This window comes from Tursiops truncatus, chromosome 8 (assembly GCF_011762595.2).
Source record: "Tursiops truncatus isolate mTurTru1 chromosome 8, mTurTru1.mat.Y, whole genome shotgun sequence".
NCBI classification, from domain to species: Eukaryota; Metazoa; Chordata; class Mammalia; order Artiodactyla; family Delphinidae; genus Tursiops; species Tursiops truncatus.
The window spans coordinates 4,071,633-4,358,676 of record NC_047041.1 but is presented as its reverse complement, the minus strand read 5'-3'; the positions used below and the strand labels follow the sequence as shown (position 1 = coordinate 4,358,676).

Below are 287,044 nucleotides of genomic sequence, written 5' to 3'. Positions count from 1 at the left end.
TGATCCCTTAGTTCACTTTTCTTCATTGTTTTTGTTTCTGCACCTCAGACTCTATGATTTTGATTGTCTTATTTTCAAGCTTGCTGATTCTTTCTTCTCTTTGCTCACATCTGCTGTTGAATCCCACCAGTGAAATTTTCATTTCAATTATTGTAATTTTCAGCTCCACAATTTCTGTTTGGTTCCTTTTTATAATTTCTGTTGATATTCTCATTTTATCTATAAATGATTTTTCCTGGTTTCCATTAGTTCCTTATCCATGTTTTCCTTTAGGTCTTTGAGCATATTTAAGTTTTATCTAGTAAGTCTGATGTCTGGGCTTCCTCAGGAATGGTTTCTGTGAATTGATTTTGTTCCTTTGAATGTTTGCCCATTTCTGTCTATGCCTTGCAATCTTCTTTTGCTTAAAATTGGATATTTAACTACTATAATATGGTAACTCTGGGGACCTCCCTGGTGGTCCAGTGGTTAAGACTCCATGCTTCCACTGCAGGGGTGCAGGTTCCGTCCCTGGATGGGGAACTAATATCCCATATGTCAGGGGCATGGCCAAATATATATATATGATGACTCTGGAAATCACATTCTTCCCCTTTCCCAGGGTTTGCTGGTTTTGTTGTTGTTATTGTTGTTGAAGGCTGTAATAGTCTGTTTGTTTTGAGTGATTTCCTAACTATTTTTGCAGAGGCTATTGCTGGTCACATGTGATCACTGAAGTCTCTGTTCCTTTAGCTCACATTCAGCTCAAAATCAGATGTTTTGATAGAAATTTTCTTGAGTGCCAGGAACTCTTCCAGTGTTTGCAGATTGGCTCTGTACTAGGGCATTCCTTCAGTACTTAGCTAGGCTAGTTCTGAGGCTAGCAATCAGTCAGGTAAAATCTTAAGGTCTTCTCAGCAATTTTCTGAGCATGCATCTTGCCTGGGTGTGCATATGGCTTCCTAAATCCCCCCATATTTTTGGCTGCTTTCAAATGTCCTAGATTCCCAGTCTTACCGCAGATTGTCCTCTGCACCTTAGAAGGTCTATTGTATGTTTCCACCTATAATTTCTTACTCCAGGAGTCTGTGGGGCTATAGTCATTTGCAAGTTTTATGAGTAGTGTCCACCACTTTTACCACCTGATTTCTGAGTTAGACATAACAGAGACAGGCTCTTGTGTCAGTCCTTCAGGTATCCACGGGACAGTTTAAATGTACACAATAATTTGCAAATAATTTCTGCTCTGCTTCTTCTAGTTTGAGGAATGATACTGGAAACCAGGTTGCCACCACTTCAAGACCAAAAGCACTACCATGCTGGGGAAGGGTGGAGTAAGGGTAACTAAAAATGCCACAGAACTTTCCTACTGTTTTGAAGATGGCTTTTTCTTTTCTTTTCTTTTTTTACATTTATTTTATCTTTGGCTGCATTGGGTCTTCGTTGCTGCGTGCGCGCTTTTTCTAGTTGCGGCGAGCAGGGGCTACTTTTTCTTGCGGTGCACGGGCTTCTCACTGTGGGGGCTTCTCTTATTGCAGAGCACGGGCTCTAGGCCCGCAGGCTTCAGTAGTTGTAGCTCCCAGGCTCTAGAGCGCAGGCTCAGTAGTTGTGGCGCATGGGCTTAGTTGCTCCGCAGCATGTGGGATCTTCCCAGACCAGGGCTTGAACCCGTGTCCCCTGCATTGGCAGGCGGATTCTTAACCACTGCGCCACCAGGGAAGCCCCAAGATGGCTTTTTCTTGATTGGGTATTTGTGTGGTGGCTCAAAACTTTGAGTGTTTTCCAGAGCTCCAGTAAGATTGGTTCAGACAGTTTCTGCCTTTTTAAAAAACATTTCTGTTGGGGAATGAAAACTTGGAGCTTCCTAGGCTGCCATTTTGCTGAAGTCTTTTCTTTAACCTAGTTTTGCCTTCACTTGGACTTTCACCAAAGAGCATCAGAGCACTTGGCATGTAACCTAAGTGAAGGTGTGTGTAGTTACTAAAAAATGGTGGAGCAAAGACGCTCTGAGCCACTGTAAGGAGGCTTGGAACAGGAACTTGCTTGGAGAGTTGAAATTTTATAGATGAGGAATCCACTAGGTTATTGGATGACAGTTGAGAACAGATAAGCTTATGAAATGAACTTCTGTCCAGGTAGTAAATTGCTCAGGGAGTTGGTGCTTGCTGACAGTGTGGGACAGCTGCAGTTACATGCTACAAATGGTTGGGTCTGATTTCTGGATGCATATTAATTCCAGCTCATGAAGGGTCTTGAGCGATGCCAAAAATGACCAAGTAGAAGAAAATGTGAAGATAATGATATGGCTGGTTCTAGTGCTGAATTAGATCCCCCCTCAGAGCTCGAGAATCTAATTCAATTCATTCCTAATGGTAGCTGTCATATCAGCTTGTCCTAACCCTGACTGTGGTTCACAGCTCTATCTCAGAAGTGACTTGGGAGGAAAGCCTTTAGTAATTGTCTTCACCTCTCCATTTCTTCACTCTTTCTCCTATCATTAGTATCCCCTGCCTCTCCTCTCGTTTTTCTTCTCTGCCTACTTATCCTCCTTTGCCTCCTACTACCTCAGTGAAAATATGTTCCAATCTGCTAAATGAATTCACATTAAAGTGCACATAGCCAAAAGACTCGAGTGTAAACCTGTCCAGGGGCTGTTTGCATTTTTAACAGAAGTCTGTATAACATTTCTAATTGTGAAGCTCTAAGTATTAGCTGTTCCATAGGAAGGAGAATTCTTAGAGGACCTGGTTCTAACTCAGAATGTTTTTAAGGTATACTCTACTCCAGATAGTATAAAGAAATTCCCAATTATAAAGGGACTTTAGAAAATCAAATTTCTCCTCGCAATATGAAAAGACACTCTGAGGCTGATTTGAATGTGACATCATTGGATAATGAGCTTTTATACCTTTCCAGCCAAAGATAGCAAGGATAAAGCCAAAACTTTGATCATATTGAGAAGTCGGGTCAGGGAGATTTTCACCTTGCTACAGGAAAAGAAAGTCTGATGAGGAGGAATAGAACAGATCTAATTTAGAATCTTAACTGTTTTAGAAGATAGTAAGCAGCCTCCATACATTAATATGGCCTTTCTTCCCAGTCATCACCAGAAAATCTTCAGGATACAATACACGAAGAGAGGAGCTGCCAGTGCTGGAAGGACGGGTCCCAGAAGGTAAGAGCAAAGAGTGGGAAGCACGTTAACACTGATTGAATTTAACCTCTACCAGCCTCTGTTTCTTCCTCTGTAATGTGGGAACAGTAATATCTATTGAAGAGAGTTAGAACTCTTTTGACTGCAAATTATAAGAAGCCATATTGAACACATGAATGTAAGTTAAAAATAAAAAAAGGAATTTGTAGGCTTTTATTCCTGGTTGTCCAAGGGCATTGGCTTTGGAGCAAGGCTGGATCCAAAGACCCAAATGATGCCTTTAAAACTTTTTGGCTCTCCATTTCTTAGCTCTGCTTGTTTTTATTTGGCTTTTTTTCAGATAGTTTTAATTTATGTGTCAGTTAAGAAGATCTAAAGAACGTATCTACCAGCTTAACAATTCCAACAGAAAATCTTTTTCAAATATCATTCCCAAGGAAGATTATATTGCCTTGCTCAGGTCAGATGTCCAAACCCTAGCCTATTACCGTGGGTTGGGATATTTGGATTGGCCAGCCTAGGTCGCATATATAACACAGTATTTGGCCAGTGTACCATAATTGACCGTCTCTCCAGGATCACATTGCATGAAGGGGGAATTCCCTAAAGGATTCAAGAGACAGAGGATGGGAAAGTATGCTGGGCATGAAAATATGGTAGCTATTATAATCTACCAAACCTACCACTATAGGTTAAAGAATCAAATGAGCAGACACAGGGAAGCTGTTTATGAACTATAATCATAATTAAAACATCATTCAAATAATGATAAATACCACATTCATTAAAATCAAGAAAACTGCATCATATAACGATGGCTTTACAAATCAGTGGGAAAAGACAGACTATTCAACACCTCTTGTGAGATAACTGGATGGAAACACTGCATGTAGGAGCCGCACCTCCCACCATACACTAGCATATCCTCTAAATGGATTAAAGATTTAAACATAAAAGTGAAACCATAAAAGTGTCAGAAGAAAACATGGTAAAACTCTTATAATCTTGGAATGGGGAAGGTCTTCCTAACCGTTACTTAATATTCTGAACTCATAAATAATATGACTGATAAATAAAACTACATCAGAATGAAACCTTTGCATGATGAAAAACATCATTTGAAAAAAAAAGGCAGAAAACAAATAGAATAAAAGGCAGTGGGGTGTTGGAGATGGCCTGCACTGGCTCACAGGAGCTGATTATTAAATTTTAGAAATTTTGCAAGCTGGTTGTCAACCACAGCCATTATTTAAAATTAAGTTATATAAACTTATAATTAAATAAAGAATGAAACAAAGGTAATATATGCTCAAAGACTCATCACTCTAATTGTTTAACTACATTTTGCTATCATCCATGCTCTTGGAGTGATTTACATCTGTTGTGTCTGTATCATGGAGATATTACATAATGGCCTGGTGTTGCACGTTTCTCCCCAAGTCCACATTTAGTGATATGTTGGTAGCTTGAAATTGGCTGTGGTGGGAATATTTACATCATGGAACTTGGCAAATGCTATAAACCAGGATTTATTTTCCCCAGAGACCATTACTAAACACTAACCAACACACCACTGGAAAAAAATTTTGAAACTCACATTACAGAGAAAGGGCTAATCTCCCTATATGTAATGTGCTTCTTATAAGCCAAGTATACAAAGACGATTAACCTAACAGAAACATAAGAAAGGTATGATGTATCCATTCATAGAAATAAAGAGGTGCTCTGTGTCATAAGAGAAATGCAAATAAAAAACATACTGAGGTATTATTTTTTACTTACTAGATTAGCAAAATTCTAAGTTTGATAAAACTCTGTTGGCAAGGTGGTGGGGAGACAGACTTTTTTTTTTTTTACATTGCTGGTGAGGACTTAAATTTACATAACCCCTTTGGAAGGCAATTTGGCAATATGTATATAAAATTACCAAGACATAAACTATTTGACCTAGCAATCCTGTCTCTGGGAATTTATACTATTATATGGTATAGAGTGCTTTTGTTTTTTAATAGCAAAAGACTGGAAACAACACAAGTGTCCATCCACATGGGCTAGTTTAATAAACTGTGGAACATTTAAACAGTAGAATTGACTGGAACTGTAAAAAAAAAAAAAAAAAAAAATTGAAGACACCAAATTGAACTTGAAGAATCTCCAACTTATATCTTTCCCTTCCATTTTATTGAGAAACAACTGACATAACATTGTATTAGTTTAAGATGTACAACATAAATATTTGATGTACATATGTATTGCAAAATGATCACTACAATAGGTTTAGTTAACATCCATCACCTCACATAGTTACAATTATTTTTTCTTGTGATGGGAACTTTTAAGATCTACTCTCTTAGCAACTTTCTGATGTACAATACAGTATTGTTAACTATAGTCACCATGCTATATGTTCTATCTCTAGAACTTACTTATCTTAGAACTAGAAGTTTGTACCTTTTGACTGCCTTCACCCCAGTTTCTCCCTCCTGCCCCCAGCCTCTAGCAACCACCAACCTCTTCTCTGCTTCTATGAGTACGATTTTTTTTTTTACATTTCCCATGTAAATGAGATCATGCAGTATTTGTCTTTCCTGTCTGACTCATTTCACTTAGCATGATGCCCTCAAAGTCCATCCATGTTATCACAAATGGCAGAATTTCCTTCTTTTTTATGGTAGAATAATATTCTGTTGTATAAATATACCAACAGAATAATATTCTGTTGGTATAAATATACCAACAGAATAATATTCTGTTGTATAAATATACCACATTCATCAACTTATATTATTGAATGAAAAAAAGCAAGGTTAATATCAGAGTAGATAGTATGTTATCTTTTGCATAATAAAATAAAAATATAGTTATATTTGATTTGCATAAACAAAGTCTGGAAGGAAAGTAATAAAAATGGTTACAGGACATGGTTGCTGGGTGGGAACCAGTCAGGCAGAGAATAGGGTAAGAACAAGGCCTTGTGTTACCTTTTTACACTAAAATGAATGTTGAACTATGTCAACATACTACCTTTTTACAAAATTAAATGACAGGAAACAAATAACTTCATTGAAGAGCGCTTGACATTCAATAAGAAGTTACTGAGTGGCTATTATGTGTCAGGCACTGTTCTAGGAGCTGCACCCAGAAGGTAGCACCATTTCATGTAAGTTGTGATGTGAAGCCAAAGACTTCGTGATTGTCCTCAGCCACATAAACCACTCTTCAGATGCCACATCTTCCCTTATGTCCGTCCAACGGTTTTCTCTTGTCCCATTAGTTTCATATCCATGACCTCAACAGGGTCAAACTATCCCCAGGCCATTCAGGTCTAGCAACAATTTAATGATTGTGTTCTTTTCCGTGTAGATTCTCTGTTTTCACGTCTTGGTCATCTTTCTTTTTTTTTTAAACTTATTTTATTGAAGTAGAGTTGATTTACAATGCTGTGGTAGTTTCTGCTGTACAGCAAATTGATGCAGTTACATACATATATTTTTTGCATGTTCTTTTCCATTATGGTTTGTTATAGGATATTGAATATAGTTCCCTGTGCTATACAGTAGGACCTTGCTGTTTATTCATCCTATATATAGGACATCTTTCTTCTTGACTGTGTTGTTTAACGTACTCAGTGGAATATGACATTTTAAAAGTTCAGGTCTTTAATTTTGTGGACAGTGAACAAAATAGACAAAAATCCCAGTGACTTTACATTCTAGTCGTGATCAGGGAAGGGCTTTCTGAGGAGGTGATGCTGAGCACAGACATGAGAGATATGAGGGAGTGTGCCTTGTCAGTATCTGGGGTTATGCTTGTCCGTTCACAATAATTACCATTATCGCTGCCCTCAAGGAGACTGCAAAACGTTACATGTGCACATGCCCACACACACACACACACACACACACACACACATGCTCATATTTACGATTATTTATGAGCACAGTAACGCTGCCAAACCACGTAATGGCTGTGTCCTGTCAATGCCATAGTATCTGGTAATGACGATGGGTTTGAATGGAGCGAACCTCTTTGTCTCTTGCTCTGGCCCCAGTAAGCAAGGACACAGTCCACATTTGCTAAGCCTCTGGCTTAGATTGAGGGGTAAACCTCTGATCGTGGGGGCTTAATTCTCTTTCCAAATGAAGCTAAATGTTCCAAAAAATTAAAGCCTTGACCTTTTAATATCATATCCTACCAACCAGAGTAAATAACACCCTCGAAAAGAAAGACATCCAAGATATGAAAACACATCAGAGAACATACAGAGAAAAACAAAACATTAAATTATTACTAGACCTTAAGGGCCATGGGGGATATTTTTACCATGCTGAGGTCATAGGTATGAGCCTGGATTGGATGAGAGACAACTGTTGGGTGGAATTTGAAGAGTGGTTCATGCATGTTTGAAGATACGAATTCTTTAGCTTTACATAACAACTTAACATAAGCTGGTGCCTGTTTCCTGTAGTACTTGTGCTCTCTTTTACCCCAGCTCCTACTGCATTTTTTCCCTTTTTTATAATTGTTTACTAGGTGGTGAGACCCTTAGAGGGGAGTACTGTGCATATTTCCTTCACATCCCCAGCACCTAGCGCAGCCAGCCCTGACATTTAGAAGCTTTTAATAGGTGTTTGTTGAAAGACTGATAGAGACATGCCCTGTGAAGCAAGACACTGGATAACATTGTAGATATGGCTTTGGCCTGGGGGATTTGGAGTCCAAAGGCCTGCTTTGTTTTCCAGTTAGGTGGGCTGATATACTGCTGGGTGTTTTGGTAGCTGTTAAGATGTCTTGCTCCCATTTAGCTTGTGCTCTGCACGCACAAGCAAGGCAGCTGGCTCAGCACCGCCATCTGTGACAGTTCTCAGGTCCCTGCCAGCCGGGTAGGCTCTCCCATCAATCTGTCCCAGAGTCTCCCACACCCTGTGATCCGACAGTAATTCAATCCTCTTCCACAGATTTCTCTGATCTCCCTCCCTGCCTTCTCCTCACCTCTTTCCCTTGCTGTCTGAGCTGCAGACTTCGGCAGCCATGTGGACTAAAGCAAAAGTGAGTTCATCCACAGAGCATGTGCCTGGGCAGCCAAGTCCCCCAGGTTTGAATAAAATGACCCAATCTATTTGGCATTCCCTGGGCAGTCACATAGGGACATGTCCATTCTGGGATGTCCCTCAGCAGGGCAGATGCTGCCTCAGCCAGACTGGCCAAGAGTCCTTGAGTGGGGTTCCTGGTGAGAGGCACAGGAGATCAGAGCCCACCTCCCTCCCACCCCCATTCTACCAACACTGATTTTGCCTTAATAATGAGTTCGCAACAGGAATTTCGGTTCCCAATTCCACCTGGATTCTTCCCAAATAGAAATCCTTCACCTGGTCTATAGCTGCAAATTTAAAAGACTCCAAATTGTGGCTTTCATGAACAACAGACTACTTTATTTCTAAGGGGTAAGGAATTGGCCGTGGCTAACGAGTTACAGGCTGATGGACAATGCCCTCTGATTGTGTATTATACATTAGCACTCTGGACTTGAAAGAGACAATTGTGTAATGTTTGCCCATTAATTGAGAATAATCATCTCAGCTGCACAGTACTGCATACCAACCCAGCGTGTCATTCTTACGTCCAACAGCTTTTAATTGTTGTGTTGCCCTTTAACGGCAACCTTTCTCAGAGTTTGGAGAACAAAAACAGAGACCTACCTAAATATCAGCTCCTTCTCACCCTGAGAGAAAAGAATCTATTTAGATGGAAAGGATTTGAGTTGTCTAATCCCCAGGGAGTGATCATGCCTTAGCAATTTCCATTATCCATCAAGTCTAAATGCTAAGGCCGTGGGATTGCTTCTTCCTAATAAAGTTAGGAAATGTATTAGACAAGAAAGGGGCTTACATGATTATACAGTAAGTTGAAGACTAAAATAGAAGAAGTGCCTTAAAACTCATTGTCAGAACCCTTTTGAATGCAAGTAACAGAAAATTTAACTCAAACTGTCTTAAGTGAAAAAAAGTTGTTGGCTCACGTAACTGAAAATTCCCAGGATGGAATTGCTTCAGCATGTCTCGATTCCAGGGCTCCAGGTTCCTTTGAGCTTTGGTCCCATGTTCCCCATATCTCAGCCTTTCTCTCCTCTGTTGCTGCGTTCTCAGGTGGGCCCTCCCTTCCTCTGGCAAGCGGGCAGCTGGCAGCTCAGCTCCAGGCTCACAGCTCTAGTGAAAAGTCCCAAGGTGGAATTTCACTGGACCAACTTGGGTCATACTCCTTATTCAGAACCAGTCATGGCGGCCAGGGGGAAAGGAGTATGCTGATTGGCCAGGCCTTGATCACACTCAGCCCTGGAGGTGAAGGGCAGGGTCAGATCCATCAACCTGAACTACATGAACTGGCACTAAAAGGTGGTGATGATTCTCTAAGAAAAAACCGTCACTGCTACCAGAAAAATGGGACTGAATGCTGAACAAACGAGAACTGAGGCACCATCCCTTCATCTCAACCTCACGGATGAATGTTTTGCAGGTTGGAAATGTAAGCCTCACATCTTCCACCAGAAGCCTGTCCATAAAAAAGATGACCATTTACCAAGTGCTGGACATTGTACAGGGTGTTTTACATGAATCCTCTCATTGAATCCTTGTGGCTACCCTACCAGGGAGGTATGACTAACCCCCTTTTCTTAAGGGCCTGGAGGCACAGGGAGATTAAGTGGCACACCCTAAGCCCACAACTATTAAAGGGTGAGTGATTATGGAGCTCTGGCCTAACTCCAAAGCCCATGCTTATTCTCCTTTTGTGTGTTTCCCAAACTTGCCCATTTACAAGACTTCTGGAGTGGTTATCAAAATGAAAATACAGGTTCCAGGCACCCACCCACATCCCACTCTGAGATTCTGATTTGGTAAGTCTGGGCTAAAGTCTGGGAGTCTCTTTTGTTAACAAGCGCGCTCAGGGACTCTTATGATCAGACTCACAGGTAAAACCTGCACGTGGCTGCTGCCACCGCCAGCCCCTCTTCCTGTCTCTCCCTTTCCCCGCAGAGGCTCCGCGCGGACCGCTTTAGCTGCTGGTCATGTTCAGTCCACATCTCCAAAGATGGGGTGCATAAGAGGTTCCACTGGTGTAGGGGAGGCAATATTTTTCCTTTTTCTTCAATTTCTATTTAACTTTTATCTAAAAAGAAAGAAATCCAGCTTTACTAAAATTTGATATCCAAATTGGCACTGACATTCTCCTTCCATCATGAGCCCTGGGCTATCCATGCTACCTGAGGGGCCTAAGAGGCGGGTGAGGGTTCCACGATGCACAGGGAGAATGGTGCCCCACATTTGTTTGCCTCCCAGCGACTGAGACCTTATTGTACCTAAGTGGAATTATAGGTTATATTACCCAGTCTCCTGTACCCCAAAGTCACCCCAAAGTCGGGCCCAGGTGGTTTTGGAGACAAGTTTTACAAAGTCATCAACAAACCTATAATCCTTATATTATACCTGTTTCAGATGATAGAAAAGGGGGACAGCTCCCCAGATCTTTTTATGAAGTTAGTATAACTTCGATACCAAAGCTGACAAGGACAAGATAATTATCTATTAACCACACTTAAGAATGTAGATGCAAGATTCCTAGGTAAAATATTAGCAAATTTAATTCAGCAACATAATAAAGATAATAAGTACCTCACATGAGTAGGATCCGTGGAATACAGTTGTGCAGTGTCCTTATTTGCCTCCCGCTCTTGTCCTTGTAAGCTGAATTGTGGACCAATTCTTCCTTGCCACTGAATAAATGAAAACTCATTCACTTTTTTGGCCACTCCAACTAAAAAGTCCTTTGATCGTGAGAAATGGTCTCAGTTTATGAATTAAGATATATAGTCCCAGGTAATAGTCAAAACTTCCAGCATCACCAAGTTGAAGCTTATCTTCATCCCCAGCCTGAGTCTGCAACAGGTGGAAAGCTTGCAACGGGAATAGACAGCACGGTATGAGTGCCATCTGTTTCCTCGACTAGGTTTTCTCCTCCTCCCCTTGCACTCCTTAGGTGGTCTCTGGCTCCTCTAGAATTGAAGCAGGGAAAGAAAGGGGAGCAAAGGGAAAGGTCCTACTGGCCCAGCCCCGTTATGAGCAGGTCAGATCACCTGGGACTGGGCGGAGGTTTAAAGCTGACTTTTTCTATCCGGAAGGTCTTCTGTGGGCGTTTTGGGGCACCTGCTGTTTCTGGGAATCTCTCGTCTCCAATGTCATTCATATGGGAGAGTGCATCTTTTCCACCGGGTTACTTAGCTTACCATCAGCTCTAGTTCTTTATAGAAGCTGGCCCTCTTACATGGGTCTAAGATGATCCCACAAAGGCAAGTCTTTCCTATGGCCCACAACTGGTTCAGGGGAAATACCTCCACACTTCACTCAGATAAATTCTGGGGATGTGGGATCTCCCTAATACCTCCCTTTGCTCCGTCATCAGAGCAGCTACCAGCCAGATTTCTCAGATGTTAGACACAGTCTACACTGTCTTTCAGGCTCCGGGAGACTCTGTGGAGGAGCAAGGGGCCAAGAACTGAGATTCCATTTCAAAAAAGAAGAGGTGGAAGTGAGAGAGAGGCATGGACATATACACACTACCAAATGTAAAATAGATAGCTAGTGGGAAGCAGCCGCATAGCACAGGGAGATCAGCTCGGTGCTTTGTGACCACCTAGAGAGGTGGGATAGGGAGGGTGGGATGGAGACACAAGAGGGAGGAGATATGGGGATGTATGTATTCGTATAGCTGATTCAGTTTGTTATACAGCAGAAACTAACACACCATTGTAAAGCAATTATACTCCATAAAGATGTTAAAAAAAAAAAAGAGAGGAGGTGGGACTTGTTCTATGAGATATGAAGGCTTATTTTAAGATAAAAGTCTTCGAAATTCGGACATAGTGGGATGGCACAAGAATTGGAAAATGAATCAATGGAACAGGATAGGAAGCCCAGAAACACACTCACACATATGTGGACCCAATATGTAATAAATGTAGAATTATAAATAAATGGGAAGACAAAGACCGTTCAATAAATGGTGCTTGGAAAATTGATTATGTGTGTGGAAAAACACAAAGTTGGATCCCTCTCTTACATCACAGGTGGGTTAAAACCCTACAAGTAAAAAAAAAAAAAAAAAAAAACTTTAAACTTTTATAAGAAAATACAGGTCTTTATGACCTTGTGTATAGAAAGATTTCTTAGGCTTTACACCAAAACCTTGAACTGTATGGGAAAAACTAAGGACAACATTTTATTACATCATATTACAAAAAACTTTCTGCAAAAACAAAAGATACCAAAAACAAAGTAAAAAGACGAATTGCAGACATTTGGGAAAAGATATTTAAAATGCAAAATCTAACAAAGAAAATAGTATCCAGAATATAGAAAGAACCCCGGCGAGCCAATAACGATGATGATGATGATGATGATGGCTGGGCACTGTCCTAAGCACTCGAGATGTATTAACTCATTTAATCTTTACTATGCCCCTACGAGACAGGTGTTTATCACCCCCACTTTACAGATGAAGAAACGAGCACAGAAAGGGCTAAATAGTGTGCCTAACATCACTGATAGTTAAGTGATAGAGCTGAGCTTGAGCCTAGGAGTCTGGCTTCAGTTCCTATGGTCTTAACTACTGTGCTCTCAAACGCAATAGAAACAACCACGCAAGGAGCTGACACACCTCACTAGCAGTCACAGAAGTGAAAATTAAGATGCCAAGGAGAAATCACTTCGCAAATTAAAAAGTCTGATAATACCAAGTTTGAGTGAGATTGTAGGAAGAAAGTGGGAACTTTTGTACACTGCTGGTGGAAGTATCAATTTGCACAACCATTCTGGAGAGCAATTAGCAGTATCTAGGAAATCTGAAGGTGCTCATACCCGAAGACTGAGCAGTTTCACATCTAGAAATATACCCTAGAGAAATTCTCATGCTATGCACAGTGAGGTGTGATGGAGAATATCCATTGCAGTATTGTTTGTAATAGCAAAATTTGAAAACCAAAGAATTCATCAACAGGAACAGAACTGTGGTATAGTTATACCAGGAAAGAAAACGCAGCAGTGAATATGACCTGGCAATATATCTACCAATATGGGTAAATATAAAAAATATAGTATAGTGTGGAAAACACTGATTGAAATAAGATACACACAGTGTAATACCATCTTATAAGATTTAAGTATCTGCAAGACAATGCCATTCAATATGTATGTATACAAAATATGTAGTAAAAGGATAAAAACTTAAATAAGAAGGATAAATAACACATTCATGGTAGTATTTACCTCCAATGGAAAAAAAAAGGGCAGTGAGATGCAAGAGATGTCCACACAGAAAGCCTCAATTATGTTTGCAAAACTTAATTAAATAAAAATCCTGACATGGGTCTCTAAATACCATTTCCCATGGTGAAATGGCTGATTCCAGGTCTGGGACAAGAAATCTACATGATGAGCCATGGACCACTTGTTTTGCAAGGAAACTCTCCCAGACTATTAGAGGTCATGTCAAAACAACACAGGAACCACTTTAAAGGGGCCCTTATTGGCCAAGATAGGGCAATTTCTGCATCAAAAAGAATAATAACTTCAATGGATTAAGACCCATCGAATACATAAAAAACATGAGTTCATAATGAAACCAAAAAAATCACAAACAACCTAATAGCCTTGCCATTGGAAGTTGCTAGGGTAATATTTTTTTATTCTGAAAATGAATAAATAATGAGAAAGTATTTTATCTTTTCTATGCCATATATTATGGGGTAACTAAATCTTTCATACAAGTAGGTCCTATAATAGGAGAATTCCAACCAATAAATGCAGAAGGAATGATAGAATTTTTTAAAATGCACTATTTTCCACCTCTAAAGAGATAATTGATCTAGGCAACTTCCATTAATGAGGCTAAAACTATTAGCTGAAATGTCAGTGGGGAGCATTATGATGGAAGGGTCAGGCTGACACCACCTACACCCTGTGATCAACCTTAGCCTCCCTAAAAGTGGGACAACACAAACATTATATGTGGTGATGCAACGGGAAGTATCTCTATAACGTTTCTTGCCTAAAAAACTGATCCTGATTTTAATCAAGTCATTAGAACTGCTGTTAATTTATAGGAGATATGGGGGATGGAAGAAATACTTAAATGACAAGGATACAATTGGCTAAATCCAAAAGGTGGGACATTCTGTGGGAGAAATGACCCAGTCTTTCCAACTAATAATGCATTATGCTGCAACAAAAATGGCATTAGAGAAAAAGGGAGGGTGAGTTATTATCAGACAAAATAGAGTCAGAAGAGATAACCAAATGCATCGTGAGGCCCTTGTTTGGATCCTGATGGAAACAAATCCATAGTAAAAAGACTGGGAAAATCAAGGAAATATGCATAGGGATTGGTAGGAGAGGACTTTAAGGAATTATTGTTATTTTTGATAAGTGTGATGAAGGCTCAGTGATTATGTTTTAAAATATGCCCTCAACGTTAGAAGAGTGTACTGGGACTCCCCCGGTCATCCAGTGGTCAAGTCCACGCTTCCAATGCAAGGGACTTGGCCAAAAAAAAAAAAAAAGAGCGTAACATGGTGAGACACCTTTCGAATGGCCTTTTACCCCAACCCTTCAAGGAAGCTTAGTGAAGTGCAGAAACCAGTCAGGTACTTCAAGGTCTGTGTGATGTGGGAGCCCAAGAAGAGAATGGAATGAAACCGGAGAGGAGCAGTTGGGCCCTCTGGGGAGGGGAGTGCTGGAGCCGAGCGCTAGAATGCCACACCAGGGTTTGTAAGGTCAGCACGGCCCACAGCCCAGACTGGGGCTCCAGTGGCGTCGCCGCAGCCAGAGGAAGGGCACGGCGTCCGGGGACTGAGCTGCCGGGAGGAAGCAGCCCACGAGGAAGGTTCTTGTTACCGCTGAGAACTGAGCCTGAAGTGACCATCACGGTTCCCACTCCAGGCTGATGTGGCTTGAGGACACGTGGCTGATGCGTGGAGCGTAGATCTGGCATCTCACATACAAGCACAACAGTCCCAGTCCAGGAAAACCCATCTTACGGCTGGGGACATAGAGGCACAGAACCGTTTAGCTTTTTATCTCTTAGAAAGGCCAGGTGAGAACTACCTTCTGATTCCAGGCTGCGGCGCTAACCCCCAACTGCCCGTAAATCTTTCTGATTTTCTGCACCCCTTTGTCTAACATGCAGAAAGACTGTCAAAGGAGGTGCAGGCCTCAGCCCAAAGGGTGTTAATAACTACTATCTTCTTTCTGAGTTTTTATCAGGAACTGCTGTTCACAAATCATACCGTGAGAACGTTTGCCAGAGATTTCTCAGGAGCAGGCTTAACTCTTCCTGCTGTAGCAGAACTAGCCTGTTTAGTGATCTTCTCACTTCTTGGAGCCTGGGGCCTCTACCAAGCCAGGTCCACCCTGTCCCTGGTAGCTGGTGCTCTGCTCTTGTGATCTGATGCCTGCTTCCCGGTGGAGCCCAGGGGGTTGGAATGCTTCTGGGGCAGTTTGCCAGCAGCAAGAAGAAAAAGCTTGTCCTGAGAGTTTCCATTCATGGGCTCTGAACCAAGTCCAGGGAACCATCTACCAAGGAGGTCCTGGTAGCGTTGTGGCCAGGAGAGACAGGAACACTTGCAGACAGTTGTTCTCCCGGCCCTGCCTGCTGATGGAGGCGTCTGTGATTGGCTGATTTCTCACATTCTGCACAGTTAGGCTGCTGCTTTTGATAAAGTTCCCTCCTCACCGTATCCATAGACTCTAATCTGGGAATTACTTTTTTTTTTGGCTGAGCTGCTTGGCTTGCGGGATCTCCGTTCCTCGACCAGGGCTTGAACTCAGGTCACGGCAGTAAAAGTGCTGAGTCCTAACCATTGGACCACCAGGGGATTCTCTGGGAATTACTTTTGATCCTGAAAAACTTTTGCCTTTTGGATGTATTTAGACCCTGTCTGCCCTGTTTATATAGAGTAGGACATCTTCTTATTATAAGTGCTCATCTGTACCCTCTATGAAGGCATGGGACTAAAAAAAGGGGTTAATGAGAAGGGAATAAAAAGAACTAGGGTATCTTTTCTGGTCTTCTTGAAGAGAATCCCATGACATACGTGCCAGAGATTAAAAAATAGAGGCTAATATTGAGCAGAATGGCCTAGAATAAAGAGCCTTGCATTGGGCAATATGATTTCCATAAGCATTTGGTCTACACTGGCCTCGGTTACTTTGTCTGTAAAATGAGGCTAATAATAATTAACCTAAGTAACGGTAAGAGGTTCAACCTGATAAGCATCTGGAGTGACTTTCCTTTTCCTTAAGTCTGGGAAATACTGACAATCCATCCCATTCATTCAATTATTTATATTGCTTTATATCCTCATTCATTCATACATTCCTTCACTCAACAAGTATTCATGGAGGACGTATTATATGAAATTAACAATGCATGGTACTATGGGAGATAAGATAAAAGTTTGTGTCCCCAGGAATTTCCATTTTAATTGGAGAGCAAAGATGTACATGGAAAACTGTAATACAGAGTATGCCAAATACAGTAAGAAAGGTGCCAAGTGCCATGAGAGTTCAGAAAAAGAGAAATTGCTTCCAGGAGGAAATTTCAGGGAAGATTCAATGAAGGATGATGTGGTTAGACTGAATCTTGAAGAATAAATAAAATTTGAATAGGCAGATATGGGGGAAAATAGTCCAGAGGCCCCACAAAGGCTTGAACAAAGATCTGGGGGTGGAAATGTGTGGGATATGTTTGCGAAACTATAAATTACCTAGAAAAAAAACTGTCGAAGATATTTGAGTGGAAGACCAATTAGAAGACAGCTGCCGCAGGTCAAGGGACAGTTAGTGAGCATTTAGCTCAAGGGGCAGGGGAGAGAAGGGGATGTGAGGACTGGCTGGGGAAAGGATTACTGTGGGGATGGAAAGGAAGGGATGGAGTGAGGGAGGCTGGAGGGAAGAATCCTCACATCTGCTTCTTTTCCTCAAGGTTGGTGGTCACCTCCCCAAACCTGACTGTTCCTCTACTTTTTTATTAGAATAGTACTGGTTTTAATACCCAATTATCCATTCAGAGCAAGTCAGAGTTTGGACAAACAGCGATACTGTTTGGCTGTGATCTTCATCTTGGAGGTGATCTGTGCTTTGCCTAGGTGTCACTTTGCTCTAAAAGTCAGTGAAGGAGTCGGCAACAGGTATTGAGGCCTCACGTCTCCTTCTCCGCCCCCTTGACTCCAGAGGCTCACTAACTGTCCCTTCAACTATGGCAGTTGTCTCCTAATTGGTTTCCCACTCACAAAGCTTCAAGTTTCCTTTTTTTTTTAGATGATTTATAGTTTCCCAACTATACAAAATATATTTGTATATACTGTCAGTAAGAGTTTATTGAATATCTCTGATGTTTAAGGTGATGTGGGGAGGGGGCGATTATGTCTCACCCACAGGAGTTTACAAACTAGTGGGGGGGAAAGCTGTGTATGTAAATAATCAGACAAAACGAGGTGCGTGAAAAGTGCCATGAGCTGAGCACCAGTTCCAAAGAGGCAGCATTCAGTCCTGGTAACCTGGGAAAGCATTAGGCCGACAAAATGAAATATGGGTCTGTCTATAAATGCCCAAGGGTGGGGAACCCGAGCGGAGTGGGAGGCTGGCGGTTGGCACTGCAAGTCCACAAAAGCAGCGGGTTTCGTCAGGGTACACTGCCGACCGGTGGTAACTCTGGGAGCCTTCAAACTCCATTTAGCCATTTCCCACACAACCAACCTTGCTGACTTCTGCAATCTGCTTTCCTCTGGGTGGAAATTGGCTTAGTCTTGGTTGTAGGGTATGCCTAAGGCATGGCGGCATGAAGTCAGCGCAAACTACGTGGGCTCCCAATGCAAGGATTTCAACAAGACTGGAGTTGGACAATGGAGCTGATGCAGATGGGACAGGTGGTGCCCCCAGGGCCCTTCATGTTGCTTTCAGAGTCCCTGTGGTTTGTTCAAAATCCCACCTACTGCTTTCTCCAAGACCAGTTTTCCACACTCTGAGAGTGGATTTCTCTTTGTGGTCTGTTATGCCACTGTGTGGTTTCCCCTACTGTATTCTCTTTTGTGGTTGCAGGGCAAACCCTTTCTTGCCTGCTGCTTCCAGGAATGTGTGGTGTGTATCTCAGCGTGCTATACCAGAGGGCTTTATTTCACCTCCCTTGAATGGAATGGTAGTCATCCAGCAGGCCTGGGTGCACATATAAATAGACGGACACGTAAGCCTGCGTTTCATATCCAGAATATAAACCAGCCACCACTGCGCGCTACACGCTCATGTTTTGATGCAAGACTGCTGACAGCACCACAGACCATGCCGTGGGGCCCAGCGAACCACCTAATCCCAACTGCTTTATCCCAGGCATCGATGGGGCAGATTTCACTGCCAGGAACAATTTCTTTCCAGCCACCAGCAGCTCTCAGTTTCTTTGGCTTTTCCTGCTTCAGCTGCCCGTTACTGGTGACCCTCAGTCAGAGAGGCCAGGGTGAACACGGAAGACTGAAATGTACAGCTAATCCCCCCATTTTTTTTTTCCAGGCAGAAAATTTAGACCCATTTGCCTGTGAAGCCCTTTGACTCTGGAACTCATGTCAAAAGGGCCCATTGAAAGCTTAGCATTTCCACATCTCCTGCCTAACTTTCTCCAGCGTACAACAGGGGAGTGTCCCGTCCTAGACTCTGCAGGATTAAGTATGAATTCCTGCCATTCAGATTCTATACAATATGGTCCCAAACTACCTTTCCCATTCTATAACCACTATGTCCTTACTTTAGCCTCTGAGTCTTGTCCGCTTTCCGTTTTCCAAGGCCACTTATATCACTATGCCATTGTAATGGTCCCCTCCCCTGGAACAGTCCCCCTTCTCGCTGCCTGTTGAAAGCATTTCTGTCCTCTAAGGCTGAGTTTCATTCCGAGACCTCCATGACCACTCCCACTGGTGTCTTTCTCTCCAGAGCGTGCATTGTTTCTACTCTTTACTCAATGAGTCATTACATTACTTATGATAGATACTTTGTAGTCTTGTACACTGATTAGAACTGACATTTTTCACATTGGAATTCTAGATTCTAGTCTCCTCTAGAGTGGAATCCCCATGAGGTCAGGGTTCGTGCATTATCTTCCCTGTAACTCCTACGGTGTTAAGTGCTGTATCTACAAGAGGAGCCAGGAAGTGCTTGTTGATTGAATGAATAATAATCCACTCTCGAAAAATCAGAGCTTTGGCAGTGTCTGTGAGTGAATCCAGTGACCTTTCGAGGACATTCTCTGGCTAAGCAGCGAAAAATTGGAATATGAGGTAATAATTCAAGTTATTCTCAGGTCCAGAAGGGAGCTCAGAGACTATCCCTCCACTGAAGTGCCCTGGAGCCATCTAGAATGTCAGCTTAACTCAGCTTCCACGCTGGGTTGCTTCCACAGTTTTGGGTTTCTTGGCATTCTAGTCTATGGATTCAGAAGACCTGATTTTTACAATTGTCATCCCTCAATAACCTTCATATATTTATTCAGTAAATACTTGATTTGAATTAAACTGGGAGCAGTTCTAACCTTTTTCTAGATATTGTGGAGAATGGGTCTGGGATGTTTGAGTAAGATGTAAGTGCTTTTTATACAACATTTGAGTTTTGAACCATGCCTTTGGAATTCCATAAGTACCTGAAGTGTCTAGTCAGTGATTGCAGCACTTGTTCTTTAAATAGTGGATTTGACTTTTGTGAACCTCTAAATATAATTTTTAGATAAATCTGATTAATAAAATGGAGACTCAAATATGGTAATATTTTAGCAAAAATAAGGAATAAAAAAAATTAGAAAAAAAACCCCCATGATTTTTACATGTGGCTTATAAAAGGGCTTTGAAGGTGATTCCAAAAGAAAACTTTCAGAAATGTATTAAATTATGGAAGCATTACTGTAATAAGAATAGCTTTCACTTACTGAGCATTTGTTGTGAGTCATTAAGTACTTGATATTCAAAATCTCATTTAATCCTAAAAGCAACCTGATGAAGAGGGATTTTATTAGCTCCATTTCAGAGGCATGGAAACTGAAGGTTAAAATAGTTAACCTGGATTTGAACGCCAAAGTCAATGTACCACTGTGACGACCATCTTGAAGGACAAACACTGATTGCATATGAAAGGTGGAGTATTTCCTGCCATATCAGTAAAGAAAGTATGTCACAGTCATCACCAATTGCAGCCACCACTGCAATGGATGTGAGCTGGAGAGCCCTGAGGGAACTCAGGAAAGAAAGAATACCTGCCATCTGGCAGCCATCAGGCTGCAGCCACTCCCCACGGTGCACCCTGAGGAGACTCGGGATGAGAAAGTGCAGGATACTGGCCCCAGAGAGCTGAGGTGCACATCAAAGGAATGATTTCAGTGAGCACAGACTCTTGCATCTTCCCATCCATAGAAAAGCGCTAAATTCCTTAACTTGGGATATCTGGTTTTCTTTCATTAAAAATAATCTTTTGGGGACTTCCCTGGTGGCGCAGTGGTTAAGACTCTGCACTCCCAATGCAGGGGGCCCAGGCTCGGTCCCTGGCCAGGGATTCACTCACAGACACTAGATCCCACATGCATGCCGTAACTAGGAGTTCGCATGCCACAGCTAAGGAGCCCGCCTGCCGCAACTAAGACCCAGCACAACCAAATAAATATTAAAAAAATAATAATCATCTTTTGATGTTCTGGCTCCCTGTCCTTTGTTGCAAAACTTCTGTTGATATATAACCTGGCTCCCACCTCGCCTCTTTGGAGCAGTTTTCTCAGGGTTACTTGAGATGTTGCCTCCCGGGCCTGAAGTCCTAAAAATTCCCGCCGAATAAAACATAACTCTCAACTTTTAGGTTGTGAATAATTTTTTAGGTCCACAGATATGTTCAACTTCTCATGTTTAAGGCCACTTAGGGCTGGTCATTGCACAACTCCGGGGTCAGCACTTGCCCCCTGCTCATAGCATATTTGGGTCGTTTTTAATGACAACTTTCTGGCAGATGGCGGTAAACTGTCTTGAGCAAGGTGGGTGGGGAGTGGTTCCTGATTCACAGTTGCTCAAAAATGGTTCTCAGTGCTCTCTGGTCACATGTAGAAGGCGGGGACCGTAACTTGGAGAAATTAAAAATCTTGAGCAGCTTCTAGATGAGCCATCTTGGAACTGACAAATGAGGGTTCTTATTACTTAGGGTCTGAAGTAATATCTCACTTGCCCGTTGTCATGGTACTGCCCTTCTTCTGTATTTGGAGTGAACTGTAATCTCCTAATCTTCTTAGTTATTAACGTAATTTAATGGAATAAGAAGTGTGTTGAGAATCTCCTATGCAGAAGAAGCTATGATAGTTCCTTTACAGGAGGAATGAGGATGGGGAATGGTGGGGCATGGAGAGACCTGGTGGAGGTGGGAATTCGAGGGGAGATGCAGGAATGAATGCGTGGCTGGATCTTACTTTATAAACTGCAGAGGAGACTGAACTATCAGGACCGTACATAAGTATTATGACGGTGGGGTTGGAGGCAGGATATAAACAAGAATCCTTTGGGAACCTAAGGGAGAGAGGAGTTTATTCGGTCTGGGAGAGCTGGAGAAGCCTTCACGGAGGATGGGCCATTTGAGCTAACTCTTGAAGGACGGGCAGGCCCCTGACAGAAGGAGAAGGAAGGAACAGGAGCAAGAAAACATGAGGTGAAAGCGGTGTAGCTGCCAGAGTGAGCTCTGCATACATGTGTTGGGTCAGGTAGGGACTGTGGCAGAAAAAGTAAAGAAACTTGAATACCCTCTTAAAGACTTCAGACTTTACCGGGCAATGGGGAGTCCCTGAAGAACTCTGAGCACCGAAGACCTTTTGATCTCTTGATTTTCCGGAGATGACTCCTTTTGCATACAGTTCTTGGCAGTGTTGGCTACATTATGCGGGCGCGAGATTTCACTTTTCTTTTTTTCTTTCCAGGGGAGCCGTCTCAAGGAAAAGGACCTTATTGTTCTTTTGTTCCCTGTCATCCAGGTCTGATACTCTGTTTGCCATTTCCTCTCCCTTCCCTTTGATACTTGTGGCAGGGGAAGTTGTATCGTTGGTTCTTCCTGCTGACATCTGGGTCAGGTACTTGACTCATATGACCTCATGACTATTCTTTTCGGAGAGTTAGATGGGATAGGGAGTAAGTTGTCGTCACTGTCCATGGGTTGAAAACTCAAGAAAGTTTAGGAATAAAAGAGTTGGAGGAAGAAACGTATAGACGATGAGATGGGACATGCATCAAAGCACAGGACAGCGCGCGCTGGGTTGAGAGAGGTCCCGAAATAGAAAGCGCTTCTCTTGGGATTCACACTGCAGGCCTTGGCAGGCGGCCCGCCCTTATCACCGTTAATTTTCAGACTTTGTAATTGGGCACCACACCCTGGTGTTAAGCTGTTAACCTCCAGAATCAAGGCCACAGCTGCCGGGAAGAATTCCTCTTTCAGGCTGTGGCCTCAGCAGAGTTCTCCGTCTGGACGCGCCACAAAGGGTGAATGCTCCTAAATTCAGTGCCGTGATTCTGGGACTCTAGATATACTCAGGCTCCCACTCCTTCCCTCCAGGATGCACACACAGAGCAGAACTGTCCTGGAGTGGACCAGGGCACTGCAGCTGCAGAGAGACAGACAGACAGACAGACCGCCCTCCTTTGTTCTACTTCCCGGAAGCGTAAAATTGGAAAAAAATGCGGATACTTTGAGGAAATAAAGGACATTTCTAGAGCCTGGATTTTCACAGCAGAAGTCTGCTCTGGGTCTAGAGACAGGTCACAGTTTTCAGATTCGGGAGATCTTGAGACTTCCCCCAGTTTTCCTTGCCGTGTGCCGTGACGTTACACGCAGGCCATCAGCAGGGGGCTCTCTCAACCTTAGCAGCTGCTGTGGATGCCTGGGAGGCCACGCCATGCAAATGAGAGAAGAAACGCAGATCTGACTGTGAGTTTAAAATCCAATGCCCCAAAGTCCTTTGGAGAGAAGAAACCCTAACCCATCCCGAAAACAGACCACTTCAGCAAGAAGGTATTTGCTAGCGTTTACATTAAATGACACTGTTTAAATTCCTGGATCGAGGTCAGCGTAATGTTTATGCTCAGAGTAACACGTAGCTAAGTTATCCTTCAGAGAACCTAAGAAGCAGAACAACTCTCTGACCAGTGGTTTAATTGTTTCTGGACTGGCGGCTCAACGATTCCTAAATATTGAATCACAGCACCATCAATCACCGTCGGTCCCAGGTCTGAACCAAAGCTTTGCAGATGCCAAATCCCTATGTGGCATTTGCCCAAAATCACGCCGGCTAAACACACAGTGCCTGACTGATAAAGCGTAATGTCCGGGTAGCTAATGGCCGCTATCTGTTAGGGCCGTTGGAGCTGGCCAACTGCTCTCAATTAAGATGGAAAAGGCCACATGGTGAAGATGGAATCAGGAAAAGGAAACCGGACACTGCCAGAACCACATCTGTCTGGAGTTAATATCTCCTGGGAGTGTTGTGATTTTCCACTCTGTAGACACAGCAGGCTGGGCTCCAGTGCAAGTATTAGTAGGAATCAGGGTGCCCTCTTCCTTGGAAGTTCCTAGACAACCTCTGTTCAGGTTTTATTACTACCTAACTCTGTTCTTCTTAGCTCTAGGCAAATAATCATGTTCCTTTATTACAACTTCAGCTGAGACGTGTTACAATGCATGTTGCCTTTGATGGTTTGATATCAGGTATGCTTCTTTGAGGAAATTACAGGAGAATGTCCCAAATTCCCCAACAACATTTGAGAGGCATCTTGGACTTTATTTGGGGGTGATGGGGACATACCTAGTCAGTGGGTGAGGTTTTGTAACGTTTTCCAATTCCAGGGAAGAGGAGGCACCATATTGTGACCAAATTCTACCTCCCACCTGTCCCCTATAAAAGTGTACCAAACAGAGGAACCAGATAGCTCCCGGGCAAACTGCACCCTGAGCGCCGAGTGGACTCGAGGGGACGTGGGCTTTGGGAGGTCAGGGTTAGTCGGCAGGATCTGGAGGCATGAGCATGAGTCCTCTTGGTGACAGAAAGGCAAACACATCTGAGTAGAAACTTTGGGGAAGCCACTCCAGGCTACTGCGGTGGGAAACTCAACGGTTTCTGTTTGTACTGGCTTCGTTCATTCACATGTTTCTCATCAGCTGCATTCAGACTGATTCCATTTGCAAAGCTCTCCTGGCAGTCTTGGTGCATGAGGCTTGGTGGCAAAATCTCCGGCAGTTCTGATCCTGCCCAGGCCCTGCTCTTCTCGTGTAGTTTCTTGGCGCTTCAGCGTCTAAGCAGAAATTGGCTAAGCAGACGCAGCAGTTGAACAAAACCAAATGTAAAACAGAACGTTGGAACACCGAATGAAGAGATATTTCTATGTGTGGGGAGCAGGAATGCAGTGAGGGGCAGTGAGGGAGGGGCTTCCTTAGAACCAGACTGAATCAGGCTCCCATCTTGTCAGCATCCTCGCTAATTACGCCAGATCAAAAGTTGTATCCCCTTTACCCTTCCGTCTCACTAACGGATGCAATAGAAAATATTTGGGTCCCTGGCCCTCACAGGAGTTGTGACCCACGACACGCTGACACCACTTAATTTTTCTCAGAATCCTTTAACTTAGCTTTGCACACTCCCATCAGCTTCCTTCTTAGCACCCACCTCCCCAGCCCCAACCGTTTCACATGTGTGGCTCATCTTTTCTTCCTCCACTAGATGCTGACTTTTCTTGTACCGTTAGGGAGGATGCTTGTCATCCCACCCTTTATATCGACACGGCAGGGAGAGGCCATCCAGTTGGAGAAACGTCCAAGCCCTCTCTTCCCACTGTTGAGACTGGGAGAAAGGCACTGCTGTCCACAGCCCTTGGCCGTTTCCCAGGGACTGACAGCATGTGTTCTGTGGCTCTTGTCCTGCGTGTTGCTGTCTGGATTTGATTTCTGCATGTGTGGGTCATGGGGTCTGAAATTAGGGTGGAGACCTAAGTATTAGGAAGGAGAGAGTCCATTGGCTTCAGGTTCAAGACATTGATCCAGTCCAGTAAAACTGGTACGCACACGCATAAACACGTATGTGCACGCACGCACTTCCACGCACACACAGGGTGGTCTCACAGTCACGCAGTTCAAAACGCAAAAGGCAAAAAGGGGCATGTATATCTTCCCGCACGCCTGTTCCCCAGCTTCTTAGTCCCCTTTGTAGATCCCACCAGGGTTTACAGTGTCTCCTGTCCCTGCAGACATGTTTTAAACATACATTAGCAAATAAATCTTACATTGCCCCACAGTTGGTAGCATACTATACATAGTGTTCAACATCCTTTTGTTTTTTTTCACCTTTTAAAATGGCTGCATAGTGTATCATTGAATGAATTTCCATAACTTATTTAACTAGTCCCATATGGACGGGCATTTGGGAGTTTCCAATCTCTTGCTATTGTAAAAATATAAAGTGTCTATTCTGATCCTCAGATCTTGTGTTTATTTCCCAAGTCTCCACACTCAGAGGGGGAGGAGGGTGGTCCACCCTCTACACGTCTGCCCAGCCTGGCGCTGGCTTTGAAGCCCCAGAGCCCTGAGTCAGACATGGCCAGCGTGGCTCTTTTGTCCCTCCAATTCTCGCCGACTTGCCATCACACAGAGAACTTACGCTACCGATTCCGGTGTTCTCTAACTTAGGTAAGTTTATGCTTTTCTTTCTCCTCCTCTGCCTACAGCCTCCTCCAACCCAGGGATTTGGTTGTAACCAAAATCCTGATCCAGCAGGTGATGCCTCCACTCTCCTAAGACTCAGGGTATTGAATCCCCTACACTTCCATAGCACGTGGTAATGTGCAAAGCACACTCATGTAGCGTTCTTTCATCTAAATCTTACACAAATTATCTGAGGTTGGTAGGACGTTTTCTCCACGAAGGCACTGTTGTTCAGAGGGACTGTGTGGCTTGCCCAAGTTCACTTAGCTGATAAATGACAGACACAAAGCTCAAAGCCAAATCATCTAACTCTCAGTCTACAGTTTTTCGAATACACATGCTCACCCTTTTGCCATGTATGTGACATCCAAGTCAGCTTTCAGCTTGGAATACAGTGGAGGCTAAGATCTAGCAAATTTATTCTCAATTTTCATTTCCATCAGTAGATAGATTGAGGCTATTCAGACAAAAGGAATTATGCACCACTTCATCTACATGGATCCGCTGGGATAGCGTACAACACGGTGAGGGCAACGCCAGCTGTCCAGGGAGCAGGAAAATATGGTGGGAGAGCTGCCAGGGCTGGAGGCACACGTGTGATGTGGAGGTCAGGGGATGGGCTTGGGAACGGGCAGCAGGGAGAGGGGAGAAGGACGTCCGTGCACGGAGCGTCCACTGTGTGCCACGCTCACCCGTTAACCGCTCACGGGACTTGGGGAACACGCGCACACAGATGCGGCAGGCCCCGCTGGTTCCCTCAGGACGTGGTAGCGGGGCGTGGTGGGCCGCCTCTGCTCTACCGGCGGGCAGCCAGGGACTGAGTGACTTCGCACACCGAGCTGACCGCGCGCACCGAGCTGGTCTCAGCCTCCTGCCCCCAGCTCACGTGCGCGGCTCTTTCCTCCCCCGGCATGTGTTTCCTCTCCTCTCCGGCAGCTCCCCACCTCCTAGGAGCACAGTTTGGGGCAGCTTTACTGCATCCGCTCACCGGGCATCCTCGGCTGCACCACCCCGGCGCAGGGATCCGGGCTGCGAAGGGGCTGCGGGCGAGGTGTGCCGCCACGGTGGAGAGAGCTGCCCCGTAGGAGGCAGGGGTGTCAGGGCAGCCAGGGCACTGAACGTGCTCCTGCAGAAGAGGAAGTTTTGCAGGGGCGCTGCCAAGAGAGGCACCGGACTGAGAGGAGGGCCGGGTCACCGCAGGCTCAGAAGCTGTGCTGAGGGCCTCAGGAATTGTCCTAGAGGCGGTGGGAATTACAGAGGAACTTGAAGGAGGTTCTCTCCCCGTGAGCATGCACCGAGGAAAGGTCGTATGTGGACACGGAGGAAGGGGACTGCCGGCCAGCCAGGAGGTGGGTTCTCACCAGGAACTGACCGTGATTGCACCCTGGTCTCGGACTTGCAGCCTCCAGAACGGGGAGAATCCGATTCCTGTTACTTAAGCCCCTAGTCTCCGGCGCTGTGTCATGGCAGCCCACCTGGCGGAGACGCACACAGCCCTGTGCGTGTTGGCTCTGGAAATCCAGGGCGAGCACAGAATCCTCGCCCCCATGGAGCTTGCAGTCTAGTGGTGGGGAGAGGGAGGCATGAAATGAACGCTCCTCGCAGACATATGTAGTTACTGTTATGGAAGAGAGTAACAGGGCCTCATTTAGACTATGGAAGACAGGGGAGGACTTCTGAGGACGCGACCTCCAACCCTCAACGTGAAGGATGAGTGGAGGGAGCCTGGCGTGAGCCGAGGAAAGGGCATCACAGGCTCGGGGAGGGTGCGTGTGAGGCCCCCGGGTGAGAAAGGGCTTGGAGAGAAACTGACAAGACACAGTGTCCCCAGAGCAGGGAGGGACATGAACTCAGACTGGGAGCTCCTGGGGGCAGGTCGCTCAGGAACTGGCAGGTCTTGCTGAGAGGGTTACATTTATGTGCTCATTAAAGGGTTTAAGTGGAGAAGTGAAATGATCCAATGTTCAGGTTTAAAAGAGAACTCTGAATAATATGAGAATCAGATGGGAGGGGTGGGACGTGCTGTCTGTTCCGTCCTGGATTGGGGGTCCCGAGCAGCTGGCGGACTAGAGAGAAGTGGTTCACGTGGAGGCCAGTGCATAGGATGGGTGGCGGGGAGGGAACAGGCACAACAGCTGGGAGAGGGTGAGTTTGAGGCCACTGAGTCTGGCGGGGAGCTGGAAGCATATGGGCCTGTGGTTCAGGAGACAGAGCCAGCCTGCGCGGAAAGAAGGGAACACAGCAGGCCCGAGGCCGCCGTCCTTAGAGACACCTGATGGCACGGCTGGCCCTCGGCTGGTGTCTGGGACCTCGGCTCTCAGGGTGCCCCCGTCACCAGTGAACCGACAAGGCTGGTTTTCCGCGCCTAGACTGTCTGTGCAGACCCTGTGGTTTATGGTGGACGCCGGCTTTCCTTCCGGGAGTCTGGCGTGTTGCTGTGTGCCAGGTGGAGGGCGTCCACATGCGCAGCCCTCGGATACAGCCCTGAGCTCTGAGTCTCTCCTGGGCGTCCCTGGGCTGAAACCTCACACGCGCGTGGCTGCATTTTCATTGCTGGGGAAGAGCGAGCTCCGTGCAGCCCCCGTGGGAGGCGGAGAGCACGGAAGCCTCACACGGATTCTCTGGACCCGCCCGTGTCTCTGTCCCTTATGATTCGGCCGGTATCCTCAGCATGTCTCCGATAAATCTCAGCCATGAGCACAAGCCACCCCGAGTCTCGGGAGTTCTAGCGAATCTCAGAATGATGGGGGGTGGTCTTGGGGACCCCGACAGTCTCAGGATTTAAATTTGGGAGCGATCAGCATGTAGGAAAAAACCGTAACCACGTGACCGTACGAGATTTCCGCCCCCCGCCCCCCACCCCAGGAAGCGTGAGTAGGACCCTGAGGATCTCCGCAAGTTAGGAGTGAGCGGGGGACAGGAACCACGAAGGAGGGGAGGACTCAGGCAGCCGGAGAGAGGAATGTCTGCAGACTTAGCAAGGTCACTGACGGCCTTGGCCAGCAGTCCTGTGGGCAGTGGTGGGGAGAGCTGGCTTGTTAGGGGGTGAGGAGGGTGGAAGGAACAGAGAGGGACGTGGGGAGGTGTAAACATATTGTTTGTAAGACAGAAAAACAACTTGATCACTTGTTTTCTCATGTATTAAGTGTCTGCTGCATGACAGGCTCTAGGCCAGACGTGAGTGATGCAGTGAGCACAGGGTGTGGTCCAGACCTCACGGAGTCTGTGGTCCAGCTGAGTGTTTGAAAAGCAAAGTGCACAAGGCCTTGCGGCTGTTGCATCTAGCCCGAGGGCTTCTTTGACTAAGTGACCTTGAATCTGGGAATTGATGAATAACTAGGAATGTGTTGAAGTCCGGGGAGTAGAAAAAGGGAAAAAGGTCACTTCAGGCAGAGGGAAGAATATATATGGGCTGAGGACCTAGAGAAGGTGGAGGGCTCTGGCTTCTAGAAGGGATTGATTCTGACCGGCGGAAATACCTCAACATGTAACAGAAAAAGGAAAAGAGGATAGGTTTTAAAAGAATAGATAGAGCTACAGGTAAGGCTTAGGACGGGCGGTAAGACACCGAGCTTTCTTGTATGATGACGTTCATTCTCTTGTGGGGCAGGGTTTTGTTTTGTTTTGTTTTGTTTTGTTGTTTTCTTCCCATCCCTGTTCTGAGATCTAGCGCATTTGGGGGCTAGAAAAATAGAAGGGATCTTTGGTAATATAACACGAGATGGAGAAGAGGGAGACATTCTTTCAGCATTGTAACACACCAGAGATGGGCGAGCATGGGGGAAAGGCTGCTGTCATTGTTGTTCTTGGTTCTGTCCCCAGGAGGGCTTTTCCACCTCCCCTTCCTCCACCCTGACATCTGAAATTCAAGCTCCCTGCAGCAGTGAAACCAGACAGAGTGGAATAACTGATCAGTCATGTCAGGGGACAAGCACAAGGAAAGGCATTACTCTGGCTGGGCGGTGGAGAACAGAGGTGTGGGCAAGGATGACGGGGTAGGGACTCCTGGAGGCCTAGGACCTGGCGTGCTGTGCCCTGGAGGACCTGGGAGACTCATTTAATAAGGTCCTGAATCTCCGCTCTCCGACGGACTTGATAGTTACTGGAATATGCCTCTTGACTCTAAAATAAGGCAGAATCAGGATGTTCCTCTAGACTCGAGTCCGTAGCCTGACCTGTCAACAGCGAGACCGTGTCCCCTCTCTCCTCGTATCATGGGAGATGCAGTGTTGGGTTCTGCTGAGTAGGTGGTGGTGAGGTCTTCCACTCACAGCAGGATCATGAGCTTGTGAGGAGAGTGGAGAAAGTGGACGATAATCTTGTAGAGAAGCAGCAACAGAGCCAACGAGGGAAGCCTGTGTGGGTGGCTGGTCAGAGCTTCCACTGGAGATGCCAACTTCACGGTGGTCCCACATGCTCGGGGGTGTGGAGCCCGGTTGCCAGAGTCACGATGGCGAGCCTCAGGCAGAGGGTGGAACGGTCTTCGTGGGCTCTGCTGTGGAGCCCCAGACAGTCAGTGGGGCAAGGAAGGTGGGAACGTTGGAAGATCGAACTTGAGGTGCTGGAACACGGACTTTAAGCACACAGGGAAAGAAGAAACAGAGGCAGAGGCAGAGAAATAAAGATGGGGACGTGTGTATGGGGGGCCGTCAAGGATCTGGACTCGCTAGAATAAGTGTAAGGGGAGCAGTGAGAGGTCGGGAAGGGTCGTAACTTGTGGTTGGGGGGCAGGATGTTTAAATCTATGACCTCAGAGGTGGAGAAGTGGTGAGGAATAAACAAGCGAGCTCAGGATGTGGTCTTCGGAGGCCCACACGGACCTTCGTCATCACCGGGTCCCTCTCTTTGATGCGACATTCACACCGCTTTTCTCTCTCCTTTTAGCCTCGGATGCACCTCTCATCTCAGCTACGCTTTTTCCACTTTCTGGTCCAGCAAGAGAAACTCACAGCATCTTTTCTTACTTCCGGAGAAATTTATTCCACATGTGTCTGATTCATTTGCGTTTACAGAAACTCGACATCTCCAGTGTCCAAAAACCCTTTCAACTATTTTTTTCTTCCCTTTCTTAGAAACAGGAAGTTGTGTTTGGCTGAGGGCAAACTCTTCCAGTGCCCCTGGGACTTACAAGTTGTTTGGAATGAGGAACGATGAGGGCTGGGGAAGACTCTTCTCTCCTTTCCTGGGGCAATTGTGTGTCTGCCAGGGGTAGGCTGGGCAGCTCGTGGGGCTGGAAGACTAGCCAGGACTTTCCTGTCTCTCGTCGCTGAGCCCCAGGCCTGAGGGAAAGTGTGTCCTAAAAGAGACAGGTGCGTTTGAAGGCTCCTGTGTTCCTCTCTTCCAGCACTAGCATCTCAGCTCAGGCTCTGCTTTTGCTCTGGGTCTCATCTTTCTCTTCCCAGTACTTGAGCAGGGTCTTGTTTTGGGGGGTGTGGGTTGGCTGACACTACTGGGAAGGTGACACTAGCCAGGAAGGCCCACTACCTCCCCAGTGGAGTATCAGAGAAGGTCCCCATGTGAAGAAGCAGGAACAGAGCTGTAACGGGGTGCACCTGTTCTGATACACCTGGCCAGGTTGTTGGGAAGAAGTGTTGACCTGAAGAGCAGACAGGTGGCTGGGAGGGGCTGACGTGGTGCCCGCGAGGCAGGGGCAGCAGGGGGGTCGCAACCCAACCGCCCTGCTCACTCAGCGCTCCAACTTCCAGTTCCCTTTGCGAGTTATTTCGTTTTGTTTAGAACTGTTTTGAATGTAAGGTCGATCTGACCACAGTACGTCTCTAGTGATTACCTAGATTGAACCAGCAAAAACAGCAGCTTAGGTTGGTGCCTTCTCTCTCTCTCATATTCCGCAGGCAGCTTTCTCGAAGCTACAAGCTCGGTGGAGGACCACGGGGAAAGGTGCCGTACTAGGAGAGACCTTTCTCAGAAAGACACGCCATCCTGCAGCCGAGGCCACCACAGGCAGTGAACCCCGGTTTGCGTGCCTCCCGGGCATGGGTGCTACTGCCTCTCTCCCGTCCTAGGACTCACGGGCAGTGCCTGCTCAGGACCCTGGGCTGGCTGAGTGTCTAATCGACGGTGGAATTAGGGGAGGAGGGCGCTGCCGGGGATACACGTCTCTCCACTCCGCACGGAGCACACCCTGGGTGGAGGAGGACAGGTGTTGAGACGGTGACTTAGCCTTTGGCCTAAAATGCTGTCGTCACAGTCTTCGTCGCGCTCACCCCGTCTCGTGTTTGACTTTGACCGTGTACTTAGTAATCTAGCTTCAACTCACCCTAGAGGCGAGAGGAAGTGACGCGACTATGGCAGGAGAAATCTGGAAATCTGGAAATCCAAGGATAGCACTAGCCTCTGGTAACTTCCATGTTTCTGGTCACTCTTATGGACAAACCATTCCTAATTCCCCAACAGCCACGGGTGCCCCGCTGCTTCCCGGAGGGGCTTGGAGATCTGAGGCATAGCGTACAGAGCCCAGATCGCTGTGGGCTCGGGAGCCTCTTTCCCCGCGACCAGGTGAGACTCGGACTCTGGGGGACTCAGGCCGCGTGTGAAGGCCTGGCGCACAGCAGAGGTACCACCTCACTTCACAGGCCTGAGAGTGAAGCTGTGACAAAGCCACTCTATCTGTCTGGACCACACAGAGATATCACAGCAAAGCAAAAGACAACATATTCTTGAGAACATTCCTCTTGTTCCTGTCCTTTTTGTTTGTTTATTTGTTTGTTTTGGTGGTGGTAGGAAGGCTTGGTAAAAATGAAGAGGGCTCCAGGGGAAAGCAAGAAGAACTAATGTTTGGATGCTAGGAAGGAGGAAAAGTCCTCAGTAAGAGGGTCCACTGGCTAAAATGCCCAAACACGAAGGATCTAAAGCTAGTGGACGTCATCAGAGAGCAAGGTGTGGAGCTGGTGGGAAGACATTCCCATCACCCCTGGGAGAGAAGGGTGGTTTACTAAAGCGGGCCGGGGAACGTGCTTCTGTAAATTCACAAAGCCCTCTGGTCCGCTACAGGAGAATAAAGGGCAGAGAATAAACCCCAGACAAGGATTCACTTGTCTCACGGACAGAGGTTGGAAATGGACTTCGATGCTAATGTACCACCTTTGAAATATTTCTGGCAGGAGCTCGGAGGATCCAGAGGAATGACCCAGTTACCTGCTGAGTCAGGGCCTTGTGGACTTGCACGAGGAGGCACCACGACCGTTTCTGCGAGGAACTCTAGCTGGAAAATGCAAGCTCTCAGCAGAGGAAATGCAACCTTCCCTTCTCTGGGCTAGAAGGGTGGTCGTGGTAGGCTGGGGGAAATGATGGCGTGGTCTCTCTCTGGTAGGCAGATCTGTTTCCTGAGTCCCTGAGCTGCAGCTGTTGAGTTTCCAGACACAAACAAGTATGTATTCTGTGAGCCTCGCTGAGGCCACACAGCAAGGAAGAGCCAAGCTGGATTCCATTCTGCTTTGCGCATCAGCAGCCCAGCTGCCAGCTGAACTCCAGGGCAAGCTCTGCGCCTGGTAACGACGCAGAGGCTCTAGGTACGGCACAGCTGGACTGGCCTGGGTGGTTAATGGGGACACACCTGGCCTTGACTATTCGGGGAAGAGTGAGAAATGGAAGGAGATGAAGGGTTGCAGGGACATACGATCCATCTCAGTAAAGCCAGTTCACAGCAAGGACAGATCTGGCTTTCCTGGTCGTCAGCAACGTGCCAGTGTGTGTGTGACTGTTTATGCCTAGGTAAGCCCGGCCTCCCACTCACTAAAAGCCGGCAGTCGGGGAAAAGTGGTCCGCGGTGTCCACGGCCACCGTGTAGAGTGTGCACCACAAGAAGACGACCAGCTGAGGACACGGTAGGGGCTGACATCCCTGCCTGTTTGCCCTGCCTGTGTCCCAACGGCCCGAGTCCTCCCAGCGGGCACCTTTTCCTCATTTACACAAGGGCTCCAGGCCACTTTTTACTTGAAGGGGTCTTGAGAGAAAGCTAAAGGGAAGGACAAGGGGGGTGGGGTCAATGGTGACAGGAAAAGGGACGATGCAAATTTAGATATTTTCCTCCTTTTCCCTAGAATGTCATTTCTTGATGTCGTCTGTTCCTTTTCGCCCACTATGACCAAGGACTGAGCTCCCTCTACGCCAGACCATATGGAAGTCGAGCTGGGGGCTTCATCTGACCAGGAAGAGATGAGGTGACATGGAGGGAAGATGGGGTTTGGGAGGCTCTCAGGCAGGTTTCAGGTGGCTAAGTGGGGAAGGTCAGGCTATGTAAAAGGGCTGATTGGGACAGTTGCAACTCGCCTGGGTCAAAAGAGTTGTGAGCTGGGAATGACATTTGGCGTGGAGAGAAGGAGCTGAGGTCATTGGGATGATGTTACTTGGAAACAGGTGCAGCATTCCTCAGATGCGAGGAGAATCTTGTATCTCTGCCTGGTCAGTGTGTACATGTGAGGACGAGGACATATGCAGAGTGGCGTGGCATGGGCTTTCTCGGGAATAACGTTGTGTTACCTCAGAGCTGGAAGTTTCCGCTAGAGCAGTGGTTCTCAAAGTGTGGTCCCCAAACTAGCAGCCTCCACGTCACCTGGGAACTTGTTAGAAATGTGGATTCTCAGGCCCCTGATCCGCTGAATCGGAAACTCTGGGGTGAGGCGCGGCCATCTGTGTTTCAAGCAGCCCTTTAGATGACCCTAATGCCCACTGAAGTTTGAGAACCACTGGTCTAGATCATGCAGATAAAGACTTGCCTGAATGACCTGGATTCAGCAGACGTGAGAACTCGGGGGAGGCCCCAGAGGTGCAGGCAAGGTGCCAGCCTCCCTGGCTGTGCTCAAGGTGAGCCGACCTAGTTTTAGCCTCTGTCCTCGGGCCCTGGGTCCCCCGTTCTTGCCGAAGAAATACCGAACTAGATCAGACCACTCCACTGGCGCAAGATCACACTTTAGTTCAGAGACACATTTGCATAAATACTTGAAATGGACCCAGCCCTGCAGGTGGGAGCCTGAGAGCACGGGCTCTCCACAATCCTGTGGCTCGCAGCCCTCCAGGCGATGGGTTTAATACTGAAGACACTCCTGGTTATTTCTGAAGAGAGTTCGGGGTGCAGCTACAGTGCTTGCTTTGACACTCACCATCCACCCCTACTCCACATCTCTCTTTGACTAATTTTTTCCCCTCTGAGGTAGATTATTTAACGAGGGAACCAAGTAGAAATAACTTTTTTCGTTTAACTTTGTTAGTCCTTTGCAAACAGGCTGACCGAGTCTTCTTTTTGGGTCCGTGAGAGCACTCTTTACCTTTTAACCTATGCCCTCTACTTGAACCCAAGCAAGGTCCAACCCACTAGATAGTAGACATTAGCATCTGTGGTCTGTCTCCTCTCCTCTCCTCCCCCCATGGATTCATGCCCAGCTGCAGCAGTGGGGGGCCTGGGTAGGCAGGCCACGCCACCCCCAGACGTGGGGTCACCGTAGCGTGACCCTGGTCTGCACCCCGGGCCCCGAGTCCATGAGCATAAGCCTGGCCCGCCCGCCGGATCACGGGGCGCACGGCTGGCTTCCGCATGGCTTGGCATCCTCAGGCTTCAGAGCCTCGTCGCAGGTGGTGGAGGCCTGGCCTCCGGGGTCACGGCACTCCACCGCCCGCCGCTGCCAGCCGGCCCCGCAGCTGCTGGAGCACTCAGACCAGTCTCCCAGGACCCACTGCGCGTTGAGCAGGGGCTGGATGACGTTGGTCGTCGCTCTCTCTTTGCTGCTCTGTATGCTGAAGTTCACGTCGTTAGGGACAAAGAAGGTATACTTGACTTTGGGGGGAAAGAGCTCCCCGGGGGCTGTCAGGAGCTGCACGGTCAGGGGCTCAGGCAGCGGCCAGAAGCTCTGCAGCCGCTCCAGGGAGGTGATGGAGCCGCTGTACTTGAGGATGGTGCCCTTCACCAGGATGTCCTGTTCCACGGCGGAGATGGCCAGGTTTCCATTGAGCAGGTACTGCCCGTCGGCGGTCTTCAAGGCCAGGTAGTTGCCGTCGTTCTGGATCCCTGGGTGGCTCCGCTGTTTCACGTCGATGTTAGTGGCGCCGGCTGGGATGGTGACGATGTCATTGTAGCCATAACTATGACAGGAAGACACCTTTAGGACCCGTGGCTCCCCAGCCCGGTACTCAGGAAGTCAGCATGCAGGGACTGGGGGTGGGCAGACAAAAGTCTGCAAGCAAATAAGGAAGTAGTCGCCCCAAAGTGCCCAGTAAATTAGCTGCGGAGGCCGACAGGAACACTTGGTACACCGGGACTTTTGCTTGGCCTGGGAGCTCTATCTCAAATGTTTGGAGTTTAGATCTCGACAATAGCACAGAGGGGAAGGCAGCCTAGAGGGGGCGAACGCTGAGCCGTTGCTGCCAAACCTGGGCTCTTGGCTGAAAAGAGATCTCAGGCACGTGCAGCTCCTTGCAGTGGTGTAAACTTTGGCCACTTTCATCCCAGAGCTCACACCCATGTGGACAAATCTGATCCACACAGCGATTCCAGAAGCTGACCAGACGGACGCCTCACGCCACCTCCTAGAGTCCATCAGGTGCTGGTATTTGGTTATCGTGGCTCTAGGGCAGGGCGCAGGGCAACCCAGCCTGCTCTGAGGAGCCTTCTGCTGGGCATGCCCAGCACCATGAGTGGGGCTGTCTGGGGTGCTGGGATGCTGTTTGGGGAAAATGTTTCAACTTTATCGTGGGTCTGGGGCTTTATGTGGGATGGAGAAACCTTAATTCTTTTTTTTTTTTTTTTTTTTTTGCGGTATGCGGGCCTCTCACTGTTGTGGCCTCTCCCGTTGCGGAGCACAGGCTCCGGACGCGCAGGCTCAGCGGCCATGGCTCACGGGCCCAGCCGCTCCGCGGCATGTGGGATCCTCTCGGACCGGGGCACGAACCCGCGTCTCCTGCATCGGCAGGCGGACTCTCAACCACTGCGCCACCGGGGAAGCCCAGCCTTAATTCTTATTCTTCTCTTTTGGGGTGGAAGTATTTGGCTTCGTAGGCTGGGAGGGGAGTGAGGAGGATTGAGGAGCACAGGCACGCTGCTCTTTGCTGTCCTTGCCTCGCGCCCACTGGGCAGCTGAGAAAGGACCCCAGGCCCCATGTCTAATGCCTGAGAGAGCTCTGGGAAGGGACTCAATGTCTGACTGTCCCACACCCCGTGCTTCTTTTTCCTATATCCTTTGAGTTTAAATTTGAAAAGACTCCTGAGTTGTCTGCCAAACAGGCGGATTCTGTTTTCTGAGGCTGATGAGAGGAGAGAGAGTGAGGGAGCCGGCTAGGGGTGCAGTGTGGCCGCAGGCCCTAGCCCTTCCTCCCCGGGAAGTGTGTGTGGGACAGGAAAAAACCGCCCGGGAATGGACAAACCTAGGCTCACCTCTGGCCGCCATGACCTACCACTGTGACCCTGGAAGAGTCATGTAATCTCTTTGTGCCTTAGTTTCCTCGTCTGTAAAAGGGGAGTAACGGTCTTGGCCCCAATAGACTTATTTTAGGAATCCATCGAGCCCACAGAAGTGAAAGCACTTGAACAGATATAGGAGCTTTATGAACGTGTGGCTTTAAGGTGTGAGAAAGCGTCTGGAGTTCTCAGGTCCGTGAAGCCCCGAGGCTGCCAAGACCCCCCCGTGGGCCCCGTTTCTGAAGATGCACCTGCAGAAAGGGCAGGGCCCGCCAGATTAGGGTGAAATGTCCTTCCCACAGCAGGCCTGGAAGAGCTGCTTTCTGGCAAGGGTCCCGGTTACTCAGTGTAGCTCTACTGCCAGTTGACTCATAGAAGATACATCCCTATCCATGTGGCCTCTGGCTGCCCTGAGAGCCGTCATCTCTGCGGGCCAGACCCCGGGCCAAGCGCTCTGCCCATCTCGTGCCTCGCCACAGCGCCTCTGAGATAGAGAGGATGCCGCGTTTTATGAAGAAACTGAAGCTCAGTGCTCCACGGGGATGGAGTAGCAGCCACAGTGCACACTTAGGCCCCTGTGACTCCAAAGCCCGGTCCGCTCGCGCAGCCAGGGACAGAACTTCTGGAGAGACCCACCTGGAGGGGTTGAGGGAACCGGACACCTTCCTGCACGAGTTGCCTTTGCCACCGCACACGCCGCATTTGTCCAGCTTCCTAGGCGAGTCCACCACGTGGTCACAGCCAGCCTTGACACACTGGCCACGGACACAGATGGCCAGAGTCTCGGGCCCGCACAGGGTGCCGTCGATCACCTGCAGTGGGGGAGGGAGGGGGCAGTCAGAGGGCCCAGTGAGCCCTGACGCCGCCCACTCCTGGGCTCAGGCCAGGGGGCCTTCCTCCCCACCTGTGCACCTGAGTTCCAGAAGGATCCTCACCTTGGCTTCGAACACTTTGAACTCACTCCGCCCCCGGGCTCGGCAGAACAGCTTGCAGCGGTCCCGGGGGGACACCCCTGCGTACTTGGGGACCCACTGCAGCAGGTTCCCATCCACGTCCGTGTAATTGTAGGCATTGTACTTCTCACACTGCTGCTCCCTGAAGCTTTTCCCTGAAATGAGGGCGAGAGGGCATGGAGCTAACAGGCTGAGCTGAAGCAGGGAGGACCCCACGGGAGAAATGCCGAGATTCCGGGCACCCTTCTTCCTCCCGGACTTGACCCAACCCGAGGACACAGGTCCAGTGTCACCTGGGCCCAACTTTCCTAGACACCGACCTAAGGCCTGACTCACGGGGCAAGGAAAGGAGCAGCCAGCCGCAGCTGGGCTTTCTGGGGAAAATATCTTCCCATTTGGGGAGAATATTAATTCTGCTTTACAGATGGATAAATTTAGGTGGGGACGGGGGAACCACGGAATGACACGTGGAGTGATGTTTTTGGGCCTCTACTGATCGTGATTTATCCTGACCTCCGTGGACATGTGGCCGAAGGCTCCCAGATCTACGTCTCTAGTTCTGACCTCGCCTCTCCACCCCACTTGCTGTAATTCTGGGTCTCTCTGGGGGAGCTCCATTTGTAGATGCTGCAATTACCTCCAGCTCAGCGAGGCCCAACTCCATATGGTTTCTCCATATGAAGAACTGGCTGGATTTTCATTTGGTGATGCTACCACGTTCCAGCCTGAGACCGGAACCCTGGTATCTTCTGAATATTTGCGCATCCACATCCACTATTTCCAACCTGTCATTAAGTCCTGCACTCTACTCAGGACGATCTGTGATCTTAAATGTCTCCTTCCCACTGTCAGCATCTCGGTCCACTGCTCGCAAGCCAAGGCCTGTGGTTTCCTGCGAGACTTGGTGCCCAGCCTCCGACACACAGCCTGCTTCCTCTCCCGTCCTGCTGCAGGCTGCCTCCAGAACAATCTGTCTGAATTAAGACCTGGGTTTTTCCCTTCCACAATCCTGAAGTTAAACCCGCTCTTACTACCGAGGTTCTCCACGCCAGCTGCACATCTGCATGGTCTGAGGAGCTTCAAATCCCAGGTGGCCGTGCACTCCTCCTGAGATTCTGAGTCAGGACACCTGAGGCGTCTGGGCCTCTGTGTTTGGAAAAGCTTCCCCGGTGACCTGATGGGACAGCCAGCACAGAGAGCCTCCTGAGGCTATCTTAGCTTTTACGCACCCTTGGCTGGCCTGGAAATGCTGGCCCACTCTGCCCAGCTGTGCCCTGGGGGGGACCCTAGCCCCCATCGCAGCGCGTCCTCCTGCACTTCATCACCGTCTCAGCCCTCCGGGCCCCGCTCAGCCCTGGCTCCCCAAGAAGCTTCCGGCCAGGCCAGGCCTCTCCTCGCTCTGGATTCCTTGTCGGTCTGGGGTCTGTGCCTCACAGACTGACCTTTAATTGCTCTGTAAAAGGGGTTTGGATCTCTAACAAGATCTGCACGTTCCCTGAGGACAGAGAACATGCTTCTTATGTCATTATAACACCTATTCCAGTTCTAGCCACACAAGAGGCACCAAAACACTCACTGACTGAGATGGCTGGTCCCGGTGCACCTGAAATCCTGGTACCGCCTAGGCTCCGTGTCTACCTCACGCCTATATTCATTCCCCTCCCCTTTCTCTCTCTCTCATTCCCCCGGGAACGCTTCACCCGTGTGCCAGGCAGACCCTCACAGTTCCAGGGCAGGGTTTCTAGAGCTTCGTGCCGTTACTGATCTTCCTCATCTTGCAAGACTGCAGAGCCTCCAGATTCCCTCATTAGACACCATTCCAATGCCAGTGCACCTCTGCGCCTGGGTGCGTCTCTCTGCTTGTCGTTTGCTGCCTGCCAATACTTCCTGGGGCTGCACGGATGGGATGGTGGGGAAAAGGCCCGCAGTGGTTTGCTCTCACACCGTCTGCTGCCCCTGTGGTAATGTGTGGGCTTTGTAGCAGGCACTGGGGAGGACGTTCCCAGGAGAGGCAGAGGTGGGGCTGCTTCCCAAGAAGGGGCCACCAGGCAGTTACCACGCTCCAAGGGGAGACGGGCAACTCTTCTCAGGGGGAATGTGCGCTAGGGTCAGATGCAGAAATCTTCCCTCCACCCTGAGCTGGATGTTGGCTGGAAAGATATTGGAGGTTTGGCTCTGACCCTAGCTTTGGAAAACGCCTCCATTCTGCATACAGACGAGGGTTCAGACGTTATCCTAGACGCCCGCCCCTCTGCAAAGCCCTCCTCCAGCTCTAATGAGTAAGTTTGGTTGGGAGTGACGCCCTCCATCTCCGCATCTTGGAAGACCAGGGCAGTGTCTCTCCTCGACTTTGCCAGGCTCTCCCCGGACAGGGAGAGCGGTCCCGGGTCGCCACGGGCTGCTCTAAACCATTTATGTCTGCACCCAGGAAAGCTCTGCGCCCGGGAGACCCCCGCAGTCCTCTGGGGATCTGCTGCAGGCAACACAGCAGCTGCTCTGGCCGGTGTGGTGATTACCATCAGGGGGGCACTCCTCCGTGTGGCACGATTGGTACTTGGCTCTCCGACCCAGGCAGTATCTCCCTCCGTTCTGAGGCTCGGGGTCCTCGCACTCGCGGTGTGAAAACTGTACTCCTCCTCCGCAGGTCCGTGAACATTCTCCCCAGGGTCCCCAGGGGGACCAGCCTCCATCCACCACGGCCTGCAACACACAAGGCTGCGCTGAGTGGGGAGCAGAGGGCAGGAGGCCTCGGCTCTTGGTGTGACCTCCTCACCTAGTTGCGCCCGTCCTGGCGCACGCAGTTCGGTAAACTGCCTGATTCACCTGTGCAGGGGCTGTGTGGCCCGTGCAGCCGCGGCTCCCCGATCGCAGTCTGTGCTGGCCTTGCTCGCGGCCGGCCCCCTGGTGTCTACAACAGTGCCTTGCCCTTTGTAAGGTGCTCAACAGGAGTTGCTGAGTGAAACACTTTTACGGGAATAAGGTTGGGTCTAACGCAGCGGCTCTCCATCGGCCGGGACACGTGGCAGTGTTCGGAGACCCTGCGGTTGTCCCAGCTGGGCAGGGCGTAGGCTGCTGGCCTCGAGCGGGCGGCAGGCAGGGTGCCGCTAAACATCCAGCCACGAGCACGAGAGCCTCCCACAGCCGGGACGCACGCAGCCCAGATGCCACCAGTGCTGAGGCGGGTTAAGTTCTGATCTAAAGGACTGAGCTCCAGGAGGTGTGGCCACGAGTCTGCCGGCTGCCAGGTCCAGGGGTAGGATGGTGCTGGAAAATAAACTAGAGTGGCTTCCAACTTTACAACTGACCCTGAGGACAAGGCATTGCCTTGGGTGGGTTCGTTAAGGTTTCGAAATGAAAATAATTTTTAAAAAGTTGCAGAAGTCATACGTGCTCGTATAAAAAATGAAAAATACAGGTGTAAAAAAGAAAGTAACGCTTACAAAATACCACTACCCAGATGAAACGATTGACGTGATTTTCATCAATATCCTTTTGTACCTTTGCTCTGACTATAGAATCATGAAGGTGCCAGGTTTTATTTTACACAGATATGATTCTGTCATATACATATATATATATATATATATATATATATACAGTATTTTATGATCTGTCTTTTCCCCTTAAAAATAGGTGATAAGCATCATCCCGTGATCGTTTTCTGGCCACCTTTCCCTGTACTGGGCTTGGCTGTGGTGCTGGGAAAGGTTGGATGGGCTCCCTCCCTGCCTCTCCCCTCAGGAACGTGTGAAGCGCACGCTATAGGACAGGGCTGGGAGAAGCTCAGTGTCGAGGTGTGGGCTGGGAGGGGGCTGAGAATGAATCCGTGGATCCCGTCCCGGCTCAGGCTTAGAAGAAGCATGTGGTTTCCCCGCCCACGCGGGCTCCCGGGCCTCAGTGCAACGGCAGCACCCCCGAGGACAGCCCTGCGGAGGGTGAGCGCACAGGCCACCCTGGTGACTCAGAGCTGGGCCGGGCCCAGGCTGCGAACCCGGTGGATGCTGTTTCACAGATGGCTCAGTGACTCGCCGAGAAATGTGATCGGCCTCCCAGTTCGGATGTATTAAGAGCAGAGGGCAGAGAAGCAAATCATTTAAAAACTCTCCCTGGCATTGCCTTTTTGCCTTTCCGTGCGAGGTTACTCTGCCAGGTTTTCTCTGCCTGGTCAGAGGTGACTCCGATTCCTCCTTCCCTCCCCCTCGAGCAAGGAGTTCCCACAATTACTCTCACTCTCCTGACCCCTAGCTATGCACTCGGCTCCGCCACGGGTAGGATGTGAATACCTTCCCCTCATTCTCGATTGGATGTCCCTCCTCTGCTGTCACGCTACCTGTTTATAACAGAATTCATAACGGCTTCTGTCTGCTGCGTGCCCACGCCTGCTCTTGCGCTGGAGCGTTCCACACCTAGCACCAAGCCTCACAGGCCTTCAAGTCGACTCCGCGGCAGCCCCACAGGCGGAGTCCCCCAAATGCCCGGAGCCCTGCTGACGTCATCCATCAGTCCTGAACAGCTCCTCTCGGCTTTGGATAAATACGCTTTGCTTTGTCCAAAGGTGAGTGATTTTCCTCATAGTTGCCCCTAGGCCCAAAGTCTCTTAGTTCATGGCTCTCAGGTGTGGTTTCCTCCTTGGAAACAGCCCTCCCCGTCCCTGTCCCGCACTCCCAGTGGCCGGCCCTCACCTTGGGCTTCTCTACTTCCTCCTCAGGCAGGCAGCTGCCATCCAAGCAGAGGCTCCCGGGCCCGCAAGGCGTCCCGTCCGCCCAGGGCAGGCTGCCGTTCTTCGTGTGGCAAAGGGGCTCGGCGCCATCCATGTGGCACCAGAGCTGGGCACAGATGTCCTGAGCAGAGGTGTTGGGGCAGTGGCGGAAGCCCAGCCCAAAGATCTGCTTGCACTGTTGGTCCAGCTCGTAGAGGGCCCTGCGGCCTGGGAGGCCTGTGGGCAGAGGCAGGGCCGAGGTAGGGGCGTCCAGGAGACAGTCTCCTGTGGAGGAAGCAGAGAAATAGGAAGGAGGGGTCACACTCGAGGCCTCCTTGACCTCCGCCTACAAACTGTCAGCACTCAGTCACCCACAGAAGCTCCTCCAAGTTTTGACTCTCAGTAGCAAGTTTTCGTTTTAAGGGTTGCGTTTCTTTTGGTATCCAGAACATCTTATACGCATTCAGTGTTTACCGAGGGAAGGCCAGCTAAGCGTAACACTAACCTAGGTCACAGTATAATTGCGGATGTAAATGGACTCTTTTTTTTTTTTTAATTTTTTTTCTGCGGTACGCGGGCCTCTCCCGTTGCAGAGCACAGGCTCCGGACGCGCAGGCCCAGCGGCCATGGCTCACGGGCCCAGCCGCTCCACGGCACGTGGGATCCTCCCGGACCGCGGCACGAACCCGTGTCCCCTGCATCGGCAGGCGGACTCCCAACCACTGCACCACCAGGGAAGCCCCTAAATGGACTCTTAAAAACCAGGCCAGGAGAAATAAAACCAAAGTATTGATGTTGGACTATCTATTATTTTTGTATCAAGAATCAAGAACCAGTTGTGTTTTCACTGCTTTACTCAACAAGTCAGGCTGTCTTCACCAAGCACCTCGCCCCACTCCTTGCCCTCACGGGGCGCTTCCTGCCTCTCTGCCATTTGCACGCTACCCCTGTGATCTATCGCTCCAGCCAGAAGCTCCCTTCTCCCCTCTGCACGACAAAAATTCTTCCGTTCCTTCGAGCTCTGTTCGAACCCACCTCCTCCAGACAGACCTTCTCAGATTCCTTCCGCCTGCTCTGTGGGTTAATCTAAAGGGACTGCTGGAAGCTGGGCCACGGAAGGGCGTGCTCTGTGGAGTGGTCAGAACACTGAGCCCGGCGGGGTGGCGGGGACACAGCTCCTGAGTCTCTCCCAGGCCGAGACGTCTGCGCTGCAGGTGCCGGCCGCTGGCCGGGGAGGAGCCTGGGGGACCTACCGTGCCCGCCGTCCAGGAGCTCCGTGAGGTACATGGCGCTGCAGGGGGACCAGGGCAGCGTCTTGTTCAGGTGGACGAAGAGGGGCGCCATCATGTGGTGCTTGCCCAGGGGCCCGAAGAGCCGAGCACAGGGCTTGGAGTCGTCGTGGGGCATGCTGAGGACGTGCCCTGGGGAGGACGAGACCCGCGGTCCACCCAGCGTCGCCACTGCCCTCAGCCGTCCGCCCAGGGGGCAGAGGGCCTCTGAAGGCCTACGCGGCGCCAGCGCCTCGAGGGACCACCACGGCGCTGCACTCATTCCTCAAAGACTCTTCCCGGCCCACCCTGCCTGCCTCTCCTCTCCCAGGAAGCTTGCTCAGAGCTCCAGGAACACCGGGGTTCCTTTATTTTCTGCCGGGGCCTGTGCGGATTCACACTTGTCTCAGTCATTCGCTAGCTGACCTTCCAGAACCCTGACTGCTTAGCCGGGATGCGGCCCCACGGCTCTACCCGAGCGCTGGCATTTCCCTGGTGACCTCCGAGGATGGCCCTGTGCTCAGGGTGGGGGTGGAGAGAGCACGAGGGCAGAGTCACCCTGCCGGAACAAGGAGGGGTGGCCCCGAGTGGCGGCAGGGTCCTGGGGGGGCCTCGCTGGCTGGACTCGGGAGGGCCGGTCCTCCCACCCGGTCCAGCAGCCCAGGCCTCTGGCGTGGCGAGCCTTACCGAGCTCGTGGGCCAGAGTGTAGGCCGCCTGCAGGCCCTCGTCCTCGATCACGGAGCAGCTCTTGCTGGGGTCACAGATGGTGCCAATGTCCGCCACGCCCAGGGTGTCACACAAGCCCTCCTTCCCGCAGAAGTTCTGCTCGCGGAGAAAGCGGGACGTGAGGACAGACAGAGGATGGAAACCCTTCCCATTCCTGCGCCTCCGGAGACGCAGGACACGTTTTAAGTCAAATCCCTATTTCTCCCCAAAGGCCGTTTCTCCTTCTGTGTCGGCGTGTCCTTGGGCTGCCAGACACTCGGAAAGCTCGTCCCGGGAGGTGGGATAGCCTGGCGGTGGTTAAGGGTGTGGACCCCACAGCGAGGTGGCCGGGGCCTGACTGCGGGCGCTGCCACGGGGTGGCAGCTCTGTGCCTCGCTTTCCCCAGCTGTAAAGTGGGGCTAAAAAATGCAGCACTCGCCTTGGGGTTGTGCGTGAGGCCTGGGGGGTGAGCAGGGTCTCCACACGTGATCACACTTGCTGGCCTTCAGGAAGCCATCTGTTTAAACCACACCAGGGAGATGGGCAGGCCTCCTGCCATTGGGGAAATCTTGAGGGGACTCCCTGGTTACCTCCACCGCCTTTAACCCCCACGGCAGCTGGACCTCCTGTCTTAGTTCCAGCTCCACATTGCTCTCCGGGCAGTTTGAGCCCGTTTCCTCTTGTTATGACCTCAGCAGACAGCTGCTCCCAAAGTTCTGGAGCAGAGCCCCCACGAATTCCTCTCCTTCCCTCGCAAATACCTCATACGTGTCCTCGTGACCTCCCCCTTCTTGTCCACGCACGAGGCTCCTGGGGTCTAGCTGGGGCCAGCAGGAGGCCGGTCCCCGTGTGTGGGCGGCCGTGGCCCCCTCGGCGCGCCCTCCCACCCCGCCCCCGGTTCCCAGGGGCCCGCGGACCTGTCTGGTGAGCAGGATGGCCGTGTCGAAGTGCTCGGGGTGCCGATCGCTGGGCTGGTTGAAGCGCCGCTGCCAGCGGCAGAAATTGCGCAGCGTCAGCCCGCCGTTGTCGGACACCTCGGGGCCCCATCTCTCATCCTCCACGATCAGCACCTTCACCACCATCAGGTTGATGGAGTTCCTGATGCTGGGGTGCTTGTAGATGTGGGCCGCCACAGACATCAGCGTCAGGATGTGGTTCTGCAGGAAGGAGGGGTGGAGAGGGAGGGGTAAATCTCCTGGCCGCCGCCCGCCCCTGCCGTCACGCCGAGTTGTGCCCCCTGTGTGCTGGGCATCGGTACACAGCACCTCGGTGAAGGCTCCCAAAACCCCCGAGGCCCTGGCATCACTTCCCTTCACTGTACATATAAGAAATTCACGGCTCAGTATGGCCCAATGTCCCAGAGCTAGTGTGTCAACCAGCGTGTGAACCCAGAGCACCTGGCTCCAAAGCTTAAGTGTTTAACATCCTGACCAGCCACATGTGGCCACGGACATCTAAATCCATTACAATTCAATAAAATTAAAATGCTAGCTCCTCTGCCACACTGGCCACATTTCACGAGCACCAACGGCCGTGAATGGCTCGTGGCTACTGCATCAGACTGAGCAGACAGGACATTTCCATCATCACAGAAAGTTCTTCTAGTGGACTGCACTGGTTATTCTACCTTAACCCTGACACCAACCGTCTCCCTGCCAGCCACGCATCCCCTCTCCGCCCTCAGCCCAGAAGCAATTATCTGAGCGCTCAAGGTTAAAATCCGTCGAGAATTTTCCTGATGTCTGCTGGGGCAACCCCTATTCTTCAGGATGGGAAAACTTTGCTCTGATGATCACTCCTAACAATAGCTCCTCTGCAGATGGTACACGTGTCACCTCATTAAATGCTCACAAAAACTCTGGGAAGTAGGGATTGTCATCCCCATTTCACGAACGAGGAAGTGGAAGTTCTCGCAAGTTAAATAACTTGTCTACAGCCGCGCAGCTCTTAACGCCGGAGTGCCAGCCAAGCGTGTCTGTCTCTGAGGTCTACACTCTTCTCAGTAAGTCTCCCAGGGCTTGGCCTCCTGGCTTCTGCCTGGACAGCCCAGAGGGTTTATTCCCCTCTGCCTGGGGTGGGAGAGAATCGGCTGGGTCGCTGAGACCCAGGCGCTCAGCCTCCCACTGCTTCCGGTCCCACCAAGGCCAGCTGAAGGAGTTGACATCGGTGCTTGGCCTCTGCCCCAACCCTGGGCTGCCAACTGCTCCCAAGGCTTTGGTGGAGGCCAGATGGGGCTCACTCTTCTGCCTCCAGGGCCTCCAGAAAGGAGTCCTCTTGGATGACTTTGCAGAACAGGAGACGAATGGCGCAGAGGCCTACAGGCCTTCAGGCCTCCAGCCAGCTCTCCTCCCTGCTCCCCAGGGCACCACCTCCTGTGGCCTCTCTTTCTTCCCTCCTGTGTTTTGGAAGGTGGGAGAAGAAGGAAGGAAAGGAGGGTGAAAGGCTGGAGACAGACATTCCACGGGCTGAGGCCATGTGTGGGAGTTCCAGACGAATCCCACTGTTTGTGAATGGGATCTGTCTGTTCACCTCGCCGGCGACCAGCCAGATATTTTGTAAGTTAAGCCCTACGAACAGGGGTTGGCAGGTTACTTAGTGTGTCAAGCACTCCAGCTATGTTTAGGCTGATGTAAACATCTTATCAGCAAAGCTGAAACTTGGCACCAGCCCCTGGAGTCGGATTCCTGAGGGAAACAAGCAATTACATCAGTATGCAACTGGGGGCGTGGGCTGAGGAGCACAGCTTTTGCTGGGGCCTACTTCCTCCAGGCCTCTCCTGCGTCCAGGGCCTCCTACCCCGGGAAGGACCAGGGGCCAACTCCGGGAACTTCTTCCGAGACAACCTGAAACTCTCCTCACAGGAGGCCTTCCTTTCAGTCCCACCGTCACAATCTCATAACTGGGGAGCTGATGTCTTACAAAGAAGGTGTGAAGATGAGAGATGCCCCGAAGGCTCAGAATAAGGAACTGGAGACCTAAGGTCTCGGAAGGGTCTGGTTCCCAAGCTGCCTGGTCAGACTAGCAGAGGCCATGTGATGGGCGCGTCCCCGATGAAAACCAGAGGTGCACACGTACAAACTGCTGCACAAAGGCCGGCACGGGTGCGCATCCCGACACCGAGGTTCTTGGAGTCTCCTTGCTTGAGTTCAGGCAGCTCACGGCATCTTCTCCCGACACCGAGTAACAACTGGGGGGCCGAGCTGGCTTGAGAGCCATTTCCCTTCCAGGAGGTGGGTTAGACGGGAGGACATTTGAAGGTCCTGGCTGCTTTCTCAGAAGATAATTCCCATCGCAAGAGGGCTGCCAGGACTGTGTGCGCCAGAGTTTCTGTTCAAGTCCCCAGTCCTGGTCTGGCTCACCTCCCCTTCTGTCTTGCCTCACTGCACTTGGGGACGGGATGCCCTGCCACCATCAGCTCCTCTGAGGAACGGTGGCCCGGCTCCCTGTGCATCTGACAGCGCCCTGGGGGAAGGGCCACTGGGCCTGGGCGGGTGGGCGGCCGTGAGTCTGTGAGCCCCCGCTTCTCGGTCCATTTCCTGGTCCAAAAGGGCAGGCCTGACTTCCAGTCCCACAGAGAATGGGCCCAGGAGCCAGTCAAGGAGAAGGTTAGCTCGCTTGCTCTACCGCGCCCTGTCGATTTATACCTCCCTGTGCACCACGTGGGTGCGGGCTGTGGGCTGCAGCGGGGCCCCCAGCAGACAGCCTCCCCACAGCCAGGTCGGGTAGGTCAGAGCCCAGGGCCAGCCGGGCCGGGGTGGTCACACAACCCGACTCTGGAATGGCCCGGGGATCTCCTGCCCTTGGGTCTCCTTAGGGAAAGGTGGGCACTTTTCAGGGGGCCTCCTTCTCCATTGGCGCCCCCAGGACCTGGAGGAGCGAAAAGACACTCCGCCAGCTAGGCTGGGACATAGCCCTCTGATTCTCTGAGACACAAACAAGGAGATTCCTTCCCCGGAGCTCCCCCCACCCCCACCCCCCGTGCAGCCAGGGCCAGCTATGGCGGGAGTCTGGCGAAGGCTGGGCCCGGGCCAAACACACTTCCAGCAACTACTTCTCTTCAGAGCGTCATCCCTGACGCTGTGGGCCCAGCGCTCTCCTCGCAGCACGCCTGGGAGAGGCAGGGAGAGGAGGGGTGGTAACGTGGAAACTCTGCGGCCTCCGCAACGGGGCCATCACTCTCCCTTCTGGCATCTCTCTGGGGCCTGAGACTGCTGGGGAGGAGGGAGAAGCAAAGGGAGAGGAAAGAAGAGATGGAGAAAAGACAAGGTCCTGCACAGACGTCCTTCCTCCGTCCTCGTCCTCCAAGCAGCGAGGGGCAAGGCCACGTCGCCGAAGCACGCAGTTTTCAGCACCACAAGGGGCCCAGTGGACACAGTCCAGGCAGAGCAGAGGCTGAGAGGCAGGTCCTGGGCTGCGTGCGACAGCACAGCTGGCACAGCGCTGGCTGGCTCTGACGGCGTGGGACTGCCCTGCCCTCCTGCCCTGACAAATGCGTCACCCGAGGCAGCTCTAGCGCCAGCCACGCTTCGCCGCGCACCTACGACGTGCCAGGCTCTGGGTCAGGTGCCGTCCGTGTTCTACCGTCTCCTCCAGACACTGCCAGGACGTTGGTATAGCTGTGCCTGTCAGGCTGGCGAGGAAATCGAGGTACCGAGGAATGGGTGGCTCGCTCAAGGCCACTCACGTCTATTTCCTATCAAAGTCTATGCTCTTCCTCACGGCACTGACTGCCACCCTCTTTGCTGCTGCAAGGTAAACTGCAGCACAGCCCGGACAAAGCATGCCAGCCAGCCAGCCAGGGTGCCCCTGATGTTGTCTCTGCCCAACTCCCCCCGCCGTCCCCCTCGGGGGGGAGGGGGAAGTGGCGTTGAATACTAGGGCCTTCTCTTTGGGAAATACTTCATAGAGTCCATCCCTCTGGCGGCAGCAGACCGAAGGGATGGAGAAGACTTGGTCTTCTGCCAGTGGGGGAACATACTTCACATGCACATTACGTGGCCTGTGGAGACTCGGGCATGTGTCTGTTTCTGTTATTATCCAAAACAGGACACTTTTCAGAGTGAAAGATGAGACTATTAATAATGATGCCAGAACGAACAGGCATAGATGGAGGCTGTGCTGGGCAAGCCGGGGTACTTGGCCACTTCGGGTATTAGGGCTGGCGGAGGAGACATTTCCCCACGGGGCAAGGGCAAGGGGAGACGAAATGGCTGTGACTTGGCCCTTCCCGGAAACCACCTGCTAGTGGCCTGAATCTTGGAACTCCTCCTCTGGGGGCCCTCCCTGCTCAGCAGCGAGTTCAGAAGCTCAGCCTGCAGCCGCTGCCCTGGAAGGACAGCTTCCCAGACCAACCCTGGGGCGCAGCACGGTCCCCACACGCCCCTCTCCTGCTCCAGTTTCATCCAGGGAACAATTAGCTGTGGCCGGATGCAGACAGAGTTAACGGTCTCTTCTGAGGTGGTCCCTCCTTTCAGGACACCCCCTTTGTCTGAGCTCCTTAACTCTGAAACCAGAGAAGAAGGTGGGAGACAGGGCCCCTCCTGTCAAGGGACTGACTGAACTCAAGTGTACAGAGTCTGGAAGACTCCCCTGTCGCTTAGCAGTGAGACCAGCCTTGCGCGCGGATGATTCTCTTGGCCTCGAAGGCGGGTCCTTCTCAGGACCGGGCCTCCCACTGCGGCTGGACGTCTTTGGGCTGCTGGGTTCAGTGACCCAGTCCCACAGCGTGGATGATGTCGGGGGAGCCAGGGCCTCACACCCTCCAGGTGCTCAGGAGGCGGCACCGCCCTCGGGTGCTGGAGAGCTGGCCTTTCTTCCTCTGCCCCTTCACAGGCACTTCCGCCCAGGTGCAGACTGAGCACACTCAGCGGGCGGCTTCTCCACGTGGTGCTGAACTTTCCAGAAGACTCACCACGAAGCAGCCTCGTCGACGTTTGGGCTAGAATCGATTACCTAGTGCAGGCGCCGCGCTTCACAAGTGAGGGGAAGGTGCTCTTCACCCTCCTCACACACCCCCGCTGCCGGGACACCCCGAAGCTTTTTCCGTCCGTATGAATGTAGTCTCCAGGAGGCCCCTCGGAGAGTTACTTGTAAAGAACTAGGCTCCATGTGGGGAGGTGGGTCTGGGCAGGCAAGGTCGTGGGGAACCGGCCCTTGACATCCGCTCCTGTCTTGGCCGAGCCAGGAAGCCCAGGCAATGGAGCTGAGAAGTTCAGGTCTGCTCTGTGGCATCTCCGTCGCCTGTGAGCGGTCGGAGCAGAGGGCCAGGGGCCAGTCACAGAGACAGCTGTGTCTCGGCCCCTGCCCCACCCCAGCGCGGCGACAGCAGGGTGCAGGCAGTGACGTGATGAGACCGAGGTGGAGGCGGCAGGGCTGGCCCCAAGGAGAGAGGGAGCCCCCCGCCCGCCCAGGGAGAGGACCTCAGTCTTCAAGGTGCCCGATGCCTATTGCGACGCGCTCTCCGGGCCCGAGGGAGCCGGCTGCTGCAGAGGTGCCAGTCTGTGTGGTCCAGAAACCTGTGTGTGTGCAGGCGGAGCAGAGGGGGCAAGCGTGCTCTGCGTCACCCAGCCAGGGGTCATACGAGGGTGGAAGTGCTCCTGGGTGGCTCTGCAAAGAGCAAGTCAACTTGTCTGGTGCAGCAGACCTGGGCAGAACCCAGCCCAGCCCCTGGCTTCCGTGGCTTGGGAGCCCTGGCGGCAGCAGTCACGTCTGCTTTCAGATGGCTCTGACCTCCGGAGCTGCCGAGTGTGTGCTGGAGGCAAACACACAGCATCTGAAGTGCCTGGGCGCTGAGCTCAGAGTGAGATGGTAGGAAAACGTCAGGGAGGACATTCTGGCTCTGAAGACAGAAAGGCAAATTTCTCTTTCTGCTGCTGCTCTGTGTTCTTGTTGGCTTTCCTACCTCCTGGTTCTCAGGCAGCCGTCAGAAAGGAGTCGTGCATGGGAGGGGCTGAGCCCCTCAGCTCTGGGTTTGCGGTGAATGTGCTTTCTGATGGAGCCCCTGGTCGCTGGAGCAGCCATCCTCACCCGAGACGGGAGAAGCCCACCGCCCTGCCGCCCTCTGGAGGACTTGCTTGCGGAAAGGAGTCAGGGAAGGCGGCTGGTACCTCCCCCTGCTCTCATGGAAGGCAGGGAAGCAGATACTCAGTCAGTGCAGACCCACAGTCCCGGGGGCGGACCGCACTGACGGCTCCAAGCCGCCTCCCCGTGCTCTGGGAGGACTGAATACCGGGACAGCGCACACGGAGCCCGCGGGGCTTTAACGGCCCGGCCCGGCAGCAGCCAGGGGAGCGGCCAGCTCTTCCCACCCTTCCATCTAGAATGCATTTCCCAGTGACTGCAGAGTGAGAAAGCTGGGGCGAGAAGCTGGAGGGCCGGCTGCACCTCGTCTAGACTATGCTGCACAGGGAACGCCGAAGCACTAGGTGCCCGCAACAGCTGGGCACAGGCCGAGCCTAGAATAGGGTCCCAGCCAAGACTGCCATCACCGAAAAGGCAGCAACTAAGCTGCAGCAGCGGCCAAGGTGCCTTTTTCAGGAAACTGTGACCGCGGGGCAGGTCAGTTCTTCTCCACCGCGCACGTCTCTGGTTCTGCGCTCCCCCAGGGAGGAGAAAGCGCAGCCTCTCCTGGAACCCTTCCACTTCACGAGGTGTTGGGGTGTAGGGTGACACACACACCTCCTGCTGTTTCTGCACCGTCCTGGAATCTAGTGGGAAATGGCCTGGCTACAGGAGCTGTCCCCTGGAATCAGCTTTCCTGTCCCAGCTCCGTAGAGAGCTGTGTCTGGGCAGAGAGCAGCTCCGGCGGACCAAGGATAGTTCTGGCTCCACCAGGAACATTCACCAGAGGAGTTCAGATCCCCACCCCCTTCTCCTTCCCTTTTCCACTAAAGCTTCAGTTTCCCGGGCTGAGCCCCCAGGCAGAAATTCTGTTCCCCTCCCTTGTTGTGCAGATGCCGGCACTGCCAAGTTCTGCCAGGGCTGAGCGCCAGGTTGGCAAGGTGTCCGTGCCCCTGATCAGAACCAGCTGGGCACACAGAAGTTGGGCAGCCCCTTTCCAGGTTCAACTCCCTGCAAACAATGTCTTTTACTTATGGCAGCCTCAGTTCTGTAGGCAAAGGGAATCTTTCCATCCCAGCTGCCTCTCCCTGGGAGCCTCCCAGGTCTGGAGACAGCAGAGGGCGGAGAGGCGGGGGTGGGGTGGAGGTTCTCCCCAGATGTTCACTTATCATGTCTGTTGGGAGGGGCAGGTGTCTGGGGCGTGGGGGGGGGGCTTTAAAACCCACTTTCAGTTCAGGATGTGAGGGAGGGGGGTGAGCAGGGAGGAGGAAGCCCAGGACCCGCCCTCTAAGTTGGAAGGGACGCATGGGAGGAGCTGGAGGTAGCCCAGGTGTCAGGGGTCAGGAAAGGAGTTACTGGGCTTTCTCAGAAAGGAAAGAACCTTGTCTGGGGTGAGGAACGGGAAGGGTTTTCTCAGCGGGACGGAAAGGGAAGAATTTGGAGACTCTGGGAGGTGACCGGCGTCTCCGGGCACAGCGAGTCCTACCTGCAGGTCGGCTCCGTAGAAAGCAGCCATGGACGCATCGGCCACCAGCAGCGTTTCCACGAAGCGAGCCTCAGACACAAACCGCTTGGTCCTACTCGTGGCCCCCAGGGTCGGCGGCGGCTCGCTGGCGCCTTCCGCCTCCTCGTCTTTGCCCTGCTCGTCGTCCTCCTGCCTCCGACCCTCTCCCTTCTCCGCCTCCCACTCGGGCGCTCCCGGCAAGGGCTGGGCTTGGGCGGCGGCTGCGCGCCCGGGCCCCCGGCGCTGCAGGCGGTGCGGCTGGTGCAAGGAGCCCCCCGCGCCCTGAGGCTGGATGGTGAACTCCTCGCCGTCCAGCAGGAAGGAGCCGCTCAGCCCGCGGCACAGGCTGACGGCCGCCAGCGACTCGGGCTCCCCGTTCACCGTGCCCGAGAAGAAGCAGCTGCGCAGCTCTTGCTCGCCCCCGGCCGCCCCGCCGGAGCCCCCGAGGCGCTCGACCTTGAACTCGGGCGCCAGGAAGCTGGCGTCGGGCGCCAGGCGCAGCTCGAAGTCGCGGCCGAAGGCGGACAGGTGGAGCGCGAGCTCGCCCGCGCCGCCCGGCAACCGCGTGGGCACCACCAGCGCCGAAGCCGGCCCCCCGCCTCCAGGCCTGGCCGGGGCGCCGCGGGCGAGCGGCGGCGGCGGCAGCAGCGGCAGCAGCAGCAGCAGCAGCAGCAGCAGGAGCGGCGGCCACCGGGGGGCGGCGCGGGGCATGGGGGCTGCGGCTGCGGCGCGGGCGATGGAGGAAGCGGGCCCGGCGCGGGCAGGTGCTGGCGGCCCGGCCGCTGTCCCTGCGGGCAGGAGCTCGGGCGGTTGGCCGGCCGCGTGGCCCGTGGGCGCCTGGCGGCGGCGGTTCCCGGGCGGCCCCTCTGGCTGGCGGCGCTGCCGCTGCTCCCGCGCCCTCCCGCCCAGCCGATCGCGAGCAACTGGCGCCCCGGCAGCGTGCGCGTCCTCCGCCCCTGCCTTCTCCCCACCCCGGGAAGCACAGAGTGGGCTGCCGAGCCCTTCGTATTTATACTTCCTTCCCGGCTTTGACATAAGAGGTTTATTTTTGATCTCTCACTATTCCCGTTTCCCCTCCCCTGGGATCAGAGAGAGAAACTGAAAAGAGGGAGCGAGAGAGGAGAGAAAAAAAATTTGGATGAAATGTAAAACCAATCAGGAGTCAGCGGGGCTCGCTCCCCCGCCCCCCCCGCCCCCCTTTAAGTGTCAACTCCAACTTTTTCCCCTTCGCTTACGCGCTCCCACATTAACTCCTCCAGTGCTGGACAGGCCCCTCAACCAGCGTCCTTGGGGAGACCCCAGTCGCTCCCTCCTCTGAGGCCAAGTGCCCGAGACATATACCCCAGGAGACCCTCACACCGGTCCCAGCGACAGTGTCACTTCGGGGATCCGACTATGCAGAAGAGAGATCTCCAGAGAAGGTTCCAGAGCTTTTCATTGTAAAGCAAAAGAGGGAGGCGAGAAAGGTCATATTAAAGTCACTCTGCACTTGGTGTTTTCACCCCAAGCTGTGGATCGGGGCAAGCAATATCACCTGGTTAAGGCAGCCAAGGACTTTGTGACTGCCTGGTCTGGGGCTGGGGGCAGAACCCAGCACGGGGGTAAATTACACCAGGGGAGGTGGCAGCAGGGTGGAATCACGCCGGGGCAGGTAAGCACTTGGCGAGGAGGGCACCTGAGCTCCAGGGGCTTCGTGTCTGGCCCTGAAAACTCAACTGGAACAGTGCTCAGCTGCCCGGGGACCTCAAGAAAGGTGGCACTCCCACCCCCCATCGCACTGCCCATGGCTGTGGGTACCAGAGTGTATGAGAGTTGATTCATTCTGTCCCACAACGTCACCTCCCTGGGATGAGAGAGGCTGAAACCTGGAGAGGGGCATGGTACGGTCCTCTCTCAAGACCACAAAAAGCAGCACTGGCTGGCACCCCAGTCCTAATGGCACAGGTCTGGGCTGGGCCAAGGATCCTGTTCTCTAAGGAGTTGTTCTCTGAATTGTCAGTGTGGGAGATTCCTGGGGCTCAGGGCCTTGGCCGGCTCACCTACCCCAGCTGCCCAGTTCTCCGCCTGGGTTGCGGTGCCGACACAGTCGGGGTCACCCCTTCTTCATTTTAGCCCATTCCGCTCCCTCACCGTCTATGCAGGATCAGCATGAATGTGAGACTCTCAGGGCTTCTTACCCCCAAACAGGAGCCCCTCACAGACACAAAAGTTCCTTAGCGACTACAGAATCCCAGGGCAAGTCCTGGCAAATTCCCTCCAAGTGTCCCCTCTCTCTGCTTTCTCAGAAACACAGAAGGCTTTGAGTTAGATGAAAGGAAGGATGAGCTTTCTATTGTATCATGCTCCCGAGAATTCTTTCCTGGATAATTTACGAGACAGGAATAACTGGAGTGTTGGGGAAACACTTCCGGAGGCAAGGGGATGGAAAGAATGGCCTCTTCAATCCTTTTCCAAAAATGAGCAAAACACTTCATCCCAGGACAATGGTATAACAGCCCTGGGGGAGTCTGACCGGGGCAGGCAATGAGTAATCCCATTTGCCTCAGGCCTTTTGTAACACTGTGATCATCGGTCTTTGCTTCCTAGAGCCTAAAGTCCCCTATTCACCATCCCTCCAACCCCTGCCGCCCGGTAGAACTCCTGATTATCAATAGTAATTGGGTCCTTACGTTTTCTTTCTTTGTCCTTCGCTGGGGAGGCAACGGTTGTGCTCAGTCCCCTTCCTCCCATGTGTACATTAATGGCTGCAGGTGGGAGATTTAACCAGACCAGGGAAAGTCTTGGACATCCTTGGGCCTCCTGCTTTCAGCTGGGAGGGCTCTGGGAGTTGTTGTTGTTTTTAGGTAGAATGAAATGCCTCCAAAGACAGCTCTTTGGAAGTTCCTTTGGAGAGAGGTCAGGTCGTGGACTTTGGGCTCCGCCCTTCTGGATCCACCCTTCCCGGGAGCTGTACGTACCTTGCTGGTAACTTCAGGGTGGTGCTTGCCACCTGCACGGCATCCTCAAGGTGTCAGGCTTACCTTAGCTATGCTTCCACCTAGTGCCCTTGCCGCTGGGACTGAGGGGGTCCCTGGCTTGTGGTGAAAGCCCTCAGAAGAATGGCAGGTGGAAACAGTACAAAACAAAATGCAACAACGGGCCAGTGAAAATCCCAGGGGGGGATCTGCCAGTTGCGGATTTCCTACGTTACCACGTTCCTTCCCAAAATGCATAATTACACCAGGGGCTGGCAAACCACGGCTCGTGGGCTAAATCCTGCGTGCTGCCTGCTTTTGTATAGTACACAAACTAAGGATGCTTGCCACTCCCATTTTTGAAATGATTGAAAAAAATGGAAACGAGCAGTAAAATTTCACAATGCTTGAAAATGTCCACACACTCCAGTGTCCATAAATAACGTTTTTCCGGAAAGCAGCTGCAGGCATTCATCTACACGTTGGCTGTTCTTGTCCTATAAGGGCGGGGTTAAGCGCCCCTAAAATATATGTACTATCTGGCCCTTTACAGAAACAGTGCGTTGACCTCTGGATTACAGTAGAGCGACCTTAATTTGGAGTCCTCTAATTTGGAATGTGGGATAATTTAGACTCAGCGTCTGTGATTCATGTGGAATAAGAATTTTAACATAATTTCTTGCTCTGAATATGAAGGGGAAATTCTATAAAAAATGAAAATCAAAATATCTGTCTTTAATTCTGTATCTAGCAATTATTGAATTAGTCCTTAAATAATTAAAGGAAGTTTATGTTTATGGTACCTTATACTACAGGTTTATTGTGAATTTCAAGTTCTTCATTAACTCCTACTATTAGTAACTGGTTATCGCTTAGCTTATCACTAGAGATTTATAGAGTATATATTATAAATTTATAATGTATCCTAAGCTCTGCTATCTCTAGAAGCTCCTTCCAATTGGAGGATCCATTAGTGGCCATCTGATCCATTTCCACTCAAATTTTGCAGAGAAAAAACAAATTCAGAGGGTAAATGACTTACCCAAAGACACATCATTAGTGTTAAAATGTTTCCTAAAATGCTATGGTACCACTGCATGAAGATAAAAAAAATGTACTGCTTTCAAATTTCATTTGCAATTCGTACCTTTCTGTTAAAAGCCAGGCAATGTTCTAAAGACTCATTTAAATGGAATTTCCATTAAATCCTCGGTAATAGCATCCATCTTTTGACTGCTAGCTGTGGGCCAGGCACTGTGCTGAACAGCTCACAAAACATGATTTCACTTTACCATCAAGACAATCCTCTGAAAAAGGCATCTTACAGATAAAGAAATAGGTTTAGAGAGGTTAGATAACTTGCTTAGGGTCACTCAGTTAGTAAGTGGTGGAAACAGCGTTCTTAACTAAGGTCGCATTCATAAACTACTCATTAAATATATTTTTCTAGTGATGATGTCCTACACTGAATTAATGTTTCTTTGTTTAGAACCAAAGATTCAATCATGGTATTACAGAGCTGGAAGAGCCTCTAGGATTTCGATTTCAAAGAAGGGAATAAACAGCTTTTCTCAAAAGCCTGTGATGACATTTAAATATAAACAGAGTTCTTTTATTCTAAACAAAATAATACCGTTTTTTGCGTCAATTCTTGTTCATTTTCTATAACTTTGGTTAATTGCTGTGACCCACACATTGCCTATAACAGAGGGAGGATTTCCTGGTCCTTCTCTGTCTCACTAGTGAGCTCAGACCCCCAGCAGTTCGGGTTTGGTTTTTGACATCACTTTTGTGCTGATGTGCCTTTGTATTCCCTTTGGTATGCAGGGTTTTGTGAGCGCCACTTGTACGTACACAAGCAGTCCTCTGTGTTTTTATTTGCTTAATCCTTTCTTAGTCCTAAATATTCTATCTTTTGGAACCTTTGGAACTTCACCCAATATATGAACTTCACCCAGTATATGGAAAATCTTTAATTCATATTCTTGGGGCCACTTTAAGTTCAATGTCCTAACTCCTGTGCAGCTCTAGCGAGTCTCTGATTATTTTTCCTACCTTCATCTGGCTTTTCTAGTGTTTACAGACAGTCTCAGTGGGCACACTCCCAATCCTGTTATTTACATCACCGAGAACCAGATCTCGCGCAAACTTTAGTCCGATATTGACGTCGACTCGCTTGCTGACCAGACGTTGATTGATTTTAGTATAACGAGCAGAAGCAAACAAGCTTTTTTTGTATATTCAACGACTGACTGCCAAGTATTGGGCTCATTGTGGGGCACTCCAAATATAAGGTCGCCCCAGATCCATGTGGGCTGCATCTGTGATGACAATCTGTGGTCACTACCGTAACTGGCCAGTCACTTGCGCATTTTGAGTCTTACGTGCGGTAACGATGGCTGCAAAGATGAATGACAAGAGGCTTGGGTCATGTTTGCTTTACCACAAAATGGCCAGCAGGTGGCACTGTTCAACTTGACATTTATCCACTGCAGAGCAACTTTTTCCAAAGTTAGAAATTTCTATCACATCATGCAAGCCTGAGGAGGCAGTCCTTCACAATTGTGCACGTAAATCTAAGTGTTCATTCTATTTCTCACACCCAGTGCCCAGAGAAGGTTGAAGGAGGTGTCGTGTGGTTGTCCTGCTTGCTATGACCTGTGCTTCTCCCCTTCCCACCATCTTTCCTTCACCTCGATTTCCGGTCTTCATCAGACCAGTGTGTCTCCACTCAAATTACCTGGCAGTCTTGGAGAGCTGACCAAGCCGCGGTGTCTCCAGGGCCCGGGACCACCTTAATCGTGAGGATGGTTTGGCTTTCGTGCATCCTTTAATCGCTAATGGAAACAATCCATTTCCTCTACATCTTCATTATTGATTCTCACCACCAGATGGGAGTCTTGTCACATTTACTTTTAATGGCCGAGGCAAGCGGATCTGAAGCCTCTCTAAACAATGGGTCTAATTAACCACTTCTGATTATACACACACAGGCACACACATACGTATAAATATATTTTATTGTACTAACGTGCAACGCTGCATTCATTTCTCCTTGTAACAGATGGAAGAAAAGAGGGTTGAAGGAAAAGAGCTGGGATTTCAGAATGGAGGGTGACTTCTCAGGGCAGATGAAGTGCTTACTCAAGGTCATCAAGGGACTTGATATAAAAACGATCCACTTTTTATAAACATGTTCCCAGTGAGTTAGGATGGGAAGTGCTAAGAAGAGTGCTTGGCCCACGGTAGGCGTATGTAAACGGTCACTGTTTTCCATCACATCGTCATCACTGTCATCATCGTTATCTACCCGCCCTGGCCTGGTAGACTAGTCGTAAAGTCTCTGGAGTTTATCATGGCCTCATTCCCCTCACCCTCAGCTTCTCTCTTCTTTAGAGTTGTCCAGGGTGCTTCCCTGACCTGCTCTCATTGACAGAAAGGAATCCAAGTCATGTACACTTTGGTTTGATAGCAAATACCCCTAGGAGTGTTTGAATTTTAAGAGACCGGAGGAAGGGGAACCAAAAGAAATAAACAACTAATGGTGGAATTTCAGATACCATGGCTGTAGCGTGAGCGAGAAATCTGGGGGCCAGGGACACACACCAGGGCTCCTAAGTGATAGATGGGGGCACCCGAAAGAGTGTTAAAAGAGGATTTTAAAAAAACTTTTTATTCTATATTGAGTATAGTTGACTAACAATGTTGTGTTAGTTTCAGGTGTACAGCAAAGTGATTTAATTATACATACACATGTGTCTATTATTTTTCAAATTAAAAGAGGATTTTTGAACTGGGGGGGGGATGATGTTATGAGAACGTGAGGGCCCCATCCATTCTATTTTCCAGGTGTTCTTGGGCAGTGGAGGAAATGAACAATCTCTTGATTCTGGATAAAAACTCTAGATATTTTTCTCTTAGACATCTGGGCCTAGTGCAAACTGTCCACCCATCCCGCTTCCTGAGGTTACAGGACTTATTTCTTTTTTCAGGACATTCTTCCCTGCAGTCCTCTCTGTCTGCATCAAGCTCACTGGATTTGAGAATTTAAAGAGGACGGTAGACACTAGATGAGGCTGGCAGGGGTCAGTTCTCCATCCTCCCGTTTTACAGATGGGGAGATTGAGACCTGCAAGGCCGTCCTTCTCCCCAAGTCACACAGCTGGTCGACAGACAGGAGATTCAGGGCCTGAATGTGCGTTCTCAGCCTGGCGTTCTCTCTGTGTCCCATCTAACGCCACCTTCTCCTGCAGAGCAGGACCTGAGCTCAGAGGGTTCCTCTGACACGACCCAAGTCCCAGTGCTGCCTGGAGACGGGCCTGGCGGCGGAGCCCCAGTCCGTGGGTACAGCGAGGCATGCTGGTGTATTTCAGCATCCTTCGTCATCCAGCACGTTATCTTCACTCAGAACTCTTCCCTGGTATGTTTGCTTTTTCTCCAGTAAAAGAACCTTCCGTTAAGGAAGAATTCAAAGTATTTAGACTTTAGCCCTATTTAGTGACTTACAGAGGAGTGTTTCACCCCGAGTGATACTATCGAAGAATGTGGAGGTATCTTCTGAATGCCTCAAAAGGTGATGGGGAAACAGGAGAGGCCTGAGGACTTAGGAAGAGAGTGGCATTTGAGCAGCCACGTGGCTGGGGAGGAAGGGGAAGAGGATACAGATGGAGGGCCTGGTGCCCTTGCATGGAAAAGCTTTTTAATTAGCATCGAAGCTTCGAAATATCGAAGGCTTTTTTTCCACGTCTTGTCGTGTGTGTGTGTGTGTGTGTGTGTGTGTGTGTGTGTGTGCGCGCGCGCGCGCGCGTGCGCACCACGCACCCGCTCATATCTATACCCCGCAGTGTGTGCGTGGGCCTGTGCGTGCGCGCGCACACACACCACACACACACGGACATTAAAGGAGCTTTTGCACTTGGGAAGGAACGGAGTTCAGTGCGTCTTTCAGGTCTGGAGCGGCGGGAGTGGCGGGCAGTGAAGCAGTCACTGGGGCAGGTGCGAGGGGTGTATTTGTTACCTGCGCACTTGAGTGCGGAAGCAGGGAAGTGACGTGACTGCATCCATCTTTTAGAAGGATGACTCCAGCAATTATGTAGGATGAGGATTGCATTAAGGGAGAGATTGGAGTAACAGGGACCTGTTATGACACGCTTTCCAGCAGCAGTGTGTGCCCGAGGGAAGGAAGGGGCAGTGGAGACGCATAGGAACGCACTGGAGTCTTTGAGTTCGTCTGGTGATGGTGCAGGGGGCTGAGGGGAGGGAGGAGGTGGGGCTGACGCACGGCGTGATGAGGTGGACAGAGGTGCCGTTGTCCCAGTTGCGGAAAACGGCACGAGGTGTATGTGTACGCGCGGGATGCTTTGGGAATGTGCGTGGGAGGGAGTGATACCTTTGGTTTCAGACCTGTTGAGCGCCCTCTGGGACGGCTGGTGGGGATGGATACACATCCACGAGGCTCAGGCAGGGGTGGGGCCGGGCGCGTGGATGTGGAGCTGGCTGCCAAGATGGGTAGTTGAAGCTATGAGTGTGCTCTGCTCTGCAAATGTGTGCGCAGTTAAGGGGCCTCTTTGTTTCCTCCTAAGTTTCTACTCATCTTCCCAGCATCTCCCCATTCCTTCACTTTCCTCTCTTTTCGCACCTCCCAGGGTGCAGGTGAGGCCAGCCTGTCTGATCCCCGTTCTGGGGTCTTTCCTGAAGAGTCAGCACCCTTGGTTCTCCTTGATGGGCTGCGGTGATTTTCACCCACCTGGGCTCTGTGGTCTGCAGGTGTCTTCCAGTTGGTCTGTTGGCTGATTCGGATGTGAGGGTGGGATGCCCTGGTGAAGGAGGAGATTCCTAGCAGGCCTGGAGAGAGCAGGGGAGAAGTCTTTACTTGGGAGTGACTCGATGTCTGGAGTCTCACCAACCACAGCTGGAAAGTACTGGAGGGGCTTCTGGGCTGATCCTGCCAGGTTGGCTGAGAAGTGACATTACTGGATCCCATCACCTCTTGACTCTTGACAGTGACCAGGGAGACCGCACAGAGGTGCTGGGAGGAGGGTACGAGCGCAGGCAGAGCGCGAGAGCCTTGACGAAGGGGACGGCATCCTGCCTCGCTACAGAGCTTTGGGGCGCCCCGGCTGGGAGCAAGCGGGGATCTGCCGGGCCCCCGGGCTCTGCTCTGGGACCCCCGCTCAGGTGGGAGGGGACCCGGGCCAGGAGAGTCAGAGCAGCTTTCCTTTTCCCGATGGACTGGTCAGGGGCTCGTTCTATTTTCTACTTTAGTTTTTTTTAAGTGAATAATTTTATTTATTTATTTGTTTTTTGGCTGCGTTGGGTGTTCGTTGCGGTGCACGGGCTTCTCATTGCAGTGGCTTCTCTTGCTGTGGAGCACGGGCTCTAGGCGCTTAGGCTTCAGTAGTTGTGGCTTGTGGGCTCTAAAGCGCAGGCTCAGTGATTGTGGCGCACGGGCTTAGTTGCTCCGCGGCATGTGGGATCTTCCTGGACCAGGGCTCGAGCCCGTGTCCCCCGCATTGGCAGGTGGATTCTTAACAACTGTGCCACCAGGGAAGCCCCGTTCTTTAGTTAAATACCACAGTTTTCTGCCGTTTAATTTCTTTCTTTCTTTCTTCTTTTTTTGGCCAGGCCACGCAGCATGTGGGATCTTAGTTCCCCGACCAGGGATCGAACCCATGCCCCCTGCAGTGGAAGCGCGGAGTCCTAACCACTGGACCACCAGGGAATTCCCTGTCCGGCCTTTAATTTCTGATGTCCTGTAAGCATGTCCGTGAATGCTGGGTCATGGAGGCTCAGGTGGGAATTGTCTCTGCTGCTCTGGCTCCTGCTCTGACCTTGGCCGTCCGTGGCACCTGTTCCCTTTGCCCCCTCGCATCTCTGCTTCCAGGGTGAAGCCGAGAGGCCTAAGTGCATGGACCCCATTAGGGACATACCGGCGGGGAGGCAGTTCACAAAGCATTTCTAAATGAGATGCCAGAGAAAAAACTCAAGGACAGTAGCTTCCTAAGTGGACACCCTCTAGTCCTGGGAGGTGCGGTAAGAACCCTTCCAGCCTGTTGGGCTCAGGGAACAGAGTGATGGGTGAGTGCAGTGTGGGAACACGAATCAGATGTGGCCCAGGTGGTTTATTTCTCGTTGTTTCTGAGACCCACGCCCCCAGAGCTGGGCTGTGACCCTGCCTGGGAATGTCTCTGTGCCACCCTCTCGCCCTCCTACCCTCTTAAAGCACCTCACTTGGTGGCCATTCTCTGAGATTCTACTGTCAGAACTTTGTTTTGGAAAAGGCTTTGATCCTTTTAAGGTGTAAATATACGTCAATGGGAAACATTTTAAAGCTGTTATCAGTTGCTTGCCCCTTAGTGCAAGTGAGGCCGGTGGCAGCAGCAGATTTTGAGAAAGCGGAGTGAGGATGCAGGAATTGGAGAGAAGACAGAAAGCCTGGCGGGGGTGGTGGTGGTGGTGGACGGGGAAGCAGAGAGTGGAGGGGACAGGGTGGGGTGCAGACGGGAAGAGCTGGCCCCCGGGGTTTCCACGGGCCACATGCCCCTCCCCCCCATTTTCCCCACAGGAGCTCGCCTCAGGTTTTCTTGGCAAACTCCTAAAGTGAGAACAGTATCATACTTTCTTTTCTTTCTTTCTTTTTTTTTTTTTTTTTGCGGTACGCGGGCCACTCACTGTTGTGGCCTCTCCCGTTGCGGAGCACAGGCTCCAGACGCGCAGGTTCAGCGGCCATGGCTCACGGGCCCATTCGCTCCGCGACATGTGGGATCTTCCCGGACCGGGACAGGAACCCGCGTCCCCTGCGTCGGCAGGCGGACTTTCAACCTCTGCGCCACCAGGGAAGCCCTGTATCATACTTTCTAATTACAAGAGTCCCAAATGATGCTCTTCACTCTGTGGGCTCCGTGGGTCCTTACTAATGGCAGTAAGAATAGTCCTCCTCTTTCGTAGATAGTTAGGGAACTCAAAGCTGCAGGAGCCGGGGCCATCTAGCTGGAACCCCCAAACCCACCGCCAGAGCTGGGGCTGGGCGCCGGCTTGCAGATCTGCCGTTTGGGGCAGTGAGCTACCCTCAGTCACATAAGGGCTGCCTTTTTTCTGCCCAGGTCCTGCTGTGGCCTATCTGACGTTCAAGTATTTTAACAACAGGTGTGAGAGGAGATTTTTCCTCTTGTTTGGGCGCAGGCAGGACTTGCTAAGCCTCCAGGAGCAGAGGGATGGGCTTCTGAGGGTCTACAAATCTCCCAAAGTTACCGGCAAAGTTTTGAGTGTGTGTCTGCGCCTGGGTGTTTCCAGGGATCAGGTTTCTCAGTGTTTAGGACATCCTCTGTGGTCCCTAAGAGGCTCAGGATCGCTACATTGGAGCAAACTGTGACCTATGCTGAGTTCCATTGGGTTGGGTTCCCTTAGTGCCCTAGCTTAGAAGGAAGGAAGTGAAAATGAATAGAACAGAAAATAATGCTCTTTGAATACAAATTAAATAATACTCCTCTGCTATGTTAGGGTGTTCCCTGTGACTTTTTGTAAAAACTCCAAACACAGTAGCTCAGTCACGTTAGGGCCATCAAGTTGTTTTTCTTACCCATAGTGGAGATGTTACTCACTCCCGTCCCACCACTCTCCCTCCCCCAGTGTTTTGTGAGGATAAAGTGAGATACTATATATCAATATGAACTCCTTTGCAGATCACATGCTATTCTGTACACGTCAAGTATTTTTATGAAGAAGGAGAATGGGTTGATGGAGAAGAACATGGCGCTTGGGAGGAATGATGAAATTATCCTGGGGCCTTTTCTGACATCCTGACGTTGAGAGGCGGTGCTTCCTCCTGACCGCGCAGGGGGCCTGGGGCTCTCGTCCAAAAGCCCGGTCTTGAAGCTACTATGGTGTATGCTGACAATGGTGGGAAAGCATATACTGGAGGAGCAGAGCAGCGAGAAGCTTGTTGGGCAGAAAGAACAAGCTGCTTTCTAAATCCCCAGGCAGGAGCTGAGGATTTGCCTCATTTCATCTCCATTCGAGGTGTTGCTCCTGCACCAGTTCCAAGGCCAGCGATCTCCCGAACGGCCAAGAGCTCCACAGTGACTTACATTGGGGGGTGTGTGTGTGTGTAAATCTATGAAATAAGTTACTAAATCGGGGATCCTGAGATATGAGTGTGGTGGCTGTTAATTAAGACTGTTGAAGGGGGGGCTCAGGGTGCAAGAAGGAGGAAGCCTGGAGCTATTATCTGGTGAGTGTCCCCAGGCCACGTCGGGACCCTTGGTTCTAACCTCCTAGCGTCCAAGAGAAGAGGTACGGGACTTAAGTACCAGAGGGACGTCTATTAAATACTGAGCCCCAGAGGAAAAACAGAGTGGGAAAAAATAGAGTTAAATATTTCCTGTGAGCAGAGAAGAATGGACCCAGGCCCAGGGCTATAATTCAAGGGGCCTTAGGTGAATCTCCAGCTGCCTCAGCTGTCTCCACATCTGGGGGAAGACCCAGAGCTCCAGCACTGGTAAGGGCCCGTGCATGATGCCTTTAACACTTCCCGAGCCTTCCAGAAAGCTTCCCTAATGCCTCTGTGCGTGTTATCTGCTTTGCCCGTCTCTATAGCACAGGTTCCATGAAAAGCAGATTAAACACACCTGGGACTTTCAGGGACCTTTGCCAGAGAATGGTAGAGACATACAGCACACACACAAAAATGGTACGTTCTTAAATCTATTTTCTGATCTAAATGTTAACATGGTAAACCAATGATTTAATAACACCTGATCTGAGGAGTTGAGAGACACCCCTCCCCACTGAAATCTTGCCTCGACCATAGGGCTTCTTCCTCCTTTCTCCCCCACTCTCTTTTCTCCTTAATTCTTATCTCCCGTTTGGGGAGATACGCCAGGATGCTCGATTTTACAGGAGGCAGAAGTCATCCTTGGTCCTGACGTTGGTGAATAAGCACAATCTGAAAGAAGTGAGTTCTACGTCTCCTAACGGAATCCTGTGGCTGTATCCTCTGGGTCAGCCAAGCCACCCACAGCCGCTCTGGGGACTGTCACGGAGACTCACGTGAAAGAAAAGGAAGCCCCGGTTTTGCTGAGTTTCCGGTCCAGTGTGGCTGTAGCCCAGTCCCAGGAAAAGGGTTTAACATTTAATTAGCGACAGGCAAGGAAGTTCAAATTGAATGTTCATTTGCTAGAAATGGAATACACCTATGCTGAAGGAACTAAGAAAAAAGGCATAATTTCTATGCTGAAGGAACTAAGAAAAAGGCATAATCAAAGCCGTGAGAGTTAAATGAAGTGGTTTCCTATAGGAGGTGAGAGTGATAGAGACGAGCAGAAGAAGGCAAACTAATTACTTTAGCTAGAGCCAGGTTTTCATGGAAAGCGTAAAGAGAAATGAGTTTATAAGATGAGCAAAGCAGCTCGCCGGCAAGGAACTTTCTCTCTCTGGACCTCAGCGGCCTCAACCATGACACGAGGGTCCTGGGATGGGTGACTAGGGTGCCGGGCTGAGGTTCCGTCCCGGAGGTGTAGGGAATTAATAATTATGGGAGCAGTTGTTAGGCGCTCCCAGTTCTCCTAGGAGATAGCCTTACCCCCATGTCGGAGCTGATGTTCCTTGTCCGCTGCGAGTGGCCGAGCTGAGATTAGAAGCGGGCAAATCCGTTCATTCACTCAGTATTTATGGAGAGCTCCCTGTTGGCCAAATGCTGGGCCAGGCCCTGGGGAGGTAACAGTGAAAGGGGCAGAGGAGGTCCCACTCTCATTCTGTAGTTGGGGGGGTTCAATAAAGAAGGAAAGACCCAAGTGAACAAAACAGGTTTAGATAGGGGTAAATGCTGTGGAGGAAAAGAAAACACGGACTCATAACCATGACTTCGGGCTTGTTAGGTTGGCCTAGGAAGGCCTCTCTGAGGGGGTGGCATTTGGGCTGAGGTCAGAAGGCCAGGAAGAGGTCAGCCTAGTAGGTGAAGGGCAGGAAGGCCAAGCTGAGGTATCAGATCTGACAGCAGGGCCAGGCCCCGATCTTTCTTTGGGGGAAGAGCTGTTTTTTATCTCCCAAAGATCTTAACATCCTGGAGGACGGGGAGAAGTAAGAGGGTGGCACTCGCAGTGTCCTAGTATGGAAGCCTCCCAAAGTGACATTGCGAGGCCCAGCAGAGCTGGGAGAAGGTGGTCCCACTAGCTTTCCTCCTTTCCCACTAGAAATACCAGAAACTTCAGAAGGTGATGACGCAATCATCTTGGAAGGTCAAGTAAAGCTTGGTAGTTCCCAAGCAGGGGGAGACCAGCGTTAAATAAGAACGCATATAAAACTCTTGGTGCAGTGCTTAGCGGTGAGTAAGGGCTCAGTGCACGCTCGTGCCTCTGAGGACGTCCACGTGGGCTGTTTCTGTGCTCAGGGGTGAGAGCAGCTGGGGTGAGACTGGGGAAGGGGAAGAGAGGCCCACAGGTGGGGAGAGGCTGCTTCTCTTGGGCCTGCCATCGTGAGTGACATGCCATGGCCCCCTACCAAACCCCATGGATCACAGTGAAAGTAACCTTGTAACTCACCATTAAAACTGCTGGGTGTAGGAAAACAATTGCTTGCCCTAAATAAGTGACTTACGATTGCCCTTGGTGGTCTGAGTTTCTCTTTACTTATAGGCCCTCTTTAAACACTCAAACACAGAAGGCCTTTGGAAGCGTGGTGAACTCTCTCTCGCTCAGCCTCCTCCACATGCACACCCTCTCTCTCTCATCTGCAGAGCATAAACACCGTCTCCTGCTCACTCACAGAATGCATCTCAGCCCCATGCATCTCGGTTGAAGAGGGGCCCCAGGAGACTCACGGGGCATCCGAGCGCCCTTCCTGTTCCAAGGCCCCAGGGGGCTCTTGCAGATGGGATCCTTTACGGGGAGAAGATAATGGGCAGAAAGCGCGCTCCGCCACGGACCAGTCCCAGCTTTCTCTTCCTTTCAACAACAGGGTTGTTTACTCGCGAGCAGCCACTTTCCTGAGAAAATTCCAAACTTCTTCTGAACACCCCCTTCTCATGCTTCCCTGTGTCACATAGTCTCCTGCCCCCTGCTCTTGCAAACTCAACCCAGAGCCCTTTGGTTCTGGGAAGATGTTCCCGGTATCAGGAGAGACTAGGAAAGGCTTCCTTCCTCTACTTGACCTCCTCCCTGGTCAGAAGAAAAGACGTGGATTTTACGGCGAGCTAGGGAGGACCTCGGGGCCCAGAGCCTGACACCGGGCCCCTCGGACTCCCCGCACAGTAAGCGGGAGCTCACGGACAGACGGACATCCCGCCCACACACCCTCAGCGTGCACTCCAGGGTCCTGCGTCTACTTGGTCAAGGATCAGATGAGAGGAAGTCAGGGAGGAAGTACTTTTTCTTGATGATTTTCCCACCGTCCGCCAGTGCCTCAGCCCCTCTGGGGCGGGAAGAGCACCTCTTACGCTGCCTCCCGCCCCTGCGCTGGGGGCTGTCCTGGAGGGTTGGTGGCTTCCGAGGCTCAAGAGCTCAGATGACTCTGCACAAATAATTAGGAAGCGATGGGGCTTGTTATTAAACATAATTTATAAGTTCACATAATTAAAATGTTAGGAATGACTGTGGAAGAGCCGACTGGCAAAGTTCTTGAACATTAACCCTCAGTATCACCCCAGCCAGCACACCACCGCCCCCGTGGCAGACTGTGGACCTGGGCGGCCCCGGCTTCCAGAAGGTCCCTCCATGTGCCCGCGAATGTGCACATGTACAGGGGGCAATTCTTGGTTCTGGGACTTTTAGGGGACACTAGGATGAGGAAACAGCAGGGATGCTGCAACGGTAGGGATGAGGGGGTCAGTGGCAGGTCTTCATGTCCAACTCCTGACCCCGACTGCCTTGAGGTAAAGGCTAAGACCCAGAGAGCGGCCGGATGGTGGGTCCGGACTGATGTGTCGGGCACTGGGACTTAGCGTGAGGGCAGGACACGAATCCAGACTCCGGCGCTGGTTTCTCTGGCCAGCCCACGCCTCCTGCCTCAGCTCAACGCCACTCCCTCCCCGCCAAGTGGCTCTCCGCTCGGGAGGCGGGACCGAGTTCTTCGGTGGCCCCAGGAGGCTGCAAGCTTTGGGAGGGAGGGGAGGGAGGGAGGGCGCTGACTGGGCAGTCCAAAGAGGAGGGGGCCTTTAATAGGCTCGCCCAGCGCCTGGTTTGCGGCGCTGCGAGCGGAGCGGCTGCGGTTCGGAGGAGCGGCCGACACCTCCCTCTAGTTCTCGGCTGCAAATCTTCGTCCTTGCACTTGACAGCGATTGTACTTAGGCTCCCAGGGCGCGCTTTGCTTGGAAAGGCACAGGTAGGAGGCGCGAACTGCCCGGTGCACGCTCGCTGCTCTGCGAGGAGTCTCCCTCCCCGGGGCTCTCCTTTCTGGGAGCTGCGGGCGGTCCCAGGCGTCGGTGGTTCCGGTGTACGGGCTGCGAGGAGACAGTGCCGGCGGCCGGGGAGCCGGCCGAGCCCTTCCCAGAGCGCTGCTGTGCGCTGCCCGGCGCCATGCTTCTGCTGGGCATCTTAACGCTGGCTCTCGCCGGGGCACCCGCTGGAGGCTCAGAGCCAGAGCGCGAGGTGGTGGTCCCCATCCGACTGGATCCGGACATCAACGGCCGCCACTACTACTGGCGGGGTCCCGAGGACTCCGGGGATCAGGGACTCATTTTTCAGATCACAGCATTTCAGGAGGACTTTTACCTACACCTGACGCCGGATGCTCAGTTCCTGGCGCCCGCCTTCGCCACTGAGCATCTGGGCGTCCCCCTCCAGGGACTCATCGGGAGCTCTCCGGACTTGCGACGTTGCTTCTACTCTGGGGACGTGAATGCCGAGCCAGACTCGTTCGCCGCCCTGAGCCTGTGCGGGGGGCTACGCGGAGCCTTTGGCTACCGAGGCGCCGAGTACGTCATTAGCCCGCTGCCCAACGCCAGGGCGCCGGCGGCGCAGCGCAACAGCCAGGGCGCACACCTCCTGCAGCGCCGGGGCACCCCCGGCGGGCCTCCCGCAGGTCCCAAGTCTCGCTGCGGGGTGGCCTCAGGCTGGAACCCCTCCATCCTGCAGGCCCTGGACCCTTACAAGCCTCAGCGGATCGGCTTAGGGGAGGGTCGCAGCCCGCGCAGGTCCGGGCGCGCCAAGCGCTTCGTGTCTATCCCGCGGTACGTGGAGACGCTGGTGGTGGCGGACGAGTCGATGGTCAAGTTCCACGGCGCGGACTTGGAGCATTATCTGCTGACGCTGCTGGCCACGGCGGCGCGACTCTACCGCCATCCCAGCATCCTCAACCCCATCAACATCGTCGTGGTCAAGGTGCTGCTTCTCGGAGACCGCGACACGGGGCCCAAGGTCACGGGCAACGCGGCCTTGACGCTGCGCAACTTCTGCGCGTGGCAGAAGAAGTTGAACAAAGTGAGTGACAAGCACCCTGAGTACTGGGACACCGCCATCCTCTTCACCCGGCAGGTGAGTTGATTTGTCACCTCTTTGGACCCAGATAGCCTCCATTTTTTTGGGGGGGAGGTCACTGCCCTTAACTCTCTAAATGCCCTCTGTGGCGCGCAGTCACCTCCATCCCCCACCCCCGAGTTGAAATCTCGTTGACCTCTTCCGACTGCCACTCGGGATCTTCCGGGGAGAGCCGGCTCCTAGGCTCGGTGGAGCCCCGGCTCTTGTGCATACGGATGCACGTGGGCGGTCAGAGGAACGCCTGCTCCTTCGGAAGGTGTAGGCCCGGCGCGGCCAATGAGCGCCTCCTGGATCCAGCGCCGAGGGGCCGGAACCCAGGAAGTTGCCGCCCCGGAGCCGCAGTTTGTCTCCAAGGCAGATAGGAGGCGCTCTGAGGATGGTGTTGGCGAGGTCCGCCCCTACTGTAAGGAGGCATCTAAGTCCTTTCGGACGTATCCTTCCGAGGCTTCTTTTTTTCTGCTTGTGGAACTGGAAGTTGAGCGCCTGGTGCCTTTCTCGTGGGTAACACACCGTTATCCTCTACCTGTCCTGGGCCTGGGAAAGCTGGATTGGGATAGAGGGGCTCGTTTGGGATTTTTCGTGGGTTGCAGTGAAAGGACGGAGACTCAGTCAAGTCCAGGCAGCATTTCCGTCTTCCTCGCTGCTTCTCTTCCATCTGTCTGTGCTGGGCCTGTCTCCTCTTGGAGGACCTTCTGGCCCATTCAGAGCAGGCAAACCGTTCGAGGCTTGGAGTGTCAAGTGGAGCTTCACTCAGAGCTGAGTTGAGAACGTCTCTTCCACTTTTCCCGTATCCCTGTTGGTGGAGTGTGACCCTGTGTCCTGATGTAGGCTCCGGGCAGAGCAGGCAGGGCTGCTCATGACCCAGACTCACCGACACTTCCTATGATGGTGCTTGACCGCAGGACTCCATCTCCTGGCCCTGGCGGTGCGGAAGTGGAGTGGGCTCGGGGCAGAGCATCTGGGGATCTCAGCTGCAGGGCTGGAAAGATACCGAGTCTTGGGATTAGAAAGACAGATCAAAAAAGCAGATCAGAAAAGCAGCTCTGCCTTTTGATACGGATCTATTGAAAATTTAGATTCATAGATGTTGCGGTGACTGGGTGCTGTGTTTTCGAATTCTTGAAATTTCTCAGGTACAGGAGACTGGGAGGAAAGCGAGTATCCATGTGACCTGCTGCGCCCTCTGATGTGGGGGGCTGTGTTTTGAATCTGTGCCAGGCTCTTGTTTTGTTGACATCATAACCGCAGGCTTCTGGGGGTGGCAAGGAATCCTCGGGTACCTATGGGGCCCTGACTCTCCACTGTATCCAGATGGACTGGCGCACACGGGGCTGGAACAGGAGCTGAAGACTTCCCCACTAACCCATTTGGCACAGCTGGTCCCTTCCTGGAGCTAAGCTTCCTCCTTTCCCAGCCTTCTCCTCCCACCACCTGGTTCCTCTAGGGAGGCCTTTGGCCCGAGTCCGTTTCCTTGCGCTCATTCTTCCAACTGAGGTCTGTGGAGCTGTCACTGCCCAGCCCCTACAAGCACTGCCTGAGTCACGGGGAAGCTGCAAAGGAGGCGGCTTCAACCTCTGCACACAGCCCAACTCGGCAGTCAGATGGCTGGGGAAAAAGCAAAGGCCAAGAACAGGATCTCTTAATGGGCAAAGCAGCTGTTGCCCCATCTGCTACCTGCGATGCCCCTGTGGAGGCCATTCACTGGTCTAAAGTAACAGACCTCCGTCTCTACTGCCTGGTGGTGAGGCTGACTTTTGGAACCAGCCGTAGGAAGAGCACTCCTGCTGGGAATAGGGGCCATGCCGTCAGAAGGATCCGCCTTTTGAAGAAGAAGCAATCAAACAGCGTGACAGCTTCTGTTTGTCAGTGGTGTGTGCTAGACCTCCCCTAGGGGGCTATGTTGACCATGCATAATGGGTACAAGATGTATGACCACTTGGGTCGGAATGTGCATGGGATGTGCGTGGTGTGACTCTTAGAAGCTGTCTTTCCCTTGGGCGTGGAGAGGGCAAAGCCAGAGAGCGGGGAGGCTGTGTCGGCAGGCCCATCATGCAGGTATGCGCTTCATGCTTCAGAGCAAATGTCCCTCCTCCTCCTGGCCGGTACAGACTTCAGGGCCTGCTGCATTCCCAGAGTCTCAGGAATGGCTCATTCCTGAGCTCCCCGGGGAAGGTACAGTATGAGATGAGAACACCAGCGCGCAGCTGCTCTTTCTAGACGGAGGCCGACGTGGTCTCCAGGAACTTGGGGCCTCCTCTCTGCTCCAACGCGAGAGGGACTTTTGTCTTACTTTGTAAGGGTGGGGAGTAATCTTTTAAATCAGATGTGTGAGCGTCTCTGCTTAAACCCTATTTATTGGAATAGTGGTGTAATCCATGCTTCTTCAAACTAAACTTTGAAAAGAATATATATAATTTGTTTGGATAAGACGTTTTTTAGGAAGGTGCTTATTTTGTAAATTACCTTTTGTTTCTAAAGGACCTTGAACTGACGGACACCGTTTTTTTTTTTTGTTGTTGTTTTTAACATTTATTTATTTATTTGGCTGCACCGGGTCTTAGTTGCAGCATGTGGAATCTTCGTTGCTGTGTCCGGGATCTTTAGTTGTGGCATGTGGACTCTTAGTTGTGGCATGCAGGATCTAGTTCCCCGACCAGGGATCGAACCCGGGCCGCCTGCATTGGGAGTGTGGAGTCTTAACCACTGGACCTCCAGGGAAGTCCCTTTAGAGTCACCTATTTCTTGGTTGCCCCAGAGAAATTGGAAGAATGGCGATTGCCTCTTTCTGATTGCACTCCGGTTGTGTTTCTCACGGGGAGGAAGCAGTTAGGAAGGGGTCGGGCTTGGCCGGACAGTACTTCCTCCCGTGAGGAAGAGGTGAGAGCAGCTCCAGGGAGCTCCCGGTGCCGGGGTGCCCAGCAGAGAGCAGGAGGAGGTCAGGCCCGGCAGGCGTGGAGTTCCCCTCTGACGTCTCAGAGCTGTAGCGGTGGAAACAAGCCCGGGCCAGGCTGTGGGGAGCCTGCTGTCCCCTTGGCAGGTGGATGGAGGGCTGTGGGGTATTGAGATCAAAACACTGGGAAGATGAGACCCAGGGAGGATCCTTTACTGCCCACAAAGGAGAAACAATGGATCCTACAGCAAAGATTTTGACAATTTGAGGAGTTTCCTTAAAGATTCGGAAAAAGTCCATTCCCGTAGGAAGAGTGCACGTTGGATTCTGCGAAGCGATCAGCCTCCAGCTCATAACAGCAGGGTGAGGTCACAGAGGACTGGAACCAGGATGTGTGGAGAATGAGAGCCAGCCGTTCCATGTGCACATTTATTTCTGAGAGGAGGAGTTTCTGTGGCTTCTGCTGTGCTGGGCAGTGGTCCAGTGGGACCGCACTTCTCCAGGCCTTCTCTCTCTTTAGGTCTAGCGCCTCTGCTGTTTGGGCAACTTCGTGGTCCACTGGCTTCCATTCATTTATCCATACATTCTCGTAACACTTCCTGAGCATCTATTATTTCTGGTACTATCCTGGGCTGTGGAGCTACAGATACTCCTAAGATGTGGCCTCTGGCCTCCAGGAATTCACTGTGTGTCAGGGACCCCGACAAGGAAACAACCCATTACAATGCTGTGTAAGTGCCCTGGCGAAGGCTCGGACCCTGTCTTCTGGAAGCCCAGAGGGGGGTCATTCTCTTTAACACTGCAGTCTGGAAGCTGAGAACAAGGGACAGACAGATGCTGGACCGAAGGAAAGGCAAGAAGGAAGGAGGTGGTGGTGATGGGACAGGAAGCTTGTTCTCTATCTTGCAGGAGGCCCTTCCTCAGGCCACCTTCTGGTTTGCTATTTGTGACATTTCCTCCATGGGACTGGCTGTTTTTTAGGATTCATAGTTTGTGGGTTTTATTCCTTCCTTTACTGGTTTTTCCTGCCGCACTGAGTACCGTGGTTGCTGCTCCCTCGTCCCCTTCTCTCCCCGATTTCTTCCGCGTTGTCTTCTTCCTCTTGTGCGGTCATCGAGGCAGGCTCTCTGTCCTCGTTCTCTTCTCTTCCTCTCCTCACTCATGCTCTCACCGTTCCTCCTCTCACGTCCCAAGGCTGGTGCTCGTCTTCCCGTTCTGGCCTTGGGTTTTGTGGGGATGTATATGTATTCTACACTGTGCAGAAAGGACCCACATTGTGGACCCTCATTTGAAACAGAGGCCAGTTCTTTCCATGATCAACTAGTTGCAGCATGGCAGTGAAATTTAGTGTTCCGACAAAAGAAATGCTAATAATAAAATAATAATATGGATTTTACACACATCTCCCAACACAATAAAAAGAATCATAATTTTGTCAGGATCTTTTAATGTTTTTTAAAAAATATTTCCGTATTTGGTGGCATTGGGTCTTAGTTGTGGCAGGCGGCATCCTTAGTTGCAGCTCGTGGGCTCCTTAGTTGTGGCATGTGAACTCTTAGTTGCAGCATACATGTGGGATCTAGTTCCCTGACCAGGGATCAAACCTGGGCCCCCTGCATTGGGAGCATGGAAGCTTAACCACTGTGCCACCAGGGAAGTCACCAGGATCTTTTAATTTTTTTTGATTTACCATGTTGTATTAGTTTCAGGTGTACAGCAAAGTGATTCATACATATATATATGTGTATATATATATATATATATATATATATATATATTCTTGTTCAGATTATTTTCCTTTATAGGTTATTACAAAATATTGAGTATCATTCCCTATGCTATATAGTAAGACCTTGTTGTTTATTTTATATATGTACATATGTGTTATAGTTTATATATATATATATATATATATATATATATATATATATAAGACATATGTAAGTGTATATATGTTAGTTCCAAACTCCTCATTTATCCCTCCCCCAACCCCTTCCCCCTTTGGTAACTGTAAGTTTGTTTCCTATGTCTGTGAGTCTATTAGGGGTTTTTTAAATAAGTTCATTTGTATCATTCTGTTACATTCCACATGTAAGTGATATCATATGATATTTGTCTTTCTCTGTCTGGTTTACTTCACTTAGTATGATAATCTCTAGATCCATTCATGTTGCTGCAAATGGTATGATTTCATTCCTTTTTATGGCTGAATAATATACCATTGTATAAATATACCACATCTTCTTTATCCATTCATCTGTCGATGGACATTTAAGTTGCTTCCAGGTCTTGGCTATTGTAAATAGTGCTGCTATAACACTGGAGCGCCTGTGTCTTTTCGAATTAGAGTTTTTGTCTTTTGTGAGAAGCTTTTTGAAGTCAGGTCTCGGAGGAAGATGTTAGCAGAGAGAGAGAGAGACAGCTGTAGATCTGTCATTTAGTAGTTTGTAAATCTTTATCACTAATTGGAAACTCAACCCCACTCCTTCTGGGAGGGAGGAGGAGAGATGATTCTCCCTGGCCTGTAGGGTGATAGCTCTTCTGCCCCGTTTCTTACAGCAAATAAGCAAGCTGGGAGTGATGGGGGAGGGTGGGGAGGAAGTTTGGAGGGAGGAATGTGTCCTGGAATCTTTTCTTTCTTTTTTTAAACTCTGGTTAGTCAGGAGGGCCAGCGAGGTCGGTCCCTCAGTAGGTCCTGCCCTTCAACGTCTCTGTAGGTGTTGGCCTCGCGTGGGGCCCTCGCGCTCACCTTGCTGTGACACCGTGCCCGGGTCGCAGGGCGCAAAGGAAAGAACACAGGCGCGGAGTTGGGCAGAGCTGAGTTGGGATCCTGGCACTTGCACTTTTAGCAGCGAATCAGCTGTTTGAACTACTCTCCCCTCACCTGTAAAACAAGGAGAATGAAGACGACCAGGGTACCGGACCGGCAGGGCTGTTGAGGGGCCGAGCTGCCGAGGGTCCCAGAATTGGTGCCCGGTTACGGCAGCCGGTACCGTCGCTGCGTGAGTGCTGCTCAGTATGTCTGCGGCTGTCCGGCCGTGACCGATGGGTCCCTGGCCAGAGCTGAGGTTTGAGACGGCCCTGCTTCAGAGCATTCTGCCCCATCCCCCTGCAGGTGTGCCCAACCCTTCCCATCTGTGTGGAAACTCCGGGCCCCACGGTCGCCATTGCCACTGACCTTCCGGGCAGGACCCCTCTACACCTTCGTAGCCCTTCCGATGGGCCCATGCATGTCGCCATTGTTCAGTGTGTTCGCAGGAGGGAGGTGCTGATGCGGTGAAAGGACCACAGCGCTCTGAGTGCTCAGGTAGTTTCACCTCCCTTCCTGGGGGCTGTTCATCCAGCTTTTGAGGCTGCAGGGCTGGGAGAGGGAGCCTCGGGTTCTTTGGCATTTCATCTTCGCTCTCTACCATCAGGCTTTGCCCAGGAGGAGCCGGCAGACGGTGCACGGCAGGGCTGGGGTCAGTGTGTCCGTGCAGGTGTGGGATGGGACCTGGCGCAGACCCCGTTCCCAGAGCACTCATGGCCTTTAATCCTGCCTTCCCCTCTCCCCGGGCCTCTCCGGCCTCTGCCCACCTGTGACCCACCAGCGCTCTGGGGGCAGAGGGTCCGGAATGGATGACCTTGCCCTCTTGAGACCCCCCAGCCCCTTCGTTCTTTGGGAGCACGTGCCCTGGAAGTAGCATGTAAGGGTGAGGAGGGCCCAGCTCTGCTGATGCACTGCCTGGGTTCAGCCCTCCCTCGGCCCCTCCCTCCTAGTGTAACCTGGGCTTGCCGTTTGACCCTGGGCTGGTTACGCATCTTCTCCGGGTCTCATCTGTAGGACACGGCCTGGTAATGGCATCTCCTTCATAAAGCTGCTGTGAGGATTCTGTAAGCGAGCAGGTAAAGCGCTCAGAATATCATCTGTGCATGAAGGCCAGCTACTGTTGGACATGGCACGCACCCTTCCTTGAAGTGACGGCTTCTGGAGAAAGTTGTTTGGTCTTCCTGCGGTGAGGTTGCTCTGCTTCCTCGGTGATGTAATTCGTGTTTGGTTTCGTCCATCTCTTGCTGGGATACCACTTTGTATATCTTGAGGTGTTTATATCCCAGTGGAATCTGCTGATAGAAGCTGCCTGGGTGAGCTAACCTCTTCTTCCAGGTGTCCTGAGTCACACCGCCCAGGCACTGAACTGCTAGATTTTTTTTCTTCTAACAAAGCCATGCCCTCCCATCCTCGGAGATTACAAACAGAAGTGGATTCTGAGTTGGATGAAGAAATCCAGTGACGCCTGAGAGATTCAGCTGGGTGACAAGCTGTGGGGCAGTGTTAGTACAAGTGCAGGGTGGTTTCACCAGCGATTAGGATACCCTAACTCGTGTGGTGCTATCCAGACCAAAGGCCACTGCTGGCCTGGTGTCAAGAGGCATGGATGCGGACCCCATTCTTTACGTCATAGCGGCATGGCCTTGGGGGAGTGATCTGAGCTCACGGAGCCTCAGTTTCCTCACCTGCAGAATGAGAGGGCAGCTCTGAGGTTCTGGGAGTAGAATTCTTGGAAGCTGTGACGCGGCCGTGAACGTGAGTGCTGGCTCGCACACGTAGGAGTTCGGTGTGAGCAGGAAGTTGGCGCCGTCGGAACAGGTATCTTCTGCCGCATTAAAAAAATGAATGTGCTTGATTTTGTGGGTCTCCCTCTCTTCCTACCGCTGAAAACACGAGCATCTCAGCAGATGGTGGGGGAGGTGAGAGGAGGTGCAAGGAAGGCCGTAAGGAAGGCAGCTGCGAGGCGTTATCCTTATTTATTGATTTGTTTCCAAAATGTGGCTCTAGTCCTAAATTATTTTTATAAAAAGAGACAATCAGAAAAGAATAATCCAGGAGGATTAAGCTGTTGGCCAAGATGATTCTTGGGTCATTTGGAAAGGCAGTTGCAGCTACAAGAAATGGCAAATCACCAGAAATAGCGAGGGGCTAGGCTGGGCGGTGCCTACGCCCTCCAGGTGGAAGGAACCAGAACCGTTTCAGTTTCTGGAGACAAGTGCCTGAGCTGAAGAGGTTAAGGCAGCTTGAGTGCATCTGAGTTCGTTCCAGAAGGGTGGAGACACACAGGGCCACAAGCGAGGCACCATGGGACCCTGCACAGCCACCTGTGGGAGTTCAAAGCGTGGAGGCCCAGGGAGGCCCCATCTGAGTCCTGACTCAGGGCGAAGGGCCAGGCAGAGGGCCGGGCGGCACCTCTGACCCCAAGCAGCTGATCTTCCCACAGCGATGGGCTGGGTACCGCGGAGCAGCTGCCGTCAGCTGCGTCCGACCCTCAGGAAGTTTGCCGGTTCTTGCCTTGCTCTTGTTTGATCCAGGGAAACTGGGATTTCTTGATGGAAAGAACAGGTTGCTCCTGGCCAGGAAGGGCCTGCAGCTGCATGTCTGCTTCAGAGAGAATCCACACTCACCGAGAGGAAGGCGGCTTTTGGCTTTAAGGACCTCCTGACCACAGAGGCAGGCGCGGCCGCCGGACTCCGGCCTGAGCTCTCACCCTGCTCTAGCCTTTTCCGCCGAGCAGGGCAGGGGATGGGCCTCTGAATCTCCATGTGAGTGACTTCACGCTTCTGTGACTCAGTTTTATCAACTACACAGTGTGGTCAGCAGACCAGATCAGCGTTAGGGTTCTTTCCATGCTACAAGCAGAGCGTTCTGGGTGCTCCTTTTATAACCCAGAGGCCAGGGGGTGGGGGTGGGGGTGGGCTGAGCACCCTGGGATCGGGAAGGAGCAGAGGCTTCAGGTGCTGGGACCGTCTGGGTTTTAGCTGGGAGCTGGCCCTTCCCCAGAGGAGGAGAACGAGGGGACAGGAGTGACTTGCCCGAAGGGACACACCTGCGGCGTGGTGGGCCAGGACCAGACTCTGGGCTTCCTGGTGCTCGTTGCCGTGCCCTCTCGTACACTAGGCCAGTGCTGGGTGCACATAGTGGCCCGGGGACAGTGTGACACGCTCGTCCTGCAGGCTCTCCCTACGGGCTGTGACCGCCAGGCTAGGACTTTCAGGGGCGACCACGTCTGTGGGCTCCTGTGCTCTCGTGCCCATCTCCCTCTGGCCCTGCACGAGCCTTCCTGCCTCCCTCCGTCCTCCGCTCCCAGGCCGCTGCACCAGCCCAGCCTGCTCCTGGGCGGCCACGCTCCCTCCACCACCGGTCAGGTGAGCCTCTCCCACGCCAGCCCTCATGCGTCCCGACAGCAGGTGTTTTCTGGGTTTCAGGACTCTGGCGGAGGGAGAACTTTCTGGGGAGTGAGCCTTTGGAGAGGGAAGGGGACTTGGAAGAGACCGGAATTCGAGGTCCCCCCGGGGGCTCCCAGAAGGGACAGAAGAGCCGCGAGCAAGAGCGGGACAGCCTTTTACCCGCCAGTGACTCGGGTGCCCTCGGGTTCAGTCTGATCACCCTGGAAGCTCTCTGGCCAGAATCACTGTGAACTCATGAGGAGGTGTGACTGTCACCTGACCGTGAGAAGCCAAGTCTGACCGCTCAGGTGGTAAACTGCTGAGCGCTTGGGATTAAATTTTGCTGATTTTCTGTATTGTGACCACATTTCCTCCTATGCTCCCTGGTCCCCCTTACACGCCCTGGCTGCCCACCTTTTCCCCACGTCAGCACACGTGCACACACACACACACACACACACACCCCACACACACGCACACATACACCCCTAGGGAGATACACAGCTGAGGACAGCTCTCTGTGCCTGTTGTGTGAGCCCCTGGGCTCGCGGGGGAAACACCTGCAGTGCGTGGACTCAGGAGGCGCTGAGTAAACAGCTGCGATGAAGCGGACAGAGGGTGACTGTCCAGTCCTCAGACCCTGACTGGGACTCGAGCTTCTCTAAGCTTCAGGGGAGTCTGAAGAGGTGTCTGTGGAGGGTGATGGTGCCGTCATTACTCTAGCGGATGCTGGAGGATTAACTGGCGCTGTGTGTGTCAGGTGCCGCCCAGTGTCAGCATTTCCTCAGTCGCCACCGTGATTAGCTGTGATATGAGTCGCGGTCTCCACCGCTGACAAATGGGTGTAATAATACCTCTGCCTCCTCAGACTGTGGTGGGGATTACACGAGATGCTGCACGTCAACTTCGTGTAAACTGTCAAATGCCAACCACGTTAAAGGCAGGGATGTGGCGTAGAAAGTACCAGTGTCACCCTTCAAAGTGTCTTCTCAGGAGGAGCAGAATGTGTACAGGTGTCTCATCCTATTTCTCCGGGCTCCGAAGGCACCTGGATGCGTTGCTGGCCCATGATGCTCCTGAGTCCTGCGAGCTGTGCCCCCAGGAGACCCTTCCACGTACGTGAAGAGTATTCCATCCGGGCTGCCAGAGGCTCTGGCCCCGCTGCAGGCTGTTTCAGTACAGAAAGAGGGACCTTCCTGCTTAGGTCACGACTCATATAATTATCTTCTTTGGAGCGGCTGTGGAGCCCGTGGTCCCCCAAGCTTCTGTGGCCAGTAGAGCTGGGTCTGCATCCGGGCTTGTCTCTGCCTCTCTCTGCCTACTCCCAGCCCGCGGAAGCCGGGCTTTGGGCAGGGCGGGCCCTTGGCCAGTGACCCGTTGGCTGAGAATCTGAGCTTAATTCATGGTGGTCCAAAGGCAGTCCCTCATCAAGGATGAGGCTCCCAGAGCCGACCCTGGCTGGCGTGGTGCCAAGCTTCCACCCCCTTCTGCCCAGTTAGCCACAACCGGAACCTCACCCGGCTGGGGAGTCGCCGTTTTCGGGGCTGGAAGGCTGTGTCTATAGAAAGTGACGGTCCTTTCAGTGTAATCCTGTACCTCCTAATTTCCTCCCAGGGCCTCCCTGGGTAGGATTTGGGTCGCATCTTCTCAGCAAGCCACCGAGCTTCCCTCCTGAGGCTTTTTCCCTGCGTGCATTCCATGAATGACAGCCCTGCAGCCCCCCTGGGCAAAGGGCCTGGCTGGAAAGTGCCAGGCCTGCTGGGACCCGGAGCGGGGGGGAGTGCCCCTCCTTCCCATCTGGTCCTTCTGTGGCGTCTCTAACTTCCGGCCGGCTTCTGCTTCTCCCCTACCTGGGCAGGACCTGTGCGGGGCCACCACCTGTGACACGCTGGGCATGGCTGACGTGGGCACCATGTGCGACCCCAAGAGAAGCTGTTCTGTGATCGAGGACGACGGGCTTCCCTCGGCCTTCACCACAGCCCACGAGCTGGGTGAGGCTGGGGGCTCCTGGGGGAGGGAGGAGAGTGCCCTTCTGGGCCTGCACTGGGTGTTCTGGGCAGGGGTGGGCGTCTATCTTTGCTCCCTGGGGCTCCTTCCTTAGGGTCAGAGTCGCCCTTGGTGATGGTTCACTTTCCCGATCGCCCCAGCCCAGGTGGCCGGTGGCACTGTGTCGGTCAGCAGTCAGAGTGTCTCATCAACTAGGGGCCAAGGGGAGAGGACGTTCCCTACCTTGCTGTCCTCACTGAGCCCACAGCCGATGGGCAGGGCAGGACCTGTGAGATCATGCTCTCTCTCTCTCTGTATTTTTAAAATAACAGCAATAAAACCCCAACATGATTTTTTAAAAAAAATATTTATTTATTTATTTGGTTGCACTGGGCCTTCGTTGTGGCAGATGGCTTCCTTAGTCGCGGCTCGTGGGCTCCTTAGTTGTAGCACGCAGGCTCCATAGGTGCGGCATGCACGTGGGATCTTAGTTCCCTGACCAGGGATTGAACCTGCACCCCCTGCATTGGGACCGTGGAGTCTTATCCACTGCGCCACCAGGGAAGTCAGTCCCCAGGAACATGATCTTGAGGACGCTTGCGAAGCAATCTACCGTTAGGCAGAAATGACCCGCTTGAAAGCCGTAGACTCAGGTCCTCTAGCTCCCGCCCCCCACCCGCCCCCCAGGCTGCTCCATGCTCGCCCGCGTGCCGCCCTCTGAGGCCTCTCGCCTCCCCCGCAGGCCACGTGTTCAACATGCCCCACGACAACGTGAAGGTGTGCGAGGAGGTGTTCGGGAAGCTCCGGGGCAACCACATGATGTCCCCGACGCTCATCCAGATCGACCGCGCCAACCCCTGGTCGGCCTGCAGCGCCGCCATCGTCACTGACTTCCTGGACAGCGGGCACGGTAAGCGGGGCCCCGGGGAGGCGGGCTCGGCCCCGCCCTGTCTGTGCCGCGTGACCCGCGGCGTCTGACGGGGCCCATTCCGTTCCCCTGGCTTCATGCCCGCTCCCGTCGAGACCCTGTGCTGGCCACGGCCACCTTTCTGGCTCGCCCCTGATGAGCGCCCTCGGCCCCCCGCAGGCGACTGTCTTCTGGACGAGCCCAGCAAGCCTGTGTCCCTGCCTGAGGACCTGCCGGGTGCCAGCTACCCCCTGAGCCAGCAGTGCGAGCTGGCCTTCGGCGTGGGCTCCAAGCCCTGCCCCTACATGCAGCGCTGCAGCAAGCTGTGGTGCACCGGCAAGGCCAAGGGCCAGACGCTGTGCCAGACCCGCCACTTCCCCTGGGCCGACGGCACCAGCTGCGGGGACGGCAGCTTCTGCCTCAAGGGGGCCTGTGTGGAGAGACGCAGCCTCGGCAAGCACAGGGTGAGTGGGCTGGGGGGCGGGGGGTGGACTCCATGGACCTGCCCTGGGGACCAGCCCTGGCACACACTGCTGTGTGGCCGTAACTATCTCACTGCTGCTCTGTGCCTCGATTGCCCTGGCTGTGGTCCTGGCCCCTTCTAGACTCCGAAACCGGAGACAAAAATGAGGCCGGTCAGAGAAACTGGTGAGGCCGTAGGCAGGTGGGGTGCTTTCCCAGGGGCAGCGGGCCCGGCCCTGAGCTGCACCCTGGGAGGAGCTCTGGAGCCCAACACCTGGAGCTCGGACTGGCTCACTGCCCGCTCCTTCCTTTCTGCCCTCAGCGGGTGTTTCATGGCCAGGGAGCCGTGGGCTCAAGATGAGCCAGGCTCAGAACCCTATTTGTTACATCCCGAACCAAGCTTCAGTTTCTGTTGTGATCGGTTGTTTTTGAAGTTGAAACATAAATGAACAAAAGTTATTTTTTCCCGATAAACAGGAATAGCAACCAAACCGGAACAAATTCAGAATCCAAATACTCTCTGAATATAATAAAAACTTTATTTTCTCCAGATCTTGGGTTGGGAGAGCAAAGGGATTTGCGCTTTTCCACCAAAAGGAATAAGAAAGAGGCCCATCTTCTCCCTTGATCCCGGCGGGAATTGTCCAGCCCGCTCCTGCCCCTGCCTTGGCCACGGGAGGGCTTGCCTTGGGGTTTCATGTACTCAGAGGCCATGGATCAATGATAAAAAAGCATTCACCAAGCACTTTATCCATTGCCCGGAGATGGGCATGGTACAGAATGATGTAGAACCTTCTGTGTTCTGGGAATATACGTTTAATTAAAGCTTCATTCATTCATTAGGCAACAACCCGCTCGCTCTATTCAGGGATCTGGGTAAAGTACTGTGGTGGTCAGAAAAATGAATGAAACATGAGCCATGTCAGAGAGGGCTCACAGTCTAGTGGGGGAGCTAGAAATGTAACTGTAATCCAAGACGCAGAGGGGTGTGTGCTGTGTGTTGAGACAGAGTGCGAGAACGTGTCGTGGAGAGCAGGGATGAGAGATTAATGATGATCAGAAGGGCCTGAAAAAGCCTTGGTGAGGAGGTGGGATTTGAAGAGAGCCTCTAGGGATGAGTAGGGTCTCAACAGGCAGAGCTGGAGCAGAGTCTGGGTGGTGGGCTGAGCTGGAGGCTAGCGTGGATGGGCACTCCATTGGGGGCATCTTTGGGAGGGTGGTTCGCTACTAGCATGTAGTTGCCTTGACCACCAGCCTGATGCATTGAGGCCGGAAGGTCCCGAGGACAGGCCGGTCACTGCCAGTTCCTTCTCTTGGGAAGATGAGTCAGAGGATAAAGAGGTTGGTTAGGGGGATACTGGATACAGGAAATGTGATGGGGGAAGCTCTCTGGACCTCTCAATCCATCAGGAGCCAAACCCACTCTATCCTCAACCTTCTTTCTGAGCGAACTGTCCCTCCTCCACCCTGGCCCTTTAGGGAGGACACTGCCTTCATTAGCTAAAGTCAAAGCACAAAACTTGTCCTATGAGTCACCCCAGAGATCTCATTTCAGGGGTCCCACTCTGTCCACTGAAGCCCGATTTTCCCAGCTCACTCCCTCCAGTTTTAGGACTCCGGCAATTCTTCAATCCCATTTGACCTACAGTCCCTTGACCTGACATCTTTCCATCGTCCCTCAGGCTTCTCAGGCCCTCACCAGCCTCTTACTGAGCTGAGACACAGTGGTCCATCATTGGAACCACTCCTTCACGTACACTCCTCTGCCCCCGTCCCCATTCCTCGTACTCACTGGGCTAAGCCACCACCCTGGTGGCATCCGACTCCCTCACCTTCTCAGTGGTGCCAGTGTAGGTGAACATGGCCGGAGAAGCACACGCAGTCCTGCTCGCTGGCCTCAGCTTGAATCAATGACCTGGACACTGCGGTGGGCCTGCCCAGGGGTCACATCACGTTTTATCTCCTGAGTTCTCAGTCTCCCAACCACCTAAGCTGTTACTTCACATCTTCACTTTTCTCTTCTATGACCAGCTCTTTCTTCCTCATTTTTCACTTTTGCCTGTGACCTTTCTTCCTCTTTCCCTAAGAAAAACGAAGCATTTAAGTTATCAGACGTGAACTCCCACCAGCTCCCAGCACCGCATCCACCGTCGGACCTGCTTCTGCACCCGTGGTGCTGCCTTTCCTCCTGCACAGTGGACGAGCTGCCCACACGCTCACCTGCGGCCAGGCTTTGTGCCTTGCACTCCGATGCTCTCCTCTGCCGTCTCTTCAAGGAAAGCACCCTGTCAATCTCCTCTCTTTCCTGCAGCATCAGATTGTCCCCTGTGTTGAGTCAGATCGTTCCTATCAGGATGCGTGCTTGCTGTAGTTTCTCTCACCTCAAACTAAACTTCTCACGATCCTTCCTGTTCTCATGTATCACAGTCTCTCTCCTTGACTCCCTTTTTTTTTTGCCGTATGCGGGCCTCTCACTGTTGTGGCCTCTCCCGTTGCGGAGCACAGGCTGCGGACGCGCAGGCTCAGGGGCCGTGGCTCACGGGCCCAGCCGCTCCGCGGCATGTGGGATCTTCCTGGACCGGGGCACGAACCCGCGTCCCCCGCATCGGCAGGCGGACTCTCAACCACTGCGCCACCAGGGAAGCCCCTACCTGACTCCCTTTTACAGCAAAGTTCCTTGAAAGAGTTGTATGAACCGGCTCTTGCCAACGCCTGTCTTGCCACTTTTCTCTGGAGCGCATTCCAAACAGGCTTTCAGTCCTCCTGTTTCTCTGAAATAACTCTTCTTAAGGTCACCAATGACCTGCACGTTGCTGCTCGGTGATTCCTGCCTGACCTGCGAGCAGCATTTGACCTGGCCATGGCTCTCTGCCCTGAGGACACAGACTCACCCGCCTTGGTTTCCCTCCTCCCCCCCAGCTGCCCCTTCCTCACACTCCTGTTTCCCAGCGTTGGGGTGGGTGCTGCAGAGCTCGGTCCTCGCCCCTGTCAAGATCCACGCCACCTTCCCAGGTGGAGCGTCTAGATCGCTGGCTGTAGACGCCCTTTACGTTTACATGTCGAACACTCCCAAGTTTGCTGCCCAGACCTCTCTCCTGGACACTGCCTGTCTCCCTGGATCTCCATCGCCCCATCTGGATAACTGATGACCGTCCTAAATACGACATCTGTAAAATGCAGGCCCTCATCACCACCCCGAACCTGCTCTGGCGTCTCCCATGCGCTCAGGCCAACGCCTCTTTGCCCCAGACGCGTGTCCAGCAATCCCTGTGGACTGTCTTCAGAATCGACGCAGAGCCTAACCATTTCTCACCACCTCCTCTGCTGTTACCCCCTCCACGCCGCCGCCCCTGGCCCCGTGGATTATCCCCCCTGCCTCCTAACTGGTCCCCCTGCTTCTGACCTTACTCCTTACAGACAGTTCCCTCCAGAGCAGACAGAGCGATCCTTTGAAATGCAAGCCAGGTCCTCTCGCTCAGACCCAGCGAGAGCCCCGTCTCTGTCTTCAGCTCTTCCTGCTGCCTCCTCGGGGTCTTTGCGCTGGATCGCTCTTTCCCTAGTATCGACATGCTTCACTCCCATACTTCCTTCGGGCCTCTGTACAAATGTCACCTCAGCGGTGAGGCCTCCATGCCCCCCTGTAACACAGGGCAGCCCCCTCTCCAGGGCCCTCCCCATCTCCCGCTCCGGACACCTGCTTTAACCCCATCTGACACCATGTGCGCAGGCTTATTTTCATGGTCTGTCTTCCCTGCTGGGATGCAGTCGCTTCAAAGGCAGGGGTTTGCTGCACATGGTGCCAGGCTTGTGGTAGGAATTCAACAGATGTTTGGCAAATGAGTGAGTGAATGGCACATGGCAGGAGTGTTTCCTGTAGGAATGGGTAGGAAGAAGTGATGCCAGGTAAAAAAAAAGCATAGCATCGTCTCAGAAGCCAAAGGAGCAAAGTTAAATATTGAAGGTTGGGGACCACGGGCCTGGGCACGGACTCTTTCATTCTTTAGGGGGGGTCACTGCTGACCTTTGAGAGGGGACACTGCTGACCTTCGAGAGAGCAGTTCCCGTGGTGCAATGGGGACAGAGCCCGTACTGCAAGGCACGGAGGAGGGAGCAGGTAGAAAGAGCAGGTGTGGCTGATTCTCTGAGGAAGGGAAGGCATGAATGAGGTGGGCTATGGCTTGAGGAGAAAGCAGGGTTAAGGGAAAGTGTCCTTCCTCAGGACGAAACTCTGAGTATCTACCTAAGTTAAGGTATCTGTCTTACCTGCAGCCAGTTCCTGACGGGCTCCGTGCAGGTTCGCGGCTTTGGGTGACCTGTGACAGCCTCTCCACCAGCCTCGTACACCTGGGCCCTGTTGCCCAACTCGTGTGTATTCAGGACTGAGAACTGGCTTTACTGTCATCCTAAGAAAAACATAATGAAGACTGTAAATTTTCTCTCCCTTCTCCACCCTCTTGAAATTAAAACAACACTGCATAATTCACCCCAAAGCCAAACAGTTTCAGGATTGCTCAATAGCCTCCTGTCTTTATCTCCTCTTAGCACAAACATTACATCTGCTTGTAGTGAAACTTTCTCAAATTTAACCCCGGATTGAGGTGAAGACCAGTCTGGTTTGGTGAAAAGTCTGAATTATGGAAACCTTACAAATAAAAATATTCAGATATCTATGGCGACACGGTTTACTGGCCATCCTTTAGACTCAGAGACTTTTGTAAGGTCACTAACGACACAGAAAGAGAAACCCTGAGCTCCCTCGCGGTGGTAAGCACGGAGCTGGGACATTTCACACACGCTGCATCATTTAAATCTTCCGTCTGACCTCACACCCGAGGTCGATGTGCTGGCCCCATTTTTGCACACGAAGCACCTGAAACTTAAGGAAGTTCCTCTGCCTGCTCAAGGCCACCCATGTGGCGAGGGCAGAGGCCCGGGTGGAACTTGCCTGCCTGACTCCACAGCCAGGAGCCCTGTCCTGCGCGCGGCCTCCTGTGTAACTGGGGGCAGTGGGCATTCGCTAATCAATGGGCTGAAGTGTCGTGTGTGCGTCCCGGGCACAGGATCATTTGCTGCTCATTTTCTCCCTCGTGGCACAAAGTGGGTTTCGTTCCGGTGGGATGGCACGGTGGAGGCTGTCCCTGAGGGGCTCCTGTGCGGGCTCAGCGTGTGGGTGCCGTGCCCCGACCCCGCAGGGACGTAACAGACCCTTCCTCACAGGTGGACGGCTCCTGGTCCAAGTGGGAGCCCTACGGGCCCTGCTCTCGCACCTGCGGCGGGGGCGTGCAGCTGGCGCGGAGGCAGTGCAGCAGCCCCGCCCCCGCCAACGGCGGCAAGTACTGCGAGGGAGTGAGGGTGAAATACCGCTCCTGCAGCCTGGAGTCCTGCCCCAGCTCAGGTGAGCGGGGGCGGCCGCGGCCGGGCTGGGGAGGTGGGCGGGAGGCCACAGAGCTCCTGCAGTCGAGATTCTTACTCCCAGGGCACAGTCCGGACGTGCAGCTGTGCAGAAACCTGGGGATCATTTCTTGGCCCAGCCACTTTGCCAGGGCTGTCTTCCTCTGATGCTGAGGCTGGGAGTCTAGATGGCCCAAGGGGACAGGATACTAGAACCCTCTTAGTTAAGAACAGACAAGCCCATCTTCATAAGCAGAAGTTTTTTTTTTTTTTTAATAGGTTAGCTTTTAATTTGTTTTCTGAGAATAATCCTTTGCAATAACAATAGCAGAATGGAAATAATATGGTTTAGAAAAAAAGGAACTGTTACATATCCCTTGTTTGACTTTCCTACAGACCACGATCAGCTGTCTGTAATTTGCTGGGATAAAAGTAAATTACATCTTTTCCACATTCTCAGTTTCTTGCTATTTTTAATGAGATTGGGATAGGTACAGCCCAGTTTCAAACTCAGACACCATTCTTACTTGTATACAAGCAGGAATTCTTTCTTTCCTTCTTTCCTTCCTTCCTTCCTCCCTTCCTCCCTCCCTCCCTTCTTTTTTTCTTTCTGGCTGCGTTGGGTCTTCATTGCTGCGTGCGGGCTTTCTCTAGTTGCATCGAGTGGGGGCTGCTCTTTCTTCCACTGTGCGGGCTTCTCACTGCAGTGGCTTCTCTTGTTGCAGACTCTAGGCGCACGGGCTTCAGTAGTTGTGGCACACGGGCTCAGTAGTCGTGGCTCGCGGGCTCTAGAGCGCAGGCTCAGTAGTTGTGGCGCACGGGCTTAGTTGCTCCGCGGCATGTGGGATCTTCCCGGACCAGGGCTCGAACCTGTTTCCCCTGCATCAGCAGGCGGACTCTCAACCACTGCGCCACCAGGGAAGCCCCCCAAGCAGGAATTCTTTATCCAAGCCTCAAGAACTTGGGTGGGAGGAAAATGACATCTCTATATTTACTAACCTTTTAATCTAAAATTTAGTATTTCCTTCAGTTAGAAATTTAGTAGTTTTTACTAACCTTTCCACCCCAAATTTAGTATTTCTCTTAATTAGGCAACAGACTACAATGCTAGTCACAGTACCTGTGGCTCTGCCGCTAGAGATCATGGGTATTTTCACGTGTTGCATATTTTCAGTTGTTGCAGATTCCTTAAAATGGCGTTTGAGCTCATCACTAGCTCATAGTTACAGCGGGTTTTAGACTCACTGTTGGATCTTGTTATTTAATGGGTTAACAAGGAAGCACATAAATCACAAATATGTTTCAAAATATATCGATAGTTGCATATAAATACAATTGGTGTTCTTTGTAATCTATGTATTTTATGCATTTAAGAACGTTCTGAACGCAGTTTCAATAGACTGCTGGGGGGTTCTGTTTAGGATTCCTGTTCGAGGGAACTTAAGGCCAGACCACTGGGGGAGGCGGCACACTGCCCGCGGGATGCGTTGCCATCTGTCTCCTGCATCCTTTGGTCCCCGCCTGCCGTGGTCCTCTGGGGTGGGGTGGTTTCAGTGATGAGGACGCCCCGGCTGAGGGTGAGGAGGAACCGTTTAGAGCCAGGGGAGGCGAAGCACCCCCGGGGGGCGTCTCTCCTTTGCCCTCTCCCCACCTGGCCCTCCCTTTAGCTTCCTGCATGTGTTCCCCCTCCCCAGCCTCTGGCAAGAGTTTCCGGGAGGAGCAGTGCGAGGCCTTCAACGGCTACAATCGCAGCACGAACCGGCTCAGCCTGGCCGTGGCCTGGGTGCCCAAGTACTCGGGCGTCTCCCCACGGGACAAGTGCAAACTCATCTGCCGAGCCAACGGCACCGGTTACTTCTACGTGCTGGCACCGAAGGTGGGTGAGCCTGGGCAGGAGGCCAGGGCAGGGGTGGCGTCTTGGGGAGCATCAGGCTGAGCTGCCCCCCTCCTCTTCTCCCCCTCCTGGGCCACTGCAGGTGGTGGACGGCACACTGTGTACCCCTGACTCCACCTCGGTCTGCGTCCAAGGCAAGTGCATCAAGGCTGGCTGCGACGGGAACCTGGGCTCCAAGAAGAAGTTCGACAAGTGTGGGGTGTGCGGGGGAGACAATAAGAGCTGTAAGAAGGTGTCTGGACTCTTCACCAAGCCCATGTGAGTTCTGAGCCCTGGGGGGTGGGGGGAGGGAAGGAGGGCAATTCCCGTGGAATTGCCCCCAGGCGTCGGAAGCTTGGGTGAGATGGAGTAAATGTCAAATCCCGGCCGGTACCCTTGCCTCAGAGGCCACTCGGGCTCGGCTACAAGTATGATGTTCATTCATTCATTCATCCGACAAAGACGAAGGCTTGACTAGGAGCCACTTAGCTGGAGACGATATTCAGGCATTTGGCAGAGTTGTTAGGGTCTGTCTAGAACTCTAGAGTGAGACTGACCTGTGTTCGAGTCCCAGTTCCCCATGTTCTGGATGAAGCTGGGCAGGTGACGCAATCTCAAGAATTCTAGATTTCCCCACGTGTAAAGTGAGCACGATGCTAGGATATTTCATGTCCCGCTACTGTGAGGATTAGGGAGTTGATTCAAGTGACATGCTTAGCATAGTACCTGCTGCGTAATAGATGCTCACTAAATGGTCACGGTGATGATAACAAAACACACCTGGGGACAGATGTGACAGCCCCCCCCTTTTCTGAGCCCGAGGCCCTGGCCTTGGGGACAGGATTAAGCTGAGAATGGCACTAAACTGCAGGGAGACAGAGGAGCGAACGGCTGGGACTGAGGGAGCCCCCTCGTGGGAGATGGGTGCCCAGATCAGCCGAAGAAATGTCTCTGCTGAGCCTGGGCTCCTGCCTTTCCGAGGTCCCTTTATTTTCACGGGGATGTGCTCCTTGCAAAGTCCGGACCCAAGCTCTGGAAGAAGCAGGGGCAAGCAGAGTCCCTGCTGTCTCAGTCGAGGGGTGTGCTTGGCTCTGAGGACTTGGGGGTCCAGGTGCTGGTGGCAGTAAGGCCTCGACGGCTGTCCAGGAGCCTCGCCCGCCCCCAGGACACAGTGCCCCCTGCCGAGCCCTGGGTGCAGCCTCTCGGGCACTCGGGTGCTGCAGGCAGATGGTGTTGCAGGCTGTCCCTCAGGGACCCGCAGGGGAGACCGGGCTGGGAATTAAAGGTAGATCCCCGGACTCTCTTCACGGGCTAAATGGCAGGTGTCCCTTTCATAGACTAGTGGAGTGGGAAGGAGCTGAGACATCTTCTAACCTGCTCATTGCGTAGATGAGGCCCCTGGAGCCCAGAGAGGCTGATTTGCTTGAAACCACCAGGGAGCTGGCGCCCAAGCCAGGGCTTGGCGTAGGTCCCTGACCCCAGGGTGTGCACCTCCCTGCATCAGCCCCAGCCCCGGCCCCTCCCGTCCTCCTCCCCCTTCCTCTCCGCTCCCTCTGGAGGCGGTAGGCGCAGCCAGCACATCCACGGGCCGGCCGATGTGCCCACAGCCTCCCCACCTCTCGGTTTGTGTGACCCATGGGCTGGGCCAGGCCCAGTACTCTGCCACCTGTGTGACCTGCCCGGGGTTTGGGAAGGGGAACCCGTCCCGGCGTCGGAGGGCAGCGAGGTCCTGCGGCAGGCATCGGTCTAACGCTTACTCTTCTGCCGCCGCAGGCACGGCTACAATTTCGTGGTCGCCATCCCGGCGGGCGCCTCCAGCATCGACATCCGCCAGCGCGGCTACAAAGGGCTGATCGGAGACGACAACTACCTGGCCCTGAAGAACAGCCAAGGCAAGTACCTGCTCAACGGGCACTTCGTGGTGTCGGCCGTGGAGCGGGACCTGGTGGTGAAGGGCAGCCTGCTGCGCTACAGCGGCACGGGGACCGCAGTGGAGAGCCTGCAGGCCTCGCGGCCCATCCTGGAGCCCCTGACCGTGGAGGTGCTCTCCGTGGGGAAGATGACGCCGCCCCGGGTCCGCTACTCCTTCTACCTGCCCAAGGAGCCCCGGGAGGACCGGGCCTCGCCGCCCACGGACCCCCGGGCCCCCTCCGTGCTCCACAACAGTGTCCTCAGCCTCTCCAATCAGGTGGAGCAGCCAGACGCCCGGGCCCCCGCACGCTGGGTGGCGGGCAGCTGGGGGCCATGCTCGGCCAGCTGCGGGGGCGGCCTGCAGCGGCGGCCCGTGGACTGTCGCGGGCCCCCCGGGCAGCGCGGGGCATCCGCCTGCGACGCCGCCCACCGGCCGGCGGACACGCGCGCCTGTGGGGATCCCTGCCCGGCCTGGGAGCTGGGCGCCTGGTCCCCCTGCTCCAAGAGCTGCGGCCGGGGCTTCAAGAGGCGTCCGCTCAAGTGCGTGGGCCACGGAGGGCGGCTGCTGGCCCGGGACCGGTGCAACCTGCGCCGGAAGCCCCAGGAGCTGGACTTCTGTGTCCTGAGGCCGTGCTGAGCGGAGCGCTCCGCCGCTTAACTCTGCAGCCCCTCGCGCTGCTGTCTCCGGGACGGCCACAGGCAGAGGGCACTGGCCGGGGCCCAAGCCGCGAGGCCACCCACATCCAGGGACAAGGACCTGGGCCGGGAAGCTAAGTCACTAAGGCACAGTCTACCTCACGCCCGGCTCCTCCGGGGCCAGCCTCGGGGTGAGGCTGCGAGGTGCTTGGAGCTGGGCAGGAGGCACCGGGCCCAGTCTCCCAGGGACCTGGAGGATGGGCGCCTCCCAGCGGAACTTCAGGGACCTTGGCCCCCGTCAGGGAGGCCGCAGGCTGCTGGAAGAGCCAAGGCCCGGCAGCCTGGCGACTTCAGGGGGCCCCAGGGCTCTGAGCCGTCTCTGAACGAGGCAGGATTTTGTGGTGCTTTCAGCCGCTTTCTTTTCTGACTGATGTGGACCGAACAGTGAAAACTGGCTGGGGGTGGGCAGAGCTGAGGGGCAGGGGGCAGGTATAGCTGGAGCCTGGGCCGCTCCATTTGGGGTGAGGTGTGTGGGGGACAGTCCCAAGTTCCTCATCTTCCTTCCACTCTCGGCCATCCCTCAAAGGGCCACCTCCTCTCCCTGTGTCGTAGTCTTCAGACTAGTGGGAGGGCTTCTGCATAGGTGTCCTCTGGGTCTTTGCAGGTGGAGGTAGGCGGTCAGTAAGGAGACTGTTGTCTTCTTCAAGAGAGATCCGACCATCAAAAAAAAAAAGATGCTGGGGTGATGGATTCTGTGCCCGAAGCAGGGAGTTTGAGGAGAGACCTAGAGGGTTCTGCTGTCACTGGGGCTGGGTCTGAGCTTTGCAGGAATGTCTCCCTAGGATGGGGAGGAGGGAGCCCCAGTTCTGATGGCTTCTTCCTCCAGGGAGCCAGATATAAGTCAGGCTGTTACCTTAACCCAGCATTGCCACAGTCCTGATCCCACTAGGGGGACGTGGGACATGCCCAGAAGGGCCAGGTGCTGAACAAACAAGTAGGCACCGTCCAGACAGCTACATGCGGTCTTGCCTGGGGTCTGTCAACGTTGCATCACAGGCTGTAGTTTCTGCAGTTGGATAACGGGGTTCACTGTTTGCTACCTCAGGCTCTGCTCTCTGGGAACCCACCCTTGTCCCTCCCTGGGGCAATGGGGACCCTGGTGCTTCCAGCAGCCCCGCTGTCCTCCCCTGTAGATGGAGCTGCCCAGACACAGAGATGAGCTTGGGCCCAGACACAGAGATGAGATGCATGCTTCGTGCTCCCCTCAGCCCGCCACCCCCCGGGCCTCCAAATGCGATGACAGGGTCTCTCTTCAGGTGCCATGGGGACAGGTTTCAGGAGACACCAGGAATCACTTAGCTGACCCAGGGGCCCTTGGCAGCCACAAGTAGGAACTGCCGGAGACTCGTCTATCTCAGAGACACGGTAGCAGAGTGGAAACCGGATGTTTCCTACAGCTCCAAGGGGGACGATGTTTTGGAGTTAGGGATTCTTTGGCCAAGCAGGGTATTTCTTGAGGGTGCAGCTGCCCCAGCACGAAGACGGGAGGTTCTGCTTCAGAGAGTAGGTAGTGAGTCCTGGACCTCGGTGAGGTGACAGCAAGCACTGCCTTCCCTGGGAAAGGCAGTCAGCCCTTTGATTTGCCTTCCCCTGATAGAATCCACAAACCAGCCGACCAGCCAGGTGAGCCTGGGATGGTGTTCTAATCCCAGTCTGACCCTGGCTGAGCCCTGAACACGTTCCCACAGGGGGCGAAGGGCAGGAGGATGTCGGAGGCTGGGCTGCAGCCACCCTTGAAGAAAGGAGCGAGGAGGAACCCCCCTCCCTGCCCGAGCGAACACTGGGGCTGCAGGGCAGAGGTGGACCCCCGCTAGCTGACGACAGCACCGCACTCTGTGCTTGGTGCAGCCCCCCTCGTCGAGGAGAGGGTGGCGCGGGGGCGTGCGGAAGGGGCGGGGACCGGGTGGGTGGGAAGGGAGGTGCCGTCCCTGGGGGCGCCTGGCCCCCAGGGGAGCGGCTTGACGGATCATTTCCAGGAGGGACAACTAACGTTGCTCCTGACGTAAGCTGGGTCTCAGCGCTCTTTTCTGTCGTGATGTTTTCCTTTTACCTTTTTTTTTTCCTTTTTAAAAGAAGTACGAGCAAGACAACTTGGGAGGTGTGTCTTGTCTGGGACCATTTCACTAATCCAACCATACTGTCCAAGGCTGAGCAGAGACGAGCCTCAAGGCACAGGTTTCTGGTGATGGAGACAAAGTTAAGGTGGTCTCTCATGTCTGTGGAAGAAGAGGAACATTCTGGGGCTGCAGCAACCTCTTCCGAGGGTTGTGGACCAGTGAGGGTCTGGGCTCAGGAGCCCCTGCCTCCTCTGCCCGTTGTGTGCACTGATTGCAGGATCTCAACCTCGTGGGCCTCGCCATGCTGGAGCGGGGGCAGGCGAGTCGAGGACGGGAGGAGGGACCCGAGTGCCCCCAGCCTGGGCACTGGCTCCCGAAGGCACTAGACACTGTCGTTTACCGAGACCCCCTTGTGTTTGGTTCTTTTGCATTCCGTGTGCGTACTGCAGAAGGATGGAAGGACCTGGGTACTGGCTGGGCTCTGTATACTGTGTATACGTGGGAGCTGGCCGCTGCGGGGACAACGGCCTGCTCCCAATAAAGTTGTATTTAAGACCCGTGTCCTGCCTCTGTGACTTCATCTCAACCACACACACCTTCCCCAGATCTACTGAGCACCCACCATCAGCCAGCCTGTGGGTCCCCGTGTCGCGCAGCGCCCAGGCTGGCAAAGACACAGATGGTGACAGGTGTGGTGAGTGTGAAGAGGGGTCGGACTGGGGCCAAGAAGGAGCACTTGGGTCTGGGGGTGTGGGGAGAGGGGCCGGGGGGCACACCCTGCTGAGTGGCGGAGGGGATCCAGCGGAGCGGGTGTGCAGGTGGCCTGAGGGGCGGCCTCTGGGGCTGGACCGAGGTCAGGGGCCCAGCATGCTCCCGGGCACCTGCCTTAGGAGGGATCCCGAGTTTTCAGAGGGAAGTTTCATTCTGTTTGGAGAATATTCCCTTCTTCCTTGTTTTGTTTTGGTCGGACCATGTTAGCATACGTATGGGCACGGCAGGGGCATGACACATTTTAAAGAACATCCAACTAAGAGTCCAGAAACTTGCCTTGGTCTCAGATCTGAGATTGTCTCTGGAATCCCATTTCCTAATCTGCAAAGTGAGGAAGGTAGATTTCCCGTTCCCTTAGGGCGTTTCCAACATTCACAGTCTGGGTTTCCAGGGACAGTTACGGTTTACACTTCGGTGGATGATGGTTTGGTTTCAATTTGGGATTCAGAGATGAGTGACGGGTCTAAAGCGGGGGCTGGGACAAAGCTTTGGCACTGGATAGAAAGTCGTCGTGGAAGGAGTGGGGAGCCAGAAGGGGTTGCATGACTCTCCGAGCTAGTTGGAGGCCTGGACGGGATGTGGAGGGGCTGAGGGTTGCTGTCTAAGCTGGCAGTCAGCAACGGTAAGATCTCTGTAAAATTACCCAAAACCTTGTCCCGTTTCTGGGGTTGTTATTTTTGGTATCCCTTCTGTTTTCCATCGTGGCAATAGCCAGCAAAAGCTTTGTGAGGGAAAGTTCCCATGGCTTGGTTTGGGGGTAAAGGAAAAACCGTTTCTCTGCCTACAACACTATTGACACCAAATGCATGTGGTTTTTTTTTTTTTTTTTTTTTTCCTTCCTCTCGCCAACCAATTTTCCAACTCTCCGGGCACCAACTGGGTGTCGTATAGTTTAATTAGTTTCTGGAATTAGCATCAGTCTTCACAGGTTAAGAGCTCAGTCCCACAAGAGTGCCTGCACTTCAGACACATCACAAGTAATGCGTCCCCAGGATCCGCACACTTCTGACCTACTTGGCTACAAAGTTGAGGGTTCCCACAGTTCCCTCTCAGGCTTGATAATTTGCTAGAACGGCTCACAGAACTCAGGGAAACATTCGCTGGTGTTTACTCGTTTATCATAAGGGACATGATCGAGGACACAGATGAAGAGTCAGACGAGGAGGTACATAGGGCGAGGTCCAGGAGGGTCCCGACGCAGGACCTTGTGTCCCTGTGGACTTGGGGTGTGTCACCCTCAGCATGTGGGTGTGTTAACCAATCCAGAAGCTTCCCAGCCACACAGTGTAGGGATTTTTCTGGAGGCTGCCTCACATTGGAAACTGCAAGGGATTGAAAAGGAGCTCTGTACCGGGAACCAGCATCAAATATCAAAACGAAAAGATACTCCTAGCATCTCTATCACTAAGGAAATTACAAGTGCTTTAGGAGTTGTGTGTCAGGAACCAGGGGGAAAGACCGATATATATTTCTTATTGTGTTGCAGCAAATAACAGAGGAAGGGGAGAAGGCTGGGTTCCACCCCGCAGTGGGTCTGGGGGCTCAGGAGCGCCCCAGGCAAGGTAATAGGGGCAGCGACTTACACTGAAACGTCGAAAGCAGACAAACCTGCCTGTGTTTTCAAGCTTTCTGGAGAAGGAAGGAGCAGTTTCCTAACCTCACTGGCCTTTAAAGAGAGGCAGGAACAATTTGCTTTGTAATTCCTCCTCGGGAGAGGAATGTCTTCTTGCCCCAGTAGAGAAAAAGCCTCTATGATTGCATAAAGGTCTCGGCTCCCTGGGCCATGCTCCCTGTGCCCGGCGGGCCCTGGCTGTTCCCCAGCAGGCTGCGCTGGCACAGCCCACGGCCGCGTGTGTAACCCCACAGTCTTTCCATGGCCCTTGGCTTGTACCCAGCCCTACCGGCTGAGTCAGGCCCGAAGCTGGCAGTCCTAGCAGCAAGTCCTAGAAGAGCCCAAAGTCTCCTTCAAGCTCCCCAGACGCCACCCTCACTTGCCAGCCCACGTGGCCCGGAGGGGATTGCGGTGGCATCCTCACTGCACCCATCGTGAGGCCCAAGTGGGAGGAGACCCCTTACCGCCTCCGTCGTAGGGCCCTGGAAGGGGAGGCTCCTCCCTGCCTGCATCACGGGGGCTCCGGCGGGAGGAGACCCCAAGCTGCGTGGGAAGCTCAGCTCCCCTTCACCTCCCACCCGGCAGCACTGCTCAGCCCCTGCATGCAGCTGGGAGGGCCTCGCATTGTTTTCTTCTGCGCTAGTGGTCAGTAATGTAAATCACATTCCAGGCACTGGCCCGGATGTTGTTTAGGGAGATAACAGTCCCTGGCTTCCAGAGGCATTCTGGAACCAAGCAGAGCTATTGGTTTCCAAAGGAGAGTGATCTTGGCAGAAAGGGCAAGATAGAGGGAGAGGATAGAGAAGGGAATCTCCTCCTGAAAAGTGGGATTTGGGAAAATGGTGAAAGTACTGTGATGGCAAGTGCTTGGAGGTTGATGAGGTTTCAGCTGCGTCCCTGAGCTGTCCCAAACAGTCCCCTTCTACCCGCCCCTCTCCCGTGTCCCCACCAGGGCCACAGTCCTAGGCAGTATATGCAGGGGTTTAGGCCACCGCTCCCTGGAACTTCTGACCCCACGGGACTGGGATTCTAGACTCATCAGAGAGGACCTGTCACCACCACAGGTCATCAAGCAGAGACTCCTGATGTGGTGCTGCTGGTGGTGAGGATTTTGAGGGAAGAGTCTTTGGGAGGCCTAAGGACATGTATCTGGGGGAGGCCATGACCCCGTCAAGGACCCTCCTGGGCCTGGGTCTGCAGAGCATGGGGATCTGGCCCAGGCCGCAGGTACACACACACGGAGAGCAGGGCCTGGGGCCGGTCAGGCACCAGGGAGCGATTCCCAGACGGAGGCTTCCCTGGGAACATGCGTCAGACCAGGAGGGGTGATGGAGCTTGTCTTCTCTGGAACTCTGAGGACCCTGCTCCGTGCAGGCAGCGTTTAACCTACAAACACGGTCCCACTTGGTCTTCACAGCCACCCTCTGTGGGTTGATCAATCCAGCCTTCTAGATGCTGAAACTGGTCTTTCAGAATATGAGGTGACTTGTACAGTTACCCTGGCAAGTGGCGGAGCCAGGATTCAAGCCCAAGTTTGCTTCCTTCCAGAACTAGGCTCTTCCCTACCCCACTGTGCTTTAGGAGGCCTCGTCAGCCTCCTGGTATGGCAGGGAGACAATGACCTTTCTTCAGTGACCAGTGTCCTGTTCTTCTGCGCTGAAAGATTTCTTGGGATGACTGAGAGCATGTTCTTGAGGCAATGTTTTGTGGTTTCTAAAGGACTTCTTAACACAACCCAAACATGCCCTGATTCCTATACAGGCAGACCTGGGAGATATTGCAGGTTCTGTTCCAGATCACCGCAATAAAGTGAATATCGCAAGGAATCGAGTTGCACAAATTTTTTGGTGTCCTGGTGCATATATAAGTTATATTTACACTATTTTGTAGTCTATTAAGGGTGCAATAGTATTATGACTAAAAAATGTACATACTTAGATTAAAAAATACTTTATTGCTAAAAAATGCAAACCATTGGGACTTCCCTGGTGGTCTAGTGGGTAAGACTCTGCGCTCCTAGTGGGGGGCAGTGGGGCCCGGGTTCGATCCCTGGTCGGGGAACTAGATCCCATGTGCCACAACTAAGGAGTCCATATGCCACAACAAAGAGTCTGCATGCTGCAACTGAAAAGACCCTGCATGCTGCAATGAAGATCCCGTGTGCCACAACTAAGACCTGGCACAGTGAAAGAAAGAGAGAGAGAGAGAGAGAGAGGAAGAAAGAAAGAAAAAAACTAAAAAAATTTACTAAAAAAAAAAAGCTAACCGTTATCTGTGCGAGTCGTAATCTTTGCAATACTAACATCAAAGATTACTGTCACAGACCACCATACCAAATATCAAAATCGTAATGAAAAAATTTGATACACTGTGAGAATTACTGAAATGTGACACAGAGACATGAAGTGAGCAAATGCTGTCGGAAAAATTGTGCTGATAGACTTGCTCGACACAGGATTACCACAAACCTTCAATTTACAAAAATGCAATACCCGCGAAGCATAATAAAGAGAGGGGCGCTGAAAGGAGGTCTGCCTGTAACCTCTCCTAACAGGAAGCCCATGCGCTTGACTGCCTGCTTGGTATGTTTCCCAGGGGAGCGTTTTCTGAGGTTTTTTAGGGCTGGCATTTGGCTCTTGGAAACATTCTGCCACCAAATGAACCTAGAGTTCAGAGAAGCCCCAGAAGTCTCAGATGGTTTGAGCTACTTTGAGTCAAAGGAGCAGAAAAGAATGATGAGATGTGAGTAAAACTGGCAACGGAGTCCAGCAACCCCCATGACTCGTTATTTTCCTTGAAAACCTGGCAGGGAAAAAAAAAAACAAACCCAGGGTGCAATAGTGAATTTTTGGAGACAGGTGAATTTTTTTTTCATTTTTTTTCCTTAAAATAATTATTAAATATTGAAGTCATACACAAGGAACAAAGAATATAAAATAAAGCCTAGGTGCTAATCACCCGGTGTAAGAAATAACACATCAGCAGCAGAGTCGAGGCCCCCCTGGGGATGCCTGCCCTTTCGTGCCCCTCCCCACCTCTGCCCAGGGTAGAGGTGGAGCCACCATTACCTTGAATTTGGTGCTTATCCTCCCCAGCCATTCCTTCATTGTCTCACTACATGTGTCTGTATCCCCGAACAATGCCTAGTTTGCTTGGCGTGCTTTTCAACCGTCCATGCCGGGTAGCATGTGCATTTACCTGCAGGGACCTGTGTTCTTCAACCTCTTACCTTCTTTGCTTGACGTTCTGCCTGTAGGCGTCATTCACGTGGGTACATGTAGTTCTAGTTCGCTTGCTTTTCTGGTATATTATTTCATTATTTAGATAGGAATGATGGACATTTAGGTAGTTTCCAGAATCCTGCTAAGGTAAACAATTCTGCTGTGAAGACTCCTGTACATGTCTTCCAGAGCATGTGTTATGTGAGAGACTTTAGGGGTGGAATTTCTGGGCCATAGTGTATTTGCATCTTCAACCTTATTATGAGCTGTTTCCAAATTGTTCTCCAATGTGATTCTACCAGGCCCAGTTTTCCCAATCTGCCTTACTATTTTTTAGGGGCTGCCTTACCCACCAACCAGGGTTGCTTCTTGACCCACTAACCTGTTGGGTAATGATTCACCTGTCTCCAATTTCTTTCTCTTTTTCTCACCCTCTTGTTCCAAGGATTCCAGCAGGAAATAGGCACACTCAACTTAGGATAATGTGAGGAGAGAGTTAAATAAAGAGCAGGTTACAAAGGTGTGGGCCAGGGTAGGGAAAACCCAAGGGCTTGTGCAGCAACCCAGGTAGTAACTGTTGGGCTTAGTTTCCACACCCCCTGAAAGGTGAGGGGAGAAAGGTGGCGAGGACCAGAGTTAGGGAGCTCTTTGTAGACACGGCAGCCAGATACGTGCTGAGACTTTTGATTGGGGGACACAGCTTCCATTGCTTTCACTATAAAAGAGGGAATAACGGTACTTACCTCTGTGTGAATCAGTGGACTGATGTGTCCAGCACAGTGCCTGGGCTGTAGCAAGCACTCAGTAAATGCCATTAGTTATTACTCTAAACCTGGAGTAAGTTACACTGCCTCCAGAATTCTCAAAGAATTTTCATAGCTGTTATTTCCCAATCTGTATTGAAATATGAGTGGGCTTAAGGTTATTCCTTTCGTAGCTGTGTCCCTGACATTTTAAAAAATAGGAAATGTGTCATCTCCACTTTCTGTACTTTGCTGGGACTCTGCCTACTGCCTTTTCTCTAGCACCTCAGGAGCCAACATGGTTCCTGCTTCCTAGATATTGCAGAACTATTTCTGGGGGATGACTCTCCAAGGTTCTGAAGAATGAGTTTCTCAATCTTTCCCCCAATTTTTATAACGAAACATATAAAACTGGAAAGACATACAAAACTGGAAAGAGTAGAGTTATCCTCTGCTTAGAATCTGTGATCATTATTTTACTGTATTTTCTTCATCTCTTTCATCGAGAGACCTTTTTTTGTCAAACCATTGGGGAGTTGCATCCTGACCCTTCACCCCTAAATACTTCAGCTGCATTTCCTGAGAATAAAGATTGTCTTCTACAGTCTACTATAAACATGATACCATCATCATACCTAAGAACAGTTCCGTGTCAGCATCTGATATCCAGTCCATATTCGCATTTCCCCAGTTGTTCCAAGAATGTCATTTATAGGATTCAGTCAAGCTTCTCACCTGGAATTTCATTCTCCGGTTGTTTCCTCACGGTGTCCTTTGACCTGTCCCACTTCCCCCTGTATTCCCCGCGTGGCTCTCATGCTGTCCCTGGCGTCCAGGGGCTCGCAGTGCCTGGTGTTCCACTGTTGGTGAAGCTGCTGGGTTACTTGGTCTCCTTGACTCTTTCTTAGGTGCCTGAGGACATTCACGCTCTCTGTCATCCGTGGAGTGGAGTTCAGCCAGCCATCTCCCCTTCAGTTCCCCTGCTCTTCACTGAAGTCCAAGGTCCCTCTCTCCTTTTTACATGTGCATTTTTTTTTTTTTTTTTGCCCCACCGAGTGGCTTGTGGCATCTTAGTTCCCCGACCAGGGATCGAAGCCGTGCCCCCTGCGGTGGAAGCGTGGAGTCCTAACCACCGGACCGCCAGGGAAGTCCCATCTCCTCGATCGTCAACACCCCAAGACGCTGTTAGGGTGAAATAATAGGCGTGCACCTACTCCAATGAAAGGCCTTTCATGTGTCCTCAGTTTTAATTAAGTGGGTCGTTTAAGTTCAGTGATTCACTCATTTACTCCACAAATATCTGTATATCTGCCAGGTATCGGGCACCAGGCACTGAGAATATCTAGAATATTCTTTTCTCTGCTTCCTTTTGCTGCTTCTGTGCTGGGTTCCTCTGCTCTGTCTGGCTGTTGCCCTCATGAGTTCGTCTTCCTCTTTTGGCCCTTAAATGCCGCTCCAGTGCAGCCCTCTGTGCAGCTCATTTCACACGCTCCCCTCCCTCCCCCCGCATCACGCGCTCTCCGGTTGCTTCAGTTAAAACCGGCACAGGGATGGCTCCTGAGTCTGCATTCTAAACCTCCCCCGGGCCGGTGCTCGCCAGACTCTCCCTGGCAGGGACCCCACATCTCATCACTCACTAGTCACATGACTTAATTCCACCTCCCAGATGTCTTTAAAGCTGTCCCCTCCATTCCCGTCCACGGCTGCTGCCTTAGTGCAGGCCAGCATCACGTCTCATCCGGGAAATGTCAGGAGGCTGTCCCCCATCCTCTGTGGTTTCAGATTCATCCCCTTTCAGTCCTTCCTCCAGGAATGACTGTCAGCCTCGATAGTAGATGGCCCACTTTGCGCTCTCCCGGCAGCTCCGTGTCCTTCTGACACTGCACTAGTGGTTTGTCTGTCTCTTCGGTTACACTCTGAGGACCTCGAGGGTGGGCCCTAATTGACCTTGCACTTGTGCTTGGCACACAGCCATAATATAACAGTAATAGCCATCCCTCAGCATTAACCATATACGAGGGTTCTGTTCGGGGCTTTGCTTGCATTATTGTATTTATTCATCATACTAACATGATGCATGATGTTAAATTACTTTGCCCGTTTGCATATGAAGAAGCTGATGGCCTAAGACGTAAAGGACCCAGAATGTGTTCTCCCAACTTCTAAGTGGCAGTCGGGTTTCCATGCTCCATATTTACTGAATGAGTTATAGAATGAAACCTCTTGTGCTGGCTCTCAGGAGGCTCCCATTTCACCGGGGGGCCAGTCGGATGACTGTGATGTAGAGTGGGAGGGGCTATACTCGAGGTATGTGTTAGGTCTATGGGATTGTAGAAGAGGAAGTTGCAGTGATAACTTTCAGAGGGTCTGGGAAGACCTCACAGAGGAAATGATGCCGGAGCTGGGTCTCGAAGAGTGAATAGAATTTGCTAGTAGCTAAGGAGGGAAGGCGTTCCTCACAGTGGGGTCAGCATGGGCAATGGCACGAGAGTGTCAGGAATGGAAGTACTTGCTATGGTTGGACTCCAGGGTGCTTGGGGTGGAGTGGTGGGAGATGAGGCTTGAAGGTTGGGCTGGGGTCTCATCATGAAGGCCCTTCATGCCACCTTAAGGAGTTTGTGCTTTGTTTGGTGGGCAGTGGAGAGCCATGGAAAGATTTAAAATCAGATATTGAACTCAGATCAGATTTTAATCAGCTCATAACTCCGGTGAACTTGAGCAAGCATGGATTAGGATAGGAAAAGGCTGTTGGCAAAACACCAAGTAAGAGGCCCCGGCAATCTTCCAGATTCAAGACCACGAAACCTAGACTAGGGCGGTGTAAGAGGATTGGAGAAGATGACATAAATTCTAGAAATGTATACGGTTAAGGGTGAGCTGGTCTTGAAAACTAACTGTGTACAGAGTATGACAAGGAAAGAAGTGTCAGAGGAAACTGCAGATTAATGTTTTCCCTGTCAGTGACTTCCGTGCTTTACAAAGGAAGTGTAAAATGAGGTCATTCTCTGACACATGGTTATGACCATGGAACAAGGGGACTGGAAAGTGGAAATTCTTGATCTCCTGTCTGGATTAAGTTTTGAAAATATAGTACTGCCAGGATTCAGAGGGATGGGATGACTGACGGTTTTCTTTTCTCCTGTTGCCCCTTACTCCCAGCCACACCTTCTTACTAACTGCCTTAGTTCCTGTAATCACATTCCCCTCCCTCTAATCTTACTATTCTGTGGTTAGCTTGGCACTGAGAAAACATACAAGGAGACATGGGAGGTTGAAAGGAAAAGGAAAGAGTAATCAGAGGAAAAGACAGTGAGATAGTTGACTATCTTTTCCTCCACATACAGTTGAAAGCAACTGTATGGTATTTCAAATGTATTTCAGCATAGGTCACATAAACAGATTTATTTTTTAATATACCCCCTGTATCTTTCCATTAACCATACACCGTGCATAATATATTTCAATACACATCTCTCAGGATGGGAATAGCGGGAACATATGTTAACAGAGTTATATTAACTCTAGGGACAATACCACTGGGTTACGAGATATTATGTCTCCATATGGTACCCATAAATGATCCTGTGGCTTTAATGTGTAACACACTCTGCTTTGGATTGGCAAATGGATTGGAGTCAGGCTGAGAAAAATGAGAATCTTCCGGATGAGAAGGTTTATACTGTTCTGGGCAAGAAAACCTTCTTAAAAGCAAACTGGGTAAATCTCCTTGCTGCCCAATCTCTATCTAAATGAAGATTCCAATGGTTAGGCCACTGCTATTTTCTCCCCACCATGCTGGGAAAGTCTGACACATACCTATTGCCTTTGAGATAATTAGATAAAGACCTAACTGCTCAATGGGAAAGTCTCTCCATCAGTCTAGGGCACTATGTCTGAGCCACTTTGCTCTTATTTCTTCAAAAGTCACCTATCTACACATGGCTCTGGTAGCCTGGACAGTCATGGCCTGAGAGTCAAGAGACCCAATCTTCTTTCTAGGCTATGCTACCACCAGGTGACTTTCTGCAGGTGACTTGTCTTTTCTCGGTGTCCATTTCCTTTTTAGATGAGGCATTCAACTTAATCAGTAATTTCATGGTCCCTTTCAAGCTTTAAGACTCATCAATTCCATAAATTGGAAATCTCAGCTCCAAGGGGATTTTCAAAAGCTTTTGTCTGTCACTTTTTCTGAAACAAAAAAGATGTATTTTTCGGCTTTATACTTTGGAAATTTCCATGCTTCCCCACTTTTTTGGTAAGTGTCCCATCCGAAGCATGCCTACCTACTCTTCCATCTGCAGGTAGCCCTTGGAAGGAGAATAAATATTTAAGAAATCTCACTGCAACATAGGTTTGCTACAGCCTCTGGGGTTTCCTTAGTCTTCTTTTTTTTTTTTTTTTTTTTTTTTGCTGTACACGGGCCTCTCACTGCTGTGGCCTCTACCATTGCGGAGCACAGGCTCCGGACGCACAGGCTCAGCGGCCACGGCTCACGGGCCCAGCTGCTCCGCGGCATGTGGGATCTTCCCGGACCAGGGCACGAACCCGTGTCCCCTGCATCGGCAGGTGGACTCTCAACCACTGCACCACCAGGGAAGCCCCTCCTTAGTCCTTCTTGGCTTCTAAAGCAGTTTTGGATGTCATGGACTAGGAACGTGATATTAAATATTTCCATTTCTTCCCTCTACTGATCAAACCCATACCTAGACACAAAAATCTGTTTTAAACTCTGCACTGCTGCCTAGTGGGTAGCTCTCATCACAGCATTCTCTTTATACTGGGCCTTGGGGAGAGAAACCTGGACACCTTTTGGAAAGTGGGATAATAATAAGGCTGCTGCCGCTAATAATGGGGGTTTTTCTACATCCCACCCAGGCACTGTTAAGTCTTTATATGTTGTGTGTGTTTATAGCTTATAATTATTTATATGTTACATGCGGTCTATCCTCACAGCAGCTTGATGGATAATAGAACAATAAAGTTAACTATTATTCCCCTTCTGCAGATTAGAAAACTGACATTGGTTAAGTGACAACTAGGTTGGTAGGATTTAGGGCTAGAAACAGTGAGAATCGTTCCTCCTGGGTCTCTGATCTCACAGAAGTTCTCAACAGCCGAGTTTCTGTCTCAACTGTTGTCTCAGGCATCGGAAGAGAAGGGGTTTATTCTTGGACAGTGCCTTCCGTTTAGTCTGATAACTGTCTATTGTAGTGTGTGCTTGGAGCTTTACAAGAAAGAAGCCCAAGAAATGGTCCTTGCCCTCAAAGGGCCTATAGTCCAGTTCAGAGAGTTCTGCATAGTCTTAGGAAATAAATAAATAGTGCAGAGTAGTCCGGAAAGTTTCCTAGAGGAGAGGAGGAGTTGGGGTGGGTGAGGACAGCCCAGCTTGAGTCTGGAGGCTGGAGAGGGATGGGAGGGGGCAGAGCGTGCATGGAGTGGAAGGTCGTCATCTCCTCGAGGCAGGCACTGCGTCCTTCCTTATTCTTTTTTCTCCTCTTTCCCCCTTCTCCGTATTTATCATTTTCTCACCAGAGTCCGGGAATGTGGAGTGTGAGACATAGACTCTGCACTCAGAGGGCCCACAGTCGAAGGGAGCGACTGTGTGATTAGCCTGAGTCAGGGCAGCAGCAGGGGTCGTGAGGCCTCTGCAGAGGCAGAGGTGCTGTGCCGGAGAGGGGCGGCGGGAGAGGGTGGATAAGAACCGGGCCTCGAGCCCTCACCCGGAAAGCTGGGGCTTTACGCTGAGCCACAGACATGGCGAGTCTGGTTTCTGAACAGGGACCAGCATTCTGAAATCACATGGCATTGACGGTTTTTAAGAAAGAGAAATGAGGAGAGGAGAGAAGAATATAGACTTCTATTCTTGAGTCTCTGTGTTAACGCGTTGAACTCTTTGAAGCCAACTACAGGGAATTCTCCAACGTGGCTATGCCGCTGCCTCTCTCCACCGGCAGCTGCCTCTCGAGGGATTTGGCAACGACAACTGAATTGACCTCTAGTGTCACATGGCTTCCTAGGTCTTCGTGTGGCCTCTGTGAGTTTAAGAAATTGCATAGGAACTCAAGGGACGAAGAGCTGGAGCTGGAGACAGAGCAGCCTCTTGACTTTGGTGAGGCTGAGGGCTTCTGTCGTCCTCCTGGAGTTAAGCCTGTGCCTGACTCTTTTTCTTTTTAGCTCCTTCTCTATGTAAAAGGTCCAAAGCAATCCGAAAAATGAAACGGGCAACATAAAAGGGGGAGCGGGAAGCCAAGTGAGTGCAGAAAAAGAACAGTAATGAATTACTTAACAAACTACATGCATGCAAAACTCAAAGCTCCCGGGCGATAGGTACTGACTTACAAAACATGCTTCTTAGTTGACATGAGAACTCTTCCTTGATGAATTTAACCTATGGAAACACTCACTCATAAACGTGTAAGAATATTCCTAGGGATATCCATTATAGCACTCTGTGTAATTGAAAAGGAAGAAAGAAAGAAAGAAAGAAAGAAAGAAAGAAAGAAAGAAAGAAAGAAAGAAAGAAAGAAAGAAAGAAAGAAAGAAAGGAAAGAAAGAAAGAAAGAAAGAAAAAGAAAGAGGGGAAGGAAGAAAGAGAGAGGGGAAGGAAGGAAGGAAGGAAGGAAGGAAGAAAGGAAGAAAACAAGGGAGGGAGGCCTTAGATTCCTACAAAAAGAGAACTATTTAAATCAATCATGGTACATTTATCAAAAAGAATTCCATGTGGCAGATGAAAAGAACTGTGGTAAAGCTGTGTATTAGTTTTCTGGGGCTACCATAGCAAGTACCACAGACTGGGTGCCTTAAGCAATTTTGTCATAGTTCCGGAGGCTGGAAGTCTAAGATCAAGGTGTCAACAGGGTTGCTTTCTTCTCAGGCTTCTCTCCTTGGCTTGCAGCTACCTTCTCCTTGTGTCCTCACAGGGTCTTCCCTCTGTACCTGTCTGTGTCCTTTACTCTTCTTATAAGGACACCAGTCATATTGGATTAGGGACCCTAATGACCTCATTTTACCTTAACTACATCTTTAAATGTCCCATCTCCAAATACAGTCATATTTTGACGTACTGGGGGTTGGGACCCCACCATATGAATTTTGGGGGAACACAATGTAGCCCATAACAAGATACACATACTCATATGGAAAGGTGTCCAGAATTGTTAAAAATAAATAAATTGAAGATCAGTATAATAAGTATGATGCCATTGTGAAAAAACTAGTATGTATGTAACAAATATGAATGTATGGGGACTTCCCTGAGAGTCCAGTGGTTAAGACTCCGTGCTTCCAATGCAGGGGGCGCGGGTTCCATCCCTGGTTAGGGAACTAAGATCCCACGTTCCACGCGAGGCGCGGCCAAAAACAATTGAAAAATATATGCATGTATGTACACCAAAAAACATTTGGAAGGATGTGTGTCAAACATTTAGCAGTGGAAATCTGTGTGAAAGAGGTGGGCATTGTGGTGAAGGGGAGATGGCTGTGTAACAATGGATTATGGGGATTTTTTTCCCATTTACTTACTGTATGAATTTCATTTTTAATATGTTTATTTTGGGGATTAGCTTAGTGATAAAGAGCACAAATCCCTAGACTGGGGTTGTTTGACTCATGATTTGAGCACAGACTCAAATCCTAGCTTTGCCTCTTTGTAACTGCTTCTCTAAACCTCTGGGGATTTCTTTGTAATGGGGAAAATAATAATAAGATTTTTATGACAGTCACATTAGATAATGAATGTGAAACATTAGGCACAGTACTTGGCACCTACTAAGACCAATGAATGTTAGCTATTTTTATTACCGTGTTAATAAAGAAAAAAAGCTCTCACTTGCAACTTGGGGTAAAGAGGTGTGTCCTTAACCCCGGAGTGTTGTTAATTGAATCTGGTTCAGTGGAACACGTAATTGAAAGTCTGCCGTGTATGCAAGGCACTGTGATAAAATCTGCAGAGGAGCAACTCAGGTCAATGCCTGCCTGTGAATAGCTAACAAAAGGCAGACACAGCTTCGTCTACAAAATAACCTTAACTCACAGGAGTCTTGTGACTGTCTGAGGGAGAAACACCTGTAAAGCACTTAGTAAGAATTCAGTATCAGACAACCGTGGCTATTGTTATTACTGTCCTCTCTTTTGTAGTAAAATCTACTTGGAAAATTAAATTTAGAAGGCAGCTCAGGAAGCACAGATCCAGGGAGATTACTTAAGGGAAGTGAAATCAAGCCATGCACATTCTGGCCTGTTCCAGCCATCTCTAGAAGCAGGTAGGAATACCTGTGATGGCTGGTCACTGTGTGTGGTCTGCTCGGGTGAGGGGGATGGCGGTGGGGTGGGGGTTGCTGACAGACTTCCTTTTTCTCTTTTTCTTTATCTCTTTTTTAACCTTTTATTTTATATTGGAGTAGAGCCAATTAACAACGTTGTGATAGTTTCAGGTGCACAGCAAAGCGACTCAGCCATGTGCATACATGTGTCCATTCTCCCCCAGACTCCCCTCCCATCCAGGCTGCCGCAGAACACTGAGCAGAGTTCCCTGTGCTGTACGGCAGGTGCTTGTCGGTTATCCTTTTTAAATACAGCAGTGTGGACATGTCAGTCCCAGACTCCCAATATTCCTCTTTGGTCACCAAGAGCGTCTTTGTATATAGCTGCAAGTTAGAGCTACTTAGACCACTGTCCCACCCTGAGAGACTGGCCCTTCCTCCACGCGAATGGACGCGTTCCTGCAGATTCTCGTTCCTCGCCCTGTGCCTTGGAGCACACTTTTTTTCGTGGCCCCCTGTTAGCCAGTCCTTGCTCAGGTGCACTGTGCTGGTCACCGCTCAGAAGTGACAGCGACGTCCCGGCACTGGGGCTCTTCCCTCTTGGGCTCATTACCAGTCCCGGGCTCGTCATCTCCGAGTGGGGCGCGTGCCCTTCCTGCCCGCTCTGCTCCCTGTGTGCCCCCTCCTCCTCCGCATCTGCGCCTTCGGACTCCTCCGTGTAACCCTACGGGGCTGGCTTATCAAGACCCACTTGACTGAAAAATAAAAAGGATATTTGGGATAGAAAAGGGGAGCTGTTCATTCCTCCTTTCCTTTGAAGGAAGTCTTGTGGAATTGGCCTTTGAGTGAAAGAGAACGTATATATGTATATATATATACGTACCCGTATGCGTAACTTTGAGTGAAAGAGAACGTATACGTACCCGTATGCGTAAACGCGTATATACGCATAGGCTTTGGGCCCGACGCCGGAAGTTGGGAGGGGTCCGGCCAACCGGCCGCAGGAAGAGGCCCAGGGAGCCGGCGGAGGGAGAGGGACGGAAGGTGGCGCATGCAGGTGGAACCCCGGTCTCCAAGGCAACAAGCGACGGGGAAGCTCAGGTGAGCGGCCGGGGGTTGCGCTCACACGCACACCTGGAGCAGGTGCGGGGCCTTGGGGAAGCCGGGCCGCGGAGCCGCCTTTCCGCTCAGGCTCCAGAGCCAAGCGTCAGGTTCAAGGCGGGTCTGCTACGAACATGTGTGACCTTGGCTCCTTATCTGTACCTGGAGGTGATAGCGGTACCTGCCTGGCAGGTTAGCCGAGTGGACTAGGTGAGATAACCTGTGAGAAGCACTCGGAATACTGAGTGCCTGGCGCTCTTCGTGTCGCCCGGTGCGCGCGGAGCGTGAGTGACGCAGGGCGCAGATGGCGGCGCGCGGCCGGCGGGGAGGGGAGGCGGCGACGGGTCACCCCCGCGGCTCCCGAGCCCTGCCGTGGCTTCCGGCCTCTCACAGCGGGAGTGACTCAGGCAGAGTCTTAGGGGAAACGTCCCCCTCCCCACAAGGTCACTTTTCCAAGCCCCCAGGGTCGAGAGGGGCACCTCCTGAGCTTCAGGCATCAAGGGCCCTCTTTCTTTGTTGGATCCTGGGGGCCCGGCCGGCAGAGAAAAGTCCCTCGGCTGCTGGTGTCGCCGGATCAGAGCAGACCCCACCTCGCCAGACAGGCGTTTCCCGAGAGGAGAAGGGGCCACGGCTGGGTCCCCGGGGCCTGCGTGGTGGAAATATGAAGTGAGACTTCCCTTGCACCAGGGGAGCCTGAGCCAACCCCGGCCCGGCTTATCTCTTTGCTCAGCAGTGTTTGTTTTAAGAAAATCAAAGCACGTTCCTCTTCTGCATTCTTCGAAGGGAGCGAGCTGGCTGCTGCCTGGGGAGGAGGGCTGCCGGGTGCCGAGGGGTCAGCTCACAGCTTCCCTCTTCTCGGTCCCCCTCGGGTCGTCCCCGTGCCCCTTCCTTGCGCAGCTAAGCGGTGTGGCGTCATATTGCGTCAGAGGCCCCAGACTTACGGCTATGCGTCCTGCAGTCTCTCTGAATTTGGCCCTGGGAGGCGAGGCTGCCTGGAATTCACCCACCTCTGAGGACCTCCTGGCTCCGCGGTCGCAGCCCTTCCCCTCCGCGCAGCTGTAGCCCCTAGCCCCTCCTCCGCTCCAGGCTCTGCAACCCCAGGCTCCTCCTTGCTGGACCATCCCCCGTGACTCTAGCCTCTAGCTTCTAACTCACGAGTCTGCAGGCAGAGAGGCCTTGGCTGGACAGGAAAGTTATCCCTGCCGCCCTCCGATTTCTGCTGCTTCTCCTTTCTCCCGTCCCAGACCCACTAGTGGTGGAGCGAAGGCCATGTTCTCCCTCCCCCGCTCCTGGGAGGGTCAGAGCCCCTGGTTTACCCACCCCCCCCACACCCAGCCACCTCCACTGAGGGTCAGAGTTTCTTATTGGCAGCCGTTGAAGGGGCTGAGACCAGCTCTCCAAGGCCCACCACTGGATTGGGAACAAACAGCTCATTGTTTGAGGTGCTTTTAGGACCACTCAGAGTCCACTGGGTCACCGGGTGCCCTGGGCCAGGACTCAGACGATGCCTGCGTGTGAACTCTGGAAGGCCACTTGGGGCTTCGGGGAGCCAAGTCACAGCAGCAGCAGTGAATAGTGGGTAACCCGGGGAGTGCTTTACAGGGTTCAGATCGCTTTTCATGGCCAGAATCTTGCAGTATAAATTGCAGTGTGCCTAGGTTTAAACTTTTTTTTTTCGTTTTAAATATGGGTATTTTCAAACACACAAAAGCAGAGAGAATAGGACAGTGAAAGCCCAGGTACCTGGTCACCCAGATTCAGAAAGCCCTGACTTTCTGCTGCTGCTGTTTCCTCAGCGCTGCCACCCCCATGCCCAGTTCTCGCCTCTCTCTTTGCAGCACTCTCTTCTTTAACTTGCAAACAATTGATGACTTTTAAGATGAATTTGTCACATGGCCTTCTGCCACAGTAATTATGGTTTATTATCGTGGGTTTTCTTCTCTCCTCAGGAGACGTGATCTGTTTTAATAGAGAGCTGAATCCAATGGCAATTTATTGTCAGAAAGAGCAGCCCAGACTCATGCCAAATGGAAAATAGTAGTTTGAGGCAGGCATTTTCCGACACCCAGTCAGACAGCATTAAATAATTATGTGACTGGCCGATTTCGCAGCTGCGTGGGGCTGGTGGGTCGGCCGGGGGCTGGCTCATACTGGAGCCCTTTCTGATCCTCCCCCAGAAGCAGGGCCTCCCTGGGTTAGAGGCCTGTCCGCAGCCTTGCTGGTTTGGGGAGGGGACAGCTGAGGATGCTGCCCACAATGTTATTCATCAGCCTTTTAAAAGGACGGACACCCTAATTCCTGCAAAAGGCAGCTCCTAGAAAGGGTTTATCTTTCCCAATGTCGGTATGATCTTTTTTTCTGACAGTGAGAGCTCAGAACGTTATCACATTTTGCTTTTTGCCTTGGCTACCAGGAAGCTTAGCACTCAATTTAGAGCCCACATGTTTCTGACAATGAGAGCTCAGAACGTTATCACATTTTGCTTTTTGCCTTGGCTACCAGGAAGCTTAGCACTCAATTTAGAGCCCACATGCAGTGACTGTTGCACCTATGGTTCTAGTTAACTTATCTCCCCCAATTCTTCTCTCCATTTCCGATTTCTCAATTTTATCTTTATGTGCCTGGGGCTTAGGGGTTTTATTGTACCCAACCTTCAGTTTCACTCCTTTGAAATTAGGAGTGGTAGAAATTAAAAACAAAAGCAAACAATGCAACCTCACCTTCCCTGTGATCCTTGCCCACAGAGCCTTGTTTGTGAGAAGCCAAAGAAGTTAAAGTACTAGGCCCAGTTCACGTAGCAGGTGGTGCACACACACACACACACACACACACACACACACACACACACACACATATATAAAATGCCTTTATACACACACACACATACATATACACATATACATGTATATACAATGCCTTTACACTTCGTAATTTATGGTTTATACTTTTTTTTTTTTTTTTTTTTTTGCGGTACGCGGGCCTCTCACCGCTGTGGCCTCTCCCGTTGCGGAGCACAGGCTCCGGACGCGCAGGCTCAGCGGCCATGGCTCACAGGCCCAGCCGCTCCGCGGCATTTGGGATCCTCCCAGACCGGGGCACGAACCCATGTCCCCTGCATCGGCAGGCGGACTCTCAACCACTGCGCCACCAGGGAAGCCCTATGGTTTATACTTTTAAAAGGGCTTCCTCATCGGGAGCAAATTGTCTCAGTTTGTCCTTGATTTATTCTTTCAACAAAGAACTCACTGCCCACTTTATCTGTGTCCTACTAGGCAGTATGGGGGACAAATAAATGTAAAACAAACACGTGTCCTCAGGGAATTTACACTTTAATAGGGAATATCAGACATGTTCATCTAATTATAACACAAGATAAGAAGTGTGGGAGTGTTTTAAATAAAGTTTTTAGGGGTTGAGAGGAGGGAGAAGTTATTTGAAGATGAACGAGGGCAGACTGTGTAGATGGTTGGCATTTAAGTTGTTTTTTTTTTTGATGTGGACCATTTTTAGAGTCTTTATGGAATTTGTTACAATATTGCTTCTGTTTTATGTTTTGGTTTTTTGGCCCCGGGGCAAGTGGGATCTTACTTAGTTCCCTGACCAGGGATCGAACCCACACCCCCTGCACTGGAAGGTGAAGCCTTAATCACTGGACCACCCCAGAAGTCCCTAAGTTGATTTTTGAAGGCGAGGGAAGGCATAGATATAGACCCTCCTATCTTGCTATGCCCTGCATGTTACAGAGGATGAAATCAGTGCAGAGAGGAAGGAAGTTTTCCCACATCACCCAGTTAGAAGTTATTACTGTTGTAACCACCCCATCTGCCTCTCCGTGTTGAAGCTGGTCCTGTGGCTTTAGGGCGACTGTAGGCTGGATTGAATTTGTTCGTAGGTGAGAGTTATTTAATTCATGATATTTAAATTGTCAGAGCCCAAGCCTTGGTTTTTGGGGCAGTGCGTTTTTTATTTGCAAGGGCAAAACATTATCTTGAGCTAACTTAGGGTAAAAAGTGGGAATGCATGGAGGCCACCAAAGTGTCTCAGATCATTTAAGGAAGTGTTGAAGAACCAACTGGGGCTCAGGGACAGCGGGGACCGGGCAGGACATGTCACAAGGAGCCACTCTTTGTATCTGTGGTTCTATCAGACTGTCAGCCTACCTCCCCCCAGCCTTCCTGCCCTCCCCAGCCTGTGCCCAACCTTCAGGGCTGAGCTTGAATTAGGAACTTGGGACATGGATGTCTTTTTCCCACGGATGTCTGCCCTTGCTCTGGTCTGATATAGAACTTATTCTTTGTCTGGCTCCTTTGAAAGCAATTGTATGTACCCCCTTCCTTCTGCCTGACCTCCAATACCCCTCACAGTCCTGAAGGAGAACTGGCTTCACGTGGTTCTTAGGACAGGGCGAGGCAAGGCGGCCCCGACAGCTGGCGTTTTGCATCCCCTGCTGCTATGACTTTAGGATCTGCCGTGTTCCATTTCTGCATCTCTTCAGCTCTCCTTTTGTCATTTTTTTAAATAAAAATTTTTATTTTGAGATAGCTGCAGATTTCAGGCAGTTATAAGAAATCAGAGAGAGCCTATGTGCCCTTTACCCAGTTTCCCCAATGATAACATCTTGCAAAACTGTACTGTAATATCACAACCAGGATACTGATGGTGATACAGAGCATTTGCAGCATCACTGGGTATCTTCATGCTGCCCTTTTATAGTGATTTCCCTCTCACTCTCATCCCCTCCTTAGCCCCTGGCGACTGCTAATCAATAGTTTGTTCCTCTTTGTTGTGAGTCGTATTCCATGGTATGGCCGTACTGCAGTGGGTTTCAGCATCTGGGCTGTTTTAGGTTTTTGGCTAACACGAAAAACCCTGCTATAAACATTTGTGTACAGGTTTTTGTGCGAAATGTCTTTATTTCTCTGGGATACATGCTAAGAAGTTCAGCTGTTAGATTTATGGTAGTGGCATTTAAAAAAAATTAGACATACTTAAAGAACTAGACATTTTAAAGTGCAGTGTTAGGTTCATAGCAAAATTGAGCAGACAGTGCAGAGATTTCCCGTATATTCCTGGCCCTCTCGCACATGCATCCTCCCCACTATCAATGAGCCTACCTGGCACAGCATTATTGCCCAAAGTCCACAGTTTATATTAGAGTTTACTTGTGATTTTGTACATTCTATGAGTGTTGACAAATGTATATGGGTCCACCATTAAAGTGTCACACAGAGTATTTTCAGTGCCCTAAAAATCCTCTGTGCTGTACCTATTCATCCTTCCTTCCCTCCCCGCCAGGCCCTGGCAACCATTGATCTTTTCATTACCTCCACAGTTTTACCTTTTGAGAATGTCATATACAGTAGTTGGAGTCGTACAATATGTAGACTTTTCAGATTGACTGTTCTCACTTGGTAATATGCATTTAAGTTCCCTCCATGCATTTTCATGGCTTGATAGCTCATGTTTTTTCAGTGCTGAATAATATTCCAGTGTCTGGTTGTACCACGGTTTATGTGGCCATTCACCTACTAAACGATATCTTAGTTGCTTCCAAGTTTTAGCAATTATGAATAAAGCTGCTATAAACAATCATATGCAGGTTTTTGTGTGTACACAAGTTTTCAACTTATTTGGTAAATACCAAGGAGTGGAACTGCTAGATCATATGGTAAAGTATATTTCATTTTGTAAGAAACTGCCAATTGTCTTCTGAAGTGGCCGGCTGCACCATTTTGCATTCCTACCTGCAGTGAATTAGAGTTTCTGTGGCTCTACATCCTCACCAGAATTCGCTGTTGTCAATGTTTTGGATTTTGGTCATTCTAATAGGTGTGTAGTAATATGTTGCTGTTTTAATGTGCAACTTCTTAATGACATGTGATGTTGAGCATCTTTTAATATGCTAATTTTCCTTCTGTATATCTTCTTTGGTGAGGTGTCTGTTCAGGTCTTTTGTCCATTTAAAATCAGGTTGTTCAGTTTCTTATTGTTGAGTTTTAAGAGCTCTTTGCATATGTTGGATATTAGTCTTTTATCAGATATATCTGTTGATATGATGAATTATATTAATTGATTGTCAAATGTTGAACCAGCCTTGCATATCAGGGATAAATTCCACTTAATCGTGGTGTATAATTCTTTTTATACATTGTTGGATTATATTTGCTAATATTTTGTTCCACATGAGCTTGAGAAGCATCTGTGTTCTTCTGTTGTTGAGTGACATAGTCTATAGATGTCAATTATATCTGGTTTATTGATGCTTTTGGGTTCAACGTAGAGTTCAACTGTGTCCCTACGATTTTCAGTCTTCTGGATCTGATAGAAGGGTATTGAGTCTCCAACTATAATGGGGGGTTTATCTATTTATCTCTGAAGTTTTATCACTTTTTGCCACACGGTTTTGATGCTCTGTTGTGAGATTCATTCACATTAAGGATTGTTATGTCTTCTAGGAAAATTGATCCCTATGTCACTATGTAATGCTCCTCTTTATCCCTGATTACTTTCTTTGCTCTGAAGTCTAGTCTGTCTGATATTAGTATAGCTATGCCCTTTCTTTTGATTAGTATTAGCATGATGTATCTTTTTTTTTTAACATCTTTATTGGAGTATAATTGCTTTACAGTGGTGTGTTAGTTACTGCTTTATAACAAAGTAAATCAGCTATACATATACATATATCCCCATATCTCCTCCCTCTTGCATCTCCCTCCCACCCTCCCTATCCCACCCCTCTAGGTGGTTACAAAGCACCGAGCTGATCTCCCTGTGCTATGTGGCTGCTTCCCACTAGCTATCTATTTTACATTTGGTAGTGTATATATGTCCATGCCACTCCCTCACTTCATCCCAGCTTACCCTTCGCCCTCCCCGTGTGCTCAAGTCCATTCTCTGTGTCTTTATTCCTGTCCTTCCCCTAGGTTCTTCAGAACCATTTTTTAAAAAATTTTAGATTCTATATATATGTGTTAGCATATGGTATTTGTTTTTCTCTTTCTGACTTACTTCATTCTGTATGACAGACTCTATAGGTCCATCCACCTCACTATAAATAACTCAATTTCATTTCTTTTTATGGCTGAGTAATATTCCATTGTATATATGTGCCACAACTTCTTTATCCATTCATCTGTCAGTGGACACTTAGGTTGCTTCCATGTCCTGGCTATTGCAAATAGAGCTGCAATGAACATTGTGGTCCATGACTCTTTTTGAATTATGGTTTTCTCAGGGTATATGCCCAGTAGTGGGATTGCTGGGTCGTATGGTAGTTCTATTTTTAGTTTTTAAGGAACCTCCGTACTGTTCTCCATAGCGGCTGTATCAGTTTACATTCCCACCAACAGTGCAAGAGGGTTCCCTTTTCTTCACACCCTCTGCAGCATTTATTGTTTGTAGATTTTTTGATGATGGCCATTCTGACCAGTGTGAGGTGATACCTCATTGTAGTTTTGATTTGCATTTCTCTCATGGTTAGTGATGTTGAGCATCCTTTCATGTGTTTGTTGGCAATCTGTGTATCTTCTTTGGAGAAATGTCTATTTAGGTCTTCTGCCCATTTTGGGATTGGGTTGTTTGTTTTTTTGATATTGAGCTGCATGAGCTGCTTGTAACTTTTGGAGATTAATCCTTTGTCAGTTGCTTTGTTTGAAAATATTTTCTCCCATTCTGAGGGTGGTCTTTTGGTGTTGTTTATGTTTTCTTTTGCTGTGCAAAAGTTTTTAAGTTTCATTAGGTCCCATTTGTTTATTTTTGTTTTTATTTCCATTTCTCTAGGAGGTGGGTCAAAAAGGATCTTGCTGTGATTTATGTCATAGTGTTCTGCCTGTGTTTTCCTCTAAGAGTTTTATAGTGTCTGACCTTACATTTAGGTCTTTAATCCATTTTGAGTTTATTTTTGTGTATGGTGTTAGGGAGTGTTCTAATTTCATTCTTTTACATGTAGCTGTCCAGTTTTCCCAGCACCACTATTGAAGAAGCTGTCTTTTCTCCATTGTATATTCTTGCATCCTTTATCAAAAATAAGGTGACCATATGTGCGTGGGTTTACCTCTGGGCTTTCTGTGCTGTTCCATTGATCTATATTTCTGTTTTTGTGCCAGTACCATACTGTCTTGATTACTGTAGCTTTGTAGTATAGTCTGAAGTCCAGGAGCTTGATTCCTCCAGCTCCGTTTTTCTTTCTCAAGATTGCTCTGGCTATTCAGGGTCTTTTGTGTTTCCATACAAATTGTGAAATTTTTTATTCTAGTTCTGTGAAAAATGCCATTGGTAGTTTGATAGGGATTGCATTGAATCTGTAGATTGCTTTGGGTAGTATAGTCATTTTCACAATGTTGATTCTTCCAATCTAAGAACATGGTATATCTCTCCATCTGTTTGTATCATCTCAAATTTCTTTCATTGGTGTCTTAAGAGTTTTCTGCATACAGGTCTTTTGTCTCCTTAGGTAGGTTTATTCCTAGGTATTTTATTCTTTTTGTTGAAATGGTAAATGGGATTGTTTCCTTAATTTCTCTTTCAGATTTTTCATCATTAGTGTATAGGAATGCAAGAGATTTCTGTGCGTTAATTTTGTATCCTGCTACTTTACCAAATTCATTGATTAGCTCTAGTAGTTTTCTGGTAGCATCTTTAGGATTCTCTATGTATAATATCATGTCAAGCATGATGTATCTTTATTCATTTACTTTTAACCTATATGTGTCTTTATACTGAAAGTGGGTTTCTTATAGACAATGTGTAGCTGGATCCTTTTTTATTTTTTTAATCCACTGTGACAATCTCTGTCTTTTAATTGATCTATTTAAACCATTGACATTTAGTGTGATTACTGACATAGTTGGATTAATCTCTGCCATATTTGTTACTGTTTTCTATTTGTTGCCCTTGTCTTTGTTCCTGGTTTTGTCTTCCACTCCTTTCTTGTCTTTTGTGGTTCTAATTGAGTGTTTTATGATTCCATTTTCTCTCCTTTCTTAGCATATCAGTTATACTTTTTTTTAACTTCTTTTAGTGCTTGCCTTAAATTTTGAAATATACATTTACAGCTAATCCAAGGCCACTTCCAAATAACATTATACTGATTCACAGGTACTGCATGTACCTTATAATAACAAAGTTATCCTAGTTCTTTCCTTTCATCCCTTGTATCTTTGCTGCCATTCATTTCACTTATACATATGCATAAATAATACACACACACAGAAGCATACACAATTGAATACATTGTTGCTATTATTATTTTGAACCAACTGTTATCTGATTAATTAAGAATAAGAAAAATAAAAGTTTTATTTTACCTTTACTAATTTTTTCTCTAATGTGCTTCCTTTCTTTATGTAGGTCCAAGTTTCTGACCTATATCACTTTCCTTTTCTCTGAAGAACTTCTTTCAACATCTATTTCAAGGCAGGTCTAGCAACAAATTCCCTCAACTTCTGTTTGTCTGAGGAAGACTTTATTCCTCTTTACTTTTGAAGGATAATTTCACAGAATACAGAATTTTAGGTTGGCCATTTTTTCTTTTCAATACTTTAAACATTTTACTTCATTTTCTTCTTGCTTGTATGGTTTCTACTGAGGAGAATTCAGATGTAATTCTTATCTTTGCTGCTCTAAAGGTAAGGTGTTTTTTTTGTTTTTTTTCCCCTGGCTGCACTGTACTGCATGTGGGATCTTAGTTCCCCGAAGAGGGATAGAACTGCGCCCTCTGCAGTGGAAGCGCAGATTCTTAACCACTGGACCACCAGGGAAGACCCTAAAGGTAAGGTATTTTTAAACCTTACCTCTGTCTTCTTGAGACGTATTTTATTTTAATCTTTGATTTTCTGCACTTTGACTGTGACATGCCGAGGTGTTTTTGTTTGTTTGCTTGTTTTTGCATTTATCCTGCTTGGTGTTCTCTGAGATTTTTGGTTTTGTGGTTTAGTGTCATTAATTTTGGGGCAAAAAAATCTCAGTCATTATTGCTTCAAGTATTTCTTCTGTTTCTTTCTCTTTTTCTTTTCCTTTTGGTGTTTTCATTACATGTATGTTATACTTTTTGTAGTTGTCCCAAAGTTCTTGGATATTCTGTTCTTTTTTTTTTTTTTCCCCAGTTCTTTTTCTTTTCGCTTTTCAGTTTTGGAAGTTTCTATTGAAATATCCTCAAGCAAAGAGATTTTTTCCTTAGCCATGTCCAGTCTACTGCTGAGTCCTTCAAAGGCATTCTTCATTTCTTTTACAGTATTTTTGATCTCTAGCATTACTTTTTCTTTCTTCCTTAGAATTTCCATCTCTCTACTTACATTGCTCATTTGTTCTTGCATGCTGTCTACTTTATCCATTAGTGCTTTTAGTAAATTAATCATAACTGTTTTAAATTCCTGGTCTGATAATTCCAATATTCTTGCCATATTTGAGTCTGGTTCTGATGCTTACTCTGTCTCTTCATACTGTATTTTTTGCCTTTTAGCATGTCTTATAATTTTTTTCTTGATGGCTGTATATGATGTAAAAGAAACTGGTAAATAGACCTTTAGTAATGTGCCAGATTTTGGAGGGGGGAGGGAGGCTTTCTATAGTCCTGTGATTAGATCTCAGTCTTTTAGTGAGACTGTGTCTCTGGAATGTGAACCTTACACATGCTGCCCAGTTTTTTTCACCTCTTTAATATCAAAGTTTGTTACTCTTCATTTCTTAGTAGTATCCCATGGTATGAATGTGCCACATTGGTTTCAGCATTCACCCACTGAAGGGCATTTGGGCTGTTTCAAATTTTTTGGCTGTAATGAGAAAAGCTACTATAAATATTTGTGCATAGGTTTTTGTGTGAAAATGTCTTCATTTATCTGGGATAATTCCCAGGAGTGCAAATTGCTGGGTCATATGGTTGTTGCATGTTTAGTTTTTTAAGAAACTGCCCAGCTGTTTTCCTAAGTGGCTGCACCATTTTATGTTCCCATCAGTCATGTGTGAGTGATCTTGTTTCTCCCGTCACTATCTTTTATTTTAGCCATTCTGATAGGTATGCAGTGATACAGGGGGTTTTAATTTGTATTTCCATAATGGCAAATAATGTTGAACATCTTTTCACGTGCTGATTTGCCATCTTTAGATCCTCTTTGAATATGGCTCTTCATGTCTTTTGCTCATTTTCTAGTTGGATTATTGATTTTTCTACTGAGTTTTGAGTGTTCTATATATATTCTAGATATTAGTCCTTTGTTAGATATGTGTTTTGAGAATATTTTCTCCCAGTTTGTAGACTTCTTGGTAGGGTCTTCTGGAGAGCAAATGTTTTGAATTTTGATGAAGTCCAGTTTATCATTTTTCCTTTTGTGGATTATGATTTTGGTCCCATGTCTAGGAACTCCTTGCCTAGCCCTATATCCCAAAGATTTTCTCCTATTTTAAAAAAAAGTTTTACAGTTTTATGTTTTATATTAAAGTCCATGATCCATTCTGAGTGAAATTTTTAATGAGGTGTGAGACTTGGATTGAAGTTCATTTTGTTGCCTCTGGGTTTCTAGTTCCTCCAGCACCATTTGTTGAAAGGCTATATTTGCCTCCATGAATTGCTTTTGCACCTTTGTCAGTAAACAGTTTGGCATATTTGTGTGGGTCTGTGTCTGGGTTCTCTATTCTGTTGCATTGATCTGTGTAGTTTTCCTTCTGCCAGTACACACAGTCTTCATTACTATAGCTATATAATGTCTTGAAATTGGGTAGATGATTTCCTCTTATTCTTCTTTCTCAAAATTTCTTTTAGCTGTTCTAGTTTGTTTGCTGTTCCATCTAAATTTTAGAGTAACTTTGTATACAGCTACAAAAATCCTTGGGGCATTTTGATAAGAATTATGTTAAATCTGTATATAAATTTGGGGAGAATCGACATATTTACTATGTTGAGTCTTACAATCCATAAGCACGATATGTCTCTCCATTTATTTAGGAATTCTTTCTTTCATTAGCATTTGGTAGTTTTTAACATAAAAATTCTATACATGTTTTGTTAGATTTACACTTAAGTGTTTAATATTTTTCAGTTATTGTAATGGTACGGTATTTGTACCTTTGGTGTCTATGTGTTCATTGCTAGTATGTAGAAATGCAGTTAACTTTAAAATGTTTATCTTGTACCTTGGAAGCTTGCTGAACTCACTCAATTCTCGGACCTTTAAAAACAGATTCCTTGAGATTTTCCACATATATAATCATGTCATCTGAAAATAGGGATATTTTTATTTCTTCATTTTGGATCTGTATGCCTTTTATTTCCTTTCCTTCCCCTATTACACTGGCTAGAACTTTCGGCACTATGTAAATGAGAGTAGTGAGGGCAGACACCCTTGTTTTGATCCCAGACTTGGAGGGGCGATAACATTCATTTTTTCACCATTAAGTACATTGGCTGTAGGTTTTCGTAGATGCTTTTTATCAGTTTGAGGAAGATCTTTCTATTGCTAGTTATCTGAGTGTTTTCATCATATATAGGTGTTGAATTTTGTCAAATGCTTTTTCCATATTGACTGATATCATCATGAGCTGTTTCTTCTTTAGCCTGTTATATGGGGGCGACACTGATTGTGAATTGAGTCACCCTTGCATACCTGGAAGACACCCTATTAAATTATACACTTAAGTCAAATTCTTTTCTGTATTGCTAAATTCTATTTGCTAATGTTTTATTAAAGATTTTGGTGTTATATTTATGATGGATACTGGTGTGTTTTCTTTTTCTGTGTTGTCTTTAGTATCAGGATAATACTTCATTAAATAAATTGAGAAGTGTTTCCTTCTCTTCTATTTTCTGGAAGAGATAGTATAGAATTGGTGTTAAATCTTCTTTGGGTAGAATTCTCTATGAAACCGTTTGGGCCCAGAGACTTCTCTTTGGGGCATTTAAAAAATTACGAATTCAATTTTCTTAATAGTTAAGGACTATTCAAATTGTCTACTTCATTTTGGATGAGTTGTGATAGTTTGTGTTTTTCAAGAAATTAGTCTATTTCATTTAAGTTGTTAAATTTATGTATGCAGAGTTGTTCATAGTATTCTCTTATCCTCATGATGTTTATGAAGTATGTAATGTTAGCCTCTATTTCATTCCTAATATTATTAATTTATATCTTGTCTTTTTTTCTTTTTTAATCTTCTTAGAGTTTTGTCAATTTTATCGATCTTTTCGAAGAAGTTTTTTGTTTCATTGATTTTTTCCCTATTGTTTTTTAGTTTTCAACTTCATTGATTTCTGCTTTTCCCTTTGTTTTCTTCCTTCCACTTTTTTGGGTTTATTTGTTCTTTTTCTAGGTTATTGAGGTGGGAGCTTAGGTCATAGATTGGAGACTTACACTGTTTTCTAATGTATCATTTAGGCCTATAAATTGCCCTCAAAGCACTGCTTTGTCTGTGTCCCACAAATTTTGATATGTTGTTGTTATTGTTTTCATTCAGTTCATTTTTTTTTTTTTTTTTGGCGGTACGCGGGCCTCTCACTGTTGTGGCCTCTCCTGTTGCGGAGCACAGGCTCTGGATGCACAGGTTCAGCAGCCATGGCTCACGGGCCCAGCCGCTCCGCGGCATGTGGGATCCTTCTGGACCAGGGCATGAATCCGTGTCCCCGGAATCGGCAGGCAGACTCTCAACCACTGCGCCACCAGGGAAGCTCCATTCAGTTCAATTTTTTAAAAAAAATTTTCCTTGAGAATTCCCCTTTGACCTATGTATTATTTAGAAGTGTGTTGTTTATTTCCCTGTTATCTTTCTGTTATTGATTTCTAGTTTGGTTCCACTGTGGTCAGAGAACACACTCTATGTGATTTCAGTTCTTTTAACTTTGTTGAGGTTGGTTTTGTGGTCCAGGATATGGTTTATCTTGGTATATGTTTTGAGGGAACTTGAAAAGAGTATGTATTCTGCTGTTATTGGGTGGAGTGTTCCGTAAGTGTCAATGAGATCCTACTGGTTGATGATGGTGTTGAGTTCTTTCATACTCTTGGTGATTTTCTGTCTAATTTTTCTATTAATTTTTGGATAGTGGTATTAAAGTCCCCAAATATAATTGTGGGTTTGTCTATTTTTTCCTCTCAGTTCTATCAGTTTTTGCCTCACATATTTTGTAGCTTTGTTGTTTGGTACATATATATTTAGGATTGCAGGGGAAGGTCACCTTCTACTGCCAGGTGAGAGCAGAATTCTGAATCCCTCACTGGATCTCTCTAATGACACCTGAGGAGGCTCCTCATTACTGCTGGGCACGGGGGGCGGGATTTCTGGCTCCTTGCTAGGCCTCCACTGAAACTTCCTGGCTGGCAGGGGGAGGAGTGCCTTGTTCTGCTTCCCATGTGGCCTTCACTGACTCTAGGGAAGGGAGGGTGTGGTGGTTTCATTACTGCTGGGTGACAGTGAGTCCTGTCTCCTCTGACACAAACTCTGCAGGTTGGGGGTCACCTCATTATTTCCATGTGGACTTGAAGTCCATGTCTCCATTGGTCTCCACTTGGACCCCAAGGGAAGATGATGTCACTGCCCGGTGGAGATGAAGCTCCCAGCGCCCTTCTTGACCTTCTAAGTGACAGTACCATGCAGGGATGTTGAGGGTGTCTTGTTGCACCCTGATGGAGCAGGTGAGGGGTAGCTCCCCACCCAGCTTTCCCGGATCACAGCCTTTTTCCGTGGCATTTGGCTGGAGTAGAGCAGTGATCGACTACAAGATTTCTGTCTTTCTAGGCTCCCTTTTCCTGGTTCTTTGGCCAAAGAGAGAAGAGTTTTTCTGGGAGTTTGTCTGTTTTTTGGTCTGTTTGCTCTCTTCTTCAGCTGCAAGTCTGGTATATACGAGGCAAAAAATAAGCTCAGAAAACTGACTGCTGTGTTGTCATCAGATTCTGAGGTCCCTCGCCAGTCTGCCTTTTCCATTCCACTTTTCAGAGTCTTCTTGTATTTGTTCTGTATATTCTATCCTGGGCTTTTAGTTGTATATGGTGGAAGGAAGAGGAAAAATATGTCTACTCCATCTTCCCAGAAATGGAAATTCAGCTCTCTCTTTGAACCCTCACAAAAGTTACCACAATAGTCTAAGCTGGGGACTGGGATCCTGGGGAAGGGCAGCTTTTACAGTTTTTAAATTTAATTTTTTTATAGTTTAAATACATATATTAAAAATATATTTAACACTTAATATTAACAGCCAGGAACTGTGCAAGCTGCTTTACAAATATCATCTCATTTAACCCTCACAATTACCCTTTGTATGGGCATTGCCTGTATGCTCAATTTACAGATCAGGAAACTGGGGCCTGGTAAGCAGTTTACCACGAGTTGCTCAGATGGTGAGTTTAGAGTTGGGCTCTGAACCTGTACCTGATTTCAAAGATTCTCTTGAGATGCTAACCTCTCTGTTGTCTGGGAGGCCTGGCAGGCTGCTGGCTTGTTGATGGTTGTTGACTGAAGGAGTTATGTCTATTTGACCAGAATCTTACTTGCTGTGGTCGTCGGTGTCTTTCAGGACTCTCACTGACCCAGGAGGGTACTGGGGACAATTCTTAGAGTGTCAGAGGTTGAGCTCAGGATCTCAGGGACGAGTCTCCCTTCTTTACAGTCTCCAAACCAAAACAAGTCCTTTCCTTATAAAGGGTCTGTTCTATCTGACTGCCTCATAGAAATTTGGATTTGTTTAAAAGTTTGGCCAGGTTCTTTAACCAGTACCTAACTTTATTTGTACCCTTGAGTCTCTAAATTAGAAAAGAAAGTCTTCCTCAGCCTAAGGAGGCCTCTGGCTGTGCCCGTGAAAGCCTGTAGAAGGAGATTTTTCCCTGTCATATGCTTGCTGGTTTTTTACTCAGGAGGCCTGGTTTAAAAACAAACATATAACGTTTGTCTTGGAGCTTAACTAATTCCACCAACCTGACATTCTCTTTAAAGTGCAGTCGTGACTGCAAAGGATGTGGTGAAGAAAAAAAGGAACACCCTTCACATGTCATATCCCTGTTTCTGGCTGGAGCTGAAAGCCCACTTTTAACACTCTTTCCTGCATGGGACCTGCTTCTATTGGAGAAGCAGCTGGGGGAAGGTGAAGGTTGAGCATTAAAGCGATAGAATTTGTAGGCTCCTGGGAAATGTAGCCACATGCAAACAAACATGTGGGTGTTCCTTGATTTTCACCCTCACATTTTAGAAACTGTGATGAACCTGTAGGCAGAAAGAATGTGTCTAACTTGACACAAAGACTTTGGAATCAGAGACAGATTAGTTCCACCTTGGCTTCTCCACTTGTGTATCATTGGAAAGGGTCCTTAACCTCGCCGAGTGTCCGCTTCCTCAGCTGTGAAGTGAGGATGACAACACCTGATCCAGTGTTGCTGTTGGGAGCATTAGAGTAGACAATGCAGGGAAAATGCCCGGTACACAGTAGTGCCCTGTGAACATTCACAATACGTGACACGATCAAAATGCAACTTAATATTTTGTGTGTCTCATCATCCCTTTAAAATTACTCAGCAGGTGCAGTCTTCTCTTGCCCTAGAGGGATACTCCAGCAGGTACATCTTACCAACACATTAATTCTCCAACAGCCTCAATTCAGAAACTGCAATGTCCAGTTGAAGACAATAGTAAAGATTCTGAACTAGATTTAATGTTAAACTTCTTCCCCTCCCTTGGCTCAGGTGAGCCTCAGGCGGGGTCCCTCTGGAGCCTGCTGTAGGAGCGAAGTGAGGGATATGCTTGGTTCTCTATTTTTCAGCCCTTTCTTCTCATCTTCCTCTCTTACCTCCTGATTGGTTTCTTTTCCCTCCATGGATGGGAAGGTGGATGGGGAGTGGTGAGAAAACGTAGGGGGCAGAGGACATAGAAAAGGTTCATTCTTGACTGGAAATTTCCCAAAGTGGCTTTGTGCTTTGGGTGTGAAGAGCACTCTCTTGTGTGGGCACTTTGGTGGGTTCTCCCAGCACGCTCCCTCCTGCAGACCCCTCGACCCAGAAGCTGTATTTTAAATCTACAGAACTGTATAAAAGGAAACCTGAACAATATTATTTACTTAAAAAAATTGAACCTTTCGATTACTTCTTCGGGGTGTGCTAAAAGTACAGGTTTATTCAGTGAAAATCAAAACTGAAAATAATTTGAGGCAAAACATCACTGTGAAGTGATGGGTGAAAATAGAAAATGCTGTGTTAAGAAAGCCATGCTCACTACTATTTTGCACAGTGCATTACAAATGAGGAACAGCATACTGAAGGTATGTGAGATGTTTTATGTAAGTCTCATGATAACTACAAAACAAAAACTTGTGGTAGATAAAGACAAGGAGAAAGGAATCAAAGTACACCACCACAGAGAATCATCAAACCACAAAGGAAGAGAGCAAGAGAGGAAGATAGGAACAAAGGAACTACAAAACAGCCAGAAAACAGTGAAGAAAATGGCAATATTAAGCCCATACTTACCAGTAATTACTTTAAATGTAAAGGGACTAAATTCTACAATAAAAAGACACAGAGTGGGTGAATGGATTAAAAAAACAAGCCCCAATTAAATGCCGCCTACAAGAGACTCACTTCATCTTTAGGGACACAAGTAGACTGAAAGTGAAGAGGTGGAAAAAGGTATTCCATATAAATAGAAACCAAAGTATAGTATATAGCTATACTTATATCAGATAAAGTAGACTTCAACTAAAAAACTGTCAAAAGAGTCAAAGAAGGTCATTATATAGTGATAAAGGAGTCAGTTCATCAAGTGGATACAACAGTTGTAAATATTTATGCACCCAACATAGGAGCACCTAAATATATAAAGCAAACACCAACATATCTGAAGGGAGAAATATAAAGCAATACAATAATAGGAGGGGACTTCAATAATCCACTTTCAACGATGGATAGATCACCCAGACATAAAATCAGTGTGGAAACGCTGGATTTAAACTATATGTTAGAGGGACTTCCCTAGTGGCACAGTGGTTAAGAATCCACCTGCCAGTGCAGGGGACATGGGTTCGATCCCTGGTCCGGGAAGATCCCACATGCCGTGGAACAACTAAGTCCGTGTGCCACAACTACTGAACCCATGGGCCACAACTACTGTAGCCCGTGCACCTAGAGCCTGTGCTCCGCAACAAGAGAAGCCACTGCAATGAGAAGCCCGAGAACTGCATCGAAGAGTAGCCCCCGCTCGCCGTAACTAGAGAAAGTCTGCACACAGCAATGAAGACCCAACACAGCCAAAATTAAAAATAAATAAATAAATTTATTTATTAAAAAAAATAAACTATATGTTAGAGCAGATGGACCCAAAGGACATATAGAACATCCCATCCAACAGCAGCAGAAGATACATTCTTCTCAAGCACACGTGGTTCCAGGATAAGTCATGCAGCCACATCCACCTGGGCCATGTGCATCTTTACTTTCTCAGGAGTGACCCCACACCAGGCCGCTTTATCTTCTTCCAGTGGCAAGAAACACAGTGCAGGTTTTCTGAGGAATCTCGTAGCAGCCCCTTCTCACTAGCCTTGGGGTGAGATGATCACCCCAAGTGGGGGAGGGGTGGGACTCGCAGCTCAGCCACAGCTCTCCCCACAGAACTTTCTTCCTGCACCTTTTCCCACAAGTCTTGGTTCCCTTCCTGTATTACTGATTTGCCCAAGCATCCAGAGTGGTGCAATTTGTCCTGGAACGTTTACTGCGTGAGGTGCACACGTAGGAATTGGTCTCATACTTCTGGTGGTACCAATCTTTATGGTATGAATTCTTCTGCTGAAACTTTAATTTTAGCATCCTTTCACACGTTTAATAGGCCCAGAATCTAAATCTTTTTAGTTTTAGTTACACTCCCTTTCCTGCCAAATCCAGGCTGACTGCTTCCCTTTCTGCCCTCCTGACAAAGGGCTCTGCATGGTTACCCCTACCAAGTGTACCTTGTTCCCCACCATTTTGGAGAACTGGTCCCAAATGATGGCACTGGTCTTCAGTGCTGAACTCCAGGTTCAGTAGTGGTCCTCACAGGTGGACACTCAGATTCAAGTGCACATCCGCCATGGGCATGTGTGGGGGTGGGAGGAGGCAGAGGGACATGAAGACCAGAGAAGCTGAGCTTGGGTGAGCAGAGTAGCTTGCAACGGACAGTGGCTCAGAACTGGCACCTCTGCCCCCGGGGGAGCCTCAGCACAGAGGTCAGTAGGGTATCTGGCATCAGGCTCAGTTCAGATCTGTGGGGAGGTTGCAGTTGGGAGGACAGAATGGGTGGTGGTGGAGAAGGCTCCCCTCCAGGCTGCTGGTGCCCTGGGCTTCCCCAAGCGTCCTGGAGCTTTCCAGGCTCATTTCCTGTCTGTGCTCCCTTCCTTGCCCACCTCTCTTACTAACTCAAGCCCTCCTGGGGAAGAACCTCAGTGAGGACCATGCAGGGAGAGGAGGGAAGGGGGGCACAAGGACTGGGCATGGTGCCCTTCCAGACCGCCCCCTGAAGCAGCTGGTAGGACCTTGGCCAGTTGGGTTCTCCGCTCCTCACTCAGGATCTCCCCGGTAGCACAAGTGGCTGCGGTCTGAGCTCCAAGCAGGCATGAGGACCAGCCCTGCCCAACCTTCCCCTGTTTGGCTGATGGACCGCATGCCGGCTCCAGTGGAGCACACACCTAGTTCTCATGCTGGGGCTCAGGCCAAGTGGCCTCATCTCCCCTGCAGCCTCCGCGTGTCTCCAGCTGATAATTTACGGCTGCCCATTAACTCTATTCAAACGGCTCAGCTCTTGGGAACATCTGCTCTGCGGTAGAGCAAGCTGTGTTTGCAGTGACACATGGTCAGACTCTTCTGGGGACAGATTAGGCTCACAGAGCGACAGACGCCTGAACTTCTGCTGCCCGGGGAAAGCCAGCCTCCCTCTTAGCTCATCAGAGAGCAAGCAGACCTTCTCCTTACCTTCATCCATGGCCGCAGACCTCAGCAGGGTCCCAGGCCTCTGCCCAGTCCTCTTGCCTCCAGTACCTTCCCTCCTATTCTGGCTCTGATGGCAGAGAGGAGATCGTAAGTCTAGACCAGTGATTCTTAAAGCACAGAGTGCTGGGCCCACCCCCAGAATTTCTGATTCAGTAGGTCTGGGGTGGGGGCCAATAGCTTGCCTTTCTAACAAGTTCCCAGGTGCTGTGATGCTGTTGATCTGGGAGCCCCGCTTTGAGAACCACTGGCCTTGACCAACCCTAAAAGGAGGCACCTCTCTGGGCAGGTTAGAAGGGTCCCAGGGCTGAGTGGAGGATGGATTGGATGCTATGTTGATGAAATATAGATTTGGGCGGGAAACCTTTGAGATGCTGAGCTCTCAGCAGAGATTGTAGGGACTCAGGTTGCCAAAGACCGTGTTGTTCTGGAGTGAAGATCTCCCAAGGGTCTGCACAGGCTTGAGGGAATCACATGTATTGATTTAATCAGCCCCCGATGAGTCTCAGAACCCCAGTGTCAGAATCTGGGTAGAGAGCCCGCTGAGCTTGGGTCATGGGCACAGGGTCGGCCGCCCCTGCTTTGCTGTCTGGGTGTCTGTTGAAGAGTGTGGTCTGCCCAGCAAGCGTCCTGGGAAGAGTCCACACGACAGAGCCTGAACCACCTGGTGGAAGGACTGTCTTCTAGGGAAGCCGAGGGACCCCAACATGGACTCTCCAACTCGACTCCTGGAGGACTCTGCCTTTGGGCACCTTGTCCCCATTGCCTACACTCTCCCCCCAGAATGAATGGCACCTGCTCAGAGCCTGCTCCGCAAGCTGCTGCATCGGCCTCGGGGCTGGAGGAGGCAGCTGAGTCTCCACTGCACGCGTATCTGTTCCAGTCCCCAGCTCTCAGGAGGCCCACGTGGGCTTGGTTCCTGTTTAGCCAAGTGCAGGGTGCAGGCCGGGGCTGAAAGACTCCCGCAGTGATCTGAAGGGTCAGTGCTCGTGTGGAGGAGAGATGACATCTGGGCAGACAGGCCACCGGTCAGGCAGCACCGAAGGAGCAGGTGCGGGTGAGGGTGCAGGTGGGGACAGTGGATCAGCTCCTCGAAACCACAGTGGTACACAGGAGGCTGGCCCCGTACGAGATGGACATCTCGAAATGTGACTCTCTGCTCTGAAATCTATCCCTCGAAAGTGTCCCGGCAGCCCGGGGAAGGCCGTGTGAGGACACCTCTCTCCTGCAGATAGTCCCTCTGCCCTTCTCCTTTCCAGCTCTTTCTGATGCCTCCTCTCCCGCCCAGCCCTTGCCTGTTTGACTTTGGTGATTCTTCCTTCCCAGGCTGCTGCCCCTTGGATGTGGGGTTGGTGACCAGCATGGAGCGTCTCGGGGGTGGCAGGTTGAGAAGGGGACAGTGATGTCCAGTCGTGTGTTGGCCCTTTGGTGTAGCTGGGTGTTGCAGAACAAGAGGAACTACAGAGGAGAACACTGAGACTCAGGAAAGCTATCCACTTGCCCCCAGCAGTGATTAGTTGGCAGAACTGGGATTTGGTTCCAGAACCGGGGTTCCCGAGCCTGGTTTCCTCTACCTCCCAGCCCCTCATGTGGGCTCTCCTCTGAGGCTCTCTTTAGTCACCAATATTTGCAGGAATAACGGGAGACAAGTATGCCTTTGCGTATAATTGGCCTGCACCTGTCCAGATGTTTAAAAAGTCTGCCCTCTCTGTGTCAGTCAGGGTTTAATCAGGGAAGCAGATTCACTGTTGTGGGAGTTATGGGAGAAGAGATTTCTTATAGGAATGGATCCTACACCACCTGGGAGGTGCTGGGCAGAGCTGGGGGTGTGCCAGTCGGGGAAGCCCACTTGCTGAAATGACTCCACAAAGCAGGAGGGGGTGAGAAAGTCCACTGGAAGCCAAGTATCTGATGGCCAGGCTCTCGTTTCTGCCTGCAAAGCTACTGAAGTCCCACTTTTGGCTAAGTCTAACCCAGAACCATCCAGGGAAGGGGATTCTGGGAAATGGCTCCAGTGTAACCCAGTTGTCAACAGGACCATTGCCACGATATATTTTTGGGTTCTTGGTTATTAGTCAGTGAGTTTAATTCCACCGCCCCCCAACCTGCTTTCTCTGACTACAAACCTTACACCAGAGAGGAGAGAGGGAGACCCTTAGGGGCTCTAAAAAAGTCCCTGGGAGAACTTCTCTGCCATAACTGAAATCAACTGATTTTCCTTAAAAGGCAAATTCTTCAAGGCCAGCCCTGCATAGACTTTGCCCTGAGCCCTGTAACCAGGGACACCACATGCCCTAGTTCCCCAGCTCCAGTGTACAGCTGTTGTCCTGCATAATTATTAACGACGCCCCCTTGCGTTCTCAGGAGGATGCTGGTTTGGAGGACAGATCATACGGTCGCTTGGCCTTTAGCTCAGCACTGAGTTGCACTGGCAGGTGAAGTGGGTGGGGAGCTGAGGGCAGAGAAGTGGGGCTGCTGGGATTCCCTGGAGGCCTCACCTTCTACCCCCTGCTTCTCAGTCACCCAGGGTTACCATGGGGGGAGGGGAGGTGATTGGGCTGCAACATCAAGATCTGATGCTGAAACAGGGAGAAAACCAGACTAAGCTCCCCGTCCCAGTGCCCCTCTGCTTCCCAGGAATTCCAGGAGAATTCCCACCAGGTGTTCCTGCTCTTCCAACGCCTCCCCAATCCCCTGCGCCCTGGTCTGGGGCTTGGTGGGCAAGGGAAGCCCAGCCAGCGTGGCTCAGTGCCCGCCATAACCTCGCCCTTCCCTGGGCTCAGGGTGGTGCTGCCCAAGGTCTGGGCTGCGCTTCCGTCCTCATCTCCTTCTCGTAGCTTAATTCATTTGCTCAATGCAGTTCTGGCTCCACCTGGCACTTTTTTTGAGAACCGTGGTTTAAGTCGATGGTTAATTGAAATCCCAGATGTTTAACATCTTTTTCCTTCAGGGCGCGGGTTTACTGCAGGAACAAGTAAACGGAATGAATGGAGAAATCAGTAGCTTAGGTAAAAATGATACATACGTGCTATGGGGAGGCCGTTAGGGTGAATCTTACCATTAAATCTGCCTTCACGACCTTCCCAGGTCTGCTACGAGAGAATATTCCTCTGGCTGTTGTGGAAACCATGATGGTTGGGCCCAACTAACACAGGGATTTGGGAAGAGAAAGCTCAGGCTTTGTTTGGGGGACGGAGGTGGGGATGGGGCCTTGGGCAGGTGACCGAATCTCTCCAAGCTCACCTTCCTTCTCTGTAGAACTGGGATGGCACTACCTGCCTCACAGGATGGTTAGAAATAGGGAGACATTATTTATATAAATCCATCAACAGTAAGTAATCACTCAGTAGCACTCTTGGCTGTGTTGGTGTTTATTCTCAGCCATCCCCCAAACGCAGTTCTGCTGTCCTACTCCGCATCCTCCAAGCACTTCCTGCTCGTTCCCAGCTAGTCCTCTCTAGGCTACCTCTTCTGCCCTGAAATGCTTCCCATCCACCCTTTTCACGCCCGAGTCATCGAGTCCCATCTCTCCATGAAGGCTTCCTGAGGTCTCTGTGTCTCCTCTGAGTTCCTTCCTTCCCTTGGCACTGATCACGCTGCTTTGGGTTGCCATGTGCCTGTCTGTGGACAACTGCGGTCTTGTCTCTCCAGGGAGGTGGTCGGGTCCTTACAGACGGGAAATCTTTCTTTTTTATCCCCTCCTGGTACAAGTGCTGGCTCACGCACGCAGTGGTGTCTAATGACAGCTTGCAGAATGTCAGATGCAGCCTTCTCTCTAGTACCGAGCTTTTATGGGAAGACAAACTTGAGAAGAGTGGAGTGTTTACTCCACAAATTCCTCTGTTTCCCAACAATAGCCTCAAGATTGTATCTGTCCTACCCTCCCCCATCGTTTCCCAACATGGACTTCTGGGGTTGCAGCAGAAACCTGAGGATGAAATGACCCCACCGTCTGAGGAGGCTGCATGTCAGTTACGTTAGGAGCCTGCGGCTGGAAGTAGAAACGTCCTTCCCAAAGTACTGGTCCCAGAGAAAAGATTGGTGGCCACCTTGGCCTTCTTTGCCATTTAAGCCTGGTATCTAAAAGTAGCCCTTTCCTTGCCAGGAACATCAAGGCTTGGCTTGGGAGGACTGACGTGTGTGTGTGCTCACAGGCATGTGTGCACATGTGTGTAGAGAGGGTTGAAGGGGAGGGACAAGGTGGGGCTGAAACTTCATCCAGATTGACCCCATATATTTGGATACGCAGCAGATATAGGAACTGCATGAACATTAGTTTATAGCCATGGCATTCTTTCAAGCTAAAGTTCACTCAGAAATTCGTATATAAAACACACCAAGGTGGAGCTGCTCTGGGGGAACCCAAAGGTGGGAGAGGGTCCAAGGAAGCTCCAAGAACATTATCAGAAGTGATACCACGAATCTCATTTTTCTTGCCGAAAAGGAGGGATACTGGCGTCTTTCTCACTCTTAGAAAGTGCCTCGCGTGCTGAGGACCTGCTGTTGAGGGCCCATTTGCATTTTACGTCTTGTGTGAGGTTATGGAGCCTAAGGGTGGCGATGTTTTTGCTTCAGGATCCGGACTCCTTTCTGCTCTGCTCATGAGGAGGGGCAGACAGGAGGTGCTGCAGACTCAGGCAGTGACAGCGTTCAGTGCGCTGTGGCCTTCACAGCGTTGCTTGCGTCCAGGGTGGAGGCGGCAGGATACCTCCGAGAGGGGCTTTGCGTGGAGCGCAGCGTGTGAGGTGGGCGTCTGTGTGAGGCCTGGGTGGGGAGTGAGGCCCGAGGGTGGGGTGTGCGCCGCCTGCTGTGTGTGGTCCCTCCAGCCTCGGGGCCACGGGAGGCTCGGGCTTGGATGTCGCTCTGGGCGTTGGAGGCGCTTGGGCTGCTTCCAGCGGAGCTGGTGGGTGTTGAGAGGCCACGGGTGACAGCTGCGGGAACGGCACCAGCCCGCCCGGCCTCTGAAGTGGCCGGTTTCCTCCGTCCTTGAGAGCAGGCGGCCGCGTCGCACACTGTGTGGGAAAGCAGGGCCGCCCAGGGGTGGAGACCCCGTCGGCGCGGGTGTAGCCTGGGAGGGGCCTGGGAGGGCGGCCGAAGCGCGAGTCTCGAGTCTCGGGGGGCCGAATCCGGAGAAAGGGCTTGAAACGCCGGATAAGGCATTTCTCCAGCACTTAGCTCTTTATCTCTGAAAATTAAAGCCAGGCCTCTGCTGGAACGTTCCGCCTGAGATTCTGCTGGGAAGTTTAAAAGATTGGGGAGGACTGGGTGGCCAGTCGGACCTTTCTGCCTCGGTTGATAGTATATGGGCGGGGGTGGGCCCACAGTGTTCTGGTATTTATCCATTCATCAGTTGGTTATTGAGTACCTACTGGGTTCCAGACCCTGGCTTAGAGGTGGATGAAACCGGAGTCATGGCTCCGGCTGTTCAAGAGCCCGTGGTCTAGTGAAGAAGGCAGACAAGTAAATGGACGATGACGTGATACGATGCTCATCCCGGAAGATACCAATAATATGTGATATATAATATACTTATTAGCACATGATATGGTGCTAATATTAATATACTACTAATAACATACTAATCTATTTGTATATAATATATATCAATTACATAGCTATGGACAGTAAACTAACAGAGTGTATATACACACACACATATACATACTCTTGTGTATATGTATACATACATGCTATATAGCATATCATATAGTATGTATACTCTATTGATATACTGTATTTGGATGTATAGATTTGTATATTGGTATATATACACGTATAAGGACTTTGCCGTTGCCCTTTACCTCTGCTAACTCAGATAATCCCTACCACAGTTCTGTGCTAGTAAGTGGATTAACTGGACTTGAACCCCGCAGGCTTCCCTCAGGTGGATACAGGGTGCAGGAGGAGATCTGAAATAAGAATAACTCTGCCCCCAGGAGTTGGAGACGCTTCGCAGAGAACAGGTTGTCTGCCCGAGATTGTGTCTGTCTCCGTGTTGGGGGTGGAGAGTAGGGTGGAGGGGGTGTGGAAGGTGTTCCGAGTAAATAGCAGTACTTCCTGGAGCATGGATACGGGGGAGAGAAAGGCATTCATGTCAGGTCGGCCCAGATCAGGTCTGGGAACCAGAACACACCCTGGACCATCCAGCCCAAGCCCCCTCCTCCCATCTCCTAGAGGGCAGTGGCCCGCCCCCCCGACGCATGCACAGTTCCTATCAGCTGAGTGCAGTCCAGGCTGCAGGCCCTCCTGGCAACCACAGTGCTGAATCGACCAGTGTGGGAAGGGAGCGGAGGGTGGGGGAGGACTGGAGCTCTCTGGTTCCAAGCAGTGGTACCCATTCCAGCCCTGAGCTCTTTGCCAGAGGGGTCAGTGTAGCCATGGGGAGGGGAGCTGCCTGAGCTGTTGCACAGCCTCCGGCACGTGGAGTCCAGTGACCTGGGTCAGCTGGCCATCTGCGTCTTGTTGAGCGCCCCTATTCCTGGGAGCCCTGCTCTCTGGCCCATCTGTCCAGCTGAAGGGGAGGTTTGCAGGCAGAGGGATGTTCTTGCTGTGTTTCTCTAACCAAACAGATGCTTCGAACAAATAAACAGACCAGGAAGCTTGCAGGGGCTGTGTCAGGCTTCGCTGAGACGTGCTGTCCTTTTTGAAGGCTGTCGATGTGCTCAAAGGGCTCAACATCCAGGGCCAGATCATATCTGACCGTGTGTTGAGGCCAGGATTCTCAGATCATTCATAAAATGACAGTATTTGTCGAATGCTTTACGGTTTCCAAAGTCCCGAGATCACCAGCCAACAAAGAGTGGACGGGGAGCCTTGTGTTCAAGTTCTTGGCCTCCAGATCATGGGCTCTTTTCTCTGCCGTGCGATTCTCAACCTTGGTAGGTCCGTCCAGAGAACGTTAGAGGGCCCCTGGGAAAATGCAAGCTTGCTTTGACTGACTGTGTGATTGTATCGATTACAGACCCTTGCTTCCTTTAGGAGAACAGGCTGGAGGAAACCTATAGGTTAGAGCTCCAAGGTTTTGTTCTGGGGACCGTTCCCTATTGTCAGACCTTCTCCATCCTGGGGCGGATGGTGAGCCCAGCTCTGCAAACAAACAGACCTGAGTTTTTGGACTCGGCCTCCATTCTGCAGGACCTTGGATGAATTCCTTCACTTCTCTGGGTCTTGGTTTCTCTCTCAGCAAAGAGGGGACGACCATGCCTCGCTCATGGAGTTTTGCGAGGACGCATAGGGGAGTGTTCAACAACTGTGACCTCCCTTCCCGTTTCTCTCCTGGCTTATTCCTCAAGTGTCTTCAGGCAGGAAAACCGCACCCAGTTGCTTGGCCCCCTCCTCCCTTCCCTTGGCTGCCTCTTCTTCAGGCTGCTCTGTACGCTCATCCAGCCCCGTCTTAGTCCCCGTGAGACTGAGCGCTTGGCTACTGTACAGCTCCCTGCAGACGTGCTGATAAGGGTTTGATAGGCTTGAATGAGATAATCCCATACAGTTTCCCTCCATGTCTGTGGGGGATTGGCTCTAGGACCCCCACGGATACCAGAATCTGCAGATGCTCAAGTGCTTTGTATAAAATGGCGTAGTATTTGTATATAACCCCCGCACGTCCTCCTGTACACTTTAAATCATCTCTAGGTGACTTATAATACCTAATCCAATGTAAATGCCGTGTAAATACTTGCCAGTGAATGACAAATTCAAGTCTTACTTTTTGGAATTTTCTGGAATTTTTTGCGTGCATGTTCTTGAATAATTTCAGTCTGGAGTCGGTTGAATCCACAGATGCAGAACCCGTGGATACAGAGGGCGGATACAGTGCTTAGCAGAGCAGCTGGCTTGCTAACCTGCTCAGGAAGTGTTAGCTATGACTATTACTGTTAAGCGGGATCCATGAGGGAAAACTGAAATGATTCACAAAATCTTGGGCCTGGAAGAGACCTTTGCGAATGTTCTTCTCCGTTTCCGCTTTTGACAGATGAGGTCTCAGTGGCAGAGTAAGTTCAGCTGTGGGGGAAGCTCCCAGTGCTAACTCATTCATTCATTCATTAACACTCACCGAACGCTTACTCTGTGTCACGTGCTGCACCAGGTATTGGTATAAGGAGACCCAGTGCCAGCTGCCAGTGAGCTCATCATCTCCCTGGAGAGGCAGACACATAAGCAGGGGACAATGCATGTGGAAGGTGCAGTAGAGGAAGCAGGCATGGGGGTTTGGAGAGAGTCAAGGAGAAGCCTCTAATACACTGTCAGAGGGTCAGCAAACACTTCCTGGAGCTGAGCTTTTAAGAAGCAGACCCTCATCAGGTTAAGTGGAGATTCTTGGTGGGCAGGTCAGGCGTTCCTAGTGAAGGAGAGAAAGAACACAGTGCATCCAGGGAACCATGCGGCTCCTGACTTTTGGAGCCAGACTCTATAGAAGAGGAATCTCGAGCAGGAGTTTTGAGGAAGAGAGAACGCTTAATTGGTAGAGTGAACTTTCTCTCCTGGACAAAGCCTTGAAGGCAGAAGCAACAAAATTGTATATGGGGGGGCTGCCCTGGTGGCGCAGCTGTTGAGAATCCGCCTGCCGATGTAGGGGACACGGGTTTGTGCCCCGGTCCGGGAAGATCCCACATGCCGCGGAAGCGGCTGGGCCCGTGAGCCATGGCCGCTGAGCCTGCGCATCTGGAGCCTGTGCTCTGCAACGGGAGAGGCCACAACAGTGAGAGGCCCACGTACCGCAAAAAAAAAGAAAAAAAAAAAATGGTATATGGGGCCCTGCAAATGGAGTGGAGAGGCCTTGGCCAGATGACGGGATGGAAACTGGTGGAAGGCTTTGAGGTCTGCTCGCTTTCTCAGGTTCTTCCCTGTGGGTTATAGGAGAACACATACATCTCCCAAACATATATTTACTGAAAAAAGCATTACCATAAAGGGAATAAGAAAGCAGTGTGGAGTTGTGTGTTAGGAGCAGAGTCCCACGTGGCGTGCGTGGCCAGTGTGGATGTGACAGTTCTCTCAGTTACCTGCTCGCTGCCCAGAGAGGACAGGTGAGCGTCACCTGAGAAATGTCACTTCAGGGCTTAGACGGGCGCCTCCCACCAGCAGGGGATTCTTTTCTGATACATTTCTGGTTATAAGGCAGCATTAGTCAGGGTTCTTGCTTGTGAAGAAAAGACTCCAGCTGGTTAACTTAAGCAGAAAATAGATTTATTGGACGGATTCAGTAGCTCTTGAAGTCTCTGGGAAGACGAGTGAGCCAGTCCTGGGCACACACCAAGGAGGCCAGGCTCTGCCAAAACCCCACTGCGTGAGCAGTGGGCTCGGGGTGCTGCCTCTGCTGTCGCACCTTCAGGCTCCACTCCCCCTAGAAACCCGCCATCGCAAGATCATCTCTAAGCGGTCCTTGGCTTTTAACTCGGAGTTAAACGGTATGGTAGGCTCCGATGGGCCACACCTCGGTCACATGCCCTTTCTCCAGCTGCAAGGGAAGAGGGGGAGGAGCTATGTGACCGCTTGGGCCACCAAGGAGGCCTGTCTTCCACTTAACTTGAGATTTCTTCCCCCAGTAGGAGAGTGTTTGGATGCTGGGTGGCCCCAAGTGACAAATATCTACCATGTTCTTTGACCTTATAGGTCAGGCTGTCAAAGACCTTTGTTCTCCAAAGCTGCCCACCTCTGCTTCCATAGCAGTTCTGAGGCCTGAACAACTAAGGGGTTTTCTCCGTCAGTCTTGGGAATGTCCACCTCTTTTCTTTTTTTTTTTTAAATACTGATTTAGTTCTTTTTAAAATATTTATTTATTTATTTTGGCTGTGCTGGGTCTTAGGTGCAGCACACAGGATCTTCGTTGCATCATGCGGGATCTTTTTTTTTAGTTTCAGTATGTGGACTCTTAGTTGCAACATGCATGCAGGATCTGATTCCCTGACCAGGGATCGAACCCAGGCCCCCTGCATTGGGCGTGTGGATTCTTACCCACTGGGCCACCAGGGAAGTCCCAGGGAGCGTCCACCTCTTGAATTCTCTTTCTTTTTTTTTTTAAGATTCCGGTCACCTCTTGAATTCTTGACTGGTCTCGTCTAACTCTTTCCCTGAAAATTGGATACTACTTTTCTTTGATTGAAAAGAGATACAATTGCTTAACTAGAAAGAGGCTTCCTTCTTCCTCTGAGAGATTTCTGCCAACAGACTCTTCTTGCCCTGGACTGTGTACACCACAGGTGGGCAGGAGGGAGGGGGCCACTTAGTCTCTCTGACTTTTTCAGCTTTTCCCTGCTGTGACAGATGGCATAAATCACACTCTCATTGGTTAGGCCCAAGTTAAAAAAACCTAAGAGCCAGTATTCCTGCTTTCCTTCCTTCCTTCCTCCCTCCCTCTCTCCCTCCCCCCCTTCCTTTGTCCCCTCCCCTCCCTTCCCCTTCTCTCCCTCCTTTCCTTCTTTCTTTCTCTCTTGATCTTTTAATGGATCTCATTTGGGTTGCCTCAGAACTCACCTGACCATGGATTTACTTCCTAGAATCAGAGGAGATGGTTGGGGAACCTGCGTGGAGATATGGCTTTTGAGCCTCTTTGGACTGCCAACGATACTTGTACTGATTTACTATAATGAGAAAATCTGACTCTGTCCATAAAATGGTCTGAGATCATTCATCTCTCAAAGGGTCACCTCTTGATTTGTCAGAGCAGTAGGGTGATCCAGGGAGGGATAATACAGACCTTTTGCTTTGCTTCCTTTTCTTTCTCGCCCCCTGATCTTTAGCCAGTTGGTTATTTCTTAATCCTGCCACTGGAGAATGAAAGAAGGAAGAGGAGGTGAAACTCGTCTCCTTGCCTTTGCATCTCCCGAGCCCTCTCTCCAGGAAAAGTTTCCATGTGGATGGCTCAAGATGTGCATGTTAAAACGAAGTCCCTGCGTAGTTTATCCATGTCTTTCTGCCACCCTTCAAGTTTTCTTCCTCTCCACTATATCTCTTCATTAGGTCTAGGAACCTTGCCAAAAGCCTGTATGATGATGTGAGGTCTTTAGGACACCCTGCAGACCTTAGGTTTTTATCAGTAGAAGCTATGGCTGTTCCAAATACAGAAAGGACATAATTTCATGATTGCCCAAATTCCTCCAAAGGTCAGAGTTAAATCTCTTTATGGAGTCAGTTTGCCTCATAGGGGTTAAAAGAGGAGGGGCAACGTCCCCCTTCCCGTTTAACAGATCACATTCCCAAGGTGAATCCAACTGGAGGAGTAGAATTTGGGGAGGCAATGGTTCCTTAATCACTAAGGTGTTAGCGTTACGAAGAAGTTCCTGGTCAGTTGAAGACCAGAACTAGAATCTAACTTTCAGCCCAAGGCTTGGTGGGTTATGGAGAGCCAGGGCTCAAAGCTCCACCACCGTGTGTGACGTCACTGTCGCAGGCACATGGCATTATCAAGTCTCAATTACTCATGACCTTTAACTCTGCTTTTCCTCCCTTCTCTTCCTCTCTCCCCTTCCCTGGGGGACCAAGACCCAGAGCCACATTCCTGCATTATCACACTTCCTTCTGCAGGCTGAACAGGCTCATTCCAGGATACTGATCTGTGTGAAAGCTCTCCAGGGCTGGTGGGAACACTGCCCCCAGAACCTGACTTGTTTCAGAAGCTTATCTTCTGGCACTTGCTCCTCCAAAGAAAAAGGCTTAGGCACGAGGATAAAAGAGGCAGACCAAGGGTGTGTGAGATGGAGTGTTCTCTGCAGACTCACAGCCCACCCTGCGGATGGCAGTGAGAATGAAATAGATCTTGCCTAAAGGATCATTGTCATAGCCCTTTTATTACCTACTCTGGGTCCGGTGAGCTATGGCTCCAGTGGGGTTACCAGGTGGAATAGTCATCACCTATGGCTACCCCTAAACAGGAGCTGTGCCTTGTCAGTTTCACTGGGAGAGGCTGTGGGGCAAGGGGTACCATGGCTAACATCTCCGTCGGACGTTAGACAGTTTTAGTGAGGGATGGGGGTAGCTGTATGTATGTATACACACATGTGAATATGTGTAAGAGGGAGTGTATATTTGTTGGGTCCTCATGTTTGCTTCAAATGGATGTTTGGGTTTGAGGCCAGGGGGATGGCAGGTGCTGGGAGAGGCGGAGGATGGGGGGAGCTGGAGCTGGGGGAGTGGAATGGCTGCGGTAGGAGTGGGGGAGGCGTGCGAAATGTGGGTGGCATGAGAACTGATTTTACGGCTGAATGGAGCCTGAAAATTCTTTGTCTGGCTAAAGTCAAAGGATAAAAATTTTTTTGTGCTGTAGAAATGATTTTATGTTTTCCCTTCTCTTCTTTGGTTCCTTTTGTGTAATAATTTGCCAAACTCCCTCCCAAAAATCCCCCCAATGGGTTCAGGGTCCGGAAAGCACCGCTGAACTCCGTGGGAAGGAGTGGCCACAGGGGCAGAGTGGGCTCGGCTGGCTTTGGGGACAGGCCCCCTGGGCTGCTGGCTTCCTCCCCTGCCAGGAGGCCAGATCCCTGCCCACCCATTTGGAAAGGCTGCTGTTTATCTTTTGTTTTGGTTTTCATTGGCATTTTCTTTTTTCCTCTTAAACTGTGTCCAATCAAATTGGCACAGATGAGGCTTGCGTAGACCAGTTGGAGCCGTCCCATTACTCCTGCCCATTGAATTCTGGGATTGCTGCTTCCTGCCCCATCCTGTATTCTGATCCCGACTCACCCTGCCTCTGTTGACGTCACCCTTTATCCTCCTTGTCTGTGTCTGTAACTCTTTGGTATTGGGATGGGGGTGGTGAGAGTCATAACAAAACCATTAAGAGAAAGGAACGCATTTCACCCACATCATTAGCCATTTGGATCCTCATTGGCCCCACACTTTCTCCATTTCGCAGACAGAACACTGAGTTATGGGGAGACAGAATAGACTGCATGCTTGCTTTACTGGACTAGTAATAGGTGTGGCTTTTCGGTTCTTCATTTGGTTCTTTGAACACTCATTTCCTTTTCTTACCCAATTGGAGATACGGAGGAGACAGCTGGATCATAGAATTTTACAGCTGGAAAAATCCTCATGGAACAGTGGCATAGAGGGTTCTTCAGTAGTGCTCTGGGGACCCCCCCTCGGAAGTGACCTGCTCGGCTTCAGTCTGAACAGCTCCATGCCTACTGACTACATATCTTGAGCTTTGGCAAGTTGGAAACTCCTTGGGTGGATTTCACCCACTTTCCCTATTTAATGATGAGTAAAATGAGCCAGGTGATCAAAAGAAAACAAATATCTTCAACCAAGAGCTCTACTTACTTGTAATCTGTTCATTACTTAAATTAAACACACACACATGCAAAACAAAGCCCAAATGTTTTAATATTTAGTTGCCATTAATTAAGGCATGTGGAAATGCTTTACATAATCCTAGGGGTAAAACCGTGTGAAGTTTTTGTTAAAAATGCTTTTTTGGGCAGGGCGGGAGAAGTTGTTTGTTCTCAACGTACATGACCATGGCATGGGACAGTCTTGACTTTTATATTTTAAGAATGTAAGTGGTGGTGACATGGTGATAGGAGATAAGGTCCAAATGCTGGATAACAATGTTAAGGCTGCTGATTAAACTTCTTTTTCGTTGGTGACAAGTGATTCTTCTCTGGATGTTGAACGTAACAGAGTTTGAGATAACAAACTGGGGAAAGAAGAGCTTGAAGATCACCCGGTGGTTTAATTCCACCATCATTGGTCCTCTGCTGGGAATGCTTTGCTTGCTGCAATCCTAAATTGAAAGAGCTTGCTTGGCCCGCAGGGGGCTGGGTGGCCACAATTAAAACAGAAAGCCAGAAAATATGAATTTCATCAATTTGAAGCTCATCTATGCAATTGTACAATGAAATCTGATTTCAACATATCCTAATATCTTGCCTTGCCTAAATATTTTTTTCGGTGAGTGATTTTTTTGAAACAATAATTCAGAATCTTTTCAATTTTAGATCCCCAGACAGTGAGATCATCATTGTTCTCATCCATTTCATCTAAAACTATTGGAATATGGGAATCTTCAGATCATTGAATCTGGAGGAACATATAGATCATGTGGTTCAATAACTTCCAAACTATTCTCCAAGGAGGGAGAGAGAGAGGGAGAGAGAGAGAGAGAGAGAGAGGGAGATACTTAAGGGTAAGGAGTTGGTCCTAAGTGGGAGCCTTTAGGCTCCCCAGGTCTGCTTCAACCAGAGAAACTCCATGTGGTTGACTGTTGATATCACAGTTGCCTGGTAGAGCTTTAGAATCTGTAGTCCTTGATACAGATAGATCTCACTTTGGTTAAATCATGGTTTTCAAGCTTTTTTTTAGCCATGGAATTATTTTTTTCTACATAAAATCTTCTGATTATATATATGCACATGCATATATACCATTTATGTATGTGTATATATTTTATCATATATAATATACATAAATGTAAATTATGTTATCATATGTTACGTATGATAAGGTTTATGTTATATAAATTAGTGGCTAATACCAGAATGAATCTGATTGAAGAGTAAGTGGAGGACCCAAAGCCCTACCAGCCTGGTGGCGTCCTGGTCTTCTGAGATACTTTTATGCAACTTTAGTATTTCAGGAACACAGAATGGAAATCAATACTGTAGACAACAGGTATGTATCCAAAAGACTATATGTAAGTGGAATCTTTGCAGATGAAATAGCGTCTTATTTGCCCATATGCACTTTAGCTGAGGCAGAACAGCCATAAGCAGATGCCACGGAAGAAGTATTTTAAAGAGATGGCAAAGTTGCATTTCCAGTGACGTACCATAGCCGCAGCCCTCGAGAAGCAAAAGGGGTAGGTAGGCCAGGCTGTTTCTGATCATCAGATGGCCCGGATGGTCTAGGATGAAGCTCATTGTGAAAGGGGGTGAGTGCTCCAAATGAAAGACAAGATGCCCAGCTGAACGTAACTCCAGGTACCAAACTAGCTGATGGCAGCTCCAGCAAATCCCAAGGAAGGTTGTCTTGGTTTCCATGTGGCATGGAAACACTTGAGATCACCGCCGTACCATCGCAAGTTCATTTTCTAACACTGTTTCCGATGCTGTGCTCCTGCTCTGGCCCCTTCAGTGGTCCCCACACTGGACACACCCTGTGGGCAGGCATCGGCATCCTTCAGCTCCCGGAGCTGCTGGAGCCACCAGGGCAGCTGGCCTCCTGTCCTTGCTCAGTCACTCAGTTTGTCTGTGGACTTTGGGATTTCCTGAATGCCCTGGGTGAGGCGTGGGGAGGAGATTTACCAGGAAGTGGTGGGCTTACATAAGGCAGAGGTCAAAGAAAGCATTTGGTTCCAGGTAAGGACTAGTGAGTAATGAGATATTTAATTTTTAAATCCGACTATAAATTTTTCTGAATGAAAACCACCTAAGGAGGTTTTATGGCTAATCTCATGGTTGCTGTTTGCTTTAGGGGAGTTTTTGAGCCCCTTCTGTTGTCAGTGGTCACATCTATACAATAGGCGGCCGGAAATGCGTTCACCTTCACAAGATGCTATTTCCAACCCATCCTCCGTGATTTGGGTGGGTGGGTTGTTTGTTCTGAGTCACCTGCTTTTTAGCATAGCCCATCTCACAATTCATATATGACTTTTTCAGATGCCGGTTTGGGGGTATGGGGTAAAGTCTGTGGTTTAAGAATAGGCTTTTTCTCTGTGGGAAACTGGAAGGCTGTGTTACGGCCTCTTTAGTGCAGTTAGTTAATTCTAATGACAAATATTTACTGTGTCCCCAGCAAGCAGGCCATGCTCTAACTGACTGAGATGCTCTGTTGTGGTAATGGAGAGTGCGTTTGAAAAAGTAATGATTTTAAAATGTAGTTACCAACCCCAGGGTCTGCAGGCACAATGACAGGCATTCTTCTGGCGTGAAAACCATTCTTGACTGTGGGGGGACTTGCCCACGATGTCTGGGTTGGCGATCTTGCTTCCTTTCCGCTGCTGGGGGAAGAGAGGCAGTTCTTGGCCCTGCGCCAGTGTTTGTAATCCTCCCAGCAGGCTCCCACATCTTCTGGGTGGGCCTGCGTCTTTTGTTACATGTTTGTCCCCTAACCCTGACCATTTCTGAACTCTCACGGAGAAGGCGCCCAGGAGATGTTCAGTGGGGTAGGAGGGCTGGTGGGCGCCCTCAGGCCTAATTTGTTTGGCTTCTCTTCAGCCCCTCAGCACTAATTCATTTGTTTGCATTTGGTTAAAAAAAAAACTCTCTTTATTGTCTACCCTTTATTTCCTGGAATTTGACATGAAAGTTATCATTGTTTTAGTTAGTGGCCTCCAAAGGAATAAACCATTTGAGCAGCAATTCTCCATGGCAGGGGTTTCAGATTATTTGAGTTTTAAGTCTGGGTGTCCCTTCTGTTAGAATTGAATGTGCACCGAATTTGGGGCAGGGAGAAGGGGGGCTGTATTCATTTTTGAACCCTTTTAGGCTGTAATGAAAACCAGCTGCTTCTCCAGCAAGTGCATTACTTTTCCCATTAGAAAGCCTCGCAGTGAAGCTAAAGCTATAGAGGTGTCTTGTGTTTTGACTTTTCCTCATTTAACCTTCTTGCGTTTTACCTTTTATCTTTCGGTCCTTCAGCCCTTGGTGGTGGATTGGTTGGTACCTTCCCTCCTGACGCCTTCTGTGTTTCTGGCACTGTTGGCACTTTTAGTCAGTGGGGGACCAACTTTTCCATCACTCAGCCGTGAGGGCGGAAGTGGTAGATGCCTCCTGAGCAGGGTGGCCCCTTCAGTTTGCGTCTGGGCTGAGGCCCAACTTCTCTGCTGGCCGCGTATAACCCTGATGCCAGGTCCAAACGGGGCACATTACTTTGGGTGCCAGGAGAACATTCCTTCACGTGTGCCATTCCACTGGGCGTCTCCGGTCACCTTTTCTCCGGAAGAGTAGCGCTGGATTCAAATCCTTGCCTGAGTTTACAGACTGCTGAGCAGGAGGGTGGGGGGCAGCAGGAAATGTAGCGGAGGGGCTGCACAGGCCGTTTTGGTCCCGTGAGAATGCGGAAGAACGATTTACTAGCTGCTTCCTTCACCTTGCATGTGTGATGCAGGCAGATGAGGGAATGCACTTTTTTTCCCTCTGTAATTGAATGCTTAAAAATGGGGCAATGAGGTGAGCTATATAATGCCAACCTTCGTGTCAGGAAATCCAGAAGAAATAGGTAAGGAAAAGAAGTTGGAGTGAAGACGGCCTGAGGGAAAAAGAAGATTAAAAATAAGTGAAGAGAGGGACTTCCCCGGCGGTCCAGTGGTTAGGACTCTGCGCTTCCACTGCAGGAGGCGCGGATTTGATCCCTGGTCAGAGATCTAAGATCCCGCGTGCCTCGCCATGCGGCCAAGTAAAAAAAAAAGTCAGTCTTTTAAAAAAATAAGTGTAAAGGATTATTGGGATTGAATGGGAGAGAAAGTTCAAAAAGGTGTTACTCACCTTCCATCAGTAATGGAATCGAAGGCATAGGAGGCCTTGCTCCCTGCCCCCCTCCCCTGAAATAGAGAGAAGGATTGGGGGAGGGGTTGACCAGGAGATGGAATTTATAGGTCAGTGGAAGAAATGGTGAGAATGAGAAGAAGTAACTCCGATTTTTAGGTCATTGGACACCCCTGAAGCTGTGGGTAATGTGCACTTCAGAAGGATTTGGGCAAATTTCCGCAGAACCGATTCGGAGAACATGATATAGTGTGTCCTGACTGTTTATGGAGGACGTGCTCTGTAGGACCAGAGAAATGCACGCAGCTGAGGCTTTACAACTGTATCCAGTTTCCGTGTAGTTCTCTTTCTTTTCGGGTTCTCACAGCACTTGTCTGTGTTCAGATATATTTAGCTCCTGAGTCTCTTCAGCACAGTGACTTGCTTCTGTCATTCACTCAATTGGTTTTAGTATATTTTCTCGTTCCTCAAAAGACTGAGACTCTTAGGGACAAGGAGAATGCTTTCTTTTTCTTTTGTAGTATCCACAGCCTTGCGGGGTGGTGAGCAGGTGGTAGGTGCTGAGGTAGATGGGGCAAATGGTGACTTCATAGGAGAAACCGGCTCGCCTGTCCTCCTTCCTTCTTCCCTCCCTCCCTCCCTCCCTCCCTCCTTCCCCCCTCCTCCCTCCTCCCTCTCCCTTTTCACCTTCTTCTCTCCATCTCTCCTTTCCTTCCATCCAGTATTTATCAGAAACTGACCACGTGCCATGCGCCGTTCTAGGCCCTGGACATGAGCAGCGAACAAGCAGACAAGATCTGATGAAGCTTACGTTCCAGCAGGGGAGGAAGGCAACGCAAGGAAATGAACATACACATAACACACCATGTGCTGTGGAGGGCGGGGGAGGGGAGACAGGGTAAAGCGGCCGCAGTAGAAGGAAGGCAGGGGTTCCAGTTTGTACAGGGTGCAGGGAATGTCCTTTTTAAATTAGGGACATTTGCGTAGAGGCCTGAATGACATGGAGAGATCTCCTGGGGAGGAGCGTCCAGGTGTAGGGAACAGGGAGCCCAGAGGAGAACATGCCCAGTCTGTCTGGAGGGCAGCAAGGAGGCTGGTGGGCTGGAGAGGGTCCTGAGGGGCAGATGAGGTCAGAGAGGGACCAGGGCCCGGACCACACAGGTCCGTACGGCCACGGTAGGTAAGCATATCGGATTCTCCTTCGGGCGAGATGGGGAGCTGCTGTGTGGAGGTTGGGAGCCCGCAGGGGCTGCTGCAAAGTTGAGGCCAGAGCGCTGGCAGCTGGGACTGGGGCGGTGGTGGCTGAGATGAAGGCAGTGGCCGGAGCTGATGGCATTGGCTGACGGGCTTGAGGAGGGGAATGACAGAAGTGCCAGAGGTGAAGATCGCCCAAGGATTCGGGCCAAGTCCTTGGATGAAGGAAGCCTGGGCCAAGCCTGGGCCTCCGTTTCCCCATGACTGGTCTGGGCCGATGAACATCTGGATGGTGGTGGCCACACCCAGCCTCAGGTCCAGGTGAGAGTGGCATAAGTGAGGTTCATTCTGCACGTATTTACAAAGCATCTCTTACGGCCGCGTTCTAGCCGATGGTTCAGGTCGTTTCACCTCTTTTATCCAGCTGGCATCTACTGTTGTTTGGGACCTGAACTCCTTCTGGGTTCAAAACAGTCCAATCCAGGTCTACTGCAGTATGGCTGAAGGCGGTCAGTGCACTATAAATAGGTTTTAGTTTTAGAGCAGTTTTAGGTTCACAGCAAAATGGAGCAGAAAGTACAGAGATTTCCCATATGCCATCTGTCTCCACACACACACGATCTCCCCTTCTGTTAACATCCTCCGTCAGAGGGGTGCACACGTTACAATCATTGAACCTACAGTGGGCGTCATCATCACCCAAAGTCCATAGTTTACAGTATATAGTTCACCCTTGAGTGAAACAGTCCATGAGTTTTGACGCATGTATGATAACATGGTTCTACCATTATAGTATCACACAGAATAGTTTCACTGCCCTAAAAATCCTCTGCATGATCTTAGTTCCACCTGCTCATCCCACCGCTGCCAACCCCGCCCACCGCCTAGCCCACCACTGATCTTTTTACTGTCTACGTAGTTTTGGCTTTTCCAGAGTGTCATAGAGTGGGAATCATGCAGCATGTAGCCTTTTCAGATTGGCGTCTTTCACTTAGTGATGTGTATTTCAGTTCCCTCCACATCTTTTTATGGCTGATAGCTCATTTCTTTTCAGCGCTGAGTAATATTCCATTGCTTGGATGGACCACAGTTTATGTAATCCTTTCAACCTACCGAAAGGCATTCTAATCGCTCCCAAGTTTTAGCAGTTAGGAATAAAGCTGCTTTAAATATCTGTGTGCAGGTTTCTGTGTGGGCCGAAGTTTTCAGTTTATTTGCTTAAACTTACACGGCACTGTATGTCAATCATACCTCAGTAAAACTGAAAGAAAAAACCAGAAATTGCCAAGTGTCTTCCAAAGTGTCTGTAGCACCTCGGGCTCCCACCAGCAGTGGAGGAGAGCTTCTGTTGCCCCACACCCTCGGCGCCCTTTAGTGCTTCAGTGTTTTGGAGTCTGATCACTCTAGTAGGCGTGCAGTGGTATTTCATCATTGTTTTAATTTGAAATTTCTTGACAACATGTTGCTAAGCATCTTTTCACATTCTTATTTTCCACGTGTATATCTTCTTTGGTGAGGTGTCTGTTCAGGTCTTTTGCCCATTGTTTTTAATCGGATTGTTCATTTTCTTACTGTTGAGTTTCAAGAGGTTTTTGGTGTATTTTGGATGACAGTCCTTTTTCAGAGGCGTCCTTTGCAGATATTTTCTCCCCGACTGTGGCTTGTCTTCTCATTCGCTCGACAGTGTTTTTCGCAAGCAGACGTTTTTAGTTGTAATGAAGTCCAGCTTATTGTCTTTCTTTCACGGATTGTGCCTTTGGTGCTGTGTGTTAAATGTCATCGCCAAACCCAAGGTCATCTAGACATTCTCCTATTTTGTCTTAGGCGGATGTTGTTTAGTGTTTGTTCAGTGCACTTTAAGGACTGTATATGGCTTCTGAAACTGTCCACTCACTCTTCCCTTCCTTCTCATCTCTTCTGTAGTACCCCACCTCACTCAAGTGAAAAACACAGTTTATCATAACTCCCAACAGCTCACATTCTTCTGCCCAACAGAGGGAAAGGGAGATTGTTTGCCTTCTAATTAAGCCTGTTGGAGGATCCTAGGAGACCCAGGCCACCAGGCTAGTCCTGATTTTCTCCACTGTTTTATTCAGAGATACATACCTTCTCGCCTACGGCCTCAGCTTTCTTATACTACTGTGCCTGCCGTCCACAGCTGCACCCCACCTCCCCCGGCAACCTTGCCCTGGATTCTTTCACATCCCGTCTGAGTCAGGAATAAACTGAGCCAGAACTGACTTTAAAAAAAGTCAAGGGTTTTTTGTTGTTGACAAAGTTCTGGAAATGATGACGGTTGAGCTGACTGGTATATTATGTTCCAGTGAAAAATTGTGATGATGCAAAGAGCGACAGTGCCATGAAAATCTTCAACGCATCTGCACCTACACTAAGGTTGTGGGTTACGCCCAAGTGACCTCAGCGTCATTTTGACCCAGTTTGCATCTAGGGCTGATTGCCAGTTTCTCTCAAACTCCTGTGCTGACTTCACAGACCCCTAAAATTTGGTTTTCCTTCCCAGTTGCCTTTAGTTTTGGCTTTGCTTTTGCTGCGTGCTGTGCATAAACCTTTCCTTAGGATTTTGGAGGTTTAACTTTGACTCTTGTGGGTAAGTGGCTAGCCTAGGCGCCATGACCCTGAGAAACCAGAAACCCAGAAGGGCAGTCATGGAAAATATCCAAAGAACTGGATATCCACCGTCCTGAAGCAAGTTCAGAGCTGGCTCAGAGATCTGGTAACTGCTGCATCCTTCAACCCAAAGGTGGCCAGGGCTGGGGCGGAAGCTGGGACATGCCCAGTGCAAGGATGGAGTTGACGAGGAGTATGGCATCAGCCAGGATGGGGTGAAGGCAGCACTTTGGGGGAACGCTGTCCTGCCCGCAAGCTTTGTGGGAAAAGAGCTAGTGTTAAAATTGTCAAGTGTTATTAGGAAGGATTATTAAAAAAGTACAGTGCCCATGATTAATTTGTAAGCAGAGAGGAGTCGAAGGAGAAATGGAGGATGGTGCATGATGGGAGTGGCTCAACAGTGACATTCAAGCAGGTGAGAGAATCACCTGCGGGGGGTGGAGGAGGAACAGAGGCTGGAGGGGAACCAATGTGTCAGAGCACGGCCCCTGGGGTCAGCAGTAGACTGCTTCCATCACAGCCAGCAGGGAGCTGGAGAATTTACCTAAGATTCTGACTGAGTGGGTTTGGGTTAAGACCTAGGAATCTGTTTCCAAAACCAGCTCCCTCCCTCGCTCCATACCCACGTCAGGCTGATTAACCTGTGGGTGTGCGAAGTCATCAGTTTACACAAGGGGTAGGCAAGAGCGTCTGGGCCAGATCCAACCTGTAGAGATCCTTTTTTTACAGCCTTTAATTAAGAATGTTTTTTTTACATTTTTAAAGAATTGTATTTAAACACACACACACACACACACACACACAAACTGAAAGCAAAAAAACCCAGAAAAGAATATATCACAGAAATGTAAGTGGCCTGCAGAGCCTAAAACATTTACTACCTGGCCCTTTACAGAAAAAGTTTGCCTCCCCTGGCTTAATAGGGGATAAATAAACCTGATGTTACAACTGAAGAGGTAACCCAATGGGTCACCTTCCTTCCAGATAGGGAACCTTTGCTTTGGGTGCGGTTCTTGTTGCGGAGGGGTGCACTGCCACTTTTTAAACTCCTGTGTTTTCAGGTGCTGGTAAGTGCATCATATTTGCGCCAAGGCATTAAGGTTGTGGATAAGGCAGGGATCCAGTGGGCTGCCTGCTAGGGGATTATTTAAAATTATTTCAATGTTTCCTTTGTTTAGCGGGGGGTAGGAGAGAGCAGATCAGACCTTGGAAGTTGAGGGAAAAAATTCTCAGACAAATACAAGGCACTTAAGTAGGCATGTATTATAATGAGATAAGGGTAGACTACAGTTTTTGAAAAATGGCATTGCAAATGCTGTCTTACCTCCAGGTATACAAATTGGCCCAAGAGGGAGGGAGGGAGAGGGGGAGGGGAGAAAGGCTATGAAGAAAATGGAAAGGGAAAGTCTGGGAAAGGATCTGATCCCAGGCTTTCTTGAAAAGCTAGACCAGTCACCCAAACTCAAGACGAAGGCTGAGGCTCTTGGCAAGGGCTGGTTTTTGTGTTGTGGGTGCCCCTTGCACCCAGCACTCATGCCCAGGGATTGCAGGTTGGGGGAATTTGGCTGCAGACGGCGTGTGAGTGAAGATCTGTGACGCTGGTGCCTGTGTGGTGTTCCCCAGGTAATGCTGAGAAGTGCATCCTGGCTCTAGGGGCAAATGCAGACTGTTGATCTGAGTGGGGTTGTTACGGGGAAGAACAAAATCTGGCTACGTGTTGGATCTGTTTCTTTCACTTTAACCTTTGCTCTCTGCTGCTTTGGTTCACTAAAAGGATACTGTCTATACGTAATGGCCTGCCTCGGGGAACCCTGCTCCTCTGCCTGAAGGTTAAACCAAAGTGCCTTTGTTCAGGGAAACATCCGGACCCTGTCCACCTGGGGATGGCTGCAAGAAAGAAGAAATTAACACGTCCCCTCCCCGAGGCTGGCCATTCCAGGAGATGTTTGCAAGACTCGGGGCTTTTTGCTTTACTTCCTCATCTCCTCCCCCTCTCTGTTCTATAAAAGAAACTGGCATCCAGACCCCGATAAGATGGTCTTTTTGAAACAGTAGTCTGCCATCTTCTGGGTCTGCTGGCTTTCCGAATAAAGTCGTACTCCTTGCCTCCACACCTCGTCTCCTGATTTATTGGCTTGTCGTGTGGTGAGCAGAGCGAGCTTGGACTCGGTAACAGGGTGAGTGGTCAGGGCAACATCCACGAAAGCGATGAGCCACTGGGTCGAGGATGAGGTACCTTTGAATTCAGTGAAGGCTGCGGTTCCTGGAAAACTCATGTACAAAGTAACTGCGAGAGAGAGAGACCCTAGGCTTTCTGCCAATACGTCACGGGGCTTGAACAATTTGCTAAAAAACCCAAAGCACCATATTTGCCTTTTTACCCTGAGTTTGTGTAGGTTGGTCGCACACATTCATTTATTCCTGTACCAGTGTGGAAACAGAGGCTAGGGAAGTGGAGGCACTGGCCCAAGTCACACACTGAGTCAGGGAGTCAGAATCCCACCCAGGCCTGTGTGATTCCAAAGTTACTCTCCTTCCACGTGACAGCGGGCAGAATCATGGGTTATTAAGGAGATCCTACAGATTATGAGCCATTTTCAAATGAGAAAACTGAGACTCAGAGAAGTGAAGTAATTTGTTCAAGGTTGCTCAACTAATGACCAGAATTCCTGTAGGCCTGCTTCGGGAATGGGGAGATCTGAGTGGCCATGGACTTTTAAGAACTCCTTATCAAAGGAATTGAGAATGTCAGATGGAGTGTGTTGAAACCCTTAGGAACAAAGGAGCACTGAGGGAAAAGGGAGCTTTGCAGAATGAACACATCTCACTTTTCTTAATGACCTGCTAGTTGATGCCCTCTTTGAAAGGGCTTTTAGAGGGCAGGAAGGTTCTAAGCCGTTTTTAGCAGTTTGGCCCCAGAGGGTACCTATTTATATATTGATTAGCTCTTTAAACATTAACTTGGCTGGTCTGAAGCAATCACCTCAGAGTTTGGGGTTCATGGACAGGCCAGGGAAGGGAACGTGCCTCTCCACCCAGCCCAGCACCTGAGAGCAGGAGTGTTGGCGGACACCCAGCCATTGGGCACACCTGTGATCTGGCTACCCTGACCTCTCAGGTAGCTCACGTGCTAATGGCAGTGGAAGGGATGCCCAAGAAGGGGCTTGAAATCAACTAGATCTTCAAGTTCCTGTCTCAGGGCTCCGTTTGAGAAGCTACCACTGTCCAGATGAGTCCAAAGGCCAAGATCTCTGCAAATCAGTGAATTTTCCGAGCGTGGAGGGTGTATGGTTTCCTGATGTGTATATCACAGAGAATCCCTGGTACACTTCAGTTTCTGAAGATGGTGCAATGCCTAGAGAAGTTGTGAAATGTTCTTGGATGGTGCTTCAGTGCAGAATCTAATCACTTTTCTGGGGTAATTTGGCCAAGGGCGTTCTTAGAGGTGGGAAAAGGACTGGGTGACCTCTTTAATCTCTCGTCTTAGAGAGGTCACAGTTTTGCCCGTAAGAGTTAAGTAAGATGCAGACTCATGAAAATGTGACAGGAATTGAATTCCTGGGGGTAGCTGGCCCAGATGGGGGCGGTTATTCAGAATGTTGAGGCTGTTTGCAGCTTCCCCTCCCCAGTGCAGTGGATGTAAACCCGAGTAAGACGTGCAGAGAAAGTGGACACTGCCTGCCTTTCACCAAGCTCGGCCCATTTCTGTGGTCAGAAAAGATAGCACGGGCCTGGCCTGTTCACCCACAAAGGGATGGTTATTCCCCTGCAGGGCCTTTGGTGAAACACTCAAAGGAGATTAGAACTAAGGAGGCTTTAAAGAATTTCTTGCTTGATGCCCTTGTTTTCAGGGGAAGAAAATAAAGCTCAGAGAGGAGATATGAGTGATTAACTTGAAGCCCACACAGTATGGTGGGGCAAGGATGAATGGGACTCCAGGTCTTCAGATTCTCAGGCCAGTAGGTTTATGACCTGCTGTACTGCCTTCTACTGCCTTTCTGAAATAGGGCTATCATATTAAAATCCACAGTCCACAGCAAAAGGAGGGAGGAGCAAATTCATTCATTCATCCATTCATTCATTCAAAAACTTAACTGAGCTGCTGTTGGGTATAACGAAGAACAAAGCTGGTAAGGCTCCACCCTCGTGGTGCTCATAGAAACGGGCATTTGTGGAGAACACACGTGGGCTTAGTTCTCTTGTTCTTTCACTTTCTTCAGTTGGTGAAAAACAGATACAGTAAGTCTCCTGCATATGAACCTTCAAGTTGCGAACTTTCAAAGATGTGAACGTGCGTTCCATCACTGTCAGGATAGTGTCACTGTCAGTGACACTATCAATGTCACTGTGAGTGACATTGCAGTTTGCCCTCCGTCTCCCGTTGCTGACGATCCTTCAGCTCTACCGTCTCCCATCTCCTCTCCCTCCTCCAGCCAGTAGCTCTTCTTGCCTGTTCACTCGATGCCAGTCCCTGGATGCCAGCCGTTGTACTGTGCTATTGTACTATTCAAGATACTGTACTATAAGATTAAAAACGTTTTCTTTATTTTTTGTGTATGTTTTTTATGTATTATTTGTGTGAAAAGTATTACACCTATTAATTAGTATTAAACCTGTATAGCCAATTGTGTTAGTCGGGTACCTAGGCTAACTTTGTTGGACTTACGAACAAATTGGGCGCTCTTGGAACGGAACTCGTTCGTTTGCAGGGGACTTACTATACACGGAAAAGGAGTTTTCAGGAAGGTGGAGAGAGGGAGAGTGCGTGGAGGAGAGAGAGGGAGAACGAGGGGTGTAAGAAGGAGAGAGGCAGAGAATATCTCCCAAAAGGCATGCACAGGGCGGGAAATATTTGGCTTCTTCTTCTTTTTAAAAAATTAATTGTGGTTAGCTGAACTGTATCGACTCCCTTAACTCTCCCCAATACAGACCTTTCTGCTTTCCGGTAACCTTGAGTTGCTATGGTGAGAGAGCGGCCTGGGACAAGTCAAACGTAAAACATTGGGAACAGCACCCCAACGCAGTGCAACGCGTCAAAGAGTTAATTAGAATGACCTGCCGTGTGTTTCCCATTCCCTGCCACAGATTCGATGGCCTTCTGACTGATCACCTGCTTTTCCAAACAAAGCTTTAGGCCTGTTCTCAGCTCTCCTTTCTTGTGTGTGTTAAGAACGGATGAGGGCGCAGAAGGTCGGGGAAGGGGACGAAATGTGTGTTCCTCCAGAAGCCTTTCCCAGGTCCTGCTGGGACTCTCCCCGTTTCCGCCCCTAATCTGATGTCCTTCGCCTTGGTGACTTCTCTCCTAGGCACGATTACAACTAACTTGTGAAAGTTCGCTCTGACGTCCGCAGGAACAGCGCACAGGGCACCTCCATGCTTCGTTTGGTGCCATCTGTCCCACAGCCTTGGGCAGCAGAAATGGCCGGGTGACCCTGCTTCCCATTTACAGGCTTGGGGACGGAGGCCCAGGCAGGGGTTAATGGATGGCCCGCGGTCATTTCCATGGACGTAGGTTCGAGCTTGAGCCTCTGAACTCCAGGCCGCGGCTCCGCGGTTCTTTCTGCAGTTCTGCTGTGCTGTCAATGGTTTGTGAACTTGGAGGGCAGAGGGCAACGAGCATCTGACTGTGAATCAAAAAAAGGGGGGAAAGCCGTTTCCTCTGCCTCAGTTGTAAAGTCAGAGAGTCGGAAAGCGGGTTTACCTCTCATGTCCCAACCAGCTCTAACATCCCCTGCTATGTGGTTTCACGATAGGAGCATGTGGACTGAGGCGGGGCCCCTGAGAGGCAGTTGTGGGTAGTTCTATAACATCAAATATTCCATTTTGTACAGAAATGTATTTATTCAAAACGTTACCATTTCTTTCTGGCCATACATGATCGTTCTTAGTAGTAGTGGTTAACCTTTCAGATCTAAAATTTGATTTCACGCACCAGTCGGAATAGCCATCATCAAAAAGTCTACAAATAACAGTTCCTGGAGAGGCTGTGGAGAGAAGGGAACCAGCCTGCACTGCTGGCGGGAATGTAAGCTGGTGCAGCCACTGTGGAGAACAGCATGGAGGTTCCTCAGAAAATTAAAGGTACAGTTACCATATGATCCAGCAATCCCACTCCTGAGCATGTATCCGGAAAAGATGAAAACTCTAACTCGAAAAGGTACATGCACCCCAATGTTCAAAGCGGCACTACTTAACAATAGCCAAGGCATGGAAACAACCTAAATGGCCATTGACAGAGGAATGGATAAAGATGTGGTATGCACATACAATGGAATACTACTCAGCCATAAAAAAGGATGAAACAATGCCATTTGCAGCAACATGGATGGACCTGGAGAGTATCATACTAAGTGAAGTAAGTCAGATAGAGAAAGGCAAATATCATATGATATTGCTTATATGTGGAATCTAAAAAAACGATACGAATGAACTTATTTACAAAACAGAAATAGACTCACAGACATAGAAAGATTATGGTTACCAAAGGGGTAGGTGGGGGAAGGGATAAATTAGGAGTGTGAGATTAATAGATAAACACCACTATATATAAAACAATCAACAAGGACGTACTATATAGCACAGGGAACTACACTCAGTATCTTGTAATAACCTATAATGGAGAAGAATCTTTTTTTTTTTTTAATCTTTATTGGAGTATAATTGCTTTACAATGGTGTGTTAGTTTCTGCTTTATAACAAAGTGAATCAGTTATACATATACATACGTTCCCATATCTCTTCCCTCTTGCATCTCTCTCTCTCCCACCCACCCTATCCCACCCCTCCAGGTGGTCACAAAGCACCGAGCTGATCTCCCTGTGCTATGCGGCTGCTTCCCACTAGCTATCTACCTTACGTTTGGTAGTGTATATATGTCCATTCCTCTCTCTCGCTTTGTCACAGCTTACCCTTCCCTCTCCCCATATCCTCAAGTCCATTCTCTAGTAGGTCTGTGTCTTTATTCCTGTCTTACACCTAGGTTCTTCATGACATTTTTTTTTTCTTAAATTCCATACATATGTGTTAGCATACAGTATTTGTCTTTCTCTTTCTGACTTACTTCACTCTGTATGACGGACTCTAGGTCTATCTACCTCATTACAAATAGCTCAATTTCGTTTCTTTTTATGGCTGAGTAATATTTCATTGTATATGTGTGCCACATCTTCTTTATCCATTCATCCGATGATGGACACCTAGGTTGTTTCCATCTCTGGGCTATTGTAAATAGAGCTGCAATGAACATTGTGGTACATGACTCTTTTTGAATTATGGTTTTCTCAGGGTATATGCCCAGTAGTGGGATTGCTGGGTCGTATGGTAGTTCTATTTGTAGTTTTTTAAGGAACCTCCATACTGTTTTCCATAGTGGCTGTACCAATTCACATTCCCACCAGCAGTGCAAGAGTGTTCCCTTGCTGTTCACCTGAAACTAATACAGCATTGTAAATCAACTATATTTCAATAAAAATGAAAAAAAATTGATTTTAGTGGTTTACCCAGAGGTGTTCAATGAGTCAGGTTTAACCAGACCAACAATGATAATGTGATGACCAACGATAACCAACAATAAAAATTGCAAGCATTTACTGGGCACAAAACAGAAAGCGTTTTTTTCTGGATTATTCTAATTTAATCTCCCCCAGCCACCCGTGAGGGAGGTACTGTTGTCATCCTTGTCAGTGAGGAACTAGGACTAAGATGCCAGATTTGCTTAATGTCTTCAGCCAGTAAAGACTAGATCCAGGATTGAAATCCAGGCAGCCTGTCTGCAGAATTGGCTCTTTTACTGATGGAATTTGCTAAGATACAGTGGGTGAAGTTCTGGTTAGAGGCGAGCGAGGGCACTCATTTTGGAAGGCCCTCCACTGAGGACACGAAGGGACAGGTGAGACTTTCCTTGGAGATCTAGGATCAAAGGGATGCTTCTATCCGACAGGTCTGATGATGTAGCAAGAACCCTGGGTGGTGGCGGAGATGCCCCGAGAGTCTCCCTGTCAGTTCCCTGACTCTTGCGACCCTCACCCTCTGTTATGACAACACAACATTATCTCAGATTCATTGCAACTCAACTGAGGAGGTTACCACGAGCCACATTGCAGCGTGTGTTCCTGGGGCCACTCTGATGGGACTTGCGGGAGACTCTGGTGCCCTTAATTGAATTTGTAAGGCATCCTGTTCCCCTTGACGGAAAATGGGGAGAAGCCCTGCTCCCATCAACAACACATTTTACAGCCATCTCCCGAGTGGTTTCTTTCTGTAGATGGAGAATCTCAGTCATTTTATGTTCTTATTGTTTTCAATTTACTGACCAAATTCTGGGCCCAGACCCAATTTGAGGTTTGTAACGTCTTGTGTGTTATTATAGAGAGAAGTAGGGCACAATGAATGAATTTCTCATGTTTGCTTCTGGTTCAGGCCCTGGTTTTTAAGTGGGGCAGTAGGAGTTCCACAGTCCTGTGTGTAGATATATATAGATACAGATATAGATGCATATAACACATTTAATCAGAAGTATGCATATTTGATCTCATAGACTGTCTCTGGGGAGAAACTCTGTGGCTTCGTTGTTTTATGTAGCTCGCGTGCTGGGCTGTGACAGACCCAGCTCCTGCCCTTTCGCTCTCTTTGCTCTAACACTTCTCCCGCATCCAGTGTTTTCATAACAGGAATTAGATCGAACATTATTTATCTCGTAATTAATGTAATTTAACACCACTTATGCAGCACATGCTGTGGGCTGGACACTGCTCCAAGCACGTTACAAATGTTAGCTGATGCAATCCTATTATAACTCTTGGAAGTGGGTCCTATTACTGTCCTTGTTTTACAGACCAGGAAATTGAGGCTAGTTTCCTTATCTGCTGCAGAACTGGATTTGTATGGCAGGGAGTGGATGTGCAATCCTGCTGCTTTGTTTGAGAGTTTAGTGTTTTGTTTTCCATACAAAAGAATGACAAAAAGCTGTGATCTGATAGTGCTGGGAGGGAGAGAGAAAGAAGAGCTATTCCTCTTGAGCAGAAAAGCCAGAATCATCAAAGGCTGGATTTACTTAATGATATACTGGTTTTATGGCTAAACACTTATAACTATTAAAAACACTTTTATTATTAAAATTCCTGCAGGAAAAATAACTTTGTTATTGTGACACTTAAACTTTCTGGCTTCTAACTTCCCTACCCTTTGAAATAATTCTGTGCATAATGTGAGTTTTAATCATCTGTGGTTTCTTTGGAATGCAGAGATCATGTTCAAGCATCTCAGGGTGTCCTTCTTAAGGCTCTAGGCCTCCTCATCTTTGCATACAAGATGCCTATTGCCCAGGATACTTGGTCTCTGTCCTCCAGCAGGCAGGGCTCCGAGGAAGAATGTCCAACAACAGCTGAGCCCTCCTCTGACGCACCAGAAGCAGAAGCTTGGGTGATGGAACCCGTCAAACCTGGGCTCACCCCAGGAGTGGCTTACGTGTCTATGAGCTGTAGGTTTGACCAGGATGGTAGTGGACAGGGGCTGGGAGGCCAGTGAGTCAAGCTATGCTTTGGATGTGAAATAGACGGGACTTGATGATTACCTAGTCATGGGGCAGAGGAAGAGGAGTCTGCTGTAGAATGGGAATCGTCTGGATTTTTGCCTCTCACTGACGTGGGTTCAGGGACACTGTCTTCCTAGTGCGTACCACAGTGCTTGGCACCTAGGAAACAACTGAAAAATATTTATTGACTTTGTGTATGAATGAGTGATGGGTGAAGAAAATGTGACCCGACGAAATTCTGTGACCCGCCGAAGGTCCCATAACTGCTCAATGGCAGAACTAACTTTGGAATCTCGGTTACCTGAGTATGATACAGCTTTTGGAGTTATTTCCCTTTTGTGGTCTCTCTTGTCTCCCTTTCAGCTGTTTAACTCTTTGAAGGCAGGGACTGTGTACAGATCAGTATAACAGAAGCTGCTATTTGGCGGTGGAGACTGAGTCAAAGCTGGGTGTCTGTGTGCATGTATGTGCCCTTTTTTTTTTTTTAATAAATGTATTTATTTTATTTATTTTTGGCTGCGTTGGGTCTTTGTTGCTGCGCACAGAGTACTCTCCGTTACGGTGCTTGGGTTTCTCATTGCGGTGGCTTCTCTTTCTGCAGAGCCTGGGCTCTAGGCACGTGGGCTTCAGTAGTTGTGGCACACGGGCTCAGTAGTTGTGGCCTGCGGGCTCTTGAGCTCAGGCTCAGTAGTTGTGGCACACTGGCTTAGTTGCTCCATGGCAATGTGGGATCTTCCCGGACCAGGGTTCGAACCCGTGTCCCCTGCACTGGCAGACGGATTCTTAACCACTGAGCCACCAGGGAAGCCCTGCACTTTTGGTAGACATGATGTGCTTTTCTTCCAGGGGTGATGGAGCGGGGAACTGGGGAAAGGCTGGAAACTGACAGATACTGTAGGGTTCCCAGGTCCTTCCACTTCCGCAAATGGCCACTTTACTTTTTCCTTGTCTCTGTCCTTTCTTCTCCATTCCATCCTAGCAACAGCCCTACCTTCCCCTTGTTTGGATAGCAGCCGCCTCACCGTCCACTTTTGTCTTGTTATGTATGGGCCACTGGCCTCGTGAAATGCTTGTCTTAGCTTTGCCACGCATTAGCAGGGTGATGTTGTCCAAGACATTTATTTTCTCAGAGCTTGAGTTTACTCATTCGTCAAAAGTAGGTAATGACAAAAAATCCCCTCCTAATACTGTAAAAATCTGTCAAAAGTAACTGTGAGAATCAGGCCAGACCACAAAGGCTGGGCCAGGCTAGAGCACTGGAGAGACCAACCAGCCAGACTTGGCTCCAATGACCTCCTCTTTGGTTCACAACTGGGAAACTTCTGGAGGTTTCTGTGAAGCCGTTGAGGACAAGGCCCGCTTCTGGGTAAACCTGCTGTGTAGATTCTAAAGGGTTCTCATACTATCAATGCTGTTAAGGTTCTAGTGCCAGAATCTTCTCTGTGCTGGGTATTTTTGCACACTTTATCATATTTGATCAACACGACAAAGGTGAGTAGATATAATTATCTCCATTTTTTCTTTTTTTTGGCCGTACTGCATGGCATGTGGGATCTTAGTTCCCCAACCAGGGATTGAACCCGCGCCCCCTGCATTGGAAGCGAGGTGTCTTAACCACTGGACCACCAGGGAAGTCCCAATTATCTCTGTTTTACAGCCGTGGTACTGATAGAAATGTTAAGTAACTTACCCAAGACCACAAAATCAGGTTTATTTCATTCCCAAGCTTATTCATTTTAAGTGACAGTTATTTTCAAACTATATACTTCACAGACAGAATCTGTGTCATGTAACTGTTCCCCCGGTGCCTTGCACGTAAGAAGTACTTAGTGCATATTTTTTGATGCATAAATGGGTAGATAAAAGCCTGTTTTATAGGTTATAATGTTGAGGGACTCTTGGAAAAGAATTAAGATCTCTGAGAAGACTATGGTGGGCCTGCTTGAGGTCTAGGCCTAAACTGAAGCTGGGATGCAGAATTACAGAAGATGTTTGGGAACATTCAGAGATTTACACATTATTACATTCAGAGATTACATAAGAAGCTTTATAAGGAGAACGAGTCCAGAGTACAGAATGCCCTTTGTCTGAGAACTATGTGATGGCCAGGAAAAGCCACATGAATCAAAGCCAAAAAGAAATCTGGATGATGCTAAACCAGTGTTTCCCAAAGTGTGTTCCAGGGAACCGTCTACCCGAGAAACACTATCTTGCAAGATAACTTCTCCAAAAGAAGCTCATGATTAAATACTTATGAAAACACCACTCTGTGTAGTCTATAGTATATCTTCTCGTGGTATATATTAGCACAGTAAAAGCTGAGAATTCTTATAATTAAAAAAAAAACCTAACAATGACAAAGTCCTTTTTACTTTTTTTAACCAGTGTTGCAAACATATTTGACACCTGTCTTCTTCCATCACCCCCTACGCTCCACCGTCTGTTTACATACCAGGGAGTTAATGGTTAGCAGAGCCCCCTGAGAAATGCTAGAAAGGAAACTGAGTAGTAGTTTGAATGAGATTTCCTTTTCTCCTTTTCATGCCTTCTTATTCAGTATTCGGATAATTTTGTATTTGGTGATGGAGGTTGGTCTATTTCTTCTATTCACTCAATAAATATTTACCAAACACCTATAGAGCATCAGACATGGTGGTACACACGCTAAATCAGTAGATCTTTGATTTCTCTTGTCCTCACGAGGAAGGGAAAAGGAGGTTGGAGAGAGACATGCAGGAGTATTGGGAACCATTGGTACTTAAGATGTTCCCATCTTCTCCAGCCTTCAAAATTACCAATGCCCAAACAACAGTTGCCTAAGTCTCCGTTCCACTGCTATAAACGGTTCAGTATTTTATTAGGTTTTCCTCCTCAAGTAATTTTTGGGAACCCTTACGGAAACGATTCCCCAAATCCTCCCATTCCAGCCAGGCAATCTGATAGTGTCTGGCTCTGGTGCGATGCTCCGCTTCTGCTGGTCACTCCTTGTCCTCTTGTTGCTTCTCCAGGCTGTTGTCTTTCTGCTTCTTCCCAAGGGCAAATCAAAAAGTTTCTTTAGGGGCTTCCCTGGTGGCGCAGTGCTTGAGAGTCCGTCTGCCGATGCAGGGGACACGGGTTCGTGCCTCGGTCCGGGGGGATCCCACGTGCCGCGGAGCGGCTGGGCCCGTGAGCCATGGCCGCTGAGCCTGCGCGCCCGGAGCCTGTGCTCCGCAACGGGAGAGGCCACAGCAGTGAGAGACCCGCGTACCGCCAAAAAAAAAAAAAAAAAAAAAAAAAAGTTTCTTTATAAGACAGCTTAAATCTAGATTTAGAAAAAATAATCTAATGCTACAGGTCAATAATCCTTAGAGTTATGCTCAATTTATATGCCCAAGTAGAATATTTAACTTCTCAACATCTCAGTTGGAAGTATTTGCATATATATATATATATATATATATATATATATATATATATATATATATATAGTGCCTGAGCATTACTAAAAGGTAGCATTAAATGTTGCTTCCAGGATATTCTGTAATATATACGTGTATCAAATCATCACTTTGTGCACCTTAAACTTATACATTATATGTGAATTATATCTGCATAAAGCTGGGGGGAAAAGGCAATAATCTGCTTCATAAAATATTTTAGAAATTATAAAAAAAATAAAACAAAAAACTTAACATACACCATATGCATTTCCTTGCTATTATGCAGTATACTTAATTACCATTTTGCTAACTGCGTGATCTACTCATTAGATATACTAGTTCAGTTTATGAAACCATTGTCTTATGTTTTGTCATTTAGGTTGTATTCAATTTTCACTTCTACAAATAAAACATTAGTAAACATTAAAAAATGTTGCTTCTAGAATTAAAAGGCAGTCTGTACTCTAAAATACAGAAGTTCATTGCAACCCTCCAATATTTATATAAATATTAGGAGGTAGAATCTAAAAGGAAAGATCTAAAAGGAAAGACCAGAGCATAGATAGTGTCTTAGCCTCAGTTCTCCCTGCAGTGAGGGCCTTACGGAGATAGTTATTTTGGGAAGTGATGTCAGTGAGCAGGAGCTGGGCTGGAAGCAGGAAACTGAACAGGGGAAGAGAGACCCAGATATGTCACTGTGCTGGTCACTGCCATGGGTGACTGAGGCTCCGTCCTGCTGGGAAGTGTCTGAGAGACTGTGGACTGCACCTCTCCTGCCTTAAGTACAGACGTTTGGTAGTTTCTCCACTGGATCTGTCTCCAGTGCCCAGTGATCCAGGTCGCCCCGTGGTCATTACTTCCCTCACTTCCAGGTTTGCCTGAATGTCAGATGACCAGTGAGTGAGGAGGTGCCCTGGGGAGGCAAGTGAGACCTACCAGCTACTGTCAAGTTCAGCCTGCATTCCTCTCTGAACTGTCCCATTTATTTATCATGTCGCTTTCAGCCAAGAGCTGCTCATCAGTTCGAGGGTCAATTGCTCATTAAGGCTGTGGGCTGCCTGAAGAAAGCACAAAGAATATTCAGAGTAAACTAAAATTAGAGCGAATGAGATGGCCTCTACCAATGGCGGCTCCCCCTGCTTCCCATTTTTCCTCGGCTGCCATTCATTTAGTCACTTAGTGTCCCCAGCGCCACATTAGGCTCTTTATAAGGATTACCTGTCTCGTTTACTTCTCATGAGGTGGACACCATTGCGCTTCCCTTTGGAGGGTTGGTTGGCAGAAGCAGACGTTGTGGATCTGCTAAGTGCATCCCTGTCCGTCGCCAGACGAGTGAGAGGCTTTGATAAACATGAAGACAAGTGACTATTCTCACTAAGGCTTGGAAAAGGCCTAGCCAACCAACCCCCATCACTCTGTTCTGAGACTCTGCTCTATTTTCTTCTGAACCTATTATTTATTGGTTGATCTCTTTGCTTATTTTTGGTGTCCCAGCACTAGAACATCACCTTTATGGGATTGGGAGTTTATCTGTTTTGTTAGCACATTGCCTGGGACATACTATGTAAATATGTAGTTAATACATATTTACTACGGAATGAAAAAGGAAACAGCAGCTTTGTTGGTGTAGGAGCAAGGAAATTCGTCCCGTATGAGACCCTTTTGATAAAGAGGGGGTATGGGTAGCGGCAAGTTGCAAAGTCTCAGGGAGCAGATAGAGATCTCAACTGGGAACCGGCAGAATGTGGAGTCGGTGATGAGGAAATGCAGAGAAAAAAACGAAAAGGGAAAAGATGGGAAGGATTCACTCACAGTCACCCCATTTATCAATATTTATTGGACGTTAGCTGTCCCGGTACATAATAGAGGGCACAATGGTTGGATACGATGTGATAAGATGTAGGGAAAAGAGCAACGGGGGTGGGGGGCGAGGGGAAATGAGAAACTGGAGAGATTTAGAGGAAGAAAGAGGCCTGCAGAAGGCTCCCTGTAAGATATTTGCAATGGCCCGGCGTTCTCTCTGAAGCATCTCCGTGGAGCTGTGGTATGTGTTAGGGAGAGGATTACAAGAAGTCCCACACTAGAGGGACCTACAGAGAATTGGACTTTGTGGCCAAGTTTTCAGAGTCAGAGGGCAAAGCTAATGTTTTCTACTGATGCAGGTCATCAGATGTCATCCAGAAACGGAGAGCATATTTCGTCCAGAAAAAAACAAGAATAAACTAACAATTATGGAAAACTTAGTTCCCCAAGGGTGAGTTTCTTGAAAGTGGCAAGGGTTAGAAAACCTGAGAGGCAGAGCAACCAAGCCAGTCGTCGTGGGCTTGGGGGATGCGGGTCGTGGGATCGGGTGCCGGGCATTCAGCCTAGAGCTGAACCTGAACTCTGTGTCCTGTGAATCACTGTTTTCCTCGTCAAAATGAACTTGTCAGACAGACCTGCAAAGAGGCTGAGGACCCCAGCGGTCCCAGGACACGTGCCTGCTCTTCCTTCTTTGTGTCAAAGCCCCTCTCGAAGTGCTGTCGGGCTGCGTTTCCTGTCTGTGGGGACAGGGTGTGGCCAGGTTGGAGGCTGGAATCAGAAGACCTTCCTGAGTCCCGCCCCCCCCCCCCCCCCCCAGTCCCCTGTCTTTCTGTCTGTGTCAGAGCTCTAGGGGACCAGATCCCAGGCCGGCATTCCTGACCTTTCCTGAAACTCTCTGTGCTGTTCTAACACATAATATCACGGTTACATAAGTGATATAAGTCAAGCCAGGAACACGCAGCCCAGGAAAAAAGTAAGTTTTCTGTTTTGATTTCTTCTTTTTTTTTTTTTTGGCAAAAGCTTGTTGCTCCCACCCCTGCCAGGGCAGAAATCAGGTCCGCTTGGTATGGAGGGGAGAGGGCCGTCTGCTTCACAGCACTGTAGCCTGCTGCATGTTCTGGAGGCCCCGCTGGTTGCAGAGACACCCCGTGGAAAAGCGGGGCGTGGGGAGCCCTGGGCTCACCCGGGAGGTGCTGTAGCTCCCACGCTGGCTCCCACAGATGTCAGCCAGGGCCAGGTCCCCTCGGTGACCTGGACTGCTGATTTGACAAGATTCCCTGGATCACACAGTGCGCAGAGTGCCATCTGAGTTAGGGTAGAGTCTCATCGAGGGAATACTTTTTCCCCAGTAGAAGTTACAGGAATTATTGAACAGATTATGAAATTGGTATCATTTCTGGGGTCATCCTTCTATCAGCTGCCCAGGCTGGAAAATTTGGGGTGATGCTGAAATTTCCCCCTTTCCTTTTATGCCCTTGATAGAAGCAGTGACTGAACCCAGCATGACAACAGTGTGTCTCAGTGACCCCTTTCCTCTTGCCCTGCCGTGCCCAGGGCACTCCCCGCCCCCAGTCGGGGAGGCAGCCGGGAGGGAGGGGAAGCATGGGCTCTGGAGAAAGACACTCTGGGTGTACATTTTGTCTGTGTTGTGTGACTTGGACAAGCTAACCTTTCTGTCCCTCAAGTTATTCTTATAAAATGGGATTGATAGTACTTCTTAGTTTGCAGGGAAATAACATTTATTAATAAAGTGAAGGTGACTCAAGTCTGGTCCCAATTGTTCTTTTAGATGAGGTGATTAGTAGAAAAAAGTTTATAAGGATCTGCACCAAAACGTTAATAATGTTTTTCTATTGAGGTGGGATTTATGGGCTTTTAAAAAAACTTGCATCTTTGTGCTTTTCTATATTTTAAAAATTTCCACAATGAACACGTGTTACTCTTGTAACTAAAAATCATAAATAGGAATTAAAATTCCACCAAACCTTCCAGAACCAACTGAGATGATACTTTTATTAAAATTTTCCAGATCTTCCCATTGGCAGAGATCAGTCTCTGAGCAAGTTACTGAATCAGTCACAGGTATCTTGCTCACCTGTTGAATGGGGCCTAAAAACTTTAAGTGAAAAAAAATACACTATGATGTATATGTAATACAGATATGCATTATATATATTGTATGTGTGTGTGTATATGTGTGTGTGTATATATATATATATATATATATATATATATATATATATATACAGGGTTCTCTGTGTGTATGTATATATATATTACGATATATAGGTATGCATATATTCCAATATGTTTCAACGCCTGGTTTATAGAAAGTACTTAATAAATGCACTTTTCTTTTCCTGAATACCAGAAACACTTTGTACCTCTCTTTAAGCACTTAATGTATTTTGTTTTGTATTATGGTTATTTGTGAACTTCCTATATCTGCTACTAGACTCCGAGACCTCTGAGGGCAACAGCTGTGTGCCCCCCATCTCTTGCCACATAGGGCTTAATGGCCTGTACATCGTAGGTGCTGAATGTACTTGTTGAGTGATTAAAAGCCCAGGTGAAGGAAGAGGCCCCAGAAGTAAGTGCTGAGTCTTGAGTCGCACCCTCCAGGGATTCAGGCATTCAGTGTCTGACCCTGGGCCACCTGGGTAGTTGCTCAGCAAGGGTTTGTTGGTAGGGTGGGCACACGGCACACGTTGCGACAGGGACCCAGGGTTCTTGCAAGGGAAGCAGGAGCCCAGGTGAACGAGCCAGGCCCACAGACGGTGCCCCAATCACCGTGAGGAGGTTGGTTCTTAGAACTGGATGGAGTCCCTCCAACTCCAGGACCTGCCCCTGAGGGCCAAGGAGAGTGAAAGAGAAAATGAAGGAAAGGAACAGGAAAGAGTGTTTGCTTGAACGTCTTAAGAGACTGGGGAGGAGCAAATATTCCCGCTTTGGTGACAAGGTGGGGAATAGATTCTCCCCAGGTCAACTGTAGCATCACTGACCTCCCCTCTACGGATGGTCGGGCCCAGGAGGACTTTATCATGAGCAAGAGCCATGACAGAGCTTGGCAACTTCATAGAGCTTGACGCTCAGAGCAGAGGAGAAAGAAGACAGCAGGGGCCCCCTGGCAGCTGAGAGGGCTGGGGATCTGGGCATGGGGGAGCACTTCCTGAGAACTCCCATAACCAGCTGTTAATAAAAACTGGAGATTTTGACAGATTGGATGCAGTGGGCAGAGCCTGAGTAATGCTGGTTATCCTGTCCCTGTGGTGCTCTTTCCTCTTGGCTAATGCAGCCCAAGGAATATGTATTGATATAATCTATATACGGTGTGTTTGTGGAGTGAAGAGGTAGTTTGAAAGAGAGAAACAAGGAATACAGAAAGGTTAGTGACCCCCTGAGAGAACAGATGTGCCAACTGGGACACAAGACAGAATGAAGTTAAACCCCGGTCTCATTGTCGTGTTGTACCTGCTCACTTATAGCTCAGGGAACCATGGTGGGATGGAGGCCCAGAGTTCTAGCCTGTTCAGTGGGCTCCCGGGGGTTTGTGAGACCTCATGTGATGTCACTGGGAGCAGAACCAGGAGGAGGTGGGACTGTTAAAAACAATTTATAGAAGCTTTATTGAGATATAATTGCATGCCATGGAATTCACCGAAAATGTACAATTCACTGATTTTTAGAATATTCATAGAGTTGTACAACCATTGAGGAGGTGGGACTTTGAATGTTTGACATTTTCTCCAACATCGTTTGCCAAGAGTTGTGATATTCATGTCTATCTATTCACTGAGATAATTGGTTTTGGGAAGGAAATAGTGTAGGGGCTGGTGTTTGTGTATATAAGTGTGTGTTTGTGTATGTATGTGCATGCATGCATGTAAAGAACAAATAAAAATATTTTAGGGCTTCCCTGGTGGCGCAGTGGTTGAGAGTCCGCCTGCCGATGCAGGGGACACGGGTTTGTGTCCCGGTCCGGGAAGATCCCACATGTCGTGGAGCGGCTGGGCCCGTGAGCCATGGCCGCTGAGCCTGTGCGTCCGGAGCCTGTGCTCCGCAACGGGAGAGGCCACAACAGTGAGAGGCCCGTGTACTGCAAAAAAAAAAAATTTTTTTAAATACCTCGGTTTTTTTTTTTTTTTGGCATGTGACACAATGTTCGTGATATTCTTGGTAAGACCAGAAAAGAAGAATAATTAAAACTGTTACATATTTGAATATGTAACTTTAAGAACTTAGTGATTAAGGAGGTGTTAACAGAACACCAACATAGACAATGAAATACCTTTTGGGCATATTACAGATTTTGTCACTGTTTCACGTACATCATTTCATCTGATTCTATGACAACCATGTGGGTAGAGGTGGGTAGAGTACTCTGGTCCCATTTTACAGTCCCATTTTACAGGGGAGGTCCCACCTTTACACTGGAAGGGTGAAGGGATTGTCCACAGGAACTGAACCTAGGTCTTTAGACTCAAAATCTCTTACTACTGCACCAAGAGCAGCAACCTTTTGCACCTTATCTCTCATTTTGTACATTTTATATAAAACATTTTATATCTCAAATACGTATATATCTTAGATCTTACCAATCATTCTATCAAAAAATCTTGGTGTTATTCTGACAGAAATAGAAAGTCCCTTTTTCCTGAGAACGGTGTGTATATATTCAGTCTGTTTCTGTATGATTTCCAGTCAAGCTTATGGACATAAATTTTTTTCAAGAATATTATTGAGAATACACTGAAGATGATATCTTAGTTGTTATTCTGAAAGTGGTGTGTCCACTTTGACCTTTGTGTCCCACTGATGACACACCATATCCACGGGTGGTTTGGACGACTCAGTGGTGTTGATGCGGGTGCATTGCAGGAAGGAGGTGAGGGATAACGAAAAGAGTGTGAGTGTGGTGGGCATGCAGATGCACTGCCAGGGTCCTTTGGAGGGAGGACTTGTTGCCTGGGTACTGGGAATGTTGTCAGCAGACAGCCGCCAGAGCTCAGACCCTTACGGAGTTGCCTCGCCCAGGGTCACGCCCTTCTGGGGGTGGCCTGTTTCCAATGACTGATCAAGGCGGAGTATGAAAGTGCAGCTATTTTGGCCATTTCAGGACCACTCCGAGGGGCCGTTTGCTCCAGTGTTCCCTGTAGAGCCGGCCGAGGGAGGCTGCGGGACCTGCATTACAATCTGACCCCTCCCTGTGCCCACTCCTGCTTCCTTCCTCTCCTTCCAGAGGCCGGGGTCCCAGGGCTGTTCCCTGTCTATAACCCTGAACTCTACACTCCTCTCAGAGTCCATGTCTTGGAGAGCTCAAACCACAACAGTTAGCTTTAGCTATGCTTTTTTTTTTGGAGCAGGGGTTGGTAAACTTTTCTGTAAAGGGCCACATAGTAAATGTTTTAGCCCTTGCAGTCCAACTCTGCCTTGGTAGCATGAAAGCAGCCACAGATAATATGTGGATGAATGAGCCTGGCTGTGTTCCAATAAAACTTTATTTACAAAAATAGGCTCTTGGCTGGATTTGGACTGTGTGTGTAGTTTGCCAGAGATTTACTGATTACTGAGCATTACTGCTAAATTTCAGACAACGGGAATTCTGGAGAACTCCTGATCAGTTTCTTCATGACCACGCTCCATAAATTACAGGGCAGTTTATTATTGTGCATGCCGAGTGCTGAATGCTGGGTAAAGCCAGTCCCGACAGCCCCCAAACACAGTTTCAACATGAGACAGACTTATCATCTAATGTGAGAAGGGACGTCTAGCGGTTGTCTTCCGCCCTGCGCAGAGTTATTGCCCTTTAGCCTGGTTCATCACTGACTCTGGCATCCCCTTCCCGGGATCCACGGAGATGGAGAAAGAGGACTCCCACGGGGAGGGATGGAGGAAGGAAAGGGCCGGGCCTCCTCCAGGACCTCTGCTTGTGTTATTTCACTTCATCCTCACAACCTGTGTCATCCCCACTTCACACGGGAAGAGATGGTCTCAGAGAAGGTGAGGAACCTGGTTTGCAACGCTCGTCAACAGGGGGATTGATTTCCAACCCTGTGTCGGGCTCGAAAGCCATGCCCTTTCCACTACCCCAAGCTGACCCGTCGCCTCGGCCTTAGATTGCACGTGGTTTCTCTTTAAACCCTGATGGTTTCTGCCTGAGGGTTTGGCACAAGAAGTTGGATCCTGGACCAGCTCTCGTGGCTCTGTTCCTGGGGTTCACTGGAGGCTGAGTTTCCACATTCTTTCTACTGGCCAGCTCTGGGCTGTGGCATCTGATGAGCCGAGGCTTTTGGCTCCTTGGGCCTGATGGGGCGGTGCTGGCTGTGATGGGTCCACTTTCCTTCCGTGCTGGTATGAGTGTGGTGGGGGCCTGCAACAGACCCTCTCACCTCCCTTCTGTGAGGCAGCCGTCATCATCCCCCCTGGCCTTTTCTTCACAGCCTGTTTCAGGAGGCTGGGCAACTCCGTGGGAAGGTGAGAGAGGAAATTGGGAGGCTGGGGGCTGGAGGGACTCGTGCTCCCACTCTGCTCTCTTCCCCTGGGCTGATGGAAATAGCACTGCTCTGGTCCCCGGAGGCCTGGCTGTAGCCCGGGCTCCGCTGCACCTCAGCAGGGTGGCCCTGGGTGAGCCCCGGAGTACCTTGGAACTGCTCTTCCACGTGAGGAGGGTGAGCGTTCAGCTGGTCTGTGCACTGCATGGTGTGGTTGTGAGTGACAGGTGAAAGGAAGCAGCGGGAGAGGGGGCGGGGCAGAGTCCAGCGGTTCTCACCTGTCAGCTGCATCGGCACCACCTATTCAGGAAGGCCAGTTGGAGTAAGAGTGTCTAATTCTGAAGATCTGCCTTTCTGACAAGTTTCTTACTAATCCTTCAAGGCCCTTTTCAAGTTTCTTTTCTGCAAAGCCTTCCTTAAGTACTGTAGTTCCAGCTGATCTTGCTCCTGAACTTTTAAGCTGGGATGTCCCACAGATGTCCGCACTCCTGTGTGATGTCACCATGGGGAGCACAGCAGCAGCTGCCTGCGTGCTCTGTTGGGCCGGATGCTGGAACCACATGGTGGCTCAGGGAAGAGATGTGTGGACGCGGAGGTGGTGGCATGCACGGTATGACAGATATTTGTCATCCCCGACTTAGAGACTCTGCTGTGTTTTCTGTGTGCTGGGGTTGGCTTTACAATGAAATGATGCACTTCCTGCTGACAGCCGCAGTGTCTTTTACTGCTGCATCTTCTCTGATGCTTGGCCTTGAGCACATCACTCTGTGCACAGGACCGTGCCCTGTTTATTTTGAGTTCTCAGGACAACCACAGTGGTGCCAGGCGATGGCAGTGGCTGCAAATATTCTTTGCTTAGTCAAATAATAATTTTCAAATACTGGAAAAATGTTCCCCCCCAGTTTTTGTTCCAGTCACAGTTTCACAATGGTAAACACGATGTACTCTTATTATTTATTTAAAAATTTTATTGAAGTGTGGTTGATTTACAATGTTGTGTTAATTTCTGCTGTACAGCAAAGTGACTCAGTTATACACACATAGATTCTTCTTCATGTTCTTTTCCATTAGGGTTTATCACAGGATATTGAATATAATTCCCTGTGCTATACAGCAGGACCTTGATGTTTATCCATCCTGTCTATACTAGTTTGCATAAACACGAAGCACTTTAAACTTTAATCTGCATTATTAACAGTTTCCCCATCACTTTCTTAAGTCTAGACAATCAACAACCCAGCAAATCAGGCCTTGAGTTACAGTTTTTGTCAATTTTTGTGGTCAAAATACTCCCACCCTGGCCAATTTCAAGCTACCAAAATGGTGCCACTGAATGCAGAGCTGAGGAGAGATGCTGGGTGGTACCGCTGTGTAGTATTCCCACCACGCAGACACAATAGACAGAAATAACCTTACAGCACAAGTAAACTTACAGGGAAGGGATGGGTTTTGAGTATTTATTACCTTTTTAAAAATACAGTTGATTTGATTGGTTCGCACAATCCCTAAAACTTTAACAACTGGCTCTTGTGTGATCTCTCCAGCACACCACTGGGTGAATTGGTGTAGATTTGCAGAAGTTACGGCTTCTTTGATTGCAGTGAATAAAAGCTTAATTTAAACCGGCTTAAACCAAGAGGGTATATTTTGGCTCACAAACTTGAAAGCTTACGGAAGGGGAGGATGGGTCTGGCTTCAGGTCAGGTGTCATTAGGACCTGCTCTCTCTCTTTCAGCTTTTCTGTCCTCTATGTGGTGTCAAGATGCCTGCTTACAGCTCAGGCCTCATCCTCCGAGATTTTAGTCTGCCAGAGAAGAAGCAAGCATTTGGTCCTACTGGCTCTGTGTTCCATGTTTGTCCCTAAACCAGGCACTGTAGCCAGAGAAGTGTGAGGCTCTCTGCTGTGGACTAAATTGTACCCCACCAAACTCATATGTTAAAGCATGAACCCCCAATGTGATAGTATTTGGGGATGGAGGACTTTGGGAGGTAAAGTTTGGAGGAGGTGGTGAGGGTGGGGCCCTCATGATATTAGTGCCCTTATAAGAAGAGTCCAGAGAGCTTCCCCTTTCTCTCTGCCATGTGAGGACATGGTGAGAAGGTGGCCATCTGCAAGCCAGGAAGAGAGCCCTTACTGGAACCAAATTGACCTGCACCTTGATCTTGGACATTCCAGCCTCCAGAACTGTAAGAAATAAATTCCCATTACTTTGACCACTCAGTCTGTGGTATTTTGTTATGGAACCCTGAGCTGAGTAAGACACTCTCCTTGGCCAGGCTCACCGTGGCAGCTGGGGTGGAGTCAGTTTCACCCAAGTTCCTGGACTGAAAGTGGAGAGGGAGTGATTCCTTAGGGGAAATTCCGGATAAAGTTAGTAGAAGGGCGATTGGAAGCAGGCAGCAAAGTAAATATCCATTGTAAGACCTCTCTTTGGACAGAAGGAATAGTTTCCTGGCTCAGAGGGTTCAGGTATCAGGGCACCCTTCCTGGGAATGGGATTGGAGCACTCCTTCTGTGTATAAGGGGGTGAAGAGAGGAGGAAAAGATGGAAAGCTTAGGGCCAGCCACTGTCCATGTAGCTCCATGATTTGGGGCCTTGGCCTCCCCCTGGGGAACATGGCAAGAAGTTTCTGGCACAAAAGACTGCTGTGAAGTTTGCTCCCTGAGTCCCAGGTTTCAAAGTTAAGTGGCTTGGGTGAGAAGTTTGTGCCTGGGAGTGGGAGCTCTAAGAAGAGGTATCTTTGCTGGGGAGTATCCTGCTGACACTAGGAGTATCTAGCTGATACTAGGAGTATCTAGCTGATACTAGGAGTTTCTAGCTGATACTAGGAGTATCGTGCTGGTATTAGGAGTATCTTGCCGATACTAGGAGTATCTTGCTGACACTAGGAGTATCGTGCTGGTACTAGGAGTATCTTGCTGATGATTGGTGCGAGTTCTGGACTGGCCACCCCTCACATCACTCCTTAAGACCCATCGCCCTTAGCCCGAGAGCAGCCCCTTGCACTTGGTGGATGAAAAATTTTACAGGTGTCCAGGAAAATGAAATGCAGGCGGGAGGGTCACAGACCAATATCTCCACCAGAAGATTTTGAAAGAAAATGAGCTGGGGTGAGCAGTGGGCAAATATGGATGCAGCATTTTATATAAACTTCTAAGGCGGTGAAAGGGAGAGAAGCTTTGAGTAGAACCAGATGGTGGTTTATCTGTTCCAGACTAATGGCTGGTTCCTCAGGGTCAGTCAGGGCCATGGGTACAGGAGAGAACGCCAAGCTTCCTGGCCGGCAGCAGTTCCAAAATTCCCTCTATCCTCAGAGGTTGACAAGAGATGACCTGGTGTTAGCCCTGCACTTTGGGGTTTATATGCAATGGAGTGGAGCTTGGAAGAGCCAGCCACGTGCATGTAGAATGTGCAATACAGTGAGATTCTCCCATGTATGCTGGGCACTGAGCCAGATGTTGTCACACACTCATCTTCGTTGGATCACTTCAACTACTCTCAACCGTAGTCAGTTTTTCCCATTTACAGAAGAGGACCCTGAGGCTCAGAGCCCACGGTTGGACAGCTAATAATGGCATTGCCACGCTCGAACCCAGACCTTTCTGACTTCCATGGCCCCGTTGACTTCATTCACGCGAATGTGAGTTGCAGGTGTAGCAGGCACTGGTTGGGCCGTCTTCGCGTGGGCAACCATCCTCTTAGCTGTTCTACAGGGCAGAGTTGTGTCTTGTTTACAACCACACCCCTAGTGGCTAAGGTGAAAGCTGAAAAAATACCGACTACGTATACTTTTCTTGATAGCCCTCAGAGTAGGCATTTAAAAAATTCCTACTGCAGAAATGAGGGAACTGAACCTCAGAGTTCAGATATGTTTCCTAAGCTCTCATAGATTGTTACTCAAACTCAGGTCTGTGTGGATTCAAAGCTGGTGATCTGTTATTTGGTGTATCTTCCCCCTTGATCTGCCCTGGGGGGCATTCGGCTCCTGTCCCCACTGGGTTGAGAGTGAGGTGGATGTGGACAGGGACGGGGACAGTAGAGTGTTGGGAATTGCATCAGTCTGGAGTTAAAAGAGGATCCAAGAGGTAGACCAGTAAGCTGTATGCAGTTGCTACCCCCTTTTTCAATTAGAATGTCTGCTTTACTTATTGCGATTTCTTTCTTGTTTTTTATACAGCAGGTTCTTATTAGTTATCTATTTCATACACATATTGGCATATATATGTCAATCCCAATCTCCCAATTCATCCCACCACCACCCGCCTTCCCCCCGTCCTCCACTTTTCCCTCTTGGTGTCCATATGTTTGTTCTCTATGTCTGTGTCTCTGCTTCTGCCTTGCAAACCGGTTCATCTGCACCGTTTTTCTAGATTCCACATATATGTGTTAATATACGATATTTGTTTTTCTTTTTCTGACTTAATTCTGTATGACAGTCTCGAGGTCCATCCACGTCTCTACAAATGACCCAATTTCTTTCCTTCTTATGACTAATATTCCATTGTATATATGTACCACATCTTCCTTATCCATTCATCTGTTGATGGGCATGTAGGTTGCTTCCATGACCTGGCTATTGTAAACAGTGCTGCAATGAACACTGGGGCACATGTGTCTTTTTTTTTTTTTTTAATAAATTTATTTATTTATTTTTGGCTGCATTGGGTCTTCATTGCAGCGCACAGGCTTTCTCTAGTTACAGCGAGCGGGGGCTACTCTTCGTTGTGGTGCGCGGGCTTCTCACTGTGGTGGTTTCTCTTTGTTTCAGAGCACAGGCTCTAGGCGTGTGGGCTTCAGTAGTTGTGGCACATGGGCTCAGTAGTTGTGGCTCGCAGGCTCTAGAGCGCAGGCTCAGTAGTTGTGGTGCACAGGCTTAGCTGCTCTGCGGCATGTGGGATCTTCCCAGACCAGGGCTTGAACTCATGTCCCCTGCATTGGCAGGTGGATTCTTAACCACTGCGCCACCAGGGAAGTCCACATGTGTCTTTTTGAATGATGGTTTTCTCTGGGTATATGCCCAGTAGTGGGATTGCTGGGTCATATGGTAATTCTATTTTTAGTTTTTTTTTTTTTTTTTTTTTTTTCTGGTATGTGGGCCTCTCACTGTGTGGCCTCTCCCGTTGAGGAGCACAGTCTCTGGACGCGCAGGCTCAGCAGCCATGGCTCACGGGCCCAGCTGCTCCGCAGCATGTGGGATCCTCCCGGACCGGGGCACGAACCCGTGTCCCCTGCATTGGCAGGCGGACTCTCAACCACTGCACTACCAGGGAAGCCCTATTTTTAGTTTTTTAAGGAATCTCCATACTGTTCTCCATAGTGGCTGTATCAATTTACATTCCCACCAACAGTGCAAGAGGGTTCCCTTTTCTCTACACCCTCTCCAACAATTGTTGTTTTTACATTTTCTGATGATGCCCATTTTAACTGGTGTGAGGTGATACCCCATTGTAGTTTTGATTTGCAGTTCTCTAATAATTAGTGGTGTTGAGCAGCTTTTCATGTGCCTCTTGGCCATCTGTATGTCTTCTTTGGAGAGATGTCTCTTTAGGTCTTCTGCCCATTTTTTGATTTGGTTGTTTTTTTTTTTTTTTTTTTTAATATTGAGCTTCATGAGCTGTTTTTATATTTTGGAGATTAGTCCTTTGTCTGTTGATTAGTTTGCAAATACTTTTTCCCATTCTGAATGTTGTCTTTTTGTCTTGTTTATAGTTTCCTTTGCTGTGCAAAAGCTTTTAAGTTTCATTAGGTCCCATTTGTTTATTTTTGTATTTATCTCCATTACTCTAGGAGGTAGGTCAAAAAAGATCTTGCTGTGATGTATGTCAGAGAGTGTTCTTCCTATGTTTTCCTCTAGGAGTTTTATAGTGTCTGGTCTTACCTTTAGGTCTTTAATCCATTTTGAGTTTATTTTTGTGTATGGTGTTAGGGAGTGTTCTAATTTCATTCTTTTACATGTAGCTGTCCAGTTTTCCCAGCACCACTTTTTGAAGAGACTGTCTTTTCTCCATTGTATATTCTTGCATCCTTTATCAAAGATAAGGTGACCATATGTGTGTGGGTTTATCTCTGTCCTTTCTATCCTGTTGATCTATATTTCTGTTTTTGTGCCAGTACCATATTGTCTTGATTACTGTAGCTTTGTAGTATAGTCTGAAGTCAGGGAGTCTGATTCCTCCAGCTCTGTTTTTTCCCCTCAAGATTGCTTTGGCTATTCGGGGTCTTTTGTGTCTCCATATAAATTTGAAGATTTTTTGTTTTAGATCTGTAAAAAATGCCACTGGTAATTTGATAGGGATTGTATTGAATCTGTAGATTACTTTGGGTAGTATAGTAATTTTCACAATATTGATTCTTCCAATCCAAGAACATGGTGTATCTCTCTGTGTCATCTTTGATTTCTTTCATCAGTGTCGTATAGTTTTCTGAGTACAGGTCTTTTACCTCCTTAGGTAGGTTTATTTCTAGGTATTTTATTCTTTTTGTTGCAGTGGTGAATGGGATTGTTTCCTTAATTTCTCTTTCTGATCTTTCATTGTTAGTGTATAAGAATTCAAGAGATTTCTGTGCGTTAATTTTGTATCCTGCAGCTTTACCAGATTCATTGATTAGCTCTAGTAGTTTTCTGGTGGCATATTTAGGATTATCTATGTATAGTATCATGTCATCTACAAACAGTGACAGTTTTGCTTCTTTTCCAATTTGTATTCCTTTTATTTCTTTTTCTTCTCTGATTGCCGTGGCTAGGACTTCCAAAACTATGTTGAATAATAGTGGCAAGAGTGGACATCCTCATTCCTAATCTTAGAGGAAAATGCTTTCAGTTTTTCACCCTTCAGAATAATGTTTGCTGTGGGTTTGTCTTATATGACCTTTATTATGTTGAGGTAGGTTCCCTCTATGCCCACTTTCTGGAGAGTTTTTTCATAAATGGTGTTGAATTTTGTCAAAAGCTTTTTCTGCATCTATTGAGGTGATCATATGGTTTTTATTCTTTAATTTGTTAATATGGTGTATCACATTGATTGCTTTGTGTATATTGAAGAATCCTTGCATCCTGGGATAAATCCCACTTGATCATGGTGTATGATCCTTTTAATGGGTTGTTGGATTCTGTTTGCTAATATTTTGTTGAGGATTTTTGCATCTATATTCATCAGTGATATTGGTCTGTAATTTTCTTTTTTTGTTGGTTTTGGTATTAGGGTGATGGTGGACTTGTAAAATGAGTTTGGGAGTGTTCCTTCCTCTTCAATTTTTTGGAAGAGTTTGAGAAGGATGGGCGTTAGCTGTTCTCTAAATGTTTGATAGAATTCGCCTGTGAAGCCATCTGGTTCCGGGCTTTTGTTTGTTGGAAGATTTTTAATCACAGTTTCAATTTCAGTGCTTGTGATTGGTCTGTTCATATTTTCTGTTTCTTCCTGGTTCAGTCTTGGAACATTGTGCTTTTCTAAGAATTTGTCCATTTCTTCCAAGTTGTCCATTTTGTTGGCATAGAGTTGCTTGTAGTAATCTCTCATGATCCTTTGTATTTCTGCAGTGTCAGTTATTCCTTCTATTTTAAAATTTCTAATTCTATTGATTTGAGTCTTCTCCCTTTTTTTCTTGATGATTCTGGCTAATGGTTTATCAATTTTGTTTATCTTCTCAAAGAACCAGCTTTTAGTTTTATTGATCTTTGCTATTGTTTCCTTCATTTCTTTTTCATTTATTTCTGATCTGATTTTTATTATTTTTTTCCTTCTGCTAACTTTGGGGTTTTGTTTGTTCTTCTTTCTCTAATTGCTTTAGGTGTAAAGTTTGGTTGTTTATTTGAGATGTTTCTTGTTTCTTGAGGTAGGATTGTATTGCTATAAACTTCCCTGCAAGAACTGCTTTTGCTGCATCCCATAGGTTTTGGGTCATCGTGTTTTCATTGTCATTTGTTTCTAGGTATTTTTTGATTTCCTCAGTAATCTCTTGGTTATTTAGTAGTGTATTGTTTAGCCTCCATGTGTTTTTATGTTTTACCGTTTTTTTTTTTTCCTGTAATTGATATCTAGTCTCAAAGCATTGTGGTCAGAAAAGATACTTGATATGATTTCAGTTTTCTTAAGTTTACCAAGGCTTGATTTGTGACCCAAGATATGATCTATCCTGGAGAATGTTCCATGAGCACTTGAGAAGAAAATGTATTGTGTTGTTTTTTGATGGAATGTCCTATAAATATCAATTAAGTCCATCTTGTTTAATGTGTCATTTAAAGCTTGTGTTTCCTTATTTAGTTTCATTTTGGGTGATCTGTCCATTGGTGAAAGTGGGGTGTTAAAGTCCCCTACTATTATTGTGTTACTGTCGATTTCACCTTTTATGGCTGTTAGCATTTGCCTTATGTATTGAGGTGCTCCAATGTTGGGTGCATATATATTTACAATTGTTACATCTTCTTCTTGGATTGATCCCTTGATCATTATGTAGTGTCCTTCTTTGTCTCTGTAACATTCTTTATTTTAAAGTCTATTTTATCTGATATGAGTATTGCTACTCCAGCTTTCTTTTGATTTCCATTTGCATGGAATATTTTTTTCCATCCCCTCACTTTCAGTCTGTATGTGTCCCTATGTCTGAAATGGGTCTCTTGTAGACAGCATATATATGGGTCTTGTTTTTGTATCCATTCAGCCAGTCTATGTCTTTTGGTTGGAGCATTTAATCCATTCACATTTAAGGTAGTTATCAATATGTATGTGCTTATTACCATTTTCTTAATTGTTTTGGGTTTGTTTTTGTAGGTCCTTTTCTTCTCATGTTTCCCCCTTGGAGAAGTTCCTTTAGCATTTGTTGTAGAGCTGGTTTGGTGGTGCTGAATTCTCTAAGCTTTTGCTTGTCTGTAAAACTTTTGATTTCTCCATCAACTCTGAATGAGATCCTTGCTGGGTAGAGTAATCTTGATTGTAGGTTCTTCCCTTTCATAACTTTAAATATATCATGCCACTCCTTTCTGGCTTGTAGAGTTTCTGCTGAGAAATCAGCTGTTAACCTTATGGGAGATCCCTTGTATGTTATTTGTCATTTTTCCCTTGTTGCTTTTAATATTTTTTCTTTGTATTTAATTTTTGATAGTTTGATTAATATGTGTCTTGGTGTGTTTCTCCTTGTGTTTATCCTGCCTGGGACTCTCTGCGCTCCCTGGACTTGGGTGGCTATTTCCTTTCCCATGTTAGGGAAGTTTTGACTGTAATCTCTTCAAATATCTTCTTGGGTCCTTTCTCTCTCTCTTCTCCTTCTGGGACCCCTATAATGCAAATGTGGTTGCATTTAATGTTGTCCCAGAGGTCTCTTAGGCTGTCTTCATTTCTTTTCATTCTTTTTTCTTTATTCTGTTCCTCAGCAGTGAATTCCACCATTCCGTCTTCCAGGTCACTTTTCTGTTCTTCTGCCTCAGTTATTCGGCTATTGATTCCTTCTAGTGTATTATTCATTTCAGTTATTGTATTGTTCATCTCTGTTTGTTGTTCTTTAATTCTTCTAGGTGTTTTTTCTTTAATTCTTCTAGGTTTTTGTTAATCATTTCTTACATCTTCTCAGTCTTTGCCTCCATTCTTTTTCCGAGGTCCTGATTCATCTTCATTATCATCATTCTGAATTCTTTTTCTGGAACAAGAATCTGTCTCCACTTCAGTTAGTTGTTTTTCCAAAGTTTTATCTTGTTCCTTCATCTGGTACATAGCCCTCTGCCTTTTCATCTTGTCTATCTTTCTGTGAATGTGGTTTTCATTCCACAGGCTGCAGGATTGTAGCTCTTCTTGCTTCTGCTCACAATTTCTTTCTTATGTTTGTATTTTTTTTCCCAAGTGGAAGGTTTTTATTTATTTATTGTTTTTGCCCTTACAAGCATTTTATAAGTAGAAAATATTATTCAGAGGTTTCTTTGGTTTTTAAAGCTTAATGTCTAATTTATTAAAGTTATATACCTACTATATAATTTATAAAGTTATATACCTAGTTTTACCTTAAAGTTCAATTTATAAATTGTATTATATTTATAAGTTTATCAAATGTTGTCAGTTACTTTTAAGGAGGTGTTTGATTAATAATTGGGCCCATTTGTAGACATAAATGTCTCTAAGCTTTTAAAGCTTCATGTATACATTGAATATTTTAAACTCATTTTGATGTCCTTCAGTATCCTAACAAAATAAACCTTCTAAAATTCTAAGTAACTTTTATAAATTTAATAAAATAAACTTAAATATATGGCGGTCCTTAAGTACACTAACTGTTCCAAAACTGTATATAAACGAAGAAAAATTAAACTTATACAAGTCTAAATCAATCACACATTGAAAATTGGAACTTTCAGTATAGGTATATTTTATAATAGTTCAAGGAAGTTGTCTTGAATGTTACACATACTTATACTACCAAATAGGCACAGATTTTTTTCTTAATGCATAAATATTAATGTTCTAAGTTTGCTTCTCTTAAACATTTCTATTCTTAGTTCTAAATCTCCCCAGAGTTAAAAGATGCATACCCACTAAGGAGATAGTAATGCCACTCCAAGCGATTTCGGGAGAGTTTGGAGATTTTAGCCAGGATCTTAACCTGGATTCTTGCCAGCCCCATCTGTAGCCCACACCAGGAACTTTATAAGCTACGAGCTATTGGTCTTGTATATAGGACCGTACAAACTGGTGTGGCCACACGACTACTTACCGCTGGCACTTACCCTGTTTGATGGGACCTGTAATGTCCCGAGTGTTAAGAATTTACATTCATTTTACTCCACTAAAGCTTTGTCTAGTCGTGGAAACCTGCAGCCGACTCAGGCTGCTACACGGCTTGACTTGATCTCGTTTTCCTTTGTCTAGGATATAGTGATTTCTTTTCCATTTAGCTCCAATGAGCCCTGATGTTGATGGAATTCTATCTTCTTTGCATATTCTTCCTGAGCAGTAGGACCACACAACTCACACAGTTATTAAAATGATATCCGATTACATCCTGCAAGTCTCACAGCCTCTAGGGCCAAATGCCTGACAATTTTACAATGGTTTCTATTGTTTCAAAAGATGTTTTAAAACATAACACTGGTGGAATCTTCAAGATTTGGAAGAAAGAACAAATATTTTGGGAGCACCTGCTAGGAGCCAAGTTACTTTATGTATATAAGTTCATTTTTGTCCTCCAACACACCTTTCAAGTGTTTATTTTTATCCCCATATTCAAATGAAGAAGGCGGGTTAAGTTTCTAAGGCCATATGGCAAATAAATGGTGAAGCTAAGACTAGCTTTTAGGATCGTTTGCAGAATTCATGATCCTCGATGCTGTTCCCATGGCTTTGAAGGTTTTATTACCAGGCTCTCTGAACCGTGGGCCCAAACTCCAGAGTTCTTCACTCTGACCACCAAAACTTTCTAGCTCAGTCTGGTCTTTCCAGATCACTGCAGGGCTCCAAAGCAATATCTGTTCCCCTTCCCCTCACGGTCCTTAAGTCACCCAAAAAACGGGTTAAGATTTCCAAAGATTTTCATGACAGCAGCCCATGGACGGCAAGTCCTAAGATGCCAGTTACAGCCACAGCCATGGGTCCATGTCCCCGGTCCTGAGGGGACAGCCAAGTTCAAGCCTGACCTTGGCTGAAGTCCTAACAGTCCTTCAGCCCCACCCTAGACATCTTGGGCTTCCTTCCCTCTCTGGGAGGCATCCAAGCAGTCCTAGAGGTGAGTGCTTTTCTTTGTCTTTTTCTCTGTTTGCCCAGGTGAGTACTGTTCTCTCTGACAAGCCGTACTGCAGCTTGGGACTCACACCTTCCTGGGAAAGAGGGTGGGAACTGGGGAGGGGGGAACACAGCTCTAGGGGCTGAGCCAGCTTCCTCTGCAGCCCATAGGCCAGCCGGGCCTCTTCTTTCCAGTCTATGAGTGCAGGAAGCACTCATAGACATTCCATGTCCCCTTTGCTGAGGGTTGGGCCCAGCAGGTGGCACTTGAGTGACACCTGCTGTGGAGACCAGTGTGGCCCGTGGTGGACGGGAGCCACAAACACAACCACCTTGGGACTGGGAATAGGAGTCCCTGAATCCCGTCTTGGCTTTGTCATTGATGAGCTGTGTGATTTGGGGGCTGAAGTATAATTTAAGGTGGCCTCTGCCCATTGTTTAGAATTTTTATTTTATTTAAAAAACGTTCTTTCTGACTTTTTTAGACATAGGCTTTTTAAAAAATCACAGATAACTCTTGCACGTACATAAAAAAAGGAAAATATGAGTGAAATAAACAGATTAAAGTGTTCTTAAAATGTCCTCATATTGCTGAATTGCTTTTTGACTTAGGCATTAAAAACCCCATTTTCCCACACAGTTATCCTGAGTGCGAGGTAGGGATGTGATGGGAAGCTTCGCTGATGGTTGTGATCTTGGGTGGCCTTGGCCCGCAGTGGCTTGAAGCAGGATTTCGGTTCCCGGCCAGAGATTGAGGTCGGGCCGTGGCAGTGAGAGTGCTGAATCCTGGCCACTAGACCAGTGACCAGTGACAAGGCCCTGGCCCTTCGGCTTTGCAGAAATGAATTCCCACAAAGATAGAAAGTAGTGAAACAACTAAAGTGTTTATTAGGAGGAAAATAGTACGTGTGGATAGACACACGGGTGGACTCAGAGAGAGTCGCACCCTCGTGGCAGTTTAAATCACTTATATGGGGAATTTCTTCTGTGTTTCCTTTGGCCAGTCTTGCTTTGCCTGGTTCTGAGCCCGTATTTGGTTTATCTCAGGGTCCTCCCATGTGTATGCCCATCTCTTAGCCAAGATGGATTCCATCGAAGAGCCTTATGGGTAGGTTGACGTCACTCCCCTTTTGACCTCCAAGGAGCTTTTCTGTGCATGTATAGTCAGTCAGGAAGGTCTCCTTGACTTCGAGAATGAGAAATATGTGGTCTCTGTCTCTTATCTGGGCAGGGCTCAGCCTTTCCTATCTTCATCTTGGAGTATCTGTCCACAGGGGACAAACTCCAGCTGCTCATCCTGGGGTCCATCTATCTCCTGCCTCAGTTGAAGGTTGATGGTATGGTGACAAGGAAGGCACCCAGGAATGCCCAAATTCGGCCTCACTAATCACACTCCCAGCAAGCCTTCTAAGAGTCCTAAGGCACTGCATACCCAGGGAGCAGTGGTCTAACGGGAATACAAGTGTCACTTGGCTGTCAGTCCTGATGACTCTCATCAAACTAAGAACTCTGATCAAAGGTCCTTAGAGGGCTTCCCTGGTGGCGCAGTGGTTGAGGGTCCGCCTGCCGATGCAGGGCACACGGGTTCGTGCCCCGGTCCAGGAAGATCCCACATGCCACGGAGCGGCTGGGCCCGTGAGCCATGGCCGCTGAGCCTGCGCGTCCGGAGCCTGTGCTCCGCAACGGGAGAGGCCACAACAGTGAGAGGCCTGTGTACTGCAAAAACAAAAACAAAAACAAAAACAACAACAAAAAAAGGTCCTTAGAGCCCAGGTCTAATGAAGGCCTTTGCTTTGGCTTTAAATCCCAGTTTGGGACTAGCCTGGGAAGTGGGGGTTCATGGGGGAGACTGGGGCCATCTCTAAGGTTTAACTGTCCATTTTGCACCAGGAGATTCTTCCTGAAGTCCTTCTGGTTTTCTGGTTTCTTCATCGAAGGGTAGCTCAGAGCACCATACATAGCCACGGGCTCTGGGACCAGGTCCACACTCTGGACTGGCATGGGTGCCAACTGTTGGGCCAGGCGCAAAAGCTTGAATCTCAGTCACGAGGCTGGGTCACACAGCCGGGAGAAGACACCTGAAAGGGAATCAGTGGTTCTGTGGAGCTCCATTGTTTTCTGGAAGAGACAGGCTGTTCAGTGTTAATAGCCACATTCTTCCTGCAGACAAGAGAACCTTTGGTGGGATGATTCACTGCCCCTCCCAACCTCGCCTTCCCTTATCACTTCACAGGAAGCTGCACGGACAGAAGGTATTTAAACCTGTGGACTTGGACCCGTTTTCTCCTCCCTCCAAGATAACCAGTTCTCTTTCCTTTTCACTATGGGGCTAAGCAGGGAAGTGGGAGGAGGTTGGTATTAGTGATGGGAAATGATCCTTTCCCCCAAATCAAGAAAAGAATCAAACTTCATATCCCTAAGTGGCCTTGAGGAACCTTGGCTAAAGTTTCTTGCTAAATTCCCAGGAAGAGCTGAGAAACTACTTAAGACAAGCATGGGGTGATCCTAGTTGTCTGTGCTTTCCAAGCAAGTAGATTGGATTGGGACGCCCTGTGAAGCCAAAAATATATGAGTATGGATGTATTTCAAAGTGGTTACAACCATGGGCTTGGAGCCACAGAGAGCTGGTTTTGACTTCCGGCTCTGCTGCTTACTCTGTGAGATTGGGCTCTTAGCTCTCTCTAAAGCTCATTTCCCGTCTCTAGAAGTGGATGACAACAATGCCCACCTTATGTGTGCAGTGAAACCCTTAGCCCAGTGCCTGGCACCCCTCACAGTCAATAAATGATAGCTGTTATTACAGCTGTTATTATTACAGGGCGGGAAGGAGCAGATGACTCAGCACAGAGCTAGCCACTTAGCATAGAAATTCCTCTTATAGGCCATTGCCTTCCCTACCAATGCCCCCCGCCCCCCAGCACATTCTACTAATGTCTGTAAAATCTTGACACAGTGCAATGTCTTGTCTTAATGATGTAATGAAGAAGCCACTGCTGGGGTGTGGTGAGACGTAGTGAATGTGTGAAGATGTGGTCCCAAGTCAGGGGATGAGGATGAGTTTACTAATTCTTTGGTCACTAGATTATTATGACAGTCCCATCAGCCGGTGAAATGTATCATTGCCATGGTCCAGTTTTCTTCTATTTTCTGGATAAAGATGTTGTCTTTGGTTTTTAAAGCTCCCCAGCACCTTCCCATCTCTAACTGAAAACAATAATTATGGAATGATGTTTCCAGAAATACCATCAGGAACTGAATGCTGATTTCTGTGTAAGAGCCCATCTGTGAAGGGTGATATTCTGGGACTTTATTAAACTCTTGTCATTAGGATGCTAGCATTAAAGTTATGGGTGGCCGCAAGCAGCATTAAGGGTAAGGAAAACAATAAGAAGCCTTTCAGTGCCGAATAGCAGGTCTTTTCTAGGTAAATAGAGTCTGCTCCTAAGGAATAGTTCAACCAGCTAAGAATCTGGAAATCCACATTGTGGCCATTCCTTACAGTTGAATTCCAACTTATTCCAGAAGTAGTTGAGGCTGAGTGAGAGACTGAGGCACCTTATTTCAAAGTTCTCCCTTCATTGCTCAGCCGAAGAGCCAGACCAAAAGGATTTGAAGATAAGGAAAAGTGAGACTCCAAGAAAGGTTGATCAGTTCTTTATCAGGAAGTCACAGAGTGTTGGCTCTGGGAGGAATCTCAGAGATGGGCTAGTGTCCTGATCCAAAGCATTCATTTTACAGATGTAGACTCAGGTGTACACGGGTGGAGTGCTTAAGATCACTGGAGACCAGAGTCCAGACATCCTGGTTGCTGGTCCTGGTTCCTCCTCTTCCAGAAATCATTGTCACCTGTTTGTGGGTTGCCTGCGGGGTACGAGGGTATGGAGGGTCTAAGACACCTCCCCGTACACCACAGTACCGTGTAGTAAGATAAACAAGGTATGTTCACATGAAGTAGTCATAGTATTTGAGGCTTGTGTGATAGGCACCATCAGTGTGATGGGAGTTGAGGCAGAAGAGGAGAGATTTTTTCATTTCTGATGGTCCAGGGAAGCTTTCAGAGAAGGTGGGATTTCAGGAGAGTCAAAGAATGTGCGTGATTTGGGTGGGAGGAGAGGAAGGCCATTCTAAGCAGGACAAAGACATGTTCAGAGGAACAAAGTTAGGACAGTAAAAGGAATATTTATGAGTCAGAGACAGTTTGGCTGAAGTGATCATTTTCCTGGGATCACAGGTGTTATAATTGGAAGATACGCCAGAGATCCTGAGACCCAATTTCCTCATTTTACTGGTGAGAGTATTAGGTCCAGAAAGTTAAAGTGGCTTGGCCAAGGTTACATGGCTATGAAGAGCAGACGGGGGTTACAACCCTGGCCCATGACTTCTTATCCAGTATGTTCCCCACTACACCCTGCTGACCTAGGGCTGTGATAACAGAGAGACAGAAAGACCACAGAGGACCTCGCAGGAGACACAAGACATTTGTGAATTAAGCACTGAAACCTTTGACTGTTTTTGAACTGGGCAGTTAACCCGTGGTCAGAGTGATGTGCTGGGGGTGGCATACAGTATGGATGGGAGGGACTGAAAGGAGAGGCAGAGAGAGAGTGACCAGTTAAAGACGCCCAGACCTAGACCCGCTGTGAGATAACACGAACTGCGGTGGTAGCAGGAGAGAAGATGAAGAGGAGAGGATGACTGTGAGAGAGATTAAGCCATTGGCTATGGGAGAGTCAGGGAACAGGAGAGGATGGAGTCAAAGGCCACTCTGCAAGTTCAGGGTTGACCAGTTGTCTGTGGAAGAAACCACCTTACCCTTTCCTCTTAGCTCTTCACTCACTTATTCATTCTTTCTTTCAACCGATGTTTTTGAGCCTGTGGAAGGCATTCCATGTTCACCCCAGCCAGCAACCCACTGAACGTGATGCTTTTGTCGTTTTTTTGGGATCTGCCCCGTTGAACTCTTCTTGGTCAGAGTTTTTGGAGAGAACCGAGGCTAAATCAGGAGAACAGCTTGGTTATTGTAAAGAAAAGAACCTGGTTGTCTGGGAGGGTGTTGAAAAGCCAGCAAGATTTCAAACGCGAGGAGGATCAAAATGTCCTGGGGAGCGGGGAGGCGGGCCCTGTGCGCACAGAAGCTCCTGGTCTCGGGGAGAATAAAAAATGCCAGTGTGATGCCAACCGAGGGACTCTTGTGCACTCAATAGCTGCCTGGAGGCGTGATGAACACACTTGGTCCTGGGGCCAGGCTGGGGCGGCTCTAGGCACGGACTGCTGCCCACCCCCGGAGAGTGGAAGGGCCTCGTGTCCACCATCAGAATGGGGACAGGTGCTGAGGGCTCCTGACGTCAGAAGGGGACCCCAAGACCACAGCTTTAGAAGACGGAGAGCTGCTGAAGGCCGAGTCTGTGCTCTCCTCCCCGTTCATTCTCTCCCGGCGATTCGTACCCTCCCTGATCTTCGGATGCCTTGGATGACTGTGCTTTGTCTTTCACCCCTTGGCAGTTGTGGCTGTTTTTATCCCGAAGGTTTAGTCTTACCAACTGGACTCTTGAACAAATACGGCAAATAGGTCAAAACACATGGACCAACTAACAGATTGGTTGTAGCCGTATTGAGATGCCTTCTCTCCTGCACCTGGGCCAAGTATAATAGTTCTAGGCAGACTTTGAAATGACTTAACTTATTTTTATTTCTGTCTCCTAATAATACCAAGTGAAAATAGGGTGGAAGGAGGTCCATAAAATAGGTTGGGGAAACACGGTCAAAACCTCCAAGTCAAATAGCTTCCCATTCACCTTCCAAAATGCATGATAGCTGTGAAGGTCCTCTGGTTGCCTCTTATACCCTCTGAGGTCAGGGTGGCTTGGGTTTACAGACACGTGCCCTGGAACCCTTGCTCCGCTGCTTTCTAGTGTGTGAATCTGGTAAATTACACCGAGTATCTCTGGACTTTGGTCTTCCTCTGTAACATTGGTACGACCCCTACTTTGCATAGTGTTAGCAGGACAGTTTAGCAAGTCTCTGGCTAAGAGGAGGTGTGGATTAGCATTAGATCTGGGTGAGACCAGCTCAGAGTTTAGGACCTGGTGTTCAATTCATACTGGTATCTCAGAGTTATTTCCTGTGTGGGATGCTGGGATTAGAGAAGATGGATCTCAAATGTGATCATCAGGAAAGAGGTGCCTGCGATGGGGGCTGCCGTGCCCAAGTTCATCCTGAAGGTCAGCTCCCCAGATACCATGGACAGATGCCCATTTAGACGTGATTATAGGAAGCCCGAGGGCCGGGCAGTGTGTGGTTAGGGGAGTCGTGTCCCGGCAGGAAAGACTCGGTGACTTGTGCAAGCTGCAAGCTGAGCTGGGAATGCAACCCAGGTGTCCTGACTCCCCACCCCCTTCCCCGCCTAATGATAAGGCCCCTTCCCTCTCCCTGTGTCCAGGGTTGGACATGTCGGGAGCTAAGAGAGTGACCTCAGGGCATCCGGTGAGCTCACTCTGCTGCTCTGGTCTGGATGTGGAGAAGTGCTATCAGAGCTCTGAGGGAGGGGCTTTGCACCCTGGGTTTCTCAGAGGCCAGTGGTGGGAACAGATCCTTCCCTGGAGACTAGCAGGAGTTAGTGAACTTTGAGAAGGCTCCAGAGGCCTGGGCAGCAAGGGCCACTGAGGCGTTGAAGGGAAGGGAGAGCATGATTGATGAGGGAAACCTAAATGAGAGAACTTGCTGGCTTGACCTCAACACCAGCTGAGGGGCGTGGGAGAACATTCTGCAAATATTTCAGAGGCATCGGTGCCAGAGAACTCAGTGGCGGAACCTGGATGCAAGGGAAGGGAGGGAGCGTAGGGCTAAGTCTGTCAAGGAAATCTTTCCCAGAGCCGTCAGGAGGCAGGCCTCCTCCTCAGGGACCCTGTCTGTGTGGGCATCTCCCCATGGCACAGGGTTTAAGGGCTTGCAGGTTCCAGGATACAAACCACAGGGGCCAGAGAAATAGGCCCAGATTACTTTTCCTGTAGAGAAACTGGGCAGAAAGCATAAAGCACGACAGGAGGTGGGGCTTCCCTGATGGTGCAGTGATTAAGAATCCACCTGCCAATGTAGGGGACACAGGTTCGAGCCCTGGTCTGAGAAGATCCCCCCATGCCGCAGAGCAAATAAGCCCGTGCGCCACAACTACTGAGCCTGCGCTCTAGAGCCCGCAAGCCACAGCTACTGAGCCCACGTGCCACAACTGCTGAAAGCCTGCACTCCTAGAGCCCGTGCTCCACAACAAGAAAAGCCACCACAGTGAGAAGCCCGCGCACCGCAATGAAGAGTAGCCCCTGCTCGCCACAACTAGAGAAAGCCCGTGTGCAGCAACGAAGACCCAACGCAGCCATTTAAAAAAAAAAAAAAAAGACGAAGTGAGAACAAGGTGGATGCGAGAGCCTTGTCTTTCTCTCTCTGTCCTCTTCTAATCGGTTTTCTGGGGATCCATGTTATCTGTGTCAGTCATGGCCTCTTCCCCCTTCCCCTGGGCCGCTCCCTGTACCATCTGCCTAGCCTAAGCCTCCCCAGCCTTCACAGGCAAGTTCAATCTCCACCTTCTTCAGGAAGCCGATCCCAACCTCAAATACTGTCATTATGCACCCTCCACCCTTGAAGAGCCACAATACTAAAGGTTCTGAGATGTCCTATGGTAAAGAAATATTTTGGAATTTGTTTATCCTAGTAATTCTTCGATCTGTTTGATCACAAAATTCTATTTTTAGGCAACTATGTTATATGCTGGCTTAGAGGCTTCCTCCTGGTGAGGAAGCATGTACATATGACTGGCTCCCTCAGTCACATCCTAAGAGCTTCCGTGGCAAAGACCACACGTGCTGCTTCCTTTGCAACTCGCATAGCACATATATCAGATCCTAGTGCCCACAACATTTGGGCTTAATTAAAAAGAAAGAGGAGCATCAGAGACCAAATGACACAACTGGGGGAAATTTGCAATATACGTAGAAAGGAATGATATCTTGAACAGAGAGAAATTTTTGACAGTAAGAAAAGCAGTGAATGCTGCAATAGAAATGGGAAAGAAATTATGAACATTCAAATCACAGAAGAAGAAATATACAAAACTTATATACATTCAGATAAGTATTTAACCTCACAGTAATAAAAAATACGAAATAAAAAAATGCAGTGCCATCTTATCAATTCAGCAAAAAGGAGTTGGGTAGTGAGGACATAGGGAAATAAGCACTCTTTAACACTACTGGCTTTTAAAAAAACCAGTAACTTTTTTTTTTTCAAGGATATGCTAAAAAATAGTAATTTTCCCCTCAAAAACCATTTGTCAAAACTGTGTTATTTCTGGCTGTGTAATATTCCATAATATGGAGTGTAAACATTCATTTAGCTGCCACTTTGGGCATTTAGGTTATTGCCAAGGTTTGTCTGATCTTAGATTATTTCCTTAGCATCAGATTTTAATAATGTGCTAGTTATATACTGCTCTGTACCAAATCACCCCCAAACTAACAAAATATTAAATCGTTCAAAACAACAATTATAATTAAATCTGGTTTCTGTGGGTTAAGAGTTTGAACAGGGTATAGTGGGGCAGCTTGTCTCTGTTCCATGATTTCTGGAACCTCATCTGGAAGCCTGGAGGCCTGGGTCTGGAATCACTCCCGTGTCCGGCATTGATGCTTCAGTGGGGCTGTCGGCTGGGGCCCCTCCATGTCCCTTCCTCACAGCATGGCGGTTGGGATCCAAGGGCAGATAAGAAGGGTATGGTATTAGTTTCCCCTTGCTGCTGTAACAAGTTACCACAGACTTAGTGGCTCAAACCAACACAAATTTATTCTCCGACTGTTCTGGCAGTCAGAAGCCTGGAATGACTCTTCCTGTCTGAGGTCAAGGTGTTGACAGGGAGGTGCTTCTTTTGGAGGCTCCAGGAGAGAATTCATTTCCTGGTCTTTTCCGGCATCTCAAGCTGCGTTTCTTGCATTCTCTGGCTCGCGGCCCCTTCCTTCACCTTCAGAGCCGGCCGCAGAGCACTTTGCTTCAGTGTCACGTTGCCTTCTTCATCTTGGTCAAACCTCCCTCTGCCTCCCTCATGTAAAGACACTAGTGACTGCATTCAGGGCCCACCCAGGTAATCCAGGGAAACCTCTCATCTCGAGATCTTTGACTTAATCACATCCACGACATCTCATTTGCCTTATAAGGTAGAATTCACAGAATGGTGGTTGCCAGAGGCTGGGGTGGCGGGGAAACAGGCAGAGGTTGGTCAAAGGGTACAAACTTTCAGTTACGAGATGAGTAAGTGCTGGGGATCTAATGTACAGCATGGCGACTATAGCTACGAATACTGTGCTGGACACTTGAAATTTTCTAAGAGAATAAACCTTAAGTATTCTCACTAACAAAGAACAAACGGTGATTATGTGAGGTGATGGATATGTTAATGAATCTGATTTTGCTGATCATTGCACAGTGAATGTGGATATCAACTCATCACATTGTACACTTAAAATATAGTACAATTTTAGTTGTCAGTTCTACCTCAAACAAGCTGAGCAAAAAGGTGGCACTCAGGTTCGGTGGCCTAGGGTCTGCACAGCTCTGGGCGCATTTTCAGCCTGCTGCAGTGACTGAGGCTTTTCTTTCTCTTTTAGCTGGGTTTACGGGAAGCCGTACAGTGGCATGGTGGGAGCTGTGGGCGGAGCTGGGGCACTGGGGCAGCTATGGTGGGCGGCGTGGAATCTGGGTTACTTGCACACGCAGCTTACTCATGCCCTCTGGGCCTGCTCAAGCTCAGTCCCTGAAATGCCCTTTCTGGTTTAGGGGCACTGTCACTGGGAGCATCAGTGTTGTGACTTGGTAGGTCTGACGGAGCACAGCTTATAATGGGCAGCGCTGAGTGTGTGGTCACTTGGTGTCCTGTGGTCGAGCATCCTGTCTCTCCCAGGGCCCAGTCATATGCTAATGACTGTGCTTGACTGATTTATAAATCCCTGCTGGAGACAGCGTAGACTTACTTCAGAATCTCAAAGGACTGCGTGGTGATTTTCCCACCAAGCTCACTGTAATATCTATTATGCTGCATCTTTTCCCAACGCTGCCACTAGCAACACCACAAGGTCTGCCAGATCAAATGGCCCAAGTGTCAAGGCTATTAGCACCATGGCCTGGACCTGCTGCAGAGAACTTTCCTGCTCTGGACCCCCCTCCAGGCTGGCAGCCTCCCATGTCATCCAGTACAAGGAGAAGGACAACATTTCTAGGTGTGGAATGTGTTGTGTTAAGAACCCAAGGAAGGGACTTCCCTGGTGGTGCAGTGGTTAAGAATCTGCCTGCCCATGCAGGGGACACGGGTTTGAGCCCTGGTCCGGGAAGATCCCACATGCCGCGGAGCAGCTAAGCCCGTGCACCACTACTACTGAGCCTGCGCTCTAGAGCCTGTGAGCCACAACTACTGAGCCCCTGTGCCACAACTACTGAAGCCCATGCGCCTAGAGCCCGTGCTCTGCAACAAGAGAAGCCACCACAATGAGAAGCCCGCGCACCTCAACGAAGAGTAGCCCCCACTCGCCGCAACTAGAGAGAGCCCGTGTGCAGCGATGAAGATCCAACACACAAAAAATAATAAATAAATAAATAAATAAAATCTTAAAAAAAAAAAAAAACCCAAGGAAACCTACCAGGCACTGAGCATCCTTCTTTGTGGTGGGGATGCAAGATGCAGCAATGCATCTTTTACTGTGGAAGGATATCCTGGATGCTTCTTACTCTTGTACCCTAAACACTTAATTGAAGTGACTGATCTGTGGATCCTCGTAGGTTTTATAAGCCACCCCTGGAGTGCATGTGTCTTCCCCGTGCCTCTTGCCTTGTCTTCCCAGCAAGCATGGGGTTGCTGATGTAATGGGTCAGTGTGATACCCTGTGGGCTGTCTAGGCAGTCAGATCTCTTTGGATGATATTGTGACAGAGGGTGGGTGAGTTCACACAGCCCTGTAGAGAATCTGTAAAGGAATATTGTTTTCTGCCGCACACAAGTGCAAACTGTTTCTGATTCTCTTTTTTATTATTTATTTATTTATAAATTTATTTATCTATTTTTTGGCTGCATTGGGTCTTTGTTGCTGCGCGTGGGTTTTCTCTAGTTGCGGCAAGCGGGGGCTACTCTTCGTTTTGGTGCACGGGCTTCTCATTGCGGTGACTTCTTGTTGCAGAGCACGGGCTCTAGGTGCATGGGCTTCAGTTGTTGTGGCACACGGGCTCAGCAGTTGTGGCTCGCGGGCTCTAGAGCGCAGGCTTCAGTAGCTGTGGCACATGGGCTTAGTTGTTCCACGGCATGTGGGATCTTCCCAGACCAGGGCTCAAACCCATGTCCCCTGCATTGGCAGGCGGATTCTTAACCACTGCACCACCAGGGAAGTCCCTGATCCTCTTTTTTAAATTGGAGTGGAAAAGAATGCATTTGCAAAGGCAGTAGTCACATACCCTGTGGTCTTGTTAATCTGCTCCAGCAGTAACGTCACTTTGGACACAGCAGCTGCAATGGCAGTTCCTACACATTTAGGCCGGTGGTGGTTTATAGACACTCTCCGTAGCTTGTTGGTTTCTGCAGGGACCCGACTAATGAATTAAATGAAATATTATAAGGATCAAAGACGCAGCATCTTGTAGGTCATTAATGCTGACACTCATCCTGCTGTCCCCCCAGGGACATGATACTTCGGCTGCAATTCAGAGGTTCCCAGTGAGCTTTTCCAACTCTGATAGCTCCTCTCCCGTGAGCCAGGGATCGAGTGTGAGGGTTTCTCCATCGGCCAAGTATCCCAGCTCCAGCGATATCCCTGGGGACTGTGTGTAGCAAGTCTGTGGACGCAGGGCCTCTGTGAGCTGTACCTCAGCCAGGCCTGCGTTTGTGACCTGGCTCCAGAGGCCTCATTCTAACAGGGGAGCCATTATGGTGCTTTGGGTCTGTGGCTATTGATGTCAGCTAGGGCCCTCTGTTCACCAGTCCTGGAGAATTCTGGTTCTTTCCTTTCCCTTACATACAATCACCTGAGCAAATGGCAGTAAGACCCTTTGGGGAACCACAGGGTATGTATTTGCCATGGAGTTGCAGGGTCCTTCCTCTTGGGAATCTAGTCATCTCTCCGGTCAGTGGTTCCAGGCACCTGTGGAGCGAGTGATCCTGCAAAGGGTTGTGTTTCTTATTTGAGGTGACTGTCTGCCTTCAACCTCTTGCTCCTCCAGTGGTGACTTTTTGGGATTATAGATATTCAGCAGCACCCTTGTTGCCTCTATTTCTTGGGAGCTTTGTCCTTCCTGTGGATATTAAGAAGTCCAGCTTTGTGACTGCCTTTCCCAACATCAAATTTAACTGGAAATCCTATATTTGCTAAATCCAGCAATCCCGGCCCCTCTAATCTTCTCAGTGATCAGTGGCCTGGGGAAGAATGGTCTTTGGGTTCTATAGGAACGGACATAATGCCTTAGCAGGGCTTCTGCCTCATAGTCTGTACTGTCTACCCCAGCACGCCCACTCCCCCAGCCTCTTCTTGCCTTTCTGTTGTGTCTGCCAGAGCAGCTGGAGCATTTCCGTTTGCTGAGTGGCCATTGCTTTTCCCTGGTCTTAGGAGCCATGCCAGCAGCTGTTTGCCCCATTCCCTGTGGTCCTTTCTGGGGTGTAAAATCCATTAATCAGAGAGAGTGCCCCGAAGTCAGTCAGTGTTTGCTTACCTGGTCTTACATCCTGGCCACTTCGTTTATGTTTTGGTCTGTCCCAATGTACTGATATGAACATACCAATAATCCAATATTCTTCCTTTTTTCCTAAAAAAAATTGGGGTATAGTTGATTTACAATATTCTATAGTATTAGTTTCAGGTGCACAACATAGCGATTACAATTTTTGTAGCTGCGTCCTGGCCGCTTTGATGTAGTGCCTTCAAGCTCAAGCCCGGGAGTGATCCCATGGGGCCTGCTGCACAGGCAGCTGATTCTTCCAGTTCCTCCAGTGGATGGTTTCTTTCCTTCCCTCTTGGACACAGCGTATGTAACATGTCTGTTAGAGTCACAGAGCTGAACTTCACTCTAGTTATTGTCCCAGCACCCAGTAGAGAGGATGGGGTCAGCTTCTAAGGGGGCACCTATCGCCTCGTTGTGGGGAAGAGGGCCCTGGAGCACCGTCCATTGCTGAAGTGCTAGCTGTCTGTAGGGAAGGCTGGGCCATCGCTGCAAGGCCTGAGGCTCTGGAAGGACAGGAAGTCTGCAGGGCCAACATTGTCCATCAGGACATCCCCGTTTTTGCAGGGTCCCACGTTTTGCCCACCAGGGATCTCCCTTTTGCAGAAGAGACCCACTGGCTGAGTATTGAAATGCTTCTGGAGCTCCGTTTCCGGAGCTCTGTAACTCTAACGGACACTGAGCCTGTCACTTAGCTGTGTCTGTTTGTCCACTGTAGGGGACAAGGTCCTCACTGGGGGCTCCCTCGGTGGCCCCCTAGCTCACACACATAGCCATTAAATGGTAGTGGCCCTGGTGTCCATCGCTTTGCAGGGCAACATTGTAACGTAGCAGTAATTAGCTAACTCTGCTGTCTTTGTAGGCATTATCCCGTCCATATTTTAAAAATGCCACAGCATTCCTCCTACTGGGATGCTCCCTAGGGCACCACTGGTGAAATCTTTAGTGACTTGAGCCATCATCTTGTGCTAGACACCATCTGTGCCTCCTCTACCAAAAAGGATGGTGGTGGTGGGATCCGGTACCCAATCCCTATCTTTTTCTTCTTGGACCACTCCTGGGGCTACTTGTGCGAGCAGTGTCTTCAGAGAAGCAGATGTCAGTAAGGATGAGAAAAAATGGGGAGGGGGCTGGGGGAGCAGTCAGCCTGTAGTATCGGTCTGTCCCTGGGTGAAGGTGGAGGAAAGAGGGGAAGGTTGGTGGAAGCATCTCAGTCTGCGGTAAAATTCTAAGAGAGACACCAGGGGAGCGTTCAAGCCAAGGTGGCTTGTCAGAGGTGCCCCGTGTCTTCTAGTTGCTGGCCTGCTGAGAATCCCTGCTGTTTGCTGGGAACAGCCGGTGGGACGTGTAGCCTCAGAGTGACAGTAGGGGTGGAGTTCAGAGGCTGGTAGCTGGTGCTGTCAGCCACTTAGTCTCCTACCACTGGGGACATGAGAGGGGCATTTCCATGGTTCCCACAGGGACCGTGTCCTATGATCTCTAGACTCCAGGTCAGAGGCTGAATTGGCACCACCTTCATTATTGTAGAGGTTCTAACAGAGGCTGTCATACCCTTGCCTTGGTCTTTATCCTGAGCTCCCCATGCTATATTGGCTGCTTTGTATATTTGGTCTGTGCTGCGATTTAATCTGTTATAGGCTGTATTTTAATTTGAGAAATTTTACTGGGTAGAGAGACTGGAGATAAGTTGTTTTATTTATATTCTTTCTAAAATCTGAGTGCAAATTGATCAGTTATTTCAAAGTTTTTCTCTTTTTATAATATCATGTAGCGCTAAAGAAGTCAACGCGTGTTTTCAACATGCTGCCCAAGTTCACACGTTCATTATATATTTTTTCAATCTCCAAGTTACTGCTGGATGTAATTTTACCAAATATTTCACCGCCGTACAACACAAGTTGCCATTTTCTTAGCCTCCACCTGCTGTCCAGTTTCAAAGCCCAATGCCATATATTTTAGCTTTTCGTCGTAGCAGAATCCCATTTCTATGCCAGTAAATATCAATTTCTATGTCATTAAATTGTTGTTTCAGTAATAGTCCATAGCAATCAACAACATCGTGTACAACAATGAGGCTTGATTGAGCTTGTGCCTCTCTGAGTTAGCGGACACAGGCTGGACCCTATTGGAGCAGCTCTACTCCATGGGTCTCTCATCCCTGTGGGACCAGCAGGCCAGCTTGGAAGGTTCTTTCCAAGGTGATGGCAGAAGCACAGGAGAACAAGTTCAATTGTATAAGTGCTTCTTTCGTCCTTGGTTACTTTGCACTTGCAAACCTCCCATTGGTCAAAAGCCCAGGGCCAAGGATGCATCCTCTGTTCCTGGAGACGAAGAGAGGAGAGAATGTTTCTGAACAATGATCACTTTGACCACAGGTATTTACTCTATCTTTGTTGCAAACCATGTTTCCATTTTATTGTTTGGAGGTCAATTTTGCTTTCAAAGATCTTTGAAGTCAAAGAAATTAAAGTTTTCCTGGAACCAGAGGCTAATTTTTGTAAACACTGGTGGGGCTACTTTCAAGTCTCTATGAATAGTCTAAGATTGAAGATAAAGAGGTGGTCTGAGAAGAATGGGTTCCTTGTTGGAATTCCACCCATGTTCCGTTTGTATCTTAGGACTCCAGGGGAAGCCCTCAAAAACTCTAGAACTCTCCCCAGCCACTGACCCCAGGAACAGATAGACAAGAGCTTTTCTTCTGGTACACGATGACTTTCTTTTTTTTTTTTCCAGTTATCATTTATTGACCAGTGACTGTGTCAAATGCTGTGTTAAATGCTTCAAATGTGGTATCTCACAGGATCATCATAGTGCTATGAGGCTGGCATTCTTATTACCCTTATTATAATCTCTTCCGGATGTGTAAGTGATATGCTTTAAATCTCACAGCAAAGTAAAAGGGATTTGAACTTGAAAGTTTCTGCTCTGACTCCAAAGTCAGTGCTTCTAAACTTTTCAATCAACACTAACCTTTTTATTTGAATCCTGCTCCTGTCTCATCTTCCATCAAAACAAAGACATCTCAGGGCTTCCCTGGTGGCGCAGGGGTTGAGAGTCCGCCTGCCGATGCAGGGGACGTGGGTTCGTGCCCCGGTCCGGGAAGATCCCACATGCCGCGGAGCGGCTGGGCCCGTGAGCCATGGCCGCTGAGCCTGCGCGTCCGGAGCCTGTGCTCCGCAACGGGAGAGGCCACAACAGTGAGAGGCCCGTGTACCGCAAGAAAAACAAAAAGAGACATCTCTACTGCCCGAGAGGCTCTTAAGATCCCAATGAAACCAACAGAAACTGCTGACTCAGAAGACTTTAACTGTAGACCCCTGTCAGAGGGGTACATGGTGTTGGGAGGGGAGCCTCGCGTTGAGTGTCGCCATGAGAAAGTACAGCTTGCTGAAGGCTGGTTGCCAAGTACCACTCTGTGCCCCGGTCTGCGTTGAGGAAGCAGCAGTGGCTGTGCAGAGGAAGTCAGCCCCTCCCTGCCACATGCTCCTTTTCCTCTCTTCCTAACAGTAAATGCTGCTTCAGGAGGCTCTGCATTGTAGGGCGGGGGCAGGGGGTCAAGGGAGGAGGGGTGGTGAAGGATTTATTGTCCAGTGAACAAAAGGCCAAGGGACTCCCTCTTGGAAGTTTCCTTTGGGGTCTCGGTCCATCGATACAGAGCAACTCAAGCAGAAACCCCACGACCACCCTGTCCTGGCTGTTTGCTCTAAGCTGTCTTCCTCTTTCCTCCGTAAGCCCCGCCCCACTCGGCTGCGCACCGCCCAGCTCCGCATCTCTGGCTGGCTTTTGTCTCGGGAGTAAACCTTCTAGCTCCATCTCCAAGAGAGTTGTCTTCATTTCAGGGTTAGCAGCTCCTCACTTTCAGATTACATGGTGAGTTTCTCAAGAAGAATGAGATAATGGACCTGAAAGTGCTGTAACAGGGAAAAGGAGAAGAATGAAGAAAAACCCAAAGCGTCGCCCCCCTCAAGCCCCATGTCCAGTGTGCATTTAATAGAGAGAGAGAGCTGGCTTGGCCAGAAAAAGTACAGGTGTTTGGGGGGCAGGGGGCAGGGAGGGAAATTTCTAGCTTAGAAGTGGCCCTTCTTGTAGGGACAGATTAACTGGGGACCATGGGAATCTAGGCTTAAAATCCCTGAGAGTTGACAGCAGCTTATGATAGCAAGCCCAGGGCCTCACAACTTCCTGATATGGAAACTCAGGTACAGAAACATCTCAAAGATTTAGAAGTTTACCTAGACCAACCCTGTCCTGCTCCCCACGTCTCTCTCCAGCTCATGCTTGGTTCTCTCTGACAGCTCAGCTTGTCTTCTGCCCTCTGGTTGGAAACATCCAATCATGCTAAACTCCCTCTCTTCTGAGACAGAGCTTTCTCTCCTTGGGCAGGTGTGTTTTCTCTCTTTGGGCAGGTGTGTTTTCTCTCTTTGGGCAGGTCTGTTTTCTCTCCCTGGGCAGGTCTGTTTTCTCTCCCTGGGCAGGTGATGGTGTTTTACCATCACCACCCTTCCTGATTCACTGTGCTCTGGAACTGGAGTTGAAGCATTGTGAGCAGGGTTTGGAGGTAAAGGATGTGTTGAGGGTCTGGGAAATAAGGAAGAGAGGATTTACAGCATTTCCCTGTGTGGAGAGAGTAAGAGGCAGACGAGGCTGGAGAGGTGCTGGGAGGAGGTGCTCACAGGCTGCAGTCAGCTGGATGTGCTCTGAGTCCTGGACTGATGCACGAGACCCAGGCATCCCAACCGCCCTCTTAGTAAATGGCAACCCCCCAGCAAGAGGCTGAATTTCCCCACATGAGGGTTTACCAGGTCTTGCTTTGGCCCTGGAACACAGTTATTCCCAAAGCTCAGAAAGTCAGAAAATGATGGAGTAGCTGGGAGACAAAGAGTGGGGCAGTGGGAGAAAGAGAAAGGGGAAGGGAGAAATCCACAAAGACAGGAAGTGACACTGAGACACGGAGCATAACAAAGGGAGGGGCAGTGAGTGTGGACAGACAGGAAGAAAAGCGTGAAGCGTTAGAGGGTAGAGGACAGAGGAAAGAGAAACAGAGTGACTGCAAGGCTGCCCAGGGCAGCAGCATCTGTGATGCACCCTCGTGGCTTCTTCTGGTCGGCCTGACTCCTCCAGGACCAGATCTCCAGGCTGGGGAACTCAGCGGGCAGGGCAGAGGGAGGCGGGGGCTGTGTTTGGAGGGCTGTGGACGCTTCTGATCTGTCTGACGTGGTCCCTGAGCACCCCAGGAAAATGGGCGCTGGCTGGGGAAGGGGGATCTGGGCAGAACTGCTGAGCACTGTCACCACCTGACCTCCTGCTGCTGTCAGAGAGGCTGATGGGAGTAAAAAGGTGGGCCCTCGCCCCCCCAGCTGGAGCCCCTCAGCGGCCATCCAGACAGCCCTGAAGCCAGGCAGCGGGTGGTCCCACCAGGGACCTGGGAGGGGAGGGGAGGGGCACAGGTGCACACGTGCAGGTGGCTCCAGTGCTTGCCACATCTGGATCCACTTATGAGATGAGGGGAGAGACATTCCAGGCTCGCCACCCCCCTTCTTAGGGATTGGGAAAATAGACTGGGGCGGGCGAGGGGTTACAGACCAGGGTGGCTGGGAATTGGGCCTGATGTGGGCTTTGTGTTTTCATTTTTATCAGTGAAACGTGTTTGCAAAAAAACTTTTCTAAACTCTGAAGAGCTATTTGTTATTACCCCGTCCTCACCACAAGCCCTGGGGAACGTGGTCCCCACTTTAAAGAAGAGGAGACAAGGGCAGGGGTGGGTCACAGGGTCATGCAGGAAGACTCCACATCCAGGGCTCTGTCCATCTTGGTGTATTAGCAGTGGCTCTCCTGAAGGCCTGAGGTGGTGTTAGTTCTGGACTTTGCTAGCTGGGGGACTGGGCAGGACGTGGCTTTCACTCTCCTTAGGTGCACAGTCTAAAAGTTGAGAGTTATGTTTCGTTCAGCGGACAGTCTGAGGACCTCAAGCCCGAGAGGCAGCATCTCAGACAATGCTGAGATACTGTTCTGAACAGGCGAGGGGGTGTCAGGATGTATATTAGGAGTTTTTGCAACAAAAGACCAGGTAGTGGGAACATCAAACGATTACTGTTAATCAAAGAAAACCAGACATCTCAAGTTAATGAAATTCGCACTTTTCTATGGATGGGACGATGCAAAGTCTGGGCTCACTGGCATCATTCCTTTGATGTGCACCTCAGCTGTCTGGGGCCAGTATCCTGCGTTTTCACATCCTGTGTCACTTCAGGTGCACTGTCGTCAGGGGTGGCTGCAGCAGTTGACCTCTAGATGGTGGGCATCCTGTCCCATACTGAGTTTCCTCAGGGCTCACCTGGGGAGGCTGTAATGTGATGGCTTGACGGCTGCAACATCCTTTGTTTACTGATATGGCAGCAGTATTTTAGTTCACAGAGGTCTGCCTGCATTACCTGTGGAGCTGCATGGAGTAAAGGGAAAAAACCATTCACTCTCTTTGTTTCCCACCCCCAGGGTAAAGCCACCAGCTGCTAAGCATACGTCTAGCATGGGACTCTTGCCAGGGCTCACATACCTAGGAAGGTACACTCTGGACCCAGTAAAAAATCAGAGACGGTCTGACTCTCACAAGAAACCCCGGGCTAGGGGAGAAACAACTGGATACCAACAGCACGTTGCAGGGTGCAGTGGAGGGAACCCTGACGTCTTCCAGTAATCCCAGACCCTCCCCTGCCCAACACGGCCAGCCTCAGTCAGAACCCAAGGAACTTGGGTTGGTAGGATCCAAATTTAACCCTGCAAGTTTTTATTTTGTGCAAGCGTGTAAAGTTTGCTGCAGGAGGTTGAAACTGAGCCAACTAGTTCTGTTTCACAGTCGAGTCGATGGGCCAAGACCAGCACTTGTGGACCCGCAGTAACAGGAGCGCACGTGCACAGAGAGGAAGGAGCAGACACGGTGCTGTGTGAGATCAGAGGAGGGAGGCGGTCCCTCTGGAGAGTGAGAAATCAGGGAAAGCTTCTCGGGAGAGGTGGCAAGCAGGGTGCCTTTTCAGATCTACATGGAGCTTCACAGTTTGTAAGACTTCTGCATGCATTACTTTGATATACAATGTTAGGGTAACAAATGTTGGTGAAGTGGAGAAACAAGCAATAGCCCGCTGCTGAGAGCATAAATGGAGCATAAACGTGTGTAATGCACTGGGAAGCAACCCGACACCATCAGATTTCAAAATTCTAGGAATTTATGCTGCAGACACACTGACACATATGGGCAGACGGGCGTGAACTAGAGACCCACTCTCACAATGTTCCTAGTAGCCAGAGACTGAAAACAACACAAGTGTTCATCCCTAGAGATCAGATTGTGAATTACAGGACATCCAAGTCATGGAACCCCGTGCCGCCATCAAAAAGAATAAGGCAGCTCCGTGTGTGTTGTCATGAAAACAATCTCTAAAGTGTAACTTTAAGTAAGACATAAAGCACGGCAAAGAGTGGAATGTACAATATATTCTTATTTGTGTAACAATTGGGCACGTGTTTATGGAGGAACAGGAAATTTCCAGAAGGACACACAAAAAACTGTTAACAGTGGTTATTTCTGGGGAAGTAGGGTGAGGGTCTGGAGTGGGAGATGAACTGTGAAAACATTTTCGGTGATTGTGAAATGGATCGTATAGTTTGAAGGGTACACTGAACGTATGCGCTATCTGAAAAGTCATTACAAAACAGAGCAGACTGAACGCATTTTGTGTAATAAATTCTTGTACTCAGAATTTAATAGCATTTGCATATAGTAATATGTCACTTTTCCTGTTTAAAACAACCTCTGTGAGGCAGACAGAAGTATCTTTTCCCATTCCAGCTTCTCAGGACTGGCAGGGGCTGGGTGCTTGGCGGGAAGGCCTGGCAGTCTGCGGGGGGCGGCCAGGAGAGAGGCAATGCTGATGGCGGGGTGGAGGCTGGAGGAGGTGGGGCAGGAGCCCCGAGCCAGGTGCTGAGCTGGGGTTGCCAGGCCAGGTCTGGAGTTTGCTAGCTTCCGAGGACTGATCCAGGGTTTTGGGGAGTGACACCATGCAAGACTTACAAGGAGGAACTAAAATCAAGTTGACATGTACACGCTGCTGTATATGAAATAGGTAATCAACAAGGACCTACTGTGGAGCACAGGGAACTCTACTCTGTACTGACCTATATGGGAAGAGAACTTGAAAAAGAATAGATACATGTATGTGTACCAACTGAATCACTTCGCTGTACTCCTGAAACTAACACAACATTGTTCATCAACTCTACTCCAACTCTACTCAGCAGGTCCATCGGCCAAGCAGAGTAGCCCAGTTGAGGTCGGGGGGAGGGGCTGGTTTTCCCGGCTGGACTCCAAGAGCAGCGAGGGCGGCACCTGCTGACCCTGCGCGGGGGCGTCCTGTCCCCATTTTACAGCCGAGGAGACTGAGTCCCACGGAGAGCAGGTACCTTGCTCGGGGCCACACGGCTGGTACTTGGCGGGGTGCGGGGATCGGACTCCACGTTGCCTGGTTATGAAGCCCGTGCAGCCCTCTCTGCGTCCCGTTTTACTGTCCCTTTGTCTGACGCCCGCTAGTGGTCTGGTGGACTTGCCTGCCTCCCACTCTGGGAGCTGGTGACGCTGGCCCCGCCTCCGAGACGGGTGTGGAGGGAGGGGAGGCCAAGGTGGATACACGTGACTCTGGAGGCCCCCGGGCCCTCTGGTCCCTTCACCTGGCCTCCGTCAGTCATGGGGCCTCCCCGTGCGTGACGAAACTGCAGGGCAGGGGGGCAGCGTCTGAGAGTGAGTGGAAGCTTCCCGGAGCACGGCCTGTGGGGCGTGTGGGCTTGGGAGTCAGAGCCCTGGGCCTCCCTGTGCTACTCTCTAACCTCGTGGGCCTCAGAGTGGCGTTGCGCGTGCCCCAGCTTCGCTGGGTGTCTGCACGCGGCTTCCAGGAACGGGAGGCGCTGATGGCGGCGCTCCCCTCCTGCCTCCATGCATCACACCAGTTTTATTTTTCAGTCTAGCACATCCTACTGATGAGCGCCATTTCCTGATGTCTGACACAGGCTCCACAGCAAGATTTGGCTAGAATCCTAAAAAAAAAAAAAGAAAGAAAGGAGGAAAGAAAGAAAGAGAAAAAGAGGAAGGGAGAAAGAAGGAGAGAGGGAGAGAGAGAGAGAAAGAAAGAAAAAGAAAGAGAAAAGAAAGAAAGAAAAAGAGAGAGAAAGGGAAGGAAGGACGGAAAGAAAGAAGGAAAAAAAGAGAAACAGTAGATGCTGCAGGGTGGCCTGGGTTCTGGACCGTGACCCCTGGATTTGTACAAGGACACGAGGGATGCCAGCCGTCCTCCCAAGTCTGCAGAACTGGTGAGGAGCGCGGCCGTCTTCACAGTCTGGATTCGGCCGTGCGCTGGCCGGGGTGGCGGTCAGGTTTGGTCCCAGGGCCTTATTTGTTTTGGTGGAGCCGCAGGCTGTGATGGAGGCCTGCAGGGCTGCCTTCCTTCTCTGGGAGTTTGGTGGGAAGCACCAATGTAATAATCCTGATTTATATCTCTAGCCAACCCTCAAGCACAGCTCCAGTCCCTGACAGAAGTAATTCTCCCTTGAACAGAAACGGGTGGGAAAAGTGCCAGTTTGCGCCTGTGCTGTACATTCTTCTCCTTGACAGGACGGGGCTCCAGGAATATTTCACCTTCATAATGTTGGCCACAGTCGGGGGTTTGCGAAGCTGTCTAAATCCAGTTTATCAGCAGGAATAAATGCCCTCAGACTTGAAAAGTGGGAAGCTGAACTTGGCTCCGTTGGGCTGATGATTTATGGAGAAGCGGAGAGCTGGGAGTGGAGGAGGTGATGGGGGGCTGGGGGAGACAAGGTCCGTGGGGCTCCACTCACAGCCTATAGAAGCAGCGGCGTGTCCTGTAACGAGAGATCGGGTTCCGAGATATATTTCCTCCCGTGAAGGATACGGTGTCTGGCACCCGTCACGTGGTAGGGACAGAGGAACTCCGTAGGGACGCAGCTGCCTTTGGGGTGCTTGGGAGGTGTGGCATGAGCCCGAATTGGGCCCAGGGCTGGGTCTGCGAGAGCTGTGGCCTTGAGGTTGTGCGTCCTGTCCCTGTGGGACCCGCTGCACCTGGGTTTCCTTGTCCTCCTCCTCCTGCAGCTCCTGAAACTCCATTCTCTCCATAAATCATCTCAGACTGATGTCTCTATGGAGTGTCCTGTGCCTCCACAAGGACCACTCCATGACTTCACGTGGCCCAGTCAGATCAGTGGTTTTCCTCCTTGTACATTTTGCCATGTGTTCTGTCTCTGTGACATCTGTGAGGTGACCCCCAACTTCGTGCAGGTAGAATCTCAAAGAATAAGCAGTGTGCTTGACACTGTGGGATCTGGGGTCAGGCTACCTGGGCTGGCATCTCAGCTGTGCTACTTAATAGATGTGTAATTTTTTTTTTTGGCGGTACGCGGGCCTCTCACCGCTGTGGCCTCTCCCGTTGCGGAGCACAGGCTCCGGACGCGCAGGCTCAGCGGCCATGGCTCACGGGCCCAGCCGCTCCGCGGCATGTGGGATCTCCCCAGACCGGGGCACGAACCCGTGTCCCCTGCATCGGCAGGCGGACTTTCAACCACTGCGCCACCGGGGAAACCCTAGATGTGTAATTTGGGTGAGTTTTCCCCATGCCTCAGTTCTCTCATCTGTAATATGTGGACAGTAATCGTGCAAGTAAACCCATTATTGGGAGAATGAAATTGAACCATAACTTGGCTCAGTATCTAGCAGGTGGTTTTCGTTCATTACACAGTCTCATCAGAATGATTGGTGATGGAGATGGTGATGATAAGACAAGCATGGCTTTACAGTCACTGAAAAATACTGTGAACAAATGACTGTTTTAAACTGCAAACCTTTTTGCAGGTTCTGTAACTAAGCTGTCTTTTGCTTTTTTGTAGTTTTTGATAATCAGCACCGGAGTCTCCTCTCAGCTCCTCTCTGGGCACAGCGCAGTGAAAAGAGCGTGAGCTTTGGACTCACACGGGCCTGGAACAGAACTGTGATCATGGGTAGTAGTCCCTCTGAGCCTCAGTTTCCTCATCTATGAAATGGGAGCAGTGATGGCAACTTCACACAAGTGTGGGCAGAGGGGTCGAGATGACTCGTACATCCCGCTGACCACAGCAGAGCATGGTGAGTGCCCACCTACTAGTTTCTTTTTCCCCTCCCTTGCTCCATAGGTTCTAGGCTCCATCTTTCTAAATCCTCTTTCTCTCTCAAGATTTGTTTGAGACCTGCCTGCTCCATAAATTCTCCCCCAGATAACTGGCCAAATCCCCTGTCCGTAATACATTTACAGCCTCACGTCACTGAGTTGGAGATGCCAGGTCACTTTGACCTGCTGGGCTGGAATGCCACTGCTTTGGGTTTTGTAATCCAAAAAGTTCCCTTCGACTGATTCCCTTCGACTCAGAATTTGCCCAGAAAATGTAGATGTCACTTGCTTCCCAGCTAGAAGGAAGGCTCCTCGAAGGTGGTTTTCTGTCTCACCCGCAGTTGTGGATCTTGCTCCTAGCCCAAAGCCTGACAAACAGTGGACCCCAGTACGTGATTGTGGAGTGAAGGAAGGAGCGCACGATGATCTAGAGAGGCAGGGAGACCCCTTACAGTTCAGAGAGGCCTCCCTCGCCACTCTGGGGGAAGCTCTTACCCAGCACCAGCTGTGTAGTTATGTCAGAGGGGCTCAGGCCTCCAGTGTGGCTCTGTAAACAAGGGGAAAGAACCAAGAGCTTTCTGATTAGCCTGCTGTATTTGGATTGGCATCAGGTTTTCAGTTGGAATGAGAGCCTCGGACATGAATATCAGAGTCATTCCATATGAGAGGAAGGCTTGTTGGCTCAGCCTCCAACTTTGGTGTGGAGCATATGGGCCTGGGGGTGCGACCTCAAGACAGGAGGGGGGAAGGGCACAGAGGGACCGCTTGCGTTTGGAACTTCCCAGGTCCTTCCCCGGTCATTCCCATCGGCCGGGAGTTCTGACTTGCCCGGCATGGTCAGGGGTCAGGAATAGCAGGTTCTAACCTGGGCTCTGTTGCTAGCTAGCTGTGTGACCTTAGGCCAGTCACTTTACCTCTCTGGGCTTCAGTTTCCCCATCTGTAAAATGACAGGGTAGATTAGATGATCCCTTCTCATTGTTCTATGCATTTTTTGTTAGTCTGCAGTTTGTTACCTCCTGACCAGAAAGCACTGACATTTCTGATGTATGTTGAAGAGTTGGGGGAATTGGGAGGGGATACTAAGAAATGGAGATATAAAACACACCCTGAAATGGAACCCAAGGCTCCTTTCCCCAGTCCTTGGCACTGTAACCGCTTTCCCCTCTGCTCTTGCCTGTCCTCTACTGGCCCCCAAAGATGAGCCTCATGGGAGATGCTGCAGGTGTGGAGGAAGCGCTGGACGTCCCTTAACCTGCGAGCCTTGGTTTTCTCATCCGTGTGGAGACACTGCTGCCACCTCCTTTACTTGGGGGCTTTGAGGTTGGAGCAAAGTCGAACGCATGCTGAGCCTTGGAACGTGTCAAGCACCACGTAAACGGGAGGAGTGGTGGTTGTGGTGTAGAGCTGGCCCCAGTGGGAAAAACAGTGCGAATGTCCCTCTGCAGGTTGCCCCTTTCTTCCTCGAAGATGCCTCAGTGCAAGGGATGCTTCTACTGCTGTCGGTCAATGGCCTGCCGTGTTCGGTTTTCCCTGCCCCTTTGAAGCAGAAACGCTGCTGTCTGAGTCTTTATTTCTCTGCACACTTTCCCACCAGTGCAGAAAATGCATTTTCCGTGTAATTTGGCTTACCTGGCTTAACGTGTGCAACAGCATCTCCAGGTCTTAGAAGAAGAGCACTTTTCTCTCAATCCCTGGAGCAGACGCCAGGGACATCTGGGGTCAGGATGACGTTCTCCATGACCTGGGCAGAGTTGGAGGTGCTGCTCCTGTGTTTTGGTTTCACCACGTGTTAGTTGAGAGTTGGACGGAACCTCAGGTAACATAGCCCAGCTCCCCTCTTGGACCGGAGAGTGAGGGTCTGGCCTGAAGTTATCAATCGGGCTAGTTTAAAAGGCGCAGGGACCAGGACTCAGTCTCTGGACCATTCTAGTGCTCTTTCTAGGGTACCACGTAGATTCCTTTCTCTGCTTTCACTCACTCCCCATCCCTCCCCATTCCTCCCTTCACATTTGTCCTTTTGCTCTCTTTTTCCAGAGCCCATTTGCTGTAACTCTCAGAATGGAAAAGTTTTCTGAGTTTCTGGGGCAGCCAGGCTGCTTGGTAGGGTTGGGTGACCCCAAAGCAGCTGGGGCATGTTCTCAGGATGTCACATCACCGGGAGTATCCAGGGCACCCGTTCACTACATCAGCTTCTTCCCAGAAATCCTGGAGATGCAGCAGCCAGAGATCCCACCCGCAAGCCCCGCGGCTGAGGGGTCAGAGACAGGCCCTGGGAACTGGGATCTGTGGTGCAGGTGCCCCCGTCCGCTGCCCCCTCCCTCACTGACATGGACGGAGGGCTGGTGCGTGTTGAATGCCTGCAACACAAGTGTGGGCCAAGATCTCCCCGCCGCCCGCACCCTTACCCAGCCCTGCTGTCTCGCCTCCCTTCGGGGCATCCCGTCTACTTGGCAGCCGTCTCCAGGGTCACCCAGATAGCGCCGGCCCAAGTTCAAGAGCCCCTTGTGGCCCAATACCGCGTTGGCTTGTAAGGGGAGCTCACCCTGGGTAGATTTCACCCTCTGGCAACAGCTGACTCTGTGTATTCAGATGAGAACAATTCTCTTCCCCTTGCACTTTCAACAAGTTCAACCTCAAGGCGCCCCCCCGCCCCAACCCCGCCCCGCTCTGCTGCCCCAAACAAGAAAAGGCAGAAGGAGAACGTACGGGGTGGGGAGACCACCTGCTCTAATTGAGCCGTCTGCTGAGCCCGGGTTTCCTGGAGCTGGGCTGTCTCAGGGCCCAAATGGGCCAGTTTGCGGCTAATGGGAAAGGAGCTGTTTTATTTCCTAATCACCCTTAGAGATAACTGCTCAGTGCATGGGGGAGACGCCTCCGCAGGAGAAGCTGACTGGCAGCCCCGTCGCCATCCTTCCCCTGGGGCTGGGCTGGAGCTGGCTCAGCAGGAGACCCGGCGGGGTTGGGGAGCATCCTGATGGCCTCAGTGCTGTGTCTGTGATGTGTGATGTACCAAAACGAACAAGTCGAGAGGCAGTGTCCTGGCACAGCCTGGACCTCTACCCTCCCAGCCAGTGACTGCCCTGGACAGGGGCGATTGGCTCAGAGCCCCTCCCCATGGAGGAGAGGTCTGGAGTGTCGCTGCCTTTGGCCTTCCATGGTCTAGAGTTTCATGTGAAAAGACAAGTGTGCGGTGGGCGATGCTCTGATTGGACCTGGCCACTCTTTGGTGTTGAGGTCACGTGAGCACAGGGCTGGCAGGCTGGGCTCGTTTCATCCCGGGACGTGATGGTCTGGGATCTGATCAGGTTTGGGAGGCTGAAGGGAGGGCAAACGTGGAGGCAGCACGAAAGCCAACCTCGCTGTCTTTTGAGAACACTTTCTTCTCCCCAGCTTGGTGTTCAAGGCCCTCAGCTCTCTCCTTGCTTGTCCTGCCAACCTGGTGTCCCTCTCCTTGTCCTGCCCCTGGCCCTCACCCACGTTCATCATTCCACGAACATTCCCGGGACTCCAGGACGCCTTTGCCGTCACTGTGCCTTCTGCTTCCACTGTCCTTCCCTCATGTCCAAACCACAACTGTAAATTGAGACCTTGGTTATACTCCGTTTCTTCCCCGACTCCTGGTATGTCCCTCTGAGCGATTCCTCTGGACCTTCTTTATCCCGCCGTTAGAGCGCCGAGAACAGTTGTGTCTGTTGCTCATGAAGGGCCCTGTCTCTCTCTAGCTGGGTTGAGCTCCCTGAGAGAGAGATTTCCTGTTTCCTCATGGCTGTGTCCCCAGCTGGGCTGGCACAGGGCCCTGTGAGTAGGTGTGAGATAATTGCCGGGAGGGATGAGCCATTCTGAAGCGTGCGTCACCATACATTTGCATATAGCACACAGCACATTAACACAGCACGCCGCAAAGATGGAGTTCCTGCTCTCGGTAGCTCTTAGCCTTATTGAAGGATAGTTGATTTACAGTGTTTTGTTAATTTCTGCTGTATAGCAAAGTGATTCAGTTATACATATGTATAATTCTTTTTTATATTCTTTTCCATTATGTTTTATCATAGAATATTGAATATATTTCCCTATGCTATACAGTAGGACCTTGTTGTTTATCCATCCTATATATGCTGGTTTGCATCTGCTAACCCCAGATTCCCCGATCTCTTTCTTATTTTCTAGATGAAGAGACTAAGGTTCCAACAGGTGACTTGCTGATAGTCATATAAGCAGTTAATGGCACAGTGTGATCTGCTCACTCTGGTCACCTTTTCTTGTGGTTTTTGGAGAAGGCTTTCTATCAGCGCTCCTGGGGTTTCCAGGGATAGCTCTGGATTCCCCCACCTTGGCTTGTCAGTCTCACCTGCCGCATTCTAGTTTGAAAATCCTGAGAAGCCTGCTCTAGACCACTCTGTGCCAAATCCTGGAGGGGAACCAACTTAAATTCAAAACACCACTTGCACTGGAACCCCAGGTCCTTAGGCCCTTCCATAGCACTGCTGGATTCCTAGCTCTGTCTCCTGGGGCGTGACCTTGCAGTGGATTTTAGACTGTAGTTGATGGGGAGAAAAAAGAAAATTGAAGTTAAAACTAAATGAGAATAGCATATAGAAACATGGGGAGCGCAGATCTGGGAGCTGGGACCCTGGGTTCTAAAAGGAGAAAGATGTTCTTCCTGTGAGCGAGTCATCTGCAGGCTTCCAATGAGTCTCTTGTAGGGACAGGGACTCCTATGTCCCCAGACTCCCTCCACTAAGAAGAGGAGAAGGTTCTGGACAGGAGCTTTCTCCAGATGTTGGGCTGATCGAGTTGGGCTCAGGCTCAGGGCTGGTGAACGAGGCATCTGAGAACAACCGGCAAGTCCTCAGAACCTCTTTGGCAACTAGATTTAGGAACCCACTGGGGTAAAGGGGAGAGACGCAAATGTTCCCCTTCCTCCCTAACTCAGCAACCCTTAGGAGCCTCATTTTCAAGATCTGAAAAGAAGTGATTTCTAACTGTCTCTTCCTTGTCCAGGGGGCTCTTTGGAGAAAATAAGACAAACAGGGTTAGAAGGAGGGCAGCCCAGCCAGGCGGGTGTCCCAGCTGGGGATGTGTCCAGGATGAGCCTGGGCACCGTCTGTTGGGCACCCTCGTCCCAGTGGGCCTGGGCCAGCCCAGGTTTTCTCTCCTCTGCCGTAAGGTGATGGGGGAAAGAGGAGGCCTGGGGGCGTTCATGGGTGCTGCCCCCAGCCTCTGCTTTCTCCGTTTCCCTGAAAAATGTGTGTTGTATTATTTGACCAGAGAGAACATCCTTTGAAGAGACTGTGAATCCCAAAGAAAGTCTTTTATTTGCCATCCAGGGACCTTCTTTGAGGGCTCCAGCCACAGGGGTCAGAGCTGGCCAGAGGCCCAAGGGCAATCTTCCTTGAGTCTCCGATGTGAGCTGTGGCTTCCAGGTAGGGGCCAAGATTTGGATTTGCCTTGTCCCCACGTGGCTTTTGGCTGCAGAGCTCAGGGAATCCTACTGCCAGGAGGAACTCACTTCCACAATCTGGCTGGCTCAGGGCCTGATGGCCCCGTCCAAGCAACCGCGGCCTGCGGACCACAGGAATGGTTGGATGCTGTGGTGTGGGCCCTGTTCAATCAGAAGCATCACCGGTGAGAAGAGTTTGGAACATTTCTCCGTTGCACAAGTCCACCTGGAATTTTGCCTTGTCCTGCCCACGGTTTCTCAGTCACTAGTGTTTATTCCCACTCTCTCTGTGCTCAGAAAAGAAAACTCTTAGGTCTATTAGCTACTTGAAGTGGGACAGGATTTCCGGGATACCTGAGGCTCAGAGGTCAGGAGAAGGAATGGAGAAGGAAGTCTTAAGACTTGTGTTACTTTGTACAGTCAGACAGACGTTGAAGAAAGTGTCATGTCCTGATTTTTCCAATTGCTGTGACGCACAAACTCTCTTCTTAATCATTTTTTTTTTTTTTTGGACTGTGTGTTTGCTTCAGGCCCTGGATCCTTTGCCTGGATTTCTTTAGATTGGCTGTGGAAACCAAAGCCCGGGGAAATTAGTCCTATTATTTCCAAAGCCTGCCATGGACTTGTTTTCTGATCTTAGACAGCTGAGAGAGCCTCTCTCCCTACATCTTGAATCCTGCTTTGTTACCCGAGGGGAATCGGATTGGCTACTTTTTCTAAGATCTCTGCATATCAGGAAGAGAAGCAAGTGGGCTAGATTCTGCAGGGCTTCAAAAGGCCAAACTCAGCTGGGTCCAGAGCTGGCAAGGGTGATGAGCTGTTAAGTGTCATTGGAACCAGGCTAGTTGGAGTCCCTGGAGATTTTCCTGAGGTCATCGTGTCCCCAAATTCCATCTTCTGCCTCATCTGAGGGGGTCTGGCTTGGCAGAATGATTCTCCAGGAGTGAAATTCCCTCTTCCTTTTTACCCTTCTCCCTTCAACTTAAAACCTTGTCTCTACTCCACTGGTTTCTCCAGGTTTTCCATTTTAGAAACAAGGGCCTGTTAAGAAGAAGAAAACCAAATGTCTGCTGGCTGTCATGTGTGCTTTCAGAAATAGCGCTGAGCTGCCATTTAAGATCTCAGAGTCAGAATTTCCAAGGAAGCATCTGAAGTGGGCTCGAGGAGTGGGGTGACTTGCAGTGGCCTGGTGGCTGTTCGACTCCACACTTGGACCGCATGTTCCTTGGGTAGTTGGAGGGTCTCTTTCTCTGGGTCCCTCTGGCTAGTCTGCAGCTCAGCAGCCCCCAGAGGATACAGAGAAAGATTTGGCCCTTAACTGACCAGAGATTAGCCACCATTAACTGCAAGACAGTTTGGGGTCTGGTGTAGCCCAGAGTTCAAGAGCAAGTGCTGTGTAGCCAGACCCACCTGTGCACTTCGTCGCTGTGTGCCCTCGGGCAAGTCATGATGTCTCCAGGCCTCTAAAGCCTCATGCATGAGTGGGGATAATAATATCTGCCTGATAAGATCGCTGTAGCGATTAAATAACATCGAGGAGATGCTTAGCAGAGTCCTGGCTGAGAGTAAGCCTTCAATACACGGTCGCTATTAGCAGATGTAAATTTACCTGTGGTGATGCTCCTTTCCTGGTGTGTACATATCTCTCAATGTGATGAGAAAGAGCTGGCTTGCTTGTCTGGGTCACCCACTAGGCTGTGAACTTCTTATTCTGTTCAATGCATTTCCTTGGAACCTAGGAGATGCTCTCTGTTTGTTGAATCAATTAAAAAATGAACTGATTCAGTAGGTTGGCAGAGAGGCAACTCCTAGGGTGAATGTCTAAGTGCTTCTTTGGAGAGGACAGGATAATGTGACCTGCCGAGACCCCCCAGCACCAATTTGCTTAGAGTCTCCGGCAGCTGGAGATAATGCTGAGACCAAGAATTCGCCCAGGAATGGGGGTCTTGGGGAGCCTTGTGGTTTCTGTTCTGCCCCTAACTCAGGAACACCCTTTCACTGCAGTGCAGACACTCCCAGGCCCCTCATTCCGCACCAATCTTGGGGTTACCATTCACATTAAAGTCCCCGTGGATGGTGCCGGTGGAGCTGTGCCCTGCGTGGCCGAGTGGCTGTACGTGGCCGTCCTGGACGCTCCTAGCATTGCGAACAACCTAGATTCCTTGACACTAGGACTTGCCTTCCAAAGGATGATTTGCTTTCAGTGACCTGAAAGAAATGAGGGAGGTAGAAAGAATAAAGGCAGTTGCAGTAGCTCCTCTGGAGATAGGACTGCAGGGCCATGGGGGAGGAGGGGAGGGCACGGCGAGGGCTCCGTGTCCTGGAGCCGGCTCGTGGGGTCACAAGACCTGACGGAGGGCATCTCTTCCCAACTCCGTGGTGAGAGCACTTACACCACGGAAAGCGGCACACGACAGCTGGTTGTTACATGTGCACAGCGCACCCCTGATTTCGGCTGAAGGCCAAGGACGTCCACAGAAGCAGGAGAGGATGGTGAGGAGGGTAGAAGGGGATCCGGGGTGTGTGTCAGCCTCCTGGGCAAACACCAGTGGGAAAACGGAGTTTCCCTAGCTGGACGCAGTTTGAAAAGAGTTCACAGGCCCAACCTGCTGAGAACAGTTCTCTTTTCAGTTTGAGCACTGGGATAGCACGGCAGTTTGGCAATAACTCTTTCTGGGGCCGACCCTGCCTTGACAGATGGGGGATGCCTTGGGCCCGGGGCAACTGGACTTTCCCAGGAAACGAAGGTGGTGGAGAAAAAGGTGGGAGCACCCAGTACTGCAGCAGCCCAGCCCCCGGGTCCACACGACTGCCCCTGGCCTCCGTGTCGGTCCTGCTTGGTGCCGTCACCTCCCCGTCTAAGTGCTGGGAGCTCTCCCTGACAGGTCACACCCACATAAGAATCTAAATTTCAGTTTCACTCAGCAGTGTTTGACGTGCAGTGGACATGCCAAAAAGAAAGAAAAAACTCTAATATGGGTGGATGGAGGGTTTGAGTATGCCCTGAACTGTTTGCTTACGTATATTATCTCACTTATTGGGTTGGCCAAAAGGCCATAAGATGTTATGTTATGGAAAAACGGGAACGAACCTTTTGGCCAACCCAAATTGTAAGCCTAAGAGCCCTGAGAATCGAGCACTGTGATTCTATTCCCATCATAGCAGAGAGGCCCTGAGACACAGGGAACCCCCCTCCCTAGGAAGGGACAGACCCACGACGCCAGCACAGCCCCCGTTTTTACCTGCTGTGCTGGACGCTCGGTTGGGATTTGAACACATGTAGAGGAGAGAGAGGCAGTTACAGTGTGACCTGTATAAGCTGTGCTGTCTCTGATTGGTCCTGGCTCTGAGGCTTCGTTTTATCTGGGGGGCTCTGACACCCCCTGGCACAGTCAGGCCCACTGTAACACCCCACTCTCCTCATGGGGGTTTTAAAAAAGGTCCACTGGTTCTGTGCTCTAGCCCCCAGATCTCTTTCTGCCTCTCATCTTCCATTTGTTCATTCAGCTGCTTGTTAAAGCCAGCTTATTCCTGGGAAAGGTATACCGTGTGTGTGTGTGTGTGTGTGTGTGTGTGTGTGTGTGTGTGTGTGTGTGTGTGTGTGTGTGTGTGTGTGTGTGTGTGTGTGTGTGTGTGTGTGTGTGTGTGTGTGTGTGTGTGTGTGTGTGTGTGTGTGTAATAACAATAAGAAACCCAACTCCTAAGCCACAGGTTTCTCTCTGCTGCTTGTTCATTTTAACAAGGCAGCTGGAGGTTTGGGCTGAGAGCTTGCTTTTCTATCAGCCACAGCTTTTCCTCCCCCTGGATTTCCTGTTTGTAGTTGCCGAGGTAAAGAGTTGTGGTAGAGGCGAGCCTGAATCGCTCCAAACTAACGGGAGCAGCTCTCGGGACCTGGGCAAAGGGAGCCTCACGCTGGGCCAACCTTGGTCTTTCAACGTAAGAACCTTTTATCGCACACCGGTTCTGGGCCGGGGCTTGGCTCAGCACGGGAGACACGGCACAGATGGAGACGATCAGGTCTCCGAGAAGCACAGTCTAGTGGCAGGGGTTAGCCATGCCCGAAGGGTTATTACAAAACCACGCACGGTGCTCCAGCAGTGGCACAGGCTGAGGCTGGAATGCAAAGGAAAGAGCAGATTCTGGACCTGCAGTCTTCTTGGAGGAAGTCAGATTTGAATTGGCCCTGGAGGGGTAGGCAGGTGCTTTTATTTGTTGTTTTAGTTTTGCCTTTTACGAGCAGGGAACAGCCCATTGAGTGAAGGCCCAGAGGTGAGCAGTTGTGGAAGCAGTGACTCCCTTGGGGAGATGAGATGAGAGTGCAGGTGAGGGTGGAGGCAAGGTGAGGAAGAGCCCTGGGAGCAAGGTCGTGGGGACCACATAAGGTCATATAAGGAGTCTGGATTTTTTTTTAGGCAAATGATGGTCACTGTGGACTATCATGTGTTGGAGGGACATGACCAGAACTGTACTCTAGAAAGACACCTGGTAAGCGGTCCTCTGGGTCTGGAGGTGGGGGTCATCACTTAGGAGGCTGTTGGGATGCACACGAGGAGGAATGAGTGCCAAGCGGGCGGAGAGGAAGGATTGGGCGCAGGAGACGACTTGGGGGGAGGCCGGGAGCTGCTGACGGTCACTCTGAGGCTTTGAACTCAGGTGATGTTGACGTTAACAGACAACAGAGATGAGGAACCAAGGAAGGAAGGGGAGGGGGCTTTCTGAGGTTGAGTTCAAGTTCAGTTGGTAAATCACTGAAGCTACAGAGGCTGCAGATCCAGCTGCCAGCTTCAGATGCGGTCAGGGTACTGGCTTTGGGTTTTCTCCACATGGAGGTGAAGCAGAAATTCTAAAAGAGGAAGATGATCTTCGAAGGCAACACAGGTGGGGTGATGAGAGGGCGAGGAAGGGAATCAGGAGAGTTTAGGGCTCCGAAGCCAAGGCTAGGAGAGCCTTTGAGAAAGGGAGGAGTCCGTGTGCTAGGGGCTACAGACAGGTAGCGGTGAGAGGTGGGAAGACTTTACCATTAGGAAGACACTGCTGACAACCTGGGGAGAGAAGATTCAGGAGGGTGGCAGCCTCAGAAGTCACAGCATGGAGGCTTGGGTGGAAGGTTCAGAGATGTTGCCTACACAGTATTAATTAATGCATTCATCATAAATCCACTGAGTGCTTGGTGTGCTCCAGGCACTGAAGGAAGTAAGCACCAGGGCTACAGCAGGGAACAAGCAAGGTGGAGACATTTTCTTTCTTCCATAGAGCTTACAACTCAATAGAGTAAGCCCCTTGCATACGAACCTTCAAGTTGCGAACTTTCAAAGATGCGAACGTGCGTTCGCATGTCCGATTAGATAAGTTAGTTCACGTGTCTGGTGTACATTGTCACGTGCGTGCATCCTCTACAAGTGGTTGTGCTTTTGTGTACGTTACGGTACTGTATGGAGTACAGTAGTACAGTATCTTTATTTCAAGCCCAGGATGTCTGGAAGCAAGCGTAAAAGCAGCGGTGATGTAGCTGGTGCTCCTGTACTTTTCAAGGTACTGTCCTGTAAGATTAAAACTGTTTTCTTTATTTTTCGTGTTTGTTTGTTTGTTTATGTATTATTGGTGTGAAAAGCATTATAAACCTTTTACAGTACAGTACTCTACAGCCGATTGTGTTAGTTGGGTACCTAGGCTAACTTTGTTGGACTTACAAACAAACTGGACTTGCAAGCACGCTCTCAGAACGGAGGTCGTTTGTATGTAGGGGACTTACTGTAGAGCAAGTAAGCATTAAACCCGGAATTACTAAAAGGTTATTTAATCGTTTTATGACATCTTAGTCTGAGGGTCAGGAAAGGCTTCTCTGAGGAAGTGCCCTGGAAACTGAGACCGAGGCGGAGCTAGTCGGCAAAGGGGGGGGGGGGAGCGGAGGGAAGAGGGGGAGGGGCAGAGCAGAAGGCCCAGGGAAGAAAGGAGCTTGACGAGAGGGAGGGACGAAGGGGAGATCCCTGGGGCTCCCTGAACAGGAGGGTGTGGCTTCCTTTGGAAGTCTGTCAGTGGAGCCAAGATAGATGTGAGCGTCTTGAGGGGCAGAGGTCTACGTGAAGCTGCGGTGGTGATGAGGGAGAGTCAGGGTGGGAGGTGGACCAGAATGGGAGACTGCTGCTGGTCTCCAAGGAGCAAACACGGAACCTGCTGCTGGTCTCCAGGGTGCCACGTGGCGGGGACTTCCTGGGGCCCCCAGGACCTGAAGGCAGCCTCAGGATGACAGCCAGTGAGAAGCGGGGGCCCTGTCATGCGTCTGCAAGGAAGCCACCTCTGCCCACAACCTAAATGAGTGGCATTAGATTCTTCCCAAGTTGAGCCTCCTGATGAGAATGCAGCCCGGCTGTAGCCTCCATCACCGCCTCCTGAGACCCTGAGCTGAGCCCGGAGCCCTGATGCCCGAAGGCTGTGGGGTAATAAAAGGGTGTGGTCTTGTATGGCCAGGTGTGTAGTAATTTGCTACCCAGCAATAGAACACTAAGATGCTCGGTATTTTAAGGCTGAGATATTGGAGGCTGTGGGCATGGAGTCGTAGAGGACGTGAGAATAAAATGTTGAGAGCATTGGGAAGGGCTGCCAGCTCTGTGTCTGGGTAGAAATGTCATGAAGGAGGGCAGGTAAAGAGAGGATGGAGGGAGAGAACTAGGCAAGGAGGAAGACAGGAGTCTCTGATTCTCAGAGACATTCCTGCATAGACTTATATTATCTTTTCCCCGTTTCCCTTCCATTGAGAGTGTCCTCTGCTCAGAGATGTCCCCTCCTCCCTCCTCACTGTTAGGCTCTTCCCCAGTGACTTAATGTAAGATGCTGAGCTAACTAGGGCCTGGTTGGGGCAACTCTGGTAATCATTTAAAATATGTTTTTCTTACTTTTCTTTCCTCTGAAAATATTATTTACGTGAAAGTGAATTAAATATCTCAAGTCTATTTTAATAAATTTTAAGTTAAAAAATATAATTCACCAGAATTCTACCATTTTAACCTATTTACTGATGTTATTTTTTGGGTAGTTCTTTCCAGCCTCTTGACATGCAGGTATACCTCTGCATAGTTGTTATCACGGTTACATATAAAGCTGAAATTATTATTTATATTTTGTGATTGCAAGACTTACACATGCTCCTTAAACATGTACATATAGTGTTGAATTTTCCCTTACCATAGGCGTTCTTCCATGTTTTTTCATAATTTTTCTCGTTATTTTATGGCTAATAGTCTATAGAATTGAAATAATTTACTTTAATATTTGTAGGTTGCTATGGTTGTTAAATTTTATAGATTATGCTTTAAAACCACCTTTATGCAAATAACTTTTTCTTCTTTTGAGAAAAAAATTTAGGATAAACTCTCATAAGTGAAGTTACTGAGTCAAAGGTAATAAACCTTTTTATGGCACTAGGTGTATATATACCCATTAAAAAAACACATCTAAAGGTAATTGAAGTACTGCTCTTCCTTGTATCACAGCGTAAGCAGTTATCTGAGATAATTCCCTTAGGACTTGGCCCTATGACTGGGTAGTGATTTAGGAAGGTGACCCTCTTAGGGCCTAGGGGTCTAATTCCCGCAGATCGCCCATCCATCAACCTATCCCTCCCCTGTATCCACCCATCTACCCACCCACTTATCCGCCTACCTATCCATCCCTCCATCCTTCCATCCCTCCATCCCCAGTAAGCATCCCCTCTTAGCCAGGCACAGCACTCCCGCTGTGATTAAGGGAAAGTGATTAGGGTTACGCCTGTCTTCCGTACATAACTCTGTCTGAAGTTTTTCTGACTTCCTTCCCCTTCTCTGGTTTGCCTTTGATGTTCACTTAATCAATCTTTTTGGGTTTAAAAGTTTTGGCAGAAAGAAAACCTTGGCGCATCTTATTTGCCTCCCTCCTCGTCCTTATAAGGACACTTCTTCTCATGTTCCAGACAAGTAGTGAAGATAGAATAGTATTGTTTCCACCTTAAAAAAACAGCTCCTGCGTTTCACAGGAAGAGAACGTTAATCCGTGCTGGTGATATGGCCCTTTCCCCGATGCCAGGCCTGCCAAGAAATATGACACAGTAATCTTATTAAAACAAGGCGTATTGTTTTCCACAGTGTGAAGAAAATTAAAGGGAGGCCATTAACTCAGTGGTTCTTAGGATTCTGAGGTTCTTCCTTTAGGTTTTACACCCCACGTACTTCTGTTTTTCTTAAATTTCACTGTGGTAGGTTGGGCAGTATCTCTGCAGAGCTTTGGAAAGGACATGAGGGGAAACAGGAGAGACATGGACGGTGCAGCCAGACTGGGCGGTGGACCTTCCCTCCTCCCTGCCCTCCTGCTTCCTCTCGTCCCTCTTCCCCTCATTCCTTCCTTCCCTCCTTTACAGCATTCCTGAGCCGAGCCATAGGAATGAAATTACTTATATCAGCGAGTCTCCTGTTCATTCTCAAGCATCTCTGGGCTTCTGTATCCGTGTGTGTAAAGCCCAGCTCTTCCATCATTCAAAGAAGGAAATGATTAGGTTTGTTTCTCCAGAACCTTCTCCCTCTTCTAGTGACCAGCGAATACTTTCTGACAGAACCTGCTTTGGTACCCGTCAGTCTTCCCCACAGGAAAGTGACTCTGTCTGAAATGAAATGCATAATGTGTCCAGCGCTGTGTGACCTGCCACCGTCCACGCTAAATGTGTCCATTTTTAACTAGACCCCCGCGTTTCTTTGAAATGATTATTTATCCTCCCCCAACGTCCCTTGTCCATTTGCTCTCCTTCCTCTCGGTGTTTTTCTTCCATGCTTTTCCTTGCAGCCTAACAAACATTTTCAGTCTTAACCGAGCTCCTGAGTTGTCTTCGTTTAGGTGAAGCCTCTCTGAGGACACTTTTTCCTCCACTTACTTTTTCTGTAGTTTTTCTCTTTTAGGTAATCCTGGCTTTATGCAGAAAATCAGTCAATAAATATGTACTTGGTGTATATGTGCGAGGAAAGACGAAACTTGGTTTCTGTCCACAAGGAGCTTGTAGAGTATTTGGGGAGAGGACGTGGGTAGTAGGAAAGCTTCCCCCCAAATCCCCCAAACAAGCCCAAACCAAAAAACCAACAACCCTACGGTTTGGTGTATTCCTGTGAATACTTGTCTTAACAGCTCTTCCTCCACTGAGCTATTCCTTCCCTACATCGGAGTTCTCCTCGAGGGCAGGGATGCCTCTCTGTAGGCCCCCTTAGCTCTGGTCATTCACCCAGAAGAGCCTTTACTGAATGTCTTCTGTTTGTCAGTGCTGTGTTACGCTGGATACTGGTACACAGCTGCTGGTCAAGCCAGGCAGCTGAGCTGTTACGGGATTCCAGGAGAAGGAAGACGTCACTTTGGGTTGGGGTGGACGACAGGGTGGGCATTAAGAACGTGAGCACTGGATACGTGGGCAGAGGGGCCCACAGAGGCTTTCCAGGTAGGAGAAGCAGAGCTAGCAGCAGCGCAGGCGCCGGTTCTGTTAACGCAAGTCCTGGGGGGAGTGGGTAGGACGGTCTGGTTACCTTGGAAGGTTTCTGCCTGCGGCAGATCGGGTGGGAGAGGACAGCTTTTGTGCTGGGGAAGGGCCATGGCTGCTCAGCCTCCCGTGCTCCGTCGCCCAGCTTCCCACCTGCTTGTAGGCACTTTCTGTCCCTTCCTGGCCCCTTCTGTCCTTTTTCCTCTGACGGACTGGGGCTGGGTTTCTGCAGGCATATCAGACTGCAAGTTCTCGTATCATGTTTGGATGCTGTGCACTGCTGTGCTCTTAATGAAGACGTCTGGCTTACCTCCGCATCAGCCTGTCTGCCCTTGAGGGCCCCTGTGCCTCCGTGTTTACAGAAGGCTCTCGACTGCTTTATGTATTTACAGCTCTCAGCTTCGGTTCTCACACGGAGAAGCCCAGTCACCAATACCTCTCAGCGAAAACTCATAAAATCGTGTAATGTCAGGGCTAGATGGGGTTTTTAGAGCTCCAGCTTCCTCGTGGCAGGGATGATGCAACCAAGACCCACAGAGGGGGGTGGTTTATCCGGGTCCTTGCTGCCAACTTGCTTGGTCATCATTTATGTGCCTATTGTTCATGTGTTTAGTAAAACATCGAAGAAGTGCCTGTAAAGGCCACATGCTGAAGCAAATGTGAATAAACCGTGAGGAGCAGACTTGAGGAACTCACATTCTAGTGGGACACTTAGGAAGGGATCGTTACAAACCCGTGATAAGTGCTATAATAGTGAAATGAGCAAAGGGGGGAGGAAGGGGTTAGCTTTGTCTTGGCACACCAGGGAAGACATCACGGAAGGGATGTCTTTATTTTTGTTATTCATTTTTTTTTTTAAATTGGGGTATAGTTGCTTTACAGTGTTGTGTTAGTTTCTGCTGTACAGCAAAGTGAATCAGCTATACGTATACATATATCCCCTCTTTTTTGGATTTCCTTCCCATTAGGTCACCACAGAGCACTGAGCAGAGTTCCCTGTGCTGTACAGCAGGTTCTAGTTAGTTATCAGTTTTCGGAAGGGATGTCTTTAGAACTGGGCCTCGAGAGATGAGGAAGGGGTCACCGGGCAGAGATGAAGCAAGGACACCCCAGGCAGGGGCGGAAGAACAAAATCAGCCCAAAATCATGGGAGGGGATGGGTTGCCCTGGTCATGATAGGGTGCACTGTGGCTTGAGGGTGGGAGACACGGCCACCGAGCAAGGTAGGGGTCAGATGGTGAAGGGCTGGCGACGTGTGGTCCTTGCTAAGGCAGCGCTGAGCTGGTGAAGGTCTTTCATCAGGAACTGGTCTGATTTGATTTTTTTTTCTTTAGTACAATACCATCTATGATATTGTGGCAGAGGACGTGGAATGTGAGAGACTGATGGTAGAGAAACGAATCAGAGGATTGATACTTAAAGTCAATCCTGACGCAGTCCTGACTTTGTTTGGTGGTAACAGGTTTGCAGACGGTGGGCCTGATTTGGACGATGTGTCTAAGTGGAAAGGACAGGAGTCGGTAGCCAAATGGATCTGGGGGATGAGAAAGAAGGGAGAGAGGAGGGTGGCAGAAGTTTTTAGCTTGATGGGCTGGTTATTCATGATGGAAGCATGTCATTAGCTGAAGGGATGCAGAAGGACGGGTGGATATGGGTGGGGAGTGAAGGGGGACATACAGTGACTGGGTTGGTTACATGCTTCCAGGAAGAGAGGGGCAGTAGGGGCTGGAGATGTGGGTCTGACATTTAGATCTGGGTGTTATCACGTCACAGGTAGATGTGTCAGGGCTGTAGCCCAACGTGAAACTGACTGATTCCCAGTTCCAAGGTCCAATCCAGTCACCAAGCTGCTCATCCTCCCTTTCTCTATCCACGTCCCAGTTCTTGTTTGAATCTGACTGGAGTGAAGGGAGTTGACTAAATGGCCTCTCTCACTCCAGTCAAGACCAAGGAATCTCTGTTGTGTGTCTTTTCCTTCCCCCACCGCAGCCCCGAGTCATTTCCCAGGACTGATGGTACCTCAGGACTCCAGGGGAGGGCCTGTCAGATGGAGTTTATCTATTTAATGAAAAGGACTTAATAATTTGGTTTTGTTTCCCCTGGTTCTTTATTTTTCTTTCTACCTCCCTCTCCTTCCCTGGGCTTTGCAGGGGAGGGAATGGGTCAGCAGCTTGGCCAAAACATTCTTGAGTATTTAATTCTTCAGCTGTTTTACAAGCCTGCCTGGTTTATGTAGCTAATCTCTCTCGTGCTTGTCCCTAGAGGAGTGTGTGGGTGTGGGTGGGGGTGGGGGTGGGGGCTCTTCTGTCCTGGTCCACTGGGTCCAGGTTTCTGTGCACACGCTCCTCCCCCCTTCTTGTTCAGTGTAGGGAGCTTGGTGAAGTTGTTTGTTTCAAGGTTTGCCGTGAGGTCTGAAGACTCTGCAAAGATATAGAGAGACCTGACCCCAGGGTTTGGCTGTCTGTGGGCACCCCTGTGTCCAGAGCCGACAGTGAATAGCCGCTTGCTTAGTCATTCCCAGGCTGTCTCTTTCTTCCTTAGAAAGATGCTGACTACTAAGGAGTTTTCTGCTGACCCAAATCTCCAGCTCCCTACTGCCCTTCTTTTGCAAGAACTGTAACCAGCTCTCAAGTGTAGCATGCTCTGAGTTCCTGAGTCCAGGGACAGGCCTCCCAGCCAGCCTGTCAAGCGCATATTAACTGGAACTTTCATAAGGGGCTCCCAGTCAAGGAGTGGGGGACACGGCGCGACAGCAGGGGAACGGGCTTGGGAATCAGAAAAATGCAGGTGGTGGTGTGGTGGTGTCTCCACTGTAGCAGGCCTGTTTCTCTCTGGCAGAAAACGAGATGACTCCGTGAATCTGAAGTTTCCCACATGCCTTGGATTCCATCTTAGGAAAGTATGTACATTCCTGATGGACGGACAGTGGGAAAAGAATGCTTTTTGATGCTTCTCATGTGCTAGGTCTTCTGTGAGTGCTCTTATGCATCATCTCACTAAATGCGACAAATCGTTGAGAAATAGGCATTACTATTATTATTATCATCATAATTATTATTGTTATTTACATTGTACAGATGAAGAAACTGAGGGTCAGATGATGTGTCCAAGGTGGCTCTGCTAAGAAGTGCAGGGCCGAGCTGGGTTCCTTGGACCCCATGCTGTAGTACTGCATGATTTTTGTAGCATTTTCTCCTACACTCACATATCGGATTCCCTCCATAGAAATGTGTGGCCCAGCTAAGTATGATTATCCCCATTTGACAAATGAGGAAACTGTGGCTAAGAAAGGTTAAGTACTTGGCCAGAGCCGCAGGGCTAATTAGGAGTAGAAGCACTCTTAGGCCTTGATCTGATTCTTAGTCCAGACTTTTCCTGTCCTACTCTAAGCTGCCTGCTCTTTCTTGTCACTGCTGTACTCAGCCCTATTCCTGGGTCTTGTTTTTTGAAGTCTGAAAAATTCCCCTGTATTAATCTCCAAATTTAAAGTGTAACTTAAAGAGTCCCAGGGAAAACAAATCAATTGAAGTGCTTTCCGTCAAGGCTACAAAATCCACCCCAGAATTAATGGGACAGTTATTGTTTATAAAATGCTAACTTGATTAAAAACATATTTGTTGAGGATTAGCAAGTCTGTAATAGCTATAAATCTCCTTCATGGTGATTAAAATCTTAAAGTATGTTTCCAATAACAATGCAATTATTATATGATAATTGCCCGAGTAAAACAGAACGAAATGCATATTTGGTGAGTATAGATTTCAGTCTTTAACACACGGTGAGCCTGGGATTGTGGGGTTGGGACAATAGGAACAACAAAGGTCTCTTTAAAAGAAGAGAGTGAATGGGAATATGAGACAAGTAGGCAAGGCCCCCCAACCTCCTACCCTCTGTGCCCCAGACCTGCCTGGGCCTTGTTGACTTTTCACATGGTGTCCATGCCAAGTGTTTTTACTGCATTTCCAGATGTACCTAACGTATTTCCTGGGCGAGAGTCGAGGAGGAAGAAGCAAGGGGGAAGGGCCAGCAGATTGGGCTGTGCAGCCAGCCCAGGTGGCTTGTCATCCCTTGCCCTGCCCCAGCCGAGTCTTTGAGCTGCTGTTGGAATGGTATAAATAAAAGGAATTACATAATAGTATCATTTTGTGGGAACAAGGTTTAACAACCACCATAGAACTGTTGGGATTCCAGTGACAAGAGTTTTGCTGTCACTGTGATCTTAGGGGACATTATTTATCATACACTGAGATGGAATCGATGGCATATTAAGCTATTCGACAGATGGCGTTTCCTATGCCAGGTGTGACCATCTTAGTCATGTGCTCTCATACGTCAGGCCTTACATTATTTATTCATTCATTCACCCATTAAACACGTATTTATTGAGTGCTCATTAATTGTCAGGCACTGGTAGGCATTATAAGTGAATATATATGAGGGATAGAATAAGCCACACTCTGCCGATGTGATTTTAGGGTGTGGGGAAAAGTTCTGGACAAAACTGTGCCATTACTTTTTATTTCGTTTATTCAACAGATATTCATCGAAATCTTCTTAGATACTAGGAATGAATCTAGATGCCAGGTCTATGGCAGGGAGCAAAACAAATTCTTGTCCTCATTGGGCATACCTTCTTGGTGCCTGAAGTTAGTTTATAGAGGATAAAATGTTCCATTGCACAATAAGGAAGAAGCCTTGAAAAGGTCTTCATATTAGAAAGAGAAAAGTAAAACTGTCTCAATTTGCAGATGACATGATCTTGTATATAGATAATCCTAAAATATGCACAAAAAACTATTAGAGCTCATAAAAGAATTCAGCAAAGTTGCAGGATACAAGATCAAAATACAGATATCTATTATATTTTAATACACTAGCAATGAATGATCCAAAAATAAAGGTAAGAAAACAATTCCATTTACAGAAGCATCAAAAAAATAATAAAATACTTAGGGGTAAACTTAACAAAAGCAGAGTAAGACTTGTACATTGAAAACTATGAAACATTATTGAAAGAAATTAAATAGTACCTAAGTAAATGGAAAGATACCTTGCATTTATGGATTGGAAGACTTAATATTGCTAGGATGGCAATAGTTCCCAAATTGGTCTTCAGATTTAATGCAATCCCTATAAAAATCTCAGCTGCCTTTTTTTGTTTGCAGAGATTGACAAGTTCCTGAAATTCATATATAAATGCAGGAGACCCAGAATAGCCCAATCTTGCAAAAGAAGAAAAAAGTTGGAATATTCATACTTCTCAATTTCAAAACTTATGACAGTGTTTCAGTGATGAAGATTATATGGTATTGGCATAAGGAGAGATATATAGATCAAAGGAATAGAATTCAGAATCCACAAATAAACTGTTACATTCATGGTCAATTGATCAAGACAATTGAATGGGGAATGAATAGTCTTTTCAACCAACAGTGCTGAGGCAGTTGAATATCCATAAGCAAAAGAATGAATTTGGACTCTACCTCACACCATATAGTCACATCCTTAACTAAAACTGGATCATAGACCTAAATGTAAGATCCAAAACTGTAAAACTCTTAGAGAAAACGTAGTCATTTTGGATCAGACTGTGGTTCCTTATATATGACACCAAAAGCACAAGCAACAAAAGGGAAAAAAAAAGAAAATTGTACTTCATCAAAATGACAAACTTTTGTGTTTCAAAAGTCACAAGAAAGTGAAAGGACAACCCACAGAATGTAGAATATATTTGCAAATCATATATTTAATAAGGATCTGGTATCCATAATAAAAAAAAAAAACGCTTACAACTCAACAATGAAAAAGGCAATCAGCCTAATTAAAAAATGAGCAAAGGATTTGAATAGACATTTCCCTAAAGAAGACATATAACTGGCCAATAAGCACAGGAAAAAATGTTCAACATCATTAGTTATTAGGGAAGTGGAAATCGAAACCACAGTGAGGTATCATTTCACACCCACCAGGGTGTCTATTAGAAAAGTAATGGACAATTACAAGTGTTGATGAGGATGTAGAGACAGTGGAACCCTCATATCTTTCTGGTGAGATTGTAAACTGGTGCAGCCTCTTTGGGAAACGGTTTGTCAGTTGCTCAAAAAGCTAAACCTAGAGTTATCATATAATCCAACAATTCCACTACTAGGTATATAGCCAAGAGAATTGAAGACATGTATCCACACAAAAATGTGTACACACATGTTCATATCAGCATCATTCATAATAGCCCCAAATAGGAACAACTCAAATATTCAAAAATTGATGAATGGATAATAAAACCTGGTATATCCATGCGATGAAATATTATTCAGCCATAAAAAGGAACAAACTACTGACCCATGCTACAACGTGGATAACTTCGACAACATTATGCTCAGTGACAGAAGCCAGACACAGAAGATCTCTTATTGTATGATTCCATTTGTTTGAAATGTCTGGAAAAGGCAAATCCATAGAGACAGAAAGTTGATCAGTGGTTGTTAGGACTTGGGGGAAGGAGAGATTGAAGAATAACTGCTAATGCTTATGGGTAAGGGGTTTCTTTCCGGGGTAATGAAAATATTCTGGAATTAGATTGTTGTTACAGTTGTACAGTTTTGTGAATACACAACCACTGAACTGTACACTCTAAAAGGGTGAATTTTATGATACGTGAATTGTATCTTAATAAAAAGTATGAGAAAAAGTTCAAAAGACTTGAAATGCAAACACTCCTAAGAGAAGCTGTAAATGACTGACTTTTTATCTATTGCAGTATCTGGTACACAGTAGGTGCTCAACATATATTTGTTGAATAAATGAATGAAAAATCAAGTTTTTTCCCCTAGGAAGCAGGTTTTGATGAGAGAAGAGACAAAAGGCAAAGAGCAACTGGAGGGAACTATTTACAGTACAAAGCAGGGGTGGGTGGGTGTGGATGGAGAACAGTAGCTAAGACATTTCATCGTTTCATAATCTCACCTGGCCCTGGGGCTGTCTCTGTCTGCTCCTATAGCCTCCCTTCTCTGACCTGGTTTGGTTTTGCCCCTCCCCTCCCAGGGTATCCCTAGTGCCTGTTATGTAATAGGATCTCAAGGAAGACTTGTTTAATAAACAAATGATTGAAACTTCAGGAGCTTGTTCTAGCCTCCTTGGTCATCTTGGGGAGAGTTGGGGCTTGAGAGAAGTTGCAGTTCTTTGGAGAGAAAGCCAGGTTCATCTTTTGCAGCAGGATCCTCTCACTGGACAGAAAACTAAGCCCTGGCCCCTCGGCCCTCTGCACAGCTGTGCGCAAGGCTTGGAATCCCGTTCCTCATTCCCAGGCGACGTGGCCTGGAGCTAAGCCAGACCATCGGAGGGAAGGGATATTCCGGAACAGCAGATCCTGCAGTTATCGGAGGACTTGACCCCACTTCGTGGTGGGGAAAGCCGTGGTGGGTTCAGTCCTTTCTCTAGGCTGTGCAGCTGAGAGAGTCGGCCAGCAGTTACTGTGAGGGCTTTTGCGGACATGTTCATAGTTAGCTAAGGACTGTACTCGGTCAGCAGTACACATGTTATACGGATGGCTTCGTACATCTGTGTTGTTAAAGAAACTATGAACTGTGCAAAACACACATTTATGTGTATGAGAGAAGCGTGTATTCATTTAACGAATACTTCCTTACATACCTTAAAGAATACCATTAAGAAACAAATTCATTAGAATAATGTAAGAAGGACAGGACCAGTGTTTCGTCCTGCTCTGTGACTAAGTGTGGGTCTTTGGACATGTGACCTTACCTCTCTGGCTCCCATGTCCTCATCTGCAGAAATTCAGTGTTTCGTCCCTAGCTCTTGAGTCTGCCTTCTTCTGCTTACATGCCAGAGGTGATAAGGGCAAGGAACATGAAAGCTAAAGCCTTTTAAAAATAATTATTACCAAATAAAATCAACATGAAATGAAGTTCTCTTATAAAATCAGGAGCCAATAATAATAATAGATTTTACTCTGCTGTAAACTAAGCATGCCTGGGGTCAAAAAGTGGGACCCAAGAAAAGCCTTTAACTCAGCTTGGGGAACAGATGAGTCGGTCCCTCTGCCATTAAGCATTGTACGCAGGGCTGACCTATGTGCCTTTTATTTCTCAAGTTCTAAAATAATGTGATAGTAGCTAACTTACGTTGAGCACTTCCTGTATGGCAGGTGTTGTGCTAAACAGTGTGCTGGTTTTATATCATTTAATTTTCATGACAATCTTATGAGGTAGGTATGATTATTCTCTTCCTTTTACAGATGAAGAAACTGAAGCGCAGAAAATTTTCTTGCTCAAGGTCAACAGATAGTGAATGACAGAGAGAGATTGCAAGCACAGGCAGTGTAACTGCAGACCCAGTACTCTCTTAACTACTATACAACACTGCCTCCTGTCTTGGGATGCTAAGACGTGAAATCCAGAATCTCGTGAGCAGCCCTCCCAAAACTATAGAGTAAGATGTAGGCTAAGAGTAGGGTTAGTGGTTTATCATCAGAGGAGGAAGAACCATTTCTTGAACTATATCATGGTTTTGCAAGAGGATTCCTTTTGGTAATTAGGATGGCTGAGATGGTGTTGGCTCAGTCATTGGCACGGGTCACGCGGAGCCTGGGCACAGGACCTAGACCCCATCCTCTGTGGCCTTCTTAGTTGATGGCAAGCCACAGGGCAGTCTTCAGAGTCTTGGTTTTCTATGGTAGTCTGCTCCTTGGTTCTGATTTGGTTTCTGGGCATAGAGAAAATAAACAGAGAAGGGAAGAGAAGAATGGAGTCCTTTTAGAGATGGGGCTGAAGGATGTTTCAGGGAGACCACTTATCACTCCGTCTGTGATTCAGAGACAAAACTAGCCAACAAGTGCCCACTGACATGGGAGAGCAGGCCTGAGGGAAGCAAGGTTGGTCCCACTCTCCGTGGCGAGGTTCCCAGACGTTGGTTTATGAGCAGTAAATTCCTCCATGAGGTTTGTCTTTTCATTTTATTAGGGAAAGTTTTCCTCATAAAGTTCTCCCCCAGACCATCAAAACTCCCTCAAACTCTTGGGAACTACATTCCATCTGCATGCCTTGTGGTTTCCTCCCCCCACCCCCCAGTGTATCTTCTTCCCTCTCTTGTTAGTAACTCCACTTCAATCTCCCTCTCCCTCCACTCCATCCCAGTTAGCGATCCCAAGAAGCTTTGTTTTTCTAGAGCTGCCATTTTGAAGATGTTGCCTCCTGCTCTAGGAACTGCTTTAAGGGAAAGACAGATACTTCTCCACTTAGCCATAAGGTGGGGGGTCACCCAGGGATCTGCATTCCTAGCACAGTGGCTGGCACCTACTGGGCACTACATCTACATTAACTATTGTCATCATTAAAAATCAGATTGTTTGGGCTTCCCTGGTGGCGCAGTGGTTGGGAGTCTGCCTGCCGATGCAGGGGACACGGGTTCGTGCCCCGGTCCGGGAAGAGCCCACATGCCGCGGAGCAGCTGGGCCCGTGAGCCATGGCCACTGAGCCTGCGCGTCCGGAGCCTGTGCTCCGCAACGGGAGAGGCCGCAGCAGTGAGAGGCCTGCGTACCGCAAAAAAAAAAAAAAAAATCAGATTGTTTTCCTAAAACCGAGTTGACATTCTCAAATGTTTTGAATCTAGAAGATCTGAGAGTATGTGGGATTGCATGAATCACCACCGAGGAGCTATATAGAAACCGATTTTGTTATTCTTGTTCCTGACAGATAGCTCACCACAAAGTGACTTCCTGAAAACCCCGCAGAGCGTTAGCAAAGGCCCTGGGAAAAGGACTGGGGACCCCACCTCGCCCCTTGCTATGTTAGGCAGCAAACCCTGCTTTCCTCTGCCAGGACCGGCAACCCGACGATGTTCCCACTGCCAGATACTAGCTTCCCTGCCGAGTCAGGCAGAGTTGGAGAGGCAGATGTGAGCCAAGTGGGGCGCGATTTGAGTCATATCCTGGGAAATGTGTGTCAGCAGCAGGTGAAAGATGTTAAGTTTCATGTGGACTGTGCACCCGATGAAAGGTGAGGAGCACAGGAACCCTCAGCTTTACCTTCGTGCCCAAACCCACTTTCTGTTGTGTGGAGAAATGCACGGCGAGGTTGCAGGATAGAGTGCAGAGCAGCCCTGGGGGCCAGGGATTAGGATGCAGGGGGTGGCGGGAGTGCTGACATTAGGGTCCAGCTTCTCCAGTCATGGGACCAGGAGGCCCAAAGAGGCAGTAATTGCACAGCGATGTGAATGTACTTAATGTCATTGAAATATACACTCAAAAACGACTGAGATGGTAAATTTGAAGTTATGTGTATCTTACCACAATTAAAAAGAACAAGCTGAAAGCATAGAGAGTAAAGTATTAAACAACACGAACAACAACAACAAAGGCAATACTTTGCCCCCAGTTCTTAGCCTACAGCAACATAATAGGGAACCAAACAGCTGAACTTGAGGACCAAGGGGGACGGAGTGTGTGCAGGCCCTCTGTGCAGACCATACCGACGTGCACTTTGATTATTCTGGCTCCGTCTGTGCCTCTGACTACTCATCTTGCCCAGCATCGTCCCTGGGACCTAAGAGGAGGTCTTTCCTCACCAAAAATGCAGGCTCCTCCCAGGCTGAAATTTTCTTTCAGGGGCTCTGCCTAGGACCTAGCTGTCAGCACACACTAGCTCTCAGACGCTTATCCTGCACGTCTCCCTGCACCGCAAAGCCTGGGCAAACATCTGTGCCTTCCCGTTCCTCACTTGAGACAGCCTGATATTTGCAAAGGAACACTGCTAAAAACTAACAGAAGTCGATGAGGAAATAATGACCCAAAGTACAAATTGCATTAGTAGAAAACAGGCTCTGCTTTACTAAACACATATTACAGATTAGTCAGAAAACTAAGTGCTGGGCGTGTCATTTTTGATCCTTACAATACTGCGGATGGGAATTACTAGTGTGCTTTTTTAAAGTCAGGGATGCTTCTGCTCAGAGATCTTAGGCACAGAGTGAAGCTAAACCAAGACTCAAACCCTAGTCTGACTGGCTCCAAAGTCTTTACTTTTCCCTCTGTGCTGCTCCTAGATTTCCCATCCAAAGGCTTCCGTAGAAACGGCAGAGAGGTTCAGCAGATGCCCGCGTGCCCATGATAACCATGTTCTACCCCTGTTTGCAGGCTCGTCTTTAGGCCTGTGTCTGCCCCCCTTAGCTCCTGCCTCTCTGTTCTAAGCTCATGGGGACAGGGCTTTGCCTGCAAGCTCACTGCTGCATACCCACGGCCAAGAACAGAGCTTGGCGCAGAGTAGGTGTTCATAAATACTTGCTGAATGGAGGAAGGCATGACTGATTTCTTAGTGACTTTGCATGCTCCCAGCACTCAAGGGCTGGTCTCTTTGTCCATCTTGTCCTACTTTCCAAGGACACATATCAACTTTCACTTGTAACTCATTATTCAGACCTCAGTGACTTCCTTCTTCATATCAGTTTCTAAGTAACCCTGTTAGCTGTCAATAAATTTGAGTTCCATCGAACGGGCAAGTCCTTTCATAGCCCACGTGACCTTCCTTAACCACCTCCAGAACACCATGGGCTGTATTGTTCACTCAGGGGAATAGTGATGGTGATTCTCATCACGGTGATGATGCATAAATAACATTTATGGAGCAGTTAATACGCTACAGGAATCAGATGCATCTTCCAATTTAATCCTCATAACACCTTTGACATAATCATCCCCATTTCACAGATGAGAGAATCCGAGACTGGGAGAAACTGAGAGAAGCAGGTTTAGTGAAATGGCCAAGGTCATGCATAGTTCTCTCTGTCTCCAAAACTTCAAACCACTTCGTACTTTGCAACCCTAAGTTTTTCTGCCTATCATCTCACAAAATACACTTAGAATAAGCTCCACCCATTACAGCAGACCTATGGTATTACAATACCCTACAACAACCATACCGTCTGCACCATAAAAATCATCCCTTTGCACATAGACTTGGAAGAGCCCACTTGGTTGATGAGATTGTCCCATCCCCCCTCCTTCTGGGATCCTCCACCAGCGCTGCATTTCCTAACCCACTTCCTTCCTTACAAAGAACGCAACCCTTCCAGAAAGCCCTCAAGCTGTATAAATTTTGGCTGGACCCCATTCAAGATCAGTATTTTACACTTAATCTGCTTCTAGATGGAGTAATCAGGATCAAGAGGATTTACGAGGAGCGGTTCCCTGGAGCCTGACCTTTCTCTCATGTTTCATCATTTATTTATAGTCTGTGTCTTCTGTGAACTTCAGCCCCATCCTGGGGCCTCCAGTTGTGTGATACTATCGGATGGCCCATCACTGCTGGAGTGGATGTTCTTAGCAATGAAAAGAAGAGGTGGGGGCAGAGGGAAAGTATGGGGCCTTGATGCCCTGGCAGCTCAGTGTGGGCTGGGGCGTGGGTGTGACTTCCCTGGAGCTTGTGGTCAGCTGCCTCTCCACCACCTGCCTTGATTCGACTCTGGTTCTTGGTGGTCAGTTTCCTCGGGATCTCTAGAGCCCAAGCCTTACCTTCCTTTGCACCTGGCTGGCTCATCTTTTGCATTGAGTTCAACACTGGAGGTGGAGAGGGAGGTGGGGGGAAGAGGAGAAGTTTCAGTCCCCTGTGAATGAATTCAGTTGGAAAAAAGCATACGGGATTTGAGCACATCTCCGTATTACCCCTGGAATGGTTTCAGGTTTTTATAAAACCCAAGCAGCATCCGCTGATGCCCCTTCTCTTCAAGGGCAAACGTTCCATGATCCTGGAGTGAGCAAATCTGTGTTTCCAGATTTGTCCAGGACCCCGTCTTCCTCACCTTGACTGGAGCCTGCACGGTCCTGATTGAGGCTTCCTTTGCAGCCTCTCCCAGGCTTGCATTCGGAGAGGTGTAGCTGCCCGTCCTTCCCTCCTGCTGTCACTTTGAGATCACTGCCCACAGGGACTGATTCTTTTCTCCAGAGACTGTTTTCTTTTAAAGTTCATGATGTTCACTTTTTTGTTTGTCTTTCTGTTTGCTGCAAGGAGAACTCTGAATTCTGACGGAAATTCTGCCAGTTGGGAAGATAACTTTGCAAGGTCACTCAAAGTGTTGGGAAAATTGGATACCAGAATTTTTAAGATCCCTGGTCCACCAAGGGATCTTCAGGGCTCTCACAAGATCCAGGGAGAGACCCATATGACAGCCCTTGGGAACTTTCCCCCTTTAAATTCTTCTGTTTATTTATTTATTTATGTTTAAAATTAATTAATTAATTTATTTTTGGCTGTGTTGGGTCTTCGTTGCTGTGCGTGGGCTTTCTCTAGTTGCGGCGAGCGGGGGCTACTCTTCATTGCGGTGCGTGGGCTTCTCGTTGCGGTGGCTTCTCTTGTTGCGGAGCACAGGCTCTAGGCATGCGGGCTCAGTAGTTGTGGCTCGTGGGCTCTAGAGCGCAGGCTCAGTAGTTGTGGCACATGGGCTTTGTTGCTCTGCGGCATGTGGGATCTTCCCAGACCAGGGATCGAACCCATGTCCCCTGCATTGGCAGGTGGATCCTTAACCACTGCGCCACCAGGGAAGTCCTGCTTCTGTTTATTTTTAGTAAAATATTTCCACACATACAAAGATAAAATATAATGTATATAAGATATAAAAGATAATAAATACTCCTGGACCCATCACCCAACTTGAGAAATAGAATGTTGCCAAAATGCTGAAGCACCCCCGAGCCCTCCCTATTGGTTATATTCTCCCTTCAGGGGAATTTTATGTTTACTGTTCTTTTGCTTTTCATTACAGTTCGAAAGCTTATTTAGTAAGATGAATCTATTTTATAATTTTCGTGTGCATTTGAACTTTATATGAATAGTATCACATGGGATAATTTTTTGTGTCTTACGTTTTGCAGATTCATCTGAATTGGTGCATGTAGCCATAGTTAATTCATTTTTACGGGCATATATGACTACGTCACACTTCTTTGCCATCCCCCTGTCCCTGTGCATTGGGTTGCTCTCCATGATGCTATTAAAGGTAACCCTGCGGTGAATATTCTTGGCTGTGTTTCCTGGAAACACGGGCAGGATTTTCTGCTGGGTCACAGCATTTCTCTGCGTGGATCCTCTTCTTACTCAGTGACCTTGGTGCTGATTGTTACCCTCAGAGCCTTGATGCACACGCTGGTGGTGTAAATGCAAACAAAGCCCAGGGCCTTCCTTGGGCCACTCCCAGTTTGGTGGAACAACTAATCCCAGCATTCATGCTGGTCACCCCACTGGAACCCCGGCCCAGAGTTCCTGGAGGTCAGCTGGCCTCTCTCTACTGGTCATCTTACCCCTTCCCTGCCTCAAAATCACTGTCTTTACCTATTCCTTCCCCCTGACCCCCGCAACCTTTTTGGATCCCAGACAGTCTCTGCTTTCCAAGTCAAATCTTTGACCTGTCCTTATTATTATTTTTTTTTGTGGTACGTGGGCCTCTCACTGCTGCGGCCTCTCCCGTTGCAGAGCACAGGCTCCGGACACGCAGGCTCAGCGGCCATGGCGCACGGGCCCAGCCGCTCCGCGGCATGTGGGATCTTCCTGGACCGGGGCACGAACCCGCGTCCCCTGCATCGGCAGGCAGACTCTCAACCACTGTGCCACCGGGGAAGCCCTGACCTGCCCTCTTGATTCTATCCAGTGGACCAAACCCCCCAACCACTCTTTCATACATTTTTATTTTCAGTTCACAGTCTTTCTGTAAAATTCTTGTAGAATTAGGCTCTTAGTAGACACATTCCAGTCTTAGTTAGGATTGGGCCAGAGACTGGACAGGATGACCCAAGGCGGTTTCTGGACTCAGCAGTGTGGCTTATCCCATGAACTTCAGTGCTGGCCATTTCACATGAGTGATCCAAGTCTGATCTGCCTGTGTACCTGTCTGTCTGTCTCTTTCTCTCCTCGCTTCCTCCACCTCTCTTTCTCAAACTTGCATAAACATTGTAAGAACACTAATAAGAACCTTTCCCACCATGACTCTTGGAGACTAAGTTGGTGACATGATACACCATCAGCTCTGAATACTTTCATGGGTATTTTCTGCAAACAAGAGCACTCTTATGCATAAGCAAAACACAGCCCAAACCAGGAAATTGAGGGATGCATCACCACCATTTAACCCTCAGGCCCCATTTGATTTCTTCTTACTGTCCCGGTAAAGTCTCTTTTAGCAACAGGATCTGGTCTAGAAGCAGTCACACCTCCTCCCCTCCTTCAATCTACAGTAGTGCCTCTATCTTTCCTTGACGTCATGCGCTTGACAGTTTTGAAGATGAGTCCAGTTATTTTGTAGAATGTCCCTCAGTTTTGGTTTACTGCCGTCTCCTCGTGATTAAACTTAAGTTACGCATCTTTGCTAGGAATTTTCCAGAAGTGATGCTGCGTTCCTCCCATTGTGCTACTAAAGGACATATTATTTAAACATGTCCCATTGCTGAGGATGTTAGTTTTAATCACTAGATGAAGATGGTATCTCTCAGACCTCCTCACTGTAAAGTCACTTTTCCCCTCTTTATAATTAATGACTATTTTATGGGAAGTTGCTTTGAGACTCTGTAAATATACTGTTAATCATAAACTTTCAATTTATTCATCAACTTATTTATGTCAGGATGAACTCATGGATTCCTATTTTATTCAATGTATTTTTGATCTGTCGCTATTTATTATCATTATTTATTTTGGTACTAGACTGTCAAGCTAGCTCTTGTGTTCTTGTGACATGTTCCATCATTCTTTGAAAACTGCCTCATTTTCTGGCACAAAAAATTGTTTCTTTTACTTTTTCTATTCTGTCTCAGAATCAGCCATTCTTCTAAGCAATCCTGGGTTCTTTTAGTGAAAAATGGTATTTGGAACCCAAATTCTGAGTGTTAGATGACTCTACTGCTCTTGGGGTGTCACTGCTCCCAGCCCCCTCTCAGAGGCAAGAGCCAGGGAACACACACGTGTTTACATCTATGTTTCTCTGTGTATTGAGGACCGTGAATCCACATTTACATCTCCAATTCCAGCCCGTAGGGTTCATTCCAGGTTTTTTCCTTTCCATTTTGTTAACTGTGATGGTGAATTTCATGTGTCAACCTGATTGGGCCACAGGGACCTCAGATATTTGGTTAAACATGACTCTGGATGTGTCCATGAGGGTGTTTCTGGCGGAGATGACCATTTGAGCTGGTAGGCCGAGTCAAGCAGATTGCCCTCCCCAGTGCGGGTGGGTCTGATCCAATCCGCTAAGTCCCGACTAGAACATAAAGGCTGAGTAGGAGAGAATTCACTCCCTCTGCCTGACCATCTTCAGGCCAGGACATTGGTCTTCTTCTGCCTTTGGACTCGGACTTGGACTGAAACCTACACCGTTAGCTCTCCTTGTTCTCAGGTCTTTGGACGATCGGCTCTCCTGGGACTCCAGCTTGTTGACTACGGATCTCAGGACTTGTCAGCTTCCATAATTATGTGAGGCAGTTCTTTATGATAAATCTTGTTCTCGCTTCGTGTCTCTGTCTACATCTGTATTTACATCTCCTACTGTTTCTGTTTCTCTGGTGAATCCAGACTAATACAGTAGCCCAGTGGAAAGCCTGGCTTCCTTAACTCTCAATATATTTACTTGTTTGATCAGTCATCCTATATGTTAGCCATTTCCCCTTACATCCAGCACCCAGCTCCCCCTATATGGAGACCGCCTTCACCTCTCTGAGGCTCTGACAACCTGTGCTGGCTGCCCTTTTACACACGTGGCCTCTTTGCCCAGCGTGGGCTCTGAGGCCCCTCGAGGGCCCAGGTCACCCTCTTGTGCTGACACCTGTCCCTTCCCCACTGCTTAAATGCCTACCTTGCTCACCTTCAGCAGTAGCTTTAGGACTGAATTATTAGGAAGGATAGGGAAGGGGAGAGACAGGAAGGGGAGGGAAGAGAAATGGTGGTGAAAATAAAGAGGAGGAGGGATCTGATTTTTCTTTTAAAATCTAGCCTCCGTCCTTGCCAACTACTTATTTGCCATTGCCACCGATGCATCCTGTAGGTGCTTTAAAGTCTACATATCTGAAGCTGTTCCTATTTCCTCTCTAGTAAAAACCCTTCTCTACTCTTCTACTCAGCTGATGGGAGTACAAATGGTTTCTTCTTTCTGGAGGACAGTTTGGCAATATGGTTCTAAGGGCTTTAAAAAAATCCTATATATTTTTTGACTTCAAACTGTACTTTTAGGAATTTATACTAAAGAAATAATTAAAGATGTACAGAGAGATTCAGCTTTAAAAATGTTAATCATAGCTAAAATTGGAGTCGTGCAGTGTTTTGTATCACGGGAGCAGATAGAGTAAATTGTGATAAATCCATAAGGTAGGATCCTATGTAAACAGTACAGTAATGCTGAATTAAAGTTATTGATGGGGAAAGATGTTCACTGTATGTTGTTAGGTGAAAAAGGTATAAAATGGAATGATCCTAATTATAATGAAAATATTAGAAATATATATGTGTAGGTAAAGAAAAAACTTGGAGGGTATATCAAAAGGGAATGTTAACAATCAGATTATGGGCTTTTTTTTTTTTTTTTTTTTTGGTGGTACGCGGGCCTCTCACTGTCGTGGCCTCTCCCGTTGCGCAGCACAGCCTCCGGACGCGCAGGCTCAGCGGCCATGGCTCACGGGCCCAGCCGCTCCGCGGCACGTGGGATCCTCCCGGACCGGTGCACGAACCCGCGTCCCCTGCATCAGCAGGCGGACTCCCAACCACTGCGCCACCAGGGAAGCCCTATGGACTTTTTTTTCAGGTTTTTTTTTCCCCTTAATGGAGTTTCTAGGTTTTTCTTCACCGAATACTTTTATTTATACAGTAATCAAAAGTTACGGAAAGAAAACAACACACAGCCATCTCTGTTAATGGTATAGCCATTCTTGAAGTCATCAAACCCTTTGTATCATCATGGATGACTCTGTCTCATCGGTCACGGAGTGCTGTTGATTCTCCTTTCACAGTACTTCTTGGGGTGTCCCTTCCTTTCCTGCTGCCATCTCCCCAGGTCAGACCTCATCACCTTCCACTGATGGAGTTCCACTCCACCCTGACCCAGGCAGCCAGGTGAGTGGTCTTGGGGTAGTTCTGTGATCACCTTTCTTCCTGCACAGAAATCTCCAGTGGTCCTTTGTGTCCTGAATAAAGGTTGGATGTCTTAGTTCAGCCTTCCATAACCTGGTCCCAGCCTGTGTCTCCTTACACTGATTTCATAATTCAGCTCTGTGCTCCAGCAAACATGTTCTAGCTTCACTTTCTTCAAACATATATTGTGTTTCCTAGCTTCTGTGGTTTGCTCAACTGCTGGCCATTTCTGGAATTACCTTTCCTTCTACCCTTATTTGTACTCATTCTCCAGTGCTCTGCTCATGTCATCTCTTCTCTGGTGTCTCTCCCCATGGGTGCCCCTGGGTGTAATTTCCCCATCTCCGAACAAGGTAGCATGTGTGCCATTCCCATTTTATAGCCCATGTTCAGCCTCTTTGCTTTCTTCAGTTGGGCAAACTGTCTTCCCTAGGGTATAGTTAGTCCACTCCAGAATCAGAGCCTCCTTCCTTGGAATTCCTCAACCTTCCTGTCCATTTCATTCCCTACTTCATGTTGGAGAAAACCAGAAATGGAGATCATAAGACTTGGACTTAACTCCTTAATCTTCTTCCTTGAAATTGTCTGCTTCTCAACTCACTGGACTATAGTTTCCACCCCTCGAAATGCTCTCAAAATTGACCTGGCAAAGATCATCCTGATCTCCATTTGCTAATAAATCCAATAAACTCAAGTATGTGAGGGGTACAGGGACTCTGTAGCTGGACAGAGTAGGGTTGGAGTCCCAACTTCCTCTTTCACTGTCTTTGCCTTGTGCAAGTTACATATGTTCTTCAAGGACCAGTTTCCTCATCCAGTAAATGGAGGGGAATAATTGTACCTTCTCACTAGGATAGTAGTAAAAATGACACGTGATGATGTTTAGAAAGTGTTTGGACCCATGTGTTGGACACTACGAAGTGCTCTGTAAACATTAGCTACTGTCAGGACACCATCAAGTCTAAGCACCTTGCACTGGCTTCTGCCTGCCCTTCACCCTCATCCCCTCTTGTAGCCCTGCCCTTCTGCCCATCCCATATGCTTTTTGCTTCAATGAGAGCAGACTTCCTAGAGCTTCCCAAGCACACTCACTGTGTCCCATCTCTGAGGTTTTGTGTCTGCTCTTTCTTTGACCAAGAATATCCTTCAGCCATTCCTTGTTTACCTGATTGAACTCCTATCCAGCTTTTGAAATCTAATTCACAAGTCATCTCCTAGTGAAACCCTACCCTCCTCTTCTCCGGCAGAGGGAGGATTTCCTTCCTCGCCTGTGCAGTCTTTGTACCTTGCCTGTGTTTCCATGTTGTGTCATCACACTGTGCTAAATCTTACTGTTGGCGTTGTCACCTCCACAGCTACAGCCTCCTTTGCTCGGTCCCCATTCCTCTTTGTGTGTGTGCAGCACGTCTTAGACAGTAATATTTGCTGTATGAAAAACATGGAAGGAGGCAGAGCTCAGAAAGAGCAGAGACGGGACCTGAGCTCGGGACTTTTTACTCCTAATGCCATTTCCTTCACTGACATCCCCCAAAGTCACAGGCACATAGAGTCAGTTTTTCGGGTTGTCACCTAATGTCTGATGGCCCTGGATTGACCCTGAGAGTGAGATTTACCGTCTACTATTATAAAAGCTTTAGACCCCAGCCCATCGCAAAGGACTTGTGCAAAGAAGGGACTAACGTATGTCAGAAGCCAGCGGGGAGGTGGGAGGTTCTGAGGGTGAGGGCAGGAGCCTCCAAAGCCCCCATCAAAAACAAAATAAAAACTCTTTCTAAAAGCTCAGTAGAAAGAGAAAGACACAAAAAAACTGATATTAACGTGATCTCCAGGCTGTGTTTATTGAAACAATCTTAGGTCCATAATCAAAACAATGTTTTTATCATTTCCCCTCCAGGCTGGTCACAAGCTACAAACTGGATCGTTCGACACACATCTCTCGTGCACTTGAAACTCAAATTGAAACTCTGCCATTGTAACTGTACAAAGAAAAATAACTTTTCAAAGCCCCACATATATATTTTTCTGATTCATCCTTTTGATATTTTACTTGGATCAAAACCCAGCTTCACTTGGTTTTCTCCAAGCACACATTTGGGCTACTTCCATCATTGTTCTTGGAAATGATTTGTCCTTTTGACATACTGTGCGTTCAACATACAACCTGTTCAATGCCATCACAGGCTGTGCCAGGGACTCCCTCATGGGGTGTCAGGAGCTTCTCTGAAATATTATCTTCATGTAGGTTGACCAGCTGCTTAGTTGTGCAATGTTCAGGAAAGTGTGTGTGTGTGTGTGTGTGTGTGTGTGTGTCAGAGTGAGTGAGTTTGGTGTTTTCTGGGGGAAATGCTGGGTTAGCATGTTTGGAGAATTTCTGTGGCCTGTTGGCTGATACGAATAAATGTCAGAACATGTTTTGGGAAGATATGTGTGTATGTTTTCATTTATCTGAGGGAGGAACCTAAGCAGAGGAGACTGAACGTGGGGAGACATTGTGTCTCCTGCGTGATGTAGGCAGAGGACGTTCGTTAGGAGAAAATGGAAAGCTCGTCAAAACTGGCAAATTTTGTCTGTATGTCTGGGAGGGAGAAGAGTCAGCTTCTTCCAGTGTCGTGGGGTTTTGGCCTGGCAGCTTGTAGGAGCGGAGGCAGCCTACCGGGGACATGGGCAGGAGAATGGAACTAGCTCTGCTTCGGCCTCACGCTCAAGATGCCAACCTCTTTGCTTTCCCAGGCCATCCGGTGGGTGCACTGCCACCACCCAATAGAACTCAGCTTCTCTACATAGGCTAAGCTCTGCTGTACATGCTCCCGAGGCATTTCCCTGCCCCGTAACTGGTCTTTGCCCCTTCCACCCCCTTTACTCTTACGCCTGGTCTCCTCTTTCCTTTGTTTTCCTGTCGTATCTCTCTTTGTTATTGATCCTGGCTGTCTTCCGCTCTTGCGGTCTGTGCCACCTTAGCTCACGCCCATCTGACTTTATTTTTGGCCGTATTTTCCCTATTGCTTCTCACCTCTGCTTGTCTTCAGACGCTGCCTTCCTCCTTCATGGCTGCTCATCTTCCCTGACCTTCTTTCCGTCTCCCCCAAGCTCTGCATCTGTGCTATCAAATGGGAACCTGGGAAGATCACTGGGCAGGTAAGGAAGACCGCAATAGAAGACTGAAGGAATAGAAACACCACGATAGGCAGGAACTATTAGAATTCCTTGGAAGAATACAAATTCTTTTCACTTGGGCTGCTCTGAATACACAGTGGGAGAATCGGAGCCAATCAAGTAATGATGCTGCCTCTGGCTCATTGCAGTTCATTTTTAATAAACGTTACAGCTGGATACAATGGACCAGATGAATTTTAAGGTCCTCCCAGTGCTGAGATTCTATGGTTGGTAGAATAGTGCAGCTGTAATATTTTTAAATTGTGTATTGTCTACAATCACGGGTGCTGTAATTGTCTAACCTAATTATGGCCGAAGGCCATCCATTTATGTCCTCGCTACAGGGACCAGCCACGTTCTAAGCTCTTGCTGCAGAGTCGTTGGACAGGCTCTCCTCTTGTCACTGCTGCAGCCAGAGCCAGTGAACTCTAGCACACCCAGACCTTTCAGAGAGGCCAGAGACGCTGCTTTCCAATTCCTCCCACAATCTGGGGAGGAGATGAGATAGCAGGGCTTTCATTCCAGTGTTGCTGTGGCTTCAAAACACCATAAAGCAAACCGAGAACGGCCCTGGCAAAGACTTTGGTCCTGGCCTTGGTATCCTCCCTGTCTTGAAGAAGCCCTGTCAGAATCCTCCAACTTCTCTACAAAAATAGGTGGTGTGGATGTGGATGTTAGGGCCCCCTTGAGGAGGAACCTCTAGTTCTTGGAGGACATCCTTCCTATGATCTTCCACCAGAATTCAAGTGGCTGCCAGGTAAGGGACCGTATCTTGGCTCGACTGGCACCTGGCCAAGTGTGATGGGGAATTTTATGGGTCACCTTGGCTAGCCCACAGTACCCAGGTATTGGGTCAAACACCAGTCCAGATGTTGGTGTGAAGGTATTTTTTTAAAAGACGAGATTAACATTTAAATCAGTTGACTTTGAGTAAAGCGGATTATACTCCATAATGGAAGTGGGCCTCATGCAATCAGTTGAAGGCTTAAGAGACTGAGGTCCCCCAAGGAAGAAGGAATCCTGCCTCTAAATGGCCTTTAGACTCGAGATCGTAGCATAACTTTTCTCTGGGTTTCCAGACTGCTGTTTTTGGACTTGCCGGTCTCCGCAATCACGTGAGCCAGTTCCTTAAAATAAATCTCTCTCTCTATGTCTCTCGCTCTGTCTCTCTCTCTCTCACTCTCTCTCTCCAGCTGACCCTTGAACAACATGGATTTCAACTGTGCAGGTTCACTTATATGCATATTTTCTTCAATAAATACATACTACGGTACTACATGCTCTGTGGTTGGTTGCCTCCGTGGATGTGGAACCACAGGTATGGAGACTGACTGTAAAGGTATAGGCGGATTTCTGACTGCACAGGGGACTGGTACCCTAACCCCTGTGTTGCTCAAGGGTCAACAGTGTTCATATCTACACATCCTATTGTTTCTGTTTCTCTAGAGAATCCTAATACACCAGGCGAGGACTAATCTGGACAGAGCAGAAGGTGCCCTTTATTTCATTGGTTAATGTATCCCCTGCAAGAAGGTCCTCAGAACAACGCACTGAGTGTCCAGGATTAAATTTGATCCTGATGAATGACTGTGTTTGTGCCCCCACTTCCGGGTGACCAACCATCTTGGTTTGCCTGGGACTGAGGGGTTTCCTGGGATGTGGACTGTTTAGGGCTAAAACTGGGAAACCTAGGAGTAAATCGGTCAACCTACCCGACTTTCACAAGTTGGGCTGCTGATTTTTCTCTATTCAAGTATCCAGACTTCTGGAGGACATTACAGAGGGCACCTCTGGTGGACTTACTGAGAAACTTAACATCCCCCTAGATCTTGGTTATTGATACAACAGGTACACAGCGCCTATCACAAACATGTCATTGCAAGGCCCTGGGGTTGCATCCAGGAACCAGCCAGAGCCTTGCATAAACATGTCCTCCTAATGTCCCCAAAGCCCTTTAGTTATGAGCGTGCCTCCTGCCAGCAAGTGCATCTACACCCTGGCTGTAGAACGGTCCTGAGATTCTCAGCACTGGTCGCCACAAGCCACAGCAGCCCCTGTCCAGGTCCAGCTCTGTGGGCATGGTGCTTGGGAAAGCCACAGCTGTGTATCCACGAGGCCAGGACCTGAACCCTGCCTTATGAAATACTGATGCTTTGTGACTTTCAGTTTTCTGGCAAAATCCCCTGTAACTGTCACAAGCCCTCCAAGTGCCCCTGTGCTAAGGCTCTCATGCCACAGCCCCTTCTTGTGACTGGCTCCCAAGTGGAATGTCTGTGCCCAAGCCGCCCAACAGAATCTATACAGGATCAAGGTCCTCGCTCTGCTAAACTCCTTTCCTTTGGGATATGGTTCCTTGGCCCCCCAGTCTGTGAGAGTGGATAATGGAAGAAGCTGGGGCGTGAGGATGTTGATGCCTCCTTGCCTGGTCACCCTGTTCCCCTCCTTTAGGGGACTGAGTCACAGCCTCTCGAAGAGACTAAGGTCTGGAGGGCCCCCATGCCTTCAGGTCCTCACAGGCCAAGCACTTCCGTGTGGCATGTGGTTCTTGATGGGAAAAGCTATCTGTTGGGGATTATCGTGTTGTTATTTGCCAGACACTAAACTTCAGTGCTCAGAAAAGCCAAAGCCCCACATACTCTCACCCAGTCATAGCCGCTGGCCAAGAAGCGCTCACTTCCCCAGGCATGGGTATCTGCAGACAGAAACCAAACCTCTCAACGGCCTCTATGGCAGGTACTGCATAGACATCTCCCTCTGTGCAACAGGATTTACAGATGAGGAAATGCGCTCCTGGAGATTAACTGGCGTGTCTGATGTCGTGCAGTTTCCTTACAACTTAACAAATCACACATACGTGATACACTCCACTCTTGGGTTCATCCCCTGTGAACTCGACATTAGGGTGGATGGTGGGATAGACTGTACAAAACAGGCACAAACACGCCTCTCCCTGTATGATAGCTCGTGCACTGTGAGCTTGCTCTTCTCCCACCAGGAAGTGGAAGCGTGCTCTTCCCTCCTGGAATCTGGGCCAGATATGCCTCGAGACGAGGCTTGGAAAGGGCTTGTGCATCGGGACTTGCCTTCCCCGCCTGCCGGACACCTCCTTCTGCTCTGCCTCGTGCTGAGACGTGAGATGAACCACCAGGAGGGCTGGGATGCCGTCTTAGACCCCCAGCTCCCAGCTGACCCTCCCACTGACTGTAGTTGCGTGATTCCAGGAGAGACTGCTCAGCTGAAGCCTACTTAATTATGCGTAGATTTGTGAGCTAATAAATAATTCAGATGGCTTGTTATACAGCAGCAGATAACTGATACGGAAGGCAAAGGAACAGCAAATGCACACCCACACACCCTCACACCCACACCCACGTTCACACGGCAGATAATCCCATGCTGAACTAGCGTTATTTTGCACTGCACCAGGCGGAGGACGCTCCCTGCTAAACCTGCAGAGACGGCCCGCCTGGACCGCTGGGCCTGCATTCCTGTCTTTCTCTCTCTTCCTACTACTTCCTATTATATTCTTATTTCAGACTCTGTGTTGGGTGGAGTTGGCAGTGGCGGTGGAACTCTACACCTGGGACTCTCTCCCCTCTACAGGATAATGAAGTACTAGTTCTCGGGTTCATGCTTCTGCTTTGCAAATTCTAAAACTGCAGATGTTTCAAGAACGCACAGTTTTTCCTCCTTTCCTTCTTTCTGTTGAGCTCAGAGTTCAGTGTCTCCTGCTTTTGCTGTGTGTGTGTGTGTGTGTGTGTGTGTGTGTGTGTGTGTGTGTGTGTGTGTGTGTTTGTGTTGGGGGGAGAATGGGGATGGGAGGAAGCGTCCTCTGACCCCTCTGTGCGTGGAGGGTGGGGTTGATGAGAAAATGTTGAGAAGTGTCCACTCCAGGGTAGGGTTGGTTTGTATATGAGTATGAGGATTAATTTCCTTCCAGATACTAATTCTGCCTTCCTCTCATCCAGTTTACCTGAGCAATTACAAGAGAAATTTGTATTTCTCTTTGGAACATAACGTAGGCCTTATTTCTTATGACCTAAAAATCCTGTCTGTTCAAACTTTCCATCCAGTGAAAAACAGTACCATTTATATGAGGTATAAATGTCCTTTCCCTCCCCAGACTAAGTTTCTCATCATTATTGTATTATGTTTAGGCACTCATGGAGTGCATTGTAATTTAAAATAAAAGTATCTCAGATTGTCACTCAGTTTTTCATACTGTGTCTTTTAAAAAAAAGAACGTCAGCAAGATTTGGTTCGTATTTTGGTTGAAACCATCCAGCAAACGTGTAGAGCCGGAGATGGCAAACTTTCTGTAAGGGTAAGGTAGTAAATATTTCAGGCTTTGCCTTCATGTGGTTTTGGTCAAAGCTGCTCAACTCTGCTCTTGTAGCACCAAGGCAACTCTGAGGCAACAGCAAATGAATATGCATGGCTGTGTGCCAGTAAAGCTCTATTTTAAAAAGCTGGTGCAGGCTAGGTTTGGCCCGGTAGGTCACAGTCAGTCAACCCCTGCTCCAGGACTTGGGCTTTCTGAGCTGTAGCCACACAGTCCTTGGGGTTATACATCAACCTTCCCAAGAGGACTTTGCTTATACGCACTGGGGACGCTGGTGTTGGACCTTCGGTAGTATCTAATCTCATCCTTTCATTTTATAGGTGAAGCGATAGGGGCTCAAAAAAGTGAAGCAAGATCACCCAGAACTAGGAAACAGAACCCATCCTCCCGACTCTTAGCCAAGAGTACACCAGTTGCTAGGTATCCTTCTTTGAAAACTTCCAGCAAGTTTCTAAGAGCCTTTAACAGTAAGAACAGCTAACATCTGTATGTCATTTTATGATTTACTACGGTAGGACACGGTATCCTATCTTGTATGTGAACAGGCTGATCTCATTGACTTAAGTGACTTGCTCATGATTGCAGAGTCAGTAAGTGATAGATCCAGACACAGGCTTGTGCCTTTGGACCCTAAGACTGGTGCTCTTTTTAGCTACGTCAAGCATGATTGCCCCATAGGCTCAGTTCTGCACGGACTGCTCCACTTGCATCTGTCTGGCAGGGTGCAGAACCAGTGAAATAGGGAGGAGGTGGTACCTTCCCGTTTAATTGGGAGCTTTGGTCCTGAATGTGCTCCTGAGTAGAGCAGTGGAGGGGATCCTTCTTCGCTCCTGCCTTTGACGATTTGCTCCCGAAGTCTGCGCCTGGCTGGTGTGAGATCTTACAGTGATCCCAGCGCTTGAAGTTCAGGATCTCCAGCGTCTCCTGGCACTGCCCCAAGACATGCAAGAATCTGGAATCCACGTCAACTTTTGCTGCATAGGTTCTCAGAGATTAGGGAATGCAAGGCACTTGCTGAATAGTGGTCATTAAATACAGAATGATTCAGGCACATGCGCTTAGCCCTAGAGATGCTTTCTGCAGCCTGTCTTTTTTTCCTGGGGCGAGGAAGTGGTGAGTTTGTGCATCCTGGAGGCCAGGTACACCTGGGACAGTACAGGGTGCCCAGAGACAAGGCGCTACGCGGTATCTGTCAGTCCCTTCTAACCTCTCTGTGACAACCTGCCAGGGCTGCGGTTGCCTGGCAGCCTCCTCCCCATCGCATTCCTGAGCACTGCTGAACCCAGCCCAGCTAAGCCCGGCCTGCCAAGCAGCCCGGCGCACAGCGCGGTGAACCGCCTGGAAGAATGCAGGGGCTGAGGCCAAGGCCTGCTTGGGTTTATTATCACTTATTGTGTGTATTTATTTAATTATATTTGCAATTTCTTCTTTATTTTCCTTCCTTGCTCTTGGATGGCTTATGACAAGACTTTCTGGCATCACGTCTAATTATACTACTTGAAACTTCTCCCTTCACTTTCAATCTACTGGCAAATATTTTTCAACAAACTTGAAGGGATTAAAACTAAATTGGCCAGATGGCTTCTTTGCACCTAATTTAGCACAGTCCAATGGTGCCAGATTTCCAGGGCACAGGGACCCGCTATCCCCTCACTCACTTCCTTGAGCTGCTCAACTGTTCTGCCTTTTATATTTATCAAATCTGGAAGTGGATTTAAGGAAATGCACAGATGTTCCTGAGCTAAGAGGAGCCCTGAGGCTTTAGGGTTTGGCAGAGAATTTCAGTAACATGCTGGGAGGGGCCCTAAGTGGCATGAAAGGTCATCCATCCTTTCATCGTCCAGTTCTGCTCCCTAGAGCCCAGCGAATAAGGGGGGTAAATGGACTAGAACTGTGAGGCTGGACCTGGGTTTCATTTTCTGTCCCTATATGTTCATTGTCTAAATTGGTTAGAGGGTATGAGAATTTTCTGGTTAATGCTTAGATTTGTCCATCTATCTGATATTTCCTGAGTTTCTCTAACATGCCAGACACTGATCTAGAAGCTAGGATATCATTGTAAGACCGACAGTTTTGCTCTATCAGAACCTGTGGCTTATTTAGGGGAAAATATTAAATAAAGGTGGTCCAGGTGTTGGTAGAACCCTCCTTTTTTCTTGGATCGGGAATCTTTCATAACCCACAAGGAAATTAGGAGTTTTGGACTTATCCATCTTTCTTCTCCATTGGTGTAGGTTCTTCCTTGAATCTTCAATCTCAAATAGCATTCACTAGATGAACACAGAGGTTCACTGACTCTTTGTTTCTTAGGCTCCAGCCCATGAATGAGGACGCAAGGGGATCGAATATTGACCAGAGAAATTTGCTGACCTGCCAGTTCCCTCTTTAACTGTAATGTTAGGTAAAGATATTACTCTAAGGTAAACATAAGCTTTGAACATCAAGCAACAAAAGGCAGCGATCATGAAGAAGTAGGAAGCATATGAGGGGAGTCCTACAATTGCCCCAGCTTACTGTCTGGAAAATGTTTTCAGGTCATGATACAGATGAGACGAAGCCAGGCAGGACAGTTTCTTTCCTAAGTTGAGAAGATGGAGCTGGGAGTGCAGGAAAGCCAAGACAGCTAGGATTATCAGGGAAGATCACCAGAGAGGAGAGACCTGCACAGAGAGGGTGTCCCCTTCAAGTGTTCAGCTGAGTACTGATCAGGCCATGCACATGAGAAAATTATCCAAAGTTGGGGGAAGAATCACCTTGAAAGGATTAGGGAAAAACGATAACTGAACATCACATAGGGTTAGAGTATTGCCTGTTTCCCAAATCCATGGTAGAAAATCTTATAATTTAAGGGGCATCAGGAAGAGTTTTAAGAAGAGTCTTCCTCAACAGTGGGGAAGATTACTCCTACACTAAATGCAGCTCTGTTTTCCACCTAACAAAGTTTGAACCAAGTTCTGAAAAGGTCAAATGTTTTCAAGTAACTTAGCCATATTCTAAAATCCAAACTTGGAATATTTATAAGGATACAAAAATACCTAGCACATGACAAGGTAAAATCACAATGTCTGGCATCCATTAGAAAATTACTAGATGTGCAAAGAAACAGGAAAATGAAACCCATAATGAGAAAAAAAATCAGTCAACCAAAACTGACACAGAAGTGACACAGATGATAAAATTAATAGGAAAGGACATCAGAACAGTAATTGTGACTGTATTCTGCATACTCAAAAAGGTGGAGAAAGGATAGAACACATTAAGTAGACACAGAAAAAATATTAAAAAAGACACAAAAACTTCTAGAAGTGAAGGTTGCTGTGTCTGAGATTTAAAAATACACTAGGTGGGATCAATGACAGATTAAATATTGTGGAAGAAAAAATTAGAAACTTAAGGACATAATAATAGAGACTATATAAAATAAAACACAGAAAAGTGCTGAAGAAAAAAAAATAGACCATTAATGAGCTGTGGGGTGACTCAAATGGCCAAATAGCTGCATAATGGAGTCCCTCAAAAAGAGGGCTCATGGTAAAAAAATTGAATAAATAACGACAAAATTTTGTTCAAATTAATGGAAATAATAAATCCACAGATTCAAGAAGTTAAATACAAAGAAAACTACATGAAAACACGTAATCAGTTTGCTTAAAACCAGTTATAAAAAGAACACTTTAAAGCAACCAGAGGAAAAGGAGACATTGTATATAATGTGGAACAAATGGAAAACAAATAAATTTAAATTCAATCGTATAAATGTCAGTGGTCTAAATACTTTAATTAAAAGGCAGAGAATATCAGCTTGAAACATAAGACACACTTTATGCTTCTTAGAAGAAAGCCAATTTAAGTGTAAGAACACAAACATATTGCAAGTGAGGGATGGGAAAAGATATACCATGATAATACTAATGACAGGACAGCTGGATTGCTACATTATGATCAGATTAACAAGGATTTCAGAGTAAAGAATATTACTGGGATACATTGGGTCATGTCTTAATAATAAAAAGGTCAGTTCAAGAGGACTTTATGAATCTAAATGTATAGCACCTAATAACAGAGCTTCAAAATACATGAAGTATACACTGATAGGCAGGACTGCTAGATGAAGTACACAAATCTAACATTATAGTCAGAAATTTCAACATCCTTCTGTCAGTAATTGACAGAACAAGTAGGCAGAATGACTAATTCTAAAGAAGACTTGGAAAACACTATCAACCTACTTGACCTTAAAGTTTACATTTATAGAACACTTCATCTAACAAAGCAGGATACATTTCTCTTCAAGTGCACATAGAATATTGACCAAGATATGCCATATTCTGGGCCATAAAACAGTCTCAATATATTTTAAAGGATTCAATTCATGCAAAGTAGTTCTCTGAGTATAATTGAATTAAATTGGAAATCAGTAACAGAAAAATTTCTGGAAAATTCCTAAATATTTGGAAACAAAATAACAAACATCTAAGTAAGCAATGGGTCAAAATGGAAATAAAAATGAAAATTAAAAATTAATTTAAACTGAATAAAAATAAAAACACAAAACATCAAAACTTGTGGGATGCAGTTAAGGCAGTACATTGAGGGGTGTTTATAGCAATAAACACCTACATTGGAAAAGAAGAAAGGTTTTGAATCACTGATGTCAGCTTTCACCCTGAGAAATTAGAAAAAGAAGAGCAACTTAAACCCAGAAGAAAAGGAATAATAAAGATCAGAGTTGAAATGAATGAAATAAAAAACAGAAAACTATAGAACAGAAAACCTCCCAAAGTTGTTTCTTTGAAATGATCAATAAAATTGATGAAACGCTAGCCAGACTTACTAGTAAATAAAAAAACAAGAATATGCAAATTACCAATATCAGGAATGAGAGAGCTGGTAGCACACTGGGTCCTACAGATGTTAGAAGAATAGGACAATAGTATGAAGAGCTTTATGTCAACAAATTAGACAACTCAGATGAAATGGACAATTTCCTTGAAAAATATGAATTACCAAAACTCATTCAAGAAAAATAACTTGAATAGCCCTATATCTATTTTAAAATTGAATCTGTAATTAAAAACCTTCCACAAAGTACACTACAGGTCTTGAAGTCTTCTTGGGTGACTTCTACCAAACATTTAAAGAAAAATACCAATTATAGACAAACTACTTTAGAAAACTGAAGAGGAGGGAGCACTTCATAACTACTATTATGAGGTCAGTATTAGTCTGATATCAAAACTAGGTAAAAACATTACAAGAAAAAATTATGGACAAACATACATCATGAACTTAGAGGCAAAAATGCTTAATAAAATGTTAGCAAATTCAATCTAACAATAAAGTAAAAAGAAGAATGCCCCAAGACCAAGTTGATTTTATCCTAGGAATGAGAAAGTTTGATTTAACATTAGAAAATCCATGTTATTAATCCATTAAAAAAGGAAAAATATATGAGTTTTTCCATAGATGCAGAAAAATATTTGACAAAATTTAATATACATTCATGATAAAAACTCTCAGCAAAGTGGGATTAGAAGAGAACTTTCTCAGTCTGATAAAGGCAATCTACAAGTCTCTTCGGTTAACATTATTCTTAATGTTGAAAGACTCAGTGTTTTCCCTCAAGATCAGGAACAAGATAAGGATGTCCTTTTCAACCACTTCTATTCAGCATTATATTATAGGTTCTAGCTAGTACAATTAGGCAAGAAAAAAATGAAAGTCACCCAGATTGGAAAGGAAGAAGTAAATTGTCTTTATTTATAGAACACATGCTTGTCTATGTAGAAAATCCCATGCAATCTACAAAAAAGCTACTAGAACTAATAAGGGAACTTTGTAAGGTTGCAGGGTATAAGATCAGTGTTTAAAAATCAATTACATTTCTATATGCTAGCAACAATCAAAATTAAAATGAAAATACCATTTACAATTGAATCACAAAATAGAAATGCCTAGGGATACATTGAACAAAAGATGTGCAAGATGTTTACACTGAAATTACAAAGCAAAGCTGAGACAGAATTAAAGAGGAATTAAATGAAAGCTATATTTTGTTTATGGATTGGAAGACCAAGCATTGTGAAAATGTTAGTTCTCCCCACATTGATCTACGGATTCAATGCAATCCCAATCAAAATCCCAGAAGGCTTTTTGTGTAGAAAGTTTCAAACTGATTTACAAATTCACTTGGAAAAGCTTTTAAGTTTAATTAGGTCCCATTTGAAAAAAAAATTTCACTTGGACATATAAAGGATCTAGAATAGTAAAAATAAACCTTAAAAAGAATAAATTTGAATTAATCCTTGAACACACTTTGAGACTTATTATAAAGTTAACAGTGCGGCATTGAACTCAAGGGATGCAAATAGATCATGGAATGTAATAGAGTCCAGAAATAGATCCATACATGTATGACATATACAGTCAATAGATTTTAAATTTTATTTATTAACAGACTTTATTTTTAGAGATTTTAGAGAAGTTTTAGGTTCACAGAAAAATCAAGCAGAAACTACAGAGAACTCTTACATATCCTCATACTACCTTCCCACCCCCAGTTTCCCCTATTATTAACATTTTGCATCAGTGTAGTTAATATAATTGATTATAACAATATTGATTAAAATAATACTGATACATTATTATTAACCGAAGTCCATAGTTTATATTAGGGTTTACTCTTTGTGTTGCATGTTCTATGGGTTTTGACAAATGCAAAATGTCATATATCCACAATTACAGTATCATACAGAGAAGTTTAACTGCTCTAAACATCCCTCGTGCTCCACTATTCATCCCTCCCCACGATCTTTTTATTGTCTCCATAGTTTTACCTTTTCCAGAATGCCATATAATTTGAATCACACAAGTATATAGCCTTGTCAGATTGGCTTCTTTCATAACAAATTTGCATTTAAGTTCCTCTATGTCTTTTCCCGGCTTGATAGCTCATCTCTTTTTAGTGCTGCATAACATTGCATTGTACGATGTGCCACGGTTTGTTTCTCCGTTCACTTACTGAAGGACACCTGGGTTGCTGGAAATTATGGATAAAGCTGCTACAAACATTTGTGTGCAGATTTTTGTGTCAATCTGTTTCCAGCTCCTTTGGGCAAATACCAAGGCGTGTGGCTGCTGGATTGCATGGTCAGAGTGTGTTTAGCTTTGTAAGAAATTGCCAAACCATCTTCCAAAGTGACTCTACCATTATTGGCATCCCCACCAGCAATGAATGAGAGTTCCTGTTGCTCCAGATCCCTTGCCAGCATTTGGTGGTGTCAGTGTTTTGGATTTTTGCTGTTTTAATAGGTGGTGGTGGTATCTCATTGCATTTCTCTAATGACATAGGATGCGGAATACCTTTTCATATGCTTGCTTGCCATCTGTATATCTTCTTTGCTGCGGTGTCTGTCCAGGTTTTCTGCTCATTTTTAATTTGGCTTATTCTCTTATTGTTGAGCTTTGAAAGTTGAGTTTTAAGAGTTCTTTGTATGTTTTGAATACTAGTCAATTAGCAGTTATGTGGTTTGCAAGCCGTTTCTCCCAGTCCGTCTTGTCTTTTCATTTTCTTCACAGAGTCTTTTGCAGAGCAAAGTTGAAAATTTTAATAAAGTCCACAGTTCTTCTAGCTGCAGTCCCTTTATTACGCAGGAGCCCTAATGAGACGGTGGTAATGTGTGGGTGAAGGGGGGAGGGGAAGCATTCTGTGATCACCTGACTATGTCTCAGTCATAATCATGTGACCGTGAGCCTGTACCTCTGGGCAATGACCTTCATGACTGCTTCTCAGCTTCTCCCTGTGCCCTCTCAGGCAGGACTGGAAAGCTAGAGGAGGCTGGAGTTCGGTTTTCCCGTCACCACGTTGACAGCCAGAGGGGCTGGTGTTGGGCATACTGCTTCTCCCAGCTCAGTCAGGCTCTGGTGGAATAGTCTCCCTTGAAGGCAGACCTCTGTTAAGGAGAGAGAGAGAACTCTGGGCATGTTACAAGATGATTACTGCTCTCCAGTTGAAAGTGTGAGGAGATTTTTCTCTGATCTTTGCCCTGAGAACTTCATGGGGTTCCTGGAGGGTAAACTGATGAAGGTGTAGGGGGCTTGCCTAAGACTGGGCTCCCAGGAGCTTTTAATCGCTCAAGCTAGACCACAGCTCCGTCTGCAGAAATTAGTTAATTATCCCTTAAGTGTTCCTACTGGGCTCCAGCTAGGGTGTTTGCTCCTGTAAGTTCTGTTTCTCTGTATGCACCTGTCACTGCGATTTGTCCTTTTTTTTTTTTTTTTTGCGGTACGCGGGCCTCTCACTGCTGTGGCCTCTCCCGTTGCGGAGCACAGGTTCCGGACGCGCAGGCTCAGCGGCCATGGCTCACAGGCCCAGCTGCTCCGCGGCATGTGGGATCCTCCCGGACTGGGGCACGAACCCACGTCCCCTGCATCGGCAGGCGGACTCTCAACCACTGTGCCACCAGGGAAGCCCTGCGATTTGTCCTTTGACCTCAATTCTCTGACAGATCTAAGAGGAGCAGTTGGTTTTTAGTTTGTTAGCATTTTTTCTTGTTGTGAGGTTGGGATTGATGACTTCCAAGCCCCTAACATGTGTGACTGGAAACCGGAAGTTGTCCCTCGATTTTTGACAAAGGTACAAAGGCAATATTGACAAATAGTAATGGAACAATGGGATATCCGTATTTAAAAGAAGAACTCTGATCCATTCTCTGCTCTATATGCAAAAATTAACTCAGAATGCATCATGGAACTTGAACGTAAAACTTAAAACTATGAAACATCTAGGAAAAAACTAAGGAGAAAAATCTTCTTAAACTTGGGACGGGCAAAGATTTCTTAGACACAACATCAAAAGCATGATCCATGAAAGGAAAATTGTTAAAATAGACTTCACCAAAATTAAGTATTTCTGATCTAAGACAGGCAAGCCACAAGGAAAAAGTATTCGCAAAGCACATATCTATTAAAGGACTGGTACTCAGAATATATAAAATCTCTTTATTAAGAAAATAAACAACCTAATTAAAAAATAGGCAAAAGATTTGAGCATGTGCTTCACCAAAGAAGATATATAGCTGCAGAAAAGCACGTGGAAAGATGTTCAGCGTTGTTATTAGCGAAATGAAAGCACAAATTAAAACTGCGATGAAATACAACTACAGCCCTATTAGAATGTCTAAAATTTAAGAGCTTGACCATACCAAGTGCAGACGAGGATATGGAAGGCCTGTATCTTTCATACACTGTTGGTGGGAACGTAAAACATGCATTCCCTATGGAATGTTTGACAGTTTCTTTAAAAGTGACACAAGGGCTTCCCTGGTGGCGCAGTGGTTGAGAGTCCGCCTGCCGATGCAGGGGACATGGGTTCGTGCCCTGGTCCGGGAAGATCCCACATGCCGCGGAGCGGCTGGGCCCGTGAGCCATGGCCGCTGAGCCTGTGCATCCGGAGCCTGTGCTCTGCAATGGGATTGGCCACAACAGTGAGAGGCCCGCGTACCGCAAAAAAAAAAAAAAAAGTGACGCAGGTACCATAGGACTCAGCCATTATCATCCTAGTATTCATTTAAGAGAATTAAAAGCAAAGGCTTTTACTGAACGTTCATAGCAACTTTGTTTGTAGTAGCCTAAAACTGGGAACAACTCAAATGTCCATTAACAGGTGAGTGGATAAGTTGTGGTATATTCGTACAATGGACTACAGTCATCAATAAGGAGGTAATGAAGTATTGATACACCTGCAACAACATGTCAGAATCCCAAAATAGTTATCCTGAGTGGAAGAAGCCAGACATAAAAGCGTATATAGTGTAGGTTTCCATTTATATAAAAGTCTAGAATATATAAACTAATTTATAGTGACAGAAGGCAGATCAGTGGTTGTCTGGGGATGGAATGTCAGGGTGGGGCTGAGGAAACTTTTGGAGTGATTATATATCCATTTATATATCCATAGACTATATAAGCATATGTCCATATAATATATATTACATATATTTATACACATACACACATATATATGTGTGTGTATATATATATCATTAGCTTGATTATGGTTTGGTTTCATGGGTGTATATATATGTAGAAATTATCAAATTTTTACATTTTAAATCATGCAGTTTATTATGTGTCGATTACCCAAATAAAGCTTTCAAAAGAACCCCCCAAATAACTAAGTGTTGGTGGGAAACTCTTCCCAGATTAGGGAACAGTATTGTGAAGTCCCTGATACAGGAAACAGCTGTGAACAAAGAGGACCACTGACTCTTCTAGTGAAAGGGACCGGTGAGGTCATCTCATCCATCTCCCTGTCCCCATGAAGATAACAAGGGAAAGCTTTCCAAAGACAGGATTCTGTACTACTTTTAAGATATTTTGTTTTTAAAATTACTGAATTTTGATCATGTTTGTATCGGGCCACATGGTATTCAACAGTACAGCAAAATCCTTCTCCCACAGAGCTCACTTTGCATGGGAGACAGACAAGATGATGGAGTTTATAAACAGTATGTGATACAGAATGGCACAGACGGGTGCTGTGAAGCAGAGAGAAGCGGGGGCGGGGGGGCTAGTAGTTTGTGGAAGGCCTCCCAGGAAAACAGCAAATGTTGTGCAAATTTGTGTCCCATCCCCGGAGGGAGATTGCAGAGCCTCTGGTCATTAGCATTCTGATCGGGAGAAATTCCCCTGTCTAACAAGAATCCCTTCATTATAATTAACATTATTTCTTGTTTTCTCCTAGAAGAGACAGAACTAGCGTATCAGTAGGTTATGAAATATCACCTTGCCTACATTGGAGGCATGAAAAATTCATCTGTACATTTAACCTTTTATATAGTCTCTGCCCTCAAGTTGAGATAACTGTAGATTCACATGCAATTTTAAAGAGCAATGCAGAGAGATCCCGGGTACTCTGCCCGGTTTCCCCAATGGTAACATTTTGCAAGGCTAAAGTACAATATCACGGTCAGTATATTGATGTTGGTAAAATCCACCAGTCTTATTTAGATTTCCCCAGTTTTACATGTACTCATTTGTGTGTGTGTGTGTGTGTTTAGTTCTATGCAATTTTATCACATATGTCGGCTCTTGTGTCCACTCTCACAGTCCTGATATAAAACAGCTGCTCAGCACAAGGATTCTTTGTTTCCCCCTTTAGAGGGAAACACCACTTTCCTCCCACTGCCCAGCCCCTACTGTCTCTAACCTATAGTAATCGCTTATCTCTTCTCCATCTCTGTAATTTTGTCATTTCAAGAAGGTTATATAAATGGAATCATACCATACATAATTTAGGGGGATTGCCTTTCCTTTACTCAACATAATTCTCTTGAGATTCATCCACACTTTATTGTATAAAAATAGCTCATTCCTTTTTCTTGCTGAGTAGTATTCCTCAGTATGCATGTACCATCATTTGTTTAACCTTTCACCCACTGAAGGACTTCTGGGCCGTTTTCAGTTGTGGGCTGTTACAAGTAAAGCGGCCATGATCATTCATGTGCAGGTTTTTGTGTTTATATGCGTTTTCATTTTTATGGGATAAATGCCCACAGGTACAATTGCTGGGTTGTACGGTGTTGCATGTTTAGTTACATAAGGAGCTGCCAAACCGTTTTCCTGAATGGCTGCCACATTTTATATTTCCACCAGCAGTGAACGGAGAGGTAATTCTGTTTCTCTTCCTCTTCACAAGGATTTGATATTGTCACTGTTTTTTGTTTTGGCCATTCTGATAGGTATCTGGTGATATCTCATTGTGGCTTTAATTTATATTAGTGTGTGACTGTGAGCAAGATTTAACTACAGAAAGGAAAAAAAGAGAGGAGTAACAGGTGTTCAATAAGAAATCTTTTGGTCACTCTGTTCACCCAAGTTGAGGAAGGACCTCACAAAGTCCTCTAGGGATAGATTGAAAGAATGTCCAACTTGCAATCTCAGTTCAAAGATAAGCTTTGGACAGCATTGTCCAAAGTGTATTCTCCAGAACTCTTGTTCTCAGAGGTGCTTATAGATGTTATGGGAAATAGGTGAAAGCCAGTAAAACTGGCTTTATGAGAAGTTAGAATATGAATAATCATGTGAAACTTGTAGGAGCATCTACTATGCAAACGAATAGGTATATTCAAGCCATGGAATCCCTCTCTTTTGAGGAATGCACTTTGGTGATGCTGACCTAGGGAAAAGCTTATGCTCTGCAAATGTAATATAAACCCAAGATTGGAAATCAGTCGGCTGTCAGGGAGCAGTTAAGCAGGGTTCTCTGCTCAGGATAATAATGGTAAAAATGCATACCTTTGTATATTATTTCTTAACTTTATTAAACAGCTCCAAGAGCAGGGGTCTGGGCTGTGGTGTGCCAGCAACCAGAGTCAGGCCTGGGAACCCCTCCCTCTGATGTGAGAGGGGGTGTCTTGGGGAGAAGCCAAGTGAGAAAACATGGTGGGCTGCCCAGGAGAAGGCTCCGGGCAGAGAGGAAGAAACTGGGTGTGCACCGGCGGGAGGAAGCTACATTTTTCAATAACATTTTTCACAGATGCTGTCACCTTTCTACTGTTCGACTTCAAAATTGCAACTGTTCTACATCAGTAAGAACAAAGGTGGGAGGAAGAGCCTGGAGGAAATCCCTTGGCCGGTGAGTGCGGGGGTCACATCTCTCTTTAGGGTTGAGAGCCAGAAGCCTAGGTAGGGACAGAGCCATTAAAGGTGGCCATGTACGAACACGTCCCCTGCTCACCTTGGACCCATTTAAGAGACTGTGTGTGCTCCTGGATTGACTCAGACCTAAGGCCCTGATTGTCTCATTTCTCAAGCGGGAAGCAGTCTCAGGACCATTTCTTTGGCTTCTACCCTCTCGGGAGAGCAGGCGCTATGGAGTGATTGGATATTGCAGGGGTCTGACATTTCTTTCACTACAGAATCTAACACCGCATCCTGTAATGTCTAGGCTGTCGGATAGCTGTGCCGGGGCCCAAGAACTCTACCTCGTGGCTTCTGAGCAGGCAGGTTTGGTCCAGAGGGTTTGCTGCTGCTGGTGAGTCCTCAAAACAGAATGTTTTCTCTGGTATCGCATGGTGGTTTCAGAATGGGGGCCGGAAGATGGTTGAGGTGTTACACAGACCAAATGGCTTACTTTGTGTCCAGAATGAGTTGGACATCTTTAGAAAGCTGTTCTCTACTTGCCGTCTTTCTAGAGACAAAGTTGTAGGTGCCTCTGAGCAGAGACTTCCTAAAGATTCATTCTGCACAGAACTGGTTCCAGAGCTAAGGGACCACAGGAAGAGGAGGTGGTAAAGAAGGAGGACTATTCTGAGGTCTGAATAAGCTTGGAGGAGGCCAACTTCTCTCCCACTTTCTTCATTACAGAGAGCACTGGGGCTTCTGCAGGGAGGAACAGTGGACGAGGGTTACCATGGGGTTGTGCGGTCACAGCCATCTGTGGACCAAGGGGAAGCATAGGTGGTGGGAGCCTCTCCCAGCCCTTCCCTTACAGCTTGAAGCAGACTGTTGCCCCCATAGTGGGATTCCAATGCCTAGTTTATTTTCTGGAGCCCCCTGGGACTGGGTGGGGAGTCAGGACTGCTGAACCAGGCCTTGGTCTGTGGCTTCTGTCAGTTTTATTACGTTGCTATAGCGTCAGAGACCAATGATCCTGACCCCCTCTGGGATGCAGAAAATTCTTAGAACACAGACAGGACCCCGCAGGTTCCTGGCAGTTGGATTGTAACATCTTTCGAAGAGTGGCCCTGCCCCGCTGTGGAATAGGCACCAATACCCAGCCTAGAACCCTTTGCTTCTCCAGGCACCAGTGGGTAGTGGGTAAGAGCGCCTGCATACGGGGTCCCTTTCCCTCCTGGCCTGGAGGGCTGGGGGCCATGCAGGTGGGCAGCAGCAGACTGATGGAGTAGTGTGGTCCAGGGGCTGGGGCCACCTCACGGCGCAGGGCCTCTGGGAGCCTTCTCAGAACTGTGTCTGATTTTTCCCCGAGACCCTGGCTGAGGATCCAGAGCTCTGGGGCTTAGTGAGCCCCCAGTCCATTCTCTGACACAACCGGTGAGTGACTTTCTGGCTACCTTCTTCCTGGCTGCCAGGAGCTCTGGTAGATGTTTTGCAACAGCTTGCCAATCAGAAGAAAGGAACTGCCCACATTTCTGCATTCTCTGCCATAAATGGGAAAAAATATGACAGAATTTGAATTGCTTTTCTCCCCTGTGGGATAGAGTATTTTACGTTTGATTATTTTCACCCTGCTTCATTCCACAAGGCATGTGAGGTGGCTTACACAAATGCATCTAAAGGAATGAAAATAAATAATCGAATGAGTCAGGGTGATGGGAAAATATTAATAAAGTGAAGCCATAAATAATTTTATCACCCCAAAACGCACACGCTGTGGTCCTGTATGTATCCTAGGGTTGGGTCGCAAGTTTGTACGTATGGTGAAGGAGGTTAAAGTCCTAAAACACAGTTCACTAAAAATTTTAACCAAGGAATAAACCATGCAGTGTTTGAGTCCAGAACAGGACACAAGTTGTATATCTAAGGGCAACTTTTTCATTTTTCTTTATTAGTTTTAATAAGCTATTTGATTTATACAAAAGTATATTCATAACCTATATGTAAGTTATACATTACAGTAATATAATGAGTATCCATGAACCTGAAGGATACATTCCCCAACTTGTGTCTACCCACGTGCTCCCTCTTCCTCCCTTTGTCCTGCTGCTTCTCTCCCCCCAGAGAGCATCACTATCTTAAATTTTCTTGACCGTCCTTCGGGTTTTTCATTTTGTTTTACCCACAATGCATAAATACAGAAATGATATTTTGTTTAGTTTTGCTCTTTTGAAGTTTTGTTAAAATAATATACCAATTGAAGTCTTCTGGGATTCTTTCTTTTCCATTCAACGTTGTTTCCAAGATTCCCTCATGTTGTGGCCTGTATGTGCAGTTCACGCTTTTTTACTTCTTTGCAACCATGCTTTTTGTGAATAGACCATGCTTCATCCATTCCCTATTGTTGACCCTGTCGGTAGCTTCTTGTATTGTGCTATTATGAACATTTGTGCTGAATGTTTTTGGCAGATGTCTCCTGGTGCATGTATTCCAGACTGTGTCTAGGGTCATATGTGTGAACAGAATCATTGGGTAGACTTTGTAAGATAATGCCGAAGTGTTTTCCAAAGCTGTTGGAAAGGTACAATCCTGCCAGTAGAGTACGACCTTCCTCAAATCCTTATCCTTTCCAATATTTGACATTGTTAGACTTATTAATTGTTGTCAGTATAGTGGCATGAAAATGATCTCATGTGACACTAATTGCATTTTCTTGACTGGTAAGACAGTTGCATTTCACGTATTGATTTGTTTCACGTTTTTCCTCTTCTGAGAAGTATCTTTTTCTTATGTATTTTGCATATTCTTTTATTGGGGCTTTTCCTTATTGATTCGTATGAATATTTTATGTATCTTGTCTTAGGCCAACTTTTCATTTCCTAGCCAGGCGATTTTGTTTCTGACTCCAATTTTTTTTCTATATGCTGATTACTCACAAGTCTAAGTATTCAGCCTGAGACTTCCTTTTGAGCACCACACCCATGAGCCTAACCGTGTACTCAGCATCTTTACTTGGATGTCCCGTAGGATTCTGAGGTTCAACGTGTCCAAAATTGAGCTCATCATCTTCCCACCCTGGCCGAATTCTTCGATTTTGTTTTCTGTCTCAGGAATATCACCACCAGCGACTCAGGTGTCCAAGCCCCGAACTTAAGTGTGGTTTTTGATGCAAGCCTCCCTCATATGCTATGTTCAGTCCATCAGTTAGGATACTAATTCATAAATATCCCTTGAATCCATTTTTGGCTCTGGAACCCGAATGCTACTTCTTTATTCCATGGTCACAGGAAACCCTAACCCTTTCAGAGCCCTCCTAACTGGACTGCTGGCCTGTCATCTTGCTTCCCTCCAATCCGTGCTCTGCAGTGCAGCCAGGTGATACCTTTCCAAAGCACATTATGTGGTCAGGTAACTCCCTGATTAAACAATTTTCATGGCTTCTATTTCTTTTTTTTTTTTTTCCTCCTTTTCCGGTACGTGGGCCTCTCACCACTGTGGCCTCTCCCGTTGCGGAGCACAGGCTCCGGACGTGCAGGCTCAGCGGCCACGGCTCACAGGCCCAGCCGCTCCACGGCATGTGGGATCTTCCCGGACCGGGGCACGAACCCATGTCCCCTGCATCGTTAGGCGGACTGCGAACCACTGCGCCACCAGGGAAGCCCCATGGCTTCTATTTCTGACGAAGGTCCAAGCACAAGAGACTCCTCATCAGGCCCCAGTTCACCTCTTGTTCCTCATCTATGGCCAAATCCTCTGGTTGCCCTGTGCTCAGTTGTACCCAGATATGGTAGAAACTGTGTTATCTGATAAAATTAATAAAAATTGTTGGGTGAAACAGAGAACCATAAAAATGCTGTATACATGGGATGCATATTTTATTTCAAAACACATAAGTGTACATCTATTCAGCAATGTTTTGAAATAGGGCCAAGACCTTTCTTGGAGTGTCAGTAAGCTGATGGTTGTTGAGAGTCATCTTTCTTGCATAAACCACACCAATAATGGATTATTTATGATTTCCAGTTGCAGTCTTCCAAAAAGTATATCATAGACTTGACACTTGAGAAGCAATGTGAGTGCATCATTCTTCTATCTTTTAAAGACTTTTTTTCCTCCTCAAGCTATTGAAGTTGTTTTACCCATATCTAATTTGATAATATTTTCTTTTTAGGATTCACCTTCATTAAATCTTTTCAAAGCATTCTACTTAGAATAAAAACAGCAACTTTCTTTTCACAATCATATTTCATGAGTTTACATGGTATTTAATTCAATAACACTAAAACTGGCATAAGCAGCCTTGGGAACAAACACAGCTGACCCTTGATAAGCATTTAACTCATCTGGGGGTACAGAAGCGCACAGGCTTACACCCATGCAGGCTCAGTGTGCTGTGGGCAGCAGTCAGTTTGTTTTACAAGAGTTGATATAAGGGAAGGTTGCTTTAGAGAAGGTCTACTCTATTTGCAGTTCTTTACGCGCTCATCTCCAGGCTTTTGCCTAAGTCGTTTCTTCTGCTTGGGATCCTGTTTTCCACTTAAGTTCACTCCTAATTCTTCTTCGGGTGTCAGTGTGCGTATCACTCATCTGATAAGCTTTCTCCGACTCCCTAGGACTTGGATAGAAACCTCACTATGTGCTGCCATGGGTTTCTATCTCCCTCTCTGAGGTTCCTCAACATTTGGGGTCAGATTATTCTTTTGTGTTCCGTGCACTGTAAGATGTTTAGCATCATCCTTCGCCTCTCCCAGATGCCAATAGCACCCTCCACCAAGCTGTGACAATCAAAGATGTCTTCAGATGTTACCCATGTGCCCTGGGGGACAGAATTGCCCCGGTAGAGAACCACTGCTCTAGATTATAAATGTCTGTTGAACGACTGAATGACTTTATTACTTGGCCTGATACAAAAGCGAACAGCGACAAAGCAGCCTATAAATTCAGGAGAGTACTCAGGTGCTCTTTCAGACAATATCTCCATCCTGCAAAACACATTTCAGTGCACTTTTTATTTGGAGCTTTGCTGCCGGCCTAAGAAGTTGTTTTTACTGCCTGCAGGAAAATGCGATGATGTTTTGTATATTTTATGTTATTTTTAGCCTGCTTTGCCATCTGCCCAAATCTTAGGCCTTCATAGTGGGAAAGACATTCTACCGGTCAACTGAGATCTACAGTACATTTCCAGGTACATTTTGATCTCCATGCTCCTGAAGTTTGTGTAGGAATGACTCTATGTAAGAAAGGGGGGTGGGTTAGATGCACAGTTAGCTTAGCACCCCATCCTGTTCAACAGTCTCTCTGTACCGTACCCCTTGCAAAGCAGCTCACGAGACCTCTAGGTGGGAATCATTTCCATATTTCCTGGACACTGTCCCACCTATCTATGGGAACTTTGCTCATTTGTTTGACAAATATTTTTGAGCACCTAATATTTTGAGCTAGACACTGGATTAAATGCTGACCATCATACGTATGTTATGTGATTTACCTAAAAATAAGTTTAGGTGATAGAGACATTAGTCCATCATTGGACTAAATGCTGGTCAGAATCCTCCGTGTTGTCTAGTTTATGCCTCCCTCGATTTAAGGGAATGTTGGGAGGTGATTAAGAAGACAAAGAAGTGGTTAAAAGGCTGACTGTCTTGCTTGAGGAATTGCCGTGAACACTGAGGTTCTCGCCTGTGGGACATCAGCAACGAGGTGACAGGTCTCATCTAGAAAAGGGATCCCTCACAGACGCACAGGTCCAGGCAGCACGAACATCATGGATGCCTTCCTGACCTGTGTGCTGTCGGCCCCACTGGTGACAGCGGTCCCACCCACTGTCTTTGAGACCCTCCCTTCCGCCCTGCTGTGTTGGTGCTGCACCTGGGCCTGCAGGACCGACCCGCGGGACTCTCACTAGGAAATCCCTACCTGCTGAACTCTGCTTGGGGAAGATAGGTTTACCTGAACACTCCCAGGAATAACTGTTGTGCTTTGTGACTTCCTCCCTCCTTGAGCCGTTGGAAATACCAAGTTTGATGATGAAGCTCCGACGGGCACATTAGCTTTCTGTTTAGCTGACTGCCTGCAGAGGATCAGAGGGAAATTCCTGCAGAGCTCCCTGCTCTGGTCCACCCTGGCTTCATTTTCCATCTCTGATGCTTCCAGCCGTGCAAACATACACAGCGTCACCATGGCGACTCCGGGACAGATACACGCATGTGAAAAGCGCATGAGGCAGATCTCTCCTCTGATGCATTGTTAGGAGAGGAGAAAGCCTTTAAAAGCTCTCAGAGCCACCCTGTTGCCCCCTGATTTTCACACAAGAGCAGCTACCTCACTCGTCAGCATAATATCCTTTCCCTTATATTTTGCTTTGCTCGCGGAAGTGACCTCAAGCTCAGGGAGATGTCACTCCAGGATGAACAGAGCCTCGGACCCCTAGACCCACCTTATGTGGTTTGCCCGCTGTTGGATGGGGCTGTGGCCTCCACACTGGACCGTAAGCTCCCTGTTCTCTGACCAAGACCTCTCGCCTCTGTGAGTGTCTGACATTGACCCTCCCATCTTTATTCACACCATGCCCACCTCCTCACATCGGGGTCATTGCTCCCCTTGCTTCTGATGCTTCTGTCCGCTTTCCCCCCAGCCCCCTGCCATCCTGTGTCCCATCCTGTGGGACAATCTTTCCAGGGCCATTCCTGAGGGACCTGGTTATGGCCATGTCCCACTGGGTTCTGGTTCACGTCTGACCTTTTTTTCCAGGTGAAATCAGGCTTAAGTGAATACAAAGCAATGACAGGGAGAACGGCTACAGCCTGAAAAATACACAGCAACAGCGAAATCGGGGTGAAAATGGGCGGGGGTGGCTCAGTTGGGGGCACTGGGGGCAGAAGAGGGGTCGGTGGGTGTGGGGAGCAAAGGGCAGGGCTTATCTGTCAGCCCCACCACACGGGGTGTGTCCAGAGGGCCAACTCTGATCGCTTGCTAGTACGTTTTGGGTGCTGTGCTGGGGAGGGACGCTGCCCTCTGCTTCTGCACTGGAGGGTGACTGATGGTGCTCACTGGCCGATGCCTGTGTATCTTCCCTAACGGTGGGGATGAAGAACGTTGATGACCAGGTGTCTCTTTGGAGAAGGAACAGCAGATCAGAATAGTTCAATTTTCATCAAGTCACCCCTCGGTTCTAGGAGAGTCCACCTACTTTGTCATCAAGCCCCAGGTTCTCTGTCTGGCTTTCAGGATTTGCCTCGACCTGGCTCAGACCCACTTTAACTCCACCTTCTCAGCACACCCCTGCTGCTGCGCCAGGCACATTGCCTTTTTAGTTCTTGAAGGCAGCATCCTACTGCCTGCTTCCGTGTCTTGAGTCCTTCCCCTGCTTCCTGAAATCACTTGCTGTAAAGGCCGAGCTCTGGACCACAGCCTTCACCAGTGTGAGGACAGGTGCACCCTGGGGGGGGCTCTCTCCTGCGCTCTGCAGCCCTGACACCTATAGTCCGCACACGCGTCTTGCCACATGGCCTCCTGTGTGTAAGGCCTGTCCTGTGGTAGACGGAGCTCCAAGCTCGAGACTGTTCTGCTTACCAAGCCCCAGGGACAGGGCCAGACTTGTGGGGAGTGCTTTGTTACCACATGCTGAGATTCCGTCTTCTTCAAAAGTTTGCATTGCCCCTGTGGCACGCTCTTGGTTACCTACCCAATCTGCATTTCCTCCTCCTGCCTTGGTCACAAAACCCAGTGTTACTCCGGTAGCCTTATGCCCAGCTGAAAGGCAGCCTTTCCCAGGCTACTACCCAGCTAAGGGTTAAAACAAAAGGGAAGCAAACATTCTGGGGCAGAACTTCCAGGCAAGTTTCTTAAGAGGAGGACAGAGTTAAGTGTTCTGCAAATATTTCTTTTCCCAGTTTGCGGCTTGTCTTTTTATTTTCTTAACAACGTCTTCCAAAGAGTAAAAGCTTTCAGTTTTGGTGAAGTCCTGGTGGTCACTATTTTCTTTTATGCTTCACGCTTTTGGTGTCATAGCTAAGAAGTCTGTCTTACCCGTGGCCACAAAGATTTTCTCCTCTATTTTCTTCTAGTATAGTTCTAGTTTTAGCACTTACTTTTAAGCCTCTGGTCCATTTGAGTTAATATTTATATAAGGTGTAAGGTGAGGGTCAAGGTTAATTTTTTTCTCTTTTCATAAGGATGCCCCATTGTTCTGAGTGCCATGTGTTAAAATGACCCAGGTTTTAATCTAGCATTAGGGGCCTCTGCGGCTGGGCTTCAGGGGGTCCTAGAACCACTTGAACTTGCTTGTGACATGTTGTGAGTATGTGCACATATAACTTAGGAATGGGAGAATGGAAATGGGGCTTTCACCAGGTTCTGGAAGGGACCCCGACCCCCAAAAGGGTGCAGGTCCCCCCACTCCCACGTGACCCAGCCTTCTTCACCTCACTGAACAAGGGCAGCCACAGACTAGAAGAAAGGGATGTCAAACACTGCGTGCGAGCCCCTTTGGACTTCCTGGGAAGAAAACAAGATCTGTTGGGAGAAAGCCTGTACAAACATACACAAATTGCTCTTAATAATAGTATGAAAGCAGAGGCAGTAAAACCTTGTAAAGTCTGATACTAGGCATCTTTAACATAACACATAATTCACAGCAGCTGCGTGGTTGTTTCTCCTGGACCACTGTGTTGTAAATGGAAGAACCTCACTGAGCAAAGAGTGTTTAAAATGAAATTGCAATTAAGGGGATTTTGTGAATGTGGCCGAAGTTAACATTCAGAATTTAGAGTTTTGTAATCCCCAAACCTCAACCAGCTCTCATCACCGGAGAGCATCGCTCGCTGACAGGAATGGTCGTGAGGCTCTGAAAACAGCGGATGCTGAACCCCCGGAGCTGCAGGACACCCGCTGCCCTGGGTCTGAGCAGCAGTGACCACTCTCCCAAGGGTGAGGATGGGACACACATTCCTGACGGGAAAGAGAGCTGGACACTCATCAGCCTTTCATTCCCCGGGCAGCTTCTTGCTCCACATTTTCCAAGATTTTGGTCAGACCACCCATCAGCTGACCTTTCCAGGTCTCTGTTTCCTGGGGAGCGTCCACTGTGACTCAGACCACGATGCTGGGGGCCCCCTGATCCACGTTAGCCACAGCCCTGAGCGCTGGAAGGAATCTTGGATGTTGGCTGCTCTGGCCCTTTAATTCACGGTGAAGAACATTGGCGCCCAGGGAAGTGAAGTCACTTGCCCAAGTTCACAGCTGTAGAGGCAGAACTGCAAGTAGAAGCTGGTGTCCTGACGGCCACGCCAGCCTGCTTTCCACTCTACAAGGAGGAGAAAAATGGAAAAGCAAACAGGCCACGGAGTCAGCCAGAGCTGGGTTTGGGTTCTGACTTTTTCCTTGTAACCTGTGTAACTTTGAAAAGTCACTTAACCTTTCTAGTTTGCAGTGTCCTCATTTGAAAACAGAGATACATATTCAGCAAATATTGATTAAGCACCTTTCCTGGACCGGCACATGCTGCTTTTGGTCCTGGGTACACAGGGAGCGAGACAGGCCAAGTCCCTTGGCCCGAGACATGACCCTTGTACCCTAGAGGGTGTGAAGGGTGGAACAGGGCCTCTCTGAGAAGGTTATTGTCAGCATTAAATGAGGAAGGGAGGGTGGGGTGAATTGGGAGATTAGGATTGACATATATACACTACTATGTATAACATAGATAACTAATGAGAACCTACTGTACAGCACAGGGAACTCTACTCAGTGCTCTGTGGTGACCTAAATGGGAAGGAAATCCAAAAAAAGAGGGGATATATGTATACGTATAGCTGATTCACTTTGCCGTACAGCAGAAACTAACAACTCTAAAGCAACTATGCGCCAGTAAAAATTAATTAAATAAATAAAAATAAAAATTCACTTATTAAAAAAAATAGATGAGGGCTTCCCTGGTGGCGCAGTGGTTGAGAGTCCACCTGCTGATGCAGGGGACACGGGTTCGTGCCCCAGTCCAGGAAGATCCCACATGCCACGGAGCGGCTGGGCCCATGAGCCATGGCTGCTGAGCCTGCGTGTCCAGAGCCTGTGCTCCACAACAGGAGAGGCCACAACAGTGAGAGGCCCGCGTACCGCAAATAAATAAATCCCAGAAGATTTGTAAATCAAGGTGTACTTGAATGAGAAGTGATGTGATTATTCTGATTGGCAAACTGGGGGTCAGGGGCTGGGCTTGGATAACGCAGCCCCCTTTCTCCACGTGCTTCCTGTATCTACCGACGCACTCCCCTTATCCTCGCTTTCTACAGCAGAGACTTGAGAGGGTGGGTTCTGCTCTTGCAGGTGAGGCATGCCTGGTCTAGGACTGCCATGGCTGGGTGGTTAAGTCTGGTGAATTTCAGAGTTCAGTGTTGGGGAGCCCATTGTCGCTACACATCTAAGCCATGTTTCCCAAAAGTTACTTTGGTAGGAAAATTGGTATTGTTATCTTTTAATTTGGTTCCAAACATACACAGGGAAAGGGGGAGCTAACCATTTCCTTCCCTATCGCTAGAGTTGGCCAAGTTAATCTTGAGGTATGGTTAATAACATACATAGGTACATATACACAAATATAATAAAGAGCTGTGAATCAGGAATCACAAGTGTTTCCAAGAAGGATGCATGTGGTGGTTTTACTTTCTTCCCCTAGGCTGAATCCACTATGCTTGGGAGCTGGCCTCCTAGGAGGTAGAGAAGGTCTGAGTGTCCTAAAGTAAATTATCTGTTGTCCATGGAGCTGAGGTTTCCTCAATCTGACTTTCAAGTAGACAGGATGGAATGCAGAAGTAGGCTCAGAGCAGAGGCAACTCGAAAACATAAGTGGTAATGCCAAAACAATACTGGGCTGGACTCTAAAACAGATATATGGGTTTTGGTTAGCCTGGGTTTGGTGATCTCAAACCTTGACACACAGGAAACAGTTAACTAGAAAGATGAACAGACATGTACCATTTGGACAAGAATTTGTTCACTACCACAGATCGCATGCAATACATGACATTTCCTGAGTGCCCATTATGTACAAGCATTTCCATATCCACTCTTTCAGTTATTATCCTGACCAACTTATTGAGGAAGCTGGGAAGCAGAGAGGTTGAGGTTAAGGGAATTGTACAGAATCATAGAGCAGGAGATGAGATTTGAGCTCAGGTTTCAACAGGGCACATCCTTTTTTCCATTGTATGATCTAAGGACACAGGATTCCATTAAGTATGGAAAAATGACATAGTCACTGCTTTTTAAGGAGCTTAAAGTTGAACTGAAGACAAATACACACCCATGATAAAAAGATTAATTGTCAAATATGCTCAAAGAGCTAAAGAGCAAAAACATGAACAAAAACTAAAGGAAATCAGGAAAACAACATGGAAACAAAATGAGAATACAAAAAAAGAGAGAGAGAGAGATTTTTTAAAATAAATTTATTTATTTATTTTTGGCTGCGTTGGGTCTTCGTTGCTGCATGTGGGCTTTCTCTAGTGGCGGTGAGCGGGGGCTACTCTTCATTGTTGCGTGCAGGCTTCTCATTGTGGTGGCTTCTCTTGTTGTGGAGCATGGGCTCTAGGCATGTGGGCTTCAGTAGTTGTGGCATGCGGGCTCAGTAGTTGTGGCTCATGGGCTCTAGAGCACAGGCTCAGTACTTGTGGCACACGGGCTTAGTTGCTCCATGGCATGTGGGATCTTCCCGCGCCAGGGCTTGAACCCAGGTCCCCTGCATTGGCAGGCAGATTCTTAACCCCTGCACCACCAGGAAAGTCAGAGATAGAAATTATATAAAGGAACTAAACAGAAGTTCTGCAGCTGAAAACTGTCATAGCTTAAATAAAAAATACACTGGGGGGGATAAAGAAAAAGCATATGGAGGATGGTGGACTAGGAAGACCCTGAGCTCATTTCATCCTACAAATACACCAAAACTACAAACACATATAGAAAAACTCTCTCTGAGAACAACATTAAGACTAGCAGAACAGCTTTTCTACAACCAACGGTATAAAGAAAAAGCCACACTGTGGCTGGTAGGAAGGGAAGAGATGTGATCTCTTGGGACCCACACCCCTGGTGGGCAACCAGAAGAGGAGGCGGCTATCACAATCTCAGGGATCCTCCCTAAGGAGTAGGGGTTTGAGCCCCACATTGGGCACCACAGCCCCAGGATCTGGAACTAGGAAGACAAGCTCCCTTGGCTGGTTTTGAAAAACAGTGAGGCTTACTGGAGGGCTGTAGGAATCAAGACTTCACTCTTAAAGGCTCACACACAGACTTGCTCACTCCCAGGGAAATGCAAATCAAAACCAAAATGAGATATCATTCCACACTTGTCAGAATGGCTATTGTTAAAAAGACAAAAAATAACAAGTGTTGTTGAGGATGTGGAGAAAAGGGAACCCTCTTGCACTGTTGGTGGGAATGTAAATTGATGCAGCCACTATGGAAAACAGTATGGAGGTTCCTTAAAAAATTAAAAATAGAACTACTACATGATCCAGAAATTCCTTTCCTGGGTAGTTATCTGAAGAAAACAAAAACACTAATTCAAAAAGATATACACACCAGAATGTTCATAGCAGCAGTATTTACAATAGCCAAGATATTGAAGCAACCAAAGTGCCCATTGACAGGTAAATGGATAAAGAAGGTGTGATCAGCTATAAAAAGGAAAGATAGATGAGCCATAAAAAAGAATGAAATCTTGTTATTTGTGAAAACATGGATAGACCTAGAGGGTATTATGTTAAGTGAAATAAGTCAAATACTATATGATTTCACTTATATGTGGAATCTGAAAAACAAAACAAATGAACAAATATAATAAAACAGAAACAGACTCACAGATACAAAGAACAAACTAGTGGTTACCACAGGGGAGAGAGGTGTGGGGAGCAGCAAAATAGATGAAGAGCATTAAGAGGTACCAACTGCCAGTTATAAAGTAAATAAGTCACAGGGATGTGATGTATAGCACAGGGAATATAGTCAATATCTTATATGAACTTTGTATGACGTATAACCTATAAAAATACTGAATCACTATGTTGTACACCTGAAACTAATATAATATTGTAAGTCAACTATACTTTAATAAATTAAAAGAATAAAGGGAAAAAAAAAGTGAAAAATCCATGAGGGGGTTCAACGGCAGGTTTGAGCATGCAGAAGAACCAATGCAGAAGATAGGATGATTAAAATGATCCAATCTGAGGATCAGAAAGAAATAGGAACAAAGAAAAGTGAAGAAAGCATAAAGCATTGGGAACTATCAAGCAGATCAACATAACATTATGGGAGTCCCAGTAGGAGAAGAGAAAGGAACAGAAAGATTATTTGAAGAAATAATGGCTGCAAAGTGTCAAATTTGATGAAAGACGTAAATCTACAAATGCAAGAAGCTCAACTAACTCCAAGTAGGGTAAACTCAGCGACCCACTCTGAGACACATTCTAGTAAAATTGTTGAAATTTCAGAAGAGAGAAATTTGAAAGCAGCAAGAGGTAAACAACTCGTCATGTACAAGGGATCCTTAATATTGTAGGTTTATTACCCAATTTCTCATCAGAACCTTTGGAGGCAGGATATAATGGGATGATATATTTAAATTGCTGAAAGAAAACATATTGCAGTTAAGAATTCTGTATCTGACAAAAATGTCCTCCAAAATTGAGATATAAATTAAGATGTTTCTAGATAAGCAAAATCTAAGGGGTTTTATTATAACTAGATCTGCTAAAGGGAGTTCTTCAGGTTGAAATGAAAGGACACTAGACAACAATTTGAAGCTATAGAAAGAAAGAACAATCTCCTGTAAAGTTAAATACATGGATGAACATAAAAGCCAGTATTATTGCAATTTGGGTTTTTTTGTTTTTGTTTTTGTTTTTTTGCATTACACGGGCCTCTCACTGTTGTGGCCTCTCCCATTGTGGAGCACAGGCTCCGGACGCGCAGGCTCAGCAGCCATGGCTCACGGGCCTAGCCACTCCGTGGCATGTGGGATCTTCCTGGACCGGGGCACGAACCTGTGTCCCCTGCATCGGCAGGCAGACTCTCAACCACTGCACCACCAGGGAAGCCCCAATTTTGGTTTTTAACTCCACTTTTAATTTTCTACAACATTTGTAAAGCAAATGTATAAAAAAGAATTATAAACTTATGTTATTGGGCAATGTATACAGATGTAATTTGTGGTGTTACTAACATGAAGTGAGGGGCAGAGCTGTATAGGATTACAGTTTTAGTATGCAATTGAAGTTAAGCTGGTACAAATTCAAATTAAATTATTACAATTTTAGGATATTATAAGTAATCCCAATAGTAACCACAATGAAAATATCTATAGAATACACACAAAAAGAAATAAGAAACGGATCAAAATGTGTCACTACAAAAAATCAACTAAACACAACAGAAAACAATAATGAAACAAATGAGGGACAGAAAACAAATGGCAAAATGTCAGAAGTAAGTCATTCCTTATCAGTAATTACCTTAAATATAAATGGATTAAACTCCCCAACCAAAAAGGCACAGATCGAACGAATGGATTAAAACGTATGATCTAACTATAGGCTGTCTATAAGAGACTCACTTTACATCTAAAGACACAAATAGATTGAAAGTGAAAGAATGGAAAAAAAATATTCCATGTGAAGAATCACCAGCAGAGAGCCAGAGTGCATACATTAATATCAGAAAGAATATACTTTAAATCAAAAACTGTTACAAGAGACAAAGAAAGGCAATGTATGTTAATAAAAGCATCAGTTTATCAGGAAAATCTAACAATTATAAGCATACATGCACCAAACATCAGATCCCCCAAATATATGAAGCCAACATTGACAGAATTGAAGAGAGAAATGGACAGCTCTACAATAATAGAGACTTCAATACCCCCACTTTCAATAATGGATAAAACAACCAGATAGAAGATCAATAAGGAAATAGAGGATGTGAAGAACACTATAAGCCAATTAGACCTAACAGACATATATAGAACACATCACCCAATAATAGCAGAATACATACTTTCTCAAGTGTACATGGAACATTCTCCATGATAGATCATATGTTAGGTCACAAAACAAGTCTTAATAAAGTGAAAAACTTAAATCATACAAAGTATATTTTCTGATCACAATGGGCTGAAGCTAAAAATGAATAACAGGAGGAAAATTGGAAAATTCACAAACATGTAGAAATTAAACAACACAGCCTTAAATCAATGGGTCAAAGCAGAAATCACAGGGAAATTAGAAAACACCTTGAAACAAATGAAATGAAAACAACATACACAACTTCTGGAATAATTTAAAGAGAGTGCTAAGAGGGAAATTATATCTATAAATGCATCCATTAAAAAAGAAATAAGATCTCAAATCAATAACTTAGCTTTATGACTTAGAAAACTAGAAAAAGAGCAATCTAAACCTAAAGTGAGCAGAAGGAAGCAATTGATAAAAATTGGAACAAAGATAAATAAAATAGGGCCAAGAAAAACAATAGAGAAATTTAATAAAACCAAGAGTTGTTTCTTTGAAAAGGTCAACAAAGTTGACAAACCTTTAGTTAGACTGACTAAGAACAGAAGAGAGGATACTCAAGTAGCTAAAGTCAGGAATGAAAGTGGGGCTATTACTAACTTTACAGAAATAAAAAGATTTTAAGAGAATGCTATGAACATTTGTATACCAACAAGTTGGATAATCTAGATGAAATGGACAAATTCCAAGAAACACAATCTACTAACAATGATTCATGAAGAAATATAAAATACGACTAATAAGGTGATTGAATTAGTAATTAAAAACCTCTGAACAAAGAAACGCCCGAAGAATGGCTTCACTGGTAAATTCTACCAAACATGTAGAGAAGAATGACCACCAATCCTCAAACTCTTCCAAAAAACTGAAGAGGAGGGAACACGTTTTAGCTCTTTCTATGAGGCCAGTATTAACTTGATACCAGAGCCAGACAGAAACAAGACAATAAAAGAGAACTACAGACCAATGTCCCTCATGAATATTGCTGGAAAAATCCTCAAGAAAATACTAGCAAACCAGATTCAGCAGCATATTAAAAGGATTATACAATATGACCAAGTGAGTTTTATTTCTGGAATGCAAGGCTGTTTCAACATAAGACAATTAATCAATGTAATATATCACAGTAGTAGAATAAAGAAATAAAACACATAATCACCTCAATTGATGCAGAAAACCATTTGACTATTCAATACCCTTTCATGGTAAAAAAGAATACTCCATAAACTAAGAATAGAAGGAAACTTCCTCAAGGTGATAAAGGCCACCTATGAAAAACCAACAGCTAATATACTCAATGGTGAAAGTGATAATTTTTTTAAAAAATCAGGAACAAGACATGAACACCTGCTTTCATCACTTCTACTCAACACAGTATTGGAAGTTAGAGCAATCAGGCAAGAAAAAGAAACAAAAGGCATCTAAATTAGAAAGGAAGACATAGAAGTATTTCTGTTTGCAGGTGATATGATTTTATATATAGAAAACCCTAAGATTCCACACACACAAAACTGTTAGAGCTAATAAACACATTCAACAAACAGTGGGATACAAAATCAAGATACAGAAATCAGTTGCCTTTTTATACACTAGCAATGAGCAATTTGAAAAGGAAATCAGGAAAACAATTCCATTTATAATAGCGTCTAAAGTATATAAAATACATAGGAATAAATTTAATTGCGGAAGCAAAAGACTTGTAAACTTGAAAATTAAAAAACATTGCTGAAAACAATGAAAGAAGACATAAATAGGTAAAGAGGCAGCCTGTATTCATGAATTGGAAGATGTAATATTGTTCAGATGACAATACTACCCAAAGTGACCTTCAAATTTATGGCAATCCCTATCAAAATCCCAACAATATGTTCTGCATAGATAGAAAAATTCATCTCAAAATTCATATGGACTCTCAAGAGACCCCAAGGAGCCAAAACAATCTTGAAAAAAAAGAACAAATTTGGAGGAACATTTAATGGGGAAAGGACAGTTCTCAGTACAACTGGTCCTGAGAGAATTAGATATCTACAGGCAAAAGATGAAGTTGGACCCATCCCTAATACCACATACAAACATTAACTCAAAGTGGAATAAAGACCTAAACATAAGAACTGAAACTATGAAATACAGGGAAAACTTCAGGACATTGAATTTGACAATGATTTTTTGGGTGTGACAGCAAAAGCACAGATAACAAAAGAAAAAGATAAATTTGATTTCATAAAAATTAACTTTGGGGCCTCAAGGGACACTGTCAAGAGAGTGCAAAAGCAGACCACAGAATGGAAGAAAATATTTGGAAATTGTATATTTGATAAGAGATAATATCTAGAATATATAAAGAGCTCCTACAACTCAATAATGACAGCAAAACACCCAATTCAAATATGGACAAAGGGCTTGAATAGATATTTCTCCAAAGAAGACATACAAAAGGTCAATGAGCACCTGAAAAGATGCTCCACACCACTAACCATTAAGAAAATGCAAACTAAAACCAACAATTAGATTCTACTTCATATTTCTTAGGTTGACTATTGTAAAAAAGGCAAAAAAGGAAAATAAGTGTTGTCGAGGATGTGGAAAAATTTGAACCCTTTTGCATTGCTGGTGGGAATGTAAAATGTTGCAGCTGCTGTGGAAAACTATTCTGTGGTTTCTCAAAAAGTTAAACATAGAATTACCACATGATTCAGAAATTCCACTTCTATGTACCCAAAGTTATTGAAAGCAGGGACCCAAACAGATACTTGTTCACCAATTTTCAATAAAACTTTATCACAGTAGTCAAAAGGCAGCAACAACACAAATGTTTATTACCAGTGAATGTGTCATACATGCGCACAGTGGAATTTTCAGGCTTAAAATGGAATGAAATTTTGATACCTGGTACAACATGGTTGAACCTATAAAACGTGCTAAGTGAAATAAGCTAGACACAGAGGACAAGTATTGTATGATTCCACTTACATGAGTATTTAGAATAGGCAAATTCATAGAGACAGAATGTAGAGCAGTAGTAGTTTCTGTTTGGGATGATGAAAAAGCTTTGGAAATGAATAGTGGTGATGGTTGCACAACATCATGAATATTCTTAATCCCCTGAATTTACATTAAAAATGATTAAAATGGTAAATTTTATGTTATGTTTATTTTACCACCAAAAAGCACAAAAGAAACCACTTGCCACCACTTAAAAGACAGCAATAATGTTATATAATGAGTAGATATATTTTAACTTGTATTTTCCCAGAAACAGTTGTTCATACTAAATCATCCATATTCTTTTGCTTGGTTCTTCTTTATAACCAATGATATCCCAGGTCTTTGCAAGATGGCCAGCTGAGCTTTGTGGTCCATATGTGAGAGGGTTCTCTTATCCCCTCCACGCCTCACTTGTCATATATACAAATCCAACATATTAATATTCACTTAAAAATTGAGATGTAATTGACCTATAACATGATATTAGTTTCAGATGCACAACATACTGATTCAATATATGAGTATATTGTGAAATGATCACCACCATAAATCTAGTTAACAGCCATCACCACATACAGTTACAGTTTTTTTTCTTGTGGTGAGAACTTTTAAGATCTGCTCTCTTAGCAATTTTGAAATGTACAATACATTATTATTAACTACAGTCATTTAAAAACATATGTGTTTATTTAGGTTTTGGAAATTAGATGTAGACAAAGCGCATATATTTATTGTGGTCGTGATTTTTAAATTTTCCTCTCTGAAAAGCCACTTAAATTGATGATTTATTTTATAATCAATGGCGTATGTAAATAGGAGAAATACGGTGGTAACCCTAAACTTTAAATGGTGTGTGAAAATCATAAGGAAGTAATCAGTCAAGAGGGAATTAAGTGAAAGAACTTAAGTGAGGGAGACTTCTTGGTCCTAACTTCAGGGGCTGGCTGGAAAGTGGCAACACAAAATAAAGAAGGAAGGAAGGTTTACATTTTAAGAGAACAGACGAGTAGAGAGGTATCAAGAAATAAATATGTCAGTCTCCATTCTAAGACCTTTATATATGTATGTTCACCCATAAACCTCATGACAAGCCTAAGAGGTGGATTTTACTATTAACCACACTTTACAGGTGAAGAAATTCAGGCACAGAATAAGTAATCCCTGCAAGGTCACATCGCTAGTAATTGACACAGCTACGATTTGAACCCTCTCACCACCACTAGCTCTGCCTGCTTTTGCTTCTGGTGAGAGAGGAATCCTTGAAAAAGGAAATAAGTATATACTGAACATTTAAAACTATTAGCAAGCCAACTTGTAATGGTTGAACACCATCATATGGTTGGATATTGGCCAAGGAGTACGTGAGAAAGGACCTTCCCGTAACCGGTGAGTAGGCTGATTCTTGAGGGTGTATTTTGCTTTCTGTATGGTGGAAGCATGGTTGGACTTAGACCTGTAGTGGGTGAAGATACCTCCCTGTGTGTGGGAAAGGGTCTCTCCAGGTGGAGTGAGTCACAGTGTGTTTTGAGTGTGGGGATATGAGAATGGCTTGGATAGGCAGTGGTTACTAGGTAGTCGTAGCTAAATGATTAGGTGCTTGCTTTCATGACCTCCATTTTCAAATAAGAAAATTGAGCCTTAGAAAAACAGAGTAACTCTCCCACAGCTGGGACCCCAATACAGGCCTGTCTGACTTGATCCCCTGAGCTCTGAACCAAAGAGTTAGGGAAGCCTGCATCCTCAGCCAGACACATTTCTGGAGCTTTTCTCTAAAAAGCTTGGCAAGCTTTGTGTTATGTTTTTGTAAGGGAGGCGATGTCTTGTTCTTTTATGTGCTGATTAATGCTTCAGAGCCATTCCAAAGGGAGGTCTCCAGGGATACAGGACTTCCTGTGTTACCCACAAGCTTGATATGTATATCTTTTATGTCTTCATATAATTGGCTGATAAAAATGTTGAATAAGAGATGACCAGAACTGGGCGGCATTTCAGAATAATCTCAAAAGACTGACATTATGGGCCAAAATCAGTAAGATGAACTTCAACTGGGTAAAATGTCCAGGCCTCACTTACGGTTAAAAGTAAATTATATAAATACAAAGTGGTACAGAACTGGTTTGAAAAAGCTTGGTTGACTGCTCTTAAGATAAGACCACATTGTGAAATAATGAATCAACGAGGGTGGGTTCTTAGGTGGCATGAAAAGCAGGATTCATATCCGGAGCAGGGGAGACGGTACACCATTGTCCGTGGTGCTGGGCACGTGGTTTAGGTCCACCTAAAAAATCAGATTAATTCTGCATGCAGAGGGACCCTGACAACCAGAGGACTGCAGTCAAAGGGAGTGGGATGGTTAAGTCTTGAGAAAACCATGACCAATGAGAAATAATTCAGGATACTTGAGGCAGAGAAGAGCCTCGATAAGAGAAGCCTTTGAGAGCAGCTAAGTTACACATTCTTCACTGGGAGCTCACTAGAAATTCTGAGGATCTCCTGCACCAGCAGGCGTAGGTATGGAGAATCCTGGGGTAAGGAAAGGATAGAGAACATCTCGTCTTATTCTAAACAAACATGTCATGTTGCATTTCAGCTCTGTTGTGAGCGTCCCGTGTTGTCTTGGGGCGCACAGTGAGGCATTCACATCCTAGAATTACAGTGGGAAGTGGGGCCCAACCTGTGGTGTCCATTTAACGGCCCCACCCTGAGGTCCAGATGTCAGGAGGCACTGGATTCCTAGGGGAATTAGCCCGAGGGGTAGACTGTTTAGATGCCTCTGGCTGTCCACGCTAAGACTCTCTGTAAACCTCTGTGATCTGAGCCGACCACAGGTAGCTCCGGATACCTAAAGGGAGCTTTCAGAATTGAAGAGTTTCCTTTCTCTTTCAGCAAAGTCTGTTGTCCAGCTGTGAGAACCCAAGAAAGTCATCTTTTATACTCATTGCTGAGTAACAGCTTCTTTGTTCCAGTAGATATGATTGATTCTATAAGTGGACAGCTTAAGAGCTCCATCATTTAATGGAAATAAAAAAATACATTTGTTTAGATATTACTCCTAAATAATAAAGGAGGCAGGTAACGTGTGGTAGGGAAAGAGAGTGGTCATGGAGCTGGAAGACACTAGGGTTTAGACTACAGTGTTGGAGTTGAGCCTACATCTTAGCATTTTTAATAAAGAACTGACGATTTAATGAATAAGAGATAAACTTTTTCTAGAATCAATACTTTTGTTGCAAGGATCATTGTATAAATGATTGCAGTGGCACAATAACCTCGTAGAAGTTTTCCTTCAAAATGCAGAAATGCCTTTCATTTCTCTGTTTCTTACACCTACCCCCAACCAAAGTCAAGTGCTGGAAAACAGGAAGTACTTGATAAATGTCTGTTGAAAACAGAATATATTTTAAGAACTGAGCTGTTTTGTATAGAATATATGCATACTAGGAATTAAAAGAAGGTAAAAAACTATGTTTCAGCTGGGCAAGTCATTATGAACTTGGGTTGAGGCATGATGGTGAGGGTTCATGCATGAATGGTTAAGAGGCCCCTGTCCTTGTTATCATTGAAATAACCTTCATATTTAGGGGATTTACAGGGAAACATTAGGTTTGTCAAGGAGCTGAATTATTCAGCTCTCCCCATCAGAGTTTAGAAAAAGTGCTCAATAGTCTATAAACTCACCTGTACCCATACCTGTCTTCCTTTCCTTTCCTCAGCCTTGGAGGACAAGGCAGTGCTTTTTCAACCTTTTTGTGTTCTTGGCACACCTTTAAATTAAGAGACTCAAAAAAAAAAAAAAAAGTATAATGCCAGCAAACAACTAAGGGAAGTGACTACATGAGGCAAACAAAACTTCAGTGTGTACAAAGGAATCCCCAGCTCTCATGCTTTTCACTGTCTTTCTTCAGCACCAGGCTGCTGTTTGAATGTTTACTGCCCCTACTGAGCTCTCTTACCTGGTCTTGAAAAGCTCTAGCATGTTCCAGGAAACACACCACCCTTCTTTTGCACCAGCTTGTCACTGTGCTCCATCTCTCACTTCTTATTTACGGGAAGCTGTAAGGAGCTCTCAGCCACCCTTCCAAACCTTCTCACTCAGCATTAGGCCGGGAAGATATTGGCGATTACAGTACAGATAAGCAATTGCGATACAAATAAACCTCCCACACTGATCACAGCGGTGTAGGGCATGGAGGTGAGGCATCCCTTCTTCCGCGCAGGCTGACTCATGGGCTGTGTGCTTGCCGTGTTCCCTCCTGACTCCTTTGGGACTTTGTCCTCTGTCATTTCTTTCTCCTTTATTTTCAACGCCCCCGCCTTTTGACTTCAAATCTCTCCCCCTTCTTCACTCTGTCCTCCCAGCGACTCTCTCTTTTTACTGACTTTTGGGGAAAGTGATCTATGTTCACAGGCTCATTCTGCATAATCCATTCATTTTCTTAAACCTCCGGCAGTCTGGCTTCTGTGTACGTTCCGACTGCAATTGCTCTTCCCTGGTCACTTCTCACTTGCAGCTCTTTTCTGGACTCTTTCAGTCCTAATTTACTGGAACTCTGCTGCATCTGCTCATCCCATCACTCTTTCCTCTTCAAAATCCCTCTTCCCTTGGCTTTTTTGCTCCACGTGTCCGAACACACCTTCTCTTTCCCTCACAAATCTTCATTCCTTCTGCCTACCCTGTAACTGGGTTCTCATCCTTGATCAGTTCCTCTTCCTATGCTAATGCTCTCCCCAGGTGATCTTATCCACCCACAAGCTTTTCATCATCTCTTATGGGTGGATGACTCTCAAGTCTAAATTTCCAGCCCAGACTTCTCTTCTAAGCTTCTAATTCAACATGTCCGAAGTGGATTCCTTCTTCCTCCTCTGAAATACACCTGGAATTTTCTATCTCACTTGGGGGCAACAACCATAAAGTCACTGAAGATAGAAATCTGATGTTATCTTTGACTCTTTCCCCCTCCGATTCAGTTATCAATTCTCACCGTTTTTCTTTGCTCAGTAGTTCTTGAACAATTTTTTTCTGGTTCATCCCAACAGCCATAGCTTTATTTCAGACCCTCATCTCTTCTGTCCAGATGGCAGAAACAGCCTCAACACTGATCCTGCTGTCTCCAGACCTCTCCCTCGCCAGTTCACGCTCCACAGAGCCATGAGATTGATCTCTTTAAACCTAAACCAGGCACGTCACCAACCCCAGTGACTTCTTGGACCACAGGCTCCAACCTGACCTAGAGTCTCTCCATCATCTCCCTCCCCATCTCATCTCCCACCACTTCGGACCTGACTCCTTCCCCGCCCAGCAGAGAGCACAGCAGTGCATCTTGTCCTCCCTGTGAAGCTCAGATCCCTCCACCCTGGTCTTCCCTGCCTTTCTCAGCTCCGATCAAAAATTTGCTCCTTTCTCCTCCCAATCTCTCCCCTACTAGCTACTCCCAATACAATTCCCAGCCCCTCCTGATAGCCCCTCCTGTGTCCAATGAAGCAGATATTCCCAAGGGCTCAAGAAATTTTGTCTGTAGACAGATGTCACTCACCACACTGATTTGCAAACTTTGTTTCTATAACAATAATTATTTAAAAAACGACCAAAGTAACATAATGTACGCAATTCAGAAGGCTTAGAGGAAAACATCATTTACAGCCCCTCTAGTCCTAGAAACTCCATTATCAAAACAGTGATAGTTGGGGATTTCCCGGGTGGCACAGTGGTTAAGAATCTGCCTGCCAATGCAGGGGACCCGGGTTCGAGCCCTGGTCCGGGAAGATCCCACACGCCATGGAGCACCTAAGTCCGTGTGCCACAACTACTGAACCCATATGCCACAACTACTGAAGCCCACGTGCCTAGAGCCCATGCTCTGCAACAAGAGAAGCCACCACCATGAGAAACCCATGCACCACAACGAAGAGTAGCCCCTGCTCGCCGCAACTAGAGAAAGCCCATGCGCAGCAACGAAGACCCAACGCAGCCAAAAATAAATAAATAAATTTATTTATTTAAAAAAAATAGTGAAGTGGACAGTGGTTAGGACTCTGTGCTTTCACTGCCGAGGGTGCAGGTTTGGTCCCTGGTCAGGAAACTAAGATCCTGCAAGCCGTGGGGTGCAGCCAAAAAATAAAATATAAACAATAAGCAGAGATTCTAAGTCTCTGCCAAAAAAAAAAATAGTGATAGTGCAGGTGCCACTCCAGTCCCCTTTCTGTGTGTAGGGTCATACGGGTTTTTATAGAATAGTGATATCATGCATCTTTCTTTCAAAATATATTGAGCACTTGAACATGCTCTGAGCACAGGCCCTACCCCTCATTCAGCTACAGTATAGTTGGAGAGTCAGACATTAATCAAAGAGTCACACAAATGAACACAAAGTCTGGTTCTGTTTATATAGTTGAAGAGGATGAAGGAGAGGCACATGGAACCTTGAGGGCATAAGATGGAGACACTGACTACTCAGGAGATGAAAACGAATGAGTTAAGATCTAAGAGAAGCTACGAGTTAACCGTCTCAGAAGGGTTGTGTATTGTCGAGCAGTCTGCTGTGAATGCTTCTTTTTCTTTCAATTTTGCACTTAATAAACTGCAAGCGTTTTTGTGGTTAAAATTCATTTATGACACTGAAGTACTTTAGGCATAGTATTCAATCATATGGATATATTGCAGTTTAATAAATTCCCTAACATCAGTATTTTAAGTATCCTACTTTTTATTATGAATTATGCTGCAAGGAATATTTTTGCACATATATCTCTGTGTGTGTCTCTGATAATTTCCTAAGGATATTATTTCTA

The 287,044-nt window shown here is 48.0% G+C and overlaps 2 protein-coding genes and 1 long non-coding RNA gene across 4 annotated transcripts; 2 read left to right on the top strand and 1 right to left on the bottom strand.

Moving 5' to 3' along the window:
- Positions 1 to 35,447: 35,447 nt before the first annotated feature.
- On the bottom strand, positions 35,448 to 54,716 carry ADAMTS8 (ADAM metallopeptidase with thrombospondin type 1 motif 8). The gene is made up of 9 exons (XM_033861789.2): positions 53,502 to 54,716; positions 45,874 to 46,113; positions 44,938 to 45,073; positions 44,236 to 44,403; positions 42,966 to 43,267; positions 40,800 to 40,983; positions 38,266 to 38,438; positions 37,967 to 38,142; positions 35,448 to 36,018 (listed from the first exon to the last, which is right to left on the bottom strand). The coding sequence occupies exons 1-9, from the start codon at positions 54,552 to 54,554 to the stop codon at positions 35,448 to 35,450; spliced, it is 3,003 nt and encodes a 1,000-aa protein (XP_033717680.2). The 5' UTR covers positions 54,555 to 54,716.
- A 14,318-nt stretch (positions 54,717 to 69,034) lies between these two features.
- ADAMTS15 (ADAM metallopeptidase with thrombospondin type 1 motif 15) lies at positions 69,035 to 95,873 on the top strand. 2 transcript variants are annotated; one of them, XM_073807974.1, is made up of 9 exons: positions 69,043 to 70,938; positions 81,888 to 82,020; positions 82,758 to 82,925; positions 83,103 to 83,386; positions 88,602 to 88,779; positions 90,470 to 90,651; positions 90,752 to 90,927; positions 92,422 to 92,540; positions 95,329 to 95,873. In XM_073807974.1, exons 1-9 carry the CDS (start codon positions 69,982 to 69,984, stop codon positions 95,439 to 95,441), a joined length of 2,310 nt encoding a protein of 769 aa, XP_073664075.1. In that variant the 5' UTR covers positions 69,043 to 69,981; the 3' UTR covers positions 95,442 to 95,873. The 2 variants fall into 2 exon arrangements, with proteins under 2 accessions (XP_033717670.1, XP_073664075.1); XM_033861779.2 differs by having other exon boundaries at positions 69,035 to 70,938; positions 92,422 to 95,873.
- A 14,820-nt stretch (positions 95,874 to 110,693) lies between these two features.
- On the top strand, positions 110,694 to 266,037 carry LOC109550990 (uncharacterized). The gene is made up of 5 exons (XR_002177695.3): positions 110,694 to 111,021; positions 208,801 to 209,035; positions 262,132 to 262,230; positions 262,543 to 262,629; positions 265,732 to 266,037. It is a non-coding gene; the product is annotated as an uncharacterized lncRNA (long non-coding RNA).
- Positions 266,038 to 287,044: the final 21,007 nt, after the last annotated feature.

What these genes read in the sequence shown, in the direction of transcription:
- ADAMTS15 (XM_033861779.2), top strand. Translation starts at nt 69,982, where the DNA reads ATGCTTCTGCTGGGCATCTTAACGCTGGCTCTCGCCGGGGCACCCGCT. An exon ending in GCAGCCTCGGCAAGCACAGG is followed by an intron (nt 83,387 to 88,601) that starts GTGAGTGGGCTG and finishes CCTTCCTCACAG; the next exon opens with GTGGACGGCTCCTGGTCCAA. An exon ending in GGAGTCCTGCCCCAGCTCAG is followed by an intron (nt 88,780 to 90,469) that starts GTGAGCGGGGGC and finishes CCCCCTCCCCAG; the next exon opens with CCTCTGGCAAGAGTTTCCGG.
- ADAMTS8 (XM_033861789.2), bottom strand. Translation starts at nt 54,554, where the DNA reads ATGTCAAAGCCGGGAAGGAAGTATAAATACGAAGGGCTCGGCAGCCCA. An exon ending in CACTCTGGCCCACGAGCTCG is followed by an intron (nt 44,404 to 44,937) that starts GTAAGGCTCGCC and finishes CGTCCTCCCCAG; the next exon opens with GGCACGTCCTCAGCATGCCC. An exon ending in GGAGGAGTGCCCCCCTGATG is followed by an intron (nt 38,439 to 40,799) that starts GTAATCACCACA and finishes CCCTCATTTCAG; the next exon opens with GGAAAAGCTTCAGGGAGCAG.